Source organism: Manis javanica, chromosome 5 (assembly GCF_040802235.1).
Source record: "Manis javanica isolate MJ-LG chromosome 5, MJ_LKY, whole genome shotgun sequence".
Lineage (NCBI taxonomy): Eukaryota > Metazoa > Chordata > Mammalia > Pholidota > Manidae > Manis > Manis javanica.
Genome location: NC_133160.1, coordinates 102,026,177 through 102,267,402, shown reverse-complemented (window position 1 = coordinate 102,267,402; position 241,226 = coordinate 102,026,177). Strand labels below are relative to the sequence as shown.

The following is a 241,226-nucleotide window of genomic DNA, read 5'->3' as shown; positions in this document are numbered from 1 at the left end:
GTTATGCTAAGTACTTCACATATATAAATGATACATTTTATCCTGCCAGTAACTTTAAGCAGTGGGTTCAGTTGAGCTATTACATGAATGAAGAAATAAAGGATTAATAGAAATAAAGTGCCTGAGGTCATGCACTTTTGTAGTTGAATTTAAACCTAGGCCATTATCACTATGATAGATTGCCTTCTCAGGGTAAACAAGAAAAGCTAAGCCAATTCTAAATCACTTTGAAAATTTGAAAGGATCAAAACTCCTACATTTCATAACACCTCCTATGGTTCATAACTCTTACAGCACTCATAACTACTCATACCATTAGGTAACTTAAATGCCTAATTAGCAGACAATAGAGTGCAGCTATTAAAACAGTGAGTTTGAATTACTGCCGGCTTTTTATTAGCTGTGTGATAGCTAATAAAACTTCATTACTTCCCTCTCCCTAGGTCTCAGTTACCTCACCCATAAAATGGATATAATAGCAGTTGGTTAAGTAAATGAGGTATTTAAAAAGCACAGAGCATGTCATCTTACATACAAATATGGTTAATGAATGATAGCTATTATTATATCTTAACTGGTAATTGTTAAGAGGTCTATGTTTGCAATGCTGGCTATGTAGAATCTTAGTCGCTTCAGAATGAAAGGCTACCATACTTAGCATTTACACAGATCAGTGAAGAATAGTTTTCTTTCCACTCTTATTCTAAAGAGTACTGAGGAAGAACATCCAGAAATGATTGCCAGACTCTGCTAAAGGTGGCACTTCCAAAAGTTTTCGTGTCATTCTTGGATAGAAGCCTTCCACACTTGATTTTGAAGTCTGTATTTTAGAGCTGGAGGGAGTTAAATGTTAGTTTGTCCAACTGCCTCCTTTTCTTTTTAAGTTAATGAATCTATGAATTCAAAATCATGAGTATATCTAGTTTAAAAATGGTTCAGAGGGCAGATAATAAAAAGGCATAGTCTTGAACCCTACCCTTGTCTAACTCTTTAGATCAACCACTTTTAACCCATAAGCTGCCTCTTGGAGAATTGACTTCCAAGCCTTTATAAAAGCTTACAGTGACAGAGGCACTGAACAACACACTAGAACAGATGGACCTAATAGACATCTATAGAACTCTACATCCAAAAGCAACAGGATACACATTCTTCTCAAGAGCACATGGAACATTCTCCAGAATAGACCACATACTAGGCCAAAAAAAGAGCTTCAGTAAATTCAAAAAGATTGAAATTCTACCAACCACCTTTTCAGACCACAAAGGAATAAAACTGGAACTAAATTGTACAAAGAAAGCAAAAAGGACCACAAACACATGGAGGCTTAACAACATGCTCCTAAATAATCAATGGATCAACGACCAAATAAAAATAGAGATCAAGCAATATAGGGGAACAAATGTCAACAACAACACAAAGCCCCAACTTCTGTGGGACTCAGCGAAAGCAGTCTTAAGAGGAAAGTATATAGCAATCCAGGCATATTTAAAGAAGGAAGAACAATCCCAAATGAATAGTCTAATGTAACAATTATCGACATTGGAGAAAGAAGAACAAATGAGGCCTAAAGTCAGCAGAAGGAGGGATAATAAAGATAAGAAATAAATAAAATTGAGAAGAATAAAACAATAGAAAAAATCAATTAAACCAAGAGCTGGTTCTTTGAGAAAATAAACAAAATAGACAAGCCTCTAGCCACATTTATTAAGAGAAAAAGAGAATCAACACACATCAACAGAATCAGAAACGAGAAAGGAAAAATCACAACGGACCCCATAGAAATACAAAGAATTATTAGAGAAAACTATGAAAACGTGTATGCTAACAAGCTGGAAAATCTAGAAGAAATGGACAACTTCTTAGTAAAATACAACCTTCTAAGACTGACCAAGGAAGAAACACAAAATCTAAACAAACCAATTACCAGCAAAGAAATTGAAGTGGTAATCAAGAAACTACTCAGGAGCAAAACCCCTGGGTCAGATGGATTTACCTCAGAATTTTATCAGACATACAGAGAAGACATAACACTCATTCTCCTTGAAGTTTTCCAAAAAATAGAAGAGGAGGGAATACTCCCAAACTCATTCTATGAAGCCAACATTACCCTAACACCAAAACCAGGCAAAGACCCCACCAAAAAAGAAAATTACAGACCAATATCCCTGATGAACGTAGATGCGAAAATACTCAACAAAATATTAGCAAACCGAATTCAAAAATAGGATCATACACCATGACCAAATGGGATTCATCCCAGGGATGCAGGGATGTTACAACATTCAAAAATCCATCAAAATCATCCACCACATCAACATAAAGAAGGACAAAAACCACATGATCATCTCCATAGATGCTGAAAAAGCATTCAACAAAATTCAACATCCATTCATGATAAAAACTCTCAACAACATGGGTATAGAGGGCAAGTACCTCAACATAATAAAGACCATATATGATAAACTCACAGCCAACATCATACTGAACAGTGAGAAGCTGAAAGCTTTTCCTCTGAGATAGGAAACAAGACAGAGATGCCCACTCTCCCCACTGTTATTCAACATAGAACTGGAGGTCCTAGCCATGGCAATTAAACAAAACAAAGAAATACAAGGAATCCAGATTGGTAAAGAAGAAGTCAAACAGTCCTATTTGCAGATGACATGATATTGTACATAAAAAACCCTAAAGACTCCACTCCAAAACTACTAGAACTGATATTGGAATACAGCAAAGTTGTAGGATACAAAATTAACACACAGAAATCTGTGGCTTTCCTATACACTAACAATGAACTAATGGAAAGAGAAAACAGGAAAACAATTCCATTCACAATGGCATCAAAATAATAAAATACCTAAGAATAAACCTAACCAAAGAAGTGAAAGACTTACACCCTGAAAACTATAAGACACTCTTAAGAGATATTAAAGAGGACACTAACAAATGGAAACTCATCCCATGCTCTTGGCTAGAAAGAATTAATATAGTCAAAATGGCCATCCTGCCCAAAGCAATATACAGATTTGATGCAATCCCTATCAAATTACCAACAACATTCTTCAACAAACTGGAACAAATAGTTCAAAAATTCATATGGAACCACCAAAGACCCCGAATAGCCAAAGGAATCCTGAGAAGAATAAAGTGGGGGGGATCTTGCTCCCCGACTTCAAGCTCTACTACAAAGCCACAGTAATCAAGACAATTTGGTACTGGCACAAGAACAGAGCCACAGACCTGTGGAACAGAATAGAGACTCCAGACATTAACCCAAACATATATGGTCAATTTATATATGATAAAGGAGCCATCGACATACAATAGGGAAATGACAGCCTCTTCAACAGATGGTGCTGGCAAAACTGTACAGCTACATATAAGAGAATGAAACTGCATCACTGTCTAACCCCATATACAAAAGCAAATTCAAAATGGATCAAAGACCTGAATGTAAGTTATGAAACCATAAAACTCCTAGAAAAAAACATAGGCAAAAATCTCTTGGACATAAACATGAGTGACTTCTTCATGAACATATCTCCCTGGGCAAGGGAAACAAAAGCAACAATGAACAAGTGGGACTATATCAAGCTGAAAAGCTTCTGTACAGCAAAGGACACCATCAATAGAACAAACAGGTACCCTACAGTATGGGAGAATATATTAATAAATGACAGATCCAATAAAGGGTTGACATCCAAAATATATAAAGAGCTCGTGCACCTCAACAAACAAAAAGCAAATAATCCAATTAAAAAATGGGCAGAGGATCTGAACAGACACTTCTCCAAAGATGAAATTCAGATGGCCAACAGGCACATGAAAAGATGCTCCACATCGCTAATCATCAGAGAAATGCAAATTAAAACCACAATGAGATATCACCTCACACCAGTAAGGATCACCACCATCCAAAAGACAAACAACAACAAATGTTGGCGAGGTTGTGGAGAAAGGGGAACCCTCCTACACTGCTAGTGGGAATGTAAATTAGTTCAACCATTGTGGAAAGCAGTATGGAGGTTCCTCAAAAAGCTCAAAATAGATATACCATTTGACCCAGGAATTCCACTTCTAGGAATTTACTCTAAGAATGCAACAGCCCAGTTTGAAAAAGACAGATGCACCCCTATGGTTATCACAGCACTATTTACAATAGCCAAGAAATGGAGGCAACCTCGGTGTCCATCAGTAGATGAATGGATAAAGAAGATGTGGTACATATACACAATGGAATATTATTCAGGCATAAGAAGAAAACAAATCCTACCATTTGCAACAACATGGATGGAGCTAGAGGGTATTATGCTCAGTGAAATAAGCCAGGCGGAGAAAGACAAGTACCAAATGATTTCACTCATATGTGGAATATAAGAACAAAGAAAAACGGAAGGAACAAAATAGCAGCATAATCACAGAACCCAAGAAGAGACTAACAGTTACCAAAGGGAAAGGGACTCGGGAGAATGGGTTGGAAGGGAGGGATAAGGGTGGGGAAAAAAAAGGGGCATTACAATTAGCATGTATAATGTAGGGGGTGGGCATGGGGAGGTCTGTGCAACACAGTGAAGACAAGTAATGATTCTACAGCATCTTACTACGCTGATGGACAGTGACTGTAATGGGGTGTGTGTGGGGGGAACTTGGTGAAGGGGGGAGCCTAGTAAACATAATGTTCTTCATGTGATTGTAGATTAATGATAACAAAATAAAAAAAAATAAAAAAATAAAGCTTACAGTGTGTGGGTAAAGTGAAAGTTCCTGTGGCCAGGATTCTCACCTGGCCCTGGTTGGGTGGATCACTACACACGTGTGGGTAGTATGTTGTTATTGACTCTATATAAAGAGTTCTGCCCAGTGCTCTGGGAGACACAGTGGCATGCCTGCAAAGCTGCTGGAGAGTAGAGCAGAGCAGAGGCTGAAGTGGTGGCAGCACCGAGGACAGAGACTGTGATGGCAGTGTGGGCAGAGAGGCCCAGAGGCAGAGACCGGCTTGCTGCATGCAGACTCACTCTGAGTGGACAGGACTCTAGTGATTGACCTGCCACCATGGAAATAAATAAACTTGAGTATAACCCTTTCACCCCACAAATGTTCTACTGTCATTTCTTTGGCCACATTGAATCCATAGTAAACTTGTCGGGTACTGAAACCCATTGACAAGACAAGTGCCATTTCTTGATTTATCAATAGAAGTTATTAAATGATTTTCCCCATTCCCTTATTCCTCTCATCTCCCTTCTGCCTATATATATTCCCAATATAATTATGTCACTATCTTTACTACTTTTATTTGCTTATATTTAAAACTTGCACACTTTTTATGTTTTATTCCAGCAATTATATGCTGAAATTTTTGGCTTCTCTTTTTGTAAGAGAAAGGTATACCCTATATTTTCCTCAGCTGTCCGTTTCTACCTCCCAACTTCCATGATCTTCACATTTACTTTCACATTCTCAGGACTGATCATATTTATACTTTCTATTTTGTAACTGTAACATTTTCTGTGCTTGGTCTAGTGGTTGATTCTGAAAGCTGAAAGTCAACAAGCTGCATCACATTCTTGTTACTAAGTAATGGCCTTCCTCAGCACCTGCTGCTTCTAATTAAGCTGATTGGGGCAGCCTGGACCAGAATAAATCACTGACACCTTGAAGCTATTCATCAGTGGCCTTTAGAAAGTCTGAGGCAGCATAATATTAAAGCAAAACTCTGAAGTTATATTGGAACTCCAGCTCCATCACGCTCTTGTTATGCGATTGTGGACAAGTCATGTAAACTCTTTGTGCCTCAGTTTCCTTATGTATAAAATATTAATAGCTACCTTGTAGGGCTGTCAAGATTTAAGGAATAGCATTTGTAAAGTGTTTAGAACAATGCCTGATATATGAGGTGCTATATGAATTTTGAAAAAAACTCAATAAATGGCTCTAAGCACTGATATAAAGGGAAAATCTAGAGGTAGCCAGTGCTGCATGCAGTTGTTCCAACAAAGTTAATCTGTGCCATTAACTCTTGTTTTTCCCAGAACATTTTTCAGCTATGGTAAGATTGTGATTTAAGGGACCTAAATTCAACTATTCCCACTTTCTGTACTTAGAATTGAACAAAAGACTCAAGTGAGCTTTCCATAGTGTAATTTTCTCTAATAATCTGCTTATGCCCATTTTTTCGTGTTGTAGCCAATGGTAAATGAAGCAAAGGTGCCTATTATAAATTGCATTGCAATGTCACAATCCACAAACTGTCCTACTTGAAAGTAGGTGAAAATCCATTTAGAAATCTTAGGTAATTAAATTCATTTTTAAATTCAGAAATTCATTTCTTAAAAAACAAAGAATTGTATGTAATTTATTGGTTTAATTTTTGAATTACTTCCTGATTTAAACATAAAAACAAACTTATCCATGAAAAAGGAAGTGGGCCTTCCCTAGAACAAGAGATCAAAGAAAATGCCATTATTATATTGTGGTAAAGCTGAAAGGAATTCTTCTTTTTCTACGTTCCCTGAAGAAATCCTTTTAATGTCTTTATTCTTCCTAACAAACAATGATTAAGGGATTACTATCAATTCTATTTAATTCATCCAACAAACGTTATTCCACATTCTGTGTGCAATGTACCAAGAAGGATATGAAATGGAGAAAAAGACATGTATCTGTCTAGGAGCCTACAATCTAAGAGAGAGGACAGACCAGTAAGTTACCCTGGGAAGAAAAACAAATTGGTATTTGAATAGAAATAAAATAGAACCAAAAAGTGTTATGGGAGTATAGGAAATAGGTTGATTTCAGTGGTTAGGAATAGCTCACTAGAGGGTCAGATCTGAGTAGAGTCCTACAGGTGGGTAGGACTCTAACAGGAAGGTATTTGGGTCAGAGTGTTTCAATCCTGTTCCTAAATCCAACTAGAAAAATAAAACCGATGTTGTTCCGTGTAAGAAGAGTCTTCATTTTCAAAAAGCCCATTCTAAGATTATTAAACTCTTTTAAATCCATTCAGTATTGTCAAAATGACTTACTTCATCAACAACTAAGCAAACTAAAGGAAATCCTGCCCCAGTGGGAGAGAAAGCAATTGATATTCCAAACTGGTGTTTTCAAAAAGTGTCTGTCATTACCTACAAGTGAATTGAGGAATCAATTTTGTTGTGAAATCAATTTAGAGAGTCATATGAGCATTGAAATATATGTAATATGTGGAATACTTGTTGAAAACTATCTTGCCAATGGGTTTCAGCTCCCGGGCAAGTTTGCTATGGATTCAGCGTGACCAAAGAAATTGACAACAGAATGTTCTTTGGGGTGAAAGGGTTATACCCAACTTTATTTCCAGGTGGCAGGTCAGTCACTAGAATCCCATTCACTCAGAGTGAGTCTGTAAGCAGCAAGCTGGCCTCTGCCTCTGGGTCCCTCTGTCCGCACAGCTGTCCACACAGCCGTTCTCTGAGCCTCTCTGCACAGTCGTCTGCACAGTCGTCCCGCACAGCCGTCCTCTGGGCCTCTGTCCTCTGCGCTGCCACCACTCCAGCCTCTGCTCTGCTCTCCTGCAGCCTTGTAGCCCTGCCACCATGTTGTGTCCAGAGCACTGGGTGGAACTCTTTATATAGAGTCAAATTGCCCACAGGTGTGTAGTGAGCTAGTAAACCAGGGCCTGGTGAGAATCCTGGCCACAGGAACTCTCATTTTATCCACAAAAACACTATAGCATATTGCTCTGGGTAAATGTCCTGGTGAAACTTCTATTTCAATTTTATGGAGGTAGATGGGTTGAAGGAGTGTGTGTGTATGTGTGTATGCACCTACTTGTACTGGTTACTTGAGAGCAGAGTATTAAGAGGATAGACTCTGGAGCCAGATTATCTGAAATTGAATGCTGGCTCAAATAATTATTATCTGTGACCCTGGGCAAGTTATGTAACTATTTGGTTTTAGTTTCCTCATCTATAAAAGGAAGATAATTATAGTATCTATCTTATTATGATTATTATGAAGATTAGCCAAGTTAATATTTACAAAATGCTCATAATAGGGCTTGGCACATGGTAAACATGCAAACAATTTTGAAAGCCACTGTTCTAGTCAAATCTGAATTAAAATTTCAGAATTTGTGATGAACCAATTGACCATTTATCAATAATAATTTTAGGTTGGAGGTGTTACAAGTCTGTGATATATCTAACTTTTTATTCCCCTTTGAGAGAGGTACTATGTATGAACATTGAAAAACTGAGGCAAGAAAGACAGTGCTCAGAAAAGGAAAATTAAATTCCCAGTTTATAAAGGAGGACAGTTTCAGGGAAGTGAAGTAACTTGCCAAGGTGATGCTGGTAACAAATGGTGGAGTTGGGATTTAGATCCATGAATTAAAAAAAGACAGATTTATTGAGATATAATTCACGTATCATAAAACTCCCCCATGTAAAGTATACAACTCAATGGTTTTTAGTATATGTGCTGAGTTGTTCAACTATCACCATAGTCAATTTTAGAACATTTTCATCACCCCCCTAAAAACATTGTATCCATGAGCAGTCACACCCCATTTCCTCCAACCAGACTTATGCAACCAGTAGCCTGGTTTCGTGACTTACATTCAAGTCTTTGATCCATTTTGAGTTTACTTTTGTGTATGGGGTTAGACAATCCAGTTTCATTCTCTTGAATGTAGCTGTCCAGTTTTGGTTGTTGGGCTTTTTAAGTGTCCTTGTTCATGTCCAGTCTTGTCCTGGAACCCTGATTGTTTCAATAATATGCTGGGCTCTTTGTACAATAGACTAAGTTTGATTCTTGGTTCCTGCCTTGCTGATACAGCTATACTGCAGATTTACTTATTATTCAGCTACAGATGAACTATGACTTGTGTAGATAGTTATGGCATGGATTATTGCATACAGTATGGGTTAGGAAGATTCCTAGGGAAACCTGTGTGGGGGGCACACTGTAGCAGTTCTATACCTCTTTGAAAAGTCCTGTAGCTGTACTAGTAGATTCCTAAGGAAGGGAGTGGGAGAAGAGAGGGAACTTGATTTACTGATGTTAAAGTAGATAAACTCATTTAAAATGGAGTCAGAAATCCCTGAAATGAAAGCTTTCATGCAGATACCACTCATTGCAGCCCACATGACCAGCAGGAAGAAGAAGATAATTATCTTGACAAGACAGGACCCTTTTCACACAGGAATTTAAAGAGGGAAGGAAGATTCCTCCCTACCCCAGCAACTATGCACTAGCCGCTGCCTGCAGCCAATGAGAACCATTGCAAACTCAGACTCTTCTCCAATAAACTTTTGTTGGGAACAATCCTCCCTCATTTCCTCCTCAAGCCTAAGGAAAGCTCTTTCCCTTTGCCTCTCTGGACTTGCCCTTGGTTCTACACAGTTTGCTTATTCCGAATTGCAATTCCTTTGCTCTTCCCCACAAAATCACTTTTTAACTTGATTAAAATCTCTCTTTGCTCTGTTTGAAGTCAACACTGAACACTTGTATGTACCAGACATCCTATTATCAGGACTGAATAAGGGATTTTTTTTTCTTTTCTCCATTTTCAGTTTAATTGACTCCTATTTTTCCTTCATCTCAAGTGTTATTCCTTAAGTGGAATTTTCCCAGACTTGACCAAATCTCCCTACCATAAATTCTCAGAGCACCATGAACCTCTCCTCATGACATTGATCAGAGTTGCAACCTGATATTTATTTGGATAATTATTTTTATTGTAGATTCATGAGGGCAGTGCCTCTTATTGGTTTTGCTCATCACTGTATCCACTGTACCTACCACAGTGCTTGCACATATCAGCTATTTATTAAATATTTATTGAACAAATGCATGGTTAAGAATTTGAGTTTATAGTCACACAGACCTTAATTTGAATCCTGTTGTAGTAGGCTGAATAATGACCCCCAAAAGATACGAGATCCTATACCCAACCTGTAAATACTACTGAATATGGAAAAGGCATCTTTGCAGATGTAATTAAGGGCCCTGAGATGGTGATATTATCCTAGTTTATACAGGTAAGCACTCAGTGAGATCACCAGGGTTCTTATAAGAGGGAGTCAGAAAGAGACTGACATAAACAGAAAAGGGGAAGGTAATGTAACCCTTTTTGGAGTGCTGCAAAGTGCTGTAGCCACAAGCTATGGAATACCAGCAGCCACCAGAAGCTTCAAGAGGCAAAGAATGGATTGCCCCTACAAGCTTCTGGAAGGAGCATAGTCTTGGCAACTTGATTTTGGCACAGTGAAACTGAATAAGGATGTCTGTTCTCCAGAACTGTGGGAGAATAAATTTCTATTGTTTTACACTACTACATTTGTGGAAATTTGTTACAGCAGCCCTGGGAAATGAATACACCTGACTTTTCACATTATTAGATAGGTTGTATGACTTTGGGCAAGTTATATAACATTCCAGAATCTGTATCCTCATCTCTAAAGTAGGGACAATCACATGAGTCCTCCTGGGGATACTGTCAGGATTGAAAGTGGCAATATATGTGAAGTGCATGGCAATTAGCAGGTACCATATATATACATATTTTATTAAAGTATCATTGATAAACAATCTTATGATAGTTTTACATAAATAACACTGTGGATTCAACATTTACCCATATTATCAAGTCCTCACCCCCTCTATTGCAGTCATTGTCTATTAGCACAGTAAGATGCTATAGAGTCATTGTCTTCTCTGTGCTGAGCAAGAACCACATTTTAAAGCTTGAAAAGAATAATTGTTACAATTTTTGTTATACAGTTAATAAAATCTATCTCCTTTAATTCTCAAAACTATGATGTTGAGATCATCTCTCTCATTCCACAGGTGTGGGAGGACACATGCATAGGGAAATTAAATAATTTGTCCAAATTACATGATCAAATAAAAAATATTAGGATAATACTTTTGAAATATTTTTAAATTTTTTTAATGTTCTCTGTATCTTATTGCCCTGGGACACCCCATGCACTGACATAATTGTTTCAGTGTTCAGGGGAAGAATAGATATGAATTAGAACAAAGAAGCAACTGTCAAATGGGATTTCTCAGTTTTTAGCACAGGATTAATCTTGAAAGCCAGGCTTTGTCAAGTGAAAAAGCATTTTAAAGTTTCCTTCAGCATGCATTAACTTATTAAGAAACAGTACTAGTGGGTGTGAAGTTCCTCCTGATTGAAAGAACACAAAATTTATGAAGACAATCCTTGTTATAAGGGAAGAGAAAGAGGGAAGCAGGCTACTTCTGACCCAAAGGATTATGGAAAAGGAGAGAGAAATGACAGGAGTGGAGGTGAGTATCAAGAATCTAGTAGCCTGACTTCCCACTCCAGCCCCCAGCTTGATGTTGCTGATTATCCAGTTCCAACTTTTGTAATCCCTCTATTGCAAGGAATAAAGTTTGGGAGTATGAAATGATTTCCCACTGCACTTGGGATATACTCATAATTACTATGGCTTATAAGATCTTACATGATATGCTCTTCTGTCAAGATTTTTACATAAAATAAACTCAACGCCTAGTAGCTTAGCCAGATAGGGGTTTATCTTTCTCATTAGTCTAGAAGCAGGCGCTCTAGGACTGGTGCAATTACTTATGGAAGTCACTAAAGACTCAGGCTCCTTCTTGCACCCTGTTCCACCACCCATATTTGTGGCTTTTGTCATATGGTCTCAGGATGACTGCTCCTTCTCTAGGAATTGTGCTTTCCTTTCAAGCAGGAATAAAAGAGGGAGGGGAAATGGCAAAGAGTTAGTAGTTCCTGCCAAATGAGCCAATCTTTTTTCACCAGGAAAGTAACAGCATCCCCAGAAACCCCACAGCTTCTATTTTTATCTTATTGGCCTGAAGGGATCAGGTTACCTCTTTAGCTGCAGGGAGCATGGGAGGTAAATTTTTAACTGGACACATTTCTATATATATGACACGAAAGAAGGGAGAATGGGTAAATAGGTATTGGGAAGCAAATAGGTATCTGCCACACGGGTCCACCTCTCTGGCTTCTTTCGAGATACGATTCCCCCAGCTTACTACTGCTTTTCAGCACATTGACCTATCTGTTCCTTGATCACGGCCAACCTCTTGCCTACCTCAGAGATTTTGCACTTACAGTCTTCTCTGCGTGCACTGCTCTTTCCCCAGCTTTTCTGGTGGCTGGCAGCTTTATGTCCTTAGGTATCCCTCAGATGTGGCCTCTTCAGAAGAGCCTTCTCTGACACCCCTCCTCTTCAATATGAAGCGGTCACTCCTTTAGTTATTCTTTTCCACAGTAAGCTGTCTATTTCCTTCATGGCACATCTCCTAATCAGCTATTCCTAGTTTGTTTACTTACAGCTGATTCACCTTCTCTAGAAAGTAAACTGCATGAAAGCAGGACCTTGTCCATCTTGTTCACAACTATATTCCTGGCATCTAGAATGACAAGTAATAAGTAATTAGCAAATATCTGTTGTATAACAAAATGAACGAACAAAGGGTGAAATAGCTGGAATCCTTTTTTTTATTTGCACTTTTTTACTGAAGTATAATAGATATGCAATCTTACACTAGTTTCAAGCATACAACACAGTGGTTCACCAATTGCCCACATTATTAAATCCCCACCCCCACTAGCACCATTACTATCTGCCAACAGTTGGAGTTCTTAATCACTCCTGTTTGGGGCATACCAATGAATTCCAGTAATCATGTACACTGCTTTCCTATTTAAAAATATTTCTCAGCATCTTTTTCCTTTCTAATCAACTACTGTAAGACGTCCTTAATATTGGTATATGGCTTCTTAAAAAGCGAAATAAAAAACAAAAATGTTCACTTCTTTTTACTTAAATTCTGATGATTCCATTTAGGTTGAGATGTAGATAAATGGACAGTATTATATAAAACAGTAAATACTGAAGATGGCATTTCAGTTCTGCCCAAGAGTGGGCTACAGCACACATTCACTATGCTGCAGCAGGCCTGGGAGTACATGTCCCTGCAGGGACTCAGGAGACTGGGCTGTGAGCTAATTGTGGTACAGTGTCAAGGAGCTGGTTTTGTTTGCATTGTTGAGTAGTTCTTTAAACTGAGTCCACTCTACCCTGCCCTTAAGGACTGTGGAGTGAGAACTCTGGGGCTTGAGGAGCTTCCTATGAGAACTCCCTTCTGTTTCTCTTATTCTTTGATCAGAGGCTTTGCGACTCATTGCCTTCTGTCTTACTGTCTTACGACTAATTTGTCAGCAGACTTCAGAGGAGCTGAACCTTTTAAACAGAGCCTGCCTAATACATGTCCAGTTTAAGCAGAGATTAATGTCTGTCAGCAACATTGAGAACAGTTTATCTGAACAGGGGTAGCCAGGTCCAGATATTTATTTTCTAAAAAGCAAGCGTATTTCAATAGTACTTCACTGCCTGGAAGAACTGTCAAAGCTGGACACAAGTTAAAGCAGTGAAGAACGCATTTTATTCAGTAATACTGTTGCATGAACTGACCTCAACTTTAAAAGGTTGGTGACCTTTTAAAGGCTGGAGCGTGCTAAGGGCAAGCACTGAAAGGTGCTAAGAGAGTGAGTGGATGATCCATGGAACTAGGCCATCTGGATCTTTGATAATTGGCACTTATATGAGGAGAAACAAACTTCTCTCTTTGAGACAGGAGTCAGTAGTCTAAGATGAAGAAACGCACCCACCAAAGTTAGGCCCTTATCTTCCCACAGGGCCTGGGAGTGAGCACTGTTAACTGCCTGAATATTTACATTTCAAAGAGAGGGGCTCTTAGGCCCCTGAGGAAACAGTTTTGGTAGCAGCTTTATCACAAAGGACAGAGAAGAGATTTGTAATTGCAACTTTCTAAAGAAACACCTCTAAGAGAGGGGTCTGGGGCTTGTCCACCTACCACCCGGTTTTGCCTGGAACAAAGAGTAAATTCTCCTGGCGGTGTTGAGGGTTTCCAGGCAGGTATTTTAAGGGCCACTGGGATCATCCTAGAGACAAGATCTTAAACTCTAGAAGCCATACTAGAGTTCGGTCAAATCTCTTAATGCAGAGGTTTTGATGTGGTTATATGCCAAGAGTTCTGCAGTGTTCAGGACATTAGTTATTAACGTTTGATTAATCTGGCTTTTAAGATGGTTAAAGTTTTATGTCTGTGTCAATACCACAACACTATGTACTTAACAGTGGACTGTTACTTAAAACTCAAACTGAAACAGTGGACTACGTACTTAAATCTTACACATTTGCCTCATTAATAAGACAAATAAAAAAGATGAAAGTCAGATTAATAAATTGTTCTGGATAATGGATTTCCAATTTTCAGCCTGGCTAATTGTACCTCTTGACTGTATCCCGGGTGCTGCCCTCTGTTCCTTCTCCTGGCTGTGTGCCTATTTCATGGCGAAATTCAGCAAATTGTGAACAACTTGGATAAAAAAAGGAAGAGAAAAGCCTCAGATACGTGGATTGCAAGTCTCCTGTTTACCTCTTTTTCCTGTAATCACTTACACGTGGTTCACTACATCAGCTGTTTGTAACCCCAATCCCCCTTCTCCCGTTCCCCGTCTCCGCCCTTTCAGCTCCCGCGCCCTTTCATCTTCTCTTACCTCACGCCGTGCTGGGTATGATTTCCCGCCGCCTCGCCCAGTACGCCTGCGCAGACCGAGGTCGAAGCCGGCAGGCGCTGGGAAGCCGGCGCTGGCGCTGCTTTGCCGCTCGGCCGTAAAGCGCGCGGCTTCGCCCCGGCACATTAGGGGCTTCAGTGGCTTACCGCTCTTCCCCAGGCAGCTGGTATTGGGGGCCTTGGTCGTACTGGAAGAAATCCTAGACTTATTTTGAGAGGCTTCCTCCTCTCTGGGCGTTTAGGATGGACGTGGTTACCCCCTGTCCCAGCCGGGAGGCGGCCGGGTCCTAGTGCCCCTAAATTCCCAGGGGCCCTTGCTCGGGACTGTGGGGCGGGCGGAGGCTGCGACCCGAGGTAAGCGACCTCGCTCGGCGAAGCCGCCCTTGGGGCGCTGATGGCTGGATGCGTCCTGGGAAAGACTTTAGCCGCCGTGTCTCTTTCTGTGGCCTTGGCCTCTGTGACTGTCAGGGCCTCGGCCTGCCGCAGCATCCCCGCGTGCAGGTACTCCCCGCCCCCCCCTTCTCCTAGCGCTGGCTCCTTGTCCCCGGGTTCGTGGCCTGTGGGTGGGAACCAGCCTACTGCCGGGCGGATTCCGTGGGCTTGGCTTGCGCTGAATTTTTATAGCCCTGTACAGGCTAGCCTCCGAGATTGTGCAGTTGAGTTCCAGCCCATTACAATAACACGAGTCAATGAATTTTTGGTTTCTCAGTCCATGTAAAAGTTAAGTTTATATTATAATGCAATATATTAAGTGTGCAGTAGCATTATGTCTAAAAACTCTCATACCTTAATTAAAAAATACCTTAGTGTTAAAAAAGTGCTATCAGCTGGGCCTTCAGTGAGTGGTCACAGTTCACCTAACAAATGGTGAAAAAGTTTGAAATATTGGGAGAATTCCAAAATTTGACAATTTGGACTTGTCAAGGGACATGTGACATGGAGACTGGAAATGAGCAAATTTTGGAAAAATGGCGCCGGTAGACTTGCTCACCATCGCTGCCACTAACTTTAAATTTGTAAAAAACGCAGTACCTGGGAAGAGCAATAAAGTGAAGCGCAATAAAACGAGGTATGCCTCCCCACGGTTTTAGAAAGGCTCTAAAATGTTTTGTTTGCTCTTAGAGGAAAACTACTGGTAGTGAGCTTTCCTGACCTTTGATTTTGAAATTTCCATCCTCTGTAAGTGCCCAGCTTTACTGTACCCAGAGAGTTTAATAGCCCTTGTTTGGGTGTGGTGGTGGTCTGGGCCATTTTTTTTTTTCTGGTTAATACTTATTAAAACATTATTATTAGAATTATTACATGCACATAGTTCAAAGCTGTGAAATTAAAATGGTGTAAAACTGAAAGTGTAAATCATTTCTCCCTTCCCTACTTTTCAGTGTAAATAATATTATTATCTATCTATTTTTCTTGACTTGCCAACTCTGGATAAAGTTCGGGATTTATAGTATCTCACAGTGCCTCCTACTTGTATTTTCCTTTTCCCTGGGTTTTGTTATCTGAGTCCATTGTTCAGTAAACATGGTGTTCTTTTTTTTTTTTTTTCAGGCAAGAATTCTTTTATTGTAGGTAAGCAGCTGCTTTTCCTCACCAGGTTGGCTCCATTCACTTTGTAAACACAGTGTTCTTAATACCATGCTAGGCACAGAGTAATGAACAAGCTTTAAAAGAGGCTGCCTCCAGGAATTTTTTTAAAAATTCTTGTTTGGCATGATATGTTTACTTTGGTACAAGGAACCTCCCAATCCCCATTTTTGTCCTGACCTTCTGAACTCCTGCAATAGCTGTTGTGCCTTCTATATGGAGCCTCTGTTTTTTTTTTTTTTCTGTCTCATTTTCTATTGGCTTATCTTTTTGTGCGATGTTCTTAGAGATTTTCCTTAAATGTATCTTCCAGATTGTTAATTTGGACTTCACCCCTGTGCATTGTTAGTCATTTCCTCCGTTGAATTGTAAATTTTGATAATATTTTTCCCTCACTCATTGCTTTCTTTAATAGCAGCCTTTTCTTTATAGATCTAAAGCCTTTTGAATTTATAAAAATGATAATTGGAATAAAAAAATTACCTTCTATTTCCAGAGTTACCTGTTTTGGGTCAATGGTTCTTTACTTTTTGGTCTGTTTTCCTTCTGTTTTTTTCCTCAAACATCTGGTAGACACCTATTTATCCATTTATATTTTGATTAATGTAGGTAATAGGCATTGTTTTCTCTAATTGGGAGGACTGATTGAATATTGTGCCAGCGCGCGTAAACTTGGAGGTTTTAGTTGAGAGCGAGCAGGTAGTGGGTAATTTTATTGGAAATTTGCTTTATTTTAAAGCACCGTATCAGTATTGTGTTACTGCAAGTTTGATTATTCTAGGAACTGGTTTTTGCTCTATAAAATGAACTTTATCAGCTACTAAATTCCTGCTTGCTTGGTCAAATATATTTCTCACGCCTATTCGGTAATGCAATAAAAGACCTAGACTGTATGTGTGTATATTATTTTTATTGCTTTCATCCCTTTCAGTGTATCACATTTAAACAGCAGATATAAATAGAAACATTAACACTTTTCAGCGTGGTAAGATACATAGTTTTTGAATTTTTGCTGTTTTTTTCCACAATTTGTTTTGCAAAAGGAAGCAATCAGGTGTGTAAGTTCCTCTGGGTAGAGTGGTAGCAGATATGTGAATTCCACATGCTTATTTTGCTAAATCAGGGAACGAAGAGCCTCATACTTAAAACTTTGGTAGTTGGCTGGGACAGAGTGGAGCAATATTGGTGTGTCCTATTGGGCATCTCATTAATATCCTTGACTCTTTCCTTAACCTACCCTCAAACCATGAAGAAAAAGTCTAATTTTGTAACTAGGGCTCCATATGTAAAATTTTGCTTTTTTTAAACACACATACCTGAACTCTGCTGCTTCTGATAAATACATGTGTTCCATATCCATTTTTATTAAGTATGGGTCTAAGGTGTGTGAGGAAGATCTTATTTTGAGTGTGCATTATTTGGATTTCCAAAGCTGTGGCATTTTAGGCAAACATCAATCATCTTAATATGGAAATAATGAATCTTCCAGTTTTAATAAAACTAGTAATACCACAAATAGCATTCTCTCACATTACACCCCTGGGGATGATAATTTCTTTATTAGCCAGGCTTTCCATGACATTTGGGTGTTTGACAATACTTCACAGGTGCAAAGTGAGTACGAAATGAATAGCAATTGTTTGAAAGTCTTCAAGTGTGATGAAAGGGAACAGCTTGAATTGCACATAAAGCTGCAGATATATAAGAATAGGAAAGAATTAAAGAAGAAAAGGCAATTTGGTAGTTTCTTATAAAAACTAAATGTATTCCTACCATATGATCCAGCAATTGCCCTCTTTGGTATTTACCAAAATGAAAACTTACGTCTACACAGAAACTTGCTCACTGAGATTTTTAGCTGATTTATTCATAACTGTTGAAGTTTGGAAGCAACTGAGATGTCTTTCAGTAGGTGAATGGAAAACTGACACTTCCAGATAGTACATTTTTTAAAGTCGTGTAATTCCTATCAAGCCATGAAAAGACCTGGAGGAAGCATATTACTAAGTGAAAGAAACAATTAGATGAAGGCTACATACTGTATGATTCCAACTGTGTGACATCTTGGAAAAGGCAAGATGATGGAGACAAAAATATTTATGGCTGCCAGGGGTTGGTGTTGAGCTGCGGCAGGTAGGGAAGAACTGGTGGAGCTCAGAGGATTTTAGGGCTGTGAAACTACTCTGATACCATAATGGCAGATACGTGTCATTATACATTTGTCCAACTAATAGACTGTATAACACCAAGAGTGAGCCGTAATGTAAACTCTGGGCTTTGGGTGATAATGACGTGTCAGTGCAGGTGCCTGGGTTAAAATAAATTACCCCTGTGGTGGGGCATGTTGATAGTGGGGAGCGGGTTGTGTGTCTGGAAGGGGTTTGGGTGTAAATGGGAACTCCGTACTTTGCCCTCCATTTTGCTGCGAACCTGAAACTGCTTTGAAAATAAAGTCTGTTTTTTTTTAATAAAAGGCAGGTAGGAACATTGGCTATTTCTTCGGGACATGTACCCAGAAAATAAAAGACCTACTGCGCTTGTAAAAAAGAGTTGACAAGGCCAATGCAAGGATAAATGTTTTAAGCAAAAATGAATATCAAAGGATTAAGGGAGGTCTTGGGGAAACTGATGAGAGCTTCTAATATTGTTGAGAAAATTGTCCCTTATGCTTTGACTGAAGATAAAAAGAAAAGTGACGGTTGCTGTATTATGCAGTTATAGAAGTTTGTCGAAAACAATTTGATTAATTTTTTTGTTCTAAGACTCAGTATATAGATTTCATTACAATCTATTTCACTATAATGTAAAATTTATTTTCATGATTTTAAATTTCAGTTTTAAAGATTGAAGCACCAAACTCCTTTTCATTAATTACAGTGACATTTTGGTCTCATTTCTACAATAAAATTTTTTTGTTGCTTTCAGATAGGAAGGACCAGATCTGTCTATAGTTTACTGGGCATTATGCCAGACGTGGGATATAATGTTGAGGTAAAACAGATGTGTTCCTGTTCTCCATTTGATTGTAGTCAGGTGGCACTCAAATAGGTATAAAATCACAATTGTGATAATTCAGTGAAGAAAAATGCTGGAGCTCTGACAGTACCTCCAGAGAATCTTGTATCCCATAAAGTGTCAGGGAGGAAGATGTCCCCGAGGAAGTGAACTTTGAGTTGATATGAAGGATTCAAGTTAGTACATGCAGGAGGAAATAAAGCTGTTGCAGTCAGAAAGAACAGCATGTGAGAAGGTCCTGTATCCGGAGGGAGCATGGCTGTGGTGGGGGCGCGGGGGCGGAGGCGGGCGGCAGGGGTGTTTGTCCCTGACAGGTCAGCCTGGCAAAAGCACCGAGGGGTGAGGTGGAGTGTGACAGACAGTCCTTGGAGGTCCGGCGATGTATATAATTCTCAAATCGTATGTTTTACATCTGAAGCCAATATAATGTACATTAACTACATTTCAATAAAAAATATTTAAAAAATTTTAGTATTTTTAATAAAATAAATTTCTATGCAAGTGAAATTACGTAAATTGACCTAAATGCATAAATGTGATCATTCAGACTTCCTTGAATTTTGTATTTTTGGGTACTTTTTAAAATCTCTCTTCTGCTTGCTTCTTTTTCTCGTTTTCTTCTGTTTCTTTTCTTATCCTTTCATCCAATACCCTTCCCGTTTCTCTCCCCTTCTCACCTTATCTGCCACCCGTGTTGCATCTGCTCCCCTTTTCCCTTCATCTTGCCCTCTCTCCCCCTTTCTTTTCTCCTCCCTTTTCCTCCTCCCTCCCCCTCTTCTTTCCCCTTCTACCCACATGCACACCATGTTCTCTAATCCATGTAAGGAAGCTGATGGTATGAATCCTGTATTTTTCCCATGCTCATGTAATAGTTTGGATATGTATTGTGGGCAGAATAATGGCTCCCCAAAGATGTCCACATCCTAATCCCTGAAACCAGGAAAATATTGCCTTACATGGCAAAAGAAACTACAGATGTGATTAAGGTTAAGGAATTTAAGAAGGGGAGACTGTCTCTGGTTATCCAGGTGGGCCCAATTTCATTGAGTCTTTAAAAATGAAGAGATGTTCCCAACTGTGGTCAGAGAGGCCTTTACTGAAAAAGGGTCAGAGAAAGATTCAATGTTGCTGGCTTTTAAGATGAAAGAAGGGGACCAGGAGCCATGAAATAGGGGTGGTCTCCAGAATCTGGGAAAGGCAAGGGAATGGATTCTTTAGAGCCTCGAGGAAGGAATTCAGCCCTGCTGACATGCTGACACCTGGGACTAACTTCTGACCTACACAGCTATATAAGATAATACATTTGTATGTTTTTAGGCTGTTTTTAAGTTTGTGGTACTCTGTTATGACAGGACTAGAAAATTAATACATTATGTACATGCTCTTAAATATATGTACTTATGTTTTCATTACTATGTAAAAGTGGGATCATGTAGATACTTCATCTTGCTTTTCATTTAATTTTTTTAAAAATTGGAATATAATTGATATACAATATTATATTGATTTCAGGTGTACAACATAGTTATTTGACAGTCATATGTATTACTAAATGTTCACCATAATAAGTGTAGTTACCATCTATCAACATATAAAGATATTATATATTGTTGACTATATTCTTGATGCTGTACTTCATCCCTGTGACTAATTTATAATTGGAGTTTTGTACCTCTTCATCCCCTTCCCACCACCCCCTTTTCCTGTGGCAACTACCACTCTTCTCTATGTCTGTGAGTCTATTTCTGTTTTGTTTGTTTGCTTTTTCATTTGTTTTATCTTTTAGATTCCATATATAAGTGAAAACATATGGTATTTGTCTTTCTCTGCCTGGCTTGTTTCACTTAGCATAATATCTTCTAAGTCCAACCATATTATCCCAAATAGCAAGATTTCATTCTTTTTCATGGCGAATATTCCATTGTATATATTTTTTCATTTTCAACAGTACATTATGAAAATAAGTCACTTGATATCATTATTTTGAATAGCCATTTAATAATTCACTCCATGGCATGCCTCTCTTGTCACTTACTAAACCATCCCCATATTGTTGGGCATTCCCTTTACTTGCCAGTGCACACTGCCAAAATAAACACCTTTTATACATGTAACTGGTTGTTTTATTTTTGTGGGATAGATGACCAGGAATGAAATTACTGGGTTGAAGTATATTAATCATTATTACCAGATTGCTTTCTGGAAAGTCTGTAACTATTAACATCTCTACTAGCAATTCATGGGAGGTGGTATTACATTTTTAAAGGTTTGTCAGTCTAGTTGGTAAAAAGAATTAATGTTTAGTTTTCATTTCTTTAATTAATAGTGATTCATCTTTTACTGCTTCTTGGCCACTTAGGTCTGCTTTTCTATAATTATTTAGTCATATAATTTGCCCAGTTTTCTAATTCAGCTCAGCCTTTTCAATTTGTAGGGAATTTGTTTATTACAGTTAATAACCCTTTGAATTTGTCTATATCACAGTCCATGGTCTGCCTTTTCACTTTTTTCTTGTGTCCTTTGATGCACAGAAGTTTTTAATTTTGATGTAGTCCATTTCACCTGTTTTTTCTTTGTTGCCTATGCTTTTCTTCATATTCAAGAAATCATTGCCAAATTCAAAGATTTTTTCTGTGTGTTCTCCTTTAAGAGTTTTTTACTTTTAGCTGTTATGTTCGTGTTTTTGATCCATTTTTAGTTGATATGTGTATACGCTGTAAAGTAGGACGTCCATCTTCATCCATTTTTTTATTAAGGTATTGATAAACACTCTTATGAAGGTTTCACATGAAAAAAGAATGCAGTTACTACATTTACCCCTGTTATGGTGTCCCCCCATACTCCATTGCAGTCACTGCCCATCAGTGTAGTAAGATGCCACAGAGTCACTATTTGCCTTCTCTGTGCTACACTGTCTTCCCTATGATGCCCCCCTGCAGCATGTGCGCCAATCATAATACCCCTCAATCCCCTTCTCCCTCCCTCCCCACTCACCCTCCCCCAACCCTTCCCTTTGATAACAACTAGTTCCTTCTTGGAGTCTGTGAGTCTATGGCTGTTTTGTTCCTTCAGTTTTGCTTCATTGTTGTACTCCACAAATGAAGAAAAACATGTGGTACTTGTCTTTCTCTGCTTGGCTTATTTCACTGAGCATAATGTCCTCCAGCTCCATCCATATTGTTGCAAATTGCAGAATTTGTTTCTTTCTTATGGCTGAGTACTATTCCATTGGGTATATATACCACATCTTTATCCATCCATCTATTGATGGACACTTGGGTTGCTTCCATATCTTAGCTATAGTAAATAGTGTGGCAATAAACATAGGGGAGCATATGTCTTTTGGAATCTGAGAAATTATATTCCTTGGGTAAATTCCTAGGAGTGGAATTACTGGGTCAAATGGTATTTTTACTTTTAGTTTTTTGACGAACCTCCATATTTCTTCCCCCAATGGTTGAACTAGTTTACATTCCCACCAGCAGTGTGGGAGAGTTTCCCTTTCTCCACATCCTCTCCAGCATTCATTGTTCCTAGTCTTTTCTATGTTGCTATCCTAACTGGTGTGAGGTGGTATCTCATTATGGTTTTTCTTCTTTTTAGGTATCATTAATCTACAATTAAATGAGGAACATTACGTTTACTAACCTCCCCCCTTCACCAAGTCCCTCCCCACAAACCCTATTACAGTCACTGTCCAGCAGTGTAGTAAGATGCTCTAGAATCACCACTTGTCTTCTCTGTGTTGCACAGCCCTCCCTGTGCCTCCCCCCACATTATACATGCTAATCATAATGCTCCCTTTCTTTTTCCCCCTCCTTATCCCTCCCTTCCCACCCATCCTCCTCAGTCCCTTTCCCTTTGGTAACTGTTAGTCCATTCTTGGGTTCTGTGATTCTGCTGCTGTTTTGTTCCTTCCGTTTTTCTTTGTTCTTCTACTCCACAGATGAGTGAAATCATTTGGTGTTTGTCTTTCTCCGCTTGGCTTATTTCACTGAGCATAATACCCTCTAGCTCCATCCATGTTTATTGCAAATGGTAGGATTTCTTTTCTTCTTATGGCTGAATAATACTCCATTGTCCATTCATCTACTGATGGACACTTAGGTTGCTTCCATTTCTTGGCTATTGTAAATAGTGCTGTGATAAACATAGGGGTGCATCTATCTTTTTCAAACTGGGCTGCTGTATTCTTAGGGTAAATTCCTAGAAGTGGAATTCCTGGGTCAAATGGTATGTCTATTTTGAGCTTTTTGAGGAACCTCCATACTGCTTTCCACAATGGTTGAACTAATTTACATTCCCACCATCAGTGTAGGAGGGTTCCCCTTTCTCCACAACCTTGCCAACATTTGTTGTTTGTCTTTTGGATGTTGGCCATCCTTACTAGTGTGAGGTAATATCTCATTGGGGTTTTAATTTACATTTCTCTGATGATTAGCGATGTGGAGCATCCTTTCATGTGTCTGTTGGCCATCTGAATTTCTTCTTTGGAGAACTGTTCAGCTCCTCTGCCCATTTTTAACTTGATTATTTGCTTTTTGTTTGTTAGGTGCATGAGCTCTTTATGTATTTTGGATATCAACCCTTTATTGGATTTGTCATTTATGAATATATTCTCCCATATTGTAGGATGCCTTTTTGTTCTATTGATGGTATCCTTTGCTGTACAGAAGCTTTTCAGCTTGATATAGTCCCACTTGTTCATTTTTGCTTTTGTTTCCCTTGCCCGGGGAGATATGTTCATGAAGAAGTCGCTCTTGTTTATGTCCAAGAAATTTTTGCCTATGTTTTTTTCTATGAGTTTTATAATTTCATGACTTACATTCAGGTGCTTAATCCATTTTGAATTTACTTTTCTGTATGGAGTTAGACAATGATCCAGTTTAATTCTCTTACGTGTAGCTGTCCAGTTTTGCCAACACCAACTGTTGAAGAGGCTGTCATTTCCCCATTGTATGTCCATGGCTCCGTTATCGTATATTAATTGACCATATATGTTTGGGTTAATGTCTGGAGTCTCTATTCTGTTCCACTGGTTTGTGGCTCTGTCTTGTGCCAGTATCAAATTGTCTTGATTACTGTGGCTTTGTAGTAGAGCTTGAAGTTGGGGAGCAAGATCCCCCCCCACTTTATTCTTCCTTCTCAGGATTGTTTTGGCTATTCGGGGTCTTTGGTGGTTCCATATGAATTTTTGAACTATTTGTTCCAGTTCATTGAAGAATGCTGTTGGTAATTTAATAGGGATTGCATCGAATCTGTAGATTGCTTTGGGCAGTATGGCCATTTTGACAATATTAATTCTTCCTAGCCAAGAGCATGGATTGAGTTCCCATTTGTTAGTGTCCTCTTTAATTTCTCTTAAGAGTGTCCTGTAGTTTTCAGAGTATAGGTCTTTCACTTCTTTGGTTACGTTTATTGCTAGGTGTTTTATTCTTTTTCATGCAATTGTGAATGGAATTGTTTTCCTGATTTCTCTTTCTATTAGTTCATTGTCAGTGTATAGGAAGAGCCTCAGATTTCTGTGTATTAATCGTGTATCCTGCAACTTTGCTGAATTCTGATATTAGTTCTAGTAATTTTGGAGTGGAGTCTTTAGGGTTTTTTATGTACAATATCATGTCATCTGCAAATAGTGACAGTTTGACTTCTTCTTTACCAATATGGATTCCTTGTATTTCTTTGTTTTGTCTAATTGCCATGGCTAGGACCTCCAGTACTACGTTGAATAACAGTGGGGATAGTGGGCATCCCTGTCTTGTTCCCGATCTCAGAGGAAAAGTTTTCAGCTTTTCGCTGTTCAGTATGATGTTGGCTGTTTGTTTATCATATATGGCCTTTATTATGTTGAGGTACTTGCCCTCTATACCCATGTTGTTGAGAGTTTTTATAATGAATGGATATTGAATTTTATCGAATGCTTTTTCAGCATCTATGGAGATGATGATGTGGTTTTTGTCCTTCTTTTTGTTGATGTGGTGGATGATGTTGATGGATTTTCGAATGTTGTACCATCCTTGCATCCCTGGGATGAATCCCACTTGGTCATGGTGTATGATCCTCCTGATGTATTTTTGAATTCGGTTTGCTAATATTTTATTGAGTATTTTTACATATATGTTCATCAGGGATATTGGTCTGTAATTTTCTTTTTTGGTGGGGTCTTTGCCTGGTTTTGATATTAGGGTGATGCTGGCTTCATAGAATGAGTTTGGGAGTATTCCCTCCTCTTTTATTTTTTGGAAAACTTTAAGGAGAATGGGTATTATGTCTTCTCTGTTTGTCTGATAAAATTCTGAGGTAAATCCGTTTGGCCTGGGGGTTTTACTCTTGAGTAGTTTTTGATTACCACTTCAATTTCATTGCTGGTAATTGGTCTGTTTTGTGTTTCTTCCTTGGTCAGTCTTGTAAGGTTGTATTTTTCTAGGAAGTTGTCCATTTCTTCTAGGTTTTCTAGCTTGTTAGCATATAAGTTTTCATAGTATTCTCTAATAATTCTTTGTATTTCTGTGGGGTCCATCATGATTTTTCCTTTCTCATTTCTGATTTTGTTGATGTGTGTTGATTCTCTTTTTCTCTTAATAAGTCTGGCTAGAGGCTTATCTATTTTGTTTATTTTCTCAAATAACTCTTGGTTTTATTGCTTTTTTTCTATTGTTTCATTCTTCTCAATTTTATTTATTTCTTCTCTGATCTTTATTATGTCCCTCCTTCTGCTGACTTTAGGCCTCATTTGTTCTTCTTTGTCCAATTTCAATAATTGTGACTTTAGACTATTTATTTAGGATTGTTCTTCCTTTAAATATGCCTGGATTATTATATACTTTCCTGTTAGAAATGCTTTTGCTGCGTCCCACGGAAGTTGGGGCTTTGTGTTGTTGTTGTCATTTGTCTCCATATATTGCTTAATCTCCATTTTAATTTGGTCGTTGATCCATTGATTATGTAGGAGCATTTTGTTAATCCTCCATTTGTTTGTTAGCCTTTTTGCTTTCTTTGTACAATTTATTTATAGTTTTATACCTTTGTGGTCTGAAAAGTTGGTTAATGGGATTTGAATCTTTTGGAATTTACTGAGGCTCTTTTTTTGGCCAAGTATGTGGTCTGTTCTGGAAAATGTTCCATGTGCACTTGAGAAGAATGTGTATCCTGCTGCTTTTGGGTGTGGAGTTCTATAGATGTCTATTAGGTCCATCTGTTCTAGTGTGTTGTTCAGTGCCTCTGTGTCCTTACTTATTTTCTGTCTGGTGGATCCTTCCTTTGGAGTGAGTGGTGTGTTGAAGTCTCCTAAAATGAATGCATTGCATTCTATTTCCTCCTTTAATTCTGTTAGTATTTGTTTCACATATGTTGGTGCTCCTGTATTGGGTGCATATAATTTATAATAATGCACATCCTCATGTTGGACTGACCTCTTTAACATTATGTCCTTCTTTATCTCTTGTTACTTTGTTTGTTTTGAAGTCTATTTTCTGAAAGAAGTACTGCAACATCTGCTTTTTTCTCCCTGTTGTGTGCATGAAATATCTTTTTTCATCCCTTGACTTTCAATCTGTGTATGTCTTTGGGTTTGAGGTGTGTCTTTTGTAAGCAGCATATAGATGGGTCTTGCTTTTTTATCCATTCTATTACCCTGTGTCTTTAGATTGATGCATTCAGTCCATTTACATTTAGGGTGATTATTGAAAGATATGTACTTATTGCCATTGCAGGCTTTAGATTCATGCTTACCAAAGGTTCAAGGTTGGCTTGTTTACTATCTAACTGTCTAACTTAACTCGCTTATTGAGCTATTATAAACACAGCCTGATGATTGTTTATTCCTCCTCCTCCATTCTTTATATGCTGAATGTTTTATTCTGTACTCTTTTGTATTTCCTTTGACTGCTTTTGTGAGTAGTTGATTTTATTTTTTGCCTTTTCATTAGTATTTGGTTGGTCTGCCTTCTTTGCTGTGATTTTGTTTTTTCTGGTGACATCTATTTAGCCTTAGGAGTGCTTCCATCTAGAACAGTCCCTCTAAAATACCCTGTAGAGGTGGTTTGTGGGAGGCAAATTCCCTTAACTTTTGCTTGTCTGGGAATTGTTTCATCCCTCCTTCATATTTAAATGATAATCATGCTGGATACAGTATCCTTGGTTTGAGGCCCTTTTGTTTCATTGCATTAAATATATCATGCCATTCTCTTCTGGCCTGTAAGGTTTCTGTTGAGAAGTCTGATGATAGCCTGGTGGGTTTTCCTTTGTAGGTGACCTTTTTTCTCTCTCTGGCTGCCTTTAATACTCTGTCCTTGTCCTTGATCTTTGTCATTTTCATTATTATGTGTCTTGGTGTTGTCCTCCTTGGGTTCCTTCTGTTTGGAGTTCTGTGGGCTTCCATGGTCTGAGTGACTATTTCCTCCCCCAGTTTGAGGAAGTTTTCAGCAATTGTTCCTTCAAAGACACTTTCTATCCCTTTTTCTCTCTCCTCTTCTTCTGGTACCCCTATAATGCAAATATTGTTCCATTTGGATTGGTCACACAGTTCTCTTAATATTCTTTCATTCCTGGATATCCTTTTATCTCTCTCTGCCTCAGCTTCTCTGTGTTCCTGTTCTCTGATTTCTGTTCCATTAACAGCCTCTTGCACCTCGTCCAGTCTGCTCTTAAGTCCTTCCAGAGATTGTTTTATTTCTGTATTCTCCCTTCCAACTTTATCTGTTAGGTCTTGCATATTTCTCTGCAGTGCCATAAGCATGGTTATGACCTTTATTTTGAATTCCTTTTCAGGGAGATTGGTTAAATCTGTCTCCCCAGGCTCCTTCTTGTGGCTCGTCTGGGATATTCTGGTCTGGATCAAATTCTTCTGCCTTTTCATGGCAATAGAGGTAGTCGTGGGCAGTTGGCACATGTGTCAGCTGGGAGAACAAAGTCCCTTCTTGCTTGCTGTTCGCTTTCCTCTCCTGCGAGGACGGCGACCCCTAGTGGCTTGTTCTGGGCAGCTGTGTGCCGACGGGGCCTCTGAGTCTCGCCCAGGCAGCTGTGGAGGAGGCTCAGGGAGGTTGCTGTGGGCATGGCCGCTCCCAGGCTGCTCCCCTGCTATGGCGATGCCATGCCGGAGGGGGAATGACGGGAGGCTGTTTATCGCCATGAGGGTCGTCAGAGCTGTGCTGCCTCCCAGAGGAGTAGGACACCCAGAATTCCCCAGGATTCCCAGCTGCTAAGCTGAGTGTGCTGGGATGCTTCCATCCAGCTGTGAGGCCCCTGTCCCTTTAAGACTTTCAAAAAGCACTTGCTTTTGTTTCATCACAGGGGCGCCTGCTGTGGTCGCTCACAGATTTTACTGTTCCTTTTCCCTAATATCCAGCACACCACGCACCGTGTGTCTGTGCTCCTGGTGCGGATGACTGGGGCTGGGTATTTAGCAGTCCTGGTCTCCCTCTTCCTCCCCAATCTTACTCCTTTCCTCCTGCCAGGGAGCTGGGGTGGGTGGGGGTGCTTGGGTCCTGCCTGGCTGTGGCTTGTATCTTACCCTCTTCGTGTGGTGCTGAATTCTCGCAGATGTAGATGTAGCCTGGCTGTTGTACTGTATCTTCTGGTCTCTCTTTTAGGAATAGTTGTTTTTGTTGTATTTTCAAAAATATATATGGTTTTGGGAGGAGATTTCTGCTGCCCTACTCATGCCACCATCTTGGGTCCTCCCCTCTCATTGTGGTTTTTATTTGCATTTCTCTGATAATTAGTGATGTGTGGAGCATCTTTTCATGTGACTGTTGGCCATCTGAATTTCTTCTTTGGAGAGTTGTTTGTTCATATCCTCTGCCCATTTTTAAATCAGGTTGTATGCTTTTTAGGTGTTGAGGTGTGTGAGTTCTTTATATATTTTGGATGTTAACCCGTTGTCGGATATGTTGCTTACAAATATATTCTCCCATAGTGTAGCCTTTTTTGTTCTGTTGATGATGTCCTTTGCTATACAGAAGCTTTTTAGTTTGATGTAGTCCCATGTGTTCATTTTTGCTTTTGTTTCCTTTGCTTGAGGACATCCATTCAGAAAAAAGTTGCTCATGTTTATATTCAGGAGATTTTTGCCTATGTTATCTTCTAAGAGTTTTATGGTTTCATGACTTACATTCAGGTCTTTGACCCATTTTGAATTTACTTTTATGTATGGGGGTACGACAAGAATCCAGTTTCATTCTCTTGCATGTAGCTGTCCAGTTTTGCCAACACCAGTGGTTGAAGAGGCTGTCATTTCCCCATTGTGTGTCCATGGCTCTCTTATCATATATTAATTGACCAACTATATACTTGGTTTTATATCTGAGTTCTCTCTTCTGTTCCTTTGGTCTATGGGCCTGTTCTTGTGCCAGTATCAAATTGTCTTAATTACTGTGGCTTTGTAGTAGTAGCTTGAAGTTGGTGAGCATAAGTTTGAAGTGAGTCTCTTGTAGGCAGCATATAGTTGAGTCTTCTTGAGATTTTGGTTTGAACCAGGTTCCTTTGACATTTCATGTTTGTGTGTGGTGCTCTCTCGTGCCCAGAAGCTCAGCTCCTGGAGTAATGTTGGGGTTTGCAAGGGAGCAGTGCTGGTGCCTGGAGGGAGGAAAGAGCTGTTTCCTGCTTCCCGGCTGCTGTGCCTGTCTCCACTGCCTGAACCAGTGGGACGAACACACAGGTGTACCCCTGTATGCTTTGTGTTTGTAGCTGCCGTAGGTGTGGCTTCCCTCTGACTGGCCTGATGTCAGGGCAGAGGCTGTGGGTTTGCGAGCCAGGTGCAGGCTAGCCGGGAGGAAGACACAGCAGGCTGCATATCATGGTGGGGGCCTTGGAGCTGTGTAGCCAGCCAGGGGGATGGAGTGTCTGAAGATTGTTTAAGTTCCCAACCTGCTGGGCAGAGTGTACATGGATACTTTTGTCTACCCATCCTTTCTCCTGATTAGTTAAGCTCTGTGTAATCCTTGCTCCTTTAGCTGTTAGGAAGTCTCTCAGACTGCCTGCCCAAATCAGCCAGATATGAATTCCTGTTTTCCACAAGCAGCTGGAATCTCAGTCTCTCCAGGTATTCTGCCTGTCTTAGCTTTCCAACCCCACTACTCACCAGAGCACCATGCAATGTAGGTTCGTGCTCCCAGAGCAGATCTCCAGCGTTAGGTGTTCAGCAGTCTCAGGCCTCCATTCTCTCCCTACTCTGTTTCTCTTTCTCACACCCATGAGCTGTGGTGGGGGAAGGGCTTGTGTCCCACCGGGTCACAGCTTTGGTATGTTGCTCTGTTCTGTGAGGTCTGCTCTTTTCTCCAGTTGTATGCAGTCTGGTGCAGCCTTCTTTCCTGTTGCTATTTCAGGATTAGTTGTATTATATTTTCATATTACATGTGGTTTTATGAGGAGGTCTTTGTCTCACCTCTCATGCCCCCATCTTTAATCCAATCCCCCCATCTTCATACATTTGCATGTGGATATCTAATTTTCCCAGTGTCATTTGTTGAAAAGACTGCCCTTTCTCTGCTGAATGGTTTTGATGCCCTTGTTGAAAAGCCATTTGACCATATATGTGAGAATTTGTATTTGCACTCTGTATTCTATCTCACTGATCTAAATGTCTTTCTTTATACTTCTGCAGCACTGTAATAATTACTGTAGCTTTGTAGCAAGTTTTGAAATCAGGAAGTATGAGACCTCTAACTTTGTTTTTATTTTTCTAGATTGTTTTGGCTATTTGGGGGTCCCTTATTCCTGATATTAGGGAAAAAGCTTTGGTCTTTTGTCATTAGGCCAAAAAGCTGTAGGCTTTTCATATATGACTTTTATTATGTTGAGGTAGGTTCATTTTATTACTAGTTTGTTATTTTTATCATGAAAGGGTGTGAATTTTGCTGAGGACTTTTTCTGCATCAGTTGAGATGATCATGTGTTTCTTTTTCCTTCATTCTGTAAATGTGGAGTATTATATTGATTGACTTTATGTGTTAAACCATCCTTGCATTCCAGGATACCAGGAATTAATTTCATTTGGTGATGCTACATAATTCTTTTAATGTGCTGTTGAATTCTGTTTGCTGCTATTTTGTTGAGGATTTTTGAATTGGTATTTATCAAGGATATTGGCCTGTAGTTTTTTTGGTGGTGTCTTTGTCTAACTTTAGTATCAGGGTAGTAATTCTGGCCTCAAAGAAAGAATATGAAAATACTTCTTTAATTTTTTGGAGTTTGAGAAAGATTGGTGTTAATTCTTCTTTAAATGCTTCATAGAATTCCTCAGTGAAGCCATCTGCTCTTAGGATTTTATTTGTTTGGAGTAAATAAATAAGATTTACATTGCCTTTTAAAATTACTTTTACAATCCCACTCAAATTTCACCACTTGTCCTGCAGTTTTTCTTCTCTCTTGTTTTTCCTTCTATGGTTCAAGAACTACACAGAATCACTGATTGCACTTAATTTTCATGTCTCTTTAGTCTCTGTCTGTCTGGAAGAGTTCCTCTGACATTATCTTTCATGGTCTTACCAATTTAAAGAGTATAAACCCTTATTCTGTAAAATGTCTCTTAGCCTGGATCTGTTCTATATTTCCTCATGTCTAAAGTCTGGTCACATATTCTTATAAGGAATACCTCAGAAATGCTTACTGTGTACTTCTCAGTGTTTATCAGGAGGCATAGGATGTTGACTTACTTCACCATCCCATCAAATTGGTGTTTGGGCCATCAACCATTTGTTTCAAGTAAAGCAAATAGGTATTGTGAGAACAGGGGAAGAAAACTGTCATCAGTTTACCATGTTCTCAGAATCCCCCTTTACACTTTAGATGTCCTAATTTAGTATCATTAGGAATTTTAATCTTTAAGTGTAATGAGCAGCTAGCACTCAATGGCTGCCTCTGCACAGATCCAATTCTGCTGGTTTGTGTGCCTCACTTCACTTTCTTTGCAATCATATCTGACAAACTTGATGAGGCTGAGATTGAGAAATTGATAAGTTGAAATTGAAGAAGACAGAAACACAAGAGAAAAATCCACTGCCTTCAAAAGAAACAATTGAAGAGGGGAAGCAAGCAGGCGAATTGTAATGAGGCGTGTGCCGCCAATATGCAGTGTACATTGCACAAGCATTGCCTTCTTATTTTACTTCTTTTAGCCGTTTAACTTTGTATGATACAAAGAGGTTGGATCAAATTGACATGACTGTGCTGCTACATTTCACAGGCAAGAGAACCACTGACAATGAAGGCCATGCCTGCCTTTCCCATCTGCCTGTCTGGCTGTCAGTGAAGGAAAAGAAATTGCATGTTGGTGAAGGAAGAAGCTGGGTGGAACAACCGTGAAATGTAGAGTAAAAAACCAAGCTGGTCCAAGGTGTCCTGCAGGCTGTAAAATGCAGTTTAATCAGAGTGCCCTTTGTTTTTTGTTCACATGATTTTAATGATTGGAATGCACAATTAAAAAAATATGCAAGTAAAAACTTTTAAAATGTTGAAAAAAAGAGAATAATGAGAAGCCATCAAGTTTTTTGGTAAGGAGGAGATATGAAAACTTTTTGTGTATGCTGTAAACTGAAGGTTAAGATTCAGTTTTTTTGTTTGTACATGTTATCCATCTACTTCAGCTTTCAGCTCTATACTTATTAATTTTACTTTAAAGTTTATAATTTGTATATTTACCACAGTCTGACTTCAAGTAATATTACATTACTGCATGTACATGTAAGAACCTTACAGCAGTGTATTTCCATTTTCCCGTTCTTCCTTTGTGTTATTTTTGCCATACATTTTTACATATATGTTAGACTGTAGACTATTTATACTTTTTTTAATTTTATTTTGGTATCATTAATCTATAATTACATGAAGGACATTATGTTTACTAGGCTCCCCCCTTCACCAAATCCCCCCCACACCCCCGTTCACAGTCACTGTCCATCAACATAGTAAGATGCTATAAAATCACTACTTGTCACCAAGTTCACAGTCACTGTGCTTCAACATAGTAAGATGCTGTAGAATCACTACTTGTCTTCTCTGTGTTACACAGCCCTCCCTGTGCCCCCCCAACACTATACATGCTAATCATAATGCCCCCTTTCTTTTCTTCCCGCCCTTATACCTCCCTTCCCACCCGTCCTCCCCAGTCCTTTTCCCTTTGGTAACTATTAGTCCATTCTTGGGTTCTGTGCTTCTGCTGCTGTTTTGTTCCTTCAGTTTTCTTTGTTCTTATACTCCACATATGAGTGAGATCATTTGGTACTTGTCTTTCTCCGCCTGGCTTATTTAACTGAGCATAATACCCTCTAGCTCCATCCATGTTGTTGCTAATGATAGGATTTGTTTTTTTCTTAGGGCTGCGTAATATTCCATTGTGAATATGTACCACATCTTCTTTATCCAATCATCTACTGATAGACATTTAGGTTGCTTCCATATCTTGGCTATTGTAAATACTGCAGTGATAAACATAGGGGTGCATCTGTCTTTTTCAAACTGGAGTGCTGCATTCTTGGGGTAAATTCCTAGAAGTGGAATTCCTGGGTCAAATGGTATTTCTATTTTGAGCATTTTGAGGAACCTCCATACTGCTTTCCATAATGGTTGAACTAATTTACATTCCCACCAGCAGTGTAGGAGGGTTCCCCTTTCTCCACAACCTTGCCAACATTTGTTGTTTGTCTTTTGGATGGTAGCCATCCTTACTGGTGTGAGATGATATCTCATTGTGGTTTTAATTTGCATTTCTCTGATGACAATCAATGTGGAGCATCTTTTCATGTGTCTGTTGGGTATCTGGATTTCTTCTTTAGAGAACTGTCTATTCAGCTCCTCTGCCCATTTTTTAATTGGATTATTTGCTTTTTGTTTGTTGAGCTGTGTGAGCTCTTTATATATTTTAGATGTCAACCCTTTATCGGATCTGTCATTTTAAAATATATTCTCCCATACTGTAGGATACCTTTTTGTTCTATTGATGGTGCCCTTTGCTCTAGAGAAGCTTTTCAGCTTGATATAGTCCCATTTGTTCATTTTTGCATTTGTTTCCTTTGCCTGGGGAGATATGTTCAAGAAGAGATCACTCATGTTTATGTCTAAGAGAATTTTGCCTATGTTTTTTTCTAACAGTTTTATGGTTTCATGACTTACATTCAAGTCTTTGATTCATTTCGAATATACTTTTGTGTATGGGGTTAGACAGTGATCCAGTTTCATTCTCTTACATGTAGCTGTCCAGTTTTGCCAGCACCATCTGTTGAAGAGACTGTCATTTCCCCATTTTATGTCCATGGCCCCTTTATCAAATATTAGTTGACCATATATGTTTCGGTTAATGTTTGGAGTCTCTATTCTGTTCCATTGGTCTGTGGCTCTGTTCTTGTGCCAGTATCAAATTGTCTTGATTACTGTGGCTTTGTAGTAGAGCTTGAAGTTGGGGAGTGGGATCCCCCCAACTTTATTCTTCCTGCTCAGGATTGCTTTAGCTATTCGGGGTCTTTGGTGTTTCCATATGAATTTTTGAACTATTTGTTCCAGTTCATTGAAGAAAGCTGTTGGTAATTTGATAGGGATTGCATCGAATCTGTATATTGCTTTGAGCAAGATGGCCATTTTGATGATATTAATTCTTCCTAGCCAAGAGCATGGGATGAGCTTCCATTTGTTAGTGACCTCTTTAATTTCTCTTAAGAGTGTCTTATAGTTTTCAGGGTATAGGTATTTCACTTCCTTGGTTAGGTTTATTCCTAGGTATTTTATTCTTTTTGATGCTATTGTGAATGGAATTGTTTTCTGATTTCTCTTTCTATTAGTTTATTGTTAGTGTATAGGAAAGCCACAGATTTCTGTGTGTTAATTTTGTATCCTGCAACTTTGCTGAATTCCGATATTAGCTCTAGTAGTTTCGGAGCAGAGTCTTTAGGGTTTTTTATGTACAATATCATGTCACCTGCAAATAGTGACAGTTTGACTTCTTCTTTACCAATGTGGATTCCTTGTATTTCTTTGTTTTGTCTAATTGCCGTGGCTAGGACCTCCAGTCCTATGTTGAATAACAGTGGGGAGAGTGAGCATCCCTGTCTTGTTCCCGATCTCAGAGGAAAAGCTTTCAGCCTCTCGTTGTTCAGTATGATGTTGGCTGTTTGTATATCATATATGGCCTTTTTTATGTTGAGGTACTTGCCCTCTATACCCATGTTGTTGAGAGTTTTTATCATGAATGGATATTGAATTTTATCGAATGTTTTTTCAGCATCTATGGAAATGATGATGTGGTTTTTGTCCTTCTTTTTGTTGATGTGGTGGATGATGTTGATGGATTTTCGAATGTTGTACCATCCCTGCATCCCTGGGATGAATCCCACTTGGTCATGGTGTATGATCCTTTTGATGTATTTTTGAATTAGGTCTGCTAATATTTTATTGAGTATTTTGCATCTACGTTCATCAGGGATGTTGGTCTGTAGTTTTCTTTTTTGGTGGGGTCTTTGCCTGGTTTTGGTATTAGGGTGATGTTGGCTTCATAGAATGAGTTTGGGAGTATTCCCTCCTCTTCTATTTTTTGGAAAACTTTAAGGAGAATGGGTATTATGTCTTCCCTGTATGTCTGATAAAATTCCGAGGTAAATCCATCTGGCCTGGGGGTTTTGTTCTTTGGTAGTTTTTTGATTGCCGTTTCAATTTCGTTGCTTGTAATTGGTCTGTTTAGATTTTCTGTTTCTTTCTGGGTCAGTCTTGGAAGGTTGTATTTTTCTAGGAAGTTGTCCATTTCTCCTAGGTTTTCCAGTTTGTTAGCATATAGATTTTCATAGTACTGTCTAATAATTTTTTGTATTTCTGTGGGGTCTGTCATGATTTTTCCTTTCTCGTTTCTAATTCTGTTGATTTGTGTTGACTCTCTTTTCCTCTTAATAAGTCTGGCTAGAGGCTTATCTATTTTGTTAATTTTCTCAAAGAACCAGCTCTTGGTTTCATTGATTTTTGCTATTGTTTTATTCTTCTCAACTTTATTTATTTCTTCTCTGATCTTTATTATGTCCCTCCTTCTGCTGACCTTAGGCCTCATTTGTTCTTCTTTTTCCAGTTTCGATAATTGTGACATTAAACCATTCATTTGGGATTGTTCTTCCTTATTTAAATATGCTTGGATTGCTATATATTTTCCTCTTAAGACTGCTTTTGCTGTATCCCTGTATTCCACAGTAGTTGGGGCTTTGTATTGTTGTCGTTTGTTTCCATATATTGCTGGATCTCCATTTTGATTTGGTCATTGATCCAATGATTATTTAGGAGCGTGTTGTTAAGCCTCCATGTGTTTGTGAACCTTTTTGCTTTCTTTGTACAGTTTATTTATAGTTTTATGCCTTTGTGGTCTGAAAAGTTGGTTGGTAGGATTTCAATCTTTTGGAATTTACTGAGGCTCTTTTTGTGGCCTAATATATGGTCTATTCTGGAGAATGTTCCATGTGCACTTGAGAAGAATGTGTATCCTGTTGCTTTTGGGTTTAGAGTTCTATATATAGATGTCTATTAGGTCCGTCTGTTCTAGTGTGTTGTTCCGTGCCTCTGTGTCCTTACTTATTTTCTGTCTGGTTGATTTGTCCTTTGGAGTGAGTGTTGTGTTGAAGTCTCCCAGAATGAATGCATTGCATTCTATTTCCTCCTTTAGTTCTGTTAGTATTTGTTTCACATATGTTGGTGCTCCTGTATTGGGTGCATATATATTTATAATGGTTATATCCTCTTGTTGGACTGAGCCCTTTATCATTATGTAATGCCCTTCTTTATCTTTTGTTACTTTATTTTGAAGTCTATTTTGTCTGATACTAGTATTGCAACACCTGCTTTTTTCTCTCTGTTGTTTGCATGAAATATCTTTTTCCACCCCTGGACTTTTAGTCTATGCATGTCTTTGGGTTTGAGGTGTGTATTTTGTAAGCAGCATATAGATGGATCTTGCTTTTTTATCCATTCTATTACTCTGTGTCTTTTGATTGGTACATTCAGTCCGTTTATATTTAGGGTGATTATTGAAAGGTATGTACTTATTGCCATTGCAGGCTTTAAGTTTGTGGTTACCAAAGGTTCAGGGTTAGCTTCTTTACTATCTTACTGTCTAACTTAACTCGCTTATTGAGCTATTATAAATATGGTCTTACGATTCTTTATTTCTCTCCCTTCGTATTCCTCCTACTCCCTTCTTCATATTTTGGGTGTTTTGTTCTGTGCTCTTTTTAAGAGTGCTCCAATCTAGAGCAGTCCCTGTAAGATGCCCTGTATAGGTGGTTTGTGGGAGGCAAATTCCCTCAACTTTTGCTTGTCTGGGAATTGTTTAATCCCTCCTTCATATTTAAATGATAATTGTGCTGGATACAGTAGTCTTGGTTCGAGGCTCTTCTGTTTCATTGCATTAAGTATATCATGCCATTCTCTTCTGGCCTGTAGGGTTTCTGTTGAGAAGTCTGATGATAGCCTGATGGGTTTTCCTTTGTAGGTGACTTTTTTTTCTCTCTGGCTGCCTTTAATACTTTGTCCTTGTCTTTGATCTTTGCCATTTTAATTATGATGTGTCTTGGTGTTGCCCTCCTTGGATCCCTTGTCATGGGAGTTCTGTGTACCTCTGTGGTCTGAGTGGCCATTTCCTCCCCTAGTTTGGGGAAGTTTTCAGCAATTCTTCAAAGACACTTTCCCTTTTTCTCTCTCTTCTTCTTCTTGTACCCCTATAGTACGGATATTGTTCTGTTTCGATTGGTCACTCAGCTCTCTTAGAATTCTTTCATTCCTGGAGATCCTTTTATCTCTCTCTCTGCATCAGCCTTTCTGTGTTCCTGTTCTCAGTTTTCTAGTCCATTAATGGTCTCTTGCATCTTGTCCATTCTGTTTTGAATTCCTGCCAGAGCTTGTTTTATTTCTGTATTCTCCTTCCTTAGTTCTTGCATATTTCTCTGCAAGACCATTAGCATGGTTATGACTTTTGTTTTGAATTCTTTTTCAGGAATATTGGTTAACTCTATCTCCCCAGGTTCCTTCTCAGGGGAAGATGTAGCAGATGCCGAAGCTGTCTGGGTTAGTCTTGTCTGGATCAAATTTTTTTGCCTTTTCATATTGATATGTGCAGTTGAGTGGTATTGATGCATCTATCAGCTTTCCACTTGGCTCCTGGCCTTTCTTTACTGGGCAACTGCGACCCCTAGTGCTTTGTGTTGGGCAATTGCGTGTAGTCTGGGTCTTTGTATCTTGTCTGGCTGGTATGGAGGAAGCTCTGTTGCTGTGGGCTTTGCCAGCTTCAGGCTGCTAATCTGCTATGGCAGGGCCCTGGAGGGGTAATGTATGGGGGGTTGTTTGGCTGTTAACCTCCATTAGGGGTCTCAGAGCTGTTGCCCAGGGGGTTAGTGTGCCCGGATTTCCCTGCAATTTCCAGCTGCTGGACTGTGACCTGGGATGTTTCCATCCAGCTTTGGCATCCTGGTCCCTTTAAGACTTTCAAAAAGCACTCGCTTTTCTTTGTCACAGGGGCATTGGCTCTGGAACCTGCTCAGAGGTCTTGCTGCCCTGTTTCCCTAGTTTCCAGCCCTCCACGCACACATTGTGTCTGCGCTCTGGTGCGGATGGCTGGGGCTGGGTGTTTGGCAGTCCTGGGCTCCCTCTCTCTCCCACCGGGAGCTGGGGAGAGGTGTGCTTGTGTCCTGCTGGGCTGGGGCTTGTATCTTACCCCTTTCACCAAGCCATGGGCTCTCGCATGAGTGGATGTAGTCTGGCTGTTGTCCTGTGTCTTCTGGTCTCTCTTTTAGGATTAGTTGTATTTGTTGTATTTTCAAAAATATGTATGTTTTTGGGAGGAGATTCCCACTGTCCTACTCAGGCCGCCATCTTGGCTCTGCCCCCTGTAGACTATTTTTAAGAAGTTTTTCTTCACAGTTTCCTTTTACATTTGTTTTTATGGTCGAATTTTCATAAGAAACTTCTCTTCTCTAACTTCTGTGTTAAAAACTGTAAACTTCTGTTCTCTTTTCTCAACTAAAATTCAGCTAGTTGGTTCCAATTAATAAGATTAGCCATATTTAAAAAATGTCATATTTGAAAATAATCTCTCACCACTGTTGGATGCTTGCACTAATATTCATTAAACTTGAATTTTCTGATTTTTAAGTCTTTGAAATTGAAATGCCCATTTTGGGGTACTTTGAATTAGGTTAATTAATTTATTATTTTTTATTTATGTAAAACATTTTTCTATTTTTTATCCTCCCAGAAACTCACTTTCATCTTGTGGGTTCCATCTTAACTCCAGCATCATGTCTACTTCTGAGGGTGCCAAAGAGGATTCCCACAGCAAGGCCCTCACATCACCTTACCCAGGGTCAAAAGTGCAACGCAGCCAGGTTCCTAATGAGAAAGTAGGCTGGCTTGTTGAATGGCAAGACTATAGTCCCGTGGAGTACACTGCAGCCTCTGTCTTGGCTGGGCCTAGATGGGCAGACCCTCAGATCAGGTGAGAAAATGAGCCAGTGTAAGCTGGGCATAAGGCTTAGAGAAGGTAATGTTGTATTTGTGAATTATCATCAGTTATCATCCTGACAGCTGAAAATTTTACAATTGTTTTTACATTCATTTTTAGTCATTTTTACAATTCTTGACTTTGTTATAACTCATTTTCCACATTTGCTTGAATTTTTGCCAAAGTTAGACAGTCTGTGTTTGTTTATTCTTTTGGGAGTTTTATGATGATCCTTTCAAATAAGTAAATCTGATTTGCTATGGAGTTTTGTTTTTTTTTTAATGAAATGACAAGTGGTGGTATCTGCTTTCATTTGTTGTGTTTGAGTTATCAATAAAACATTTTTTGTGTTTTCTTCCCCCAGTGTAGCTAGGCTTGTATTTGAAATAGTGAAGGTGTTTTTCAGAAAAATTTTCCAGATTACTGAGAACAGGATGATAAAATTAGACTGGTGTGAAAACATAGGAAAAGGATAGTAAAAGGAAAACAAAAAATTTAAGCAAAAATGCTTTCACTAAATTCATAGAAGTGCTACTTTGAGTCACATTTTACATTTATGTTTCTTTTGATATTTATGATGATAGAGTGTTATAATGTACTAACTATGAGTGAGGCAGTTTACTAAATATTTTGTAAAAATTGTTTTATTCTTATTACTATTCTGGAAGGCAGATTGGATCGTTATTTCCACTTGATAGAAAAAACACATACAAAAAATGGAATCATAGCAGGTATGCCCTTTTTGTTTGGCCACAGAGCTAGGTTGCATACCTTGCCCTTGAAATCAGTCTGACTCCAGAAGTCAAGCTCTTAACCACTCTGGCTAAACTGCTACCCTAGTTTTAAAAGAGTTTTATAAATTTGATGTAGTGGCTAAGTTTATTGTAAATGTTGGTCTTCTGAAGGCATTATTTAGTCAGTTTAGTAAAAAATTGTGCTAGCTATATGAATCCAGTATTAGTTTATTAAATTGTTAACCTTTACTATAAACTCTTTAATATGACTTCATTTTGACTCATAGTTTCCTTATTTTATCCAAAAATCTGTTTGTAATTTTGTAATAGTACTTGGGTTATTAACTAATCATGAAGCTACTCTGTGGAGAAGTACTAGCTTTAAATGAGTTCCATTTCTCCCATTTTAGAGAATGTATGTATTTATACATACATTACACATACATATTACACACAATTAATATTAATGAGGTTTGCACGGGTGCTAATAAGTGTAAGTGGAGAAAGATTGACTATGTTTTCTTATTTTTGTTCAATTGACTTTTTAAGAGTTGAATTTAAATCACCATCGAAATCAAACTTTATCACTAACATTAATGCCTCAATTATAATATGGTTCATGCTTTTTTTTAAATGGTGAATTTCTAGAATCCCAAGATAATGCTGGTTTTATACTTCAGTGATTTTTACCATTTCATTCTTTTTACTTATGTGTTGGATGGAAGATTGGTTTGAAGTTGTGAGAAAATGTCTGGAGCCTGCAAATTGGATATTACTCCCATTTAAATTACACATATTTCTATGCCCAGTTACTGGAATTAAAACAAGAAAAAAAAAGTAAAACTTTTGTCAGAACTGCCCATGAACTATCCGGTGCCATGCCTCTCTACTCATTGTCAGTGTGGTTGTGTCAGCGATTTCATAATGATGAGGAAAGTAGTTTATATCTGGTTTAAAAATATTTTTGTTGAAATTTGACAAATATAGTAGAGTACACATTCTTTAAGTGTGCAGATGTAGCTCAGTACAATTTTACATTTTTATAGCTCTATAACTATACCCAGATCAAGATCTAGAACACTTTCAGCGTATATCTTTTTAAATCTACATCATAGTTACTATGAGATTTGTGGAATGAATTCACTGATGGTTTACTTTGATAAAACTATTAATCTGTGTACATTTGAGAAATTAAAATTACTTTGAGATAGTAGAAATATCGTGATATCAGAAAGAATCTTATTGTTGGACTCACATAGGAACCAGTAATTGCCATATTATGCACACAGACAGTTCTTCCTTCCCGACAGAAAGGTAGACTTTTTCTGTAGCATGGGGGAGGAGCTCCAGTTTGCCATTACTCCTTCCCAGAGGGGTTATAATACACATCCTTGTATGGTTTTGGTTAAGAACTGTTTTTTTTTTTTTAGAAACTTTTTTGGAAGAGTAAGATGGATTTGTAAATGAAAACTAACTCTTAAAAAATTTAATTTCAGGGAAACTGCTTATTAAAAACAACAGATTGATTTGGTGTTACTGAACTATTGGTAGAATTGGATCATTATTTCTTATTTTGCATTGGTATTCTCATTACAGTGAAAGTAACTTTTCTCCCAAGTTTAATGAAAAGGATGGCCATGTTGAGAGAAAGAGCCAGAATGGCCTGTATGAGATTGAAAATGGAAGACCGAGGTAGGTACTGGAAATGGAGCATCTTATAATAATGGGTCTTTAAAACGTAGAAAATATAACTGACATTTATTGAGTGCTTGTATGTGCTAGACTGGTCAAAGGAATTTATACATGTAATCTAATTAAATCACCACAATAAACCGGTGGGTGGATATTTTAGCTCCATTTACAGATAAGGAGAGAGAATGTAAGCAATTTGCATATAACAAGTGGCAGAGGCAGGATCTGGATGCATCCTTTTGTAACTCCACCTTGAAGGTAGAAACAATCAATTGTGTAAGTTAACAGAGAAAGGACTGAAAATTTTAGGTCCAGTAGTTATTCATTAAATGAGATAAACCTTAAAGTAAGAATTTATCCAAACGTGTGAGGGTAAAAATAAAAACGACCCAATAATTTAACATCAAGTTTCTTTCTGTACTTTTAAAAATGTTTTTTCTACACAATTCCAAAATTTTCCATTTTCCTTAAGAAACCATTATAAAAGTTAGGAAGAAACATAAAAATTAGCATGCCCCAAATAAAACAAAAGAAGGGTCACCGATTTGTGATCATGGTTCTCATCTTGTAAAAATGATGCAGTTTGCATAGACACTGAGAAGTGACTGGTGGTTACCAAGGGAGAAGGGATAGGGTGGGTGGGTGGGGAGGAGGAAGGGCATAAAAGGGCACAAATATTCTCAATCATAATATAAGTTGGTCACAGGGATGGTAGTACAGCATGGAGAATATAGCCAATGGTTCTGTAACATCTTCTTATGTTGCCAGATAGTAACTGTACTAGTGGGGGTGAGGATTTCATAATATGGGTAATTGCTGAACCACTGTGTTGTATATTTGAAACCTATATAAGATTCTATATTGACCATACTTTAATAAAAAAAGATTGCAGTTTGAATTCTTGGTTCCTCTAGGGCAGGGAAATGATAGTGCTTGCACCGTAAGCTGGGCCTTCAGTTTTGCTTTCTTTAGTCATATCTTACTCACCTTTCTATGTCATTGAGTCTTTTAAGTCAATCTGTCCTTGCACTTGACTTATTCTTTACATACTTTTCTGGGTAAAATATATTTTAAAATATATACACATATAGAAGGATAGGAGCCAAGGCAAGACGACATATTGTTTTAGTCAAGACTCTGACTAATAGAAACCAACTCTAGCTTGCCTGAGCAAAATGTGCACTTTACTTAGGCTTATAGGATCGTCTCAAGGAGACTAAAGCAGAAATGCAACTAACTTTCAGAAAGGCTGGAATTGGAAATCCATCAGGACTGTCTTCCTTATCTCTGCTTTTTTTTAATGTTATTTTCATTTTTCTTCCTCTGCCAACAACTTTCTCTACTTCTCAGGCTATTGGATAGGGATAGTCTATGTGTCTTTCCTGCAGCTTCTAGTTTACAAGTTACAGGCTTGGTCATCTGTAAGAACTGACTTTCTCTCTCTTAATGTTGACTTTGATCATTTGTGTTCAGGGATGTACGAGTCCATCGAATAAAACATAGTTGTTGGCCACCTTTCCCCTCCTCCTGTGAATTTGAAAAGTAGAATTGTTGTTACCTGGCCAGGTGTTGTGTCTTGTTTTGTCTTTCTGTGTTTATTTGTAAGTCTTGTTGAAATGTTTCTGAGCTAGTACAAACCAATATAAAAATCCATTCAGCTTTAATAATAATCACAGGGAAGAACAGGATAAGAAGAGAGGGCTGAAAGGGAAATTTTGGCAAGTTGTTTGTTTACCTTAACATACTGGGAGGACAAAGGATACCATATTAGTAGGTAAGATTGTAGATTAAGGTATTTTACTGGTACATAATGAAAGTTGAACATTTAAGGAATATTTCTGGGAAGAAAATTACTCATGCATGAGTGTTGCTGTTTATCTGACAGACCTTTTAACACTGGGTCATAGCATTAGGGTGAATAGTAAGTAGGCATGTTTATAATATTATTTTCTTTAAAACTTGAAATTGCTATACTTGAGATCTTGAAATCCTGAGTGATACTGCTACCTCATTATATGCTATGAAATATATATTACTACTAATAAAAATCCAGAACCTACTGAGGAAAAATGGACTTTAAAATGTTCCACAAAATATCTGACTAGGAAAGGCCGTAGGGGAGTGGGGTAGGCAGCGGTGAGAAAGTGAAGTGTGGGTGTCCTGACGGCACAGCTTCCCTGCTGTGAAGATGGAAGACGATCAGGTGCGTGGCGCTCTGTCAGCCGAGCTTTGAGAGGCCAGTAAGGTTCTGTTTGGATTTAGAAGTATAGGTGAAAACGGAAGCACATTCTTATGTTGTAGAACAGCTTTGGAACTGATCCTCTTCCTGTAGCAAGCCCAAACCTTAAGACATGCCCCAAAGAAAAGTTAAACAGTGATTTTAGTGGCACATATGTGGGTGCTACTGGATTTGTGAGGCAGTATCATTTCCCCCTTATTTTCTCACTACCTTCTTTTGAGTCTTGTCAGGTTAGATTAAAAAAGGTGAACATTCAATTGATTTTATTTCCCCCAGAAATCCTGCAGGACGGACAGGACTGGTTGGCCGAGGGCTTTTAGGGAGATGGGGACCAAATCATGCTGCAGATCCCATCATTACCAGGTAAGAACCCAAAAAACATTTTGGTAGTGAAGGGCCAAGTGATTGGGAAAAAAAGCACTGTAACCATGTATTTATGTGTATGTATATATACACACACACAAATATAGGTACATATATGTTTGTGTATATGCACATATGTGTATATATCTGTACATATACATGTATATATGCATACACGTGTGCACACATGAAATCTATACTTCAAAGGGACTTTATATAAAATTATAATGATGTAAGTGTAAAGCTGTGGTTTTATATGTATATATTAGGTAGTATCTAGACAGATATTTATTGAACATCTGTTTATTCTTGGAGTTGGGTAGGTACTTGGGAGGATATAAAAATTATGAGAATCCGAAGGTTTAGCTCCCCATCACTGAAGAGTTGTAGCTTCATGTACAAGAAAGAATATGTGAAATAAGAAATGTGTCCAGGTAACATGGGTGAATACAGAATGCTGTAGAAAATTAGAAGATTGGATATACAGCATGAGGATGGTAAACCAGAGTACTCAAGAAAGGCATCATGAAGGAAGTGGACTTGAGCTGAACTTGAAGTTTGGATATGTGGGTAAGAGGAGGCCTAAGAAAAAGGCTTGTAATAATATCTGTTTGACTGTTGAGGTTCAGTAAAAATATCAGCTTGGTTAAAACAGAAGATTCTTATAGAAGAATGGTGAGTGATAAATCAAAATTAATTAATTTTTATGCATTTTATTGTGGAGAATAATAAATGCCAAAGGTAAGGAGTGTGAACTGGAAACTTGAAGGTTTCAGAACAGGAAACAGGCATTCTGTTCCCTGAGGCAGCTATCTGCTTAGCCAAATCATATTTAGAAGATTCCTTGGTGAGCATGAATCAGAATAAAGAAGGTAAATGAATCTAATGTTTAGATGGATGAACATAGTTATCTCCATAGGAATCACCTTCCCAACACATCTGGAATAGTCTATCATCTCTGTTATCCTTTCGGTGTTTTTATTTTTAGGATTTCTTCACTGGCCAATTCCCTCCTCCTGTCATTTTCCTCTTTTAAATAATGCAAATACCTCCACTATTTTATGTTTTTAGTTTTGATATCTCAAGAGCCTTCCTTTCTTCCAGGGGACTTTGTTTTTCTCTTCTGACATATAATAATGATTTCATAGTTTAGCTCTCATAAAGCAGTTTATTTCCCTTATTTTCAAGTTACGGGAAGAGGCACCAGTATTCGCCTGATCTTACTCTTTTGCTTTCCTTTCAGTTCCCCTACCGAAAGAGATCTCCACTCCCTCTTCCACCTCAGTGCTCTCTTCCATCCATCCATGCATTCATCCCTCTCTATCCATTCTTCTGACCAGCCACCCCTCTACCTACCTACCCATTCACCGACTTAATCTACCTGCCAATCTACTGCTTATCCATCTAACATTCCTTGAGAAACTTTCTGGTTTAACTGATGGGAAGAGTTCATGTATTCTTGTTAATGAGTGTACGTAAAAAATGCTAATAACAGTATCAGTTTCTTTCCAATTTTGGCAAAAAATGGGAAGGTCTGAAACATTAGAAGCAGCAGTGCTAGTAAGGGGACAAGAATCAGAAAAAAGGAAGCCAGAGACTTGATAGTTAGCTCTAATTAGCTTATTTTATGTATGGTGGACCAAGGAGCAGCTAGGAGTATCAATGGTGATTGTGTGTTAAGTTGTTTTGAAAAGTTAGATTTTTTGAGCTTAGCTCTGTCATTATACAAAGGAGAGAACTGAAGGCTTAGAGATACTCCAAGTCTATTGAGGAGCCCACAAGTGGCAGAGTCCAGTTTCAGTTATACTCTTGGGTTGTTGCTCTTTGCTATCTCAGTGATGCATGCCTTAACTGATGAGTTGCTCTAAAAGTGGAAATGGAAGGAAGAGAAGAATAAAAGATGTCCAAGGAAGAATCAACAAGAATAAATGAATTAAGAATATTGCTCTCATCCAGGCACCCTGCTGGGTGTTATTATTAGTTTTTTTCATTAGTTTCCCATGAAATTCTTCAAAGAAGGCATTAACATACCTGTTTTATAGATTAAAAATGTAAAGTCACCGAGGCTAAGTGACTTGCCTAAATCTTGTAGATCTGAAATTTGAATCAGGCATATTTGGTTCAAATATTGCACTGTCTCTTTCATACCAGTACTTCACCAGTGAGTAATCCTAACAGTCACCTAGGCACTTTTAAAGCAAAGACTCCATCCCCTTTTCTTTCAAGTACTTCATGATTCAGAACAGTATTGTGTAGTGCAGAATTTCTCAAATGTTATTCATACTTTTCAAGGCGAGTGTTCAATTTTTAGATTCCAAGGCATCTCTCCTAGAGGTTCTATGAAGTTCCTTTAGGTCCCTTAAAGTCAAAATGAGATGGAAAGTATTAATATATTATTGTGAATAAGCTTAGATAAAAAAAACTAAGGTCAATATCACTTTCTTTCTAGTGTGGGTAAAGGACAGAAAGGTGTGTGTTGGCCATCACAGGAGGGAGAAAATATCAACAGTACATAGGGATATTGGTATTTAAGAAATGGTAATGAGGTTCATTAAAAAAAAGATACATTGTTTCTGTTATATCAATTGTTTTATATTTGGTGTTAATGTATTTGGTATTAATAAAGAAGAAAAGGAGAAACCACTCTGCTTAAAATCCTTACATGAGTCCCTCAGGATAAAAGCTGGGAATGTGAACATGATGATACACAAGCTGTTCATCAACTGCCTGGTGCAGCCTCCTTGCCCAGCTGCATCACTCGCTCTGTGACTCTGTCTTATAATTTGTCCACTTATATATCTAGCTCCAATGCTAGACGATAAGCTCCTTCAGTGGATGGATTATGGGTTAGATAAGATAGTCAGCCACTATAAAGAAGTTTGCAAACTCATATATAAACTCATTTTTATCGAAATCTCATGCAGAGCAATGATTAGGCCATAGGCTTTCTTTTTTGGTTTAGTATTAGAAGTTCAAGATCTTTATATCTAAGAGACTATTAGAATGATTCTTTTTTTAAAAAATTTTTTATTAAGGATGATTGATATATACTCTTATGAAGTTTTCACATGGAAAAACAAGGTGGTTGCTATATTTACCATATTATCAAGTCCCCACCCATACCCCAGTGCAGTCACTGTCCATCAGTGTAGTAAGATGCCACAGATCCACTATGTGCCTTCTCTGTGCTACACTGTTCTCCCCATGACCCCTCACACTATGTGTACTCAACATGATACCCCTCAATCCCCTTCTTCCTACCTCCCCACCTGCCCTCCCACACCCCTTCCTTTTGGTAACCACTAGTTCATTCTTGGAGTCTCTGAGTCTGCTGCCATTTTGTTCCTTCAGTTTTGCTTCATTGTTATACTCCACAAATGAGGGAAATCATTTGGCATTTGTCTTTCTCCGCCTGGCTTATTTCACTGAGCATAATGTCCTCCAGCTTCATCCATGTTGTTGCAAATGGTAGGATTTGTTTCTTTCTTATGGCTGAATAGTATTCCATTGTGTATATGTACCACATCTTCTTTATCCACTCATCTACTGATGGACACTTAGGTTGCTTCTATATCTTGGCTATTGTAAAAAGTGCTGCAATAAACATAGGGTGCATATGTCTTTTTGAATCTGAGAGGTTGTATTCTTTGGGTAAATTCCAAGGAGTGGGATTCCAGGGTCAAATGGTATTTCTATTTTTAGTTTTTTGAGAAACTTCCATATTGCTTTCCACAATGGTTGAACTAACTTACATTCCCACCAGTACTGTAGGAGGGTTCCCCTTTCTCCACATCCTTACCAGCATTTGTTGTTCTTAGTCTTTTCAATGCTGGCCATCCTAACTGCTGTGAGGTGATATCTCATTGTGGTTTTAATTTGCATTTCCCTGATGATTAGTGATGTGGAGCATCTTTTCATGTATCTGTTGGCCATCTGAATTTCTTCTTTGGAGAACTGTCTCTTCATATCCTCTGCCCATTTGTTAATCAGGTTATTTGCTTTTTGGGTGTTGAGGCGCGTATGTTCTTTATATATTTTGGATGTTAAGCCCTTGTCAGATATGTCATTTACAAATATATTCTCCCATACTGTAGGATTCCTTTTTATTCTGTTGATGATGTCCTTTGCCATACAAAAAGTTTTTAGTTTGATGTAGTCCATGAGTTCATTTTTGCTTTTGTTTCCCATTCTCGAGGAGATGTGTTCAGGAAGAAGTTGCTCATGCTTCTATTCAGGAGATGTTTGCCTATGTTGTCTTCTAAGAGTTTTATGGTTTCGTGACTTACATAGATTGATTCTTTTGTATTGAATTCTCATTGATATATAATCGTATATTGATTTCAAGTATACAATGCAGTCGTTCAGCAGTTACCCATATTATTAAATCCTCACCGAACTAGTGCAGTTACTATCTGGCAAGATAGGAAGATGTTACAGAATCATTGGCTATATTCTCCATGCTGTACTACCCATCCCTGTAACCAGTTTATATTATGATTGAGAATTTTTGTGCCCTTTTATCCCCCTCACTCACCCTAATCCCTCTTCCATGATAACCACCAGTCATTTCTCAGTATCTATGAGTCTACTGATGTTTTGTTCATTTTGTTTTGTTTTGTTTTTAGATTCCACAAGTAAGTGAAATCATATGGTATTTGTCTTTCTCCTTCTGTGTTATTTCATTTAATATAATACCCTCTAGGTCCATCTATGTTGTCACAAATGGCAGGATTTCTTTCTTTTTTATGGAAATATTCCATTGTGTACATGAACCACATCTTCTTTATCCATTCATCTATTGCTGGACACTTACACTGCTTCCATAATTTGGTTATTGCAAGTAGTGTGGCAATAAACATAGGATGCATGTATCTTTTTGGATCAGGGATTTTGTTTACTTTGGGTAAATTCCTAGAAGTAGAAGTACTGGGTTGTATGGTATTTCTGTTTTTAGTTTTTTGAGGAACCTCCATATTGCTTTCCACAGTGGCTGTACCAATTTACATTTCCACCAACAGTGTAGGAAGGTTCCCTTCTCTCTACAGCCTCACCAACACTTTGTTATTTCTTGTCTTTTTGATAGTGTTCATTGTAACTGGTGTGAAGTGATATCTCATTGTGGTTTTGATTTGCATGTCCCTGATGATTAGTGATGTGGAGCATCTTTTCATGTGCCAATTAGTCACCTGTGTTTCTTCTTTGGCAAAATGTCTGTTCAGATCCTCCACCCATTTTTAAACAGGTTATTTGATTTTTTGTTATTGAAGCATATGAGTTCTTTATATATGTTGGATGTTAAGTCCTTATTGAATAAATCACTTATGAATATATTCTCCCATGGTGTAGGTTACCTTTTTGTTCTGTTGATGGTGTCCTTTTCTGTACAGAAGTTTTTGAATTTGATGTGGTCCCATTTGTTCATTTATTGTTTCCCATGCCCAAGGAGATGTGTGCAATTGCAAAAATTACTCATGCTTATTTTCAAGAGATTTTTGTGTATGTTTTCTTCTAAGGGTTTTATGGCTTCATGTTTTACATTTAGGTCTTTGATCCATTTTGAGTTTACTTTTATGTATGGAATTAGACAGTAGGCCAGTTTCATTCTCTTGCATGTAGCTGTTCAGTTTCAGAACCCCAGTTATTAAAGAGATTGTCTTTTCCCTATTGTATATTCTTGGCTCCTTTATCATATATTAATTGACCAAATATGTGTGGGTTTATATCTGGGCTCTCTATTCTGTTCCATTGATTTATGGGTCTGATCTTGTGTTAGTACCATACAGTTTTGATTACTGTAGCTTTTCTGTAGTAGAGGCCTGAGGTCAGGAAGTATAATACCCCCTGCTTTGTTCTTCCTTCTCAGGATTACTTTGGCTATTTGTGCTCTTTTGTGGTTCCATATGAATTTTAGGATTATTTGCTCTAGTTCACTGAAAAATATCATTGGTATTTTGATAGAGATTGCATTGAATCTGTAAATTGCTATGTTCAGGATGGCCATTTTGACAATACTGATTCTTCCTATCCATGAGCATGGGATAGATTTCCATTTATTTGTGTTTTCTTTAATTTCTCTTGTCAGAGTCTTACAGTTTTCAGAGTACAGGTCTTTCGTCTTCTTGGTTAGGTTTATTCCTAGGCATTATATTCTTTTTGATGCAATTGTAAATGGAATTCTTTTTCTGATTTCTCATTCTGCTTAGTTCAGTGTTAGTATATAGGAATGCAACAGATTTCTGTGTATTGATTTTGTATCCTGCAACTTTGCTGAATCCAGTTATTTATTAGTTCTAATAGTTCTTGGTGGAGTCTTTAGGGTTTTCTATATATAATATCATGTCATCTGCAAATAGTGCAGTTTAACTTCTTCCTTATCAATTTAGATGCCTTTTATTTATTTGTGATGTCTGATTGCCATGGCTAGGACCTCCAGTACTATGTTGATTAAGAGTGGTGAGAGTGGACATCCTTGTCTTATTCCTGATCTTAAAGGAAAAGCTTTTGGCTTTTCACCATTAAGTACATTAGCTGTGGGTTTGTCATGTATGGCCTTTACTATGTTAAGCCACATACCCTCTATACTCATTTTGTTGGGTCTTTATCATGAATGGTTGTTGAGTTTTTTCAAATGCTTTTTCAGTATCTATTGAGATGATCATGTGGTTTTTGTGCTTTTTGTTAATGTGTATGACATTGACTGATTTATGAATATGGTACCATCCTTGTATCCCTGAATAAATCCCACTTGGTCATGGTGCATGATCCTTTTGATGTATTTTTGAATTTGTTTGCTTATATTTTATTGAGGAATTTCACATCTATGTAGTATTAGAACAATTCTTAAAATTGGGCAAGGAGAGGTGGATATGATGATAGGAAGGGGAAGGGTAGATGTATGAACGTCTTGGAAAAGAGGCAATGATTGGAAAAAGTGCAGTAACATTGTCTTGGTACTTTTTAAAAAACCACATGGAATCAATTCAAACTAAAAAAATTAAAGGATAGAGTGTGACTTTTTTTGTTTTAATCAAAGTGATGTAAGGACCGAGAAGCACTACTACTTTTGAGATCAGTTGAGCCTTTATCATATGATCTGCTTTTCTGATAAGACAGATGAGCTGTTAAAAGCAAATATTACCAGGTCTTTTACACTACCTGTAATTCTTAAAAAGGGTCCTTGGTCTCTTTTTTTCTTTTAACTTTTACAACCCTTCTTTTAAATTCTTTTCTGCTTTTAAGCTTACTTTTTTTGATAGTACTTTAAATAGGAAAAACTATTTACATCTTGAATTTTCATTATAGAGAATCTTTCATGAAAAGTACACATTTGTCATGGCTGGTAACAGTTGCTAAGTATAGAATATTTCTAATTCAAACTAACTTTCTTTGGTAAAACTATCCGATTTGAGGTACATTTATATATTCTGTTATAAAGAGAAATAGATCTTTGTAACTTTGTCTCAAGCTTGAGATAGAATCTTAGTCTTTGTTCTAAATTTTTGTGATCTTTCATTACTATTAACAGGTGGAAAAGGGATAGATGTGGAAATAAAGTCCCCCACCGCATTTCTGGAAAAAACATCTTACAGTTTGTTGCCATAAAAAGGAAAGACTGTGGAGAATGGGCAATCCCCGGGGTAAGCATTAAAAAAAACCCAAATGAATGTCTTAACTTCTTTTTAGATGCTTTGTTTATTACAGGGTGGTCATGCATGGATCTCTTCTGCTCTGGGTCTCCTTCATCCTTCCCCACCTCAGATGGTGATGCTCGCGTTCCCGTCGTTGCAATGACTGTGTCCTGCCAGTCACATGTTCAGGACAGTCGAAGGCTGTTAGGATCTGGGTCTCATTCTTAAGCCCCTGGGAAAGCACATGAAGCTTGTGTCCTGGCCTTTCCACTTTGTGAGTTGAGTGATAGGGAGTTCAGACTCTCATCTTTAAAATAAAGATAATCATATCTACTTCACAGGATTACTAGAGAGAGCATATAGTGTGCTTTATAATGGCATAAAGTTAGTACTCCTTAATGTTGGGTCCCATATCAGAACTCAACTCCTACTCTAAGTCTTAGCTAAGATTTTTAGCATTTTTTTGTTAAATTCTGGTAACTTAGCCATAATAAAAAAGATAACTTTTATTATTTACTGTTCCTTATAGTTTAAAATTTTTCTCTAATATCATCAGTAAGAATGTACTTTTGTTGAGTTGTTAACAGTGGTACATTTTAAGTCTCTTTGTAAAATGTGTATGTGTGTGGCAGAGGTTTTATGTCTTACACCATATTGTGAAATGGAGATAGTTTGATGAGAAGATGATTCTTAATATACATACTACAATCTTCAAGAATGTTTTTTCTCTGTAGTATAAAAGTAGAATGTAAATAAAGGTCTCAGCTGACTGTGGTAAAGGCTTATGAGCCAAATAGTCAAACTTCACTCATGCAGAGTGTGAAACACAATAATGATTCCATCAGAGGATTTTATATTTTTATTGTCATTTGAAATGCTGACCAGTCAGGGAGCTGTTGTCATTGATATCATTTTGAGAATCATTCATATAATCAACATACTTTGAGTATCTGCCTTTTTAAAATTTTTGTCAGCCAATTTTTTAGACACTGAGGATACAACAGAGCAACATAAACAAATATCCCTGTCCTCTTGGTGCTCACATCCAGTGAGGGAGACAGATTATATAAGATAAATAAGTTGTATGTTAGAAGATGTAAATGTTAAGAAAAAACTAAAGCAGGGAAGGGGACAAGTAAGTGTTTGAGAGTTTGCAGTTTTAGGTAGGGTGGTTAGGGGTCTCCTGAGAAGGTAACAGTTAAGTAAAGATCTGAAGGAGATGAATGAGTGAATTATGTGGCTATCTGAGGAAAAGCATCTCAGACAGAAATAATAGCAGGTGCAAAAGTAATCCTAAGGCGGGATATCTGGCATGCATGTTCTAGGAACACTGAGGAGGTCAGTGTGGCTTGAATGGAATGAAAAATGAGAAAGTATCCATGTGCGTAATCCTTCCTGCCTCCAGGCTTTCCATCCTTAGCTTGAGTTTGGAATATACCAGGAAAGGAGTCTGATTGACTCAGTTTACCATAGGCTAACCTTGTGCCAATCACTGTGGTCAAATATATGAGATACCCTGGTAAGCTGCTTGTACAGAAACAGATGGTTTAGAGAATATTTCACAGAGGAATGGGGATCATGGTTATGGGCAGACAAAACAATGAATATCCACTGCATCACTAAGCAAATATTTGTTGAATGGATTAAAGCTTATTACTTTTTTTAATGCAAAAATGTGACTTGTAGGGGATGGTGGATCCAGGAGAGAAGATTAGTGACACACTGAAAAGAGAATTTGGTGAGGAAGCTCTCAACTCCTTACAGAAATCCAGTGCTGAAAAGAGAGAATTAGAGGAGCAGTTGCACAGACTCTTCAGCCAGGAGCATCTAGTGGTAAGAACTGGTAGTTCCTAGCAAGGACTTAATACTATGGATTAGTGAAAATTACTTAAAATTCTCCTGGAAATCTGGTAGATCATTCTCTGAATAAAGTGTAATACTGGTATATTTGAAATACATATTCATAAAAACAACTTAAATTGTAGGATATTTTCATTGAAAGTAGATTTCTACTTAAAGTTTTATAGCCCTTAAAGTTTTAGGTCAGTTACATCATTTATTATGATACATTTTTTCCTTTTAGTTTTTATTCAGGTGTGAGCTGATGTGATACTGAACTCATACATCCAACAGAAAACCTTTAAAAAAAACATTTGCCTGAATTCATCTCTTTTGAAAGGATATTTACATTTTAAGTTATGTTATTCAGAATTTTTCTGGTTGATTACCATTTATGTCTCATATCTGTTTTGTCTACATATCCTTTGTGATTTAAAAAAATCACCTTATAAGGTGTATGTGCACTAGTAATAAGGAAAAGGACAGACTTTCTTTTTTGTTGGCCTTTGTTTGGATTGCTTTTTTTCTTTCTAGAATTAGGATTTCTTAATTATTTATGTGCCATCCATTTTTTTTGGATCACATTTGTGTAAGAGGGCTAGATCCAAATCTTTTCAAATATTGATAGCTTAAATATTAAATATCTTACTAACTTGATTTATAGAACCCCTTTTTATAACTAAAAGAAATCTTTGTATGTCTGAAATGATAATCACAGAAATTATTAAAACAGAAACATTCTTAAAATTATAGAGCCTTAGAAAATCATATAGCCTAAATTACTTATATGGTTCTTGATTATTGTTCCCTGGGAAATTTAAGACAAGCATATGGAATGCTACATAAAAGGTTCTGATATTTATATTTCTTTTTATAAAAGGTGTTAATAAAATGAGCCCCTTATGTATAGGCATTTTAAAATGGAGCTGGGAGAGGGGATTAAAGATGGGGGTGTGAGAGGTGAGACAGAGACCTCCTCTTAAAACCACATATAATATGAAAATATAATTAGTACAACTAATCCTGAAAGAGCAACAGGAAAGAAGGCTACACAAGACTGCATACACCTGGAGAAAAGAGCAGGCCTTACAGAACAGGGTAATATACCAAAGCCATGACCCAGTGGGGCCCAAGCCCTTCCCCAACCCCAGCTCACCGGTGGGAGGAAGAGAAATGGAGCAGAGAGGGAGTGGAGGCCTGGAGCTGCAGAACACCTAGCCCTGGAAATCTGCTCTGGGAGCATGGACCTACATTGCATGGTGCTCTGGTGAGCAGTGGGGCTGGAAAGCTAAGACAGGCAGAATACCTGGAGAGACTGAGATTCCAGCTGCTTGTGAAAAACTGGGATCCATATCCGGCTGATTTGGGCGGGCAGTCTGAGAGACTTCCTAAAAGCGAGAGGGCTGCTAAAGGGGCAAGGATTGCACAGAACTTACTGCTCAGGAGAAAGGACAGGTAGACAAAATTGTTTGGGAGCACTCTTCCCAGCAGGTTGGAAACTTTCACAATCTTCAGGTGCTCCATCCCCCTGGCTGGCTGCACAGCTTCAAGGCCCCCCTCTGTGATACACAGCCTGCTGCATCTTCCTCCTGGCACCTGGCTCCCAAACCAGCAAACGCTGCCCTGGCATCAGGCCAGCCAGAAGGAAGTCCCACCTACAGCAGCTCCAAATGCAAAGCATTAAGGCTTACACCTGTGTGTGTTCTGGCAGTTGAGACAGGCATAGCAGCTGGGAAGCAGGAAACAGCTCTTTCCTTTCCCCAGGCACCAGCACCACTCTCCTGCTACCCCTGACATTGCTTCAGGGGCTGAGCAGCTCCAGAGAGTAGAGCTTCTGGACACTAGCGGGTGCCATATACAAATGTGAAATATCAAAGGAAGCTGGTTCAAAGCAAAAACTCAACAACACTAGGAAACTGAACTAATCAATCTTCGTGAAAGAGATTTCAAAATAAAAATCATAAACATGCTACTGCAGGTACAGAAAAATATTCAAGAACTCAGGAATGAATTTAGGATGGGATCTAATTGTTGAAGAACACAATGGAGTGTTTTAAAAGCAGATTAGATATGGTGGAGGAGATGATAAATGAAATAGAAATTAGAGAAGAGGAATACAAAGAAGCTGAGGCACAGAGAGAAAAAAGGATCTCTAGGAATGAAAGAACACTGAGAGAACTGTGTCACCAATCCAAATGGAACAATATTCATATTATAGGGGTACCAGAAGAAGAAGAGAGAGAAAAAGGGATAGAAAGTGTCTTTGAGGAAGTAATTGCCGAAAACATCCCCAATCTGTGGAAGAAGATAGTCTCTCAGGCCATGGAGGTGCACAGACCTCCCAACACAAGGGGAGCCAAGGAGGACAACACCAAGATATATAATAACTAAAATGGCAAAGATCAAGGATAAGGACAGATGAGTAAAAGCAGCCAGAGGGAGAAAAGATCACATTCAATGGAAAACTTATCAGGCTATCATCAGACTTCTCAGCAGAAACCTTACAGGCCAGAAGGGAGTGGCATAATGTATTTAATGCAATGAAGCAGAAGGGCCTCAAACCGAGAATACTCTATCCAGGAAGATTATCATTTAAATTTGAAGGAGGGATTAAACAATTTCTAGATAAGCAAAAGCTGAGAGAATTTACGTCCAAGAAACCATCTCTACAGTGCATTTTGGAGGGACTGCTATAGATGGAAGTTCCTAAGGATAATAGCTGTCATCAGAGGTAATAAAAAAGGATAGACAAAGAGTACAGAATATGATACCTAATATATAAAGAACAGAGGAGGAAGAAAAGGAGGGAAAAACCAAAAAGAACCTTCAGATTGTGTTTGTAATAGCATACTATGTGAGTTAAGTTAGACTCTTAGATAGTAAGGAAGTTACCCTTGAACCATTGGTAACCACAAATCTTAAGCCTGCAATGGCAATAACTACATACCTATCAATAATCACCCTAAATGTAAATGGTCTGAATGCACCAATCAAAAGACATAGAGTCACTGAATGGATTAAAAAAACAAGACCCATCTATATGCTGCCTACAAGAGACTCACTTCAAATATAAAGACATGCACAGACTAAAAGTAAAGGGATGGAAAAAAGATATTTCATGCAACTAATAGGGAGAAAAAAACAGGTGTTGCAATACTAGTATCAGACAAAAGAGACTTTAAAAGAAGGCCACAAGAGACAAAGAAGGACATTACATAATGATAAAGGGGTCAATCCAACAAGAGGATATAACCATTATAAATATCTATGCACCCAACACAGGAGCATATACGTATGCGAAACAAATACTAACAGAATTAAAAGGGGTAATGGAATGCAATGCATTCATTCTAGGAGACTTCAACACTCCACTCACTCTGAAGGACAGATCAACCAGAGAGAAAATAAGTAAGGAAACAGAGGCACTGAACAACACATTAGAACAGATGGACCTAACAGACATCTACAGAACTCTACACCCAAAAATAGCAGATACACATTCTCAAGTGCACATGGAGCATTTTCAAGAATAGATCATATACTAGGCCAGAAAAAGAGCCTCAGTAAATTAAAACAGATTGAAATTGTATCAACCAGTTTCTCAGACCACAAAGGTATGAAACTAGAAGTAAATTAAGCAAAGAAAATGAAAAGTCCCATAAACACATTGTGGCTTAACAGCATGCTCCTAAATAACCAATGGATCAATGACCAAATAAAAAGAGAGATCAAACAATATTTGGAGACAAATGATAACAATAATTCAACACTGCAAAATCTGTGGGATGCAGCAAAGGCCATGCTAAGAGGGAAATATTTTGTAATACAGGCCTACCTCAGGAAAGAACAACAATCCCATATGAACAGTCTAAACTTACAATTAACGAAACTAGAAAACAAAGAACAAATGAGGCCCAAAGTCAGTAGTAGGAGGGTCATAATAAAGATTAGAGCATAAATAAATAAAATCACGATGAATAACATAATAGAAAAAAATCAATGAAAGCAGGAGCTGGTTCTTCAAGAAAATAAACAAAATAGATAAACCCATAGTCAGACTTATCAAGAAAAAAAGAGGGTCTACACACATAAACAGAATCAGAAATGAGAAATGAAAAATCACTATGGACACCATAGAAATACAAAGAATTATGAGATAATACTATGAAAAATTATATGCTAGCAAACTGGATAACCTAGAAGAAATGCACAACTTTCTAGAAAAATACAACCTTCCAAGGCTAACCCAGAAAGAAACTAAAAGTCTGAACAGACCAATTACTAGCAACAAAATTGAATTGGTAATGAAAAAACTACCTACGAACAAAATGCCTGGACCAGATGGCTTCCCCACTGAATTTTATCAGACATTTAGTGAAGACCTAATACCCATTTTCCTTAAAGTTTTCCAAAAAGTAGAAGAGGTGAAAATACTTTCAAACTTATTCTATGAGGCCAGCATCACCCTAATACCAAAACCAGGCAAAGATATCACAACAAAAGACAAATACAGACCAATATCCCTGATGAACATGGATGCAAAAATATTTAACAAAATATTAGCAAACTGTATTAAAAAATACATCAAAAGGATCATAGGAATTTAAGAATGCAGGAGCCCAGTTGCAAAAAGACATATGCACACCTATGTTTATTGCAGCAATATTTACAATAGCCAAGAAATGGAAGTAACCTAAGTGTCCAGCAGTAGATGAATGGATTAAGAAAATGTGGTATATATACACAATGGAATATTATTCAGCTATAAGAAGAAAACAAATCCTACCATTTGCAACAACATGGATGGAGCTAGAGGGTATAAGTGAAATAAGCCAGGTGGAGAAAGACAAGTATCAAATGATTTCACTATCAAATGATTTCACTCATCTGTGGAGTATAAGAACAAAGCAAAAAGTGAAGGAACAAAACAGCAGCAGACTCACATAACCCAAGAATGGACTAACAGTTACCAAAGGGAAAGGGACTGGGGAGGGTGGGTGGGAAGGGAGGGATAAGGGGAATAAGGGGCATTATAATCAGCACACATAATTTAGGGGGGTCATGGGGAAGGCAGTATAGCACAGAGAAGATAAGTAGTGACTCCATAGCATCTTACTATGCTGATGGACAGTGACTGTAATGGGGTAGGTGGTGAAGACTTGATAATGGGGGAAACCTAGTGACCAAAATGTTGCTCATGTAATTGTATATTTATGATACAAAAAAAATTACAAAAAATAAATAAATAAAAAAATAAAGATCATCCATCATGATCAAGAAGGATTTATTCCAGGGATGCAAGGATGGTACAATATTAGAAAATCCATCAACATCATACACACATCAACAAAAAGAAGGACAAAAACCACATGATTATCTCCATAGATGCTGAAAAAGCATTCGACAAAATTCGACATCCATTCATGATAAAAACTCTCAACAAAATGGGTACAGAGGGTATCTCAACATAATAAAGGCCATATATGACAAACCCAAAGCCAACATCATACTTAACAGCAAGAAGCTGAAACCCATTCCTTTAAGATCAGGAATAAGACAAGGATGCCCACTCTCTCCACTTTTATTCAACATAGTTCTGGAGGTCCTCACCATGGCAATCAGACAATGCAAAGAAATAAAAGGCACGCAGATTGGTAAAGAAGAAGTTAAACTGTCACTGTTTGCAGAAGACATGGTATTGTACATAAAAAACCCTAAAGAATCCACTCCAAAACTACTAGATTTAATATCTGAATTCAGCAAAGTTGCAGGGTACAAAATTAATACACAGAAATCTGTTCCATTCCTATACACTAAAGATGAACTAATAGAAAGAGAAATCAGGAAAACAATTCCATTCACAATTGCATCAAAAAGAATAAAATACCTAGGAATAAACCTAACCAAGGAAGTGAAAGACCTATACTCTGAAAACTACAAGACCCTCATGAGAGAAATTAAAGAAAATACCAATAAATAGAAATACATCCCATGCTTATGGATAGGAAGAATTAATATTTTCAAAATGGCCATCCTGCCTAAAGCAATCTACAGATTCAATGCAATCCCTATCAAAATAGCAACAGCATTCTTCAATGAACTATAGCAAATAGTTCTGAAATTCATATGGAACCACAAAGACCCCAAATAGCTAAAGTAATCCTGAGAAGGAAGAATAAAGCTGGGGGGATTACACTCCCTGACTTTAAGCTCTACTACAAAGCCACAGTAAACAAGACAATTTGGTACTGGCACAAGAACAGATCCATAAACCAGTGGAACAGACTAGAGAGACCAGATATAAACCCAAGTATGTATGGTCAATTAATATATGATGAAGGAGCCATGGACATACAATGGGGAAATGACAGCCTCTTCAACAACAGGTGTTGGCAAAACTGGACAGCTACATGCAAGAGAATGAAAACTGGATTGTTGTGTGACTCCATACACAAAAGTACATTCAATATGGATCAAAGACCTGAATGTAAGTCATGAAACACTCAGAACAAAAAGGTATCCGACAGTATCGGAGAATATATTTGTAAGCGACATATCCAACAAGGGGTTAACATCCAAAATATATAAAGAACTCACAAGCCTCAACATGCAAAAAGCAAATAACCTGATTAAAAAATTGGGTGGAGGGTATGAACAGACAATTCTCCAAAGAAGAAATTCAGATGGCCAACGGGCACATGAAAAGATGCTCCACATCACTAATTACCAGGGAAATGCAAATAAAAACCACAAGGAGATACCATCTCACACCAGTTACGATGTCGCATATCGAAAATACTAAGAAAACAAATGCTGGTGAGATGCGGAGAAAGGGGAACCCTCCTACACTGCTGGTGGGAATGTAAACTAGTTCAACCATTGTGGGAAGAAATATGAAGTTTCCTCAAAAAACTAAAAATAGAAATAGCATTTGACCTGGGAATTCCACTCCTTGGAACTTACCCAAAGAAAACAAGTTCTCAGATTCAAAAAGACATATGTACCCCTGTTTATTGCAGCAGTATTTACAATAGCCAAGATATGGAAGCAACCTAAGTGTTCATCCATAGATGAATGGATAAAGAAGATGAGGTACATATACACAATGGAATACTACTTAGGCATAAGAAAGAAACAAATCCTACCATTTGCAACAACATGGATGGAGCTGGATGATATTATGCTCAGTGAAATAAGCCAGGCAGAGAAAGACAAGTACCAAATGATTTCCCTCATTTGTGGAGCATAAGAACGAAACAAAACTGAAGGAACAAAAGAGCAACAGACTCACAGACTCCAAGGAGGGACTGGTGGTTACCAAAGGGAGGGCGGGTCGGGAGGGAGGGAGAAGGGGATTGAGGTGTATTATGATTGGCACTCATGATGTGTGGGGGATCATGGGGAAGACAGAGAAGGCAAATAGTGTATCTGTGGCATATTACTACGCTGATGGGCAGTGACTGCAATGGGGTATCTGGGGCTGTAGTAACCACATTGTTTTTTTCATGTATGTGATACCTTTATAAGAGTGTATATCAATAATACTTTCTAATAAAAATAATGAAATTTAATGGAGCTGGGAAACCAATAAGATGTGGGCGTATGTACATCCAGACCAGGTGGAATCATGAACTTTTGAACTTGGTCAAACCACAGATACTCCAAGGACTCAGCCTGAACACCTGCACCTTCCTGGTAAAGGGTTTTGCTTAGTGATAGCCTTAGCAACCGGTTATGTTTAGCGAAGATTAGCTTTCTGCTGCCAGCTAGCGTCAAAATTCTTTGTAAACAACATATACAAATATTCCCTTTCTGTCTTTAAAAACCCATGACTTTTGATCCCTGGTGGCTTACTGCCCAAATCTGTGTTCCCTGAATTGCAATTCTTTGATCCCCAAAAACACTTCTGCTAATTGCCTCCTGACAATTTTAGTGTGACCCTTTTTTTATTTGGTAAAAAACATGTAATGTATAATTTACCATCGTAGCCAATTTTAAATGTACAGGTAAATAATGTGAATTATATACACATTGTTTTGAAACAGGATATTTACACTTCTGATTCTTATGAGGGTAACATGATTCTCCTCTACCTACTGCTGTTTCACTCTACACTTTTGTTGTCTGTCTTCTTTTAAAAATAGATATACAAGGGATATGTTGATGATCCTCGAAACACCGATAATGCATGGATAGAGACAGAAGCTGTGAACTACCATGATGAAACAGGTAATTTTACTTGTCCTTACTAAAATGACTGCATTGTGGGTCAGTATTAGTCAGATAGCCCACTAGGGCATAACGAAATTTGGACTTTTTTAGCATCTTAAGCCAATCAACTACTGATTATAGGATTATATTGATATGAAACCAAAATTGTTGATATTAAAAGAATACATAAAACAAAGTCTTAAAAATGTTGCCAGGACCTAATTTCCTTTGATCCATTTGTAACACATAAGACTGAAGTTGAATTTATAGAATAAAATTTTGTGCCATAAAACTGTCAAATTGTTTGTATTGTATGAGTCCATTTGTGTGAAACAAAAACAAAAGCCACTGGAGATCTAGGTAGAAAGTATAGCCTGATAAGGCGAATGGGATGTATATCTGTTGTACTGTTAGAAATAATTTTATAATAAGTATGTGTTAGTACAACACAAAACAACACCAAAATTATTCTAAGCATTGAAAAAATTTTAAATGAATGCTTTTACTGGTCCATGGATTTAAAAGTTTGGAAGGTGGGGTGGAATCAAATCTGTTATTTAAAAAAGTGAAGGGAAATTTGTGATCTTAAAATTAATTAAGATCTTTATACGTTTGATGGCTTCTTTTGAAATATTTTATTGTCAAATTGGATGGTGTTTTTAAATACTTTGTTCTCATCTGTAGCATAACGAACTGAGGGTAGCCTATGAGAGCTGAATGTTCTGCTCATGGCTCTCTTCTGGGCTGTGCAACCATGTGCAAATCACTTGTTTTCTTGTACTCAGTTTTTCATTCATAAAATGGACTGGAACTAGAAGATCTGTCACTTTTACAGTCTGTGTTTTGCTTGTTGAACTTTGGGACCACATTCCAGCACCATTTCTACTACTTGTATACAACTACTCTAATCAAAGAATTAGAAGAGTTCATCCTGGTATTGAGAACTTAGGATAAATATTTTAGAGGGAAGAATATGCAAATGTAACTTAGAAGCAGGTCTGTAGCACTTAAGTACTCATAAATTTGTTCACTATTTATTTTGGGGATTAGAAACAATGACTGATCCTCCAGAGGTTGATTAAATAGTTGATGAGTTGTTCAAATCACTGCTTTTGGCCATCCAATCTCTCTTTAAACTTAAAAAGTTTCTTATCTGAGAAACCAAAATCTCTGCCATGTCTGAGTCTGATTTTGGTGCCTCCTTTGTCTCCTAAGACTGTGCTTTTGCCTTTTATCTTGCCTTACAGTGTTTTTTGAAAGCTGGACATGATGCATCCAGTAAAAGGAACTGAGGCAGATAGGCCTTTAGTGTGAGGTTTTATGTTTATCTGACTGGGAGATAGGCTGTGCTTAGTATTTGCTGCAGTTGTACATGTCAGAGGCTAGAATTTCCTTCAGGGTCCTTGTTTTTGTCTCATCTGTTGTCTTTGGGTTTCCCTGGAGACTTTAAGTAGTTCCCCGCTGTGGAGGTCTTTTGGTCTGGTTCCCCTGTGATTCTGCAGGAGCCCTCTTGGTGTGCTGGTGAGCTGTGGGGCCTGGTTCTCCTGTGCTTAGGTCTCAGTCTTCTGTGAGCTTGCACCCCTGGGCTGTGACCTTCACAGCTGCTCCTCAGCTTCTCCCCTACACCCTCGCTCTGGAGTTGGGTATTTCCCTTCCCTCTGGTTGGTTAGGCCTTGGTAAAGTGCTTTTCTTGAGCTGAATGCTTTGGGTGTATTTCATAATGGTTATTTTCTTCTCTCCTGCTGTAAGCAAGTGGGGATTTTTGTCCAGTCTTCACCCTGAGAACCTGATAGCATTCCTGGAAGTAAAACTCATGAAAATGTGACACCCCCTCATCCCACCTGCCACCCTAAGACTGGATCTCCAGGAGATTTTATTTCTCAAGCTAGTATATAGATCAGTTTCCAGTCTATAGATTCATTTCCAGAAATTAGTCAGTTAATCTTTTAAAAATTAAATATAGTTGATATACAATCATATTGGTTTCAAGTATACAACACAGTGGTTCAACAGCTACCCATATTATTAAATCCTTACCCCAACTAGTGCAGTTAATATCTGTCAACATGAAATATATTACAGAGTCATTGGCTATATTCTCCATGCAGCACTTTCATCCCTGTGACCAACTTATGGTTGAGATTTTTGTGCTTTTTTGTCCCCCTCACCATCTCCACCCACCCACTGCAGATCCATCCCTATGGTAACTAGCAAACACTTCTCAGTATCTATGCAAACTGCAACAATTTTTTAAATTGAAGTATAGTCTGTGTACAATCTTATATTCAACTATACAACAGTGGTTCAACAGTTTACCCATATTATTAAATCCTCACTCCAACTAGTGCAGTTACTATTTGACAACGTAGGAAGATGTTACAGACAGAATCATTGACTATATTCTCCATGCTTTTCTACCACCCCTATGTCCCACTTTTATTATGATTGAGAATTTTTGTGCCTTTTTATCCCCTCCCCCAGCTCCATCCCCCCATGGTAACCACCAGTCATTTCTCAGTGTCTATGAGTCTACTGCTATTTGTTTTGTTTTTATATTCCACATATAAGTGAAATCATATGGTATTTGTCTGTCTCCACCAAGCTTATTTCATTTAACATAATACCCTTTAGGTCCATCCATGTTGTTGCAAATGGTAGGATTTCTTTCTTTTTTCATGGCTGAATAATACTCCATTGTGTATATGAACCACGTCTTCTTTATCCATTCATCTAAGACACTTAAGTTGCTTCCATATCTTGGCTATTGTAAATAATGTGGCAGTAAATGTAGGGGTGCATATATCTTTTCTAATCAGGGATTTTGTTTTCTTGGGTAAATTCCTAGAAGTGGAATTACTGGGTCATATGGTATTTCTATTTTTATTTTTTTGAGTAACCTCCATACTGCTTTCCACAGTGGCTGCACCAACTGACATTCTCACCAACAGTGTTAGGAGGGTTCCATTTTCTCTACATTCTCGCCAGCAGTTGTTTCTTGTCTTTTGGATAGTGGACAAAAGACATTTCCTAACTGGTGGGAGGTGATATCTCATTGCAGTTTTGATTTGTATTTCTCTTATGATTAGTGATGTGGAGCATCTTTTATGTGCCTATCGACCATCTGTATGTCTTCTTTGGAAAAATGTCTTTTCAGGTGCTCTGCTCATTTTTTAATCAGGCTATTTGTTTTTTTGGTGTTGTCATATAGGTTCTTTATATAATTTGGATGTTAACCCCTTATTGGATAAATCATTTATGAATATATTCTCCCATACTATAGGTTGCCCCATTATCTGTTGATGGTATCCCTAGCTGTACAGAAGCATTTTAGTTTGATGTCGTCCTATGTATTCATTTTTTATTTTGTTTCTGTTGCCCAGTGAGATGGGTCCAGAAAAAGATTGCTCCTGCTCATATTCAAGAAATTTTTGCCTATTTAAGAGTTTTATGGTTTCATGTTTTAGGTCTTTAATCCATTTTGAGTTTACTTTTGTGTATGTTGTTAAACAGTAATCCATTTTTATTCTCCTGCATATAGCTGTCCAGTTTTCCCAACACCATTTATTGAAAAGACTGTATTTTTCCCATTGCATATTTATGGTTCCACTATAGTATATTAACTGACCACATATGCATTGGTTTATTTATGGGCTCTCTATTCTGTTCCATTGATCTATGGGTCTGTTCTTATGCAGTACCATACTGTTCTGATTACTGTAGCTTCGTAGTATAGCTTGAAGTCAGGGAGTGTCATACCCCTAGCTTTGTTCTTCTTCTCAAGATTGCTTTGACTTTTCAGGGTCTTTTGTGGTTCCATACGAATTTTGGGATTATTAGCCTTAGCCCATTGAAAAATGACACTGGCACAAGAACAGACTCATAGATCAGTGGGACAGAGCGTGAATATAAACCTACACATATATGGTCAATTAATATATGACAAAGGAGCCATGAATATACAATGGGGAAATACAACCTCTTCAATAACTTGTGTTGGGAGAACTGGACAGCTACATTCAAGAGAATGAAACTGGATTATTAAATCCATACACAAACGTAAATTCGAAATGGATTAAAGACCTAAATGTAAGTCATGAAACCTTAAAACTCTTAGAAGATAACATAAGCAAAAGTCTGAGAAATTCCTGGACACATCTCCTTAGGAAAGGGAAACAAAGTAAAAAATGCACAAGTGGGACTATATCAAACTAAAAAAATCTCTGTACAGCAAAGGACACCATCAACAGAATAAAAAGGAAACCTACACCATGGGAGAATATATTTGTAAACAATTTATCCAATAAGGAGTTAATGTCCAATATATATAAAAAACTCATACACCTCAACATCAAAAAATCAAATAATCAGATTTAAAAAATGGTGGAGCACCCAGACAGACATTTTTCCAAAGAAAAAATACATATGGCCAACAGGCAAATGAAAAGATGCTCCATGTCACTAATCATCAGAGAAATGCAAATCAAAATCACACTGAGATATCATCTCCCACCAATTGGGAGGTGTCTTTTGGCCACTATCAAAAGATAAAAAATAACAAGTGTTGCTGAGGATGTGAAAAAAGGAACCCTCCTATCGTGTTGGTGGGAATGTCAGTTGGTGCAGCCACTGTGGAAAGCAGTATGGAGTTTGCTCAAAAAACTAAAAAAATAAAAATAGAAATTCCATAGGACCTAGTAATTCCACTTCTAGAAATTTACCCAAGGAAAACAAAATCCCTGATTCAAAAAGATATATGCACCCCTATGTTTATTGCCACATTATTTACAATATCCTGATTATGGAAGCATCCAAAGTGTCCATCAATAAATGAATGGATAAAGAAGATGTGGTACATATACAAAATGGAATGTTATTCATGCATAAAAAGGAAAGAAATCCTGCCATTTGCAACAACATGGATGGACCTAGAGGGTATTATGCTAAGTGATATAAGCCAGGTGGAAAAACATAAGTATCATATGATTTCACTTACATGTGGAAATCTAAAAATAAGCAAAACAAAATCATAGCAGTAGACTCATAGACACTGAGAAATGATTGGTTCCCATGGGGAATGGATTGGGATGCGTGGGTGGGGAGGGCTTGGGGGATAAAAATGTACAAAAGTTCTCAATCATAATGTAAGTTAGACACAGGAATGGTAGTACAGCATAGAGAGTATAGCCATAGATTCTATAACATCTTCCTATGTTACCAGATGGTAACTGCACGTGTTGGGGTGAGGATTTAATAATATGGGTAACTGTTGAACCACTGTGTTCTATATTTGAAACCAATATAAGATTGTATATCAATGATAACTTCAGTTTAAAAAATGCATTGGTATTTTGATTGGGATTGCATTTAATCTGTAAATTGCTTTGGGCAGGATGGTTATTTTGACAATATTAATTCTTCCTGTCCATGAACATGGGATAGGTTTCCATTTATTCATGTCTTCAATTTCTATCATCAGTGTCATAGTTTTCAGAGTACAGATCTTTCACTTCCTTGGTTAGGTTTATTCTTAGGTATTGTTCTTTTTGATGCATTTGTAATTGAAATTGCTTTCCTGGTTTCTCTTTCTGCTATTTCATTGTTCACATATAGGAATGACATACATCTTCGTATATTGATTTTGTATCCTGCAGTGTTGCCGAATCCAGTTATTAGTTCTAAACTTTTTTGTTTGTGTCTTGAGGGTTTTCTATATATAATATCATGTCATCTGCAAATAGTTACTGTTTTGCCTTTTCCTTACCATTTGGATGCCTTTTTCCTTTGTTTTTTGTCTGATTGCTGTGGCTAGGACTTCCAGTACTATGTTGGATAAAAGTGGCGAGAGTGGGCATCCTATCTTGTTCCTGATCTTAGAGGAAAAGCTTTCAGCTTTTTGCTGTTAAGTATGATGTTAGTCATATAAGGCCTTTATTATGTTGAGGTACAAACCCTCCATATCCATTTTGTTAAGATTTCATCAACAAATAAATGGATGTTGAAGTTTGTCATATGCTCTTTAAGCATCTATTGAGATGATAATATAGTGTTTATCCTTTTGTTGATGTAATGTATCACATTGTTTTTTATGAATATTGTTCCATTCTTCCATCCCTGGAATAAATCCCACTTGGTCATGATGAATTATATTTTTGATGTATTTTTTTATTTGGTTTGCTAACATTTTCTTGAGGATTTTTGCATCTATAATCATCAGGGATATTGGTCTATGATTTTCTTTTTTTGTAGTGTCTCTTTGTCTGGTTTTGTTTATTAGAGTGATGCTGGCCTCATAGAATGAGTTTGGAAACTTTTTAAAAGCTCTTGATAAACATTGCCAAATTGGCATACAGAAATATGCCATTTACATTGCCAACAACACTGAGCACATTATTTTTAATTTTTTGATATATTTTAATAACTTTATTTACATATATAGATAGAAATACATTTAATAAATGTTTTATATATTTATAAATATAACTACAAATACTTCCTCTTATGGTTTCTGGTTTGCTTAGAGACATGGTTAAAAAAGTCCATTTACCTTAACAGTCAGCAGTAATTGTTTTGTTTCATTTTTTTCAAATTTAAATTTCTAATTCCTATGGAATTTATTTTGATGTAAGGTTTCATGCTTGTTTAATCAGAATTTTTTTATGGCTAATCATTTTAATTTTTAGAAAAACTTTCTTACTGGTGCTCTAAAGTATTGGAAATTGGTTAAAACTTGGGCATTTGGAAAATTTGGAATATTCTAGCTTTTAATTCACTTGGCCTCCTAATAGAATTATGATTTAGGATTATTTTTCATAAGGATATTTGAAGATACAGAGTTACGTTGTAAAATAAGTGAATGAAGTAATTACTTTTTCTTGGTGATGTTTTTTCTTTGGTAACAGGTGAGGTAATGGATAAACTTACCCTAGAAGCTGGAGATGATGCTGGAAAAGTGAAATGGGTGGATATCAGTGATGAACTTAAGCTTTATGCCAGCCATTCTCAATTCATCAAACTTGTGGCAGAGAAACGAGATGCACACTGGAGTGGGGATTCCGAAACTGACTGCCGTGGATTATAGTTTGCAATCTTCATGTAAGCCAAAAGCCCACTAAGGGGAATGTCTGAAAAGAAAAGTGTCAAAAGCTATGGTGCGGGGCACGGGGGAGGGGGCAGGGATTATTTTATTCATTTTCAGAACAATTTGCATTTAGAAGGTTTGGCATCAGAATATTAATAAATATGGTGAAGTGAAACACACAATTTGCTGCTTTCCAGTCAAAAGAAATATAAACAATCATATTTTGTATGTATTCTATTTAAGCATGGCTTAAACCCAATTTAAACACCTGATGCTCTTTGAAGAATTACAATGTGAATAAAGATAAATTTCTGATCAGACATAATTTCTGCTTTCCAGCTAGTTCTTGTTTTGTTTGTTTTGTTTGTTTTTCCCATTGATCTTTGAGGTCTGAGGATGTTCTTGCCTCCTGAAGCTCCTCTGAGAGGAATGCCAGCATTCCTGACTTATCTTTAAAATACTTGCTTCGTACGATGTTGTTGAAACTGATTTAAGACATGGAAACCTTATATGTTCTTGACTTTAGAGTCATCAGTTTTATGAAGAAATTCGAATCCTCTTTTAATCAATAAAGATCAAGATCAATGAATAACAGCACATGTTCTTATTTTTACAAATTCTGAATTAAAAAATGTGTCCAGGAAATTAGTAATTTAAATTGATGTATTTATTTTATGCTACTGTAACTATAAATGTCACAAATGAATTAAAAATAGATGTTCAAAAAGGAATTGAAATGAAACAGAGACAGGGAAGTCTGGGATTTTTTGCTAGGAAGGGAATGGTAAGAATTGAAATAGGTTTTTGAGGGATCTGCTGTTAACATTATAATTCTCAGAGGATAGGAAAGAGTTGGTGTTCTAGGTGCTCTTGGAAGCAGAGAAAAGAAAATAATACTGTCTTGCCTCAGTGAACATGTTTATCACCTTCTGGCTAAGATATCCATTGAGAAAGTGCCATGATATTAACTCCTGTCAAGCCAGAGGTAATAAGGGCTGTCATGATTCATCCCAGTTGTACTACAGATGAAGAAAAGGAGGTTTAGGAGATAAAGAGGATGTTTTCTTCAAATACTTAAAAAAAAAAGATATTAGGGTCACCTTTTAGCTCATGGAATTAGGGTTAAGGTAAATCAAAAGTTTTTTTCTTTTTTTTTTTTCTGATTTATTGTCAAAATTCCTTTGGTGGTAAACCTGAACTGAACTGACAGGAGGCTTTTTCCCCTTAGTATGACTATAAGTTTTGCTAAGAAATGTGAGAATGTTTGATTTCAGGATGCTGCCTCAAACCCCTCTGGAAGAGTTATAAAATTTATGTGTGGTATTCATTTTGTAAAAGCCATCAAATCCTAGTCCCTGGGCATGAAATAAGGGTCCCGTGCTTGACAAGGATGATCGACTTATCAAGTGAGGGGTAGAATGACCTTCTCCCAGAATGAAAGAGTCTGATTCTACTTCTGCTGTTTGGTAGGAAAAAATTGCTTTACCCTGATATTGAATAGAATTGTCTAAAATTGAAACTGCTTTACAAAAGCTCTTAAGAAAGTTTGAGCAATTTCCTGAGAAATGACATTTACTTACGTTTGATAGTTTTGATATACTTAAAGTGACATTAGAAAAGATACTAGGTTACATTACAGTTTTATTTAAGGAATGAGTACAGAAGATGGTCTATAGATCATAAATTCTTCATGGCATTTTGGAGTTTTCATTGGAACATTTACCAAGTATGCAAAATGATAAACTAAAAACTATAGGTAGGATAGAAGTAGATAATCTTCTGATAACTATTGTAAGTATCAGGCACCATCTATAATGGAAAAAACAAATTAAAATTTTAATTTAAGACATTTCTGGAGGCATATCTACTTCTGTATCACTAGTTGGTGCTGCCTTCATATCTGCTTTCCTTGTATTTTAGATATAAAGGATATTTTTATTTTTTTAGGGATGTTTAGTAAAATAAACAACAATGATAGATACTATTTATTGACTATTTACATTATATCACTTAATCCTCACAACATTCCTGTGCAGTTAGCTGGTATTATTCCCATTTCACAGATAAAAATGTTATTTAGAAAGGTTGCCCCAAGGTTTTACAGCAAGGGACAGAGCTGGGACGTGAATACTGGTCTGCCTGGTTCCAAAACCTGTTCTGTGTCTACTGTATTCTCTACTAATGTTATGACATTTTTATGATTTACTCTATGCACTTTGGAAGATTATATAATGTAAGCAGAACTAATGTTATCCTTAGTACAGTTATGGTTTATGACCTGAAATTTAAGGGCAATCTAATTTGCCTAGCTTTGTTGAACTGTGTGCATAATTTTGTGCCAAAGACATTTATTTGGTAGTGTCTTAACCTGAGTATAAATGGCTACAATCAGTGTTTGCCTTGCTAGCAGCTGTTTTGAGTTTTGAAAGTATTTCAAGCTCAAAAAGAATTATATGCTAAATTTATATACCAAGGATGTAACTACCTAAAATCTAAATATTTGGTAGTCAAAGAAGGCACTTGAAAATTCTAGTCACTTTTAGAGGGTAAATGCTTTCAGCATAAAGACTTATCGTAGTTAGTATTATTTTCTAATCTATTTGTGAAGTTTTAGTAAGCCAATTTAGGATACATCCTTTGAAGTAATATTTGTAATTAATTTGTTTTTGTTTACAGCTGCTTTCATCATACTATTAGTTTACCAATATGAATGCAATCTAAGGTAATTAAGCTTAATAGCCTTAGATATTTTTAAGTGTACAATGGTATTCTAAAGATATTTGGAGATTTTACTAACTGTATGTAACTTCTGACATAGTAGTGAGAAAATTATTTCTGCCACAATAAACAATACAGGTTATATTTATTATATGAAGGCATCTTTGCCGTAATCTATTTTTTGCCTCCACCCATGTCTCCCATATTATGGTGATTTTATTGTTGACCGTTTAGTGTTGGTATAATCATGTATCTTAGAAAATAGAAAATAATGTGGTCCTTTTATACTTAAATGCTAATAAATTGAAACCCCAGCTGTGTTTTCTGCAAAAAAGAGCTTATTTTCTCCTACTTAGCTTCTGATGGCCTGTAAGGACATCTGAAGTGGTAAAAAAAAAAAACACTAAATAATCTCTTCTGGGCAATTAACTTGTCAGAAGGAAAAATTGAAGTCTCATCCAGTTTCTTTCTCAAAATTGGGTTTGAGAATATTTTGCTTCATTAGCTTCTCTCAAGATTGATTAAAATAAATGTATACTAATTATAATTTTAATTGACATTAATTCAGATATTTAAAAAAGATATGCCTTTTTTGGTCTCTCTACTTTTTGTACATATTTTAAATGAGAGGAAACCAGGATGAGAATCAGTAGAAGTCACAAGATTTGTAGCCATCAAGTGAACTGATATATTTGTGGTAAGCAGATGTGTCCCTTTACCTGGAGAGGAGGCCATTTCTAGATTTGATAGTTCATAGCGGGCTTGTCTCACTGCACACTATGAATTGTCGATAAGGCAAAAATAAGCATGGGGTAAAGTTAACTGTGTGAAATGTTTAAATCTAATACTGCATATATTTCTATAAACTGAAGTTTTTTCAAATATCATGGGCATTCTGAAAAGAAAACCTTATTAGACCTGCAGAAATGCTGATCTAAAGATCTTGGAGGAAGTTGAGTTTATAACTCATGAGCTCTGGGTAGATCAGTTGGGCTTGAATCTCTCATGTTTTCAAAGTTCAGAAGAATTATTCTTACCTTTCTTGAAATTAAGCATCACTTGCTTTTATCAATATAATTATAGAAATGAAGTCTTACCCCAAAGAAGACATAAAAAATATTATCTTCAGTCTATGAAATAGATTTTTGTTTATAGTAGCATCAAAATTAATATGGACTCAAAGGCGGAGCCAAGATGGCGGCATGAGTAGAGCAGCAGAAATCTCCTCCCGAAACCACATATATTTTTGAAAATACAACAAATATAACTCTCCCTAAAAGACAAACCAGAAGACACAGGACAACAGCCAGACTACATCCACACCTGCAAGAACCCAGTGCCTCACAAGGGGGGTAAGATACAAGCCGTGGCCCGGCGGCACCAAGCGCCCCTCACTCCAGCTCCCGGCGGGAGGAGAGGAGTCACAGCCGGGAAGGAGAGGGAGTCCAGGACTGCTAAACACCCCGCCCTAGCCATCCACACCAGAGTGCAGACACAGTGTGTGCATGGGATGCTGGAAACTAGGGAAACAGGACACTAAGACCTGTGGGCAGGTCCCCGCAGCAGGGGCCCTGAGAACAAAGAAAAGCAAGTGCTTTTTGAAAGTCTTAAAGGTACAGGGACCCCACAGCTGGAAGGAAGTGTCCCGGGACACTTAGCCTAGCAGCTGGGAATCCTGGGGAACTCTGTGCGCACTAACCCCCTGTGCAGCAGGGCTGCTTGGAGGCCCCTCACGGAGATAAACAGCCTCCCGGCCATTTGCCCTCTGACGCGGCTCCTCCATATCGGAGCAGCGGCCTGAGGCAGGTCACGCCCACAGCAACTGCGGAGCTAAACTTCATAGTGGCCGGGCAAGAATCAGAGGCCCTGCCTGCGCACAGCTGCCTAGCACAAGCTGCTAGCAGTCACTGTTCTCCAAAGAGAGGACGGCCACAAACCAACAAGAAGGGACATTCTCCCAGCCGTCACTCGCCCCAGCTCCACAAACTATCTCTATTGCCATGAAAAGGCAGAATCTGAGACAGACAAAAATCACAGAGACAACACCTGAGAAGGAGATTGACCTAACCAGTCTTACTGAAAAAGAATTCAAAATAAAAATCATGAACATGCTGAGGGAGATGCAGAGAAATATACAAGAGCTAAGGGATGACGTCCGGAGGGAGATTAAAGAAGTGAAACAATCTCTGGAAGCATTTATAAGCAGAATGGTTTGATGGAATAGAAACCAGAGAACAGGAATGCATAGAAGCTGATGCAGAGAGAGATAAAAGGATCCCCAAGAATGAAACAATATTAAGAGAACTGTGTGACGAATCCAAAAGGAACAATATCCACATTATAGGGGTACCAGAAGAAGAAAAGAGAGAAAAAGGGATAGAAAGAGTCTTTGAAGAAATAATTGCTAAGAACTTCCCCAAACTGGGGGAGGAAATAGTTGCTCAGATGTGGAAGTACACAGAACTCCCAACAGAAAGGACTCAAAGAGGACAACACCAAGATACATAATAATTAAAATGGGAAAGATCAAGGAAAAGGACAGAGTATTAAAAGCAACGAGAGAGAGAAAAAAGGTCACCTACAAAGGAAAACCCATCAGGCTATCATCAGACTTCTCAACAGAAACCTTGCAGGCCAGAAGAGAATGGCATGATATAGTTAATACAATGAAACAGAAGGGCCTTGAAACAAGGATACCGTATCCAGCACAATTATCATTTAAATATGAAGGAGGGATTAAATAATTCTCAGACAAGCAAAAGTTGAGGGAATTTGCCTCCCACAAACCACCTATACAGGGTATTTTAGAGGGACTGCTCTAGATGTGAGCACTCCTAAAAACAGCAAAGAAAAAACACCCAACATATGAAGAATGGAGGAGGAGAAATAAAAAGAGAGAGAAATAATTAGCAGGCTGCGTTTATAATAGCTAAATAAATGAGTTAAGTTAGACGGTAAGGTAGTAAAGAAGCTAACCTTGAACCTTTGGTAACCACGAATCTAAAGCCTGCAATGGTAATAAGTGCGTATCTTTCAATAATCACCCTAAATGTAAATGGACTGAATGTACCAATCAAAAGACACAGAGTAATAGAATGGATAAAAAAGCAAGACCCATCTATATGCTGCTTACAAGAGACGCACCACAAACCCAAAGACATGCACAGATTAAAAGTCAAGGGATGGAAAAAGATATTTCATGCAAACAATAGGAAGGAAAAAGCAGGTGTTGAACTACTAGTATCAGACAAAATAGACTTAAAAACAAAGAAAGTAACAAGAGATAAAGGACGACACTGCATAATGATAAAGGGCTCAGTCCAACAAGAGGATACAACCATTATAAACATATATGCACCCAATACAGGAGCACCAATACATGTGAAACAAATACTAACAGAATTAAAGGAGGAAATAGAATGCAATGCATTCATTTTGGGAGACTTTAACACACCACTCACTCCAAAGGACAGATCCACCAGACAGAAAATAAGTAAGGACACAGGTACTGAACAACACATTAGAACAGATGGACCTAAGAGACATCTATACAACTCTACACCCAAAAGCAACAGTATACACATTTTTCTCAAGTGCACATGGAACATTCTCCAGAATAGACCACATGTTAGGCCACAAAAAGAGCCTCAGTAAATTCCAAAAGATTCAAATCCTACCAACCAACTTTTCAGACCACAAAGGCATAAAACTAGAAATAAAATGTACAAAGAAAGCAAAAAGGCCCACAAACACATGGAGGCTTTACAACATGCTCCTAAATAATCAATGGATCAATGACCAAATTAAAATGGAGATCCAGCAATATATGGAAACAAATGACAACAATAACACAAAGCCCCAACTTCTGTGGTACACAGCAAAAGCAGTCTTAAGAGGAAAGTATATAGCAATCCAGGCATATTTAAAGAAGGAAGAACAATCCCAAATGAATAGTCTAATGTCACAATTATTGAAATTGGAAAAAGAAGAACAAATGAGACCTAAGATCAGCAGACAGAGGGACATAATAAAGATCAGAGTGGAAATAAAAAAAATTGAGAAGAATAAAACAATAGCAAAAATCAATGAAACCAAGAGCTGGTTCTTTGAGAAAATAAACAAAATAGATAAGCCTCTAGGCACACTTATTAAGAGGAAAGGAGAGTCAACACACAACAATGAGGAACGAAAAAGGAAAAATCACGACGGACCCCACAGAAATACAAAGAATTATTAGAGAATACTATGAAAACCTATATGCTAACAAGCTGGAAAACCTAGGAGAAATGGACAACTTCTTAGAAAAATACAACCTTCTAAGACTGACCCAGAAAGAAACAGAAAATCTAAGCAGACCAATTAGCAGCAACAAAATTGAAGCGGTAATCAAAAAACTACCCAAGAGCAAAATCCCCGGGCCAGATGGATTTACCTCAGAATTTTATCAGACATACAGAGAAGGCATAACGCCCATTCTCCTTAAAGTTTTCCAAAAAATAGAAGAGGAGGGAATACTCCCAAACTCATTCTATGAAGCCAACATCACCCTAATACCAAAACCAGGCAAAGATCCCACCAAAAAAGAAAAATACAGACCAATATCCCCGATGAATGTAGATGAAAAAGTACTCATCAAAATATAAGCAAACCGAATTCAAAAATACATTAAAAGGATCATACACCACTACCAAGTGGTATTCATCCCAGGGATGCAATAATGGCACAACATTCGAAAATCCATCAACATCATCTACCGCATCAACATAAAGAAGGACAAAAACTACATGATAATCTCCATAGATGCTGAAAAAGCATTCAGCAATATTCAACATCCATTCATGATAAAAACTCTCAACAACATGGTATAGAGGGCAAGTACCTCAACATAATAAAGGCCATATATGATCAACCCACAGCTAACATCATACTGAACAGCGAGAGGCTGAAAGCTTTTCCTCTGAGATCGGGAACAAGACAGGGATGCCCACTCTCCCCACTGTTATTCAACATAGTACTGGAGGTCCTAGCAATGGCAATTAGACAAAACAAAGAAATACAAGGAATCCTGATTGGTAAAGAAGAAGTCAAACTGTCACTATTTGCAGATGACAATTTTTATGATATTGTACATAAAAAATCCCTAAAGACTCCACTCCAAAACTACTAGAACTGATATCGGAATATAGCAAAGTTGCAGGATACAAAATTAACACACAGAAATCTGTGGCTTTCCTATACAACGACAATGAACTAATAGAAAGAGAAATCAGGAAAACAATTCCATTCACAATAGCATCCAAAAGAATAAAATACCTAGGAATAAACCTAACCAAGGAAGTGAAAGACCTATACCCTGAAAACTATAAGACACTCTTAAGAGAAATTAAAGGGGTCACTAACAAATGGAAACTCATCCCATGCTCTTGGCTAGGAAGAATTAATATTGTCAAAATGGCCATCCTGCCCAAAGCAATATACAGATTCGATGCAATCCCTATCAAACTACCAACAGCATTCTTCAATGAACTGGAACAAATAGTTCAAAAATTAGTATGGGAACACCAAAGACCCTGAATAGCTAAAGCAATCCTGAGAAGGAAGAATAAAGTGGGCGGGGGATCTCACTCCCCAACTTGAAGCTCTGCTACAAAGCCACAGTAATCAAGACAATTTGGTACTGGCACAGAACAGAGCCACAAACCAATGGAACAGAATAGAGACTCCAAACATTAACCCAAACATATATGGTCAACTAATATTCGATAAAGGGGCCATAGACATACAATGGGGAAATGAAAGTCTCCTCAACAGATGGTGCTGGCAAAACTGGACAGCTACATGTAAGAGAATGAAACTGGATCACTGTCTAACCCCATACACAAAAGTAAATTGGAAATGGATCAAAGACTTGAATGTAAGTCATGAAACCATAAAACTCTTAAAAAAAACATAGGCAAAAATCTCTTAGACATAAACATGAGTGACCTCTTATTGAACATATCTCCCTGGGCAAGGGAAACAAAAGCAAAAATGAATAAATGGGACTATATCAAGCTGAAAAGCTTCTGTACAGGAAAGGACACCATCAATAGAACAAAAAGGTACCCGGCAGTATGGGAGAATATTTTCGTAAATGACAGATCCAATAAAGGCTTGACATCCAAAATATATAAAGAGCTCACACACCTCAACAAACAAAAAGCAAATAATCCAATTAAAAAATGGGCAGATTAGCTGAATAGACAGTTCTCTAAAGAAGAAATCCAGATACCCAACAGGCATGTGAAAAGATGCTCCACATCACTAATCATCAGAGAAATGCAAATTAAAACCACAATGAGATATCACCTCAAACCAGTAAGGATCACCATCATTGAAAAGACAAACAAAAAGAAATGTTGGCGAGGTTGTGGAGAAAGGGGATCCCTCCTACACTGCTGGTGGGAATGTAAATTAGTTCAACCATTGTGGAAAGCAGTATGGAGGTTCCTCAGAATGCTCAAAATAGAAATACCATTTGACCCAGAAATTCCACTTCTAGGAATTTACCCCAAGAATGCAGCACTCCAGTTTGAAAAAGACAGATGCACCCCTATATTTATCGCTGCACTGTTTACAATAGCCAAGATACGGAAGCAACCTTAATGTCCATCAGTAGATGAATGGATAAAGAAGATATGGTACATATACACAATGGAATATTACTCAGCCATAAGAAAAAAACAGATCCTACCATTCGCAATAACATGGATGTAGCTAGAGGGTATTATGCTCAGTGAAATAAGCCAGGCAGAGAAAGACAAGTACCAAATGATTTCACTCATCTGTGGAGTATAAGAACAAAAGAAAACTGAAGGAACAAAACAGCAGCAGAAGCACAGAACCCAAGAATGGACTAACAGTTACCAAAGGGAAAGGGACTGGGGAGAATGGGTGGGAAGGGATGGATAAGGGCAGGAGAAAAAGAAAGGGGGCATTATGATTAACATGTTTAGTGTGGGGGTGGCATGGGGAGGGCTGTGCAACACAGAGAAGACAAGTAGTGATTTTATAGCATCTTACTATGTTGATGGACAGTGACTGTGAATGGGGATGTGGGGGGTGGACTTGGTGAAGGGGGGAGCCTAGTAAATATAATGTCCTTCATGTAATTGTTGATTAATGATACCAAAATAAAATTTAAAAAAAAACAAGTGATTAACTGTGAAAGAAGAAAAATCAATTATCAGTGTTTTTATAATTAAAAATTTTGTTTTAATTAAAATTTTTTGATTTTAACATAGGACATATATAAACTAGAATATTTTCTGTATGAAAATCTTTGTTTTTATTGAAAAATTAATTCCATTCTACTGGTTGGTGTTTTGTTTTCATATACAAGATTTTTAAATGAATATTCAATGTCTAGATTTAAATACTCTGAAGTCAGAGAAATATTTTCTTTTAACTGCCTTGTAACCGTATTCACTATACCTGAAAGATAGAAAGTTGATGTGAATCGTTAAGAAACTCAGCACACTTCTATGCAGGTGCTATCTTAAATTATGCAAATTCCCTGTGTGAATTTGAACCAAAATTTTAGGACACCTATGAATACTCTGCCTTGAGGGTTTGCTTACATAAGCAGTTTCACTGGAAAATTGAAACTTTGTAGCTTCCACACTTTCTTCTGTTTTAAGAGACTGGCAATTTGCTCAAGGAGGTGCATCTAATCCCTCTGCAGAGCTGTCCACCTCAGCATGTATGCAAGGACGGGTAACCTAAACTCTGTCCCGTCTTGGTCCTAGGCAGCAATGCCCCGAGGCAACATATGTTCTCTTAGGGGTCCTTTCCTTCTTCCCTGATTTACTTAGGATCACTGAGAGAAGAAAACCCTTATCATCCTGAAGAGGTGGCAGTTCTGTAAGTTTTTCTGTTAGGATTCTTTCCAGAATGGGTTGTGGCCAACAGCACTTTAAAAAAGTTCAGAAAAAGAAAGCATAAATAAGTAATAAGTGTTCAGATTTGATTTCCAAAAGAATTGGACTAGTAATGACAGCAATTTATATTATGAACTGGCTTGTCTTATATAGGATGTTGAATGTAATATTTTTATCAACTTAATAGATTAACAGGACAGAGTATACTCACTGCTATAAGATTGTTAGATGTCAGAACCTAGAATAAAGAAACTAGAATCAAATAATGAGTTGAAATTCAGCATTTTATCTGTTTTCTGTGTTACACAGTTTGTAGTAGCTTGATTGATGAAAACATGCTTTTTAGAATTTGACATTTCTAAAACTATGTCATTAAAATTCATACTCACCAATATATTTTAGATGACCCCCTGGAGTACTCACCAAAACGACTGTCTGTGGAAACATCTAGTTTGCACCTTTTTCTGTGGGCTTCACATGTAGTAGGGACTTATTGGAAAGATCATTAAAATTATACTATTAAAGTTGGAAAAAAACTGTATTTTGAGATAATTTCATTAAAGAAAACTTTAATTATGTCATTTCCTATAATTGTAAAATGATAACACTAAAAACTTTGAAATTAATGTTAATTATATATACAACTTTTTTATTTGTGATTGAGTCAGTCTCATCAGATGTTATTGTCCCTCATTCAGTAAAATCCTGTTGAAAGTAAAACTTAAATAATCCTTTTATATCATGACCATTATCTTAAATCTAGTTCAAAGCCAAGACAGATTCCATTTCAGTAAGAATGTATTTTCGTCCCATTAATGCCAAGTGTAAGCACAAATCTTCAGAGGTGAAATGGACTTTAGAAATCATCTATCCTTACTATTCTAGAATATTTATGTAAAATAATATATTCTCTGTTATTTTATATTCAAAGGCTTCTAAGGCAGATTCCATTTCAATAGGAACTCATTGTGTCCCATTAACGCCAGGTATAAGCATAAAACTTTAGAGGTGAAATGGACTTTACAAATCATCTATCTTTACTATTTTGTATTCTAGAAGAAAGTAAGATTCAAAGGAGTTTAAGAATACTCCAACATATTATATGCCAGAGCTTGTACCCCAAGATTATTTGACTTCAGATGTCTCCTGGGTTTGTTCCCTCCACATGATTAAGGAAATTTTCAGGTTTTGGGTAGTTCAGTATGTTAGAATTGTACATCAGATGACTCAGACAAAAATATCAGTAAGTAACAGTCCCCCAAAGATAATGATAACTGTACTTCTTGGTATTAAATTCCTCTCCAATTAAATCAAAGAATTTTCAAGTTTTTGTTTTGTGTTCATTTAAATACTTTCTTAAAATAAACAAGTATAATTACTTGACTTGGATCATAAGGAAAAGGAAAAGGAAGAGGAATTGGAATCTACAAAAAGGGGTGAAAAATGAACTGTGAATAAAACAAAATGTGTACATTTGTTTTCTTCTCATTTATCCATCCATCCATCCATCCATCCATCCATCCATCCATCCATCCATCCATCCATTCATCATCCATCCTTCATTTAATGAGCAGTTATGTGTTCTCAAGGAATCCCCCTTCTAATTGGTGAGATTGGATTCTAGTGGATTTTAAATCATTTTTTCTTTGAAGAGGTATGCTAATTGTGTTTAATTAGTCAAACCTTAAACCCAGAAATCTGTCTCATGTATTGATAGTTCTTGTAAATCCATTAGTTTCTCTATAGTAGGAATTCATTCTTTGCCTGCTTTTTAATACTATTCTGCCATCTGGTGGAAGGAAGAGTTCCATTTCAAATACTAGTGATTTTTTTAAATTGCCACATAGATTTACATAATTTTAAACATGTAACAGAAGATTCTTAAATTCTAATTATAAATCAAGACCCAGGATTTTGCAATAATTTAAAACAAATCCTGCTGAATTTCAGCCCCCCAAAAAGTGGTAGGCAATATATCTAGCCCTGACTAGAACCAAAATAATTAGCAACTAATTATGAATGCAGCTACTTAGAAATTTAGTGGCTAAGACTCAAGGTGAACCTGTGAAAACAAAGAGAATGAATGTTCCATTGAGGACTGTAACTTTGGTGACAAATTTCCAAAAGCCTGCTAAAAATTGAGAAATTAACAGTTTGAAATTAAATACAAGCAAGGAGAAGTTGTTTATTACACTTAGATATAAAAACAAAATTATGCAAAGTTGTGTTTATATTTCAAAAATAGGTGATAGACAAGAAGTTATGCAAGATGCTATTTTAAAGTGTGAATCAACTTTTCAAGACATCATTGCTTCAATACTGTCCAAAGTTACCACATCTTCAATCTGTGCTGCAGCCTCATTGTACTGGTCATTCTTCGCCATAGTGCCCTGTCCTCGGGTCCAGCCCACGCAGTTGCTGTTCCTTGGCCTGGAGTGCCCCACCCACTCCTTATCCTTCTTTACCTAGCTTGGATACCATTTCCTCTGTGAATGAAGTCTTTGACCCACAACCTAAGGTAGCTTGTATTTGCATCTAGACACACTTATCAAATTACACTGGCTTTTTTTTTTCCATTTATGAATCTCTCTTCCTCATCAGATTGTGAACTTATCTCATACTTTTTGTACATCCAGCACTCACTGTGGACCTATTATAATGACAACCCTCAGTATATATTATTAACAAAGTGAGTGCTGTCTGTAGCAATGAAAGTATTATATACAGATACAGCAATTCTATTATGTATGTAGCATTGTGCTACATTTGAGAAGGTCTAACAAGAAAAGCAAAATAATTATATTGTTTGACCTGTGAGAAAAAATTAAAGATCTGGAATAAAGTTTTTTAGAGGAAAGAAAGCAGCAAGGTGATTTAGAAAAAGAAAACCGATATTATAGGAAGAGGTTAGTATTCTCTTGATGAAGAGTAACTAGGTTCATCACAGTCAAGTAATTCAGCATAAATGCCTTTTTGATGGCAAGTGTAGAAAGACATTAAAGAAGTCATGAAGATTTGGGGAGAAATTTGCTAGCCCCTTGTGACATTGCACCATAAGCTGGAAGGGGAGTGAGTGTGAATAGCTGATGCCTGGTGACCTCTTACAGCCTCATGTTTGTGTATCAAAATTTGGAAAATTTAATAACCATCATCGAAATAATACTTTTCACAATCTGAGATTCCCCAAACCTGTATTTACCAGGGGTAGTTGTGGAGGTAGCGGAAATGGGATCTGAGGAAAATAGTGGTCCTTGTAGTGGGTAAAAATTACATGTCTGAAAAAAGAAACATGGTGTCAGTCATTTCAGATAACTATAAGCTTTTAAAATGAATATGTCATTTGAAAACACAACTAGAAGTTTACCTGTCCACTGGAACTTTCTCCAGAATGAGCTTGTAAAACAATAGCAGCAATAAGGTAAAGCAACCTATGGCAATACATTAGTCATTACAAAGAGATTTTATTCTAAATGGGAAGAGGTAAGCCATTATTGAGCATTATACTCATGAGTGATGTAGCTTCACCTTGAAAATAAGCAGCTGGGTATCTAATAGGGAAAAGTGAATTAATTTTTGTCCAGTGATTCAGAACATGTCTTTAAATTTATTTCCAAGGAATGTTTGTATTTATATTTTTTAAGATTAATTACATGTTATGACACTTTATGTTCAAATCAACAATGTTCTCAAGTTCTCAGCATTTCTAAGTTCAAAGTGAGTAGGGAAATATAAATTTACATTTTGCATTTTCAAACACTAATTCTGAAGGCTCCTTCACTTTGAAAGCTCCTTTGTCACAAAATGTGCAGGGGTCAGAGTTCTTGCCTATTTGGTGCCCTACATATTCAAACTGTAACAAATACAGATCAGACTCATGGATCTCATTTGTATAGATGTGGAATGCCTGGCTTTTCCAAACATGAGACAGTTTGGGGTAAGGGTATTGTAAATGAAATTCAGTGCAAATCATGTAATGAAGACCTAGGCTGCTGTGAATGCTCATTCTATACTGCTGTTTATTTGAGAGCCTCTTACGTTCCAGTCAGGGTGCTTCAGGGCTTTAGATGCATCTTATCACCTTCACACAACTCTGAGGTAGTCTTTATAACTCATTTTACAGATTGGGAAGCCATGGGTTGGTTGCCAGCTCAAGGTCATACAACTAACACATGGCGCAAGGAGCAGGGATTTGTACTGGCAGACCATTGGGCTGAGGAAGAGTGGTGAGGTCCTGGTTCTACAGTTCTTCCAGACTCTCCTTTCATCTTCAGTGTAATGACAAGATACAAGGAATGCTTTCTAGACCAGAAGCACTATGTTTCTAGAATGGAAATGGAATGGCAAGCTGAGGAGTACTCACAGGCCTGGGGAGAGCAGTGGCAGAGCTCAAAGGTCAGCCACGATGGGAAATTTCATTCTGAGGGAAGAACCTGGAACTAAAGAGATAGGAGATCATTTTTAGTTTTTTTTTTTTAATCTAACTCCTGCTCCCACCATAGATTGTTTAGTTAAGAGTTCTAACTAAAGTTTAGTTCTGCCTTTAAATTCAGTTTTTATATACCTACTTCAGTGGTTTAAGAAACTTTGATGCCTTTAGAGAACACATGCCATCTCTGGCTCAGAACATTGCATACATTTCCCACTCTTTCTTACGATCTCACAGTTCAAGCTGTACCTGTTTGGTCCCTGACGTTACTTGAATTTGTGACCTCTACTCACAAATCTTCAAATGCCAGTATCATGCTTTAGTACTGGGGATGTATCATCACTGGTTCAAAGGAGATTTCTTTCTTTCTTTCTTTTTTTTAAAGTATCACTGATATACAATCTTATGTAGGTTTCAAGTATACAATACAGTGGTTCAACAGTTACCCATATTATTAAATCCTCACCCCCTCTAGTGCAGCCACTATCTATCAACGTAATAATACAGAATCGTTAACTGTATGAGATTTCTTATGTAATATACAAATAAATCAACCTTGAGCTTCTACCCTCATGAGAATCACCAGGTCTTCACAGGTCCGTAATTGAAGAAATTACAATTTCTCAAGAAGAAAATGATATGGAAAAAATCTTGTAAGGCATAATGGGTTGGTAGAGAATAAGCACAATATGAGTAAATTCAATGAAGCAAACAAATGTATTATTTACTAGCCAGCTGATTCTGAAAGCAAACCTTTTTATGGTCTTAAATAACATTTAATTTCAATTTCACTTACCTTAGGAGTTTCAAACCAATCATTGTACTCTGGAATTGAATTTTGGAGGAAAAACAAAATTCATCATATTCTATTAAGATTTGTTCCCAGCATCTGAAGCATGTATATCTCTTTATATATGTCACTCTTCAACTATTTTATATGTATTTGAAACTCAACTGTGCCTTGTGTTAGTGCTATTTTACTTTGCATGAATTTAGGCAACTCATCTCCCTTTCCTTTCCATGTTTCTTCTTTGTAATTTTTCTTCCTTGTGGATCCAAACCCCTGAATTTCCTTCTTTATTTGGATAAGAGGACCTACTAGAAATCATTAAATGATCCAATACAAGACTATCTTTGGCCTAGAGCAATAGAACAAGTCCAAATTAGAGTGTATGTCTTTTTAATTACCTTTGCTTGAAATGGTCCTCAGAGCAGCACATTCAAGGAGCAGGGTGATCTTTCAGGCTCTCTAGGCCCTTCTAGTATTTAAGCCACATTACTGATGCCTTTACGGTCATGGGCAATATTAGTCAAAACATTCAAAGCTAAACTGGATAATTGGTTCCAGACTAGGAACTCCAACTTCTAAATGTATCTCGATTACATAGAGATAGGCTTATGGACTGCTTACTGAAAAAATAACTTCATCTCCTTGGTTGGATTAGAGTAATGTTTTTATCACAAACAATCCACAATTAAAAATGGTCACCACCAAGAATATTAAAATGCTTCTGCAATATATGATCCAGGGCAGCTGTATGCAACAGAGCCTTAACTGAAAGAAAAATTTAAGGTTGTAAAATTTCTATTATTAAACATTTTTTTCATTCCAAAATGAAAATTATTTTCAAATAAAACATTTTTGGCAAACATTTAGGTGGTGTCTTTAGTGTTAAAATTACGTTTCACTATTCCAAAACATTTAAAACAGTAATTTAGGTATAATTAATACCTCCAAATATAATTTGTTCTCAACAAAGTCACAAATTCACAACTGTAATGAGTTAAGACTGCTCATGGTATTCTTGGCAGCTACTCATAAAAACATTCTGAATATTGGAATTCTTTCTAAAAATTATTTCCCTACTTGGAAAAAGTGTAATAGTTCAATTTTGATGAATCAAATTAAATTCAAATATTTACAAAGGACATGGTATGAAGTGGTCTGGTTAAGAATAAGTGATTCATATGTTTTCAACCTTTATCTTGCATCTACCTACCACTTCAGCATTTTATTAAAAAAATAATAATAATAATTAGGGAGAGATGTGGGATTCACATATAAATCAAGTATAAAATCAAACGAATAATCATATCTGACTTGATCGTTTATAGTTCACGATGTGTGATCAAAACCGAAAGTTTCTGTGATATGGCTGCCCTTGCACTGTTCACCATGTAAGTACTTATTCACCATGTAAGAACTTGTTTGTTATGCTTTAGAAGATTGGAGACTGTTGAGAATTAGGCTTGGGGTTGATTAATGATTGTGCATTGAGTCCCCTATACAGAATTTTATTGTTAACCATTTGATCAATAAATAAATATGAGAGATGCCTCTCAAAAAAAAAAAGAATAAGTGATTCATTGAGCTAAGAAAAGAGATAAATACAATTCTGAAGTCAATCAGAGGAGATTATTCTGATAAAAAACAAACTCTTCCATAGCATCCTTCAGATGAAATTCCTTGGGGCACATTCAGAGACCATCACAGATAAACTCTGAACAACAACAATTTCTTAATTATTTGAAAAAACAATCAAAGATATTTGCATTGATAGTTTCCATTTCAGATAGAAAAATACGTAAAAAAATTTTAACTTACTTTTAGATATTGTAAGCAGACTATAGTGGGTGCTAGGATCTTTTGTTGCCTTGCACCAAACCTTGGGAAACTCTGTGACGGTGTCTTTTATATTTTTGCAACCTAGATTTTACTGTATTAATAGTTACCAAAGCAGAGTTTGAATGAAAACACACATTTTCTCTTATGACACATTTTCTTGCAATTAATTTACAGTAGTAATACTTATCTGAGACTACATGGGACATCAGAACACTTCAGGGTTCTCCACTGTGTTATTTTCCTATTACCCTTATTTTGTGGACATGACATGTGCAGGACTTTTGCAGGGCCTCCCTCTCCCCCAGCCCACCTGCACAGTGGCATGCAAGCTGGAATTAGTCGTATTAAGCAGTGTGCATAACTGCTTTTAACTGAAATTGGTGAAAAGCACTTGAATTCTTTTTTTCTGTTGAAACTTACATTATGACAAAGGATATTAATAAGCAGCTACTATATAACAATTGGATATTTATTTCCCATAGGAAACATCTCCCTGAACCACTCTCACACTTTTTTTTTAAGTAGTAGGGTCTAGGAAGCACAGTGGTGATGTGATATGAAGTGTGAGTCCTGAGTTGGTCTTTCACATATAATTGTGTAAATAAATGATTGAAAATAAACTTGAATAAGCATTTGGATTTTTATGGAGTTTTATTAGGATATTAAGATATTGAAAATGATAGACATTAACAGTAAAAGAGCATTATTCATTTTCTTGAAATGCAGATGATCTTATGGACAAATGACTGTATAATTTTTCAAGCTTTATAATTAGTATCATAAATGGATGAAGAGAGTGGTGGGTTAAACTTCTGTTCACAAACAGCATACAGTATTTTGCATATTGATTTTAAAGTTTTATTTCCAAAGTTAATGTTAAATGCTTGATGCACACGCTGTTACCAAGTAATTATTCTCATTATCTTCTTGGACATGCAAACATTTTGCTAAATAGAAATCTACGAGTATCATGCTGCATATATTTCAGAAGTGGTCATAACAGAGAAGATGGCGAAACATTTGAGTTCTTTCAAATCTTAATTCAAAACAGGAGATTTTCATCTACGTCTTCTGTAAAACACAAAAACAAAACACACTTTTAGAAAGTAGCCAGACTACTAATGTAAACAATGCTGGAGCTGGGGGCTAGACAGGCCACCTAATGGCAGTATGCAGGTTTCCAACCCTGGCAGGGCATCAGCATCACCTGTGAAGTTTTGAAAAGATACAACCTCAGTCCTTAGCCCTGGCCTCTGGAACCAGAATCTCCAGGGGCTGCCCAGTGGGCACTAACTTTAGGAAGCTGTGTAGATAGTTCTGATGGAGGGCTGAGAACCACCAATAGAGGAGGTTCAGGGGACGCCCAGCAGAGAAGTACCTATAACGGTTGCTAAAATATAATAGATATAAATAGAAGTAGAGTCCCAATTAAATCACATTTCCAGTCAAGTAATGGTAGAACAACTTGCTGCCACAGCAATGGACGATGATAGCTGCATCCTCTCGAGGAGGTAAGCCCACCAGTATGGCCCTCCCTCCCTCCGTAACTGTGGAAGAAATACTTAAAGCAGATTGACTTTTGAGCACTGATCTCATTGTACGCTTTCCCAAGTACTTAAAAATTCAACGTGTTAAAAATGGCACTTATCATCTCCCCTAAATCTGCTTCTGTTATTTATGTTTTCTTCCTCCGTGGAAGGTATCTTTATTTATCCTGTGTGGCCTGGGCCAGGAACCCAGACATCATATTTCTCTTTCTCTGTCTCTCAATTCTGACCCTACATATTTCCCAGGAAATATTGACTTCTTCTCTCTACATGCTATATAGAATATATATTGAATATGTTTATGTTCTTGAATGTATCTTGAATATGTTTCCTTTTCTTTTCCCCACTGTAACTGCCCTAATTCAAGTTCTCATCAACTCTTGCCTGAATTTACCACAACAACCTTTTGATGTATTCTGTCCTTTCTGCAATATAACTAAAGAATCTTTTAAAAATACAAATCCAGTGAAGTCACTTCCTTGCTCAAAACACTTCAGTGATCCTCCATCACTTTTAAGATATGTTTTTTAATTAACTTAGTGGGACCCACATGGTTTGATCTGTTTAACCTGTTAATCTCACTTGGAAGGTTTTTCTAAAGATTGATGTGGATATATGTTAATACAGGGTATGTCAGGGGCACTAAAATAAGACTCCTCCACCTCTTAATTGAGCCCCATTTTTGTATACAAGGAAAATGAGACTTGCTGAAGATCTGTGGCATGCCCTAATTCACATTGCGAGTTAATGACAGAGCTCATTTAGTTCAGATAAATGGCAGTTAAAATTCAGGAAAATACTGGCTAAAATTTATCTTTTTGTCCTGTGAATTTCTCAGCCTTGAAAGAAGGAAAGGTATACTTACAAATTAGATTTTTTTTCTTTCTCTAGTTTCTTTCCAAAGCAGCAATTTGTTTACTTGTTCTGAATGTTTAATATCTGGTTTATTGGCTTATTATGTGATAATTCTTTCCCTCCTTCAAAACAACAGAATCATGGCCAAACCACAGTGAACAAACAAGATCATTAGGAGCTTTTTGAGTCTATGAACTTCAATCCCTTCCTGCTCCTCCTAGGCCCACCCAGCACAGAGCCTGAGTGAGCCTAAGAGCTGCCAGAAATTTTGAAAGGGACAGTGAAGCACAACATAAGTGAATGGCCTCCATTCAGCTTTGTCTTTTGACCACTCCTTTAAAACTCCTGTGCTGTATAAAGGGGCGTACATAAATGTTCCCTGTCCCAGCTCAGTTTTGCCCTCAGTAATTGTGGAGTAGAGGGGATAGGGCATCTGTACTTGTTTTTTGTCCCTTTAATGAAGGAATTGGAAAAGACAGTTGTAGGAACTTTTAGAGATATATTTGAATTTGTAAATTCAAATTTAGAAAGGAAATTTATAGAGAGAGGAAATTGGCATATTTTTATGGGTCTGAGTTTTAATGGCTGGTTAACTTCTATCAATGCTAACAAGGTGTAAACAGTATGTCATAGCCAGCCTCCAAGATTTCCTCCTACCTACATTGTACTAGGATCTGTCTGTCCAACAGTATATGGCAAAAGTGATGGTATGTCACTACTGAGATTAGGTTATAATACATTGCGGCTTCAGTCTTAGATTCTTTCATGCTCTGTTTCTATTTCTCTCTCTCTGATCACTCACTCTGGAGGAAACCAGATGCCATGCTTCGAGCAGTCCTATGGGGAAACCTCATGGTGAGGAACTGAAGCCTCCGAGACAATAGCCATGTGAGTGAGCTCAAAGCAGAGCCTAAGCCAGAATCATCCAGGTAAAGTACTAGATTTACTGACCCCAGATTCCTGACCCTTGGAAACTGAGATTTTAAGGTTCTAAGAGTGAGGGTAATTTGTTATGCAGCAATGGACAGCTAATACACAGCACTTGTATTGCTTACAGAAAGATGCATTCTTTGTTCATTACAGTTGTGCTTGTTTTACAAAATAATATTGTAGAGGAAAGGATGGACATTTTCTGCTTACCCTTTTTATCAATAAACAAATCAATCATTGTACCTTCAGCTCTTTATTTCTAATTTCAAGGCACTGAACATGTGCATGGAGAATAATTTTAAAGTGAAGATCACACAACTTACCTCTTTTTGGGAAATTCTGACTTTTGGTGAACTTACTGTTCTTCATTGTTTGGCTGCATATTCATCTTACATGTATGTTGTAAACATCTGTAAAAACTTCTGCTTTAGAAATCTGATGTTCACTGTTCGTTTATATTCTACAAGCAGTTTTGATTGTTCATTTTTTAAACATCTTTCAAATCTTGATTTGGAAAACATGCTTGCTTAGAAAAATCAACTCTAACTTGGGAAAAGTAAAGGAAGTAGAGTGTAGGTTAAGATACAACTTAGAGAAACAAATGTCCAAATTTAAATTCCTCCACTGCAGGGATAAAGAAAGAATCCTCTGATTTTTTTTTCCTCTGAAGATGCAGTTAAGGGTCAATTTTGTATTAACGGAGTAATATCTGTACACAACAGATATACTTACCTCACAACTTGTGAGGTAAGACCCAACTTTTAGTGAGTTGGTAATGAGTTCTTGGATCCTTCCGACACCTCCCAGTGGCAGAATCTCGCCCGCTGTTTTACTCATGTTCATATGTGATTCTTAGAAGTTTGGTCCAATACCCGGCTAAGCAAGGACATAGACTCACTCCTTCCTCCTCACAAGGGTGGCCTTCTGAGATTTGGCACGGCTCTCTGTATTCACGTCTTTTTCTTCGGCTTAGCCAACTGCTGAGACTGAACTGCAGATAAACCCTAACTAGTCACACTTCCCACCCTCTGAAAACAGAGTATCATTGAGGAAGTGAGAAATAACCTCGCAGGACAGCAGGGCATCGCGGAAGCCATCGGGGCAGTGCTGCTGCCTCGCCGTGCGTGGGTTTCACCTGAGCGCAGCAGGACGCTCACGGGGGCCGCGGGGCCGAGGGTGTCTGGAGAACAGGACGCCCCCTCCCTGGGCCGGTGATGAACTTACCTTCTTTAATTCCAAAGCAGTGGCCCCACTCCTTCAGAGTGATGTGCTTGTCCTTGTTGGGGTCACATTCCTCAAAGAAGCGAGTGATGCAGTGTTCCATGGGCACCAGAGAGGCTCGCAAGGGAGCGAGCTCGGAATGTGTCAAGGCTCTGCAGTGAGGTAAAAGGCAGCCTATCAACTGAGCAGCTCGTTTACGAAAATCAGCTCTTAGGATCACCAAGGGCATTTTTCTTCCACAAGGTTGCTGAGTATGCCGAATAAACACGAAAAGCTACAAGTGAAATAAACTACTCATGGCAAGATAGACAGCGCTAGGGATGTCAGTTCACCAGGTTTCCTTCTTCACTGGGAACTGTTCTCCTGCCACCCTAAATTTATAGGGGTGTCCCCCAGCCATCATGTGTGTACAACCTGGTTCTTACCCAGATGTAGGTGCTTGACCCAAATTGTGCAGATCAACTTATCTTGGGAATTTAGGATTAAGAATGAGAAAGAGCTGAAGGAGTCTCTGAGGGAGGCTGGGCCCTAATGTGTGAACCTGGGACTCAGGTATGGTCACAGACTGTTATTTTCAAAGCAGTTTGATATTTAGGCATTTGTTTGAGAACTCAGTGCTCCAAAGTGAACTGGGAAATTCCCTCAATCTGTTTAGGATTCTCTTTGCATCACTAACTAGACATACTGTTAGGGAGATGGCCTAGAAATGCGAGGCAAAGTGTTTTCACCTGTCCATTGGATGTTGGTCCAGTTCACTAAACTGCCAGTGCACAGGATACACATACATGTGGTAGTTCTTCTTGAAGTCCCTTAACAGAAGGTCAATGGAATGGTTCCCAGCCAACAGCCTCTTTTCATCCAGGTAAATTTTCTTGACCTGGGATTAGGAAGGGAGAAGATCATCAGAGAATCAGACAAGTGTAATGGGGTTATCCCTTGATGAACTTTACTTGAAAAGAACAGTAACATGACAGAGGAAAACAAGCACAAGCCCTCATATGAGACCAAATGAAATGCCTTTTAGTCAATACTACAGCCTAATTATTTCTACATAGAATAACAGCCAACATTTAAAAAATCTATGGCTTTCAGAAGATTTAAGTCTCTTGATCTTTTAGCCAAGTAATACTCATTGCACTCCTTAAAACTATGAGGTTTTAACAAACAAGGCTGAACTGTCCTAGGCAAAATTGTTGACTAGTTGGTGAAAAGTCCTGCTTTTTCTTCACTTAGCATACCCTAGTCTTAGCTCTCTGTGTGTCCATCCCACGCCTGCTGAGTTCCAGTTTAGCCCTGGTGTGACCCCACTGAAATTTCTCTGTTTTGTATCTAATGCTGTCAAGGATTTCTGTGATGATATATTAAAGAGAGAGGATGGAAATTATTTTGGGGCAATGCATATAAAACTCTCAGCTTGTGACAGTTACCCACTAATTGGAAGCAATCAGAACAGAACTTCTACCCATTCCCATGACCACATCTACCAACTTCCCACCTTGTTATGGTGGCTGTACTTCTGTGCTCCTAATCTAAGGCCAACCCTACTCTTCTCATCTACTTAAGAATACCCTACGAGGTTGGGCCCCTTCTCTGCTCCTCATTAATTTTTCATTCTCTACTGGGATATTTCCAGAAGCATACAAACATCCTTTACCATCTCCCACTGGGACTCTTGAACTCACTGTCCCCTCCAGCTGCCACCCCATTTCACTTTTCCCCCTTTATAGCAAAACACCTTGAAGATACTGCCTATACTTCCTGCTTCCACATCCTTCCTCCTATTGTCTTTTAAACTCTGCTCAGACTTTCTCTTCCCTACTCAGCAGAAACAGCTCTTGTGAAGTTCAGCTATGACCACTATATGCCAAGTCAGTGGCCAATTCAGTTCTCAACCTATAAAGAGCATTTCACACAGTCAGAAAAACATACTCTTTCTTGTTTTATTTTTTCTTAGCACATTTTGTCTCACCTGACATAGCTCTACATATATTTGCATGCATGCTCATATGTGCATATATGTATATATGTACAAATATATAATCTACATATATATAAACACTATTTGCTCAGAGTAGTCTGTTTCTTTGTCTAGATGTAAACTCATAAAGATAGAGATTTTCTGTTTGGTTCACGTAAATCAATTCCAGGTACCCAGGATGCACTCAGTAGCTATCTGATCAATGAATTTTCTTTGGGACTTTCTGAATCAATACTCTGAACTTTTTAATCTAAATATATTACTGACATTGTAAGGGGTTTCCCTTATATCATAAATCTATGTCTGGCATAGGGACAAACACATATTTAGATTTTAATAATATGTTTGGGCCTGAATATAAAAATACTGAATTGGAGTTCACTTTGCTCAACCCAAGTCTACTCAAGGTGAGTTGGAGCCCTTGCTCAGGCCACTGCCCTTGGCACAGGAATGAGGTGGTTTGGTCTGGACCCAAGCCTTGTGTCATGAACGATGACCATTATTATCCTGTTAATCCACATGTACTGGGCTTTTGCTGATAGAGGGAGATAATCTCCCACCCCACCCCAACATCCTTTTTCCTCAGGCCCTGGAGATAGGTGCTTAGGAAGCTGACCCATAAGTAACTTACTTTATTTCTCTGCTTCTCATTTAGATGCCCAGGGTGTTCAGGGTTAGGTTCATAAAGCTGTATGAGGATATTCTTGAGCCAGTCTCTCATCCTTAAAGGAAACTGAGTCACTTCAAAGTCCGTGCAAACAGGAATAGCTGCTCCAAACAGAAAGTAAACAGGTTGTGATCTTTGGATTTTACTCCTTTTCTATGGCAAATCTTCATAACAGGAAGCTTAACAACTTCTGTGTGGACAGCATCCTCCCGGCCCCATGGGTGGCAGTGGTCCTTAACCCTACAGAGCAACAGAATTGCCTGTGGTGCTTTAAAAACACACCAGATGCCAGCTTCCAGTCAAAGAAATTTTGATTTGATTGGTCTGGGGTGGAGCTGGGCATCAGGATGTTTTAAAAGCTCCATAAACAATTTTGATGTGCAGGCAGGGCTAAGAGCCACTACTCTTGATCAGAGTTGAAATTCAGAGGTGAAGGACACAAAATGTATTTGTTAGGAGAAGAGATAGAAAGGTACAAGTTAGTTTATACTGTGGCAACAAATGGTGTTAAATCTCACTGTCGGGGAACAAATTTTATTTCAGTTTTATTGAGATATAAATGACATAAACACTGTATAAGTTTAGGGTGTACAGCATAATAACTTGACATACATATATTGTGAAGTGAGTACCACAGTATGTTTAACTAACACCCATCATTTTAGATAGTTACAAAAAAATTTTCCCTTGTGATGAGAACTTTTAGGATTTACTCTCTTAGCAACCTTCAAATACACTACGCAGCAGTGTTAACTATAGTCATCATATTGGACATTATATCAAAAGTCTATTTCTTGATCCTGCTAAATATCCAGTTCATGCTGGTAGGAGGGCTCTGCTCATCACAGCATCTCTGGGGCTCAGGATGGTGGAGCCACCACCACCTCAATATGAGGTGAACAAAGCATGGAGAACCATACCCCAGCTCTTAAATGCTTCTGCCCAGAACGCATATGGATGATATTTGCTCAAATTTCATTGAACAAAGCAACTCACACAGCCACATCTAGTATCAAGAAGGCTGAGAAGTTTAATACTCTAGTGTGTCCGGAAGAAGAGCAGGACCAGAAATACCAGGAAGCAGTGCTAATGTGTCGAATCCCTTAGCTATGAAGAGACCCAGAACACACTTGAGAGTATCTCAGGGGAGGAAGACAATTTAAAAATCTTTGGGAAGAATATGTTGTCATAAAACTGCCTGGTAGAAGCTTACCTTAAATTGGAAACAAGACAAGTAATTTAGCAAAATTCCAATGATTCATCTCAATTATTAAGTGGATAACATTATCATTGCACTTCTGAACTTTGGCTGCACATTAGAGTTGTCTAGGTTACTTTAAAAACAAATAAAAAACAGTGCCAAAGTCCCAACCTAGTTAAAAAAATCAGAGTCTCTTATAGTTAAAGCCTGGGCATTTTTATTTTTATTTTTTTCAAGTCTCCCAGTCTATTTTAATGTGCAGCCTGGGTTCAGAAGTAAATCAGCTTTTCCCTTTTTGCATATAAATGAGTACATATATATATATATTACTCAGATATGCATAGATTCACCCCAAACCTGCAAAGCAATGGTAGTTGGCAGTAGTGCTGGAATCTTACATTTGCAGGCTCCAAAATAATCCAGCTGCAGTTGGTGCCCCTTTTTTGTGCCCTCCAGTTTGCATTTAGTGGCAAACAGGTGACAGGAGCTAGCGTAGGTTTGATTGTCAGTGCCACAAACCTAGAAAAGATGGGCATGAGAAAAAGGGCATGTCTCTGAATGTTCATTGGGAAAACACTCTACTCCTTAAAGCTCATAGTTTGTCTGATAAGCAGTGCTGTACAAAACATGTGGTCAGGTAGGTGAGGGTATTAAAATCATAACTATCCCATTTGGTGCAAAAAAAAAAATCAACTATGAGTATCATGGTTCTTCCAAGTGGTAAAGATACCTCAAGACAAATACTGGGCATAAAAGCCACAGGGCATAAATCTGCAAAGAAGTAAAAAGCTAACCTTTTCAAACAATGTTGCCTCTCTCTCACTTACCAACTTTACATTTCCCTGTATGGCCCCGGAAGATGACTGGTTAGCCAGAGACAGGTAAGATTCCTCAAGGGAGGAACAACCTAAGACAGGCACAGTTGCAGGGGGGCCATCAGGTGAGAAATTGGGGATCAACAGAGGTGAGGCTCAGAACCTCACCCCCCCTGCTTTGAGAGAAATCTTCTGCATCCGTGGATGTTTTGCTGCCCTTTTCTAGCTTGGATTAACACTTAGTCTACAGGCACACACCTGATCATCTAAATTTGCTCTCTTACAGCACTAAACTATGTTTTCTACCTTTATCTTGCATCTACCTACCACTTCAGCATCTTATTAAAAAATAATAATAATAATAATAATAAGGGAGAAATGTGGGATTCACATATAAATCAAGTATAAAAATCAAACGAATAATCATAATTGACCTGATTGTTTATAGTTCATGATGCGTGATCAAAACCGAAAGTTTCTGTGGTGACTGCCCTTGCACTGTTCACCATGTAAGAACTTTCTCACTATGTAAGAACTTGTTCACCATGTAAGAACTTGTTCGTTATGCTTCAGAAGATTGGAGACTGATGAGAATTAGGCTTGGGGTGGATTAATGATTGTACATTGAGCATTGAGTCCCCAATACAGATTTTTATTGTTGTTAACAACCATTTGATCAATAAATATGAGAGATGCCCTCTCAAAAAAAAAATCAACTAAATTATACCAATGGCCATGACAATTTAGTTCTAGGTAAGCTGAGTAGAATGAAAACTGTAGATGTAAGGGTACAATGAATTATAATATGAGTTCTACAGATCAATGTCATTATTACCTCTTTAGGGCACAGTTAAAATTCTTTGATTTTGCTGACATTTGTTTCTATTCAATATTCTTCATATATTAGATGGTAATTGGGCATTTATCTTTTCTTTATTAACAAAAATTTTCAATTGCAAACTACTTTCACTCAAATCACTAATTATCTGGGTCTCCTTAGAGACCATTTTGTCAGATACTTACTTGGTCAAGGAGCTTTGTAGGAGGACAGGTCACTGGATCTTGGCAAACACAGTGGGGTTTTCCCTGTTGGTCAGCCTTACACATGTGTCCTCTTTTACACTGGAAGTGCAGGCAAGAATCTAATAGAAAAGTTTGGAAAGGAAACACAAGCAAAGCTAAACTGAGTATGTAAACTCAAATTCATCCAGATGGCTAGCTCCATTTTCATTAATAAGAGAAAATTTGGGAAAATATTGGAAATAATTTTAATGAATGTGTTAAATTTTCAGGTGGGACCTTCTGGCATCAGACTATTTTACACAATAGACTTTGTGTGCAGTTTAGACTGGGGATTTCAAAAGAACAAAGAACTCTTCTTGGTCTGACTGTAATGGTCGTAGTCTGAAGTCAATAGTCCAATGTTTTACATGTTAGTCCAAAGTTAAGTAAGCTGTGAGAACTTCATTGTGTTGAAATTCAAAATGTTTATGATTGGGAATTAGGTCTTAATTAAAGATGGGATCTAAATTTACTAGTAAGTTATGAATTTGAGAATTTATAAGGTAGTATTAATTCTTCTCAGAAGCAAAAGGATTTAGAGAAAAGGAATTCTAGCTCTTGCAGTAGCATTGCAACAGGACTTCCAGTGTGTAAACACGTTTACCCATAGTTGAATATCACATGTTACAAGAAAATGCCAACACTTCATGGGAGCATGTCCCTGGGGGAGCACTGGGCAGGGAAAAGATGCTATGAAGTGAGCCACGAAGGGATGAGGATAACCCGATGGGGCCGATTCCATGTTTTCCTTGATAAAGGTGTAAACAGCTTGCCTTGTCCATGCTCACCAGTGCTGTGTACCTTCATGTTGCCTTCACTTGAACTTTCATCTTCATTCAGTGAGCTCTCTGCTTTCTTGGCCTTTATAATAACAAGAGGAGAAGATGAAGTTTATTTAGGGGAAAGCTGTTACATAATTTATATCACACTGTGCATACCTTCATAGAGCTTTCCTACCCAGATCATTTCAGATCTCAAAAAGATCTCAACAGCCAAAACTGTGGAAATAGACAGCAACCCTTTGAGAAAAGGAGCCAATTCTACCTTGATCAACAGGACTCAGTGTTGTATATACTCCAGGTATTACTCAATAAAAATTGGAACTAACATCAGGAACAAAGCTGGAACCTTCCCATTGGATTAGAGAGAACAGTAGAAATGTAGTATAATCATGCAATTCTGTAGTTAAGACAAGGTTACATCAGTAATCTCTATGAAGCTGTTGGTAAAGGTTTCTTACCAGGTTTGAAAAGTGTAAGAAAACTAGCAGCAGAGCTCCTAGTAATTGAAGTTACTATTGACATTGTCCACCAAATCTGTGTCTAGTCCTTTTGGCGGGTAGCTGCCAGGGTTTTACCATAAAAGCTCCAAATGATTGACAATATGCTCCCCCCTCCCCCCATTAAAGTTTCCTGATGACCATTTTGGTGTGTGTTCACTTTATAACATTGTGGCTGAAGTCTTTGTCGTTAATCATTAATCATTATAACTGTATCAACAAATCTTGCTGTATCTCTTACTATGTTAGAGGCATTTTGCTAGACACTGGTGACTCAACTTGAATACAACCTGGTACCTGCTCTCAAGGCATTAGAGTCCAGTTGCCACTGCCTCACATCCCCTGTATCTGTCAGAATTTACCATTCCTGTTGGCTCTAGGGACTCCCAGGTGCCAGTACCTGTATCTCTGTGCTTGAAAACCATGGAAATTTATTTGGCCTGCTCAAAGGGCAGACTGGAAGTGCTGAAGAATGAACACCCCTCCTGGCATTTCTCAGCTGTACAAATGTCCCCCAGCTCCCTCACTCTTCAAATGGGGTAATTCAGAGGAATGTGCTTCATGTGGCTTTAATGATGTACTCTGATGAGCTTCCTTTCCTTCTCAGTATCACTTCTCCATTCCTTTCTGTTCCCTGAACTTCTCAAATAAATTGCACTCAAATCCAGTGTCTGCTTCTAGGGCAACCCAAATAAAACAGGCATTTTCAGCCTAATGATGGAGATGCAGAGACAAATAATTTCAATATGTTTTAGTAATGTGCTGATGGAGATAGGCACAGGGGACTGTGAGCACAGAGAAGGGTCCTGGCTGTTTCCTGTAAAGCTAACTGCTTCATCAGACAAGCATTATTGTAAATACCCTCACCCCTTGGTAGTCTCCATGTTCAGTGGCTTCTGCATTCTCATTCTGACGTGTTCTTTCTCTTTCCTCCTCATATTTGAGGTGGTAGGAAATGGTCTGAGCTCTTTCAGCCTCTCTGAAGGCCTCCCCTGTGGAGAAGTAGTCAGCATCACTTGCATTGTGTCTGGGGTCATCATCGCCATCATCACCAGCCATGTCATGACCGGGCATGATGTCACCATCATCAGTAGGTTCCACAAGCAAAGCCTCAGAAATGGCCTTTTTAACCATCTCCTTGTGGTTCCTGATAACTTCAAGGTCAGGTTTTCCCTTTTGGTTCTGCCATTCAGTATCTTGATTGTGCTTACTGATTTTTGATGCAGTTTCCTCTTCCATTTCTGCATTGGAGTTATCCCCTTCTTGTTCTTGGTTACTCTGCTCAAATTCATCTTTCTGCATCTTGCTTACTTGAGTTGGTTGATTGAACTCTTCCAAAATATCATCAGATTTGGTACTATCTTCCTCCTGGTTGCTGTTAGAATGCTCCTTGGGAAATTCTCTCTCCTTTTCTTGGCTATCACTGTGGGTACCAATGTCACCTGGCTCTTTTTCCTCTTCCTCTTCTCCATTGGGAATATTTGCATCCAGCTCTTGGTTTTCTTGATCCTTTAGGTCTTGGCTATGTTTGCTGCTCTGGCTCAACTGAGGATGTGAATCATTTATAGGTTGTTCTTGGTTTTTCTCTGTCTTTGTGATGCTTTCTTGTTGGGTAGAATGTATAGTGGAACTAACATCAGGAGCAAGGAAATCAATGTTCTCTGGAAGCTTTTTCTTTTGAGGCTCACTCATATCTTCTCTTAGGTCCGATGTACCTGCAGGTGGTGTATACGCCAAGTTCTCACTTAAGTCACTTTCACTTTCTTCTTGATCCTGTAATCCCTGCTCTTGGGTGTAACTCTGGTCCTGATCTGCTGACTGGTCATGATTTTCCTCCTTTGACTTCAGTATTGAAGATTTTTCAGCCTTCAAAGGAAAAAAAAAAGTTTATTATTGAAAAAAATGATAATGCAATATCTACATAATATTTATAATTCATAGGCTAACATTCAATATTCATTATTCTTTTTCTTCACATCATGTCAGGTAAACTTATTTATGAGTGTTCTTCACATTCTATAGCTATAACTTTAATCTGAACTTGAATTTCATAAAGTGAAACAATTACATAGCACCTTAGCCATAGCAGTAAAACTTATTCTCACTATTCTAGTGATTGAAGGCAGTTGATATGTTTATTGTCTTTAAAGTGACACGAGAATGAGGTAATATCTTTGTCCATACTTTGAAACTGAGACCTTTGACGACTTTAGAAGTTATATGAGTATAGTCCTGTTGTTTTACCTTATGATTGGGATGGTCTTCTACAGATACTACTGTTTCCTTTTCCTTTTCTGCATCTTCAGCCCTGACAACAGGGACTGCAGTGGTGTCTGATGTTACTAACACTTCAGCCTGCTGGATGGAACTCAGGGAATCAGCAGTTGGTTTGGAATGATCAGACAGGAACCTTGCATTTGTCTAAAAAATTAGGAACTGGTTTGTGTTATTCATGTCCAGATGTTAATGTTCAACATTTCTCATCACTCTTCTGTTGTCATCATTATTAATAGCAATATGCTTCAGACATAACATCAATTAAAAGATATTCTCTAGAATTTTTAAGGATAGAAGCAAATATACAGATACTAATCTTAAAGTGAAACAGAATTCCAATCATGTTTGAGAAAAAGTTATATATGTAGAGATGGGTGAAAACTGGTCAAAATTTATTTCACTTATAGTGACCTTGGAGTTTGGAATTGTTTTCTGTGCTTTTCAAAATTTATGAACCACTCATACTTTATTCTTTTGAAAAGTGCTATCAGAAAATTGAAGTCAAATTAAATTAACCATAGGATATAGCACTGTGCATTTTAAAAATTTAATCTTTGTATTATCACTGATAATTAGCAGAAAAGGTTATAGGCATTTTATTCAATATTTGTTTACTTTATTAACACTATCAATTACCTTAACACTTTATATCCATCAAGAAATTTTACAACAAAAAATAGTTTAATCTAGAACTAATCTGAAAACTGAAACAAGACACCAAATCTAGTAGAGAAGAACAGCTGTGGAGTATTATTTCCACTAGAAGGATGATTCTGTTCATTTGCCAGCAAGATTGGAGGCACAGATGAAGAGTTGGGCAGTGAGACATGATGGGGAAACTGAACAACTAGATTTAGAGATAAGAGGCCTCCCTTCATGTCAATTTGTTAATCCCTGCCCTGCCATCTCTCAAGGTGAAGTGAGCAGAACTATCAAGATAAGGTTATATCTATATAAAGTGTCTTATACATTTTAAAGTTACTGGAATGAAAAAGTACTACTGCTAGTAGTAATATCTAGTAGAGAGATATGGACATTCAGCTGTCAGATGGATCCAGGTGTAAGTACAAAACAGATTCTATGTGGATTGACTTATCTTTATCCCATTAGCAGGTCCTGCATTGCTGACTGGGTAACACAGAGAAAGCCGTGGAGTACAGTATTTATATTAGACGTGCTTTGCTGTTTTGCTTCTCATCACCTTTTCAACTAAAGGTAGTAATATATTTTTTAAAATTTTCCAAAGAGGCCATATTTAGGAGGAAAAAGTAGAAAGCATGGTGGCCAGTTTGGCCAGGCTGCTGGCAGAGGCATTGTGGAAGGTAACAGATGGAGGAGATTTCAGCTGATTGATGGAGAATGGCTCCCCCTCTCTGTTTCCCTCCTCCTCCACTCTCCCTCCCCAAGCTGGAAGAAATGCACAAAAACCACAGCAGCTTATCTTTTCTCAGAAATTTTCTGAAAATGAAATTGTTTTATCAATATGCCCACATCTATATTTATAATAACATACCCTCTGGAAATCTGTGTGGGATCTCCTAACCACACAGAATCCACTTGTATCTGGAGAATCCAGTCAGGGAGAGAAAATGATACAAGATTTTTAATAGGTAAATCCTATGAGAAAATATTTAGCTTTCTAGCATTTGGGTGTGTATGATAACAAATCGTCATAGAAAGGAAACATCTGGAATGTATTTATATGCAAATGTGTCACTCAAACATTCAGTTCAAAGGCACTTTTGAGGCCTGTTTACATAGTGGCAACAGCTTCAAGGGCAAAATACAGATAGGAGGGAACAATGGTTCTGGTGGGAGCTCCTTTCTGTGCTGCACATCATTTATCCACTTTCATAATTTCAGAGGACAATGTATGATTTTGGCTAGAGTGACTCCACACTACTTAATCAGGATTCTTAGCAATGGCCATAAATTCTGTTTTCTAAGAACTGCTTGGTCTGGGAGGCATGGCGCTTGTCTTTGCTGTCAACCAGAAGCTAGCCATCAGCGATCCAAAAAGCAAGGACAGAATATTAGATGTAGTGGAGAGGGAAGGAGAGAAGTGACAAGAGAAATTGCTTTATCTGTTTAAAAGAGGCTGATTCCTCCATTTGGTGAAAAAGAAAACAATGGTACAAATCCTTCAGTTTGATTAAGGATGATTTGAATCATTTGGGAGACATTCAAGTGATCATCCAAGCCGTGGTTCCATTAGAAAAAAAAAACACAAACTGTCAGGATATTTTGAGGCTGCTGACATGGTCTTGAATGATTTGATTTGTGTGTGGCTGATTTATTGCTGTGTGAATGGTGAGGCCAGTATACTTCACCAGGAAGAAAACCATGTTCCAGTCCTGTCTGCTTTCAGCATGTTTGCCTGGACAGATCCCCAGGGATGAGTTAGGAGCTGATTTTTGCTCACCATACTATTTCCTGCCCCCACAATATTGATTCCTCTTTTTATTACAGCCTTTATTTATTTATTTATTTATTTATTTATTTATTTATTTATTTATTTATTTATTTATTTATTTCTCAGCCACTATGTATTTTATTTTGAAGCAAATGCTGCTGGGGATTGTGGGCATGCACCCTACCATTTCACATACTAATTTCTTAGATATCGCATACTAATGTGATGTGATGAGCTTCCGTAGCAGAACCTCTCTTCCCATTGTTTTTAATGTTTGGACACCTTTCCTGGAGAATAAACTGATAATCAACATCTCAGCTGTATATTTATTGTATCCTGTAGAATAATGGTTTTATTCTTTATACGGAAAGATGTATGTATTTTAAGTATCTTATTTCAATTTTTCTAGTCATTCATTCTCTGATTGGGAAAAAATAATCTGATTAAAATGAAAAAGAATTTCAAACCGCTATTTAAAACCATATTCTTTTAAATGGAGGATTCCTAAACTAAATGTCAGGAGGGAAAGGTGTAACAATAGAAGAAGGGATAGTTACCGGGACTGCAGCTGTGGTTCCCACAATGGATAGGAGAAAAAGCACAGTCTTCATACCTGTGAACCAAGAAGATAATTAGCAGTGGAGGATAAAAGTTTGTGAAAGATTAAAAGATAATCTTCCTAGTAAATATTGAGCTTGATACTATCTTTTGCATTTAAAGGTGATTGTTTTCTTTATGGACTAGTATGTCTGAAGACAGATTAATCACAGTTTTTACCCAGTTGTGTCTCTGTGAGAATGACTCCTTGATTTTTGAGCCCAGCTGTATTTGGCAGAACCTATCTCTGTTTATGATTGTGTTTCCTTGAATAAAGACTCTATGCAGATCTTGGGTCTTAATATTTGTAAGTATTCTCTTTGGTGATGGATGGAAAAACCCATACATTGGATGCAGATTTTTAGGACCAAGACATTGCACTTCCCTGCAGGGGTCATCATGTCGTGTGGTTTAGGGCTCTCGCACTGGCGATCTGAGCTGGTGGCCGCCTGGAGGTGGACTGGGCTTGGTAGGCACTGTCCATTTTCAATTAGTATTTTAAAATCCAGAGATTTCATGTAAAAATCCAGATGCAGTTTCTCTTGAGCCGTTGGGCCTCTTGGTCACACCAGGCCTTCCTGGCAACAGTTGGCTGTGTCTGAGGAGACCATCCTCTGTAAGGGGCACTGGCAATTGGACCTGGCCTGTCTTATCTGTTATTTGACTTACCTTTGAGTTTAGTTAGTTCCAAACAAACTTCTCCAGTTTAGAGATGAGAAAGTAGGGCTCAGGAGGCTAAGTAAACTGGCCTCTAGATGAACTCTCTTAAAAACAGTGGCTGTCTGTGTTTCCTTGCAGAGGACCCTTAAGCCTACTAGTCTGAACTCTGACCAGGATTGGGGATATGGTTGTTGGTCTTTAATACAGATTCTCTGGATCCCCCAGAAAGAGTAGATGACTCCTTTAAATTATTTTTTTGCATAGTTTTATACATAAATGCATCCATAGAGCTTTTAATAACACTGAAGTTTATAGAGAAGTTTCTTTTGCGAGTTATCTCACTATTTCCAAATAAATGCTTAAATGGATATTTTTTAAAATGTCAAACAACTTCTACTGGTTTCATACGGTAACAGCTATCACTTAATGCACACACACATGCACAAACTCTCCTCCTCCTTCCTTCCCTCCTCTCTCCTCCTAAAATAATTCTCACAATTCTTATTCAAATCATTATTTAATTTTCATGACAATGCAAATATTCTTCACAGCTATGCGAAGTAGTCATTTTCTGTGATGAATCATACTTGAATTTCTTTTCTTGAACAATATTTTGTTTTTGTGTGGACCTAGAAATTGTCTCCTTTTTAAATGTACTTTTCCATGTACCCATCACTTATTCTTCCCAAATTTCCCCAAAACATTTAAAACTCCTTTTACTATGGTAACAAAACAAACCCATAAGGGGGCCCCCTGAGTCCCATGCCCGCCTTTGAGATGCCCCTCCCGGGGTATCCATCTCCGGCTTGGTTTGACTGAAGTCCTGGTAGCTGAACTGATTTTCCTTTGGGATCTCATCACCACCAGCACCACCTTGGCTAAAAGGAATCCCCTTTGCTCTTTTCTTGTGTTTGAGTTCTTGCTTCATGGGTCCCACAGGTTTTTCTTTTTGGTGTTCTCACTCATTTTCATGGTGCATAAGCTTCAGACACTTTCTGAGAAACAGTATCTAGGAGACAGCTTTTGAGATTGCATATCAGAAAGTATCTGTATTGTATCCTTCATTTGATATGAAGTTTTGCAAGATAATAGAGTTTAGATAGGAAATTTTTTTTCTCATAATTTTAAAGCATGTTTCATTTCCTTCTAGCTTTCAGTGTTGCTCCTAATAACTCCAGTGTCAATTTTTTCCAATTTTAAAAAATGATAATTGCTTTTTTTTTCTTCCTCCAAGCTTTTAAGTTTTAACATTTATCTCTGTAGTTCTGAAATACTACAATTTCTGCCTTAGTTTGGATCCTTTTAAATTTCCTGTAGGCACTCATGAAGCCCTTTGAATTTGGACACTGATGTATTTCAGTTCTTGGAGATTTTTATGTGTTAATTCTTTGACGATTTTTGTCTATTTATTTTTATCACCTTTTCTTTCTGTAATTCATATTACAGAATTTAATATGTTAGAATTCGTGGGTTGATTCTCTGGTTTATGCACCATTTACTTGTTTTCTAGCTTATTTATACAATCCTGGGAAACTTACTCAATTTTATCTTTCATCTCTTCTACTGACTTTTTAAACCCCTTTTCTTACACATTTGTTATTTATTTCCCAATGGTCCCCCTTTTTAAATATTATCCTCTTCTTATTCAGTTAGGGTGATATATACTCATCTTTTTGAAGACGATAATCAAATCTTTAGAAAATTTCCTCTGCTTTCTGCATTTTCTGTCTCCATACTATCCTTCCTTTTCTGGCATGTTTGTTTTGCCCTTTGTTTTTCATGTTGAAAGATTTCCCAAAATGTCTAGTGTCTTCAGTTGTCCAGTGATATTTAGCAGTGAGTCGACAAAAAGCCAACTAGAAGATTCATGGGTAGGGCTTGTCACCTCGGAATGCTTCCATGGGGGCCCTGAGGCAGGAATATAATGGATTTGTTGGGGGACCCCAGATGTGATTGTCTGATCTTTTCTCTGGGGGAGGTTTTTTTTCTGGAGACTTTCATATCTTCTCCCCTGGGGAAGGAGGTAAAGGTCTGGTTGCTAGCATTCTGTGAGACCAACGGGTGAAGGGACTAGAGTCTCCCAGTGCACACGCTGACTCGCACATAGTCCCCAGGTTTCTGAATGGCACTGCATCCCACCCTCTGCAGTGCCTAGCTCGAGTTGAGGGCCAGGGAATATCCTTCTCTTTCCTGTTTAGGGTGAAAAGGGGAGGCACCTGGCTGTGCAGGCATGAGGAAGGATCTTGCATCTGTTTATCTGATAGGCTTTCAACCAATCCTCCTGATTTCAGCCTCTACCTTCACTTTGCCTTCCAAACAACCTGGTGCCTCTAGTTCTTGAAACTTCTCTGGTTTTTGTGGTGTGAACTGGCTTCTTTATCTGTAGTACCCCTCTCTGAAGTTCTGATCTTACTTCTAATCTTTGCCTGTCCTTCCAACAGTTTTTCATCTTCTAAACATTTTTTGCTGTTTTGTATCTTCTTAATTCATGTTTTCTTTGTCATTCTGAATTTATATTATCATTATTTTTTTCTATCATACTGGAATTTTAGCAGGGAGTGACAATATATGTACATTTTTTTCTACTCCATTTAATCAACAATTTCCATGTCTTCATCTGGTTTATATCCCTCTTATTATTATTATTTTATTTTTTTAGGACATAGGAATTACTATGGGACTTCAGTTCTAATTTCATTAGCATATGAAGTTTTTATTGAAGAAAAGGAGGCTATAGGTGCTAGCACAGACTTCCTCATCATGTTAGAAACAAATAACATATTTCCACCTATCCACTATGTAAACCCCAAAGAATGGGTCACCTGGACTAGGAAACGGTGTGTTGAAAGGATGAGCTGAATGTGGAAGGTGATTTAGAATTGAGGATGGGAGGAAACTGCAAACTATTTATAACCTTAAATAAGCTAATCTATTCCAGCTTTAATGAAAATAATATGTACTCATCTTGGAGAAATTTAATTCCTCTAAGGGATCCCTCTGAAAATCACTATACATAACTTAAGTAGAAATTCAGAGTACTGACAGTGGAATGTGTATTGTTATGTCTTTAAATAAACATATTTAGAACTAGTAATGGTGTAGAGAAGATAGTGGAAGTTTATAGTATTGAAGTGCCTCAGGTTTACCAAATAGATTTCAAATGGAATATTATCTTATTTGACCTTTGCAGCAACCCCATGATACAACAGATGAAAATGAGCTTAGAAAGGCTATGACAAGACATGCCTATGGTCACAGAGTGGTTAAGAAAGGGAACTGGACTTGAATCCTTCTTTCCTGGCTCTTGCTCCAGTGCTTTCTCAGGTCTGCTGCAAATAAAGATCTCCATTTACCTCTTGTACAAAAAAGTAGGGAGAACAAAAAAACCTCCAAAAAACCAAAAGCAGTATTGGGAACAATTCAGAATTTGCCTTGAGTTTTTAGAGTTCCAAACATTTTAAGGTTTAAAATTTTGCATACGTGGCAAATATATTTTCCTATGTTGGGGAAAAAAGGCTTATCATAGAAAGCAGGTTGAATTATTTGATATAAAAAGTCTCTTTAAATAGTGCTTTTTATAGTCTAACCAAGGCAAAAGCATATAAAGTCAATTTCCCCTGAATGAAGAATATGTTTAAATAAAAGAATGTAGCAACCTCTCACCCCCACACCCCAAAATCTAACCCTTCAGTTACATTAGAAAACACCTTAGAATTAAGAAAGCACCACACTGCCAGGAGAGCTGCATTCTGGCTCCAGCAAGGTCTTAACTGGCCAAGAGACCTTGGGCAAATCACTTACCCCTTCTTGATATAGTTTTCTTAAGTGATGAACAATGAAGAGGATGACCTAGATGATTCTCTAGCTCTACTATTTATAATTCTAAAATTGGAAATAATTCTATGAATCTTATGGACCATGAACTGATGCTACCTTTTTTCCTTAAATTACTAAACTCACTAAAAATATACTCTATGATTTTATTGTATTAAAATACAATATTTTAAATATAGTATTTAATGTTTTGAGTAAATAAGTAGAATCTATTTCCTAACTCTATTATTGATGATTATTTAACATATTTTATTCTCTTAGTGAATGTTAATTGTAAAGAGTCATTGAAAAATGCAGTTTAATTCCTCTATAATCTAGAATTTAATTCATTCATTCCACCAATGTTTATAAATTTAATGGAACTATAGACATTTATATTTTAGATCAGCATGTTATTACTATTCTATTGTTTCAGAAAATTGTAAAAATACAAAATAGTGTATTTCGTGTAGGGTTTCTTTACCTTGGCACTATTAACATTTTGGGCTGGATAATTTTTTGTTGTGGGGAGGGCTCTTTAGCAGCAGCCCTGACTTCTACCCACTAGATGGCAGTAGCAAGTCCTCTTTCCCCAACCAGTTAGGACAACCAAAAATGTCTCCAATCGTTGCCGAGTGCTCCCTGAAGGGCAAACTCACCCTGATTGAGAATTACTGGTTTAGTAGAAGAAGAATGGGATTTTGGACTGAAAGACGTGTATCCGAACTTGGGCCAGCACTGGCCAATCCATGTAGTCTTCGGCAAGTTACTTAACCCTCTGAGCCTTATATTCCCCATCTGAAAATGAGGATGACATCTGTGATGATTTATTTTATTTATTTACTTATTTTTTGGATTCTAGAAATGCCAACTCAATGGCTTCATTTTTTTTTTTTTTTTTTTGAGAGGGCATCTCTCATATTTATTGATCAAATGGTTGTTAACAACAATAAAATTCAGTATAGGGGGGTCAACGCTCAATGTACAATCATTAATCCATCTCAAGCCTAATTCTCGTCAGTCTCCAATCTTCTGAAGCATAACAAACAAGTTCTTACATGGTGAACGAATTCTTACATAGTGAATAAATTCTTACATGGTGAACAGTACAAGGGCATTCATCACAGAAACTTTCGGTTTTGATCATGCATTATGACCTATAAACAATCAGGTCAAATATGAATATTCGTTTGATTTTTGTACTTGATTTATATGTTGATCCCACATTTCTCCTATTATTATTATTATTTTTATTTTTAATTAAATGCTGAAGTGGTAGGTAGATGCAAGATAAAGGTAGAAAACATAGTTTAGTGCTGTAAGAAGGCAAATGTAGATGATCAGATGATCAGGTGTGTGCCTATGGACTAAGTATTAATCCAGGCTAGACAAGGGCAGCAAGACATCCACGGATGCAGAAGATTTCTCTCAAAGCAGGGGGGGTGAGGTTCTGAGCCTCACCTCTGTTGATACCCAAATTCTCACCTGATGGCCCCCCTGCGACTGTGCCTGTCTTAGGTTGTTCCTCCCTTGAGGAATCTTACCCGTCTCTGGCTAACCAGTCATCTTCCGGGGCCATACAGGGAAATGTAAAGTTGGTAAGTGAGAGAGAAGCCATATTGTTTGCAAAGGTTAGCTTTTTACTTCTTTGCAGATTTATGCCCTGTGGCTTCTATGCCCAGCACTTGTCTCGAGGTATCTTTACCACCTGGAGGAATTATGATACTCGGTAAATTCAATATGAGGCACGAATTCTATTTAAGGGTTGTAATTAGGAAGGAAGAAGAAAAGCTATAGATGTAGCATATGAAGGAAACATGGGAGGATTGATTATTTCTTTGACATATCTTCTTGTATAGTACCTTAAGTATGTATAGGTTTTAAACTACTAACTAATTTGCACACACATATTAACATAATAGGAATACGGTGACATAAACAAAGCAAATCTATAATTACCATCCATCTCCAGTGAAGCCAAGAAAACCATTTAGGCACCCTAGGCATTTGTGAAAATTTATCTATGATATGATGGATATTGTCCAACTGTACTTGAACCATCAGACAAATTAAAGCAGCCCATTTCTGGGATCTGTTCACATCCCATATGTTCTTTTAACCATAGATAGTCTATAGTCATGAGATTTTGGAGTGCTACAACTTGCACCTCTCCCAACTCCTGGTTGAGTTCCAACAGTACAGATCCTGTCAAATTCATTGTCTCACTGTATGCACATGCCAGCCTAGACATCTCCCTCCTCATTCCTATGGCAAGTCCAGGAGATGGTGGGCTGGATGCAGCCACAACCGCAGCATCGTCCGGATCCCTGTGGACGCTTTTTGATGATCATCCCCCGGCACAAGTCCTCCAGAGAGTGCTGATGCCGGAAGCTCCTCCTCATATCGTATCTTAGTTCATTTTCTGGGTATCCAAGCTCGGCCTTGATCTTCTGCATAGAAACAAACAGACCCTTTGCCCACACTTTGACATGCCCTCTATACCACTGTGCAGAACTCATTGGAGGTCAGCACACAGGGACTGCTTTTTTTTTTTTATTATTAAGAGAAAGGAATATTATCAGAAAAGAGTACCTCCATAGCTGATCATCTGACGCCCTTTAAGTGATCAACATTAAGGATATTTGAAGCAAGCGTTGATCTTTGATTTACCAATAGTTTTATCCTGTTAAGGAGTAATCCCCCTTTTCTTTCTTTATTTCTTTCTTTTTTTTTCTTTTTTTTTTTTAATTTTTAATCTACACTTACATGAAGAATACTATGTTTACTATGCTCTCCCCTATATCAGGTCCCCCCTAACAACCACATTACGGTTACTGTCCATCAGCTTAGCAAAATGTTGTAGAGTCACTACTTGTCCTCTCTGTGTTGTGCAGCCCACCCTCCCCTTTCTCCCTCCCCCCCATGCATGCTAATCTTAATACCCCCCTTCTTCTTCCCCCCCCTTATCCCTCCCTGCCCACCCATCCTCCCCAGTTCCTTTCCCTTTGGTACCTGTTAGTCCATTTTTGGGTTCTGTAATTCCACTGCTGTTTTGTTCCTTCAGTTTTTCCTTTGTTCCTATACTCCTCAGATGAGTGAAATCATTTGGTATTTCTCTTTCTCCACTTGGCTTATTTCACTGAGCATAATACTCTCCAGCTCCATCCATGTTGCTGCAAATGGTTGGATTTTTCCACTTCTTATGGCTGAGTAGTATTCCATTGTGTATATGTACCACATCTTCTTTATCCATTCATCTACCGATGGACATTTAGGTTGCTTCCAATTCTTGGCTATTGTAAATAGTGCTGCGATAAACATAGGAGTGCATCTGTCTTTCTCAAACTTGATTGCTGCGTTCTTAGGGTAAATTCCTAGGAGTGGAATTCCTGGGTCAAATGGTAGGTCTGTTTTGAGCATTTTGATGAACCTCCATACTGCTTTCCACAATGATTGAACTAATTTACATTCCCACCAGCAGTGTAGGAGGGTTCCCCTTTCTCCACAGCCTCGCCAACATTTGTTGTTGTTTGTCTTTTGGATGGCAGCCATCCTTACTGGTGTGAGGTGATACCTCATTGTAGTTTTAATTTGCATTTCTCTGATAATTAGCGATGTGGAGCACCTTTTCATGTGTCTCTTGGCCATCTGTATTTCTTTTTTGGAGAACTGTCTGTTCAGTTCCTCTGCCCATTTTTTAATTGGGTTATTTGTTTTTTGTTTGTTGAGGCGTGTGAGCTCTTTATATATTCTGGATGTCAAGCCTTTATCGGATGTGTCATTTTCAAATATATTCTCCCATACTGTAGGGTTCCTTTTTGTTCTATTGATGGTGTCTTTCACTGTACAGGAGCTTTTCAGCTTAATGTAGTCCCACTTACTCATTTTTGCTGTTGTTTTCCTTGCCCGGGGAGATATGTTCAAGAAGAGATCACTCATGTTTATGTCTAAGAGGTTTTTGCCTATGTTTTTTTCCAAGAGTTTAATGGTTTCATGACTTACATTCAGGTCTTTGATCCATTTTGAGTTTACCTTTGTATATGGGGTTAGACAATGGTCCAGTTTCATTCTCCTACATGTAGCTGTCCAGTTTTGCCAGCACCATCTGTTGAAGAGACTGTCATTTTGCCATTGTATGTCCATGGCTCCTTTATCAAATATTAATTGACCATATATGTTTGGGTTAATTTCTGGGGTCTCTAATTTGTTCCACTGGTCTGTGGCTCTGTTCTTGTGCCAGTACCAAATTGTCTTGATTACTATGGCTTTGTAGTAGAGCTTGAAGTTGGGGAGTGAGATCCCCCCTACTTTATTCTTCTTTTTCAGGATTGCTTTGGCTATTCGGGGTCGTTGGTGTTTCCATATGAATTTTTGAATTATTTGTTCCAATTCATTGAAGAATGTTGCTGGTAATTTGAGAGGGATTGCATCAAATCTGTATATTGCTTTGGGCAGGATGGCCATTTTGACGATATTAATTCTTCCTAGCCATGAGCATGGGATGAGTTTCCATTTATTAGTGTCCCCTTTAATTTCTCTTAAGAGTGACTTGTAGTTTTCAGAGTATAAGTCTTTCACTTCTTTGGTTAGGTTTATTCCTAGGTATTTTATTCTTTTTGATGCAATGGTGAATGGAATTGTTTTCCTGATTTCTCTTTCTATTGATTCGTTGTTAGTGTATAGGAAAGCTACAGATTTCTGTGTGTTAATTTTGTATCCTGCAACTTTGCTGTATTCCGATATCAGTTCTAGTAGTTTTGGAGTGGAGTCTTTAGGGTTTTTTATGTACAGTATCATATCATCTGCAAATAGTGACAGTTTAACTTCTTCTTTACCAATCTGGATTCCTTGTATTTCTTTGTTTTGTCTGATTGCCGTGGCTAGGACCTCCAGTACTATGTTAAATAACAGTGGGGAGAGTGGGCACTGTGATGATTTATTTTTATGTGATTAATTGACTGGGCTGCAAGATGCCCAGCTATCTGGTTAAACACTATTTCTGAGTACGACTCCCAGGGCATTTCCAGAAGAGATTAGCATTTGAACCAGTATACTGTGTAAAGCAGACTGCCCTTCCCAGTGTGGGTGGGCTTCATCCAGTCTGTTGAAGGCCTGAATAGAACAAAAAAGAGGAGGAAGGAAGAATTTGCTCCCTCAGCCTCATTGTTTGAGCTCTGACGTTGGTCTCCTGTCCTTGGTGTGGGACTTACACGATCAGTGCTCCTGCTGCACAGGCCTTCAGACTAGAACCAGAGAGTCTATAAGGCCACCACGTTTCCTGGGTCTCCAGCTTGCAGAAAGCAGCTCAAGGGACTTATCAGCATTCATAATTGCATGAGCCAGTTCCTTATAAGAAATTAATCTCTCCCTCTGTCTCTGTTTCTTTGGAGAACCCTGAGTAATATAATACCGAATTCAGCTTTGTGAAGACTAGAAGCAATTTTTCAAAAAATGCCTGATACCTGAGAGGTGTTCATTAATGCTTATTCTTTCTTCTCTTACTTTCCACAAAATCGAATTGTTATTCTTGAAAAATAACTTAGAGTCTCAGAAAATAATATGTTTTGTTGTGAGGTAAGAATAATTGTCCAGGGAACATTTAAAGTCTCTTTTACCCATACATTTACCAAAGCTCCCTTTCATCCTGGAGTCTTTCCTACATTCATCACCAATAACTATGTAATGAGGCTAAGAAACTGCTACTGCATTTTCTTATAAATGGGGTAACATGAAGGGGAAGCAAGAATCATCAAAAATGCTGTCAGTTTTAAGACTGATTTCCTTTTGATTTTAGTTCTTATTGCAATATGTATAGCTAATGAAACCTGAAAAAAAAATTCCCTTTAATTTGATAACATGATCACAAATTCCCTTCACCTTCTTAAATCATATGCAGCAATGAGTCAAAAAGAAATATGCGTCCAGTTGGCCAGAGCTTGCATCACTCATTCACGCTTCTATTTATTTACTGAGTGCTTTCTAGGCACTGTCTATGCACAGGGCTACATACGTCCTGACTGAAGAGTTACAAAGGAGGAAGTCAAGTAAATCAATGATTTATATAATGTAGTGAATATGTACATTATGCGATGGAAACACAGATAAAAGGCATTTAAAATTAGGAAGTTATTATTACTAACATTTACTAAGTTCTAAGTGCTTAAGTTACAGGCACTGTTCTGAGTGCCTTGCATGTACTAATTCTAAATCTTCCCAGAGATCCTACAAGGTAGCACTTTATTTTCATCATTTTACTAGTAAGGAAACTTAGTAAGAAACTACAGTTAAGTAATGAGCTCACGGTTACACAGCTAAGTGGCAGATCTGATATTTGAGACCTGGCTGTTTGATTTTAAGTTTGTGTTCTTAGCCACTTTGCTCTACTGCCCCTATATAGAGAGGACTTTCAGAGAAGGTAATTCTTGATCTTAGCTTTGAAAAGCAAATCAGTAGTAGTAGTCAGATGTATGAAAGATGGAAGGGCAGTGTAGAGGGTGGAAGCAACAAAGGTGACGGTTCAGAGATATAAGACTGCAAATGTTCGAGTTACCAGGGTGTTAATGGGGGAAGTAGTAGGAGATGCGGCTCAAAAAACAAAGTGAGTCCTTGTACTTTAACTAGGAACTTTAAGAGCCAGCTGAAAAGCTATGGAGACTCAATGAACGATTGTAAGCGGGGGAGTGATATAATCAGATTTCTGTATTAGAAAGGGTCCTTGGGACAGACCAGTAGAAAGACTAATTAGGAGGAAATTGCACTATCATGGTGAGAAGTGAGAGCCTTAAATTTTGGCTGTGGTCTTGGAAATGGAGAAAAGAAGGAGAGCTCCAGCTTATACAGGCTTGTGAGAACCAATTGTTCAATTTCCAGGAATTTTGTGAGCTGGCTATTAAACAAAGACATCATTAAAAGTTAAATTATATACACTTATAATTAAATCAACTTATTAAAAATAAAGGAAAATACTCAAAATCAAACACTTCATATTTATTTTGTTACAAAAACGCTTTTACTACTCTCTTGAGGTTATTTACCTCTTGCCTCTGTAGGTGGAAATACTATAAAATGTGTGCTACTGTGCATCTCTTCCTAATTATGTTTAGTGATGTCATGTTAGCAGCTTGAAATCAGCCATTAGTGGAAGGATTACACCGTGGAAATAATGAAATTCTACCCAGCTTTCCTCTTACCCCCCCTCCAAAGCTGGTCATTAAACACTTGTCAGTATACCTCTGGAGAGTTCTGAGAGATATTTAAAGGTAGAACAGATAAAACTTGAGTATCAGTTGGTTATTGTGGGAAGAAAAGAAGGGAGAATCTTGGGTTATTGCATTTCTAATCTGGGCAACTGAGTAAATAGTGATGTTAATCACCAAGATAAGGGATTTTGAAAGGAGGATCTGGTTTTAGCAGAAGGATGATGAATTAGTTTTGGACCTGTTGAATTTGAGTGAGATATACTCGGATAAATGGGTCTGGAGGTAAACGGAGAGTTTGGAGCTAAAGATATTCGAGTGCTCTCAGCATGAGGAACTGTGCGGTGGGTAGAGCGGAGGGCAGGAGCCGGAACGCTGGTAAGTGCCGGCCATCACCTCCTTAGAGGATGGGAGGGGCTCCAGACACGTGAGGTGGGAGAAAGGAGAATCCCGTAAGAAAAAGAAAGTGTTGAATGTCATGGAGAGGGCAAGGCAGACAAAGCCAGGGACTCATCCTCTGCCCTTGAGATCACAGAGGCTATTGGAGCATCGTGAGAGGGTAGTTCTCGTGTGCTGATGTCGGTGGGGGCCAGTCTGCAGGGACTGGGCAGCAGGCGGATAGACAGTGATGCAGTAAGACAGGCAGTGTGGAACGCTCACTTAAGATGCGTGGCTGTGAAAGAAAGGTGAGCAAGCAGGTAGCCAAAGGGGGAAGTATAGTCATGGGGAATTTTTATTTGTATTCACGTGTGGTTATCCAGTATTTTCTATGCTGAGGAGAAAGTATAAGTAACTAATGAGAAGATACAGGGGAGGAGAGGAGATGTGGTGAACAATGAAGGTCCCCGACAACAACGACTGTTGGGCTTCATTGCCTGTGACTTTAGCCTTGGCCTGAGGCTCATTTTGGCCAAAGGGACATTAGTAAATGTGATGCCAGCAGAGGCTTGGAAAGCACTTCCACAAAGGGCTGTGTCTTCCCATGAAAGCCACCACACTGTGAAAAAGCTAGGCCTGAAGTCTAGTTTGGACTGCTGAGTGATAACCAGCCACACTGAGAGAACCCTGGAGGATGAGAGACCATCGGGGATGGCTCAGCGTCAGCTGAGCTCCCAGCTTGCTGGAGCCACATGAGTGACTCCAGACAAAGTCAACAGAAGACCACCAGGTTGGGTCCAGTAGAGACTACATGACCATGTCTGAATTAGGAGGCTGGTTTTAAACCATTTAATTTGAGGATGGACTGTTAAGCAGTAATAGATAACTGAAATAGGGGAAAACAGAGAAGTTGCCTGAGTCATTAGGAAGGTAATATTGCACAGCAATTAAAGGTATAGGATCTGAATCAGGATTTCCTGGACTCTAATACTTAATTTGCATAAATCTTGGGTAAATTATTTAGCTTTTTTGAGTCTGATTCTTTATCTGCAAAATGATGATGAGGATGAAATGAGATGATAGAATTTCAGTAAGCCCTTGATAAGTATTTGCTGGTTTTTATATTAAAGCACAGGTGGAAGGTTTAACTTTGAAGAGGAGGGGTTCATTATTCTTTCAGACAAAAGAGAGAAAAGCTTAACTCTAGGGATGTGTTGACACAAGTCTCCCCAGAATATCAGTTCAAGTTGGACTTAGTCACACCTTCTTTACATTTATATGACATTTCACAGTTTATAAAATATTTTTCTTGTATACTGTCTCATTTGATCCAATAAGGAAAGGAAAACACATAACATTTAACTATAAAGAAATACAAGCTTGAAGAATCTAAATTATTTGGCTAAATGTGCAAGGCTTAAAAGATGAGTGAGGAGTAGAATGCTGTGCTTTGGACTCATAAGCCAAGGTTCTCACATGGTCCAGCAGAACAGGCTGCAGACGAGAAATCAGAGGTTATGGTTTGGGGCGCTGGTCCTCAGTCAGCACGAAGCATTCCTTTGAGCAGATTACTTAATCTCTCCAAATTTCATCCATAGAATGGGAATAACAGCTCCACCTAACGCCACAGGGTGAGGTGGGGAGCTCTTTGCCGCCTCCCAAGTGACACACACGTGTGAGTGACCATTGTTCCCACTGCCTTGGCCTTGCACTTTTCATCAATAGTACCACTACATTAATTTGTGTCTTGTATTATGGGTGGTATTGGAAAATTAATCTAGTATTCCCCTATATTTTCTCCTCCTTCGTTCTATGTCTTCCTTCCATGGTGATTTCAAGCTGCCAAGGAGTCCAGTTCCAGAATATTTTTACATTTAGTTCACTCATTAAAAAAAAATTCACTGGTCTCATATTCCATACATTTAGATTCTGGTTTTCTATATGCATTGAATCAATGCCTAGGAGATAAGAATATTCCTGAATTAATGTCTTTGTAGTTTCAGGTCAGAGGTATTTTCACATTGGCCTTAACCCAAAAGAGCTAGAAGGCTGAGAATCTTGGCACAGCTGTGGGGAGGATATATTAACACATGGAGTAAGTATATAAGTACAGGGTTTGTCATATGACATCTGGTGGCCACTTGTGCAGGCTTTGTGAGAGCTCACCCCAACATTTTCTGCATGGTCCCTGATTATTTACTGTGTCTCATTTTGGAAGTATTTCTTAGGGATGTCATGTTAATTTCTATTGTGAAACTGAAAACAAAATTTACAGGCAGAATAAAGCTGTTATTTAGAACTATCCAAAAGAGAAACCACATTGAGTTTTCAATTATAAAGCAGATGCCTGTGTTGCATTTTTAAAGACAGGATTTTGCAGAGCAATCCAGCACCAAGGATGTATAAGGTTTTGAGTTCTGCCGTGTCCCACTTTGTCCTTCAGACCAGTCACCGAGCATTTTTGTCTTGCCGAGCATTTGTCACACAGATTGATTAGGATAGTTTCACAGCCTTTAACTTCTTATTTTAAGAACTGAACAAATGTGCTGATTTGTATAAATAAGACAGAGTGGAGAAGTTTCCTGGGAAATGAGAGATATTTTGAAAACAACCGTCATACTAGACTCCAGGGAGGTTTAATTGGCTGATGCTCGAAAAGTACTTTGTAAATGAAATCCATGATATCCTTGCTAAGTATGATGAATACCATTGATTCTTGGGTAAGTAAAAAGTCACATATTTTGAGTCAAATTTGGTGTGTACTCTGTACAAAATGCAAATGGCTATTTTTGCTAAAAGAGCAAATAAAACTTTAGGTGAACTTGATAATAAGGGTGAATGTAATAACCATATTGTTTTTCTTGTGAAACCTTCATAAGAGTGTATATCAATGATACCTTAATAACAAAAGAAAAAAAGCTTTAGGTGAAAAATGCAGAAATTGGACACACTTTTGAATATACACATTATTTCTGAAGACTTAAATAGTCAGTGTTGATAGGAAATAAGATAACTGTTATTTTGCCCACACATATGGGTTTATGCAAAGGCAGCAGTATAGGCATGTGAAAGAACACTGCATAGAGCTGGAAGACCTAAGTTCCCGATCTGCACTGCCTTCTGCCCAGCCAGGACACTTTGGGCAAGTCACTGGCTTCTTCCTCTACAAAACAGGAAAAATAATAGTTTCTTTCCTATTTATCTTCTATGGTTGTTTTGAGACTCAAATGTGATCAAACGGTCATTTGGTAATTTCACCAACTGTAAATGTGAAGAGAAAGATATAATTTCTTTGAAACACTCATAAGGCAAATAAAACAACAAAAAAAACCCCGGCTTACTACCCCAATAATTAATATTCACAGAGATTTTAATTCACCCTTTTACTTAAGAGTTCTTAAGACTTTTCTTTCTTTCCTCTACCATTGTTTCTCTTTTTTAATTTTAATTTTGGTATCATTAATATACAATTACATGAGCAACATTGGGGTTACTAGATTCCCCCCATCATCAAGTACCCACGATTGTTTCTTCGGACTCGTCTGGAAAGGTTAAAGATGATAGATGAAAGGGAACTTTGAAGCAAGTCTCTGCCTCTGATAGGAACAGAATGTCTCAGTAGATTCTCAACAGAACCTCATCTGGAATTTTAAAGTTGATGGCTAGACTGCATTTTATAGGTTTAACCTTTCTGAGGAAACCCAGGATTTGGAATTTCAAATCTATCATCAACACAGATACGCAGATGAAACATTTGGCATGACAGAAACAGGTCTCCCCATTAAGAACCAAACATCCACAAAGGTCAACTCTGTTCTGACTCACGTGGGTAGCTGTCTTGAGATAATGTCTAACATTTTTAATGTAATATGTATAAACATTGTGGATAGAGAAGATGGCTGTAAGTTCTTTGCTGCTCTTCCCATTGACAGGCAAAGTCAAGATCTCTTTCCCTTCTATCTGGCCTTAGTGACTTATTTGACCAAATAATTGAGGTAGAAGTGATATTCTGGGACTTTGGTGGGTAGTTAGTTCATAAGAAGCCTTGGAGTTTTGACTTGCATCTCCTGGAAAATAAGTTTGGAAGCCCTGAGCGCCTTTGTAAGAGATTGTCATGTCAGTGAAGACACTGTTCAACAGTCCCTGCCAATCCCATCTTTCCATCTGTCCTTGCAAAGGCACAGGACATGTGAGTGGAGCCATCATGGACCCTTCAGAGCAGCTCAGCACCTCTGAATGACCTGCTCAAACTCCTTACTCATAAACTCTTGAGACATCATAAAATAGCTGTTGTTTGGCCCCTAAGTTTGTAAGCAGCAACAGATAATTGGAACAATGTAATAGCTTATATTGAGATTTTACTCTATGCCAGGTATATGCTAATAAGTTCACCTATGCACCACCCATGTCACCTCACCTCCACTTCATAGCGTTTCCATCCAGTGAGAGCTTCTGGAACATCTCTCTGCGCTCCTGTGCCCAGCAAAGGATGTGAGAATTTCAAAAGGAAGGCTTTTCAGGGACATTTTCAAAGATCTCTTTCTAGCTCAGGTGAAATTGGTACATTCTTCCTCTTCTATAACATGTAATTGAGAAATTGCTTTAATTACATTTAGAGGACCCCCACAGGCTTAGGCAAGACTGGTAGAACCACTTTTCTGCACCTCTTCATTATTCTGTTCAGAGTTCCTAGCCTCCTGTGTCACTCACCTCACACTAACCTCACTGGGTCTCATTTCACGACTCCATTCGGGGTGGGCCCATGCAGGCAGTGTTCTGTTCTTTTCCTCGGGTGTTTGCCAGCCCTTCAGAAAGTCTCCACCACTCCCTACCCTGTGGTATAGTGGGAGAAACTATTGTGGCCATGAATTTTTCTTTGCTCAAATCATTTTATGATACATCCTTTTACTTCCCCTTCTTCTGTGATTGCAGGGTTTTCTCATTATTTTACATTTATTTATTCCCCTCCCCACCTTTTTGCATATTCTTTGGGGTACAGACATTTGAGTTCAGCCACACGTGGATGTGCCACAAACCTAAGATTAAGCTTTAGGGCTCCTCACTTGTACAAGTTCCTTAACAAAGCCCTGTACCTGATTTTGATTTTTGTATTTTTATAAGAGAAGGCCTCACATATTGTGTAAACTTCTGGCTCCTAGATTCTGAAGCCATTCAAGTATGGCTCACCTACAGGCCTGTGACATTTGTCGTGTCTCAATGACAGGAACTTAATAACTGAATGATTTGCATCATGTAGTTAATCACATGACAATTCACCTTTTGGAAGCTAGCTCCTAACGTGATCAGGTAGATTAATCCTATTTTTTCTGCCATTGGCTCTTCTCTCTCCTCCTAATTAAGTTTATTCTCTATTTCCCTGGAATTTCTTCCCCTTGAATGCCAGGTTCTTAGCTTTCTCCTTTGAGTGCCCTTATTTGAATTCCCTTATTAGTTAAATTCTACCAGCATAATACGAAGCCTCTTTGGATTCAGTGGTATTGTCTCTCTTCTTCTGTTTCTAGAATAACTTGGTTGTCAAGTTATGCTAGTTGGGAGAGGAATTTCAAGTGCTTTCATCTCTGTGAATGTATGAAGAACTATTCACTGAGGTAGTTCTCTTCCAGGATTAAGAAAAACAGCAATGCATACCTAAGAACAGTTCCAAGTAGCCTGATTCTCATGGTGTGGGGACCACTGGGGAACAATGATGGGCTTTGATGAGCAGTTCTTGTGTGAACCACTAATGAAAGCACTCAGTCCAAGCAGAAGTCCCTCCAGCACTCAGTGTGTGGGAGAAGCTTCTCATGTGCTTTGGTGGGCGCCAGCACACTGTAGAGGGGAAATAATTGCTTGCCCCAGTGGTGCAATGTTTCCCATTACCTGTCTTCTCTGAAAAAAGATACAATAAACCTTATGGCTGAGGTTTGAGGAGTTTTTGATAACAGGAGGAGAAACCTAAGCATATGCTTCCAGAGGAAAAGCTCTGGAAGATTTATTCAAGAAGCAGAGGACACAGCTGGTCTACAGCTGTTAATCCTACTTCTCCCATACTGGGACGGGATTTTTGTCCCCCGAATATCTAGGTGTTTTCCATTTGCTCCTCCAGCCCCTCTCCACAGGCACTCTGCAGCATCCTCCACCCCGAGCTGTCCCAGGGCCTGTGTGAACTGCAGCAGGTTCCTTGCCCAGTGGTTCTTTTAGGTTTAGCCAATGGAGTGCACAGATGGGGAAATCTGAGGGAAGGAGGAGAGTAAAATCAGGGCATTTATTTTCTCAGCTCCTTCTCTGTGACTGGGTCCCTCTCCTGACGGTCACAGCCCCCATCAGTGACCCTCTCCACACAGGATTTTCTGTCTGGGTTCAGAAAATTCTCCCTTGCCTGGCACAGACAAGTTTAGCTCTTACTACCTTGTTCCTACAACCCCTTATAGCTTCTCTATACCCTGGCCACACCTTGGTAGACAATCCCTTAATTATACTCCCTCAAATCCCCAGATTCAATGCTTCTGCCTGGATCTATAGTTCCCTTGCTGGGATCTTGACCAATACAACCTTTGATTCAAAATTTAGGATTCATGGGTTGGAATATTTCCAGATCATCTGCAAACAAAGCTGCCTCCTGCTCCCAGTGCTGTCCTGTTGGAAGTCTGCCCAGTGGTTGCTGTGAAGACCCACTTGGGACTTTGGAGTTGGTATGAAGATTACGTTGAGATGAAGACATTAGAAGTTGAACAGATGCAGAAAGAACCCTTCTTGGAACGTCCCTTAGCTGACTGAACGCAGAAACTTCTGAGAAATGAAACCTGCCATAAATCCCCTCTTCAGGGCAGCTCCTACGCCAGGAGAGACACCAAAAGGTAAACGTGCTGTAAATCGCTCTCCAGGAAAGAGTTATGACTCTGCAGAAGACAGAAAGACCATGTACAGCTATATAGACAAACATTATCACACACTCTTTCATCTCCAGGTCATTTTAAAACCCATCCATCTTTCCTAAAGACATCTTTTTGTTGTTCTCACAGAAGCCATCTCTGCCCGCTGTCCTCCTCTATTCCCCTCCTCGGTTAGGTGTACGAGCCTTTAACCAGTTAAGGAGCCAGCTACCTTTGTGGATTCCCAAGTGTGTATGAATAAAGCTTTTTCTCCCATTAACCTATCTTTGGTCAGTTTAATTTGCTGGTCCCAATTACTGAAAATAAGAGGGGAAGAGGAAAAAGTTGTTCTTTCCCTACATTGCCCTAGTGGGTGCATATTTTTCTTTTTAAATGGAGCATAACAGTTCTCATCTTTGGAGAGAATCAAAAACTACAAGACATTCAAATGTGATTAACACTCAAAAGATGATTTTGCTAATATAGTCATAAGATTTGAAGGTGTCGTGGAATGGAAGAGTTTTTAAAAGAAATACAGGCAATAGTTTTGAGAGCATTTCGTGTTGTAACATGGAAATTTTCACTTTACAGTAAGTACTCTCGCATTTCTATGTTCCTGCCATCTCTAGAATGTTATAACAAGGTTCAATCTGGAATCTTGGGAAGTAAATTAGTCCCTCTGCTCTTTTCCCTTCCCTTTAGGCCTTTACTCTACCAAGGGAAACCCAACTCATTAGGTCGGTCTGACTGAACATTTTAAACACTGTTCTAAAAATACTGTTTTTGGGTGGTTAGTCCCAGAAGATGTAAAAATTTGCCTCATAGGAGTGGTCTAACTAGCTAAATTGAAACAAAGTTGTGTTTTGAGTGAATAATACTTTCCAAAGGAATCTGGTACTAATTTTCTTGGACAGTGATAATTTCGGTTTCATGGCACTAAAATGTACACACCTTATTCAATAACTAGGATATGGATGTCTAGATATATTGGCCCTATTACCAAGATGCTGAGGACTGTGAAATAGTCAGCCACCTCCAGCCATGCCTATTACTGTGGCCACCATCTATGCAAAAAGGATTTGAGCAAAATAAAGTAACAAAGAACTAAATGTAGAGTAAACATGTGCTGTATTTTTGTGTGTCACCTTTTCATCAAAAAAGAAGTCAGTTATATCCAGAGCTCAGGCTATAGTAACTTTCTGCATTCCTGTCCAGAATATTTTTCCAACTAAAGAAAAGATTTTCTTTTAAAATCAATCACTTTCAAATGTTTTCAGATCACAAGAGGGCATGAATCAAGTATTTTTGTCTGTTAGCTAATGCTGGTCCTCCCGCTTCAACTCCCCCCATGCCTATCTAGGAGGCTACTAAATGCAGGATCACTGCATGTATCAAGGTTTAAACCAAAAGTTTTCTCAGTTTAACAAAAGCTTCTAGTATCTTCCTCTATCTGTGTTCTAGGGGCAAATTCCAAAAAGTTTCCTAGAAAGAGCTTAATCTGCACTCCACTGTGAGGCCCCCAGAGCCTATGCTATGTGCTGGAATTAGGGACCAGGGAAGAAAAACAGGGGAAGAAGACATTTGGGGCTCAGTATTTGTGTTTGTGTCTTCTGAATATCAACAGAATGCTGTGCCGATTCAGAGTTAGCTCTAAAGGGTTTGGTGCCCAATAAAGTTTGAGAGAATACACTGAACTAATGGTTTAAGAGTTAAAAATATTCCCATGTGCTAAGAGAGCATGAAGATCTCAACAAGCATAGTGTCTTGAAACTAGTTATCATGATCTATAATCAAGGTGAATTCTTCTGACATTTGTGAGCCTCAGGCTACAGTCCCATGGGGTCCTAACATGTTATACAGATGATTCTCCAGTTGACTCAAGTACAGTAAAAATATTGTGCCTTTGGAGCTACTTGAGAGTCTCTCAATGGTGGATCTATATTATCTTTGCTTATTTACTTTTATTAATGTTATGAGCTCAGTACTTTCATTTGAACCTAGGATAAGTTTAATTTTCTTAAACCGTACTCCACTCATATTCAATTAAAATCCTGTTGGTTAACTGGATGCTCCTTCTAAAATTGTGCCCATTTTTGGGGGTAAGCTGAAAATCTGTATTTATTTTATTTATCCAGTAGACTACAGTGATTAAGTAGGAGTGATAGATATTTGATTAGAATGTGGTTAGTAATTTTATTGCTTAAGCAATTATAAACATATGCCAGATACATGTAAAATACATATTTCCATTAAGTAGCTATTTTGAAAACTGCCTCCATTTATCTCAATTAGGTTTTAGTAATTAGGGATGTGTGTGGAGAGTGGTTCAAAATTTGTTTTGCCCAATTAGTGGATTCTTGAGGAAACCCCCAGGAACTCCTAGTATCAGATATGAAAATGTTTTCCTTTCTTATGGGAATGGTTATTGCAGTAGATTATGACCATTGTTCCTAAGCAAGGCAAGCCAAGGTTCCTGCAGCCTTTCAGTATAGTTGCCTAAGAAAGAAGGCAGAGTACAGGCACATCTGCTCGAAACTTTGTTCAGCTTCCTTTTCTATCAAAAAGATTGGCTTTCACTCCACTGTGAGGCTGGTTGTAGTTGGATTTCACCATGAAAGGAGGTTGTAATTAGATTTCTCAGCAGGTCCACAAGCTCTGTCCCTGGAAAAACAAGGAAAAGGGCCTGGATGCCCTTTCCTCTAGCTGGAAATACAGCCCAACCCCACCGGCAGAAATGGGCCCAAAAGGCATGGGAGGAATGGGCCATGGGTGGCGCGTGTCAGCTGCCCTGATTGATGGAGCAGTATCAGCTCCGGCCTCCAAGCCCCAGCTTGTGATCCTTAAGGCTGAGAGTGGAAAGCAGGGCGTGTGGTCACTCAGTATTGCTTGCTGTTGCATTGGTAGGGAACATTTCTGAATGAAAAGCCCTGACCCTTAAGTGTCCCCAAATTTCTACCTCATAGAGACACGGTGCATGCCTGGGGTTTGGCACACCCTAAAACATCATTCTCTACCTAGATTTAGGAGTGAATTTACACAACAACCAGAATATATTTTGGGTACTCTGGTTCATTTCGAGGTCTTATTAGTAATTAGTTACATTTAAGTTTCTGTAATATTTTCTAGAAGTTTAAATTAGAATAAGATTAGGTCAGAAGAGATGTTTGTATTTCAGTTCTTTTCAGTTCCTATAGACTTTTTTAGGACACTAATTAATGCATTCATTTAGAATAGTAATTTAAATTTCAACTTAAAGAGGCAAATTTTATTTTTAAGGTTCTGCATGTTGCCCTGCCACTTTAACGTACTCTCTTGACCACCTGTCTCCACTGGATACTTCTTATCTCACTGTCCCTCTTCTCTCTCTTTCCTTTTCTCCTAAGCATTAATATGCTGTCTGCCTGCTGAACCAGGGCAAACACCACCATCCACACCTCCAAAGGGAGGAGCAGGCTTGGAGTCTCTTCTTTCCCATCTCATACTGGCTATGTCAGTGACTCCTTGGAAATTTTAGTTCTGGTACGTAAAGTTTAAAGTCTTTCTAACTGGAATGTTCCTCATGTTTCCTTGTATTCCCCAGGCAGCTGAGCCTCCTCCCTCCCCTGAGCTGTTGGCAGCCTCAGCTAAACTTACAAGTCTTGTTCCTTCCATGCTAGGCCAAGGAAACTGGCTTTGGCATTTTTGGTTTTCAAGGCACACAATGACTGTTTGATCTGTTCATCTTACTTTGTCTAAAGTCAAACACTGAGAAAGACATACCACATACCCTAGAAAAAGGAGAGGTTTGTATTAACTGTTTTCTCTCTGATTTTATTTTTCTTCTTACTACTGGTGTATCATTTCTTGGAGCTGTACATCCATACATCCAAATAAGGCCAGGTATCTTTTATTGGGTTGGTTTATATAAGAGCATGACTGTAGGCTGCTATTTTTAGTAATTATTATAACTTAGGAAAGATTTCCTTTTAGGGAAATGTAGTAAACAAAATTATTGTTGTAGGTTCTTCATAATCAGACTCAAACAGAGCATTTTCTTCTGCCTTGTCTATACATGATAGCCAAAATCCTTGTTATCAGAGAGCATATACCTTAGTCATATTTTGGCTAATGTATATGTGTTTGCTGATCAGAGTTAACACTGATGCTTTAGGGCTTTCAAAGTTTTAATGAGTCTCTTAGGAGAGCACTAAAGCTTGGTGTTAAAGTTAGCTGAAGGATTTAAAAAGATGCTCTTCTATTTTGAGTTCTCTGATGCATCACCATCTGACATCAAGGTGTCTCAGCCCTGTGAGTATATATGATATATTCAGACTTAGTGATACAGACTTTTCTCGGGTTCTGACCTTCAGCTGCCCATCATTCTTGCTAACTGGACCTATCACCATGTGGGTCTAAGCAAGGGATAGACATGGTTTACTTCTAGGGAACTTTGAGTCTAATCAGAATTCAATGGAGATATTAAAGATACACATTAAAGCAAATCAAGTAGAGACAAAAAAATTGAGTGCTCAGGAAAGAGGGCATGTATGGGGAGTTGCTAAGGATTTACATCTTCCACTGTTCTGTGCTTTGTGCTCAGAGGAGCTGGCTTTCTCTCTGTTCCTCAAGTAGGGTTTCTGCACAAGACATTCACACTCTCAGAATTCTCTTGCTAAACACCCACTTGTCCCAACCACCACCACCCAACACACACACACACACACACACACACACACACACACACACACACAGAATTAGCCTTTAGTAACTTCAGATCAAGGAAAGCCAGCACTGACCTTGAACAGAGGTCAGCCTCTTTACATATTTTCTTAGAACAAAGATGCCTTCTTAACACTTATTTCAGCATATAATTATATACAATACATATTGAAATTTAGTGTGGATTTTTTTCACTCCCTGAAATTATGCTATAAAAAAGAGATCTGAATTATATTCTCATGCTTCTGAAAGCCCTCACCTTAAAGGCCTTTGTTTCAGTTACTTAATTTTGAACAACAAAGTACCATTTCAAGAAAACAGCCTGAAATCTCAAGCAATGCTTATTTATTGTGAAGAAGGTCACCTGGACAATAAAAAAGGAGATAAAGATATCTAAACAAGATTCAGTAATAATTCTTGAGGCATGACTTCATTATTGCAAGGTTAGAATTACCCATTTTTAGAAAACCACACTTTACAGATTCAAGTGGTTTTAAATAAGCTTTTAAAGAGCACTAGGAAAATAAATATAGTAAGTAATAAATATGGAGACATCACCACCACAGAATGAAAATTTATGCTTGGGGAGCAAATTTACAACATCAGCTGATTTTTAAGAAGTGTGTTATAAACGACTTGCAGAGGATTGGTTATGCACTCCTCTGTATTAGATCATTAAAAAGTGGATCCAGTGAACACAGACACTGATGTTAAAGATGCATACAGAGAGTTTTAACAAAATGTTTCATGAAATAAGAGAATGCAAAACACCACTTTTATAAGTATAAAATGTTCAAAATTAATTGAGATTTTAAACTATGTTTGTGTAATAATAGGATACATATCCTAAGTATACATTACAATTTATTAGCCATTTGTGCATTTAGGTTGGTCAAAAACTTCAGCTGAGTATCTGTTCATTAGAAAAATAAAAAGGGCTTTGTATTCCAGGTCACCTTAGGTTTGAGCATATGCACTTTTCTACTAATGTGATGATCTGATTACGACCATTTCCCTAACTACACAGTAAGCTCTACAAGAGCTTAGCTCCTTTCTGTATTTGCTCCTGCAGCATCTCTGGCATTTCGCGTGGAATAGAATGCTGAATATGTTAATTGTTTGAGACATAAGATAAATTATTTACATAACTGTATGACATAAGAAACACTGGAAAACTAAAACAGAAATTTTTATAAAAAGCATTGTAATGAAAGATGTTTTAATGTCTTTTGTTCTAGGGCTAATCAAGATGAGAAAAGTCTTCTTTACTCTTTATAAATGTAAAAACCCTTAATAATTTTTTCTCTTTAAAAATTCATTTTCACATTTATACAATGACAATTCTGAGGGCTATATACATTAATTTATTCACAAGAAAATTCCAAGTTCAAAAAAGCCATTTCTATCAGGTGTAGACCTAACCATGAAAAGTATCAAAAGAATGAAGGCAGGGCAGGGACGTGGCACAAGCATCATGAATAATTTTTCCTGCCTATGATAAAAATGCTCAGTTATAAACAGTATAGTAAGAACAGGAGCAACCCCATCTTAACGCTAAGATTCCATTTTAAAAACCAGGTGTTAGGAAGTAAGATTCCTAACATATTTTATGGTGATTAGCCAATAACTGACTCTATCTTAAGGCCGGACAAGCAGTCCTAAATTGTATGCTCACACTGCTTGGAGCATCACTATCTTGGAGTAATCACTATCTTGGAGAAGAACAGGATCAAGAAATTCCTTGTGTTAAGTTTATCTTGCCAAATATCTAGAGGACAGACTATGGATGGTGACATAATGTCTCTCACCAGAGATACACATCATGAGACCACATACCAAACCCACGCACCCCCCACACCCTCTGTCCCATTTCTGAAAGACTTAAAAGAGAGAATCCTAAGCCTTTAAATACACCTCCTCTCTGAAGTTGCGACACTTCCCTTTCTTTGAGTGTGTACTTTGCCTTAAATAAAGACTTCTCACTGCTCAACTTACTGCATTTTGTCTCTGTGCTTTTCAAAGTGGTAAGCATCTTTGTTACTTCACTATTTCATTCAATTTTCTAGACTTAAGCACAAGTCCTCACTCACTCTGTCCTACTTAAGACAAACAGGGAAGGGCTACTAAGATCCCTGATTTGGGCTTGCAAGTTCCTGTCACCTGGGTGATCTGGACAGGACTGCAGCTGTACAATCATGCTCTTTAGTAGCCTGCCCAAAATCTTTCTTTGCTTTGGGAAGTTGTCAGAGCATAATCTCACTCCATCCAATGCTCTGCAACTCCCCTAAATCCTGGAGTGGCAGGGGCTTCATTCCCACGCTGTGCAGATTCAAATGAACACTGGACACCAGGTGACCCTGGCTTCAGGAGTTGGCAAGGGATCTGCCCAACGCTGAGTATGAGTTCAATTAACTTCCGTTTGCTCCCTAGGCTCCTCCTTGCTTTCTACAGCCTGCTTGGCTGCTGCCATTTGCTACTACTCTAACTTTAATGAATTCCTTCCTTCCTTACCTATACTCACCAACCTGTTCGGGAATTCTTTCTCATTCAGAGTCAAGAACCCTCCCCCGTCTAGGTTGAGGTGTCACCTAGTACGCAGGGAGAGGCCTCCCCAGCGGCAACTCACCAACAAAGGAACTATTTTTTATTGAGAATTTATATCCGTTATTTCAATCCTACAAGAATCTTATGAATTAGTTGTTATATCTGCATTTGACAAGTAGGAGAAGCTGAGGCTGGGTGAACTTAGCAGCAAACTTTTAACATTGGTCAGATACTATTATAAAATCCTTATGTACATTATCTCATTCAATTCCCACAGCATGTTATGACCATTATTATCTCTATTTTACAGATGAGAAGATGGAGGCAAAGAGAGTATAAGATAAACTAGAGAGGGCCAGGATTTGGGTCCTGGCAGCCTGCCCCAGAATCCCCCTGTGTAACCACTACAGTACAGCACACTGTGAATGTGGGAGGAGGTAGTGGGAACTTGGAAAATGGATTTACTGCAGGGTGCACATATGTGCTTATGAAGTGAGATCATTTCTGTTTCTCTTCTTCTGCCTTCCCAGTTTTTCCTCTGCACTCCACAGGTCACTGTTTTAGTAGCTTTCTTGTTAATTTTGTTAATCCCTATTAATTGAATCTTTGAAGGAAACATTTAGCTATTGCAATTGATGTACTTAAGTTGGTTGCATAATAGGAAGGAAACATGCCAGGACTGGATACTTCATTTCCAAAGAAGGATTTTAAGACTAAGAGTTATTTCACAGAGTGGGCCATGAAACTCGAGTCTCCCTATACCCTTTCATTGCTATGACGACAGGCTGCTCCTGCTACTTGTGGCCAGAAAAGCCGCTGGCATTTCAGTGGTAGGAGCATAGTGGAGAGGTTTACAAAAACCAAAGTTCAAAATCAAATCCTTTGTTTCAATTTCAGTTAGTGAGGAAAAAATACACCCTATAGCAAGTCAAAACCCCCATTCTGGCCTTTAGAAAACATAAGAAAGGAGAAACCTTGGGGGCCTTCTCTGTCCAAGCAGGCCAGTGAAATAATGGACTGCAGAGCAGTGCTTTGTCTCACTTTTCTTAATGGCAGTCTGAAACAGAAAACTTGCTTTGTTTTTATCTGCCTTGGCTATTAAGAAGCAATTAATTAATGAGCAGTAAAGACTCAAAGTAATAAATACTTCATGTTGAGGCCCACCAGAGGAATATAGTACTGTCAGATTTATTTTTCCACTTCTTTGGTAAGAAGAGACTATTCAACGAACATGTCCTTTTTTATTTCCAATTTTACTACCAGAAAAATTCTTCCATGTATAAAACGGAACACTTTCTCATTGTGTGTCTAGTACTCTGCTGGTTGCAATGGTTGGCACTTAAAACACATTTCACTTAATTTCTACAACACCACCATTTGTGGGCATTATTATCACTATTTATTTAATAGATGGGTAAACTGAGTCCTGGAGTGTGAAATGACTTCTCAAATGCACACAGCCTTTAAGAAGAAAAGTAAGGATTCAAACCCAGGTGTGTTAGACTGAAACATACGCTCTATCCATTCTGTCATGCTGACTCTGAGACATAGACCTGGCATTGACATTTTATGATACAGCAAAGTGTGTGAGTACCCATTGCACCCAGCAGTGTACTAGACACACAATGAGAAAGTGTTCAGTTTTATACATAGAATAATTTTTCTGGTAGTAAAATTGGAAATCAAAAAGGACATATTCATTGAATAGTCTCTTCTTACCAAAGAAGTGGAAAAATAAATCTGACAGTACTATATTCCTCTGGTGCCTCAACATGAATATTTACTTTGAGTCTTTACTGCTCATTAATTAATTGCTTCTTAATGGGAAGAAAGCCTGAGGGAAAAGGTAGAGTATAAATTCCCTTTCTACACTCTTCCAGTTGTGACATACAGGTAGGCAACTGCTTTAATATTAGCTATGAACAAGTAATTGGTTTGTATGCAGCCAGTGTAGCAGTTTTCTTCACTTAGTTATCACAACAAATCTCTGAGGTAGCAGCTAGTTTTATGACCCCCATTTTCCCAAATGAGGGGACTGAAGCTCAAAGAGTCATTTGCCCATAGTCAGAGTCTGGTAAAACCCATAAGTAAACTAGGTCTATATGTTTCCAGAGCCCACGATCTCATTCATTATATGACACTGTTTCCCTACAATAATTCAAGACCACACACTCTATTCCTCAGAGTTCAGTCTGTCTTTGTCCATGACAAAACCATGCTAGCTCCAGCACAGGTTCAGCCTTTGGCAGAAGACGCCCTTGGACCCTGCATGAACTAGACCCTGGTGGAGTTTGGGCACTTCTTAGACAGACAGCCTACTGGGGAAATTATCTTGGATTTATGGGTCCCTTTCTCCTTCACTGAAGGTTGTTCTAGCATGATGTATGAGGGAAAATGGCACCCAAAGCGTTTTAACAACAGTTGTATACATTCTTCTTGGAAAAATATTTCCAACATGTTCTGGACCTTGTGTTAAACTTAAGTAAAATAGCAATGTTCGTGTACTTTAACAAATCAATGGAATAAAAATAACATGCAGTCAAGAGGAAACTGAATGAGTGACATTTTGGAGATGTCCAGATACATCATGATTCATTTCTGTCAACACTATTATTTTTACTTAGTTGGTAAGTCAAACTGCTCATGAGGGATCACTGGCGATTAAATCCCAAAGCACTTTAAAAGGAAACCCCAGTACTCTAACTGCTAAATGGCTGTATAAAAATGCTCTCAAGGAAAAAAAGGCAGAATTCATTAATAAAATATACAGTATTCTTCTCCAAAATGTGGGAAGCAGCATTAGTTGACTGGATGATGAGCAGATGAAATAGATTGCTCTCCTTTGATGGAACTTGTTGAATGAACAGAAATATAAATTTAAAGCTTTCCTAAGAGGGGTGTCCTTTTTTAAAAAATCGTCAGAGTTAACAATAGTCATAACCAGCAAAGTTCAGCTGAATAAGCTGTGTACTGAAAAAAGCTGGAATCCATGTGAAAGGGGAGAATTTAAAAAAAGATATCTACTGAGTTGGATTGAGTGAACATTTCAACTCAGTGTACGTAGGCCCTGGACCAGAGGAGAGCTCAGATACAGAGCCAAGGTGACTTATTTAACCTCTTTGCAGATCAAAGGCAGTGCAAGTGAGATCCCCTTTCTGCAGCACCTCTTGGTTATCATATCAACAGTATCGATCTGTAGTTGAAAGCAAGGTTTTCTCTTGCAGGGTGACCTCCAATTTCTAGGAGGAATGAGTGAGCATGACCTGCATTATTGTCTTGTTTTAGAAGATAAAGACAGAAAGGAAAGTACCTTACAATATAGGCGTTATCATAATCTCTTAAGTTATTTGATTCTCCCTCTCCTTTTTCCCTTTCTAAATAAGACATCATTAGGAATTAGAGAAATTTTATGTGTTTTTTGCGCATCTTGAAAAATTATAGCAGATAAGAGACAGTTGGTCACAAAACCATGAAAGGGAATCAAGAAAGGAATAATTGTCACAGTAACTGAAAATAAAGAAGAATATAGTATTAAAGGGATTTTTCTTAAGTTTTGGAATATCAAAATGTTCCAATTCTATACTGTTGTTACATACAGACTGGGACAATGATGGTGACTGAATAACTTCAGGTAATTTAAACATGGAAAACACAGATTACTTTGATCTGAAAGTTTTTTATAAACTACTTGTCTTATGATTTAATATATTTAGTAAATTATTTCTATAACACATTTCAGTAATCAGACTACACCAAGATCTGATGCCAATCTAACAGTTCTACATTTGGGTTCTTGGACTATACTGAAGCTATCATTTATCAGTACTTACTATTTAATCTTGGAGAAGAAAAGGAAACATGAATACAAGTGTTAAAATTTCCTATGAAGTAGCTTTCCTGTAAATCATGCAAAAGTTTTTTGTGAATAAATGGCTTTGTATTACTCAAAAATATTAAACACATGCAAATCACTTTAACAAATACCATTAGATAATACAGTAAAATTATTAAAATTCACCTTCAGGTAGGTGGCTGGACCCGGTGCCTTGACAGAAAATTGAAGTTGAGTTTCCTCTTTGCACACAGTCAGGAAATAGAAGTTTGATAAATACCCAATGTCTTTGGATCTCTTCCCTCGTTAGCTTTGCTTCTCTGCCCAGAAACACATTCAAATCTGTCGGAGCTGAAATACTGCAGCTCTATCAAGTAGTCAGGTCTGAGGTGACAGCCGAAGCTGGAGGCTGGCGCTGGCGCCTGTTTCAGACCGTCATCGTTTTTGCTGCAGATGTCTGCAGTCCCCTCAGGCTGGCCGCTCACTCCGAGGGGCGATGAGCTTTGCAGGCAGCGCCAGCCAGCAGCGACCCAGCTCACTGCTCCCGAGAGGAGGGGGTTAACAGTCGTCCTTTCAGGCTCTTGCTCTCAGAAGCTCGTAACTTGGCCAGAATATCAGCACTTGGCTCTTCATGCATCTTTTTTTCAAACAACTCTAAAAGCGGGATCCCTTTTGGGGGGATTTTTATTTTAAGACTGAAAAGAAATTCCATGCTGTTGTTTCTTCCTAAAGGAAATGCGGGAGGGGGGTGGGGGCGGGGGCGGGGAAGGAAAGAGAATTGTAGCACATGCATTTTTACATTGCCTAATTGGGAATTTTTCTCACCAACAGTCTGCATTTTAGCAATAGCGCGGTGCTTCAGATACTTCAACATTTCTTTAAATGACCTTCAGAAATTTATGTATACGAAGCATGGCTCATTCATGTTATAGATCACTTATATACCGATTTGGAAATGCTGCAGTTCATAGACTATTTTCCCCCAACGCAACTCCTTACTATAACCCCTGTATAACTATCGGTCTAAAATAAGGAGTTTTCCCATAAAATATTCTGGAGGTATGCATTTATTTTCGATTTGGCATTCTGGTTATTTATATATGCATCTAATCTCTTCTATTACTACTTCTACACATGTATTGCACATTTATTATATGTCAGGTACTGTGCTAACAGCTTTTATGCCCAGTTGCAGTTGCTCCTCACAAGTCTGTCAGAGGTGAGTTCTGTCTTCCTGTTTGAGGGCAGTGTAGTGGTGAAGTCTGCATGCTTTGAGGCCATGCAGCAAGGGTGTGCATCCTGGCTTTACCACTTCCTAACTGTATGACCTGGATAAATTATGTAACCTCTCTAAGCTTCAGTATTCTTATCTAAAAGATAAAGATACAAATATGGGGATGATAATCCTATCTATCTCAGGGAGCTGCTCTGAGTTTTAAGCAGGTAAATACAAGAACACCTTCTGCCACCTCCAGCTATTGTGGTTTGCATGAGGACACTGAAGCTTGGTAAAACTGGGTGATCTTTCCAGGGTCTCCAGCTGGGAAGCTGTAGAGTAGGATTCCAACCCAGCTACCTTGGCTGACTGCTACGCTGGCGTTGCTTAACCTCTAGGCTATCATACCTCCTCCTGAGGGAGCTGTGAACTCCTTGATGGGAGGAATGTGCCTTCTCTGTGTTCTCCATGTACCTAGCACACTGGAAATGCTCCATTAACATTAGATGAATGGTTATAATTTTATTTAATTTGGATTTTCTACCTTTATGCCAAAGTCAGGCCAAAAGCAAAACACAAAAATAAAACCTTACCTCTGGTTCTAGGCAAATATGCCCTAGACAATTGTCTCCAAGCGCTTTAGAAACATCTGTCCTGTTTATTTTTCAGAACGCCACAAGAGAAAGGTAACAAGAATTATCTTGACTTTGCAGCTGGGGAAATTCAGGAGCAGAGGAAACTGGGCAATTTGCCTAGGAGCCAAAAACAAGTCACAGTGCAGCTGGGAACCAGCTCATGTCTCTAGAAGCAGGGTTACTTGTTCCCAACTGCCTTTCCAGGCACAGAACGAAATGACGTGACATCCTTTGCAGCAGACAATGGGATGTATTTCCTTAGCCAGGTCTAGGGTGTGAGCCAGCTCCTTGGAGGAAGGATCAAAGGGGTGGACTGTGTTCAACTTCGCTTGGTCTCTGCCTCTGTGCACATCTGCATCTGAGAGTATGGGAGATACAGGCACCCTTTCTGCAACAGCTGTTGAGGGCCACGGGCATGATGGGACTATTGCAGGGTATGTAGGACAAACATTTCTGATGATTTTGCCTGGTTTGGCTATAAGAAATTTTCTCTGGCACCCCAAATGGACTTTTTATTCTTTAACCACATTCCCCTTTTATCTGAGACAGCTGTATGAGACTGATTTCAGGTACTTACACCAATTCAATGAGAATGTACACTAAGCTTTGACTAGAAGTCTATGGAAAAAAGATTTGACCAACATAAAATATTTTTTCTAATACTAAAATTGGTATTTAATGTTTCTGTGACATGTTGAAAATAAAATTTCTTACAGAAACCTATGTTAACATAAAGATAATTTGCTTACAGCAAACTGGATTTTTTGCTTAGATGTAAATATACTTCTAAGCAATATGTACCTAGAGAGTTCATTTGTCATTGGCAAAGCTTGAGAACTGACTCTCAGTTATACAAGATATTTTCTCGAGGTCTTATTAATCTATAACAAGGTTAAAAAATCCACTGTATTTCTTAGATAACAGAGGAAAAAATTGTTTTAAATAGAAGTGCCTTGAATACACAATGTCTTTTAAGTATGGCTTTATTTTTGGAAGGTTTATGGGCAGACACCAAAACTTTTATTGTTTCTGAAGCTGTCATTTCTAAAATAATTTACAGCTCATGAAGCTGAGGATAATAAACCTATAATACCCACCTAACAGATGGGGCTATAGATCAGATTCAGAAACTTACCCAGTGTCTAAATGTGATAGGAGAACTTTGGTAAATAAAGAGCTTATTACATTACTGCATATGAACTGCCCCACGTAACATCAGCATTGGTCAGAAGGGTCTAACAAAAGCCAGTATCAACTTGAAGTATTTTTGTAAACCTTTTAGTGTTAGGATTCCCTTTGAGAATCTGATGAAAGCTGTGGCCAAGCTCCTAAAGTCCATCTCTCAACACCCTCCACCCCTCAGGAGTTCCATGAAGTTAAGAATCACTGATTTAGGTGAAGGCCTACAGAAAACATTAATCAAACCTCAGGCGTCAAATGAGCCTGTGTGGTATACATAGCACAAGTGTCCCAGTGATGTGAGAGAAACATCGTAGTTCTTGCCTGTTACAAGTCTAAGAGACAGGACATACGCTTGTTGCCAGAAAGGGGTGTGAGTCCCACAGAGGTGTGGAGAACTCCAGGTAGGCAGTGAGTATGGATGAAGGAAAGTTGCAGTGAAAATCACTATTTTGTTCAGGATGGCCTGTAGGACCCTCCCCCTTGCTTACACCATGTATTAGTTTGCTAGGGCTGCCATAACAAAATACCATGGACTGGTGGCTTATATAACAGAAGTTAATTTCCTCACATTTCTAGAGGCTGGAAGTTCAAGATCAAGGTTCCAGCTGGGTTGGTTTCCCCTGAGGCCTCTCTCTTTGACTTGCAGAAGGCTGTCTTCTCACTGTGTGCTTACATGGCCTTTCCTCTGTGCTTACACTACCCTAGTGTTTCTTCCTCTTCTTACAAGGGTTTAGGGCTTTGATATATGAATTTGTGGGGTGAGATAGTTCAGTCCCTAGCACCTCATATATCTTTCAGGACTTAACATTTCATTCTCTGTAAGTCTTACTTCTGGGGTCCACACTCATTTTTCAATTCTAGCTTAGTTAATGACCTCTACCTTTGCAATCTCCCCTTCCCCCAGCACCACCATCATGTCCTGGCACTGAACCACTTCAGATCTCTGCCCTGGTCATCAACCTACTGGATCAATTTCTGATTTGAGTCCTTGCAGTTTACACTACCCATCCTTTCCCAGCCCAGCTCTTCCATGGGTTTAGTCATACACTGTGGTCTTAAGCAGAGGCTTGACTCACAGAATCCATTAATAGGAGTAGCAAAATATGCATAATGTTTTATGTTCTTATGTACAAATATGGATAATATATATATTGAACAGTTTGGCCTTAATTCATTAGGTGGAAGATGGCTTCTTCAAGGTTTTCCCATTGAAGGTTAGGAAGAATAGGAATGAAAGAACACAAAATTCTGTATCTATCAGGATAGGTTACACTGCAATAACAAACGATCCCCAAACCTTGGGGCTTGCAACCAAGATTTATTTTTCATTTATATTTCATGTTTATTGTAGGTCTACTGCCATTCTGCTATACATTACTTCACTCTGGAATCTAGGCTGACCAACCAGTTCCCTTGGGCAGAAGAAAGGAAATATAGCAAACTATGCTTAGTTCTTAAAACTTCTTGGGTGTGATACATCACTCCTGCCCACCCTCCACTGACCAAAGGTCATATGGCCACTTTTGGGTTCAACAGTGTAGGCAGGTACATTCCTCCTACAGAGAAGAGGAACAACAGGCAAGAGAATCAGAAAATAGATTCAATCATAATGGAAGGACAGGACAGCCTATTGAAAAAGGTATTAGGAAAAATGAAGATAAGAATATCAAGGGCAAAAGCGAAGTTTTTAGAAAAATATATGGGGGTAGAAGAGAGAGGAAATATGTAAACATACCAGGTAGCTCTATAATAGGAGATACAAAAAAATAACTGAGAAAACTGGGACAACAGCAGGACTAGAAGGGGTTAGGTTAGGTTAGAGGAATACCAATCAAATGGTTTATACAGTTTTAAGAGTCATGTACTAGTTGCTTGGGCTGTCATAACAAATTAGCACCAACTGGGTGGCTTTAAACAACAGAAATTTATTTTCTTGACGTTTTAGGGGCTAGAAGTCTGAAATCAAGGTATCAGCAGGCACATACCCTTAGGAAGGCTTTAGGGAAGAATACTTTTTGCCTCTTTCTTGCTTCTGATGGCTCCCAGAAATCGTGGCTTTGCTTGGTGAGCATCAGCATCAGCCTCTGAGTCCATCTCCATGTGACTGTCTCCCCGGCATGTCTCCTCTGAACCTTTGTAGGAACTTTCCTCTTCTTGTAAGGACATGAGGCATTGGATTTAGGGTCTGGCCTAATCCAGTATGACCTCATCTTAACTTGGTTACATCTGCAAAGACTCCCTTTTCAAATAAGGCACATTCGCAGGTACCAGGGTTTGACATTTCCTGCAGGATAGACATTTCCATTCTGAAAGGGATAAAATGGAAGGAACAGAGGTATCACTTGTTTTAAGCATATTCAAAACTCAGCAGGGCAAATTGTATTAAATTTCAAGCCTGGAGAATAATCCATTGTGGCTCAAACCTCTTCCTTCTGGTCCATGGGGCTCTACCCTTTAGGCCTGTGGAGGTGCCACCCACCCCTGAGCCACCTTTAGAGTTGTATTATTTTGCCAGGGATATAATAAAATACCACAGACTGGGTGGCTTAAGCAACAGGAATGTTATTTTCTCATAGTTCTGGAGGCTAGAAGTCTGAGATCAAGGTGTTGGTAGGGTTGGTTTCTTCTGAGGCCTTTCTCCGTGGTTTGCAGAAGGCTGTCTTCTGCATGTATTTTCACAGGGTCTTCCCTCCATGTGTCTGTGTCGTAATCTCTTCTTATAAGGGCATTAGTCATATTGGATGAGGCCCTACCCATTTGACCTCATTTATACTTTATTTTAAATGACCTAGCTCCAAATATGGTCACATTCTGAAACTAGGGGTTAGGACTTCAATATATGAATTTTTGTGGGGGACACAATTCAGCCCAAAGTAAGAGTTATTCTTCATTTTTCTCTTGAAGGTAATACATGTTCATGGCCATGCAGAATTCCAGAAGTCTGACAGCCTTCATTTCATCCTGTCTCTCTCCCTTTCAGCCCAGGGTGGAAGTATTTCTCCTGGTATAACATTCTCAAGAAACTTGTTTGTCCCCTTTGCAATTATCGGGGTTCAAGCCGTCCTCCACAGATATTTCTTGGATAAATTTATCTATATTCCTGACTTCTGTTGGGAAAGTTGATTGGCTCCATGGATCATTGACATGCCTAATTTCTGTAGCAAAAGGCTGTCCTGATATGCCCTTGATGTTCTTTCCAGAACATACTTTTTCATCTTTTGCTACTTAGAGGCTCAGAATTTTCAAAATCATTACGTGTTGGTTCCTTTTTGCTTAATAGCTTCTTCCTTCATTAATGTTTTTCCTCTCTCATTTTACCATAAGCAGCAGGAGAAAACCAGGTCATGCCTTCCATACTTTGTTTGGAAAGCTCCTCAGTTCAACATCCACGCTCATCAATTACAAGTTCTGCTTTCCACCCAATAGAAGAAGATAATTCAGCACAGTTCCTGATACTTTGTAACAAGGGCCTTTTCTCTGGTGCCCAATAACATGTTCACTTCCTTCTGAGATGTCAACAGAATTGCCTTTAACATTTATATTTCTACCAATATTCTGTTCATGATAATATTTAGAGATGAAGATTTATAGTTCTCCTTCTTTCTAAGCCCATACCAGAATCTCCTTTAATGTCCATAGTTCTACCAACAAACTCTCCAAGGCAACTTAGACTTTTTCTATCATCTGCCTCAAAATTCCTCAAACCAGTACTCATTATTCAATTCTAAAGCCACTTCCACACTGTTTTGCTATAATAGCACCCCATTGTCAGTACCAAAATTTCTATTTGTTTCCAATAGTTGCCATAATAAATTAACAAAAATTGGATGGCTTAAAACAACAGGAATTTATTTGCTCAAATTCTGGAGGCTGGAAGTCTGAAATCAGTAACCATAGGCTACCTAAGAAGGTGTTAGGGAAGAAACCTTCCTTACCTCTTCCTAGCTTCTGGTGGCCTCCAACAATCTTTGGCATTTCTTGGTTGGTAGCTGTATCATTCCAATCTTTACCTCTTTTGTCACATGGCCATCTTCCCCTGTGTGTCTCCTTTGAATTTCGATGTGTCCTATTTTCTTATAAGGATAATGTCACTGAGTCTAAGGCCATCCTAATTCAGTATGACTTCATCTTAACTTAATTATATTTGAAAAGACCCTATTTCCAAAAAAAGGGCCCATTCCTAGGTGCCAGAGGTTGAGACTTAGACGTATATTTCTGAGGGACACAATTCAATGCACTACAAGGTGGGTTGCAGATTTGACTCTAAACTTCTGGTGGACCAAAGAAATGAGGAAAATATGATGAGTGGTAGAATTCAAAATAAATTTCAGAAAAAAAACATTTAAGATACTATGCAAAGCATCAAATGGTACCCTTACAGCATCCTTGCAATATCACATTCCTTTCTGCTGTTTCATATAACGTCCCTTGGTGGACAAGTAATGGAAAAAGGCTGAAGTCCAGTTAAGTAAAAGAAATTCTGTGAGATAGTAACAAGTAATCTGTAATAGTCTAGTTTTGATTGATCAATGTTGAGATTAGCAAAACTCCAAACAAACAAACAAACAGGTAACTTGTATTTTCAATTCAGTTCTGATTTCTGTTCTGTGGGTTCAGTCTGAACCAAGTTTATGCACTGCAGAATAAATTTGGACATATCTTAGGGATGAGTGGGGTGGGTCCTCTAGGAGGAGCCAAGGATTTCTTGGAAAAGACTCATTCTAAGGCAACAGGAAGCCAGGCAGATAATATTAGCTCAACAATACAGCCAGTGAGGTAGTGTAATAGTTTATTTCCCTTAGACTTGATCCTCAGTCAGCCCTCAATGGACTCAAGTGCACTCCGGAAAGAGGGGGACTCTGGGTTTAATGGAACCAGCCATTTTAGTTGAATCTTGAAAAACCAGGGCATAAGCAGCCCTGCTTTCATGCACATGTACTCAGTGAAATGAAAGCACAACATGCTTTGGTATATGGATGACTCCAGGGCACACAGAGCTACTCTGGCATCTCAGTGCCCAGCCACAGGCAAGAGTGCCCAGTGAAGACCCTTGGGGTGATGGCAGTAGTGGTGACAGGGCTCAGCTGAGGCAGAGTGATGGGTGAGGTTGGTGGCATTGGGCAGGGTCGTGGTATCTGGCAAACATAGTGCAACTCAAGAGGCGGGCCCATGGCTAGTGAGGGGTGACCCAACCATGGGCCTCAGGGCAGGGCTGACCTCATGAAGCTTCCCAGGCTGTGGATAATCCCGGGGGAGCCATGCCAAACATTTATGAAATGGGAGACATCATGTGACAACTGGGAATCCAGGGACACATGAGAAATCTGACGACATCAGGATAATGACTGATCATAACTTTGAGGTGGAGGGCTAGGTTTAAAAAGTTGAAAGGCAAAGAAAAAAAGCTGCAGTAGCCTGAGGAAAGAAATAGGAAATTTTAATACATATTTTTTCTTCTGGAATTGCTTAAGGTCATTCTCACTTTAATCAAAATATACAGCTGTTTTTATGTGACCCAGTTCATGATGATACTTTTGCATCTGTGTGTGAGCAGCAAATTTCCATTTAGTAGGTAAGAGTTCTGCCTTCTTTTTGTATTCCTGAAGTCCTCCATCACAAAAGGAGGAAATCTATTTTTCTTTCTTTTTTTTTTTGTCCTGTGAGAAGTTTAATTACCATTGGAACTTCCCAAAAAAACCTAGTCTGATGGTATCTGGCTATGAACATGGACTGTCAAATCCACTACCAAGGTGCAAGACACATACATCTGAGTCCAGCCCAAAAAGTTCATAATTGGCAAATTCCAACTTGAAGGATGTTAGAAGTTGAAGTTCAATGCCTACTGTTTTGTCATATCTTCAATCTTGTATGCCTACCTCCCTCCCTATCAAGTGCCAGATTACCAAAGGACCTCAGAGAGACGTGACAGGATCTTGGTAATCACTGATGCCATTGACTACTACCAGAAATAAACCCTACTATCAAGCCCTCAGGGGATGGAGCACGTGTTCAAAAATCCTTCTCCCTGGAGGAAGTATAGTAGAGAAATGATGAGTCAGACCCACCTGAATTCAAGTCCCAGCTCTGGTGTGTGACCTTGGGCAAGTTACTTAACCTCTCTGAGTTCCCGTATCCTTATCTGCCAAATGAGGATGATAAAAAAACCTACTTCATAGGGTAGTTTCAAGCAAAATAGATGGTGTTTGCCAGTGCTTTCCCTGTGCATGACTGCACTAGGAATCAAATGATGGTAATAATAATAATAAAGATGAAGGCCACCAGTAAAGAAGCTGAACATTGCTGGAAATTGTCATGGAGCCTTCTGTAATAAGAATTAGAATGCTTCCTCTTTTCACATAAACTGCTAATATACTCTGTGAGGCATGATGACTTTCAGGCAGAGGGATGAAACACATCCTTTTAGTCAAGCTCTGCAAACACAGCAGCTGCTCACATCAATCCCTGGAGTCCTATGTGGTTGTCTTTTCTCAAACAGAACCCTCATTGAGCTTAGGGGGATTTGGGTTGGCCAAACACTAGTAATGTGAGCTACGTAGCTGCTCTCTTGTTCTCACTTCACCTTGGGATAGACACAGACCCCATCTGTGAAACTGCCTGGTGTTTGGATCTTTTGTCCAAGTGAGGTGCAGCTGGACTTGTTTGCATTTCTGGGCATTTGACTTGCAGGATGGGTCTTGTTCACCAAGACTGGAGTTTATGCTCAGGCTTTCTCATGAGTGAGGTCACTGTGCTGTTATTAGCCAAAAGCTGCCTTCCTCCAAATCTGTCTGATGTTTTTTTGGCTGTAGTGTTAAGTTCCCAGAGCATGATGTTTTAGACTAAGAAGCACTGTTTGTGTAATAAAGCAGTCCTATTCTGGAAATTTGTTCCAGTGGTTGTGTTTTCTTCTTGCTTTTGAGCAAGAGCATTTGTATTTTTGTCAATATTTCAGCTGTGAAAGAGCCCTGGGTTTGTTATAAAGATTTTGTGTACACATGAGCTCTGTTGGTACTACAACTAAGGTTGATCTCTATCAAATGGAGAGACAGCTAGATTAGAACTGCTTAGCATCTACACTGGTGTTAACTGGCTGGCAACTCAAATGGAGACAAAACAAGTGATTTGCACACTGCCTGTTCATTCTAGTTTAGTATTTCTCAAATTTTCTTCTCATTGTCACTCTCCTAAGGGGCCCTTTGAACATCTTTTTCCTGTGTCTTCCCTTCCTGCAGTGAAGTTGTAATGCCACAGAACACTGCATATCTATTTATGTGCTATATCTATAGCTATGTTCTATATACAAAAAGCAGAGTGTTCTTTTGCCCCTCCCAAGAAAAAATTTTGCTCCCTTGACTAATGAACCTAATTGACTGAAACACATCTCATGCTTAAAAATGCACAAATTGCTATTGTGTAATCAACTGACTCATTTATGGTTGGAGAAACTGAGTCATTCATGTCTTCCTGTTGAACTCTAGACAATATTTATAACCATGCTCATCACTCTAAAAACTTTTATAAAACAACAAGGCAGCATACCTTTTTGAAAACATTACAGTTGCTTTTCTGAGAAAATGTTGTCAAAATTTTCACAATTACAAATCTTTTTCCATCTAGTGGCACTTCTGTTGTATGTCTGTAGTTGGTTGAGGTTCAGCAAAAGGAGCAGGACAAATCTCTCCTGCCCATGCCCTTCTGCACTCCTGTGATCACATTCCTGATGGAAGCCCTGCCCATTTCACAGCCAATTGGTTTCTCCCTCTGGACTCACATGCCCAAGTGTAATAGTTCCCAGGGCCAGGGAAGCACTGGAATTAAGAAAGACGGTCAGAGCAAGAAAACAACACAACTCAGGCAGTGATGACTGGCAGCTGACATGGGGCCTTTGTGCCAGGAAGACAAGAGGGAGTTCTTGGGACTTGGGGACTGAAAATACTTGGTCTATCTAAAGACGGCAGCTACCACTCAACTCTTGTGGCCTTATGATCAGGAGAAAGGACAGTTTGGTGTTACCAGATCATTCTATTGTTTTAAAGAGAAGCCAGAAACCTGAAACTTTACATGACTATTAAATATTGACCAACTCTTTAGGCCAAATAAAATAGGTCTGTGAGTTGGATTGAGCCACTGAACACTAATTTTTGAACCTAGTTTTAGGTACTTCTTTCCTCCCCAAACCAATCCCTTTTGAACAGTTTTTTTTAAAAAACTTAATCCTCTCAAAGCGCAACTCACATCATGTCCTTTTCCTGCATAAAAGTTTTCAATAATTTCTCATTGCCTATTAAGTCAATTCTAAATTTGTGAGCCAGGCATGTAAAGACATCTGCTGCACTATGTGCTGTCTTCCATTCACTTTCCTAAACACCAACATTTCCTCTTTTCCTTGCTTCATCATTTTCTGCACCTATGCTTTTGCTTAGGTGGCTCCTTCTGCCTGAAACCTTCCTTCATGCTTAAAATCCTGTCAATCTTTCAAAGTCCAGCTTGGGTGCTTCATTGCCAAGAAGCATTTTCTGCTACCTCTGTTAGGAAGTTACTCTTTCTCTGAACTTCAACAGCATTTAAAAAAGAATTAAGGTATCATTGATATACAATCTAATGAAGGTTTCGCATGAGCAACATTGTGCTTACAACATTCACCCATATTATCAAGTTCCTCACCAACCCCATTGCAGTCACTGTCCATCAGTGTAGTAAGATGCCACAGTCATTACCTTGTCTTCTCTGTGCTATACTGCCTTCCCTGTGACCCCCTACAATTATGTGTGCTAATCATAACACCCCTTAATCCCCTTCTCCCTTCCCACCCACTCTCCTGCATCCCTCCCCTTTGGTAACTGCTAGTCCCTCCTTGGAGTCTGTGAATCGGCTGCTGTTTTGTTCCTTCAGTTTTCCTTTGTTGTTATACTCCACAAATGAGTGAAATCATTTGGTACTTGCCTTTCTCTGCTTGGCTTATTTCACTGAGCATAATACACTCCAGCTCCATCCATGTTGCTGCAAATGGTAGGATTTGTTTTCCTCTTATGGCTAAACAATATTCCATTGTGTATATGTACCACTTCTTCATTCATCTACTGATGGACACTTAGGTTGCTTTCATGTCTTGGCTATTATATATAAATAGTGCTGTGGTAAACATAGGGGTGCATATGTCTTTTTGAATCAGGGATCTTGTTTTCTTTGGGTAAATTCCTAGGAGTGGAATTACTGGGTCAAATGGTATTTCTATTTTAGTTTTTTGAGGAACCTCCATATTGCTTCCCACAATGGTTGAACTAATTTACATTCCCACCAGCAGTGTAGGAGGGTTCCCCTTGCTCTGCATCCTCGCCAGCATTTGTTGTTTTTTGTCTTTTGGATGTTGGCCATCCTAACTGGGGTGAGGTGATATCTCATTGAGGTTTTAATTTGCATTTCCCTGATGATTAGCGATGTGGAGCATCTTTTCATGTGTCTGTTGGCCATCTGAATTTCTTCTTTGGAGAAGTATCTGTTCAGATCCTCTGCTCATTTTTTAATTGGGTTATTTGCATTTTGGGTGTTGAGGCATGTGAGTTTTTTATATATCTTGGATGTTAACCCCTTATTAGATATGTCATTTACGAATATATTCTCCCATACTGTAGGATGCCTTTTTCTTCTACTGATGGTGTCCTTTGCTGTGCAGAAGCTCTTTAGCTTGATGTAGCCTCATTTGTTGATTTTTGCTTTTGTTTTCCTTGCCTGAGGAGATGTGTTCAGGAAAAAGTTGCTCCTGTTTATATTTAAGCAATTTTTGCCTATGCTTTCTTCTAAGAGTTTTATGGTTTCATGACTTACATTCAGGTATTTGATCCATTTTGAGTTTACTTTTGTGTACAGAGTTAGACAATAATCCAGTTTCATTCTCTTACATGTAGCTGTCCAATTTCGGCAACACCAGTTGTTGAAGAGGCTGTCATTTTCCCATTTTATATCCATGGCTCCTTTATCGTATGTTAATTGACCATGTATGTTTGGGTTTATATCTGAGCTCCCTATTCTGTTCCATTGATTTATGGGTCTGTTCTTGTGCCAGTACCATATTTTTTTAATTACTGTGGCTTTGTAGTAGAGCTTGATGTTAGGGAGCATAATTCCCCCAGCTTACTCTTCTTTTTCAGGATTGCTTTGGCTACTCACGGTCTTTTGTGGTTTCAAATGAGCTTTAGAACTATTCTAGTTCATTAAAGAATGCTGTTGGTAGTTTGATAGGGATTGCATTGAATCTGTAGATTGCTTTGGGCAGGATGGCCATTTTGACAATAATAATTCTTCCTATCCATAAGCATGGGAAGTGTTTCCATTTATTGGTATCCTCTTTAATTTCTCTTATGAGTGTCTTGTAGTTTTCAGATGGGTCTTTCACCTCCTTGGTTAGGTTATTCCTAGGTATTTTATTCTTTTTGATATAATTGTGAATGGGATTGTTTTCCTGATTTGTCTTTTTGCTAGTTCATCACCAATATACAGTAATGCCACAGATTTCTGTGTGTTGATTTTGCATCCTGCAACTTTGCTGAGTTCAGTTATTAGTTCCAGTAGTTTTGGAGTGGATTCTTTAGGGTTTTTATGTACAATATCATGTCATCTGCAAACAGTGACAATTTAACTTCTTCCTTACCAATCTGGATGCTGTTTATTTCTTTGTGTTGCCTGATTGCTATGATCCCTAGAACTATGCTGAATAAAAGTGGAGAGAGTGGGCATTCTTGTCTTGTTCCCATTCTTAAAGGAAAAGCTTTTATCTTCTCACTGTTAAGTATGATGTGGCTGTGGGTTTGTCATATATGGCCTTTATTATGTTGAGGTACTTGCTCTCTTTACCCATTTTGTTGAGAGGTTTCATCATGAAGGGATGTTGAATTTTGTCAAATGCTTTTTCAGCCTCTATGGAGATGATCATGTGGTTTTTGTCCTTCTTTTTGTTGATTTGGTGGATGATGTTGGTGGATTTTTGAATATTGTACCATCCTTGTATCCTTGGAATAAATTCTACTTGGTCATGATGGATGATCTTTTTGATGTACTTCTGAATTCAGTTTGCTAATATGTTGTTGAGTATTTTTGCATCTATGTTCATCAGGGATATTGGTCTGTAATTTTCTTTTTTGTGTGGTGTCTTTGCCTGGTTTTGGTATTAGAGTGATGCTGGCATCATAGAAGGGAAATATTCCCTCCTCTTCTACTTTTTGGAAAACTTTAGGGAGGATGGGTATTAGGTCTTCACCAAATGTTTGATAAAATTCAGCGGTGAAGCCATCTGGTCCAGGCATTTTGTTCTTAGGTAGTTTTTTGATTACCAATTCAATTTCATTACTGGTAATTGGTCTGTTCAGAATCTCTGTTTCTTTCTGGGTCAGTCTTGGAAGCTTGTATTTTTCTATAAAGTTGTCTATTCTTCTAGGTTATCCAATTTGTTAGCATATAATTTTTCATGGTATTCTCTAATAATTCTTTGTATTTCTGTGGTGTCCATAATGATTTTTCCTTTCTCATTTCCAATTCTGTTTTTGTGTGTACACTCTCTTTTTTTCTGGATATGTCTGGCTAGGTGTTTACCTATTTTGTTTATTTTCTCAAAGAACTAGCTCTTGGTTTCATTAATTCTTTCAATTGTTTTATTTTTCTGAATTTTATTTATTTCTTTTCTGATCTTTATTATGACCCTCCTTCTACTGACTTTGGGTCTCATTTGTTCTTCTTTTTCTTGTTTCATTAACTGTGAGTTTAGACTCTTTATTTGGATTGTTATTCTTTCTTGAGGTACGCCTGTATTGCAATATACTTTCCTCTTAGAACTGCCTTCACTGCATCCCACAGTGTTTGGGGTGTTGAGTTATTATTTTCATTTGTCTCCATATATTGCTTGATCTCTGTTTTTATTTGGTCATTGATCCATTGATTATTTAGTAGCATGTTGTTAAGCCTCCATGTGTTTGTGGGCTTTTTTGTTTTCTTTGCATAATTTTCAATAGCATATCTTTTAAAGAATTTTTTATTTTGGTAAAACACACATAAGATAAAATATACCATCTAAACAATTAAGTGTACAGTTCACTAGTATTAAACACCTTCTTAATGTTGTGCAACCATCACCACCATCTGTCTCCATAACTCATTTCCTCTTGGAAAACTGAAATCCCACACCCATTAAACAACCCCCTCAATTCCTTGTTTCCCCTCAAAGCCCCAGCAACCACCATTTTATTTCCTGTCTCTATGATTTTCAGTCTGCCTACATCATACAATTTTTGTCTTTTTGTGACTGGCTTATTTCACTTAGCATAATTTCCTCAAGGTTCATTAATGTTGTGCAGCATGTGCCAGAATTTCCTTAGTTTTTAGGACTGAATAATATTCTATTGTATGACTATACCACAGTTTGCTTACCCATGCATCTGTCAATAGACACTTGTGTTGCTTCCATTTTAGCTGTTGTATAATGCTCCCATGAACATGGGTGTACAAATATCTCTTTGAGACCCTACTTTCAATTGTCTTGGCTATATACCCAAAAGTAGAATTGCTGGGTCATATAGTAGTTTTATTTTAAATTTTTTGAGGAATGGCCATACTGTTTTCCATAACAGTGGTACCATTTTACATTCCCAAAAATGTACAGGGGTTCGGATTTCCCCATATCCTAGCCAGCATATGTTATTTTCTTGTTTGTTACTAATCATCCAATGGGTGTGAGGTGTACACCATATTATTTTAATGAGGCGCTTAGAATACCTAATGCAGAATAAGTGATGTATCCATATTTGTCCTGCACTAGAATGTGTTGGTTCAGAAAAAGAAGCTCATTAACTGTCCCCCTTCCTTCTCTGGCTTTGTTCTGTGTTCTAAGGGAATATCATATTAAATACATTTAAGCATTTATCACTTTTTATTATGTAATATAGCCATATATACACAGCTCTCCTCTCCCCTGCTAGGTAATATTTTAAGGCAGGGAATAGTTTTTATATAATCCTGATTCCCCATAATTGGAAGTACTCAGTAAGTATGTGTAAAATGAACATTTGTGACACTATTGATTGCTTCACCCACCACGTTATTCCTTCCCACATTCCCTAAAAGTTCCAAATCTTCTGATGTGCTACTTGAAGGGGATCAATTGAGATAAGGCAATATAATTAAGGAAGGGTGGTAATTGTAAAGAATTACCAGGCCTCTCTGAATTTGCATTAAACCCTTTACCAACTTTAACTCAGATGTTGAGCTTTTTAAACATTGATCCTTAAAGATATAATACGAAGTCTATTGACACTTGTTTTATTAATATGCTGTTAATAATCTCACCAATTTTAAAAAGTTGGTCTGACATTCTAGAAGGACTAAAGAAAGAGTGATTTCCAGGTTACCTGACTTGAACGGAGGAATTTCATTTCTCACTTGCCTTACCAGGCTGGTATGTATAAGTCAGTGTACTTGAAAGTGCCACAAGGGGGAGTATGAACTACGGTCATCTTTCACAAATGCACAGCCCCGGAGACTTCCTTCTCCAGATGAGTGAATGATGGGTTCTTAACAACAGTCAATTGAATAATCCTCCTCTTTCCAGATTATTGTCAAAGAATGAATGTGGCTTTGCTCTTTCTGTGTTCACAGAGATATAACTTTCAACTCTCAGCTGTCCAATCATACCATAATTCTGAACAGAAGAAATCTTTATGGAGGAGGGCTTGAAGGACATGCATCCTCTCTCCCTCAATTTCACGCACGTCATTTTACCTTTGCGTTAAAACAGAACCCTGAGAAAACTGAGTCCTCAGATCACCTTGTTTTGCTCCCTTTAGAACTGTTGATATTGAATCATGTTGTTGTGGGCCTGTATTGAGGGATGCTTTAAGCAACAGCTGTTTAAAATGTATTATTGTATCAACATAAGGATATTGTCTGTAAATAATAATAATGACATAAGTAACTGTCAAATCTTTGTGAAACACTTTATATTCATTCATTCACTCATTCAACAAATAGTTATTGAAGACCTGCCATGCACTTTGCAGGCCACATTGACCCTCAACTCTACTGTTGTAGGACAAAATTGGCCATAGTTAAGACAATGTTGTGTTTCTGAGGACCCATGGGAGAAATTCTGCTGAAAACTCAGAATGCAGGAAATGTTGTGCTTTCTGGAAAACTTGTTTGACTTTACTTATTATTTTGTAAATATTTTAACTTATCATGCTTCTGTCTTTCCTTTGACTGCTGGGAGGCTTCTTTTATTCAACAATTCAACAAATATTTATGAAGTACCTGCTGTCTGTCAGGCACTGCTGTCTGCTGGAGATGCGCTAGAGAGCACAGAGGATTTCTGTCCTCATGAAGCCTCCATGTTAGTGAAAGAGGGAGATGTTCATTAATCACTGATGAATGTGTAAACTACAAACTGAAAAGTGCTGTTAAGGAAAGGACCCTTTATAGCATGAGAGAGCATAACAGGAGGACTGGACTGAATTTGAAGAAGTGCCCTTTGAACCCAAGGATGAGTAGGAGTTACCTGAGTGACAAGGGTGGGGCACTGACCTTCCTGACCAGAGGGGGACAACACCATGCATTCTGGTGACTGGGAGAAGAATTCAAGGGGGGCTGAGAGCAGGTAATGGTGGGGAAGGTAGGTGGCAAGGCTTGACAGGACAGTGAAGTTTTGGCAACCTTATCCAGGTTTTTGTTTTACTCGCAACCTCTATGCTATCCTTTCAGAAGAAACATATTTTTGGAACAAGATGGAATATCAATTAAAAGTTATTATGCCACATGGCTTTACAAGCTGACTCCATCATACATCACATGAAAAACAATTTCACACACACATCACCACCACCAAGGCTTGGTCACATCCTGGTTTACAGACACAGGAGTACTGGCCCACTGTGGGTGACTCTGTGGGCTTGACAGCACAGATGGGCTTTGCTCTGCTGGCATCTGGAGGGCCAGGCTATATTTCCTTCACAGCACATCAGGATCCAGAGTTAGAGAGCTCTTAGAAGATAGGTTTATTGACAATTTAGAATTACCAGCCCTGTCTTCTGGTTCTGTGAACTATAACCATCAGCTGCCTTTTTGTTTCTGAATTACAGTTGATATACAATCTTTTACTGATTTCAAGTGTACAACACAGTGATTCAGCAGTTATCCATATTAATAAATCCTCACCTCCTCTAGTGTGGTTATTCTCTGTCAACATAGGAAGATGTTACAGAATCACTGGCTATGTTCTCCATGCTGTACTACCATCCCTAAGACGTACTTATATTATGACAGAATTTTTGTGCCCCTTTATCCCCCTTGATACCCACCCACCCCAACCCCTTCCCCATGGTAACCACCAGTTACTTCTCAGTGTCTATGAGTCTACTGCTATTTGTTCATTAAAAATAAGGAACACTTCATGAATTTACCTGTCATCCTGGCACAAGGGCCATGATAATCTTCCCTGTATCATTCCAACTTAACATATGCATAGTTGAAGCGAGCACCCATCAGTTGCCTTTTAAAAAAACTTCAGGAATAAATGGGCCAAGTGAATAAAGAGGCAACATTTTATAGTTGATTTTTTATCATAAACCTTCATTCTGTTAGTGTTGCTGGGGATTAGAATGCTGGTAAAAGATCCCTAGAGGAAACCTCCGTGGTTACACATTTTGCCTTCAATTGTTACCCCTGCTCTTGGTATTAAGTTGAAACAAGGCTTTAATGGGGACAAAATAAAATATATTAGTGCTGCTTACCTTTCCTAGGTCAAGAAAAGCCTATTTCTGAGCCTTTACTTACTGTAGTAAATCATGTTTCATTTAACAGAAAGGGCTGCGGGGGAGGAAGAAAGAGGAAAATGAATTGGAGATACCAATTGAGAGTGGTTATAAATAGCGTTACACACTCGTCCTACCTTATCCAGACAGAGCTCCTTCCTGAGCTTTAAAACACACTAGACATGCTGCCACAGGACTTTAGCACTGGCTGCTCCCTCTACTTGGAGCATCCTATTTAAAATTGGTGACTTTTTTGAACTTTTGATTCCTTTTACCCTATTTCAGGATTGACAAACTACAGCCTCCAATTTTTGTAAATAAAGTTTTACTGAAACACACCCATATTCATTTTTTAATATCTTGACTATGGTCAATTTTGCCCATACAGCAGAGCTGAGAATCAATGTGGCTTGCAAAGTGCATGGCAGGTCTTCAATAATCACTTGTTGAATGAATGAATATAAAGTGTCCATAAAGAATAGACAGTTAGTTATGATCATTATCATTATTTCAATATATCCATAACTTTTCAAAAGGGAGAGATATATATTTCATGAGCATATATTCTTAATCTAACATGTAGGAAGTTGTGACTATCACAAGACTCCCTCACCTACCGCAGGAAGCATGCTCTTAAATGTTTGCCTCTAAGCCCTATATACCTGCTTACCTCTACCAGAACACCTACATGATCCCAAAATAAGCACTAGAGGAAAAGGCTTTTTTATAAAAGTAAACAGCTTTTGCAGCTCTAAGATGTTTGGCTTTTGTTGGGGAAGTACTATTTTCATGTTCAGACAGAGGGATCTCTATTTTTACACTACAGCCAGACAAGACTTAACTACTGAGCCAAATGGGTAGGTGCACTTTCAAACTATGTTTTTATTTCACTTAAAAGAAAAGGGGAAGGTAAAAGCTCACTTTTTGACTATGGAAATATGATTTGGTTCCTTCAGGAATTGATAACATTTTTCATGAGGGTTACATTTCTTGATCACATCAGCAAGCACCAATTTATAAAACAGTCTTTTGTCCATGCAAAATATCCACATAGTAAGAGCACAGGCATTAAGGTTGGATCCCATCTAAACAGAATTCTGGTTATTTTTTTTTTTCTGCTACCTTTTTAATTGCTACTTCAACTGTAGTTTCAAAAGTATGGATATATCAGCCTCCTTGTTGTTTTTAGATAGTTTTTGAGGGTGAGCATGAGCTATAGTTATGTATTGATAACTGGATCACTCCATGGCACCCAGTCTCAACTGGGGGTGATCTACATTTAGCATTTTAGCATTTACCAAAATCCGGAGGCGTTTTTGATTGTCATGACTGGGAAGGTGCTACTGGCATCTCAGTGTTACCTAGCGTCAGCCAAGGACGCTGCTAAACATTCTTCAATGCCAGGATGGGCACCCCCAAACCGCAACAAAGAATTATCTGCACAAAACATCAGTAGTGCTGGGTTTGAGAAACCTTGCCCCAAAATATAGTTATCATTTTCCCTTTTCTAACCCATTTACCTCATTGCCTTGGTGATGTCATCACAGGCAACCTAGGGTTAATAATAGGTGCTCCCATTTCCTCCTGCGCTCAGGGGAGATAATGACCACAAGGCACTGTAAACTGTTCAAGTATTAAAAATACCTACAGAAGAGAATTATTATTATTTATTAAGAGATAATTATTTCTCCAGATGTCATGGGTGTATTGTGTCAGGGCTGTTTTTTAAAGTTAAATAGTTTAGGGAAACTTAAAACCTCTGTGTTAGCTGTCCCTTTGTAGGGTCATAGAGAGAAGGTCATGGAAAACAGGGTGCAGAAATCCACATAAAAACACCCACAACTGATGTGCAGTTCTTGGTGTCTCCATGGCTTCCTGTTCCAGAATGTTTCCTCTCTCTCTGTCCTAGTTTCTGGCCTCCCTGGCTGCTTTCTCTTCCTGAAGGAAGCTTTGCTGCAGCCTCTCATTCCTTCTCCCTTAATTTGCTGGATATTTCATGGCAGTGTCCATGGTATTGAGTATCTTTTGTTACTCAAGCTTTCCCATGGGGGTGTCTCCCTTCTCTCAGGCAGCTTATTGGCATTTTTTTCTGAACAAATTACAGTGCCCTTAGAAGATGAATTTAGATGAATAAAATATTCTGTCTAAATTTGAGTATTTCCCCTTGAATGTTTAATAACTTCCCCCCACCTAGCCCTTTTCAATTAAGTAATGGGTAAATGATAATTAGCATAAAAAAGGAAAACCAGGGAAAAGTATCACTTCACTTACTTATTAATTTGAAAAGAGGACTTTGTGGCTTTAAACCAGTTCCTAATGTCTAAGACACCTATCCTCAAATCGTTATTGGAAGAAACTGTGTTTTTTATTTTATTGAAGTCTTGGGTTCATGGCAACACGGTGCTGGCAAGGACACTCACTGTGGCTGCCACATAAATGAAGGACCCAATTGGTAAGCTTCAAGGGCCAGAACCTCTTATCCCCAACATACAGGTAATGTTCTCACAAGAGTTAATGCAAACTAAAAGAATATATCTTAGGATGGGATTATGTGCATTTCTATAGTAGTCTGTAATAGATTTTAAAGGGGAGGTTACTGATTAGGATATAGCATAAGGCATTTCCATTCAACAAGCTGCAAATGCTTTAGATGTAGAAAATTGAGTTGAGTAGGTTATCTGGTCCTTCCCATTATGTTATTTCTTAGGTTTTTTATTCTTTCTTAAAAAAGAAGAAATATTTTATCTATATCAATTAAATTCAAGAGAAAATGTAATTTACTTTCCACGCACACTCAGTTTAACATCTGAAGGCCCTACATTGGTCTACAAGGTGGAGAACTATACCTGCCTTGACCTCACCAACCCCATCACCTACAGCTCTCCCCCGGCTCACACGGGTCCAGAATGAGGGCCTCCTTACTGCTCCCCAAACCTTCAGATGCACTCTGGCCCCAGGCCTTTGCACTTGCTCTCTTATTCCTGACATTTTTTTCTAGTTGATCCACTTAGTTCACTCTCTCCCAACCTTGAATCTTTGCTTCAATTTCTTCTCAATGAGACCTCTTCTGATCACACTATTTAATATTGCTTCTTTCCTCAGCTGTCTTAATCCTTCTTTCCTTTTCAACTTGTTTCTTTTTTTTTTTTGCATAATATTAATGATCTAACAAACTGAGTAATTTACTCACTTATAACACAACGTGTTTATTTTGTGCCTACCTCTCCTAGAATGTAAGCTTCTCAAGGGCAGGGATTTTTGTTCACTAATCTATCTCAAGATCCTAAAACAGTGCCTGGCTTATAGTAGCCATTCCATACATATTTGTTGAATAAATGAATGGGTTGATTAAGCATAAGCAGGGACACAGAGCTGTAGTTAGGGTAGGGGCCTTTATAAGGAATTTGTGACTGTTAAGAGAGCAGCTTGAAGACACCACAAAAGAAGGACAGAAGGAAGACAGAGATGGGGGAGAAAGGGTGATGTGTATTGCAGCTTACAATTTTTCCTATGGTTGATTTTGCTGCCAAGTATCTGAGGTGTAGGCAAATGAATGGATATAGGTGCTCTTAGGCAGCTTTTTCCAGTGGATTTTCAGAGTATGTGTGTGTGTGTGTGTGTGCGTGTGTGAGAGAGAGAGAGAGACAGACAGACAGACAGACAGACAGAGAGGAGAGAAGAGGGAAGGCATTGAGCTGCTGTGGCTAAGAAACTTCCCATTACTTGGCCTCTCATACCTTCCACCTCTTTGCACTCAACCTTAATGTTCATACCTGTAGCCTGCCATCTGGTTTTATTTTTATAGTCAAAGATAACAAACTCAAGATATCTCTGGGCATAACCTTAAATATCTCTCAGGGCCACAATGAGACAAAACTTCATTTTTACCAGATACAAGACTAAGATGACTCCTCAGAAAAAACAAAGCTTGTTTTGCAAACTCACCTGTTCACCAGAAAGGCTGTTTTAACCTGACATTCCAGTGTACTCTGGCTGAATTAGAAGGCAGAATGGAAAGGTTATTAGAAGATGATAAAGTCAAATTAGTTTATACTTTCTTCTCCAGGATGAGGATGCTGCTGGTGAACGCAGCTCTGAGCCTGAGCTCTGACTGCCTGGGTTTAAAATCTTGGCTCCGTTACTTAATGGCTGTGAGACTTAAGGAAAGTTATCTAATCATTTGAATTCTCAGTTTTCCCATGTCTAAGTAGCACCATGAGATGCTTCTGAGGCTAAAATGAGCTAATGTACCTGTAAACTGTCCAGCACAGTGGTTGAATAAGGGGCATCTCTTAGGCACACTGCATAACTGAAGCTGTCAGACTTTATTGCACTTCTGTCTCTACTATGCATTTGCTATGCGATTTGGGCCAAGATACTTTATTCACTTTGCTTCAGCTTCATTTTCAAGAAGCAGATCCCTTACCACAAAGGATTGTTATGAGGATCTAACAAAATAGTTTAGGCAAATAATGCAGGAGAGACCCAACAACGTGCCTTACTCTTACCCCCACAACTGCCACTGCTGCTATTACTGTCACTGCAGCCACAGCTCCTGCTGCTATCACATCACTAGGCTATGTGAGAACATTGGGAGAAAATCCTGTACTCTTTGCTCTCAAAGAGACTTCTGTTTACAGGTTTAAAAACACTTTCCCTCACCTTTCTATCCATATTCCTTTATCACTGAGGTACAATCACTTACCAATAAAAATTGGTGAATGTCTATCAAGATACTAGAGTAAGGGGATGTACTTCAGATTCTTGACTCTGAAGCAGGCATGAAGCTCCTTGGGTTGTAATTTTATGAGGCATCTTTGAGTGCAGACGTCCCTGTGTTGCAGTTCATTTCATTTGAATGTGAACTTGGCGACATACTGAATATGATGGAAGAGCTGAGGAGTTGGCTATAACTGAGGAATGCCTGGTCACTGTGGGAGAGATTGTGAGCTGTCTACCTATAACTATTTTGTCCTTCTTTCTCTAGAATTAAAACTCATGGGTCACAGCTGGGCATTCTGCTTTTCAGCTAGAGACTCTATTTTCTAGATTCACCTACAGCTAGCTGTGCACTTATGACTACGTTCTTGACAACAGAATGGCAATGGAAGTGATGTGCACCACTTCCAGGTCACAGCCTTAAAAGAAATGGGTAATGTGCACTTCATTTCTTTTCTTTTTTCTAACTACCTGGGATAGAGATCTGGTGGAGGGTCCTGGAGCAGTTACTTTAGACTCACAGATGGAAGGTTCAAAATGAGGATGGCAGAGATGTTCTACCAACTTGGATTGTCTATCTCTGGACTTCAACATGTATCAAAAGTATCTATCACTAGATGAATGGATTAATAAGATGTGATACATATGCCATGAAAATATTACTCAGCCATGAAAACAGAAATATATCCTGCCATTTGCAACAACATGGATGTATTTAGAGGGTATTAAGCTAATTGCAATTAGCCACCTGAAGCCAGGTGGAAAAAGACAAATACCATATGGTTTCACTTCTGTGTGGAATCTAAAAACAAAACAGAATGAGAATTGTCTGTTTATATCTGCCTATTTTTTAATCAGCTTATTTGCTTTTTGGGTGTTGAGTTGTGTGAGTTCTTTATATATTTTGGATGTTAACTCCTTGTCAGATATGTCATTTACATATATATTCCCTCATACTGTAGGCTGCCTTTTTGTTCGGCTGATGGTGTCCTTAGCTGTACAGAAGCTTTTTAGCTTGATGTAGTCCCATTTGTTCATTTTTGCTTTTGTTTCCCTTGCCTGAGGAAATGCATTCAGAAAAAGTTGCTCATGTTTATTATATTCAAGATATTTTTGCCTATGTTGTCTTCTAAGAGTTTTATGGTTTCATGACTTACATTCATGTCTTTGATCCATTTTGAGTTTACTTCTGTGCATGGAATTAGACAATAATCCAGTTTTAGTCTCTTGCATGTAGCTGTCCAGTTTTGCCAACATCAGTTGTTGAAGAGGCTGTCATTTCCCCATTGCATACCCATGGCTCCTTTATCTTATATTAATTGACCATATATGCTTAGGTTTATATCTGGGATCATTAGTCTGTTTTATTGGTCTATGGGTGTGTTCCTGTGCCAGTACTCTTGATTATTGTGACTTTATAGGAGAGCTTGAAGTCAGGGAGCATAATCCCCCAGCTTTATTCTTCCTTCTCAGGATTGCTTTGGCCATTTTGGGTCTTTTGCGGTTCCATATGAATTTTAGAACTATTTGCTCTAGTTTATCGAAGAATGCTGTTGGTATATTGATAGGGATTGCACTGAATCTGTAGATTGCTTTAGGCAGGATGACCATTTTGACAATATTAATTCTTCCTATCCATGAGCACGGGATCTAGTTCCATTCATTGGTATCTTCTTTAATTTCTCTTATGAGTGTTTTGCAGTTTTCAGGGTATAGGTCTTTCTCTTCCTTCATCAGGTTTATTCCGAGGTATTTTATTCTTTTTGATGCACTTGTGAATGGAATTGTTTTCTTGATTTCTCTTTCTACTAGTTCATAGTTAGTGTATAGGCATCCCAACAGATTTCTGTGTATTAACTTTGTATCCTTCAACTTTCCTGAATTCAGATATTAGATCTAGTAGTTTTGGAGTGGATTCTTTATGGATTTTTTTTTTGAGAGGGCATCTCTCATATTTATTGATCAAATGGTTGTTAACAACAATAAAATTCTGTATAGGGGGGTCAATGCTCAATGCACAATCATTAATCCATCTCAAGCCTAATTCTCATCAGTCTCCAATCTTCTGAAGCATAACGAACAAGTTCTTACATGGTGAATGAATTCTTACATAGTGAATAAATTCTTACATGGTGAACAGTACAAGGGCATTCATCACAGAAACTTTCGGTTTTGATCACGCATTATGAACTATAAACAATCAGGTCAAATATGAATGTTCACCTGATTTTTATACTTGATTTATATGTTGATCCCACATTTCTCCCTTTATTATCATTATTATTTTTATTTTTAATAAAATGCTGAAGTGGTAGGTAGATGCAAGATAAAGGTAGAAAACATAGTTTAGTGCTGTAAGAGGGCAAATGTAGATGATCAGGTGTGTGCCTATGGACTAAGTATTAATCCAAGCTAGACAAGGGCAGCAAAACATCCACGGATGCAGAAGATTTCTCTCAAAGCAGGGGGGGTGAGGTTCTGAGCCTCACCTCTGTTGATCCCCAATTTCTCACCTGATGGCCTCCCTGCAACTGTGCCTGTCTTGGGTTGTTCCTCCCTTGAGGAATCTTACCCGTCTCTGGCTAACCAGTCATCTTCCGGGGCCATACAGGGAAATGTAAAGTTGGTAAGTGAGAGAGAAGCCATATTGTTTGAAAAGGTTAGCTTTTTACTTCTTTGCAGATTTATGCCCTGTGGCTTCTATGCCCAGCACTTGTCTCGAGGTATCTTTACCACCTGGAGGAATTATGATACTTGGTAAATTCGATATGAGGCATGAATTCTATTTAAGGGTTGTAATTAGGAAGGAAGAAGAAAAGCTATAGAGGTAGCATATGGAAGAAAACATGGGAGGATTGATTATTTCTTTGACATATCTTCTTGTAGAGTACCTTAAGTATGTATAGGTTTTAAACTACTAATTTGCACACACATATTAACATAATAGGAATATGGTGACATAAACAAAGCAAATCTATAATTACCATCCATCTCCAGTGAAGCCAAGAAAACCATTTAGGCACCCTAGGCATTTGTGAAAATTTGTCTATGATATGATGGATACTGTCCAACTGTACTTGAACAGTCTGAGAGAAATAAGACAAATTAAAGCAGTCCATTTCTGGGATCTGCTCACAACCCATATGTTCTTTTAACTGTAGATAGTCTATAGTCATAAGATTTTGGAGTGCTACAACTTGCACCCCTCCCAACTCCTGGTTGGGTTCCAACAGTACAGTTAGGGTCAAATTCGTTCTCTCACTGTATGCACATGCCAGCCTAGACATCTCCCTCCTCATTCCAGTGGCAAGTCCAGGATACGGTGGGCTGGATGCAGCCACAACCGCAGCAGCGTCCGGATCCCTGTGGACGATTTTTGATGATCATCCCCCGGCACAAGTCCTCCAGAGAGTGCTGATGCCGGAAGCTCCTCCTCATATCGTATCTTAGTTCATTTTCTGGGTATCCAAGCTCGGCCTTGATCTTCTGCATAGAAACAAACAGACCCTTTGCCCACACTTTGACATGCCCTCTATACCACTGTGCAGAACTCATTGGAGGTCAGCACACAGGGACTGCTTTTTTTTTTTTTTATTAAGAGAAAGGAATATTATCAGAAAAGAGTACCTCCATAGCTGATCATCTGACACCCTTTAAGTGATCAACATTAAGGATATTTAAAGCATGCGTTGATCTTTGATTTACCAATAGTTTTATCCTATCAAGGAGTAATCCCCCTTTTCGTTCTTTCTGTTTTTTTTTAATCTTTAATCTACACTTACATGAAGAATACTATGTTTACTATCCTCTCCCCTATATCAGGTCCCTCCTAACAACCACATTACGGTTACTGTTCATCAGCATAGCAAAATGTTGTAGAATGACTACTTGTCCTCTCTGTGTTGTGCAGCCCACCCTCCCCTTTCTCCCTCCCCCCATGCATGCTAATCTTAATACCCCCCTTCTTCTTCCCCCCCCTTATCCCTCCCTGCCCACCCATCCTCCCCAGTTCCTTTCCCTTTGGTACCTGTTAGTCCATTTTTGGGTTCTGTAATTCCACTGCTGTTTTGTTCCTTCAGTTTTTCCTTTGCTCCTATACTCCTCAGATGAGTGGTATTTCTCTTTCTCCACTTGGCTTATTTCACTGAGCATAATACTCTCCAGCTCCATCTATGTTGCTGCAAATGGTTGGATTTTTCCACTTCTTATGGCTGAGTAGTATTCCATTGTGTATATGTACCACATCTTCTTTATCCATTCATCTACCGATGGACATTTAGGTTGCTTCCAATTCTTGGCTATTGTAAATAGTGCTGCGATAAACATAGGGGTGCATCTGTCTTTCCCAAAGTTGATTGCTGCGTTCTTAGGGTAAATTCCTAGGAGTGGAATTCCTGGGTCAAATGGTAGGTCTGTTTTGAGCATTTTGATGAACCTCCATACTGCTTTCCACAATGGTTGAACTAATTTACATTCCCGCCAGCAGTGTAGGAGGGTTCCCCTTTCTCCACAGCGTTGCCAACATTTGTTGTTGTTTGTCTTTTGGATGGCAGCTATCCTTACTGGTGTGAGGTGATACCTCATTGTAGTTTTAATTTGCATTTCTCTGATAATTTGCGATGTGGAGCATCTTTTCATGTGTCTCTTGGCCACCTGTATTTCTTTTTTAGAGAACTGTCTGTTCAGTTCCTCAGCCCATTTTTTAATTGGGTTATTTCTTTTTTGTTTGTTGAGGCGTGTGAGCTCTTTATATATTCTGGATGTCAATCCATTATCGGATGTGTCATTTTCAAATATATTCTCCCATACTGTAGGGTTCCTTTTTGTTCTATTGATGGTGTCTTTCGCTGTACAGAAGCTTTTCAGCTTAATGTAGTCCCACTTGCTCATTTTTGCTGTTGTTTTCCTTGCCCGGGGAGATATATTCAAGAAGAGGTCACTCATGTTTATGTCTAAGAGGTTTTTGCCTATGTTTTTTTCCAAGAGTTTAATGGTTTCATGACTTACATTCAGGTCTTTGATCCATTTTGAGTTTACCTTTGTATATGGGGTTAGATAATGGTCCAGTTTCATTCTCCTACATGTAGCTGTCCAGTTTTGCCAGCACCATCTGTTGAAGAGACTGTCATTTTGCCATTGTAGGTCGATGGCTCCTTTATCAAATATTAATTGACCATATATGTTTGGGTTAATGTCTAGAGTCTCTAATCTCTTCCACTGGTCTGTGGCTCTGTTCTTGTGCCAGTACCAAATTGTCTTGATTACTATGGCTTTGTAGTAGAGCTTGAAGTTGGGGAGTGAGATCCCCCCTACTTTATTCTTCTTTTTCAGGATTGCTTTGGCTATTCGGGGTCTTTGGTGTTTCCATATGTGTTTTTGAATTATTTGTTCCAATTCATTGAAGAATGTTGCTGGTAAATTGAGAGGGACTGCATCAAATCTGTATATTGCTTTGGGCAGGATGGTCATTTTGACGATATTAATTCTTCCTAGCCATGAGCATGGGATGAGTTTCCATTTATTAGTGTCCCCTTTAATTTCTCTTAAGAGTGACTTGTAGTTTTCAGAGTATAAGTCTTTCACTTCTTTGGTTAGGTTTATTCCTAGGTATTTTATTCTTTCTGATGCAATGGTGAATGGAATTGTTTTCCTGATTTCTCTTTCTATTGATTCATTGTTAGTGTATAGGAAAGCTACAGATTTCTGTGTGTTAATTTTGTATCCTGCAACTTTGCTGTATTCCGATATCAGTACTAGTAGTTTTGGAGTGGAGTCTTTAGGGTTTTTTATGTACAGTATCATATCATCTGCAAATAGTGACAGTTTAACTTCTTCTTTACCAATCTGGATTCCTTGTATTTCTTTGTTTTGTCTGATTGCCGTGGCTAGGACCTCCAGTACTATGTTAAATAACAGTGGGGAGAGTGGGCATCCCTGTCTGGTTCCCGATCTCAGAGTAAATGCTTTCAGCTTCTCGCTGTTCAGTATAATGCTGGCTGTGGGTTTATCATATATGGCCTTTATTATGTTGAGGTACTTGCCCTCTATTCCCATTTTGCTGAGAGTTTTTATCATGAATGGATGTTGAATTTTGTCAAATCCTTTTTCAGCATCTATGGAGATGATCATGTGGTTTTTGTCTTTCTTTTTGTTGATGTGGTAGATGGTGTTGATGGATTTTCGAATGTTGTACCATCCTTGCATCCCTGGGATGAATCCCACTTGGTCATGGTGTATGATCCTTTTGATATACTGTTGAATTCTGTTTGCTAATATTTTATTGAGTATTTTTGCATCTACATTCATCAGGGATATTGGTCTGTAACTTTCTTTTTTGCTGGGGTCTTTGCCTGGTTTTGGTATTAGAGTGATGTTGGCTTCATAGAATGAGTTTTGGAGTATTCCCTCTTCTTCTATTTTTTGGAACACTTTAAGGAGAATGGGTATTATGTCTTCTCTGTGTGTCTGATAAAATTCCGAGGTAAATTCGTCCAGCCCCGGGGTTTTGTTCTTGGGTAGTTTTTTGATTACCGTTTCAATTTCTTTGCTCGTAATTGGTTTGTTTAACTTTTGTGTTTCTTCCTTGGTCAGTCTTGGGAGGTTGTATTTTTCTAGGAAGTTGTCCATTTCTTCTAGGTTTTCCAGCTTGTTGGCATATAGGTTTTCATAGTAGTCTTTAATAATTCTTTGTATTTCTGTGGAGTCTGTCGTGATTTTTCCATTCTCATTTCTGATTATGTTGATTTGTGTTGATTCTCTTTTTCTCTTAATAAGTTTTGCTAGAGGCTTATCTATTTTGTTTATTTTCTCAAAGAACCAGCTCTTGGTTTCATTGATTTTTGCTATTGTTTCATTCTTCTCAATTTTGTTTATTTCTTCTCTGATCTTTATTATGTCCCTCCTTCTGCTGACTTTAGGCCTCATTTGTTCTTCTTTTTCCAGTTTCGATAGTTGTGATGTTAGACTATTCATTTGGGATTGTTCTTCCTTCTTTGAGTGTGCCTGGATCGCTATATACTTTCCTCTTAAGACTGCTTTCACTGCATCCCACAGAAGTTGGGTCTTTGTGTTGTTGTTGTCATTTGTTTCTATATATTCCTTGATCTCTATTTTGATTTGTTCATTGATCCATTGATTATTTAGAAGCATGTTGTTAAGCCTCCATGTGTTTGTGAGCCTTTTTGTTTTCTTTGTAGAATTTATTTCTAGTTTTATACCGTTGTGGTCTGAAAAATTGGTTGGTAGAATTTGAATATTTTGGAATTTACTGAGGCTCTTTTTGTGAGCTAGTATGTGGTCTATTCTGGAAAATGTTCCATGTGCACTTGAGAAGAATGTATATCCTGTTGCTTTTGGATGTAGAGTTCTATAGATGTCTATTAGGTCCATCTGTTCTAGTGTGTTTTTCAGTGCCTGTGTGTTCTTACTTATTTTCTGCCCGGTGAATCTATCCTTCGGGGTGAGTGGTGTGTTGAAGTCTCCTAAAATGAATGCATTGCAGTCTACTTCCCTCTTTAGTTCTGTTAGTATTTGCTTCACATATGCTGGTGCTCCTGTATTGGGTGCATATATATTTAGAATGGTTATATCCTCTTGTTGGACAGAGCCCTTTATCATTATGTAGTATCCTTCTTTATCTCTTGTTACTTTCTTTGTTTTGAAGTCTATTTTGTCAGATATTAGTACTGCAACCCCTGCTTTCTTCTCACTGTTGTTTGCCTGAAATATGTTTTTCCATCCCTTGACTTTTAGTCTATGCTTGTCTTTGGGTTTAAGGTGAGTTTCTTGTAAGCAGGATATAGATGGGTCTTGCTCTTTTATCCATTCTGTTACTCTGTGTCTTCTGATTGGTGCATTAAGTCCATTTACATTTAGGGTGACTATTGAGAGATATGTACTTATTGCCATTGCAGGCTTTAGATTCGTGGTTACCAAAGGTTCAAGCTTAGCTTCTTTAGTATCTTACTGCCTAACTTAGCTCGCTTATTGAGCTGTTATATACACTGTCTGGAGATTGTTTTCTTCTCTCCCTTCTTATTCCTCCTCCTCCATTCTTCATATGTTGGGTGTTTTGTTCTGTGCTCTTTTTAGGAGTGCTCCCACCTAGAGCAGTCCCTGTAGCGTGCCCTGTAGATGTGGTTTGTGGGAAGCACATTCCCTCAGCTTTTGCTTGTCTGGGAATTGCTTAATCCCACCATCATATTTAAATGATAGTCGTGCTGGATACAGTATCCTTGGTTCAAGGCCCTTCTGTTTCATTGCATTAAGTATATCGTGCCATTCTATTCTGGCCTGTAGGGTTTCTGTCGAGAAGTCTGATGTTAGCCTGATGGGTTTTCCTTTATAGGTGACCTTTTTCTCTCTAGCTGCCTTTAAAACTCTTTCCTTGTCCTTGATCCTTGCCATTTTTATTACTATGTGTCTTGGTGTTGTCCTCATTGGATCCTTTCTGTTGGGTTTTCTGTGTAATTCCATGGTCTGTTCGATTATTTCCTCCCCCAGTTTGGGGAAGTTTTCAGCAATTATTTCTTCAAAGAGACTTTCTAACCCTTTTCCTCTTTCTTCTTCTCCTGGTACCCCTATAATACGAATATTATTCCTTTTGGATTGGTCACATAGTTCTCTTAGTGTTGTTTCATTCCTGGAGATCCTTTTATCTCTCTCTATGGCAGCTTCTATATGTTCCTGTTCTCTGGCTTCTATTCCTTCAATAGCCTCTTGCATCTTATCCATTCTGCTTATAAATCCTTCCAGGGATTGTTTCACTTCTGTGATCTCCTTCCTGACATCTGTGATCTCCCTCCAGACTTCATCCCATTGCTCTTGCATTTTTCTCTGCATCTCTGTCAGCATGTTCATGATTTTTATTTTGAATTCTTTTTCAGGAGGACTGGTTAGGTTTGTCTCCTTCTCAGGTGTTGTCTCTGTGATCTTTGTCTGCCTGTAGTTTTGCCTTTTCATGGTGCTAGAGATAGTTTGCAGAGCTGGTACAAGCGACCGCTGGAAGAGCTTCCCTTCTTGTTGGTTTGTGGCCTTCCTCTCCTGGGAGAATAGCGACCTCTAGTGGCTTATGCTTGTCAGCTGTGCACAGACAGGGCTTCTGCTACCTGCCCGTTTGCCATGGAGTTTATCTCCACTGTTGCTGTGGGCGTGGCCTGGCTGGGGCTGCTCCTCCAAAGTGGTGGAGCCCCGTTGGAGTGGGAGCGGCCGGGAGGCTATTTATCTCTGTAAGGGGCCTCTGTGCTCCCTGGTGCCCAGGGGGTTAGAGTGTCCAGAGATCCCCAGATTCCCTGCCTCTGGTCTAAGTGTCCTGTCCTGCCCCTTTAAGACTTCCAAAAAGCACTCACCAAACCAAAACAACAACAGCAACAATGAGAGAGGGTACATCAAAAAAAAAAGGAAAAAACGCGATTTTTTTATCCTCAGGGGCCCATCCCAGGCACGTACTCACTGGTCGTGCTGCCCTGCCTCCCTAGCACCGGGGTCCCTGTCCCTTCAAGGCTTCCAAAAAGCACCCACCCACCGGTCCCACAGGGAAAAACGCGCGATATTCTTTGTCCTCAGGCGCCGGTCCCAGGCACCCGCTCACCAGTCCTGCTGCTCTGCCTCCCTAGCACCGGGGTCCCTGTCCCTTTAAGGCTTCCAAAAAGCACTCGCCAAAAAGAGAAAAAAAAAAGGGGGAAAAATGCGCGATATCCTCCGTCGTCATGCACCGGTCTCAGGCACCCGTCCTCCGGTCCCGCAGGGAAAAACGCGCGATACTCTTTGTCCTCAGGCGCCGGTCCCAGGCACCCACTCACCAGTCCTGCTGCTGTGCCTCCCTAGCACCAGGGTCCCTGTCCCTTTAATGCTTCCAAAAAGCACTCGCCAAAAAGAGAAAAAAAAGGGGAAAAACGCACGATTTCCTCCGTCCTCAGGCGTCGGTCTCAGGCACCCGCCCTCTGGTCCCGCAGGGAAAAATGTGGAATATTCTTTGTCCTCAGGCGCTGGTCCCAGGCACCCGCTCACCGGTCCTGCAGCCCTGCCTCCGTAGCACCGGGGTCCCTGTCCCTTCAAGGCTTCCAAAAAGCACTCGCCAAAAAGAGAAAAAAAAAAAGGGGAAAAACGCGCGATTTCCTCCGTCCTCAGGCACCGGTCCCAGGCACCCGCTCACTGGTCCTGCTGCCCTGCCTCCCTAGCACTGGTGTCCCTGTCCCTTCAAGGCTTCCAAAAAGCACCTGCCCACCGGTCCCGCAGGGAAAAACGCGCGATATTCTTTGTCCTCAGGCGCCGGTCCCAGGCACCTGCTCACCGGTCCTGCTGCTCTGCCTCCCTAGCACCGGGGTCCCTGTCCCTTTAAGGCTTCCAAAACCGGTCCCGCTGCTCTGCCTCCCTAGCAATGGGGTCCCTGTCCCTTTAAGGCTTCCAAAAAGCACTCGCCAAAAAGAGAAAAAAAAAGGGGGGGAAACACGCGATTTCCTCCGTCCTCAGGCGCTGGTCTCAGGCACCCGCCCACCAGTCCCGTAGGGAAAAACACGCGATATTCTTTGTCCTCAGGCGCCCATCCCAGGCACCCGCTCACCGGTCCTGCTGCCCTGCCTCCGTAGCACCGGGGTCCCTGTCCCTTCAAGGCTTCCAAAAAGCACTCGCCAAAAAGAGAAAAAAAAAAAAGGGGGGAAATGCGCGATTTCCTCTGTCCTCAGGCACCGGTCCCAGGCACCCACTCACCGGTCCCGCTGCCCTGCCTCCCTAGCAACGGGGTCCCTGTCCCTTTAAGGCTTCCAAAAAGCACTCGCCAAAAAAAAAAAAAACAAAACCGCTCCGGTTTCTTTCCACCCACCGGGAGCCGGGGGGAGGGGCGCTCGGGTCCCGCCGGGCCGGGGCTTGTATCTTACCCCCTTCGCAAGGCGCTGGGTTCTTGAAGGTGTGGATGTGGTCTGGATGTTGTCCTGTGTCCTCTGGTCTCTATTTTAGGAAGAGTTTTCTTTGTTATATTTTCATAGCTCTATGTGTTTTTGGGAGGAGATTTTCACTGCTCTACTCACGCCGCCATCCTGGCTCCGCCTCCCCCTCTTTATGGTTTTTTATGTACAGTATCATGTCACCTACAACCAGTGACAATTTAACTTCTTCCTTACTAATCTGGATGCCTTTTATTTCTTTGTGTTGTCTGATTGCCATGGCTACAACTACTGGAAATATGCTGAATAAAAGAGGGGAGAGTGGGCATTCTTATCTTGTTCCTGACCTTAAAGGAAAAGCTTTCAGCTTCTTGCTGTTAAGTATGATGTTGGCTGTGGGTTTGTCATATATGGCCTTTACTGTGTTGAGGTACTTGCCCTCAACAACCCATTTTGTTGAGAGTTTTTATCATGAATGGATGTTGACTTTTGTCGAATGCTTTTTTGGCATCTATGGAGATGATCATGTGGGTTTTGTCTTTCTTTTTGTTGATGTGGTGGATGATGTTAATGGATTTTTGAATATTATATCATCCTGCCACCCCTGGAATAAATCCCACTTGATCATGATGGATGTTCTTTTTGATGTACTTTTTAATTCAGTTTGCTAATATGTTGTTGAGTATTTTTGCATCTATGTTCATCAGGGATATTGTTCTGTAATTTTCTTTTTTTGTGTGGTGTCTTTGCCTGGTTTTGGTATTAGAGTGATGTTGGCATCATAGAATGGAAATATTCCCTCCTACTTTTTGAAAAACTTTAAGGAGGATGGGCATTAGGTCTTCACTAAAAGTTTGATAAAATTCAGCAGTGAGGCCATCTAGTCCAGGTATTTTGTTTTTAGGTAGTTTTTTAATTAACAATTCAATTTTGTTGCTGGTAATTGGCCTGTTCAGATTTTCTTTTCTTCCTGGGTCAGTCTTGTAAAGCTGTATTTTTCTAGAAAGTTGTCCATTTCTTCTAGGTATCCAATTCATTAGCATATAATTTTTCATAGTATTCACTAATAATTCTTCGTATTTCTGTGGTGTCAATGATTTTTCTTTTCTCATTTCTGATTCTGTTTATGTGTGTAGACTCTCTTTTTTTCTTGATGAGTCTGGCTAGGGGTTTGTCTATTTTGTGTATTTTCCCAAAGAACCAGCTCCTGGTTTCATTAATTCTTTCTATTGTTTTATTTTTCTCAATTTTCTTTATTTCTTTCTTGATCTTTATTACGCCCCTCTTTCTACTGAGTTGGGCCTCATTTGTTCTTCTTTTTCTAGTTTCATTAATTGTGATTTTAGACTGTTCATTTGAGATTGTTCTTCTTTCTTGAGATAGGCCTGGGTTGCTGTATACCTTCCTCATAGAACTGCCTTTGCTACATCCCAAAGAAGTTCAGGTGTTGAGCTGTTGTTTTCATTTGTCTCCATATATTGCTTGATTTCTGTTTTAATTTGGTCATTGATTCATTGATTATTTAGGAGTATGTTGTTAATCCTCCATGTGTTTGTGGGCTTTCTTGTTTTCTTTGTGCAATTTATTTCTACTTTCATACCTTTGTGGGCTGAGAAGTTGGTTGGTACAATTTCAATCTTTCTGAATTTACGGAGGCTGTTTTAGCAGCCTAGTATGTGATCTATTCTGGAAAATGTTCCACATGCACTTGAGAAGAATATGTATTCTTTTGGGTGCAGTGCTCTGCAGATGCCTGTTAGGTCCATCTGTTCTAATGTGTTGTTCAGGGCCTCTGTGTCCTTACTTATTTTCTGACCGGTTGATCTGTCTTTTGGAGTGAGTGGTGTGCTGAATCTCCTAAAATGAATGCATTGCATTCGATTTTCCCCTTTAATTCTGTATTTGTTTCACCTATTTGAGTGCTCCTATGTTGGGTGCAGAGTTATTTACAATGGTTATATACTCTTGTTGGACTGACACCTTTGTCATTGTGCAATACCCTTCTTTTTCTCTTGTCTCTTTGTTTTGAGGTCTATTTTGTTACAAGTACTGCAACTCTTGCTTTTCTCTCTCTTTTAGTTGCATGAAGTATCTTTTTCCATCCCTTCACTTTTAGTCTGTGAATGTCATTGGGTTTGAAGTGAGTCTCTTGTAGGCAGCATATAGACAGGTCTTGTTTTTTTATCCATTCAGTGACTCTATGTCTTTTGATTGGTGCATTCATTCCATTTATATTTAGGGTAATTATTGATAGATATGTACTTATTGCCATTGCAGGCTTTGGATTCATGGTTACCAATGGTTCAAGGGCAGCTTCTTTACTATCTAACTGTCTAACTTTTATCTAGCTTAACTTGCTTATTATGCTATTACAAACACAGTCTAGAGTGTTTTTTTCTCCCTCTTTTTCTTTCTCCTCTACTCTTTATATGTTAGGTGTTATATTCTGTATTCTTTGTGTGTCCCTTCACTGACTTTGTGGGTAGCTGATTTAATTTGGCATTTGGTCAGTAATTAATTGGTCCACTTCCTTTACTGCGGTTTTATTTTCTCAGGTGACAGATATTTAGCCTTAGGAGCTCTTCCATCTAGAGCAGTCCCTTTAAAATACACTGTAGAAACAGTTTGTGGGAGGTAAATTTCCTCAACTTTTGCTTATCTGGAAATTGTTTAATCCCTCCTTCAAATTTAAGAGATAATATTGGTGGGTAGAGTATTCTTGGTTCAAGGCCCTTCTGTTTCATTGCATTGAATATATCATGCCACTCCCTTCTGGTCTGTAAGGTTTCTGTTGAGAAGTTTAATGATAGCCTGATAGGTTTTCCTTTATAGGTGATCTTTTTTTCTCTCTCTGGCTGCTTTTAATATTCTGTCCTTATTCTTGATCTTTGCTATTTTAATTATTATATGTCTTGGTGTTGTCTTCCTTGGGTCCCTTGTGTTGGGAGGTCTGTGCACCTCCATGGCCTGAGCCACTATCTCCTTCTCCAGATTGCGGATGTTTTCAGCAATTACTTCCTCAAAGACACTTTCTATACCTTTTTCTCTCTTTTCTACTTCTGGTACCTCTATAATGCGAATATTGTTTCTTTTTGATTGGTCACACAGTTCTCTCAATATTCTTTCATTCTTAGGGTTCCTTTTTTCTCTCTGTGCCTCAGCTTCTTTGTAGTTCTGTTCTCTAATTTCTATGTCATTTACCATCTCCTCTACTTCATCTAATCTGCCTTTAAATCCTTCCATTGTATGTTTCATTTTGGATACTGTATTTTTCAAAGTTTCTATCTCATTCTTGAATTCCTCCCTTAGTTCTTGAATATTTTTCTGCAGCTCCATGAGCATGTTTATGACTTTTATTTTGAAATCTCTTTCAGGAAGTGCTGCTGGGAGGCTAGAGCTCTTTTTTTTGCTTCCCAGCTGCAGTGCCTGTCTCCACTGCCAGGGCCAATGGGCCAAGTGCACAGGGAGGAGCCTTGATGCTATGCACTTGTAGATGCTGTAGGTGGGGCCACCCTCTCACTGGCCTGGCACAATGGCAGAGTCAGCCAGTTTGCAAGCCAGTGCCAGCCTAGAGGAAGGAGTGGCAGGCTGCATATCATGGTGGGGGCCCTCATAACTTCATTGCCAGCCAGGGGGATGGAGTACCTGGAGCTCTTGAAAGTTCCCAACCTGCTGCACTGAGTGTGTCAGGACAGTTTGTCCACTTGTCCTTTTTCCAGAGCAGCAAGCTCTGTGCAATCCTTGCCCCTTCAGCAGCCCTCTTGCCATCAGGAAGTCTCTCAGACTGCCCGCCTTTCTTTTGTCCCAGAGTGGCCGGTTGTGGGTACCTGTTGTTCACAGGCAGTTGGAATCTCAGTCTCTCCAAGTATTCTCTCTGTGTTAGCTGTCCAACCCCACTAATCTCTAGAGCATCATGTAATGTAGGTTCATGCTCCCAGAGCAGATTTCCAGGGCTGGGTATTCGGCAGTCTTAGGCCTCCACCTCCTTCCTGCTCTGTTTCTCTTCCACACACCAGTGATCTGGGGTAGGGGAAGGGCTTGGGTCCCACTGGATCAGGGCTTTGGTACTTTACCCTTTTCTGGTGAGGTCTGCTCTGTCCCCCAGGTGTAGGCAGTCTGCTGCAGTCTTCTTTCCTGTTACTCTTTCAGGACTAGTGTGTTTGCTAAATTTCCATATTATGTATTGCTTTGGGAGGAGGTTTCTCTCTCACTTCTCACACTGCCATCTTTAAACCAAAATCAAAGGAGTGAATTTTTGATACACACATCAACAACTTGGACAGATCTTGAGGCATTATGCTAAGTGAAAAAAGCCAATTTCAAAAGGTTACCCACCTCATGATTCCATGTATATCACAATCTTGAAACAGCAAAATTATAAGGATCAAGTCAGAGAAGAACAAAGCCATGGTTTCCAGAGGTTCAGAATGGGGATAGAGGGAAGGTGTGACTGTAAAGGGGACCCACAAGGGAGTCTTGTGGTGATGGAATCTATACACATGATGATATTTCCTAGAGTCATGCAAAGGGAATATATGTGAAAAGTAGTGAAATTTGAGTAAAGCCTATGTCCAGTTGGTATTCCTGGTTTTGATAATGCACTATAGTTATATAAAATTTTATTTTTGGGAGAAGCTAGGAGAAGGGTTCACAAGACTTTTCTGTATAATTTTTGCAACTTCCTGTGAGTCTTTATTTATTCCAAAATAAAGAAAAATATTCAAATAATATTAAATTAACTCACCAACTATTACAGTTTATTTTTTATCAATTTATTTTTTTTATGGGAGGTAATACAAGGAGGGGAGACAATGTCAAACTTCTTTAATCAAAACAGTTCTGCTTTTATCTGTTTAACCTTATGGGAAGATTTCTTATGAAGAGACAGTATCTGGGATAAAGTTTGAAAACAACTTATAAAAGGTTATAGAAAATTATGGAGACAGTAAAAATGAAATGTGCAATAATTTAATTTTTAATCAAGAAAAACAGGTGTTCTTTTAGAAGGTAATTTGCTTCTTGTTTATACTAACAAAAGATTATAGCTTCCAAGGGAAATGATTACAAGTAGACTTGTGTCTTAGATATGGTATCAGAATTGGTTTGTTTGCCATGAAAGTACAGATGCTGATATTAACCATAGCTAATTTACTGCTTGTTGCATTGCAAGGAAATGAAATTGTTGGCAGACTCTTCCTAGAGGTTATTTAAAGCCAGTTGTTAGCTGGTATAATGGTGATTTTTCAATCTGATATCCAGTTAGGCAAGACAAGACAGTTAGAAAACAGCTTAGCCTAATACAGGGTTTGTTGCCAGTAAACATCATCTCTAAATATTCAAGAAATCTTTATTTGTGTCCATGAAATTATGCCTCTGTGAAGATATTTTGGAAGCACAGCCGTTTGAGGTAATCATCAACCACCTCATGCAGAAATGTTTCTTGCAGCATCTGTAGAGGCAAAGCTTTCCTGGTAGGATCTGACCAGATGTGGTTTGGACTCTTTACTCTCCATGTACAACTTACCTACCCAGAGCTCCAGTAACTTCTTCCAGTGGCTAGTGCCTGATTTTGGCTGTGGCACTTAGACAGAGCCTCTCGGTAATTACAGAGTTGGCCTTGTGGTTGTCTTCCAGGAAATGGCAAGTGCCACTTGCCCTCATATGTCCTGACAGTCTTCACACAGGACAACAGGAAACAAATGCCATATAAGGGCATCTTGCAGCGGCTGCTGCCTTTTGGAGGACAGCCGGAAGGTAGACATGTTGTTAACCATCTCTGTTTTCCCTTCCTAAATCAGTCTGAGGTTTGTCGTTAAGAAAATTTGTGCATACACAGTGATCTTCAAAAGGACCTAGATGAACTTTCACACCAGACTTTCGGATTCTTAATTTTAACCCTCTTCTATGCACAGTGACTCTGACAATGTTTTTGCAGCTTTTCAACACTATTATCTTATTGCCAAGTCTCCCAGAAAGTTCTTCAAAGAGTTTCTCTGTTTTCATCATTTATTTCAGAGGAGAACAGTAGCTTTATTAGCTATGGCCAAAAATGGATTTTAAAAATATAACCCAGTTCCCAGAATTAAATTTATCAGCTGCAGAAATGTAATTCTTCTCTGCACTGTTAAATTTGGATGTGTAGTGTGAAATTGGAGTTGGGGGAGAGGAAGCATATTATCTGATGGGGGGACAAGTCAGACAGGACCTTCTCAGGTGTCCTTACCACCTGTTGTTCTTGGCTTCTTATCCCATTTTCATAGCACAAGAGAAATTTAATAGGATGCTGTAATGTGGAAAGGGGCCATAGCCAGAAAAGTCTTGGAATGTCATGAAGTATTATGTGACCATTAAAAATAATGAGTTAGAGCTAATCCAAATGCTTTTCAGCATTTCTACAAATTATTGTCGAGTGAGGAAAACAAGATGTGAACTGCGTGATGTTATACAGAGCACTCAGCTCTGGTCTCTCTTGCTTGCAGATGTCCCACTATATGCCTGTTTCCTAGACTTTCTTTTTCCTGATAGTTCAGTCTTTCTCCTCTTAGGCCGCTTTAGTGGGTTTAACAATGCCTCCCAAAACTCATGTCTACTGAGAACTTCAGAATGTTACCTATTTGGAAACAGCAACTTTGTAGATGTACTTAGTCAAAAATCTTGACATGAAATTATCCTGAATTTAGGGTAGGCCCTAAATCCAATGACTGGTGCTCTTATAACAAGACAAGAACACCGAAAAATACCTAAAGAAGACAGTGTGACAGTAGAGGCAGAGATGAAGCTACAAGCCAAGGAATGCCAAGGACTGCTGGTAATTCTACCAGAAATTAGGAGGGAGATTGGGACGGTTTCTTCCTCAGAGCCTCCAGAAGAAGCAACCCTGCCAACACCTTGATTTCAATTCTGCAGAAGTGGGAATTTGCAGTGACATGGGTCTAGGAGAACATCAGTCATCTTCAAATCACAGGATCATTGGAGAAGGCTCTGGATTTCCCATTATATGCAGATTGTATCTTGCGTAGTTTGTAAATTAAAGGAAAAGTTAATTACAAAGTTTGGAGAACTTGCGGCCACTGCCATTATACTTCCAACAGTTTAGCTATGGAGTTGTTTTTCTACCTTCTTTTGTATCACTGGTACTTAACCTAGAGGAGCAGTAGAGACAGGCATGGGCATTTGTACTGTGAAAAAGATTTTCCAAGCATTTCTATCTCCTGACATCCTCCTCCCCCAGTAATATCTGTCTCCATTGGGGAACATTTTTTATGGACAATGGTGATTTCTAATTTGGTTATCCTAGGGTAGCTCAAATAACCTCAGGTTATAAAATTTTAACAAAAAAATTTTGAGTAGAAAGAACTTGGTCTTTGTGCCTACAAAATGTGACACCATTCGCTTTCAGACCATGTTCTTTTGTGTGTGGTAATTACTTCCTTCTAAAAAAGACACAGATAGAAACTTTTGCTTGTATGGAGGAAACTTTTCCAAACTTCTACTTCCTTTCAGCACCACATTCCATAGTAAAACAATTTATAAAAAAGCCCTCAAGTTGTCTTTTCTCCTTGTACAGTTATTTTAGTATTTCCAGGATTCGAAAGCACACACACAGAACATCCCTCCTTCCCCATCATCACTTTAAACCTCCTATAAAAAAATGTTTGTGAGCTCATAATTTCTCCATTCTGAAGTTTTCCCTTCAAGTCCTGTAACAAAGTTATTCTTAAGGGCATAAGCAAGATAGGCTGTTTACAATTAAACTCCAGGTCATTCTTTTTTGACTTGAACAGTTTCTGGTATTCCTGAAATTGATGCTGTAAAACTTCTAAAGGCCATGGCATTAAGAACAGGACCCCTCAAGGCAATACAGATATTGTAGATATTATAGTTTTATGTTGTTTTGAAACAAAAGTTTGACCCAAACCACTAACCTTGTGATGCATGACCATCTCATTCCATCCTACTAGAACAATGCTGATTGAGACCCATTAAACTGATGTCATAGCCCGTAAGGAGAGATGACTCACCCTTTGCAAAGCAAGTGCCCCAAAGCGTGGCACCCCCAGAATTGCAACCTGGGCCAAATATCAGAACTAGTTGCAGAACTTTGAACAGTAGGTGTGCCCAGGTCTCACACAGGACCGATTAACTCAGAGCACCTAGTTATGAGGGAAGTTTTGGACACTTTTCACTTGACAGATTTCACTTGACAGTTGGACTGGGAGAGTGACAAGACAGGTTCCTGTGTCACTGAGAAGTGAGGTATGTGAAGTGTCGGGGTGGGGAAGGGAAAATCCAGGTTTTGTGGAGCCTGTAGCTTGAACAATTTTGGAGTTCTTTTTAAGAGACACCATATAAAATTAGGTAAGAAAATAAACTCTTCTGTAGAATGAGAAAATAAAGCACATCAAATTACAAATTTAAAAAATCTGGCAGATCTCACAAACATAAAAAACCCATAAAAATATTTTTATTAATTAACTGCCTTACACTGTTCTTTCATACTTTCTATTTAGCATTTATTGACAACCTACATTCTTCTGGTGCCTATTGCAGTTTGAGAGGTTCAGTTCTTGAACTGGCTTTGTTGCTGCAAGTTCATGATGCAGGTGAGTTGGCACAGTGGGTGTTGGGAGTATTCCTGGAAGCTGATTCTACACTGGGACAACTGGCCGTGACTTCACTGGACATGGGAAGGACTGTGACCATAAACATATTCCACTCAACTCAAACAGAAGGTATCCCCATTTCACCCTTCACTTTAGCTGGACCCCCAGTGTGTCTGTGTCCACTTCAGTATTAGTGGACGTAAGGCGAAGTCAGAATGGAAAGAGATGGAGGTCTTCACTGATAGTGGTTAAATTTTTGTGCTTTTGCAGATTTCACAGAGTCCTATGACCATGTGACTCTATGGCTAGGGTCCCTCCCAGAGTTCTGGGAGGGGCTGCAAAAATGATGGCTCTGAACCTTAAGCTTCACTGTCTTCATGGAAATCTGACCCTGGTGAAACGTCCAGGAGCTCTGTAGTCCCCATATCATAAATATCACTTGAGATTTGCCCCTAGTACAGTGCTTCCCCAGTGCTTGTCTTCAACCTAGTGCCAGTCCATGACAAAGGTTTCAATAATACAAGATGAAATGCAAAGGATAAAGACAGTGTGGAATGTATATATCACATTGGATTGTCAACTGTTCTCTCTTGAGGACTGTCATTTTTTAATGAGAGCATATCCTTCCTATTAAGTTGGTGTTAAAATAGCCTTATTTGAAATACTGGTGACAATAGAAAGTAAAACAGAAAGTCTGCAAACTTATGTCATTCCCTCTATCTTCTGGCTCTGCTTTCATAGATTCCTTCACTGCCAACAGGGGGCGATAGAGACAGTGGAAGACTGCATGCAACAACTGATGACCAGGCTTAGAAGCTCATTTGCCTGTTTTGCCCACATTCCTTTGACCAGAACTCTAGCTCATGGTTTCACCCTAGATGCATTAACAACTAGGAAGTGTGTGCACAGGAAGAGAATGCATCGGCGAATCATAGTATTTCTCTATCATACTGTCTTTTGCTGGATTCTAATACAGTTTAAAAAATAGGAGTAAGATATGATCATGTTTTTAGGCCTCTAGTCTATATCATTACCTTCTACTACATAAGATGGCAACTTCAATACCTAGGGTATTTGTTTTCCATTGTTGTGTAGCAAACTATCACAAATTTAGTGGCTTAAAACAACATACCCTTATTATCTCAGAGTGCTATGGGTGTAGCTGGATTCTCTGCTCAGGGTCTTACAAGCCAAAATCAAGGTGTGGCCAGGTATGGATACTTTTCTGGAGACTCTGAGGAAGAATTCACTTCCAAGCTCTTTCAGGAGTCGGCAGAAATCAGTACCTTGTAGCTGTGGGACTGAGTTCCAATTTCCTTGACAAGTGGCTTCCTCCATCTTCAAGCCATCAGTCGTGCATCGCATGCTTCTCGTTTTTCAAATCTTTCTGCACTGCCTTTCTACTTCTAAGAGCTCAGGTGGTTACTTTGGAGCCAGCCAAGTTGTCCAAGATATCTCCCTATTTTAAGGTCAACTGATTCATAATCTAAATTATACATGCAAAGTCCCTTTTGCCATATAGGGCGACATAGTCATGGATGTGCCACCAGGTGGCAAAGGTCACAGAAACCACCATGTCGCCTGCTGCCCCGGGAGGATCCTACAGGGAGAGTCTTCTGTCTCTTGTTATTCATTTTCCAAATTCATTAGGCCCCAAGAGACCTCCAGCACCTTGCCAGTCTTGCAGCCTGAGTACCAAATATCATCAGATTTTCTCCACTGCTCAACTCCAGAGAGCTGGGCTGCTGTGTTTCACCACTGGCAGGATGGGTGTAGAGAGGACTAGAGGGGTGCAGAGGGGTCTGGCACTATAGAAGGTAGTGTGACACTACTGAGCTTGATTCTGGTCTATTTTAAAACACAGACACATTGTGCTATGGAGCTGATACATTTTCAATTCCATACTCTTATCCTCACTCCTAGAACTGTGAAATTAAATGAAAAGAAAAGTTCCAAAATAAAAACCCTTTTGATAATACTAGAAAAGACTATTTCAGGAATTCTTTTATGAAAACTCACCTTCCACATACATTCAGATCCCAGGAAGTGTCTGGTAACTTGCAAACCTCACAGTCCAAGACAATGAGTACCACTGGTTTTCTCCTCTACCCAAGCCCAGGTGTATGTAGAAGAGGCATCAGGTACACATTTCTGCATATTTCAAAGCAAGCTGACTAACCAATTCACAGGACTCACAGGCAAGAACAATGTGTTACATGCTTCTTTGTAACTCTCAAGGAGCTTTCCAAGTTGCTACAAACATATTAGCAATTCACTGAATTCTTGTTGAGTGAAAGGATGAGTGAATAAATGAAGGAATGAATAAAACTCCATAAACTGTAGTCCCACTACTATAACATTATGAGCAAATATTATTGAAAAAGAGATCATATAATCATATAATAAGGCCAATGTGTGTCAGAAAAGCTAATGATGTTAGAAACAGCAGGTTCACATCATATATTTTGACAGTGGTTTTACTTGTTATGTCTGAACTCCGGAGTGACATGTTGTAAAAGGGTCTTCTCTGTGTTCAATGCCACAAGTTTACTTGTTTTAAGATGGCATCATGCAAACTGCTTCCCATAAAAATAGTATTTTCATAGAAAAACAGTGTTTTCATAATCAATTACAATTTTTGCATTGTCTTTCAAACTAGACACATTTGGCCCAAAGTTAGAGATTCATGTCAAGAGGTAAATACACAAAATTAAATCTAACTCGCTGTCACTTTCTGTGACAGGAAGCAAGTGTCCATATGTCACTGATCACTCTAGCAGAAAAACATTTGTTACAATAGTGTGTGTGGAAATGTAACTAGCTGAATTTTTTGCTTTTAATCAAATTGTCTTAAGATTCTATGAATATAATGAAGATGCTTACGTTTAAAAATTTAAATAATCTATTGTGAAATAATCCCAAAATTACAGGACAGTTGCCAGAACAGATAAAAGAAATGCTGTAGCTCTTTCACCTACATTCCTCAAACGTAATATTTTACTGCATTTGCTGTGTCACCCACACTCCATTATCATTATTAATCGGTTTCTGAACCTTTGGAGAGTAAGTTGGAGAAATGAGTCCCATTATTCCAAGATATTCCAGAGTGTACCTCTTAAAATTAGTGATACTTTCATATAAACACAGTCCACAGCTTTCTAAATAAACATCAACATTGGTAGAACACATGGTCTAATCTAACGACTGTTCAAATTTTGACAAATGTCTCTTTTTCCTTTTTGATTCTGGATACTCTCTAGGAAAATGATTTACATTTAACTGTGTTGTCTGTTAAGACACCTTCACTTTGAAGCAATTCTCACTCTTTATCTGTCTTTCATATGTCTGCTTTAGAGAACCGAAGCCTTGCATCAGCAGGGACCAGGTGGTGTGTTCTTGGGACGAGGCTGCTGGGCACCACTGAAATAATGCTGTGCTCTTTTCAGTGCCTCGCACCGGGGACATGAGCTTACCCCACCCTACTCCTAGTGGCACTAACCTTACCACCTGACCTGTTGCTCTCTCTACCTTAAAGTCTTCATTTTCTCCTTTGCAGTTGATTAGTATTGGGGTGTATATATATGAGAGGAGTTATTCTGATATTTTGCTAATATCCTGTACCTCATCTAATCTCTGCTCATCAGCTTCAGCATCCATTGATAGTTTCTGTCTCAATCTTTTTTATGATGATTGCACAGTAGTTATTCTCTATTTTCTATATTTAATAGTTGACATATTAGTAAGGAAATTTAGTTGATAAAGTAAGGAAGAACTTTGTCTTCTACTCCTTTTATTTACTTATTCTTTTTTTTATACCTGTATGGACTCATGGATTGTTATTTTATTATTGGTTTTCATCTGTTACTACCATTATTTATTTTGATGTTCTAATTGTCCTCATGTTGGCCAATGGGAGCCTCTTCAAACTGGCTCCCATGCTCTTGTGACAATATCTCCATAATTTTTTAAGTATTTGTGTGTTTTCTGATATAAAAAGACATTCCAGGCTCCTCTTATACTTTATTTGACTCAGTCCTAAAATCAGCTATTTCTCCAAGGAGCTCTGATTTCTTTCAGAGGAGAATGGTATTTAGAAACCAAAATCTGGGTACTTGGTGTATTCGTTACTCCTGCGGTATTGTTGCTTCTAGGCTTTCTTAGTAGAGACAGTTAAGATATATAAGCATGCCTATAAATACAGACATATACATCTATAACTATTTCAATATCTATCTGTGTACATGTATTATAAAACCATGAGTTGACATTGTTACCCTTGATTCTAATTCCAAATCTCAAATTTTTAGCCTTCCCCCTTTCCATGGTTCAAACACCTTTTCTGGCAATAAGAAACTCGGTTATCATTTTTCCCAATTTATTTACTCATTTGCTCAGTGTAACCAATTCCCAACTATTCTAGTCATTTCCTCTTATTGCCACCTCTATCTCTCTGCTCTATTATCCCATGTCCTTGGCCAATTCATCTCCTAGCCTGTGCCTCCCCATAGTGCCCAAAACCTTTGCTGTCCTGACATCTGCAGCCACCTTGCTGACTTCTAGCACTGGGAAGGGAAAGGGAAGCGGCAAGATGTTTACTTTTAAATTTCATTTAATGACAGTACTTTCAGTTTTACATGTACCAATCTGACCAAATCCCATTCAATTTCTATTGACTAGATTTTGCTACTTTTCAGTTAGAGTCTAGGATATCACAAACAAATATACATGCTTCATATTATTGATAATGATGATATAGTTAGTCACAAATAACAATATTTTGGAAAAAAATCCCAATTGGCATTTTATTTATTTATGAACTCCCTTGATAGGAGAAAGAATTGAGGGAGCAAATAAAAACACATACAATCAAGATGTTGGGCTTAGTTGATTAAAGAGAGGAAAAACAAGACTAGCAACATAAAATCAAGCTTTAAGTTGAGAGTAAAAAAGTGAGTTTCATACACTCCTTTGGACTGAGATAGAAATGTGATTCTAGGGTTTATCTTGACTCCACTATTTACTGCATCAGGTCTAGGCAAGGCACTTAACCTCCCTGTGTCCTCATTTGTGAAACAGGGATAAAATAAGTATTACCTTATAAGATTGTTGTGAGGATTAAATAAATTAATCCATTTAATCCATGTAAAGCTCTTGGTGCTCAGCACATATTAGATTCTTATTAGAGTCTAGCTGTTATTATTAGTTGAGGTAAGATTATTTTCTGCAGTTCATACAAGGATAAAACAACCCAGAGGCTGGGAAATTTAACATGCTCCTTAGACTTTCTCAATTAGACATTTGTCAGGTACCTGGTCACAGTTATTTCTAAATTGAGGCTTCTTTCCAGGGTTTGAAGTATAACTATTGTCTGTAATTGATTAATGATCCATATCCTTTAGTTATCAAGTAAGAGGGAGCAAAGTTAAAATAATTCCTGAGAAAATTAAGAATCTGGATAGTTGTTCGTCAGCAGATACTACAGAAAGTCTATTCAGAGGACAGCTTATAGATATGCAGTAAGTGTCTAGACAAAAACTTGATGCAGGGAGTCCTGGAGTCCCATGTCCTAAAGTGACAAATCCACAAGAAAGGGTCTAAGGATGAGAGAAACAATGGCTCAGAGACTGAGAAGAGAGTCTGAATGAATGCCAGCTTGAATTTTCTGCCAAGATGTGTCCCAAGTAGCTGAATGAAATGGCCTACTACATAGGGTCTTTTGGTATCATTCACTTCTACATTGAATGATATCTATCAAAATTCTCTTTTAACCTTTTCATCTTGACAGTGGCTAATTATAGAATCTGGTCATATCCTAAAACTGCTCCTATTTCATTATACATATCAGATATACAATATACATAATATATACAGAAAAGTTTTCTAATTTTTATGAAGATATTTTTGTCATTAAATATGCAATTCAAACTTAGTTTAAAAAACATTTTAAAGAATGTTATTTTCTGCTATTTTGTAGTGTGCCTGTTTAAAGCTTTTTTTCTGATTTGCCAGTAAAAGTACAAATTAGAACCATTTTAGAAATGTGCTTTTTATGTTGTGCTGGTTAAGTCAAAGTTTGAACTGTGATCTTGTGTCCCTGTGATCTGATTTTATATACTGATGAAATATAGCCCTGCTGAAACAACATCAACATTTCTGAAAAATGAATCAATCCTTTCTAGATTTGCAACTTGGGCATGTTGGTGACATTAGTTATCATATATCTTCAAACTTTGAAGATAACTGTGATACAGCTTTCTGCCCCCTCAAACACAGAAGCCATCAATTTAGACAAAATACAGACATAATTATAGCACTGGACATTTCCTTTATGACTGAGTACCTTGGCAATACTCCAAGTGAAGACCTAGGCCTACCAAAGTTAACCAGCTCTCTCTTGTAGGGGCTGAGCCTTGCGCTATTCTGTCTTTCCCAGAGAGATCACACCCTTTGATATCAGTGAGAGGGTACTCTATAGCAAAGAGGTCCAAGAATCAGCTTAGCTTGTGTGAAATAATACCTTCCTCAACTGTATGCATTACTGAGATACTGATTTATGTTTTATAACTTTGACAGTGTTTTAATTGCAGAGAGAAGTAATTTACTTTGCCATGTTGTTGGGTATAGTACAGTCTCATATAAACATCTTGCATGTGTATGCATGTCAATTTGCTGTAGTTTTCCCTGTCCACTGATTTGGTGTCTATAACTATTCTCTCTGCCAAACTGCTTTTGTTGCACACCCCCAGCACAGAGGAGGGCTGAAGTCCCAGCAGAGGTGAACAATTCACTAATGCTCTGAAGGCGGTAGCAAAGGGAGTGGCAGCAGGAGGTGGAGGTTGGAGGAGGGAGCTTGGAACCGCAGTTGAAAATAGTGCCAAGGGTTTTCACTCTGCAGTATCAGACTTTAGGACATTTATATGTAATTACCTTTTCTGTAGGGAAAGGGAGAGAATTATATCCATAGTTCTTTTCTGTTTATAAAGTGTTTTTACAAGCATAATTTTGTTTGATTTTTATAATAACCCTGTGAAGTAGGCATAAAATACATTATTGTTCTTCACACCTTTGCAAATGAAATGACTGAGGTTCAAAAAAGTCACTTGATTTACTAGAATTTACAAAACTATGAATCCGCATCATCATCAACATCATCATAGCAGCAAACATTTGTCTCATATTTGTATGTGCCAGACACTGTATTAAGTGCTTTATATAGATAGTTTAAGATAGCAAATTGCTGAGCCAAAGACAAAAATAACCAATGTCTCCTCCATTGCTTGTATATTAAACTGCCTTCTCAACAATAAATCTCAGACATTCAAAGCAACTCTTCAGTTTGTGAGAAAATCTAAGAGATATTTTTCCTGAAAGCAAAGTTCCCATAACATTTATCTTTGAGTCTACTTGAAAAAACCTTTTGAGAAAAATTCATTTAAATTGATTATCCTATTTCTTTCATTCACCTTTCAATTAAATTGATGAATCTTATGACTTCACATAGAGTTTGTGGAAAAAATGTAGCAAATAGATATTTTCATTTAAGGTTGCCTCAGTCTTTTAGCGACATAAAAATGGTTCAATCACTGAAAGATGCCCAAAGAGTAATTTTATAGTTGAGTATATGAAGGCTTGTTCTCTCTGTGGAAGTAAATATATCTACCTAAATGTATGTTGGAACTGCTTATATAATTTCCTGATGAAGAGAGAACTTTTTACCCTTTCTTTGTATCTTGGTATGTTAAAACATTTATAATACATTTTAAAAAGCAGATACATTATACATCACTAAGCACTAGCTCTGAATGTTTAATTCAAACATTTTGTTTACTTACTTCAGAATCAGCACGTTAGTACTCTCCCACTTGTGAGCCAATGGCAGACATTGCTGAGTATTCCGGATATTTGTTACTTCTAAATCAGGACGTAGGGCAACTCCAAGCCTGCACTTCAGTTAACCATTGCTAATCAGTCTCAGATGGCACCTACAAAGAAACCTGAGTAAGTTCAATGGATTGTACCCTGCTTGAGATATTGTATCATAGTTTTACAAGATGTTACCATTGGGGGAAATTGGGTGAAGGGTATTCCAGAGCTATTTTTACTCACAAAATTTCTGATACCAAGTATGTGGGGTTTTCCCCCACACCAACCAATTCTCCTGTACTAGCTGGGTGCCCTGCATTTCAATTTAATTCTGACATTATCTACCTAAGTTAGTGCCAGATCCCACAGGTTAAGGACCCATTCCATAAGACTGCTCCTACCTTAGACACCATTGGTAAGTTCCAGGCTTGCCATACTTCTGGACGACTGACTAAAAATCAGGGGTGCTCATGACCCATTCCCCAGGTTTGATAATTTGCTAGAACTGCTCACAGAACTTAGGAAGGCAGTTTTACTTAACTGGTTTATTATAAAGGATACAACTCAGAAACAGCCAAATAGAAGAGATGCAAAGGGCAAGGTATGAGGGAGGGGAGCTGGAGCTCCCACACTCTCTCTGGGTGCACCACTCTCCCAGCACACTGATTTATTCACTAGCCTGGAACCTCTCCAAACTCTGTCATTTTGTGGTATCTATGGGGGTTCCATTGTATAGGCATTATTAATCAAATCATTGGTCATTGTTGATTAAATCAACTTTTGGCTCCTCCCCTCTTTGAAGGTGCAAGTTCTGGAGCTGCAAGTTCTGACCCTCAAATCATGCCCTGGTCTTTCTGGTGACCAGCACACATCCCTCAGCCATCTAGGAGCCCCCAACCCCCAGTCATCTCTCAGCATACAAAGGACAGTCTTGTCACTCTGGAGAGTCCAAAGGTTTTAGGTGCTGTATGTTAGGAATCAGGGAGAAAGACCAAATACAGATTTCTTATTACCATAGGTACACAAGATTGCTCTATTATTTTTGCAATTGTATGTAAATCTACAATGATCTCCAAACACAAAGCTTAAGAAAAGAGAGAGATCTCTTTATCACTTGAGATTTAAAATATATGTCAATGAGAATCTGTCTGATGTGATAACAGAATGACCATTTAATTAAGTCAGACAATTGTAGAGCAGACAAAGCACTAGTTTATCTAGTTCAGCTCTTTTATTTCAGAATGAAGAAACTGAGGCCACTGGAAATTAAATGACTGTTACTGTGGTACCTGAATCTATTTATATACATAAAGCCTGAAATGGAAAGGAGAAGGAAACTGACATTTATTAGGTGATTGTTTTGTGGCAGACACTGTGCTAAAGGGTTTTATATACATGATCCCATTTTACCTCCCAAGAATTCTTGTATGTATTATACCCATTTTACATGTGAGCAAATTGAAGCCTGTCACAAGTCATAAAACTAACAAGTAGAGCCTGGATTCAAAGTCCCTCTGATTCCAGAGCAGTTAGCTTTCTGCTATACATTTTCAAACTTACCCACTAAAATCCACTATAAAAAATACAAACTATATCTTAACACAAATATACATATAAAGTGAAACAAATCATTTTCAAATATTCTTATTAATGGGATGCCCTGTTCTATTCTATTCTTCCATTAGAAAATACACTAACATTGGTTTTATGATCCATTAAGGGGTTGTGATCTATAGTTTGAAAAACACAGCATGCTATTTTCCCTTTCTTATGATCATTCCATTAATATTTTGGAAGAATCTTTCTTTTCAATGTTAATCACTGTCTTCTTTTTAGTTTTGCTCAGATCTTACATAACAAAGTTAAAAGGGATCTTTTGCTTATTTAAATTCATAGTAGCTCATGAAACACATGGTAGCATGATTCTTCCTGTAGCCTTAGGCACTTTAGGTCTTCCCCTTCCCTCCTTTCTCTCTCCCTCTCTTTTTCTCTTTCTGTCTTCCTGACCACATCCCTGGGAGGAGGCAGATAGACCCATTGAAACTGAACCCTGTCATTTTCTGAACTGATGGATGGTTTGCTGTTTGAGGAGACTCCAAGGCCATGTCTGTAAGTGGCAAATGTAGGCAAGTTATCCACTGATATACATTTGGCTTAAAACCTTCTCTGAGTGAGTGTGTTGGGTGGTAGTCATGGTGGAGTTGGGCTGTGTATCGTTTACCCTGGCAGGATTCCACAGGACAGGGTGCAGCTGGGTGGCTGGCATCCCTAACTCATTTCCTGGTGTACACCACGATGTGTCCATGAGGGTCACCTGGGTCATCCATTCACCTTTCCTTGGGTAATCGAATAACAGGGCCTTCAATTTCTTGGCCCATTGTGGGATTGTTTAGAGTTCAGAAAGGCCATGGACTGTCAGTGGTTATGTTAGATTTTGATAATTACTGGTGTTCATTTAACCTTCTGGGTGTCAAGTACTTAGTTAAATACTTAACACATGTTATCTTTTTGAATCTTCAGAGCAGCCTGTGATGTGGATGTTATAAAATATCAAATTAGCAAGAAGGATAGGTTGGCAAGTGACTTCTCTTCAGTAGGTACTTAGAAAAGCCTAGGACTTGCTTTCTTCTTTTTCTGGTCTTGATCATCTGGGCTGTGTCATCTGTTTCAGCCAACATTATGACAATTTAAATCTTAGAATTTTCTATCCTTGACTTTTCTCATTTAGAAAAGAAGATTGGTATTGGCTCTCATATCTGAGTTTATTTGTAATCACAGGCAGACTCAGCTTTCAAATGTAAGATATTTTAGTTCTCTTCTTGGGCAGTGGTTCTCAAATACTAGTACACACAAATATTATCAAAAAGGCATCTTAAAATGCAGATTTCTGAGCTCCACCAAGACAGATCCTGATTTAACAGAGCAGATGTAGTTCCTGAAATCTACATTTTTACCAAATTTAGATTTAAAAGTTTGAATCAAGGTGACTCAGATTTGAGTTGTCTAGGAGGTAATTATGAAAAATGATAATTCCTGCTATTATAAGATGTATGCAGGAGTAATCCACATTATGGGCCTGCCTCCTTCTGAGTATCATCTTTAAAACAGTCTTAGAATAGGACATTAAAAATAGTTTTACTAAAGACAGTAACAGTAATATTTATTAATAGCAACCATGGATGAAGAGAGTTAAATAAGGCATTAGAGCCATCTAGGAGTGTCCTGAGTCTTTCTAAACCAAGATACAGGACCCTTGCACAAATGTGGGGCCCAGCATGGAGGGTGGAGGACCTTCCCCACCGGCAGCAGAGACAACTATGCTCTCCTGTGTCTGAGCGCCCCTCCACAGTCCCCAGGCCCCTGGAGTTGGGTTGGCCCTGTGACTGGGTCCTAGCCAACAGAATGTGATGAATGTAAAGGGCTACTTCCAGAAATGATCCCTAAAACATCCAGAATAGTTCTATGCTTTTTGTCTTCCCCTTCCCCCCTACAGATGGTAATGCCAGTGTGACCTTGAAAGTACAAGATGGCAGAACAGGATGGAAATAGTCTGGTTCCTGAGTCACTGCCTACAGGAGTGCTGTGGCCAGTACTGAACTGTGACTTGAGCAAAAATAAGCCTCTATTGAACTGTGACTCGAACAAAAATAAGCCACTGAAATTTTGGGGTTTACTTATTTTGGCAGCATAGTCTCTTCTAACCTGACGTAGACACTGCTGTGTTATCAACACCTAATTAATAATCATGATGCAAATTCTTCTTTTACTATAGCAGAACTGGTTAATCTGGATTGAATCCCCCATTGGCCAATAACTTAGCAGAACAAAGGCTGTGCAATGTTGCCATTGTCCCTTCAAACCAATAGCCTACACAGAACTATTCCAACTGAATATTTACTGAAAAGAATAAGTCAGTTTTATTTAGCATGTAAAGAATAACTACCCACTTCTTCATCTATGAAAATTTTCTGGCTCTATGCTTCAAACTAACATTTCTTTACTGCTTCATTGATAGAAGATTATGAACCCCCTCAAATGTCAGAAAGAGAAATGGTGCCCACGAATTAAATGGTTCTTACAGTTAACAACTGCTACACACCCAATGGGAAAATGGAAATGAACACAGCATCTAAAAAGAGGGAAAAATAATGAAAACCTAAGAAGCTACTGCTACCAGTCTTTAAATTTCTCAGCAATCATTTAACTTGGCCCATTATCTTTCTCATCAACTTCAAATACTGACTTTATTTACTAATCTGAGAAAAATTGCTTTTCTTTCTGTGTGTGCTGGAGCAGTGTTTTCCAACTGCCCATCATAGCCTATTACTGGGTTATAAATCTATTCACGCAGTTGAAACCATTATAAGCTGTATTAAAAAGGAAACATAGGAGATTATCAGTGTATCACACATAGTAAGTATATTTCACAAAAATTGTTTCTGATATGAACACATACACACACATACAGTTGATTCTTGTTATCAAGTTAGTTATATTCTATTTAGTTGCCTTAAACACTTAATTAGCCTTAAACACTTAATTAGCAAGTTAGTTATAATCTATTTAGTTGCCTTAAACACTACTACTTCTAGGGGAAATACAGGGTTAGGTTCCTATGAGCTTCTGGTCACATTTTCATCCACTGATCAATACATGCCCTTGTTCTATGTGTGTTTCTGTTTAAAGACACCTTATTAATATATATTGTTGATTAAATGGACTCACGACCAATGACACTATAACTCATGCCTTAATGAAGCTCATCTAACACATACTTTCTCCACATGATTATCACAGCCTTCTTGCACTTTGGAACATTGGATAGCACTTCAGCACTATACCTGGGGGTCATTTTAAACAGCAAAATCACCAACAAAAAGCAAAAATAAAAAGATGTAGTACTAAATAGACCACCCAAAGGACATGTATTTACAGTATGAGAGCTGAATGAAAGGGCTATTACCCTGTTTGACCTCAGCTAGGAACTTGCACATAAGACAACTCAAATTTTTTGCTCCTCTGTGCATGTGCTTGTGCTTGATTGACTATGAAATGACAGAATGTAAATACTGAGTTTGTGATTACACATAAATGTTAGTGAGTTGGCAAGTTAGCAAAGAATCTTTGAATAATAGGGATTGAATATTAAAGTTGTTGGATATTGAGAGATTGACTTAGTAAAAAGCAGAATAATTTATGAATATATTTGTATTAATGAATATATGCAGAAAGTTTACATATAAATAATATGTAAATAAAATGAAAAGATACTATAGGTGTGACATAATAGGTGATTAGTAGAAATGCCAGTGATGGTTCAAAGAATGGAAGTTCCAGAGGGCAATTTACCTGTGTCCTTTATGGCTTAGCCCAATGCCTTTCTCTACAAATTTGCAGACTAAATGGATGGTACCCAAAAGTGGTACAACCTGTCTTAGAAGAGGTGTAATACCTGGAGTATGCTTGTAGCAGAGCGTGAGGCCAGACTGTCTTCAGAAATGACTCTTTCCCACAAAAAGACAATCATAACATGATCACCTGGAGATCAGCCTTTTATTAGTTGATAGAATCCAGTCTAGGGTAGCTGGATTTAGCAAATAAAAACACAAAATGCCCAGTTAAACTCAAGTGATGTCAAATTACCTAGGCTTATGTACAAGATAGAAGAAAAATATTGCATGGGACATGTTTATACTAAAGTATTTCTTGTTTACCTGAAATAAAGTATAAAGGTATCTAAAGGCACATATTTATACTAAAGTATTTGTTGTTTATCTGAAATCTTTATAAAGATATCTAAATTACAGGCCTCTTTCTTTTTCTTTAATTATATTTCCCCTAGGATTTGGCTGTCCTTACAGTTATTTATTTTGCAGGATTTACTTAAATCTTATCTTACAGTTAGAGTCTATATTTTATTTACATTATGACATAGCTTCTACCGTGATCCCATGGAACTCTTTTGTCTCATATTTTGTCTACTGAACATTCATTCATGAAAAAATACACTCAATATTTGTATTATATGCCAGTAGGTATTGGCATAAACTCTTAAGAATTGCTCTTCAAATCTGGTTTACTGAAGCACAAAATGCCATCTCTCATTGTATAACTAACTTTTCCATTCTTTAGGATGCTATTCCATCTCTTGATCAATGACTTTAAAAAATATTGTCCACTGACAAAAGCATTGTCGTCAATGTTTGTTCTCTTATTCAACTGTGCACATGATAATTCCACTTGCTCCCATGCTGGAACAGTATTTAGAAAAATTCACATAAAAAAATCAAATCCTTCAAGGGATGAAATTATTTCACAAAATAGTCATTACAAGTGCCATGGTAACTATCCATTTCAAGTCAGAATTTCTTTTCCTGTTCATAAGTAACATCCTTTTTAAGAACAGTCTTGACACTTAAACAGATAAATTTTTCTGTAATTCTTAGCACATTTCACAGTTTCCTTTAAGAACCGGAGTACTTCAATAATATTATTTGCTCTTTCAATTTACATAATATTATTACTAAAGAGATATTGAAATGTATCATCAATAAATAAGTAGAATTCACTCAATGGATTATTTAAAAAGTCAGCAAAAAGTTTGGAAGCCTTTTTTTCAGAATTAAAGTATGATTTAAGTGCTTCAGATTAACTGAGGTCTTTCTCAAATGACTTTGTTCAAGAAAGTCAAGGGTCCTGAATGCAAAAGAGTTGAAAACTGTTGAATGATGACAACATCACAAAAATATTTTTTAAAAATCTTGGCCAAACTCTATTGAACTGTTTTAGAGCAGTGTTTACATACATGACAGCCTAATACAAAATTAGGCAAAATATTTGAACATAAAAAGAGGCTACTGATATTTACAACAATATGGATGAATCTCAAATGCATTAAGTTAAGTGAAAGAGTCCAAACTCAAAAGACTACATACTATATGATTTCATTAATACAATATTTGGGATAAGGCGAAACTGTTAAGGACAGAAAACATATCAGTGGTTGCTAGTTGCTTTTTATTCAACTATTTAAATCCATGTTGATATGCAGAGTTCTAGTTCATTCCTTTTTAACTGCTATATAGTTATTCCATCACAGAAATATATCATTCCTCATTTACCTAGTCCCCTACTGAGGGACATTTAGGTTGTTTCCAATTTTTTGCTAACTTAATGAAAAGCAATGAATATCATTGTGCACATCTTTTTTTATGGGAAATTTTAAAGGCTACTCTCTTTGCAACTTTCAATTATACAATACAGTATTATTAACAATAGCTAACATGCTGTATATTACATCCCCATGACACTTATTTTATAACATTTGACCCTCTTCATCCATTTTGCCTACCTCCCACACCTTGCTTCCAGCAACCACCTATCTGTCCTGTCTGTGAGCTTGGATTTGTTTGTTTTTGTTGTTGCCATTTTTAGATTCCACATACATATCAGATCATATAGTACTTTTATTTCTCTCTGACTTATTTCACTCAGCGTAATACCCTCAAGGTCCACCCATGTTGTTGCAAATGGCAAGATTTCTTTGTGTTTTTTTTTTGTTGTTGTTATGACTGAATAATACTACAGAGGTGGAATTGCTGGGCTGTATGGTAGTTTTATTTTTAATTTTTTAAGGAACTTCCATAGTGTTTTTTCATTGTGGCTTCACAAAACTTAAATACCCACCTGCAATGCACAAGGGTTCCCTTTTTTCCATATCCTCACCAAAACTTGTTTCTTGTCCTTTTTCAGAATAGCGATTCTAACAGATGTGAGGTGGTTTTGATTTGCATTTCCCTGGTGATTAATGATGTCAAACAACTTTTCATGCACCTGGTGACCATGTGAATGTTTTCGTTGGAAAAATGTCTATTCAGATCCTCTGCCTATGTTTTAAATGGGTTGTTTTGTTTCTCTTTTTGCTATTGAGTTGTAAGAACTCTTTATATGTTTTGGATATTAACCCCTTATTGGATATGATTTCTCTGATTCAGTAGGTTGTCTTTTCATTTTGCTGATGGTTTTCTTTGCTATGTGGAAGCTTTTGAGTTTGATGTGGTCCTTCTTGTTTATTTTTGCTTTTGTTGCCTTTGTTTTTGGGTCAGATCCAAAAACTCATCAACAAGACCAATGTCAATGAGGTTACTGTCTATATTGTCTTCTAGGAGTTTTATGATTTCAGGTCTTACATTCAAGTATTTAATCTATTTTGGGTTAGTTTTGTGTATGTGTAAGATAGTCTTTTGCATGTGGTTGTTCAATGTTCTCATCATCATTTATTGGAGACTGTCCCTCCATTATATATTCTTGCTCCATTGTCATAAATTAATTGACCATATATGTGTGGGTTTATTTCTTGGCTCTCTATTCTATTCCATTGATCTATGTGTCTGTTTTTATGCCAATATCATACTGTTTTGACTATGTTAGATGTGCAATACAGTTTGAAATCAGGGAGCAGATGCCTTCAGCTTTGTTCTTCTTTCTTAGGATTGTTTTGGCTAACTGAAGGAACAAAACAGCAGCAGACTCACAGAACCCAAGAATGGACTAACAGTCACCAAAGGGAAAGGGACTGGGGAGGATGGGTGGGAAGGGAGGGATAAGGGGAATAAAGGCCACTGCAATTAGTACACATAATGTAGGAGGGGTACAGAGAAGGCAGTATAGCATAGAGAAGACAAGTAGTGACTCTATAGTATCTTACTATGCTGATGGACCATGACTGTAATGGGGTATGTGGTGGGGACTTGATAATGGGGGGAGTCTAGTAACCACAGTGTTGCCCATGTAATTGTATATTAATGATACCAAAATTTTAAAAAGTATATATATATAAAAAAGATTGTTTTGGCTAGTCAGAGCCTTTTGCTCTTCCATACAAATTTTAGGATTGTTATATTTCTGTGAAAATGCCATTGGGATTTTGATAGGGATTGCAATGAATTTGTAGATTGCTTTGAGCATTATGGACATTTTCACAATATTAATTCTCCCAATCCATGAGCACAGAATATCTTTCCATTTATTTGTGTCCTCTTCAATTTCTTTCACAAGTCTTATTATTTGCAGTGTATAGGTCTTTCATCTACTTGGTAAATTTATTCTTAGGTGTGCTAATCATATGTGTGCTAATCATAATGCCCCTTTTTCTCCCTTATCCCTCCCTGCCCACCCATCGTCCCCAGTCCCTTTCCCTTTGGTAACTGTTAGTCCATTCTTGGGTTCTGTGAGTCTGCTGCTGTTTTGTTGGTTCAGTTTTTTCTTTGTTCTTATACTCCACAGATGAGTGAAGTCATTTGGTACTTGCCTTTCTCAATGTGGCTTATTTCACTGAGTGTAATACCCTCTAGCTCCATCCATGTTGTTGCAAATGGTAGGATTTGTTTTCTTCTTATGGCTGAATAATTTTCCATTGTGTATATGTACCACATCTTCTTTATCCATTCATTTACTGATGGACACTTAGGTTGCTTCCATAACTTGGCTATTGTAAATAATGTGACAATAGACATAAGGGTGCATGTATCTTTTAGAATCAGAGATTTTGTTTTCTTTGGGTACATTCCTAGAAGTACACCGACCCGATTGGATGGTATTTCTATTTTGAGTTTTTTGAGGAACCTCCCTGCTGCTTTCCACAGCAGCTGTACCAATCTACATTCCCACTAACAGTGTAGGAAGGTTCCCCTTTCTCCACATCCTCACCAACACTTGTTATTTCCTGTGTTTTGGATAGTGGCCATTCTGACTGGTATGAGGTGATATTTCATTGTGGACATTTTTTATTATTACAGTAAATTTTATTCCAGTAATTTGCTTGTAATTTTGGGATCAGAAAATACTTCTGGTAGTAGTAGCAAAAGCATATTCTAACAGTCATTTGAGCTGAAGACAGACTGGTGGTGATATCCAGTGTGGAAACCCATTGCAACTTCTGCTGTGATTATTTATCTTCCTTATCTGACTGTCTCATGAGCATTTATTATTTTACCACACTTTGGCACTAATTGAAAAAATTACGTATCTCATGTTTAGTTATTATTATATTAGTTTTTATATACTGACTTATATCTGACTTTCTACCAATTTTTATATTTAATGGACAATTGAGAACTGCAGAGTATTTCCAAGGAATTTTTCCTCATTTAATAAATGCTCACTGTTAGGAAAATTTATCACAAAATGTACACTTATGTTTTGGGATTTGGGGGTTCAAATACTCACACATTAAAAGCAAGCCGTGCAAGAACAGAAAGCACTGAATTTGGAAACACTATATAGTGATGGTGAGTTTGTCACTCAGAAGTCAGTAATTATAACTAACTGTAAACCAGGGCTGGACTGTTGAAAGAGTTGCAAACTTGTGAACGAACAATAAATTGAACTCAGTATCTGATGAAAAAAAGATGAATTTCCTCTCTGCTTACAAAGAAAAGCTGTATTTGTAAAGCACAGTAGTACTGAATTACTGTTTTGAGAACCTAGCTTTCCGGCAATGGTGGACTTTCAGAAATGAGAGCGTTCAGAGATTGGTGGGCTTGCAGTTATGCTAGTGTGGTCACTGGAGTGAGGCTCTTACTGGTTGGCTGCTGTCTAGAAGCCTGGGGTTGTCACTGATTGGCTGGCTTTCCTTGGCTCACACCATCATTAATTTACTGATTTTCAGAAGCATAATTACTGACGTGAAGCTGACACTGAGGCTGATTTTCAGAGCATGCATACTGATGTGTTATCACCAATTCATGGTGGTTGCTTGTTCATGACTTGTAACTTTGACTAATGAACAGTCTTGTCTTCACATATAGATGGAAAAATATGTATTTTAACTCTAATATTTTCCTCTTGGTCTTCCTTCAGGCAAATGTGCAGGAGAGAACATACTGGCTTGTACAGATTTTTATTTGTGGAGGAACGATTTTGGCTAGTGTTGTCATCTAAGAGACCAATTACTCTGGCGGAAAACTAGCACAAATGACCAACTTCTTGCAATTCTTGAGGAAAGCTGAATACAGGACATTTAGGTAGTCCTGAAAGAGTCAATACAGGAAGCAGGAAAAGTCATTAAAATACAGGACACATCCTGTGTATTCAGGATGTCTGGCAGCCCTATCCCAAACACATTTCCAACCCTGCCTCTCTGTGATTTTCCCAGCACAGTTTTTGCTCCAGGGTCTCAGGGTTTCTCAAAGGGGAATGGCCCAAGATGAGGCAGGATAGTTTGAGAAGTTCCAAATTAAAGAAACACTGGAAAGTTTGAATCAAAGTAGTGACATGATTAGATTCCCATTTTAGAAATCACTCTGGCATCTGTGGAGAGTTTTGGGAGTAGGGCCAAAGACTAGAAGCAGGAGAGCCTGTTAGAAGGCTCAGCACTTTGTAGTAGGAAAGAATGAGAACCATTAGAATTCTGTTTTCACAAAGATTAGTAATTTACTTATAGTACTGGATAAAATAACTGTCAAAGTTTTAGGGTCTTATTTGAAAGGCATCACTTTTCCAATAATCTTAGGAAAACCTCGTCAGTGACAAGTAAAGGACTTGGACTTGGTAAAGAGCCATGAAATTCATAATAACTCCTCTTGTTAGCGGCTATGTGTGTGTGCTGCACACTGAGAGGTTTTGCATACATTATCTGCACAGTGTCATTATGAAGTAGGCAATTAATTTAGTGAGGTGTCTAAAAGCCAGGTTCCAAGGTCAGTATTCTAGGGTTCACATCTGAATTCTGTCATTTATTACTTGGGCCACTTTAGGACCCACTTAAGGACTACATGAGATAATGGGCTTAGACTATTGTGTATGGGGAGTGTCCTACTATAAGTGCTCAGGAAGTACTGCCTATTATTATAACATGGTTTTACAGACAAGTAAACTGAATCTTAGAGAGATTAGGTTATTTTTCAAGGTCACACAGTAAGTGACAAGCAGGTGTTTGATGGAAATATAGCTGACTTCAAAGCCTCTGATTAATCATTACTCTCTACTAACTCTCAGTATCTGAGACAAAGGTCTGTGAAATAAAATATATGCCCATGAAAGGTGAAAAAAAATTTTTTTTTCATGAGAAGAAAAGATATGTGGGCTAGCAATTGTTGTGTTTTCAGTCATAATAAGACAATAAAAGCTAAGACTGGCCAATAGACACATCTGTTACCTGAGGTTCTGTTCTTCTTTAATTAAGATATTCTAGAGAACATTATGCCAGTTGTACACTCGGATTCTAGAAGTAATGTTTACCACTTTTAAAAAAAGTATGATTGTTTTAAAAAATTAATATTATATGTTTTCTCAGTTGGACTGGTGTTAATTCAATATTGGCAATTGATTTGAAGGTTTTTGCCCTTTAAACTTCCACCGGTCACAACTGCCCAGCAAGGTTTTTAAATATCTGTCCATGCAGAGAACCACGACTTGAGTGCCTTCTGGTGGCTTGTAAATCAGGTTGAGTCAACTTAAACAAATTTGAGTTGGAACATTCTCTCTGTGTCTATACTGCTATTGTTATTCTTGCCTTATTTTTGACATTTGGCTCAGCTTCTGTTTATCCAAATTTAAGAAAACAGGAAGGCAGACAGTTTGAAGTCATGGAAATAGAGTAGCCACTAGGTTAAGAGTTCCATTCCAAACTTTTTTGTTAGGAACAGAATATCAATCCCAATTAAGGGTTTTTGGATAACTTGCTTAGTTACTAGATTGATGTAGATTTCTGAGCTCAGTTCTTAAATTTTAGTTAATTGTTTATTTTCTGTAATAAATTGGGATTTATATTTCCTTTTGGGGAGCCCTTATTAAAGCCATAGTTTTAACTTCTCAATTTACAGGATTTAAAATGAGTTAATTTCTTTTTCTCTTGGAGCTTTATTGAGGTAAACACACACACACATTCATGCACAATAAACTGCAAATTTTTAAAGAGTACAATTTGATAAGCTTTGATATATGTATACACCTATGAAAACATCATCACAATTAAGACAATGAAAAGTATCCATCAAAATTTCCCCAAGACCCTTTATAATCCCTTCCCTCCACCCTTCCTTCCTTGCTCCATGAAGCTATTGATCTATTTTCATTCACTGTGGATTAAATGCATGGTAGGCAGAATTTTAAGATGACCTACAATGATTCTTGCCTTTTTATATATAATTCTCTTTCCTTTGAGTGTAAGGAGAACATATAAATATGATACAGTATCATTTCCATGACTATGTCCCATTTTATGTAGCAAAAGATATTTGGCAAATGTAATTAAGTTGATTAATCAGTTGACCTTAAGATAAAGAAATTATTTGGATGAGGCTAATCTAGACAAATGAGCTGTCTAAAAGCAGAGCTATAGTTGGCGACTTGTTAGGCAGCAATAGAAAACTAATACAGATTTGGGTACATGAAAGTGAGGGGGTACCATAAGAAATTCCTAAATGTGGGTGTTGCTTTGGAATCAGGTAGTGAGTGGACACTGGAAGAAGGTTAGTAGAAACATAGATGTAAAGGATGCTGCTAGGTGAGGTCAGTTACTAGTAACAAGTGCAGTTACTGCCGATCGACATAGGAAGATGTTATAGAGTCATGACTATATTTTCCATGCTGTACTACTATCCCCATGGCCAACTTATATTATGATTGAGAATTTTTGTGCCCCTTTATCACTCTCACCCTCCCCACTATCCATCCCAGCCCTTCTCCCATGGTAACCACTAGTGACTTCTCATTGTCTATAAGTCTACTGCTATTTTATTCATTTAATTTTGTTTCATTTTTTGATTCCACACAGAAGTGAAATCATATGGTATTTATCTTCCTCTGCCAGGCTAATTTCAGTTGGCATAACACTCTCTAGGTCCTTCCATGTTGTCACAAATGGCAGGATTTCTTTCTTTCTTATGGCTGAATAATATTCCACTGTGGATAATTTTTTATCTATTCATCTATTGATGGACACTTTGGTTGCTTCCGTAACTTGGCTATTGTGAATAATGCAGCAATAAACATGGTGGTAGGGCATGCATCTTTTAGAATCAGAGGTTTTGTTTTCTTTGGGTACATTCCTCGAAGTGCACTTACTGGATGGTACGGTATTTCTATTTTTAGTTTTTTGAGGAACCTCCACACTGCTTTCCACAGTGACTGCACCAATTTACATTCCCACCAACAGTGCAGGGGGGTTCACTTTTCTCCACATCCTCACCAACATTTGTTATATCTTGTCTTTTGGATACTGGCCATTCTGACTGGTGTGAGGTGAGATGATGTCTCATGTGGTTTTGATTTGCATTTCCCTGATGATTAGCAATGTGGAGCATCTTTTAATGTACCTGTTAGCCATCTGTATTTCTTCTTTCAAAAAATGTCTGTTTAGGTCCTCTGCCCATTTTTTAATTTGGTCATTTGATATTATGGTGTTCAATTGTATGAATTTTTTATATATATTGAATGTTAACCCCTTATCAGATAACTTGTTTACAAATGTATTCTTCCATACTGTAGATTGCCTTTTTGTTCAGTTGATAGTGTCCTTTGCTGTACAGAAACTTCTTAGCTTGATGTAATTCCTTAAGATGGAAGCTGAATCTTGTCTTAGATCTTTTTCTTTTCTAATATAAGCATATAAGTGCTATAAATTTCCCCCTAAGAACTGCTTTAGTGACATCCCACAAATTTTGATAAATTGCTATGTTTTTATATTTGCTTAATTCAATATACTTTGACTCTCCCTTTGGTTTCTTCTTCTACCCACTGGTTATTTAAAAGTGTACTATTTATGTGATTCAGAATTTAAAAAGAAAAAAATAGTTTCCAAAGTAGATTTAGAGATTTTTATTTTGATAGCCTTGTTAAAACCACAGAAACTATGTTCTGCTGAGAAAAAAATAATATTGAATTGCAGAATATTTTTTCCTATCTTTTCCTGAATTTAATAATAAAACTTGAAATCATAAAAATAAATAAATAAAAGTGTACTATTTAGCTCCAAATATTTGGGTCTTCCAGAGATCTTTCTGTTACTGATTTTTAATTTCATTCTATTATGATCAAACATTCTTTGTATGATTCAAATCTTTTTAAGCTTATTAGGATTTGTCTTGGGATCTAGAATATGGTCTATCTTAGTAAATGTTCTACCTGCCCTTGTAAAAAATATTTATTTTGCTGTAGTTGGATGAAGTGCTCAATAAATGTCAAGCTAGTTGATATTTCTCCTTAACTCTTGTTATTTGCCCTGATTTTCTATTAGTTGTAGCAATTATTGAAGTCTCTATTACTCATCTTAATTCAAATTAAGGGAAAAGGAAGGCAGGTTCAGTTTACTAACTTTCACTGGGGTCTGAGTGTGAGTGAGGGTGCTGTGTGGCTCCCAGTAGTGACTTAAGACTCCTTATAATTTGGTTAGGCTCTTTAAGCCACCCATGTAAATATGCTGTCTAAATAAAAACAAAGTGCTTGCTCTGAAAACACATCTTCAAGGCAAATCCTCTTTCCACTCCCTGTACCCTCTTTCAACCTTACTGCTTCCCCTGTAATAGTCCTTTAGGTGAATTCAGCAGTTAACCACTGTTGGGTCATAGTATAGTGTGTTCTTACGAAGTTCACATCCTTTGACATAACAAAAAGGAGGGTTAGAATATTCCTGAAAATCCTGAACCAGTACATGGAGTGACATAGGTTGTCATGTTTCTGAACTCACAAATCAAAGAAATGGTTTAGTGATTCCCTGCATTAGCATATATCTAGGGTTCAAGAGAATGGTGAGTTCAGGGTACCAAAGTTTTCTATTTTGCCCTCAGCAGCTAACACAAATAACTGAGATAATTAAGAGCTAAAACTATTGTCTCTATGTACTTTGGTATATATAGCTCCCTTAGGATGTACTGGTGTTTTGAATATATATTTTTAAAATTTAGTTTAAATACTAAAAATTGGTACATTTTTAAACATTACATCACTTTTATTTAGGTCAGAGAGATTTGTAGGGGAGTTTTCATTTATAGATTGTTAAAGGTCACTCAGGCAATGCAAAGCTGTTGCATATAGACAGTTTCTTGAATTATAGCACAGAAACTTTAGTATCTACCTCAGGAATGACAGGGGTCTTAAATAGGCAGTCATATTTCCTAAAGAAACCTAGAGCTTTCTTAGTTTGCCAACTTTACTAAGACAAGAAATATCAGGGTGACAGAGTTTAAGTGGCTCTTTTCAGATATGTTACACTAATTCTCAATATTTAAGATGCAAAACAGCCTCCCAAGAGTTACTTAATTAAATGGAAGTAAGTCTAGTCCCTTTGGAACCAAATGGTTCAGTGAGCAAATACACATCAGCAATAAAGGAAGTAGGGGAAGTTACCTTGTGCTTTATAAACATGGTGACACTTAATAACCCCACATCAGGGATTGTAAACAGTGATTGGTTGAGGAAATTATCAAACTGATCAAATTATCAAAATTATCAAATTCTGGCAGATACAAAATTGTCATGCAAAAGTCCAGGACAGTGTGCCACATTCAGTCTTCAAAGGTAAGAAATACTGGATTTTCAAAGCCCTTTTGACAGTTTTTAAGGTAAGATGGAACATCCTCTTTACTCAGAACCATCTGATTCCTTTGAAAAGAAATTTGAATTTCAGAGAAGCCAACTTGGTTTTAAGAAGTGAATAACCCTTATGATTTGATTTTTTCCTTCCCTTTCGACTTATCAAATCAAGACTATATATTAAAAGACAATGGAAAACTATTTGGTAAGGGATGCTAAGTCCATTTAGCAACATATTGCATCACTGAAGAACAGGGTTTTTTCACAGCCAGTATGTTAATATATCAGTAGCTAATAGTCAGAAGAAGTGTATGTAAGATGAAACAAATATTTTAAACCTAAAATATTAACAACAAACTGAGTGATTAGAGTATATTATGCATAATTCCCTAGAACTCGGTGACTGTTATTTTTACTTAGAAAAACCATTTTGAAGAACCTTGAATCTACTTAAAGCTTTCTTTTTTAGCTTTGCCATTGCAATGTAATGTGACTGGATTTAATGAAAAAGGGAAGAAACAGTCTTTCTCTTTCAAATAGTAACAATAGTGACATTTAAATACTGACTCTGCTAAGAAATAAACATGAATTTGGGACTTTGATTTAACAGATTATGTTACATTTATTCAAAGTTTGGGTAATCTGCTTCATGATAAACTCCATGAGGGTAGGGTACATATTTATTAACAGGGCTCAGTATCTGGCCCATATCAGGCCTTCAAATGTTTGTTAAATGAATGAACATATCACAGTTTACATTTTATTTTTTAGTTCCTGAAAAATCAACATTTAGCCTATGAAATTAATTTTTTTTTTTTTTGCCGACTGACATTAGAGTTTTTAAAGCCAGATCTCTTTCATGATATCATAATAAGTTTGGAAAGTAAAAGACATGTTACTAAAAAATTGGCAAACTGATCTGGCGATTTGATGACTATCTCATTGCTTTGATTAGTTTTGAAAAAAACTTTGGATAACTCACATCTAAAATACCCACCTTGGGCTTTCAAACAGGGCTTTAATTAAGCTTTGCTTTTCACTGCTTCATTAACTTGATCAAATTAACTAGGTAATTGTTAAATTTCACTTAATTTGTGACAATACATGAAATAATCTAAAGGGGGCTCACACAACTGTGAAGCCTTTGATCTCAGGCTGACAAAATTGAGGCCTTTTCTATAGTAGTTTTAGCCGTTTACCAACCTGTGGATACAAAAGCCAGCATCATAGTGCATCGTGCAGTTGTTCCAGAGTGGATCTGAAAGGGAGCAAAAGTGGTCTGCAGTTAAGAAATGGGATGCCCGTAACCTAACCCTAGCCTTCACGACAGGTACCTTTCCGGGACACCATGGCTCCTCCAACTCACTGTGTAGACCGGCCTTCTGCAGACCTATTCACTAATTAGGTTTGGGACTGTACAGTACAGTATAATCCCTATTTACTAAACAGCTGTCCTTCAATGTCTATGCCCCAGAGGTCTGGATTATACTTGTTCTGAGATCACCTCAGAGTAAACTATGGCATTTTTGAAGGTCTAGTTATTTTTGGTTTCCTGCTAAACAGCTGTAAGAGTAGCATTCTTTTGTTTTATCTCAGTATCTCTGAAGTTGTGCTCTCTTTACACAACTTGAAGGAAAGTCAATAATTCAATGACAGTTGATATCTCCTGAGGTTTTATTATGTTCCCACTATCAACATTAAATTCAATCAAGGCTATTTTATGATATGCAGTATTTAATCTCTAAACCCGTGGGACTTCATGAAGTAGGAGTAAAACTCCTCCTTCCTTTCTATATTAATAGCATCATAACATCAAGAAATCCAATTTGTAGTGAATAGTAATTTAAATTTTTGATTCACATGCACTATGTAAATGTCTATTCCAATGTATCAAAAATGTATATTAGATCATTTCTGAATGTGAATTCCAACAGGAATGAAAGATCATATTTTTAGAAGTCCTACATAATAATTGGTGTTGTTTAAGATATTGCTAAATATCCAGAACAGTGCTAAGTATTGCTTATACTAATAAGTTTATTTATCAGCAGCACTCACAAAATGTCTTTTTCTGGGCTTCATATTGGAGTACAATTATTGTTGCCAAAATACTCTTGTGGCTCTCGGGAGCTCTCAGTAGGGCAGAGGAACATATAAGTAACCAGACTATTTTAAAACAGTGCACTGTGCTACCAGTGAGGTATGCAGAAGTTTCTGGGTATAAAAAGGATATAGACACTAAATGCTCTTTCAAATGAAGTCGAAGAATGCTTCTCACAAGATTCTTCTGCTAAGATAATTAGGATAATCCTGAAGTTTAGATATTATTATTATTAGCTCAGATGGAGGAAAAAAAGGCTTAATAAAGCTACTTAAATTTCTCAAGCTCACATATCAAGTAGCAAAGGTAGAATTTGAACCCAGGTCTCTGAATCAAAACTCCATGTTCTTTCCACTAGGCTGGGCCCTTTCATGCTTGTAATTTCTTTTGCTTAGAACAGTGCCTTGCCTCCAGTAGCCACTCTCCAAATATATTAATGAATAAATGAATACATGAATGAAGGGCTCTTGTTGGGGCTCACTGTTTGAACTTATGTTCAGAAGGCTGTTAAGTGAAATCCGTTATATGTCTCACCAAGTCACACTTGGTTCACCTTTCCCTTTTAAACCTTCACATGTCCGAACTTCCAAATCAGACCCTGAGACTCCCTTCTCATTATTAGTCTCTTTAATAAAGCCAATGTGGATGATGGGTAATGCCTTGGAAACTATTCTTTTTTTATTTGAGAGTCATATATGCAGCGAACATTTGGAGTGTGGATTATTCGGGCTTTGCATGAATGAAGGTAATTGTTAGTTTTAAGATACAGCCCAAATCCTAGAACATGAGGATCTCAAAGGTGTATCTGACCAGAGTGTGATATTTAATAGGGTGGAGAAATAACTTATCAGCCAAACTAGAATACTTTTGAGAATGAACAGGGATGCTATCAATAATTACTTGGGGACAGGAGGTATAAAATGGGATTGTCCTTGGGCACTGGCAGGTACGACCATAGCCATACATCTTTAAGGTATTTTTCAAGATTTAGAAGTGATGATTTGTAATTTCCTTCTTTCCCATTTAGGCAATATTTTAGATGCTCTAATTCAACATCAAAAATGTATATATAGAAGTTCTGAATGTAACTTCTTTAATGTTAATTTTCAACCAGTTATTAGTTGACAATTTATGTTCTAATATAGGCATATTTTACACAAAGAGTTTCAGTAGGATTTTTTTCCGACTCCTTCCTCCTTTATACAAGAATTTCTTAGTTAAGAGATCACTATTGCAAGGAATACTCCTGAAAGCTTTAAAAATATTGCTATTCCTAAACTACTTGTTAATTCATAATACTATAAAATTTCAGGTTTCTACCATATAACAATCATATAAATGACTCCAAACTTCTTTCCTTAAAATAGGCTCTGGATTTTAAACTCCTTTAGATTTCAGGGGTTTTTTAAACTTGTAAAGTGTGGTGTCTAGTACCTGTCCCACCTATTTCAAAAGGTTGTTATGAGCACTAAATCAGACAATGGGTGTGAAACTGTAAATTGCACAAGATATGGAAATGAAAGAGATAATGAATTTTGGTATTATAATAAACATCTGTTTATGTGACTGTTTACCAAAGAAACTGCCTTCATCTTAATGAGTGTGCAAGTATTCACTTCCTTCATCAGATATTTAAAGTTAGCAATTTTTAATTGAAAAAATAATGTATGTATATACACAAAACAAATTATTGCAAACACTATGAAAAGGTATATAAAATAGTATACCTCTCTATCAGCCAAGAACCCCAGCCCTCTATTTCTCTTCCTTAGAGAAAGTTCACATTACTAGTATTTTGTGGAACTTTCCAGAAATATTCTATGCACATATAAGTACATATGTCCCCCCTTTAAAAGCACATGGAAATCTACTACACAAGTGTTTTTATCTTACTCTGTTTACCCTAAGAATATACCTTGAATATTGGTTCATAGCACACAGACTGAAACTTTTTTCACAGTGGTGTTATATTTCATCTTATGACCTGTCCCTATTTTTTAAATTTTATTTTATTTGTCCTTATTTTTCCATCACTTTCTAAGCCAGTGAGGGTCTCTGCAGGTGTCAACTGCCTCAACAGCCCAAAATGGATAAATTTCCAGCTAGTTCTTATAAAGACTTCCCCTTAAGAAGTGTTTAGGGAATGAAGGAGATCTTCAGAATCTAGGACTGATGTCAGAAACAATGTAGGAAGACTATGGTCCTGAGTTACTTCTATGATAATACCTGCATTGATCTCTGGACCTTTTGAGGCCAAAATGAAGGTGAAGCTCCAAAATAACATTTCAGGAACAGATCCTTCAAACACAAGAAGTCTGGAGCTAGAAAAAAAAATTGATTTTGTGTTATTTTCTGGACTAAAGATGAGTACACTATTTGCTAACATTGCCAATGAGCGCAGTATTGCTAAACCACAGGAAGGCACTCATTTAGTAGGTCATGTTATCAACTTAGTGACTCATGACCAACATTCAGTAAAATAAAAGAATAAAAAAGAAAAACCTTAGTGCATTATATGTATTCTTCTGTGAAACTTGATTTTTTACACACACATATATATCCACACAGATATTCAAAGTATGCATATACCAGAAAATGATGTAAAGTGCCATTTTGATTGCATTGCAGTAAAAAAGCTTTGCAAGCCATTGCTCTAGAAAAGCATTATAAGGATCACGGGAAGATGGCGGCGTGAGTAGTTCAGAGGATATCTCCTCCCCAAAACATATATATTTATGAAAATACAATAAATACAACTATTCCTAAAAGAGACACCAGTGGATGCAGTACAATAGCCAGGATATATCTACATCTGTGAGAATTCAGCATCACATGAAGGGGGTAAGATACAAGCCATGGCCAGGTGGGATCCGAACACTCCCCCACCCCAAAACCCAGTGGGAAGAAAGGAGGTGGAATGGGGAGGGAGTGAAATTCCAGGACTGCTAAAAAACCAGCTCTAGAAATCCGCACCTGGAACGCAGACACAAGGTTCATGGGGTACTGGATTTAGAGAAATGGAGAAGCAAAACCTGTGGGCAGGTCCCCGCAACTGGTGCCCCTGAGACAAAAGAAAAGCGAGTGCTTTCTGCAAGTCTTAAAGATACAGGGACCCCATAGCTGGTCAAAGTTGTCCCGGCAGCTGGGAACACCAGGGAAACTTAGGCGCCCCTCACAGGACTAGGCAGCCTGCCAGTCGTTCCTCCAACTGGCGCGGACCCCAATACATGGACCCAGTAGCAGAAGAGAGGGAGCATGCACTGGGAGTGGAAGCACTAGAAGGAACTGAGAGCAGATACGTGTGCTGTAGGGCTAGCCTGCAGCGGTGTGACCAAACAGCCCGGCATGGCTCATGGGCACTGGCAGCAGTGAAGCCAGAGCCCGGTAGAAGCCTGTGTGGAAAAGTCCCGTGTGCAGCGGCAGCGGAGCCAGAGAGAGCAGGCGCACTCCCCGGAACTGACCAGAATCCCAGGACAATGCACAGCCACACAGCCCAGACCCAAAGGCCACTGCTGCCACACAGCTGCCTGGCAGGGTCACCACTAGCACGGAGGAGCACACCTGGCATGCCTGCCACTCCTCGCAGGGCTCCGTGCTGCTCTGATGGACACCCCGCCCACAGCAGCTTAGGAGATTAACCGGGTGGCTGCTCCAGGAGTGCAGGTAGCCATCACAGGCAGCAGAGAAGGGCAAGGCATTCAGCAAGCAGGAAAGGACTTTCTTCTCCCAGCTGACACACCCGCAACCTGCCTACAGCCACTGCAATCACCATGAAAAGGCAAAAATATCTGGTCCAGACCAAGATAGTTACACCTGAGAAAGGATCTGCCAAGGCACACCTAACCAGTCTCCCTGAAAAAAAATTCAAAATAAAAATCATAAACATGCTGACAGAGCTGCAGAGAAATATTCAAGAGCTAAGGGATGAAGTCCAGAGAGAGATTACAGACGTCTGGAGGGAGATCACAGATGTCTGGAGGGAGATTACAGAAGTGAAACAAACTCTGGAAGGATTCATAAGCAGAATGGGTAAGATGCAAGAGGCCATTAATGGAATAGAAACCAGAGAGCAGGAACGCATAGAAGCTGATGCAGAGAGAGATAAAAGGATCTCCAGGAATGAAACAATATTAAGAGAACTGTGTGACCAATCTAAAAGGAACAATATCTGCATTATAGGGGTACCAGAGGAAGAAGAGAGAGAAAAAGGGATAGAAAGTGTCTTTGAAGAAATAATTGCTGAGAACTTCCCCAAACTGGGGGAGGAAATAGTTGCTCAGACTACAGAGGCACACAGAACTCCTGAGAGATGGGATCCAAAGAGATCAACACCAAGACACATAATAATTAAAATGGCAAAGGTCAAGGACAGGGACAGAGTATTAAAGGCAGCCAGAGAGAGTAAAAAGGTCACCTACAAAGGAAAACCCATCAGGCTAACATCAGACTTCTCAACAGAAACCTTACAGGCCATGAAGAGAATGGCATGATATATTTAATGCAATGAAACAGAAGGGCCTTGAACCAAGGATACTGTATCAGGCACGATTACCATTTAAATATGAAGGAGGGATTAAACAATTCCCAGACGAGCAAAAGTTGAGGGAATTTGCCTCCCACAAACCACCGCTACAGGGTATCGTAGAGGGACTGCTCTAGATGGGAGCACTCCTAAAAAGAGCATAGAACAAAACAGCCAACATATGAAGAATGGAGGAGGAGGAAAAAGAAGGGAAAGAAATAATCATGAGACTGTGTTTATAACAGCTCGATATGTGAGTGAGGTCAGACAGTAAGGTAGTAAACAAGCTAACCTTGAACCTTTGGTAACCACAAATCTAAAGCCTGCAATGGCAATAAGTACATATCTTTCAATTATCACCCTAAATGTAAATGGACTGAATGCACCAATCAAGACACAGAGTAATAGAATGGATAAAAAAGCAAGACCCATCTATATGCTGCTTACAAGAGACTCACCTCAAACCCAAAGACATGCACAGATTAAAAGTCAAGGGTTGGAGAAAGATATTTCATGCAAACAAGAGAGAGAAAAAAGCAGGTGTTGCAATACTAGTATCAGACAAAATAGACCTCAAAATAAAGAAAGTAACAAGAGATAAAGAAGGACATTACATAATGATAAAGGGCTCAGTCCAACAAGAGGATATAACCATTATAAACGTATCTGCACCCAATACAGGAGCACCAATATATGTGAAACAAATACTAATAGAATTAAAGGAGAAAATAGAATGCAATGCATTCATTTTGGGAGACTTTAACACACCACTCACCGCAAAGGACAGATCCACCAGACAGAAAATAAGTAAGGACACAGAGGCACTGAACAACACACTAGAACAGATGGACCTAATAGACATCTATAGAACTCTACATTCAAAAGCACCAGGATACACATTCTTCTCAAGTGCACATGGAACATTCTCCAGAATAGACGACATACTAGGCCACAAAAAGAACCTCAGTAAATTCGAAAAGATTGAAATCCTACCAACCAACTTTTCAGACCACAAAGGTATAAAACTAGAAATAAATTGTACAAACAAAGCAAAAAGGCTCACAAACACATGGAGGCTTAACAACATGCTCCTAAATAATCAATGGATCAATGACCAAATTAAAATGGAGATCCAGCAATATATGGAAACAAATGACAACAATAACACAAAGCCCCAATTTCTCTGGGACGCAGCGAAAGCAGCCTTAAGAGGAAAGTATATAGCAATCCAGGCATACTTAAAGAAGGAAGAACAATCCCAAATGAATAGTCTAATGTCACAATTATCAAAATTGGAAAAAGAAGAACAAATGAGGCCTAAGGTTAGCAGATGGAGGGACAGAATGAAGATCAGAGAAGAAATAAATAAAATTGAGAAGAATAAAACAATAGAAAAAAATCAATGAAACCAAGAGCTGGTTCTTCAAGAAAATAAACAAAATAGATAAGCCTCTAGCCAGACTTATTAAGAGAAAAAGAGAGTCAACACACATCAACAGAATTAGAAACAAGAAAGGGAAAATCACGACAGACCCCACAGAAATACAAAGAATTATTAGAGAATACTATGAAAACCTATATGCTAACAAGCTGGAAAACCTAGGAGAAATGGACAACTTCTTAGAAAAATACAACCTTCCAAGACTGACCCAGAAAGAAACAGAAAATCTAAACAGACCAATTACCAGCAATGAAATTGAAGCGGTAATCAAAAAACTACCCAAGAACAAAACCCCCGGGCCAGATGGATTTACCACGGGATTTTATCAAACATACAGAGAAGACATAACACCCATTCTCCTTAAAGTTTTCCAAAAAATAGAAGAGGAGGGAATACTCCCAATCTCATTCTATGAAGCCGACATCACCCTAATACCAAAACCAGGCAAAGATGCCACCAAAAAAGAAAACTACAGACCAACATCCCTGATGACCATAGATGCAAAAATACTCAACAAAATATTAGCAAACCGAATTCAAAAATACATCAAGAGGATCATACACCATGACCAAATGGGATTTATCCCAGGGATGCAAGGATGGTACAACATTCGAAGATCCATCAACATCATCCACCACATCAACAAAAAGAAGGACAAAAACCACATGATCATCTCCATAGATGTTGAAAAAGCATTCAATAAAATTCAACATCCATTCATGATAATAACTCTCAACAAAATGGGCAGAGAGGGCAAGTACCTCAACATAATAAAGGCCATATATGATAAATCCACACCTAACATCATACTGAACAGCGAGAGGCTGAAAGCTTTTCCTCTGAGATCGGGAACAAGACAGGGATGCCCACTCTCCCCACTGTTATTCAACGTGGTACTGGAGGTCCTAGCCATGGCAATCAGACAAAACAAAGAAATACAAGGAATCCAGATTGGTAAAGAAGAAGTCAAACTGTCACTTTTTGCAGATGACATGATATTGTACATAAAAAACCCTAAAGACTCCACTGCAAAACTACTAGAACTAATACTGGAATTCAGCAAAGTTGCAGGATACAAAAATTAAGACACAGAAATCTGTAGCTTTCCTATACACTAACAATGAACTAATAGAAAGAGAAATCAGGAAAACAATTCCATTCACAATAGCATCAAAAAGAATAAAATACCTAGGAATAAACCTAACCAAAGAAGTGAAAGACCTATACCCTGAAAACTACAAGACACTCTTAAGGGAAATTAAAGAGGTCACTAACAAATGGAAACTCATCCCATGCTCCTGGCTAGGAAGAATTAATATCATCAAAATGGCTATCCTGCCCAAAGCAATATACAGGTTCGATGCAATCCCTATCAAATTACCAACAGCATTCTTCAATGAACTGGAACAAATAGTTCAAAAATTCATATGGAACCGTCAAAGTCCCCGAATAGCCAACGCAATCCTGAGAAGGAAGAATAAAGTGGGGGGGGGGGGATCTCACTCCCCAACTTCAAGCTCTACTACAAAGCCACAGTAATCAAGACAATTTGGTGCTGTCACAAGAGCAGAGCCACAGACCAGTGAAACAGAATAGAGACTCCAGACATTAACCCAAACATATATGGCCAATTAATATTTGATAAAGGAGCCATGGATGTACAATGGGGAAATGACAGTCTCTTTGACAGATGGTGCTGGCAAAGCTGGACAGCTACATGTAAGAGAATGAAACTGGATCACTGTCTAACACCATACACAAAAGTAAACTCCAAATGGATCAAAGACCTGAATGTAAGTCATGAAACCATAAAACTCTTAGAAAAAAATATAGGCAAAAATCTCATGGACATAAACATGAGTGACTTCTTCATGAACATTATCTCCCTGGGCAAGGGAAACAAAGGCAAAAATGAACAAGTGGGACTATATCAAGCTAAAAAGCTTCTGTACAGCAAAGGACACCATCAATAGAACAAAAAGGTATCCTACAGTATGGTTGAACATATTCATAAATGACAGATCTGATAAAGAATTGACATCCAAAATATATAAAAGCTCACACGCCTCAACAAACAAAGAGCAAATAATCCAATTAGAAAATGGGCAGAGGAGCTGAATAGACAGTTCTCTAAAGAAGAAATCCAGATGGCCAACAGGCACATGAAAAGATGCTCCACATCGCTAATCATCAGAGGAATGCAAATTAAAACCATAATGAGATATCACCTCACACCAGTAAGGATCGCCATCATCGAAAAGACAAACAACAACAAATGTTGGCGAGGTTGTGGAGAAAGGGGAACCCTCCTACACTGCTGGTGGGAATGTAAACTAGTTCAACCATTGTGGAAAGCAGTATGGAGGTTCCTCAGAATGCTCAAAATAGAAGTACCATTTGACCCAGGAATTCCACTTCTTGGAATTTACCCCTAGAATGCAGCACTCCAGTTTGTAAAAGACAGATGTGCCCCTATGTTTATCACTGCACTGTTTACAATAGCCAAGATATGGAAGCAACCTAAATGTCCATCAGTAGATGAATGGATAAAGATGATGTGGTACATATACACAATGGAATATTACGCAGCCACAAGAAAAAAATAGATCCTACCATTCGCAACAACATGGATGTAGCTAGAGGGTATTATGCTCAGTGAAATAAGCCAAGCGGAGAAGGACAAGTACCAAATGATTTCACTCATATGCGGAGTATAAGAACAAAGGAAAACTGAAGGAACAAAACAGCAGCAGAATCACAGAAGCCAATAATGGACTAATAGTTACCAAAGGGAAAGGGACTGGGGACGATGGGTGGGAAGGGAGGTATAAGGGTGGGGAAAAAAGAAAGAGGGCATTACGATTAGCATGTACGGTGCATGGGGGACTCGGGGAGGGCTGCGCAACACAGAGAAGACAAGTAGTGATTTTACAGCATCTTATTATGCAGATGGACAGTGACCGTGAAGGGGTATGTGGGGGGGACTTGGTGAAGGGGGGGACCTAGTAAATATAATGTTCTTTCTTTAACTGTAGATTAATGATACCAAAATAAAAAATAAAAAATAAAGATTTTAAAGGCAAATACAGAAGGTTGCAGTTATTAGCAACGCTTAGCTTTTAGTTTTTTCATATTAAGATCTCATTATCTTAAATATTCAGACAATTCATTGAGACTTTAAGCATGAGAAACTGTTTTGATAAAACAATTAGAGAACTCTGCATTTTTTCAACATTAAGAGCAGACTAACAGTTAAGAAAACTTTCTTTTTAACTGAAAACAAAATTCTAATTTTGCTGTGTACTTGATACTGAGACTCATTTGCAAGATTCATTTGCTTTAATTTTATATAGCATGACCATACTAAATTTTTCCACAAGCTTTCTACAACTTTCCTTTTACATTCAATGTTCTCCCTCTTTAAATAAATAGCTGTACTTTAGAACAATTACCTTCTTTTACCCTCAACAAAACGAATTTCTATTCTTTATACTTTCTCTTATTAAAACACACATCTTTTTAGCAAGTAGAGATGTTTTCTTCTTTAAGTAGCTTTAGTTAGACCTCAAAACCATTCGGAACTTTAATTTTCAGTGAACCCTGAGAAGTGGGCTATTGTAAACTATTGCACTAGCATTCTTTAGATCAACAAATTCATGAACACACTTCATAATTCCTGACACCATGTGATTTACAGCATAATCTCTAAGCACAAAATATGTTTACTTAACTTAGCAAAACTTCAAGATTCTAGGTCACCACAAAAATTTTCAGGCTGCATGCAGGCACACACACTGCAACACACACACACAAAAAAAACAAAAACAAAAACAAACAAACAAAAAAAACCTCATATTTAAAGAGTACACTATGTACCTGAGGATATCAGCCCAGAATGATGAGCACTCAGTCATATTCTAATAAAATTACTAGACTCAAAAATAAAGAAAAACGTCCTTTGGGTTTCTAGGCAAAAGCTGTAAATGACTTATAAGGTATAAAAAGCAGATTATCATAAAACCTTGACAGCAGTGCTTTATGCCAGAAGAAAATAATATTTAAGACATTCAAGATAAAATGTGAAGGATCATATCCATATATATGAATATATACATTAAGATGCAAACTTAACCCAATTATAAGCAATAAAATGCACTTGATAAGATACATAAATATAATTCAGAGTTAATTAGAACTATAATTTCCTTATGCATGTAATATTATAGCTTCGGATTTAAGTGGGTGAAATAAGACACATGAGACACAGCATTCTTCTCTAGGCAATATTCTTATGAACTGGTATCTCATTTCATTTTAAAACACATATAATTTAAGCAAAATAAGGTTATTTTCTGGAAAAAATGAAACATTAAAAATTTTCATTTTTATATATTTATTTGAAAGTTGATTTTTGTACATTCCTCACGTTAGGAACTATTACAGGCACTGGTAACAGACACAGCCTATCTACTTCAGAATCTAGCGATAGAAAAACACATGTAATGTATTAGTACAACATAACCTCACATCTTCAAAAATTAGTAGGCTGTGATAGATAATATAATTCCTTAATCCATACCTATGTATTTAATAAGACCTGTGGCATCATAGTATTTGTATGAATTTAAAATACATTATACAACAGAACAGAGTTTTCTAAGTTACACATGTATCTAAAGACATACACCAAATATTGTTCAGCTGCCTTTGGAATAAGAGGAATGGGGAAGAAGAAAAAAAGTGGATCTTGAAGCTAAAAAGAAAATATAAAATAATAGTATTTTATAAGATGAAATAAGTTAATAACTGCTGCTTAACACAGAATGGTGGTGGATAAGGTAGAATGCCTGAAGAAAGTAAAAGGGAAAACCCTGACTATGAGTATCACTTATCATTTCTACACATATACCATTGATGATAACTTTTGATATGGCCATATTTGAATGTGAAGGGGGAGGGGATATAGCCCTGAATTGGACAGGTGTCTCCCAGGGACACCTCTCTACACTGTAGAATAAAGAGCCACCTGTTTGGTGAATAGCTAAATTTCTTGTTTGCCTGCTGAAGGCTGATGAGCTTAAGAACATGGTCAAAGATTTAAAGTAAGAGGAATTTGCCAACCATTAGATCCAGATCAAATAAAGTTAAGTAAGTTGCATTTTTGGTACCATGCATTGGTTTTCTCGTTTAATTCTTACATTAACTCTATGACATAGGTACTGTCATTACTCAAAATTACAGATGAAAAAACTGAAACCTCAAGAGGTTGTATAACTTGCCAATATCACCCAGGGAGCAAGTGATAGCAAGGGATTCCAAAATTTAAACTTTTAAAGTCTTTACATTTCCCAAGCTCCAGGTTACACATGCAAGCTCTTTGAATGGTTTCCTTAATACATTTCTCACTTGCTTATGTTGAGGAGAAAGCAACCCTCTCTTTATCCACCTTTACACAGTGACCAGGGAGTTGGGGTAATTCATGTGTACTGCAACTCTCTCTGAAATCTCCTTTCTAATCTCTCCCCCAACTTCTCTCCTCTATAGCAGGAAATGAGGGATCTATACTTGTTTCAGTCTCTAGGTCTGCCTTGCATACATGAGCTACCTCCTCACCTCTTTAGGATGTTAGGGAACTATTATAATGGCCCCTATTGTAGTTTCCTCAGCCTTTGGACCTCTTTTAATATCTCGTATTTTCTATTTTCACCATTGAATTGTTGTAAACCTCCTTGCAGTGTAGTCTAGTTCAACAAACATTTGTCAAGAACTTGCTGTATCTGGCACTGTGATGGGTATGGAGATACAAGATGAATAAGTCATAGCCTCACACATTGTACAGTAGTATGTCCAATAGAACTTTTGTGATCATGGAAATTTTCTATTTTGGATGGTTCAACATGGTAGCCATTTGTGGCCACTGAGTTTTACAGTGTGGCCTGGTGAACTATGGAACTTGAGTGTTTAATCTTTTTAAATTTTAATTAATGTAAACTGAAATGGCCACCCATAGCTAGTGGCTACCATATGAGGCAACATAGATTTATAGTGAGAGTTGGCAACTGTTTGATTCTCTGAGATAAGAGCAGTGAGACAGGTATGCCACAGGGCAAAGAGGAGAGGCATTTAGCTCAGCCTGAGTGCAGGAAGAAGTGGGACCACAGAAACCTTCCAAAAAGTGATGACGGGTGGACAGAATGCTAATTTGTATGCACAAGTATAATGCAGCAATTTTATTCCTAGGTGTACACCCTTGAGAAATTATGTTTCTGTGCACCAGAAGACATGTACACGTGGCTTTTAATGGTATTTTAATAGCCCAAAAATGGAAACAACCAGAATGTCCATCAGCAGAAAATGGATAAACAAATTGTTATATATTTTATATAACAGAAAGCATACATCAATGAAAATTTAAAAAACCCAAAATATATAGCAATATGTATAATAAAAAACATAATGCTGAGTTAATACAAAAACAGAAGAAACCATATTGCATAATATCATTTATATTACGTTCAAAATTTGGCAAAACTAAAATGGTAGTATTTTAGAATGCATATTCATGTGATAAACATAAAAAGAAAAGCAAGGAAAGATTACATAGGCAAGGTAAGTTGCCTTTGGGAATAGGGAGGAGACAGAGTGGGGAAGGGTACGGAAGAGGTTCCCGGGGTGTTAACAGTATTGTTTTGTCACTTGGCTGGTGGCTGCACGCGTTTTGTAAGGTTTGTTAAAGTGGTACACTTGTTTTATGCCTCTAGGTAAGCATATTATACTTCATAGTAAAAATTATTCAAGACGAGTCCTCTGCTTTTAGAAAATTAGTATTGAATATGATCATGAAGAAGGACTTTACTGTGAGCCTAACATACATTTTATCCTCTAATCTTAAATAAACAAGTGCTTATAATTTTTTTATCAGAATATTTTGAGTTTTTGAAAACATTTCTCTCTCTTCTCCATAATGGTAGTTAAATTAGTTCTTTGTTTTTGCAGCTTGGGAGTGGCTTAAAAATTTTTTTTTTATCTTCCTACTTGTGATAACATTTGGAAATTGTATCTACCTACTTAGAAACTGGGAATTTACAAAAATCACAACTGAATTATTTGTAAAAGGTTGATTTCAGTCTGCCATAGAAATTGATTCTTTTCCAACTGAGGGACCTCGGGATGTTCTGAACTTAGAGAAATTGCTATTAGAATAAAAATAGATAACACCGAGCACATAATGTCTCTCATTTTTCTTTGCCAATTTCAAATAATGCTTAAAATAGATTACGGTGTCAGTTCCCCAAGATGTACTTGGGACATCCTTTCTACAACACTCTGTGGGCCAGTGAAAGGGTTCCAAAAGAGTCAAGTCCTAATTCGTGACAGGAAAAAGATTGGCCTGGAAAAAAGTAGCTCCATCTAAAAGTAAAAGTCTTTTAAGATGCATCTTACTGTCAGTGACAGACCACCAGCAATCATGACAGAGATGTATGGAAACTTTCCGTGACACCATCTAATAAAACAAGAGACCACAGGCCTTGTGAGGATGTGATAAAAAGGAGCCCTTATAGATTGTTGGTGAGAATGTAAATTGGTCCAACCACTATGGAAGACAATGTGGACATTCCTTAAAAATTAAAATTGATCTACAATATAATCCAGCAATTACATTTCTGGGTATACCCAATGGAAATGAAAACAGGATTTCAAAGAGATATATGTACTCGCATGTTTATCATAACATTCACAATAGCCAAAGATGGAAACAACCCGAATGCCCATCAACAGATGAATAAATAAAAAAAGATATGGAGCATATATACAATGAAATATTACTCAGCCATGAGAAATGAAGATACTTCCCATTTGAAACAACATGAATGGACTTTGAGCACATTATGTTAAGCAAAATAAGTCAGAGAAAGACAAGTACTGTATGATATCATTTATATAGATAATCTAAAAGAGTTATATCTGTAAAAGACAATAAAATGGTGGTTACCATGGGATGGAGTGAGGGGACATGGGGTAAGAGTGATGCTATTTAAGGATACAAACATGTAATGAGTAGAAAAGCTATAGTGATAGAATGTACAGTATAATGAATATAGACAATAATATTGTACTATAATTATGTATTGTTATATCATTACATCAACAATCATGGTACAATACATAAATATATCAAAGTAACATGCTGCACACTTTTAACTTATACAATATTACACAGCATATTTATTTATTCAATAAAAATAAATATATGAACCAAGTTCATGTGCATAAAAAAGATATTTCTTTATTTGCATAATTTAAAGGAATGAATGGCTTTTTGCCACATCATATTTATTATTACTTAGGTCAGACCATTTGAAATTGCTGTTTTTAAGTTAAAAAGACAGTCAAAGTGAAGCAACTTTCCTATATTACTTCCTTCTTATCTCCCTATCTCATCTTCTTTTTCATTATCTCTCAATGAATTGTGCACTTCAGAAATACTCACCCATTCTTTCTACCCCTCAATACATTCTGCTGCTGAACAGTGGTTAATCTTACTCAGAATTCTCTCCTTGCCTTCTACTGTATTAATCAGGCTTCATGATCATGGCACTAATCTCTGTAAACCTTCCAGGAAGGCAGTGTCACTTTTGATTGGCTATTTTCCAAGGTAAAGTCAGTTCTAATGCTTCCACTTAGCCTTTTTTACCATAAAAGCCCTCATCCCACAGGTCAGGAAACAAGTGTGGGAACTCTGGCAGCTACTAAATATGTCTGCTCCAATTATGCATTATGCGACTGGGAAACTAAGGATAAACAGAGGATAGACTTAAGGACCCCCTGAACTTGCTGTGTGATGGTCCTGACTAGAACTGCATTGACTGCCTGACCTCTATGAGGTCCCACTCAGACTGGTGGGCCACAGTGACATTTTGAGTTTCCTGGCATTAGTGTCAGTTCAGAGCCAGTGTTCAGTAGTCCCCATGAGACCTGATTACTTCCTTTTCCCCAGTGATGTGCAGTTACCCTGGTAGAAGGTTATAGGCCCCTTTGGGGAAGGCTATGAGAAAGTGGTATAAATTTTTGATAGTATACTGAGATCCTTCCACAAAGGGACCCAGCCTCCACTTCATTCAGGGTTTCTGGGTCTGTAAACTGATTCAGGTCTGGTAATTGATTGAGGGACTGAAACTATTTGTTTTTATTATTTAAGTTAGATTTGTGTTCACTTGATGGAGTACTTTTCCATTTATACAGAAAAAGAATTTAGTAAGATCACCGTCTATTTCACTTCTAGAAACACCAGTTAACTAGCCAGCGCCACAGATCTGCGCTAGTCAGATTCTCTTGATCATTGTTTCGGCTCTGCAACCACACCTGCCTCGTCTTTGGGGTTGGCCCCCTCTTGGCCATGCCCTCAGGATCCACTTACCCCACTGCATTTGCGTTTTCACCCTGAACGGCTGTGGTCCCCGCTGTACAGTCTGGCCTGCACAGAACTCTGATCATAGGCCAGCTCTTCACTGACAAGAGAGCTCCCCTTACAAATTCATTTCTTAAAGTATTAATGAAAGGTATGTTTTCTGGGCCCTCCCAGTGCAGATGAGTAGGTCTTAAATGATAAATCCACTCCAACATTCCATTCTCCCTAAGTCTCTGAGTCCTTCCATCTACTTTAAACCAAAGGAGGTCGGGCATTTCCAGTTCACTCACTGTGAGCCGCCGCTTGGTCCACATTTCAGTCAACCAGCCAAACTCTCAGAGCCCTTTCTGACTGCCAGAGCTGTAATATTAAGTGAAGAAACTCTGCTTAGTGAGTCCATATCGATAAATTTGGCCTGATTCAACCTTATGTTCCTTCCACCATTATCCCACACCCTTAATATCCATTCTCACACATTTCCTGGATTTCTGCTTGTATAAATACAATGAAAATCAATTACTAGAGAAATGGTCACACTTGGATTTCCTGGTAATGTCAGGTTGCTATAAAGGTTATAAAAGCTTACTCTGAATTTCTGTACCTCTGAACTCTATTTAAGGCTGTAACTACTCCACTGGTCACACTTTGGTTAGCACTGGTACACATACTGTAAACATCTGTAGATTGCTAAGATTGTTATTAACTGAGAAGTTAAAATTGTCAGTGATGTTGCCAAAGCTCTAGCTATAGACATTCTGGTTGGGATATTTCTCCATCAGACACTCCTCTGAAGATAGGTAAGTGAAGCAAGGAAGAAAACGTGACCAAATTTGCCTAAACAGAACCCTAATATTGTTGAACTGTTGTTCACCTATCTGATAAGTCTAGGGTAAGTTTACTCATCAATGGCCATTTTGTTTCAAGATGACAGCCTTTCTCTTTCTAAAGTATAGAGTTTTGAGGAACATTATGGATTTATTTTTCATTGTTTTTGTGGGGTTTCACTTATTTCCTGGATGAAAAAAAAGAGTCTGGTCAGAAAGAGGACTGTGAGAAGTTTCCTTAGTTGAGCAAAATGGCTACATTCTTTAAACTGAAATTCTGTCACAATACTGGCAATTAATGATGGGTCAAGATCTGTCTGAGTTTTACCAAAAGATAAAACCAAGAGCCAGTTATAAACATCAGGCTCTTAACTGTCCTTGGGAAAAACCAAAAAAGATGAGGAGCAATATGTCAAAATTAAGAATCAAACTTCAGAAACCCAGTGTAAGAGAGACTCCTGAGAAAGAAAACATCTATAAAATTAGTGCTCAACCACCTGAATTCTAGAAGATAACCTGAGTTCAGTTTGGAGATAGGAACTATTAAATTCTGAAATTGGCCAATTATGATGGACTCCTTACAGCAGAGTGGAGTAGACCGAAAGGAGACAGAGCATGGACCACCCTGTCTACATGCATGAGACAAGTGAGAAATGACAGTATGGAAATTAGGCATTACTGCAGGGTTTACACAGGGAAATCAGTGTGTAAAATATTGAGACAAAGAGGAAATTGCAATGTGTGTTCAGGGTACTGAGAGTAATTAGCAAAACAGAAACAGAAGTCATGGGAGTGATGCAAAGTCCAATGGGATAGTCTAGAATGGGCAATATGTAAAGACGAGACAGTCATCTGGGAGTTCTGCCAGAATTTGGGAAAAGGGCCAGCAAGACAGAGTCTTGGTTTTTCAGAAACATACCTCCTGGGAAACTAAAATTAAGCTCCAACTAAGAGAGTAAAAATCTATCCACCATTTATCAGACTGGATTAACAGACGCAAATGAAGCCAAATGCAAACTTAATATCTTTCACAAGGACACTGGAGGTATAAAGTGTCACAACAACCTCTTACTTTGAATGACTCCTGCTTTATTAATTATGGAGAAACTTTATTCTCTAAAACCCACATTATCAGAGATTCTGCTGTTTACAATCATAGAGTAAAAATAAAACAGCCCATTCTTGCCTGGAGGGTCTAAGTCACTTTGACACAGAGAACGTCTCAATTTACAGTCCAGGTGCAGATTCAGATAAGGGGTTTCTGGGTACAGCAGTCCACATCTATCTTAACTTTGCACTTTCCAAGGACAGAGGAGACTGGGTCTACCTCACAGTCCAAACCTTATGCTGACTCCTCCAGCCAGGCCTGTTTGCTCTGAGCACACACCCCCACAACACTGCTTCATTTAAATATCTCAAAGTTCACCCTTTCCCAAAATCTAGTCCTGCTCTCTCCTCCTGTGTATGCTGAGACACCAAGGTTGCTCTGGCATGCAGTCTTCTTCCTTGAAATAGGGTGGTTATTTTAATTGTGTCAGGCAACAGTTTTGTTCCGGGTGGTTTTAGGCTGATTGGACTGTGCCAGTTCTAATCAGTCCACTGGAACAAGGTGAGGGAGCTACGCAGAAGCCCAGTTACAGCCATCAAAGAGGATTGTCACTTGGGGACAAGGTTAGGAGTCCACTTATAAGAATTAGGGTATTAGAAAAGTAAATGTGCTTTGGTGCCAAACCTAAATGTAGTTCTCTTACAGCCTGAGTATCCCCTGCCTTCATTTCAGATTGGTTTGAAGATAGGGAGGTGGTGTTTGGATAGCAAGGAGAGATTCAATGGTTTCAACTAAGGAAATTACTACAAATGTACAGCCTGGCCCCAGCTGGTTATGACTGAAATTTGGGAGCAGGAAAAAGGGCCAGTGACAATAAGCTCAAGCACTGCAGTCCCTGTGCAGGGGGCTTGCGTGGGACCTCACACAGAAAGACACCTGGGAATTAAATCTGCAAGGGACAAAATCTATAAAACAAATAATGTTTTATAATGCTTTTCATTTTATTTTTTATTTTTTATTTTGGTATCACACACACATTTAATCCCTTTGAAGGGAAAAGTACAAGGGAGCAAAAGAAGGAGAGAGTAAAGGAAGGAGGGGTACAGCCAGGGGCAAAGACCAAAATAATGGCCTTAGGAGTAAGGGAAGCCCTTATGACAAAGCTTTCTGTGAATGTAGTGTGTCGTGCTAGAGCTGGGACTGGGCAAACAAGGGAAAACATTGAGTCTAGTGTATTGGTGATCTTCAGGCTTTATACATTTTAGGTTACATGAGGGCCTTGTAACAAATGACTCTTTTCCTTTTTTTTAAGCATAAGAACCCAAGATCCCTGTTCAGAGGGGAGAGGTTGGGAACACTGGGTTGTTGATTTGCTGCATTCTCTAGGGGATTTGCTTTGTAGCAGCAGTGATGGGTCACTGTGAAAACACAATGATATTTTCATCTGTGACTGAACTATTCTGTTCTGTTCTTGCTCCTTTTAGGGAGAGGAAAATTGTCCCCAGTTATTTTGGTCTAAAGTTTTTCAAAACTTCCATTACACACCATAAAGCTAGTTTGGCTTCTGGGAAATTCCCTTCCAGTTAATAATCTTAAATGTATTTTTATGATGAGGTGTAACTTCTAAAGATTAACTTTTTATAACCTGTTTTAAGAAACAGACTTTATAACAACAGTAAAAACCTTTTACTGCATTTCCTGATTTGTGCTATGAGTAAGTGTGGGAGGAATTCCTGGGGCAGGTGGAAGGGTGAGATGACCCGAGAGAGCCAGTTTCAAGATCGTGCATCTTCAGCCATATATGGAGTAACCTATGCAACCAAAAAGACATTTTGAATTCTGAATTCCCAACAGCCCCACCAACACCATCAGGATACCCTCTTGTTCAAAAGATGACACTGTCACCTTGCCTTTTTTACTATAGCACAAATAAACCCAGAAACCCATTCCCCCCACAACTCTTCCCCACCCCTCTGCACATATACCACTCTGTTTCATTTTCTTAACCACCACTTCAGAAATGGGAAAGAAACAGAAGTTTGTGAAGAGAAAGTGAATAGGAAAAGTAAATATTAAATGATTACTAGCAGTAATAATGTTTTATAATGCTTTTCATTTTATTTTTTATTTTTTATTTTGGTATCATTAATCTACAGTTACAGAAAGAACATTATGTTTACTAGGTTCCCCCCTTCACCAAGTCCCCCCCACATACCCCTTCACGGTCACTGTCCATCTGCATAGTAAGATGCTGTAAAATCACTACTTGTCTTCTCTGTGTTGCGCAGCCCTCCCCGAGTCCCCCATGCACCGTACATGCTAATCGTAATGCCCTCTTTCTTTTTTCCCCACCCTTATACCTCCCTTCCCACCCATCGTCCCCAGTCCCTTTCCCTTTGGTAACTATTAGCCCATTATTGGCTTCTGTGATTCTGCTGCTGTTTTGTTCCTTCAGTTTTCCTTTGTTCTTATACTCCGCATATGAGTGAAATCATTTGGTACTTGTCCTTCTCCGCTTGGCTTATTTCACTGAGCATAATACCCTCTAGCTACATCCATGTTGTTGCGAATGGTAGGATCTGTTTTTTTCTTGTGGCGAAATATTCCATTGTGTATATGTACCACATCATCTTTATCCATTCATCTACTGATGGACATTTAGGTTGCTTCCATATCTTGGCTATTGTAAACAGTGCAGTGATAAACATAGGGGCACATCTGTCTTTTACAAACTGGAGTGCTGCATTCTAGGGGTAAATTCCAAGAAGTGGAATTCCTGGGTCAAATGGTATTTCTATTTTGAGCATTCTGAGGAACCTCCATACTGCTTTCCACAATGGTTGAACTAGTTTACATTCCCACCAGCAGTGTAGGAGGGTTCCCCTTTCTCCACAACCTCGCCAACATTTGTTGTTGTTTGTCTTTTCGATGATGGCGATCCTTACTGGTGTGAGGTGATATCTCATTGTGGTTTTAATTTGCATTCCTCTGATGATTAGCGATGTGGAGTATCTTTTCATGTGCCTGTTGGCCATCTGGATTTCTTCTTTAGAGAACTGTCTATTCGGCTCCTCTGCCCATTTTCTAATTGGATTATTTGCTCTTTGTTTGTTGAGGCGTGTGAGCTTTTATATATTTTGGATGTCAATTCTTTATCAGATCTGTCATTTATGAATATGTTCTCCCATACTGTAGGATACCTTTTTGTTCTATTGATGGTGTCCTTTGCTGTACAGAAGCTTTTTAGCTTGATATAGTCCCACTTGTTCATTTTTGCCTTTGTTTCCCTTGCCCAGGGAGATAATGTTCATGAAGAAGTCACTCATGTTTATGTCCATGAGATTTTTGCCTATATTTTTTTCTAAGAGTTTTATGGTTTCATGACTTACATTCAGGTCTTTGATCCATTTGGAGTTTACTTTTGTGTATGGGGTTAGACAGTGATCCAGTTTCATTCTCTTACATGTAGCTGTCCAGCTTTGCCAGCACCATCTGTCAAAGAGACTGTCATTTCCCCATTGTACGTCCATGGCTCCTTTATCAAATATTAATTGGCCATATATGTTTGGGTTAATGTCTGGAGTCTCTATTCTGTTTCACTGGTCTGTGGCTCTGCTCTTGTGACAGCACCAAATTGTCTTGATTACTGTGGCTTTGTAGTAGAGCTTGAAGTTGGGGAGTGAGATCCCCCCCCCCCACTTTATTCTTCCTTCTCAGGATTGCGTTGGCTATTCGGGGACTTTGACGGTTCCATATGAATTTTTGAACTATTTGTTCCAGTTCATTGAAGAATGCTGTTGGTAATTTGATAGGGATTGCATCGAACCTGTATATTGCTTTGGGCAGGATAGCCATTTTGATGATATTAATTCTTCCTAGCCAGGAGCATGGGATGAGTTTCCATTTGTTAGTGACCTCTTTAATTTCCCTTAAGAGTGTCTTGTAGTTTTCAGGGTATAGGTCTTTCACTTCTTTGGTTAGGTTTATTCCTAGGTATTTTATTCTTTTTGATGCTATTGTGAATGGAATTGTTTTCCTGATTTCTCTTTCTATTAGTTCATTGTTAGTGTATAGGAAAGCTACAGATTTCTGTGTCTTAATTTTTGTATCCTGCAACTTTGCTGAATTCCAGTATTAGTTCTAGTAGTTTTGCAGTGGAGTCTTTAGGGTTTTTTATGTACAATATCATGTCATCTGCAAAAAGTGACAGTTTGACTTCTTCTTTACCAATCTGGATTCCTTGTATTTCTTTGTTTTGTCTGATTGCCATGGCTAGGACCTCCAGTACCACGTTGAATAACAGTGGGGAGAGTGGGCATCCCTGTCTTGTTCCCGATCTCAGAGGAAAAGCTTTCAGCCTCTCGCTGTTCAGTATGATGTTAGGTGTGGATTTATCATATATGACCTTTATTATGTTGAGGTACTTGCCCTCTCTGCCCATTTTGTTGAGAGTTTTTATCATGAATGGATGTTGAATTTTATTGAATGCTTTTTCAACATCTATGGAGATGATCATGTGGTTTTTGTCCTTCTTTTTGTTGATGTGGTGGATGATGTTGATGGATCTTCGAATGTTGTACCATCCTTGCATCCCTGGGATAAATCCCATTTGGTCATGGTGTATGATCCTCTTGATGTATTTTTGAATTCGGTTTGCTAATATTTTGTTGAGTATTTTTGCATCTATGGTCATCAGGGATGTTGGTCTGTAGTTTTCTTTTTTGGTGGGGTCTTTGCCTGGTTTTGGTATTAGGGTGATGTCGGCTTCATAGAATGAGATTGGGAGTATTCCCTCCTCTTCTATTTTTTGGAAAACTTTAAGGAGAATGGGTGTTATGTCTTCTCTGTATGTTTGATAAAATTCCGTGGTAAATCCATCTGGCCCGGGGGTTTTGTTCTTGGGTAGTTTTTTGATTACCGCTTCAATTTCATTGCTGGTAATTGGTCTGTTTAGATTTTCTGTTTCTTTCTGGGTCAGTCTTGGAAGGTTGTATTTTTCTAAGAAGTTGTCCATTTCTCCTAGGTTTTCCAGCTTGTTAGCATATAGGTTTTCATAGTATTCTCTAATAATTCTTTGTATTTCTGTGGGGTCTGTCGTGATTTTCCCTTTCTTGTTTCTAATTCTGTTGATGTGTGTTGACTCTCTTTTTCTCTTAATAAGTCTGGCTAGAGGCTTATCTATTTTGTTTATTTTCTTGAAGAACCAGCTCTTGGTTTCATTGATTTTTTTCTATTGTTTTATTCTTCTCAATTTCATTTATTTCTTCTCTGATCTTCATTCTGTCCCTCCATCTGCTAACCTTAGGCCTCATTTGTTCTTCTTTTTCCAATTTTGATAATTGTGACATTAGACTATTCATTTGGGATTGTTCTTCCTTCTTTAAGTATGCCTGGATTGCTATATACTTTCCTCTTAAGGCTGCTTTCGCTGCGTCCCAGAGAAATTGGGGCTTTGTGTTATTGTTGTCATTTGTTTCCATATATTGCTGGATCTCCATTTTAATTTGGTCATTGATCCATTGATTATTTAGGAGCATGTTGTTAAGCCTCCATGTGTTTGTGAGCCTTTTTGCTTTGTTTGTACAATTTATTTCTAGTTTTATACCTTTGTGGTCTGAAAAGTTGGTTGGTAGGATTTCAATCTTTTCGAATTTACTGAGGTTCTTTTTGTGGCCTAGTATGTCGTCTATTCTGGAGAATGTTCCATGTGCACTTGAGAAGAATGTGTATCCTGGTGCTTTTGAATGTAGAGTTCTATAGATGTCTATTAGGTCCATCTGTTCTAGTGTGTTGTTCAGTGCCTCTGTGTCCTTACTTATTTTCTGTCTGGTGGATCTGTCCTTTGGGGTGAGTGGTGTGTTAAAGTCTCCCAAAATGAATGCATTGCATTCTATTTTCTCCTTTAATTCTATTAGTATTTGTTTCACATATATTGGTGCTCCTGTATTGGGTGCAGATACGTTTATAATGGTTATATCCTCTTGTTGGACTGAGCCCTTTATCATTATGTAATGTCCTTCTTTATCTCTTGTTACTTTCTTTATTTTGAGGTCTATTTTGTCTGATACTAGTATTGCAACACCTGCTTTTTTCTCTCTCTTGTTTGCATGAAATATCTTTCTCCAACCCTTGACTTTTAATCTGTGCATGTCTTTGGGTTTGAGGTGAGTCTCTTGTAAGCAGCATATAGATGGGTCTTGCTTTTTTATCCATTCTATTACTCTGTGTCTTGATTGGTGCATTCAGTCCATTTACATTTAGGGTGATAATTGAAAGATATGTACTTATTGCCATTGCAGGCTTTAGATTTGTGGTTACCAAAGGTTCAAGGTTAGCTTGTTTACTACCTTACTGTCTGACCTCACTCACATATCGAGCTGTTATAAACACAGTCTCATGATTATTTCTTTCCCTTCTTTTTCCTCCTCCTCCATTCTTCATATGTTGGCTGTTTTGTTCTATGCTCTTTTTAGGAGTGCTCCCATCTAGAGCAGTCCCTCTACGATACCCTGTAGCGGTGGTTTGTGGGAGGCAAATTCCCTCAACTTTTGCTCGTCTGGGAATTGTTTAATCCCTCCTTCATATTTAAATGGTAATCGTGCCTGATACAGTATCCTTGGTTCAAGGCCCTTCTGTTTCATTGCATTAAATATATCATGCCATTCTCTTCATGGCCTGTAAGGTTTCTGTTGAGAAGTCTGATGTTAGCCTGATGGGTTTTCCTTTGTAGGTGACCTTTTTACTCTCTCTGGCTGCCTTTAATACTCTGTCCCTGTCCTTGACCTTTGCCATTTTAATTATTATGTGTCTTGGTGTTGATCTCTTTGGATCCCATCTCTCAGGAGTTCTGTGTGCCTCTGTAGTCTGAGCAACTATTTCCTCCCCCAGTTTGGGGAAGTTCTCAGCAATTATTTCTTCAAAGACACTTTCTATCCCTTTTTCTCTCTCTTCTTCCTCTGGTACCCCTATAATGCAGATATTGTTCCTTTTGGATTGGTCACACAGTTCTCTTAATATTGTTTCATTCCTGGAGATCCTTTTATCTCTCTCTGCATCAGCTTCTATGCGTTCCTGCTCTCTGGTTTCTATTCCATTAATGGCCTCTTGCATCTTACCCATTCTGCTTATGAATCCTTCCAGAGTTTGTTTCACTTCTGTAATCTCCCTCCAGACATCTGTGATATCCCTCCAGACGTCTATAATCTCTCTCTGGACTTCATCCCTTAGCTCTTGAATATTTCTCTGCAGCTCTGTCAGCATGTTTATGATTTTTATTTTGAATTTTTTTTCAGGGAGACTGGTTAGGTGTGCCTTGGCAGATCCTTTCTCAGGTGTAACTATCTTGGTCTGGACCAGATATTTTTGCCTTTTTATGGTGATTGCAGTGGCTGTAGGCAGGTTGCGGGTGTGTCAGCTGGGAGAAGAAAGTCCTTTCCTGCTTGCTGAATGCCTTGCCCTTCTCTGCTGCCTGTGACGGTTATCTGCACTTCTGGAGCAGCCACTGGGTTAATCTCCTAAGCTGCTGTGGGCGGGGTGTCCATCAGAGCAGCACGGAGCCCTGCGAGGAGTGGCAGGCATGCCAGGTGTGCTCCTCCGTGCTAGTGGCGACCCTGCCAGGCAGCTGTGTGGCAACAATGGCTTCTGGGTCTGGCCCGCGTGGCTATGTTTTGGGCTGGGATTCCGGTCAGTTTTTGGAACCATGCCTCCTCCCTCTGGCTCTGCTGCCGGTGTGCGTGGGGCTTTTCCACGCAGGCTCCTTCCAGGCTCAGGCTTCATGCTGCCAGTGCGAGTGAGCCATGCCTAGGCTGTTCGGTTGCGCTGCTGCGGGCTAGCCCTGCTGCGCATATATCTGCTCTCGGTTCCTTCTAGCACTTCCACCCCTGGTGCATGCTCCCACTCTTCTGCTACTGGGTCCATGTTTCGGGGTCTGCGCCAGTTGGAGGAATGACTGGAGGGCTGGAGGGCCGCCTAGTCCTGTGAGGGGCTTCAGAGCTGAACTGCCTCCGTTTAGGGTGCCTAAGTATCCCCAGTGTTCCCAGCTGCCGGGACAACTTTGTCCAGCTATGGGGTCCCTGTATCTTTAAGACTTGCAGAAAGCACTCTCTTTTCTTTTGTCTCAGGGGCGCCGGATACGGGGACCTGCCCACAGGTTTTGCTTCTCCGTTTCTCTAATATCTAGCACCCTGTGCATCTTGTGTCTGTGTTTTGGGTGCGGTTTTCTAGAGCTGGTTGTTTAGCAGTACTGGGCTTTCACTCCCTTCCCGTTCAGACTCCTTTCTTCCCGTTGGGTTCTGGGGTGAGGGAGCATTCGGGTCCTGCCTGGCCGAAGCTTGTATCTTACCCCCTTCATGTGATGCTGAGTTCTCGCAGATATAATGTATTCTGGCTGTTGTACTGCATCCAGTGGTGTCTTTTAGGAATAGTTGTATTTATTGTATTTTCATAAATATATATGTTTTGGGGAGGAGATTTCCTCTGAACTACTCACGCCGCCATCTTCCTGTGATCCTAAATATGAGTTTTAAGTATTTTTTAATTCAGAGGAATTTCCTTGAATTACAAATGTTATTATTTGTTTACTTATTTATTTTTAGTATTTCTGCTTTTCTTCACTTTTGCTAGCTTCTTCAGAGCTCCTAGTAAGTGTAATTTGGATCTTCTTTGCCATTGCTTAATATAAGTCACTTGCTACCAAATAGCTTTTCTCACTTCCTCCATTTCTTTTAAATTAAAAGTTTTTTTCCTTCTAGTTCTCTTAAGGAATCATCTGCTGTTTATTCCCCTCTTGTGTTCCCTCTAGTTCAGTCTTCATTTCTGAAATAGTTTTTTCTTTAAAGTTGTCTTCCTGACTTCTGATACTTCATTTCTGAGTCATTCTAATTTTTATTTATGTTTTTTTCATCTATTTTGTCATATTCTTAATGTCTTTTTGCTCTTTTTAAAAATAGGCTATGGTTTTGATGTACTCTCAGCATGCTTCCATTGTCTATAAGATCGTTTTCCTGCTTTTATGGGATTTAAACTTCATACATTTTTTATATTTTTCTTCTAAAGATAGGTTTTTGTGAACTTTTAGAATGTGCCATAGCTCATCAGGGCTTTCACCCAGCTCCCTCTTTTTCTGTTTCCATGTTAGGTTGAAAAAAATGTACCACCTTGCATTCCAAGATTTGCTGGATTTACTCCCCTCTCCCATACTTATTTGTGCCTACTCTATTATAGCAATTCTGTGAAATTTTTAATCCAATCCCAGCAGTTTTTCTTCTATGTGGGTCTGTCCTGGAAGGCAGCTGTGATGGCTGCTTTGAGAATTCTCAGGGGCTAGACATTTCTGATCCTTCAGATTTTATTATGTGTCACTGGCACCTACCAGCAATAATTTTTGACTGTTCTGGAGTATCAGATATCCTGTAGCTTCTCTCTGCTTACTGGTGTATAACTGAGATAGGTCTTGTGGCAGTTGGGGGTTTGTCCCCAGCCACTTTGGAGTCTGTGAATATAAGCTGCCATGGAGTGTGGTGATCAGTCTTCAAAATGGTCTCAACATTTCCTCTGTTCCCTGTACTTTCATTCTGCTCCTCACATCAAAAGGTAGAGACTATATCTCCTTCTGAATCTGGGGTGACTCTGTGACTGATTTGACTGAAGACTGTGGAGAAAGTAACATTTTGGGCAGTTCTTGGACCCTAGCCACCATGTGAAAAGGCCAGCCACAAGGTGAGGCCATATAAAGGAGAGCTGATGTATTCAGAATACAGTTCTAGTTGAACTCCCAGACAAGAACCGTGCTACCTTGAATATTCTATTCTTATTGAGTCCCCAGATGACTGCAGTCTCAGCTATAAGAGATAATAAAATGGTTGTAATTTTAAGATACAGAGTGGTTTGTGGTGGTTTGAGGTGTTCTTAATGCAACAATAAGTAACTTTTAAAACATTTAGTTTTGTTGTAGACTAAATTGTTGTTCATGGTTTTTGGTTTTGTTATCTAATTGCTCTGTTTTTATGTGGATATTTAGAGATTTTCTAAAACACTTTCTGCCAAAAATCTTCCCAGAATTCACTCTGACACAAGATTATAAGGTTCTTCTAGGACAGACCTCAGTCAGGCCCATGAAACCACTAGGGAGTATAATTCAGAACCAGAATGGAACATAGGGAATTTATAGCTTCCTCATTTGAACTTTAGTCTTCTAATGAGCTTTATATGAAAACAGAATCTTTCCTCATTTTCTGGCTCATATCCCATTGCATTTCATAGCTGAGAATCCACATATGTTATATTAGTTTCCTACATAAAGTTGGGCACCCCAGTTCTCTAGAACCAGGTTGGCAAGAGTATATCACTAAAATTTCCAACAATCATACACTTCCAAAGAAAATGTCAGAGTAAGTCATGTGGGTACTACAGGCAAGATAGTAACTTGGCCTATTTTAAAACCAATCCATTAATTCATAAAAATCTTGAGTGTTTATTATGACTCAGGAACCTAGGTATTAGGGCCCTGGGTATACACTAGTAAACAAAGTAAAATCCCTACTCTTGAGGAAGATAAGCTCTGGTGACTTATATTCTTTAAATACTTTTTCAGTGGCTGTTCTGCTGTTACTTGAGTGTGCTACTTGGGAGGTAAGCAACCCCACTTCCTACTCTCTATAGCAACTTCAGTACACTCCCTGAAGAGTCCTGACAAATACCATTTTACCCATTTCATTACACTTTCAGTGATGGCAGAGAGACTCTTTGAAATTAGAATTTCAGGGGGAAGACTAGTTGGGTACCATCCAGAGAAACCAATTTCTAAGAGTCACCAGAAGTAAAACAAAAACATGGCAAAATGTAGGGGGGTGGGGGGAATAATTGTTAGATCTAAACTATTTTTGATTAAAACAAAAGTTACTTATCGTGGTGCTTTAATATTTCCAACCACCATAGAATTCTATAAGTGGAGGCTTCATTAAATTAGCAAAAATTTTGGACCTTTGTGTATTTGTGAGGGTGGAGAGAAGAGAGAAAAGGGAGATGAGTGGTAGAGGTTGTTAAAAGATGAATAAGAAGGAAAGAATAAAAGCCCACATTCTCAACACCAACAATTCAGGCAAATCTATATTTTAGTAGGTTCTTCATAGACAATCTGGAAGTATACATTACCAGGAAACTTTCTACCTATCTGTTGACTCTCCTTTTCCCATCCTAGTGTCTGCTGGGATCTATCAGTAGGTGGAAGATACTGTAATTGTTTAAATGCTTATAAGCCTGTATGGATATGAATGACATATATTTAGAAATCAAAACAAAACTTTAGGAAGATCTTCAATTTAACGGAAACTAGTCTAGTCATTTGGGAACCACAAGAGCTTTTTAGGGAAAATCTGCCTCTGCAAGTTGGAGGAAGTGTGGGTGTACTGGAGTCCCGGTGACACCTTGTGATGTCAGTCACCCCAAGCCCAAGGTTGATTGGCTATGAAGAGCTGAAGCAGAGTTTAAATTCCTGCACCATCAGAGAAGTGTTCAGGACATCAACCCAATAGTGGCTTCACTTGGCATAGATTTCCTCTGTGAGGATTTCAGCCTGACTGTTTGAGACTTTCTGGGAGAAATCTTTGTGAACTGAAGAGGGTAAGACATTTTCATGATTTAATCTCTGAAAATGACTGCTGTGTTGTTTGGGAAATATTGAATATGTATACATGTTGAGAGGTATTACGCAATGCAGAGAAAGATAGAGAGGGCTGCACATTGGGTAAAAATGATCCCATTTCTTGTGTCTGCTTTTTATGCCACAGTAAGTAATGATATTAGGACATGCTAAGTCAATAAGAGTCAGGTGTTCTCTCAGTAATACTTTAGTTATATCTGTGCACAGTACTTCTGAAAAAGAACGTTTACTTAACAGGAGCAGGTGGAAGGTAATTTTGAAGTTTGGCTTTAATTACCAAAAAAGCAGAATTTTTACATTTAGGCTTCATAGATATAGTGATCATGGCCTACAAGACATTATGAAAGAATCTAAAGCAGACTGGCAAGACTTTCAAAATATGGTTTTTTAAACTAAGAACCTTTCATCTAGACAGCATCCAGTAATAGTCATTATGGACTGAGTAACTGAAAGAAGATGCTAAGACCACTGAAATAAAGCAAGGATGTGATAATTATAATGCTTTTGTATTGCTTAGCTGATTCATATTAGAATGATGCCCTGCATACAGTCAGCATTCAATAAATTTTGAATACAATTGTCTTTTAAAATATTCTCTGGTGTAGAAGAATTAGGAGTATATATACTCCTGTCCATGTGTATTTGTATTTGCTGCATTTATTTCACTTCTTCATCTATATCAGAAGTGTCTGTCTTCCAAAGCAGAGAATGGGAGCTGTGGTTAGGCAATGCATCCTGTATGACATCTAAAAGATCCCAAGTGTAGTAGTAACACTTCAAGCAATCCATCTTCTTCATGAGCAATAACTTATCATAAACCATACTTTCTGTCTAACTGAGAGTCAAGTAGAATATCCTACTTTGATCTGGTTGGTTAAAACATCTAAACAAACAATTTATTAGTCTACTTTACCTACCCCAAAATGGTGATGTCAACCAATGGCTCAGAGGCTTTCCAAATCTATATTTAATGTTTGGGCACCTTGGAGTTATTATACTGTGGTTGAAGGTATACGACATGGGATTCATTGTAGTTGGCCTTAAGACAATTACAGTTGGAAGGATTGGACATTTTTATTAGTTTATATCCCTGAATTCCTGATAAAATTCATATCCTGACCAAATTCCACTTTATTTTCAAAGAGTAATAATGAAACAAATTCTAGCTAGTGGAGGTTCTGGGTTCTGGGTAATTTTACTTTTGTAGGACCAGCTTATTATCATTATTACACACTACTGCACACTCAGCACACAGAACAGTGCCTGGCACCTAAGATATTATCAATGAATATTTGGTGACTGCTAATGAATACATACATTGTTCTGTATTACTGAGGATAACAGCCCTAAGTCAAAAGTAGCAAATTAAGCATAAGGGATTAAGCCTATGATTTTCAAGCTTTATTTTCTTCTTTTGGCTTATCCCTTTCATTTCAGTTTACATAAAAGAAGATACACACATTACAAGTGAATCTTAAGTTGGAGGAAATTCCCGAACAAGTTTCCTTACTTGAGAGCACAAAGGGTAGTTAGAGAGAGATGGGGCTGCAGTTACCTCCTCCAGATCCTGAACACTCTGGATCCTTTCAACTCTGGGATCACAATTCAGAAAGGCTGAATGTCTGTAATAAATATACTGCCTTCCAAACAACTAGAACACAAATTAAAGTTGTTGGTTTCCTTTTGTTACCTGCTATCACTGTAGAATGATAGCATTTACCATGCAGAAGTGACATTTACTAAATGTCAAAGAGGAATGAATTAATTTGGGAGTCCTGGATGCATATCTTTCAGGCTTGAGCTTTTTTGCTAATTTATTATTCAGAATAATGCCATTGCATATTTGCTTCTACTCTTTTTCAGGACAGTAGCTAAAATTTTTATAAAAGTTTGGACCTCTCATTTAGAATACACTTCACAAAAACATGCTTATTAAAAATACTAACTGAAAACCTAATATAAAGTGTTTAAAATCTGACTTTAATGTTTGATGGCAGACTATAATCTTTGGGAGTCAACATCAGGTCTCTCAAGACCGTAGGGTGTATTTTAGTTTATCAGATTTCCATTTGGGAGTTCATTTGCTTTAGGCCAGGGTGCTACACGGCATTTCTAGAAGCATGAGCCTTAGTGTATCTTTCTATGTTTCATAATACCCCATCCTCCACCGACCTTTTATTAAGGCTGGAATATTGCTAGTTTTTAGAGCATGATTAAATTATCACCCTATTCAAGTTTCACTCTGAAAATTAAAATGGTGAGTGGCCTAATTTTCATTTGACCTATGAAACCAAAACATTGGCAAGAGTTATTTTCCTAGTATCATATTTGGGAGAAACTTTCTTTAAGAAATGAACCTAAGGACTTAAAAAATAATGTTTTGATTATGGGAACCAGAGAGAAGTATAAGGGGAGAGAAATTTTCCTCTAACCTCTTCGGTTTTCTGGCTGGTTTAAGATTTCATTTGACAGAAGACAGGCTGACAGGGGAAAAGCAAACAGGTTTCATTAAAATTTTACATGTACAAGGGAACCTTCAGAAGATAATGAAGACCTAAAGAAGTGACCAGAGACAGAGCATAAAGCATAATAGCTCACCATTTAGACAAGGAAAAGTACAGTGGTGAAGAACTGACAAGAGAAAAGGGTTTGGCCTACGGGCTGTAGGCTGTAGAGGAGTGAGCAAGAAGAGAGCGTTAGTTTAACAAGGTTCACGTGAATCGGTTGCTCTCCACCTCGATTGTGGTGCTAGAATGTCATCCTTCTTCCTGGGACTTCTGGCATGCGAGTTTTATCTCCTGCTTTCAGAAAGTAAAAGGCAGATCGGAGGGCTCTCCCTGCATCTGCCGTTTCTCACGTGCCTTCTGCTCAAAACAATTTTTACATCAAAGAGGCATATTGGGGGATGCGATATTCTGGTTTCCTTCAGAAGCAGTATTGTGTTGAATGCAGCTTGTTTTAGGTGCAGCTGAGCATCTTCATGTGTTTTATGTGTTGATATTAGGCAAAAGATTTGAAAAGGAAACAGCATAAAAAACTTGAGGACCAATAAGAGCTAGGCCGAATTTGAATAAAAGAAAGAATGCAAATTAAGGATAGCTGTATTGAAGAGGGATAATGTTCATCATATACAATGAGAGGCTCTGTTGGGCCATTTGATCTGTATGAAAGTAGAAATGAGGAACATTCTCAGTTTCTTTATCTTAGGATTTCTATTGTTTTCTTGAACGAATTAAAAAAATTAGATGAATTCTTGAGCCCAATGTCTCAGAAATTACTCAGCGTATTCAGACATTATTGAACGATGTATTCTTACCTCTTCTATCAGAGGTTAAAATCATTTGGAGCACCTTAAAAACAAACTCATGTCTGTTCCTATCCTTAGTGAACAGATTTATTACTCTGTGGTGGAATCTGTGTGTTGGTATGTCTTTAAATTCTCCCTGGAGATAATAATATATAGACAGGGTTGAGAATCTCTGCCTTAGATCTTTTGTCACTAATATAGCAATATTTAGTATTTAAAGAAACTAATCACAAACAGTGAAGTCTGAAATAAGCTTACAGGATTTTTTGCAAAATGTATGGAAGTCCATCTGGCAAGGCTGTTAGAGCAGCCACAGGGCTTACTAGTGCAGGGCAAGTTATTTTCCCTTTAAATCATTTCAATGACTTTTTACTTTAGCATCTAGTACCTCTATTTTTAGATACAGAACAAATTGTTTTCCAAATCATCATTTCTTGAAGTGTGAACTGAAGCCATCCTCCTGGAAAATACAGTTTAATTTGGCATGTTTCACTCAGCATGATTTGCAAGCATATCCTAAACTTCTACTCTTCCCAAGATCCTTCAGTACTGTGAATGACACTTAAAGGACTTTAGCATAATCATGTATAATGTATGACTAAATGTAGCACAGTAGATATTGAGTTTCCAGAACTATAATATGAAGCTTGTCACAGTGCATCAGAATAACCCAGTAGTCACTAACTCTCAATAATTCAATAAATTCTGAATAAAAAAATACAGAACCAATCTATTTTGTCTAGACATTATGAATTTAAAAATGTGACTGAGAAGCTGTGTGTGTGCATGTGTGAAGACAATTGACCACCACCTATCAGTGTTACCAACAGGTGCGTTTCTTGGGGAAATATATTTGCCAAGCTGCTCTGCCACACTGAACTGCATAATTATAAAAGTGAATGGTCAGAAATTTCTCTATTCCTCTTTATTCTTTCCACCATTTATCATATTTCACATATTAGTGAAGAAGTGTTTGTTTATAAGCTCCTCACTGAAAAGTTTCCAATTTATCGGTTATAATTTATTTTAAAAATAGCTTTGTTATGATATAATTCACATATATGCTCTACCTATCTGAAGTATACTCTTCAATGGTATTTAGAATATTCACAGAGTTGTACAACTATTACCAAAATGAATTTTAGATCATTCTCATCACCCTCAAAATTTACCCCTTAGTTGTCACTCCCAAACCCGCATTTGTCCCAGACTTGGGCAAACAGTTATTTGCCTCTGTCTCTACAGATTTGCCTATTTTGGACATTTCTTGTGAATGGACTCATATGGTATGTGGTCTTTTGTGTCTGGATTCTTTCACTCAGTATGTTTTCAAGGTTCCTCTACTTTGCAGCCTATATCAGCACTTCATATCATCACTTCATTCCTTTTTATGGCTTGGTAATATTCCATTGTATACATATAGTCCATTTTTTATTCATTCATCAACTGATGGACATTTGGATAAGTTGGGATTTTTTTAAATAGGAAAAATCTGCTAAAAAGTTGAAGCATCTAGCTCCATCCATGTTGTTGCAAATGGTAGGATCTGTTTTTTTATTATGGCTGAGTAATATTCCATTGTGTATATGTACCACATCTTCTTTATCCATTCATGTACTGATGGACATTTAGGTTGCTTCCATTACGCTTAGTGAAATAAGCCAGGTGGAGAAAGACAAGTACCAAATGATTTCACTCATATGTGGAGTATAAGAATAAAGGAAAACTGAAGGAACAAAACAGCAGCAGAATCACAGAACCCAAGAATGGACTAATAGTTACCAAAGGGAAAGGGACTGGGGAGGATGAGTAGGAAGGGAGGAATAAGGGTGGAGAAAAAGAAAGGGGGCATTACGATTAGCATGTATAGTATGGGGTGGGCACGGGGAGGGCTGTGCAACACAGAGAAGACAAGTAGTAATTTTACAGCATCTTACTACGCTGATGGACAGTGACTGTGAAGGGGTATGTGGGGGGGACTTGTTAAGGGGGGAGCCTAGTAATCATAATGTTCTTCATGTAGTTGTAGATTAATGATACAAAAAAAAAGTTGAAGCATCTATATTCCTTTAGCATGCAGGAAAACATCTTCTGTCCTTCATCACAGGTAGAAGTGTCACATCCAGTTATGAAGACCAGCATCCTGCTTACGCTCCTTTGGGGGTTGTCCTGTGCTCTCCCAGTAAGTATCAGGGTAGGGATGCATGAAAAAAAATTTATATCTAAAATTCCATAATTTTCATTGGCTATGAGCCAAGGTCATCATGTATGTTCTAGTCAGACGAAATAGCAGCTTCTTAGGAAGCTGTTTTCTTTGAAGTATCATCCAAGTTATTCCTTACTCTGTTCAGTTGCCATTCACATAGCCATGACTCTAATGTTTCCTCCTTATAAGCAGTGGATCTCAAGGGGTCATCCCCAGACCAGCAGGAGCAGCATCAACTAGGATTGTGTTAGAAATGTACATTCTTGAGTCTATCTCAGACCTACTAGGGATGGGGCACAACAATCTGTGCTTTAACAAGACATCCAGGGGATTCTGATGAATGCTAAAATCTGACTACCACTACTCCTAAACGTGTAAAGTGTTAATAGTTGCTGGCTTGGAAATTTCTCTGTGTGCTGACCATGTGTATAAATATTCTAGGTAGCCAGGTATCAAAATACTGAATCTGAGAGCTCTGAAGAATGGAAGGTGAGTAGAAATAAGATTTTGAAGTATTTTTATTTTAATATGTTACTATTAAAATGTATATATAACCAAATTGGTGCCATTGCTCATGTTGAAACTGCTGATTAATGAATACATTAATAACCTAAGATACAGGTAACAAGAGCTATAATTTCTAGTTCATATAATGCTTTGACTCCAACTTAATAGTATAATTTGTTGAGGAAGCATTTTTCTATTTAGCTTATAATGGATCTGTATAGTACAAGCGGATGGCTAATAATGAACTAAAACTGCCCTTGAAAGATTAGGACTAGTAATCTGTTCTACCAGGAGATGTCTAACACGCAGGAGGTCAAGTCCTGTAAGGTGAGAAAAGAAAGAAGAATGAGAGGATACCAGAAGCTTTGGAATGATAGCTAATGTTCAGTGAGTGTTGACTCAGAATAATCCAATAGTCACTAACTCTCAATAATTCAAGAACCATTGCCAGGCACAATTCTGTGTGCTTTATAGGTATTAACTTTCTCAATCTTCACAACGCCCAGTGAATTATATGTTGAATTTATTCTCTTTTTATAAATGAGAACACTGAGACACAGAGAGTAACCTAGTATGTCTAGGTTACATGGTTAACAAGTAAGTGTTAGAGCCAGATTTGAACCCAGGTCACTCTGGCTCCAGAATCCACTCTCTTTACCAGTGTGTTTCCTCTCTCAGAAGGGGCCAGGTCTAAGTCAGTAGGTTCTCATGATTAGAACTACAAGTAAGGATTAAAAAGTATAATAAATAAAAGTGTCTTGCTCATTACCTTGCTTCCTGCTGGCATTTGCACATAAAACAGCTTGGATACAACACAGTGGTGGCCAGATAATGTCAGAGAGGGTCTTGCCCCTGCCTAAGGCTGGAACAAACATTGCAGGATTTCTTATAAGAACTTTCAGGTGATCTTATGTGACTCAAGAACAGTTTAATGGCTTTCTCATTTCAGTTTTGTCTACTATTGAATTTTATGAAGTACATGTTCTCAAAATGGATCATTTCTTTAGTTTATATCATATTGAATAAGATCATTCTCAAGATGCTTCCATAGGTATTAGCTGATTTCATATTCACAGCAACCTTGTGGAATAAGCACAGTGGTTGCTAATATTATTAATTTATAAATAAGAAATGGGTATCAGAGAGTGAAGCCAATTACACAGATTCACACAGAGTGATCTACCATTGCAGTTTACCCAAGATTTTGGGGTTTTCTGGAACATTTGAATTTCAGCACTCTCACCAAGATGGTTGGTTTTCAGGGTTAAAACCAAAACGAAGCATCCAATTGAGACTTAAATCTGGGTTCTCAGTTCCAATGCTATTTTTCCTATATGACATTTCCTTTAGGTTGTATGAACAATCAGCTTAAAAGAAAGTATATATTTCTCTATGTATCAGAAATACAAAAATCCTTTAGGTCTCTTAGTCCATTAGTCATCCCCATTCACTTTTTAGCCATTTCACCATAAAATGTCATTGTTATTCATGTAAATATAAAATACATATCTAGAAGCTAAAAAAATTTACTTAAAATTAACCTAAATATTTGCAATGACACAATCTTTCTGTGAAGGAGTAACTTGTTTCCCTTTTTACAGGGTAATTTGGTTCAGACACCAACACCACCTTTGGTAACTATCTCATTTACTTTTTTGTCATAAATATCTCATGAAGTGACTTCACTTTAACATTCTTCTCATGACCGTAGGCCATTTGGAAAGTAGTAAATCCAAGCCACAAGCAATTGATAGTATCATATGTTTTTTCTTTCCTCAGGAATTACCAAAAGTAAAAATAAACACTATTTTTTCCTCTTAGGAGAGCAGTGAGTCATCAGAAGAAAGTAAAGTTAGCTCAAAGGAACAGGTAATTAAACAGGCCTTTCTTAACTTTTTAGGTTCCTTAGGAATTGAAGGAAATGATGTTACATTAAATTACCTGACAACTGTTCTAAATACGGTGTTTTCTAGCCATTGGTCATACTGGCTAAATAGTTCCATAAAATAGGAAGGGAAAATGAGAGGGAGAATTCAGATGGAGACATGATGTTCATTCCATATTTATCACAGGGGCCAAACTATAAACAGTTTTGGCCTAAGTGTCCCCTCTAGTTAAAAGCACACACACACACACACACACACACACACGTAAAATTAACCTAAATATTTGTAATGACACAATCTTTCTGTGAAAGAGCAACTTGTTTCCCTTTTTTACAGGGTCATTTGGCTCAGTCTTTCTCTTTGAAGTAGTGTCTTTCTCAGAATGAGAAAAGCTGACTTAGCTTATATCCTTTTAATAAAAAACTTTTTTTTCACTTTTCTAAGACTAACTGTCGCTACTTGCTCAGCTATCCTATCATTTTGACCAAACTCAACCCTGTGGGGCTCCAGAGATTCCAGGAACCAGGTTTCTTTCTGAAGCTTTGATCCATGTTGCATTCAATACTCGACCAGAATTAAAAGATGAATTATTAGGCTTTTTACACCATTGACTAAAGTTTGTCAGAGGAACATTCTAGAAATTTATGCATAAAATTGGGGAAATGCTCTTGTCTGGGGATGGGATTTATTACCTCAGTGTTCTCAGAGCTCTCAAATGAGGGGAATAGTCCCTTCTTGAGAAGGGTGTGATATGTACCTCCTGAGATATGGAAAGCTAAACATGTTCTGTTCCAGCGTAACAGTGAAAATGCCAGCAGTGAGAAGAGATGCCATCATCCTGTACTCCTGATCAGAGTACAGACACTGATCAGTAGGGACATGTGGGAAAAGGAAAAAACATTGGCAAGAATGCTGTGATAGGGTA

At 38.2% G+C, this 241,226-nt stretch overlaps 3 protein-coding genes, 1 long non-coding RNA gene and 1 other non-coding gene across 12 annotated transcripts in view; 2 read left to right on the top strand and 3 right to left on the bottom strand.

The window, feature by feature from the left end:
- Window positions 1-5,223: 5,223 nt before the first annotated feature.
- LOC140849594 (uncharacterized) lies at window positions 5,224-14,730 on the bottom strand. Its single transcript, XR_012131674.1, has 3 exons — window positions 14,591-14,730; window positions 14,323-14,409; window positions 5,224-12,417 (listed from the first exon to the last, which is right to left on the bottom strand). It is a non-coding gene; the product is annotated as an uncharacterized lncRNA (long non-coding RNA).
- An 82-nt stretch (window positions 14,731-14,812) lies between these two features.
- NUDT9 (nudix hydrolase 9) lies at window positions 14,813-72,319 on the top strand. Of its 5 annotated transcripts, XM_073237325.1 has the most exons (9): window positions 14,867-15,108; window positions 38,162-38,232; window positions 39,419-39,658; window positions 41,995-42,090; window positions 44,606-44,692; window positions 52,218-52,329; window positions 54,007-54,153; window positions 62,304-62,388; window positions 69,270-72,319. In XM_073237325.1, exons 2-9 carry the CDS (start codon window positions 38,216-38,218, stop codon window positions 69,446-69,448), a joined length of 963 nt encoding a protein of 320 aa, XP_073093426.1. In that variant the 5' UTR covers window positions 14,867-15,108; window positions 38,162-38,215; the 3' UTR covers window positions 69,449-72,319. The 5 variants fall into 5 exon arrangements, with proteins under 5 accessions (XP_017509992.3, XP_017509994.3, XP_017509995.3 ...); XM_017654503.3 differs by lacking the exon at window positions 38,162-38,232 and having other exon boundaries at window positions 14,813-15,108; XM_017654506.3 differs by lacking the exon at window positions 38,162-38,232 and having other exon boundaries at window positions 14,841-14,961.
- Window positions 72,320-87,769: 15,450 nt separating this feature from the next.
- SPARCL1 (SPARC like 1) lies at window positions 87,770-134,678 on the bottom strand. Of its 4 annotated transcripts, none has more exons than XM_017654499.3 (11): window positions 134,159-134,676; window positions 103,940-103,995; window positions 100,937-101,113; window positions 99,560-100,558; window positions 98,187-98,274; window positions 97,375-97,493; window positions 95,935-96,055; window positions 94,300-94,436; window positions 92,419-92,567; window positions 91,694-91,842; window positions 87,770-88,208 (listed from the first exon to the last, which is right to left on the bottom strand). In XM_017654499.3, the coding sequence occupies exons 2-11, from the start codon at window positions 103,991-103,993 to the stop codon at window positions 88,180-88,182; spliced, it is 2,022 nt and encodes a 673-aa protein (XP_017509988.2). In that variant the 5' UTR covers window positions 103,994-103,995; window positions 134,159-134,676; the 3' UTR covers window positions 87,770-88,179. The 4 variants fall into 4 exon arrangements, with proteins under 4 accessions (XP_017509988.2, XP_017509989.2, XP_036877031.2 ...); XM_017654500.3 differs by having other exon boundaries at window positions 98,202-98,274; window positions 134,159-134,674; XM_037021136.2 differs by lacking the exon at window positions 134,159-134,676 and adding an exon at window positions 120,444-120,574.
- Window positions 134,679-152,414: 17,736 nt separating this feature from the next.
- LOC118972943 (U6 spliceosomal RNA) lies at window positions 152,415-152,518 on the bottom strand. The gene has a single exon (XR_005062099.1). It is a non-coding gene; the product is annotated as a U6 spliceosomal RNA (small nuclear RNA).
- Window positions 152,519-237,722: 85,204 nt separating this feature from the next.
- The window catches only part of DMP1 (dentin matrix acidic phosphoprotein 1), a 6,604-nt gene continuing 3,100 nt past the window's right edge, over window positions 237,723-241,226 (top strand). Inside the window, exons 1-4 of the mRNA XM_017667095.3 lie at window positions 237,723-237,884; window positions 238,350-238,397; window positions 240,017-240,049; window positions 240,237-240,284. Coding sequence (XP_017522584.2) covers window positions 237,777-237,884; window positions 238,350-238,397; window positions 240,017-240,049; window positions 240,237-240,284 — 237 coding nt within the window. The 5' untranslated portion in view covers window positions 237,723-237,776. The remainder of the gene's footprint in view (window positions 237,885-238,349; window positions 238,398-240,016; window positions 240,050-240,236; window positions 240,285-241,226) is intronic.

Bases quoted from the DNA above. Each gene is read 5' to 3' on its own strand.
- NUDT9 (XM_017654503.3), top strand. From the start codon at position 15,002: ATGGCTGGATGCGTCCTGGGAAAGACTTTAGCCGCCGTGTCTCTTTCT. The intron at 42,091-44,605 runs GTAGGTACTGGA...TATTTCCCCCAG, and splicing joins ATTGAAAATGGAAGACCGAG to AAATCCTGCAGGACGGACAG. The intron at 54,154-62,303 runs GTAAGAACTGGT...TTTTAAAAATAG, and splicing joins TCAGCCAGGAGCATCTAGTG to ATATACAAGGGATATGTTGA.
- SPARCL1 (XM_017654499.3), bottom strand. From the start codon at position 103,993: ATGAAGACTGTGCTTTTTCTCCTATCCATTGTGGGAACCACAGCTGCA. The intron at 97,494-98,186 runs GCAAGCTGTTTA...CTTTTCTATTAG, and splicing joins CACTGGTGAGCATGGACAAG to ATTCTTGCCTGCACTTCCAG. The intron at 96,056-97,374 runs GTAAGTATCTGA...CATCTTTTCTAG, and splicing joins CTACAAAGCTCCTTGACCAA to GTTTGTGGCACTGACAATCA.